The 267,109-nt window shown below is 48.7% G+C and overlaps 8 protein-coding genes and 7 long non-coding RNA genes across 28 annotated transcripts; 10 read left to right on the top strand and 5 right to left on the bottom strand.

The window, feature by feature from the left end:
- The first annotated feature begins 7,834 nt into the window (after positions 1 to 7,834).
- LOC111774439 (uncharacterized) lies at positions 7,835 to 10,509 on the top strand. Of its 2 annotated transcripts, XR_011440354.1 has the most exons (3): positions 7,835 to 9,234; positions 9,973 to 10,178; positions 10,259 to 10,509. It is a non-coding gene; the product is annotated as an uncharacterized lncRNA (long non-coding RNA). The 2 variants fall into 2 exon arrangements; XR_002809435.2 differs by lacking the exon at positions 9,973 to 10,178 and having other exon boundaries at positions 7,906 to 9,234.
- An 18,981-nt stretch (positions 10,510 to 29,490) lies between these two features.
- Positions 29,491 to 40,444, top strand: LOC138915031 (zinc finger protein 77-like). Its single transcript, XM_014741298.3, has 4 exons — positions 29,491 to 29,657; positions 35,637 to 35,763; positions 36,799 to 36,979; positions 37,371 to 40,444. The coding sequence occupies exons 1-4, from the start codon at positions 29,655 to 29,657 to the stop codon at positions 38,488 to 38,490; spliced, it is 1,431 nt and encodes a 476-aa protein (XP_014596784.3). The 5' UTR covers positions 29,491 to 29,654; the 3' UTR covers positions 38,491 to 40,444.
- Positions 40,445 to 61,108: 20,664 nt separating this feature from the next.
- LOC100059925 (zinc finger protein 77) lies at positions 61,109 to 80,883 on the top strand. 4 transcript variants are annotated; one of them, XM_023646395.2, is made up of 5 exons: positions 61,152 to 61,258; positions 70,342 to 70,404; positions 76,461 to 76,587; positions 77,629 to 77,809; positions 78,197 to 80,883. In XM_023646395.2, exons 2-5 carry the CDS (start codon positions 70,402 to 70,404, stop codon positions 79,395 to 79,397), a joined length of 1,512 nt encoding a protein of 503 aa, XP_023502163.1. In that variant the 5' UTR covers positions 61,152 to 61,258; positions 70,342 to 70,401; the 3' UTR covers positions 79,398 to 80,883. The 4 variants fall into 4 exon arrangements, with proteins under 4 accessions (XP_014596795.1, XP_023502163.1, XP_070128549.1 ...); XM_014741309.3 differs by lacking the exon at positions 70,342 to 70,404 and having other exon boundaries at positions 61,109 to 61,258; XM_070272448.1 differs by lacking the exons at positions 61,152 to 61,258; positions 70,342 to 70,404 and adding an exon at positions 61,431 to 61,567.
- LOC106783362 (uncharacterized) lies at positions 79,387 to 86,093 on the bottom strand. 2 transcript variants are annotated; one of them, XR_011440349.1, is made up of 3 exons: positions 85,955 to 86,093; positions 84,362 to 84,495; positions 79,387 to 82,382 (listed from the first exon to the last, which is right to left on the bottom strand). It is a non-coding gene; the product is annotated as an uncharacterized lncRNA (long non-coding RNA). The 2 variants fall into 2 exon arrangements; XR_011440348.1 differs by having other exon boundaries at positions 85,903 to 86,040.
- On the top strand, positions 85,904 to 97,974 carry LOC102148548 (zinc finger protein 709). Of its 2 annotated transcripts, none has more exons than XM_023646360.2 (4): positions 85,904 to 86,589; positions 91,853 to 91,979; positions 93,016 to 93,196; positions 93,614 to 97,974. In XM_023646360.2, exons 1-4 carry the CDS (start codon positions 86,587 to 86,589, stop codon positions 96,069 to 96,071), a joined length of 2,769 nt encoding a protein of 922 aa, XP_023502128.2. In that variant the 5' UTR covers positions 85,904 to 86,586; the 3' UTR covers positions 96,072 to 97,974. The 2 variants fall into 2 exon arrangements, with proteins under 2 accessions (XP_023502128.2, XP_070128545.1); XM_070272444.1 differs by lacking the exon at positions 85,904 to 86,589 and adding an exon at positions 89,491 to 89,764.
- A 13,210-nt stretch (positions 97,975 to 111,184) lies between these two features.
- LOC111774434 (zinc finger protein 77) lies at positions 111,185 to 122,891 on the top strand. Its single transcript, XM_023646383.2, is given in 6 exon segments — positions 111,185 to 111,368; positions 119,471 to 119,597; positions 120,791 to 120,971; positions 121,379 to 122,684; positions 122,686 to 122,737; positions 122,740 to 122,891. Coding segments are annotated over 6 exon segments (1,737 nt in total). The 5' UTR covers positions 111,185 to 111,365; the 3' UTR covers positions 122,808 to 122,891.
- A 4,936-nt stretch (positions 122,892 to 127,827) lies between these two features.
- LOC111774438 (uncharacterized) lies at positions 127,828 to 128,714 on the bottom strand. The gene is made up of 2 exons (XR_011440353.1): positions 128,566 to 128,714; positions 127,828 to 128,084 (listed from the first exon to the last, which is right to left on the bottom strand). It is a non-coding gene; the product is annotated as an uncharacterized lncRNA (long non-coding RNA).
- Positions 128,715 to 130,478: 1,764 nt separating this feature from the next.
- On the bottom strand, positions 130,479 to 132,744 carry LOC138924939 (uncharacterized). The gene is made up of 2 exons (XR_011440350.1): positions 132,091 to 132,744; positions 130,479 to 130,995 (listed from the first exon to the last, which is right to left on the bottom strand). It is a non-coding gene; the product is annotated as an uncharacterized lncRNA (long non-coding RNA).
- On the top strand, positions 132,609 to 137,686 carry LOC138924941 (uncharacterized). Its single transcript, XR_011440352.1, has 2 exons — positions 132,609 to 132,749; positions 137,535 to 137,686. It is a non-coding gene; the product is annotated as an uncharacterized lncRNA (long non-coding RNA).
- Positions 137,687 to 139,040: 1,354 nt separating this feature from the next.
- Positions 139,041 to 177,037, bottom strand: LOC111767407 (zinc finger protein 57). 3 transcript variants are annotated; one of them, XM_070272447.1, is made up of 4 exons: positions 176,892 to 177,026; positions 167,206 to 167,332; positions 142,588 to 142,765; positions 139,041 to 142,179 (listed from the first exon to the last, which is right to left on the bottom strand). In XM_070272447.1, the coding sequence occupies exons 1-4, from the start codon at positions 176,892 to 176,894 to the stop codon at positions 140,823 to 140,825; spliced, it is 1,665 nt and encodes a 554-aa protein (XP_070128548.1). In that variant the 5' UTR covers positions 176,895 to 177,026; the 3' UTR covers positions 139,041 to 140,822. The 3 variants fall into 3 exon arrangements, with proteins under 3 accessions (XP_070128548.1, XP_023502177.2, XP_005611518.3); XM_023646409.2 differs by lacking the exons at positions 167,206 to 167,332; positions 176,892 to 177,026 and adding exons at positions 143,994 to 144,120; positions 151,437 to 151,626; XM_005611461.4 differs by lacking the exons at positions 139,041 to 142,179; positions 142,588 to 142,765 and adding exons at positions 163,379 to 166,044; positions 166,640 to 166,775 and having other exon boundaries at positions 176,892 to 177,037.
- LOC138924940 (uncharacterized) lies at positions 151,905 to 169,116 on the top strand. Its single transcript, XR_011440351.1, has 3 exons — positions 151,905 to 152,061; positions 167,550 to 168,698; positions 168,842 to 169,116. It is a non-coding gene; the product is annotated as an uncharacterized lncRNA (long non-coding RNA).
- Positions 177,038 to 181,726: 4,689 nt separating the features above from the next.
- LOC100629730 (zinc finger protein 77) lies at positions 181,727 to 204,663 on the top strand. Of its 6 annotated transcripts, none has more exons than XM_070272446.1 (5): positions 181,727 to 182,218; positions 200,237 to 200,363; positions 201,408 to 201,585; positions 201,999 to 203,113; positions 203,801 to 204,663. In XM_070272446.1, the coding sequence occupies exons 1-5, from the start codon at positions 181,790 to 181,792 to the stop codon at positions 203,827 to 203,829; spliced, it is 1,878 nt and encodes a 625-aa protein (XP_070128547.1). In that variant the 5' UTR covers positions 181,727 to 181,789; the 3' UTR covers positions 203,830 to 204,663. The 6 variants fall into 6 exon arrangements, 4 of the variants coding, with proteins under 4 accessions (XP_070128547.1, XP_070128546.1, XP_023502149.1 ...); XM_070272445.1 differs by having other exon boundaries at positions 181,750 to 182,218; positions 201,978 to 203,113; XR_011440346.1 differs by having other exon boundaries at positions 181,754 to 182,218; positions 201,978 to 203,535; positions 203,801 to 203,886.
- An 11,388-nt stretch (positions 204,664 to 216,051) lies between these two features.
- LOC111774440 (uncharacterized) lies at positions 216,052 to 217,188 on the top strand. Its single transcript, XR_002809436.2, has 2 exons — positions 216,052 to 216,259; positions 216,842 to 217,188. It is a non-coding gene; the product is annotated as an uncharacterized lncRNA (long non-coding RNA).
- Positions 217,189 to 220,882: 3,694 nt separating this feature from the next.
- LOC100060110 (zinc finger protein 77) lies at positions 220,883 to 237,870 on the bottom strand. Its single transcript, XM_005611463.4, has 4 exons — positions 237,674 to 237,870; positions 225,586 to 225,712; positions 224,358 to 224,538; positions 220,883 to 223,948 (listed from the first exon to the last, which is right to left on the bottom strand). The coding sequence occupies exons 1-4, from the start codon at positions 237,674 to 237,676 to the stop codon at positions 222,673 to 222,675; spliced, it is 1,587 nt and encodes a 528-aa protein (XP_005611520.2). The 5' UTR covers positions 237,677 to 237,870; the 3' UTR covers positions 220,883 to 222,672.
- Positions 237,871 to 247,554: 9,684 nt separating this feature from the next.
- Positions 247,555 to 258,283, top strand: LOC100060139 (zinc finger protein 709). The gene is made up of 4 exons (XM_014741369.3): positions 247,555 to 247,688; positions 252,995 to 253,121; positions 253,987 to 254,047; positions 254,458 to 258,283. Exons 1-4 carry the CDS (start codon positions 247,686 to 247,688, stop codon positions 255,539 to 255,541), a joined length of 1,275 nt encoding a protein of 424 aa, XP_014596855.2. The 5' UTR covers positions 247,555 to 247,685; the 3' UTR covers positions 255,542 to 258,283.
- The last annotated feature ends 8,826 nt before the right edge of the window (positions 258,284 to 267,109 follow it).

The raw sequence follows: 267,109 nt of genomic DNA, 5'->3' as shown, positions 1-267,109 counted from the left end.
CAGATGGCGCACTGGCCACGTGTCAGTTGCTCAGCAGCCACACGCGTGGCTGGGGACGACCGCCTGCCCTGGGCAGGGCAGATCCAGAACATTCCTGTCACGGGAGAAAGTTGCACCGGACAGCACAGATCAGAGATTCTTAAAAAAGGAAAATTTTGGGTCCATGTAGAAATTGGAAGCGTTTTATAGCAGCGGTGCCGTGCTCACTGGTCGGGAGCCCCCGCCTGTGGGGTTGGAATCTTGGGTGCCCTCCAGGACGGGTGCTGACCCTGGCGTGCCCTGGCCTGGCCAGCAGGGGCACAGCCTCCTGGAGCCTGGGGAAGAGACGGGGGACACGGTAGATGGCAGAGGAGGAAGTGAAGATCTCCTGGCTTTGGAGTTGTTCGGGTTGGCCGGGAAATCCACAGTCTGGAGGAAACTTTGAGACAAGAGAGGTTTGCATGGCCAAAGCTTGAGACTCCCAGGGCTGGCCCTGGAGACCTCGGCCCCGGCCCCCCGGAGGCCCCAGGGTCACCTGGGTTGGGTGTGGACCGGGCAGAGGGCTCAAGAGAAAATCCTGGGGGCAGAGCGGGCTGTGGAGTGACAACAAGGAGGTGGTGACAGGCTTCAACCCTCCCCCCCTTTTCTCCTCCATCCCCAGAACCTCCCAGAGACCCACGTGGGCGAGAAACAATAGCCACGTGACCCAAGTGAGGGAGAAGCTGCAGAAAGCCGCCAGGAGAGGAGCCTGGTGTGGAGACCGTGGAAGAATGACCGAGGGGAGGAGGACGGGGACGCTGGCCGGGCTGGGGGATGCTCGAGGCCGGGATGGCCCAGCTGCCCTGGCTCCCAGACGCCACATGAACCACCTTGAGCTTAGACCTGGCCCTGGGGGGCAGGGAATTTATTGAATTATCCAGAACTGGTTGGGGTTTGCCTTCTGCCACCTGGTGGAAACAGGCTTCTGTGGGTTCCCGGGGCGGCTGTGACAGATGACCACACACCGGGGAGCTTAGAAGAGCAGAAATCTGTTCTCTCCCGTTCTGAAGGCCAGACGTCCGGACTCAAGGGTCAGTGGGGCCATGCTCCCTCCGGAGGCCCCAGGGGAGGGTTCTTCTGCCTCTCCCAGCACCTGGTGTGGCTGCCATCCTGGGCGCTCCTGGGCTGGGGGTGCTGCATCATGTCAGCGGCTGTGTCCATCTCCCCGTGGCCCTCTCCCCTGTGTGTGTCTGTGTCCAAACTTCCCTCTTCTTATAAGGACATCAGTCATTGGATTTAGGGCCACCCCACTCCAGTGTGACCGCATCTTTTCTTTTTTTCTTTTGAGGAAGATTAGCCCTGAGCTAACTGCTGCCAATCCTCTTTTTTTTTTTTTTTTTTTGCTGAGGGAGACTGGCTCTGAGCTCACATCCTTGCCCATCTTCCTCTACTTTATATGTGGGACGCCTGCCACAGCATGGCTTGCCAAGCGGTGCCATGTGTGCACCTGGGATCCGAACCGGCGAACCCGGGGCCACCAAGAATCGGAACGTGTGCACTTAACTGCTGCACCACCGGGCCGGCCCCAGTGTGACCTCATCTTAACTAATTACCTCCACAATGACCCTATTTCCAAATAAGATGACTTTCCAAGGTAGCGGGGGTCAGGACATCAATGTGTCTTTGGGGGGGACACAATTCTACCCTCTACAGGGCTCAAAAGATAAATTAAGTGACTAGAGCACTCGCTTAATCCTCCATGAATCCTGATAGTCCCCTTTTACAGAGGAGAAAACCGAGGCACAGAGAGGGTTACTGACCTACCCGGGGTCACACGGTTACTAGGCAGCTAAGCTAGGATTGGAAGCCAGGTCATCTCGCTCCGGGAGGTACCCTTATAACCCACACACCCTAAGGCGCGGATCTGAATTCGGTTCCCGCCACGGAACTGCCCACGTCGTGGCGTTAGGCCGGACCACCCCGTGGACCCAGGCTTGGAGGAAGATGCAAGACGTGGAAGATGCAGAAGTGGGTTTTGCATCTCCTGGGCCCAGCTTTCACTTCTAAAGGCGTCCAGATGTATTAGTCAGCTCCTGCTGAGGAACAGGCTGTCCCCCAAAGCTCAGCGGCTCGAAATGATACACGGTTGTCATCTCCTGCGGGTTCTGGTGCTGAGGAATTTGGGGGCGTCTTCGCCGGTCCCACGTTGGGTGGCTGCTGAGCAATGATCTACGTTTCAGCCATTCTTTTCCACCTGCCTTCCAGAACTCAACCTAAAACTCTCTTCTCCGCGAGGCTGCGCCCCTGTCTGCTGCTCTCCTGAGTGATGTTGTCGTTTCATCTGGTTCTTTCTCGTCTGCTCTCCACGCGTGGCCAGGGGACAGCTGAGGGATGAGACGCGTCCATCCTCGTGCATTTTTTCCTCATGTGCTTATTTTCCTCCGATGTCTCTTTCTCAGCCTGGGGTCCAAGGTGGCTTGGCCTCCATCCCCCCATCAGGGGCTGAGGTTGTCATTTGAGGCCCATCCAAGGCTGCCCAGGGCTTCCCAGCAAATTCCAAGGTGGCCAATGGTTAATTCCAACGGCGTCAGCCCAATGAAAGCGGTGGCTTTGTCTCGGGGAGCCCCCCTAGGTGTGGGGAGACTGCAGAAGGCCTTCCAGAGGGTCCCGGCTGTTTCCTGTACCGGGGGGTGGGTCGGGGACAACACATGACACAGGGGACCCCACAAATCTCTGAGCTGAATCTGTGGTCTCCGGCGCCCTCTCCTGGCGGAAAGTTCAATGCCAGGTTCATGGAGGTAAAGGTCACCCACTTTAGCACATGGTTCCACGATTTTTAGGAAATTTGCCCAAAGCCATCCCCACAATGAATTTTAGAAAACGTCCATCACCTCGGAAATGTCCCTCCTGTCCGTTTGGAATGGAATGGAATGTCCCTCCCATCCCTGGCTTTCCGTCTCCGACGGCATCTCCCTTTTCTAAAAATGTGATAGAAATGGACTCCTAACCGATGTGGTCTTTTGCGTCCGCCGTTCTTCACTGACATAATGTTTTTGAGGCTCGTCTGTGTTTTTTCGTGTATCAGCACTGCGTTCCTTTTTGTCGCCGATTAGTATTCCGTTGCAAGGATGGACCCCATTTCGCTGATCCGTTCCCCCACCGATGGGCATCTAGGTTGTTTCCATTTGGGGCGGGTCTTGAGTAAAGCTGTCGTGAGCATCCGCGTACAGATCTGTGGGCTGGAATTTGCCTTCACGTCTCTGTGTGCATCCCTGAGCGTCGCCTTGGTGGGTGTGCTGTGATCAGGGGTCTGGCTTTTTCAGAAGCTGCCGGGCTGTTTCCCAGAGTGGCTGCACCATCTTCCACTCTCACCAGCCGGGTAGGAGGCTCCCAGGGGCACCACATCCTCATGGTGGGAAAGCTTTTAAATTAGGGATTCGCGTGGCTGTAACTTCTTCCTTCTGAGATGGGGTCTCCCGGTGGCCGGGAGCCAGCTGGCCTTTATCAGGGGCCAGGCTGTCCCGCTCCTGGTCCGTTTGTGCCCATCCTCTGAGACTGGACGCTGGGATCACAGAGACAAATGGGTCTGGGTCCTGGTGGTGGCTGGGGACCCTGTCTCTTTAGTTGATCTCTCTGTTTCTCCATCTTTCTATCATCTGCCACCTATTGACACTTACAATGTCCCACCAAAGAAATACACTGGTGCATTGCTTCTAAACACAAAATAACACAATACAAATAAAATCCAAAGGGGCCGGCCCGGTGGCACAGCGGTTAAGTGCGCACGTTCTGCTTCTCGGCGGCCCGGGGTTTACCGGTTTGGATCCCGGGTGCAGACATGGCACTGCTTGGCAAGCCATGCTGTGGTAGGCGTCCCACATATAAAGTAGAGGAAGATGGGCATGATGTGAGCTCAGGGCCAGTCTTCCTCAGCAAAAAGAGGAGGATTGGCGGCAGTTAGCTCAGGGCCAATCTTCCTCAAAAAGAAGAAGAAGAAGAAGAAAACCCGAAGATTTCAAATGAAAAATGACTGGGTTCTCAGTGGGGCTCCTCGGAGTCACTCACGTGTTCCTTTTTCTTAGAATATTTACCATCATGTCGTAAAGTCAGTGGTTCTTAATCTTGTGTGTGTGTCAGAATCACCTGGGGGCCTCTTAAGAACACAGATCACTGGGCCCTCAACCCCAAGCGTTTCTGAGGCAGGAGGTCTGGGGTGGGGCCCAAGAATGTGCGTTTCCAGCGAGCTCCCAGGTGGTTCTGATGCACTGTGGCCATCACAGTCGAGAACCGTCCTGTCCATTGACTTGCAGTGGTGGCCACCGTCGATCCCACATGATGATGGAAGGTCTAGCTCATGACACCAACCGCTGTCTCCTCATCCGCCCTCCTATTTTTTTTTGTTTTTTGAGGAAGATTGGCCGTGAGCTAACATCTGCTGCCAATCCTCCTCTTTTTGCTGAGGAAGACTGGCCCTGAGCTCACATCCATGCCCATCTTCCTCTACTTTATATGTGGGACACCCACCTCAGCATGGCTTGACAAGTGGTGCCATGTCCACACCCAGGACCCGAACCCTTGAACCCCAGGCTGCTGAAGCGGAACGTGCCCATTTAACCGCTGCGCTACCGGGCCGGCCCCTTCAGATGGCTTTTGAAGGCCCAGAGGGTCTTTGCCGCCCCTCTGATTAGAGTCCCTTTGCTCCACCCACACAGGCCGCCCCACTGTTCTTCAAATGCTACCACAGAGCCTTTGCACAGGCCGTTCCCTCCATCTGGAACACTTTTCCTTGATATCATCGTGACTCACTCCCTCAAGGACCTCAGGTCTCAGCTCGAATGTCCCCTCCTCAGAGAGGCCTCCTGTGGCCCCCTCCCTGCGTAAAATGGCACCCCGACACCTGCCCCAGGCTCGCTCTCGTCCCCTTATCTGGTTTTGTCTTCGCAGCACTTGTCACCATTGAACAGCAATGTATTAACTTGGAAAGAGGAAGCGAGAAGCATCGGAAACCATTGCAGAAGCCGTTACAACGGCTGCTTCTCACCTGAGGCAGTCTCTGCCAGGGCGGCTGCGAAATGAGGGTGCGTCTCTGTCAACCGCGCCCCGACATTTGCCGGTGGGTCCTTGTCGTTCTGCTATGAGCGAGAGCCTTTCCTTCTCCCCTGTGAGTTTATTCATCTGTTTATCATCAGTGTGGACTCACAGATGCCCGAGCTGGCTTCTGAGCTTTTGGGACACGGCTCATTACGTTTCCACTGCCCCCTGGCTTCCTGGCACAACTAGATGGTCCAGGTTCTGCCCGTCCGCCTCCTGTCCCAGCCCTGGAACCAGCGAGCATCTTTGTGAACAGGGCAGATTTCCGAGCCCAAGCCGGGAGTTTCGGTTCAGTAGGCGTCCCAGCCAGGGGATTCCTAGGAAAATGTGTCCTTTTCAAAAGCTGCCGGTGGGATAGAGTGACGGCAGAACCAGGAGGGCGGTGGGTGTGATTATAAAAGGGTAAAGGATTTTTATAAAAATCCTTGTGGTGATGGAATCATTCTGTATCTTGCCTGGATACACAAACTGACCCAGGAGATCAAAATGGTATGGAACTTGGTACACACACATGCACGCGCGTGCACACACACACACGCACAAATGAGTCTAAGTGAAAGGAACATCTGAATTAAGGTGGATGGATTGTCTCAACGTCGAGACCCTGGTTATGACATCGTACTACAGTTTTGCAAAATGTGACCAGTGGGGGAAACTGGGCAAAACGTAGAAGGGATCTTTCTGTATTATTTCCTGCATGTGAATTTACAAGCGTCTCAATAAAAATGTCATTGCTTTGACTAAGTTAATTAAAGAGATGCACTAATAGAAACGTAAGAAACCAGTGTCACGATGGGAAGGCCAATAACATGAGAGGCTGTGAAGAGAAAATGCGACAATACGCTGGCGCAGCTTCCGAACGACGATCGTGTGGTGCTAAATGGATGAATTTCCTCGTCGCTGTCCAATCTGCTTTACAGAAATAAACGTGAGGATAAAATTTGGGATGAAAAACGAAAAGAAAACGTTTCTGGGTGATTCAGGGAAGCAGCTTTGTTTGGGATCTGTTTTCAATCACAAATAAGTCATTCTCAAATTCCTTCAAGGAGTCATCTTGCCGGTTATATTCTTGGAAAACACAGCAATAAAATCAGAGAAACAGGGAAAAAAAAGATGGAAGCACGTGTTTGCAAACAATTCAAATTGATCACTCATATTCGATCACCGGTTGGCTATCTATAAGCTTTGTAATACAAACTAGGAAACAATTTGTGGGTAACTTTTTATTTTGATGTAATTTCCAGTTTACAGAAAAGTTGCAAGAATAGGGCCAAGAACTCCCGAATAGACCCTTCTCCAGTTTCCCCATCGTTAATATTTTGTCCCGTTCACTTTATCATTCTCTCTGCGTATATGTGAATATGTATATGTAAATTATGCCTATTTCCCCCCTTAACGCTGAGAGTCAATTACATTCCAGGCCCCTTCGTCTCAAAATACTTCAGTGGGTATTTCCAAAGGACAGCAACCCAGGTGGTTTTGAGGGTGAGGGGGGCCCGCTGTGGTCATGCTTTTTCACCACTGAAAGAATGCTTTATATATTTCTGGAAACTACTTTGCCAGTATATGTCTCGCCAATATGTTCTCCTTGCTGTCGCTTGCTGTCTTGTTTTGTGACATTAAAAGAGCAAATCTGTAACATTTTAATGACCTCTGTGATCTTTTCTTTGTCCCTTTTTGTGTCCTCACTAAGAGATCTTCACCGAACCCAAGGTCACAAAGATTTTTCTCATCCGTTTTCTTCTAGATGTTTTAACTGTTATATTCCGGGCTATGATTCATTCTGAATTGATTTGCGTACGCTGCATTATGATGGAATTATTGATTCTGAATAGACAGACGGGAAGACCTGTGAGACTTTGCGATTCTCCCTCAATGAAACCTGTTCATTTCATGCAATTCCAACCCGCTCTCCCAGCACGTCCTGGCCTCCACCCACCACACACCTGAACTTCTCCAGGTGTCTGAGACAGCAGCTCACAGCCAGGTACCTGCCCACAGAGGCCCCAGCCCCTCCTCCGTCACCCTGTGCCACCCCTCCGGCACCAGGAGCATCCTGCCTGGAACCTGGAAAAGCCTGGGCCTGGGCCCCTAGAAGGGCAGGGTGGAGCCTTCCCTGTGTGCGATGGGAACTGAACAGCGGTGCTGGGCCTGGGGGAGGCAGCAGGAGCCCACAGCCACTCCGCTGTCCACATTATAGCTATGTATTATATTTATTATAAATGCTTTTTATTATTTTGTTTGTCTTTCCCCACAGGCCTCGAAGAAGGATGAGGGCAAGGATTTTTGTGTCCCTGCTGTCTTCCCCAGTGCAGAGAACAGAGTCTGGGATCCAGAAGATGCTTAATGAGCATTTACTGGAGGAATTCCGGGAAAGCGTGTAGTCAAGGCAAAAAACAAAAATAGTCACAGACGTGAAAATATGAGCTAGGTCGCCATCCAGTGGCCACGACAGGATGCTACAACGCATTTATTACTAAGAAAAGCCACATGTAGAGAAACGCATAACGTATGATCTCATTTCTGGAAGAAATAGATTCCAGCATTGGGAATATATTTTTATAGAAGTGTGTTGGCAGGAGGAAAGTGTTGGGGGGAAATAAGCATTTATTGCTCACGTGACCTTTGACGCTTACGGGGTAACCTGAGCGCTCAGGGCCTGCGCGCGAGGCCACGCCCCCTGGGCGGATCCAGTCTCAGCCACGCCCACAGCGCTGTTCCAGCGCCAGGCGCGCCGCTGGGTCCAATCGCGTTCAAGTGGGCGGGGACTAGCGCTTCTACGCTCAGCGATTGGAGGACGCAGCTCGCCCCTCCCATCCTTGAGGCTCTACCAATCCCAAACCCCGGACCTGCCGCGTCTTCCGTTCCCTGGCAGCCCCGGAAGCGGAAGCGCGGATCCGGGAGCTCGCAGCGGTGGCGGCGGCGGGTGGCAGCCGCCCGCAGCTCTCGAGGGCGGTTGTCTCTGTGTCCACCGCAGGGCAAGGCCCCGCCTCTGCTCAGCGGACAGGGCTGGGCAAGGGGAGGGTGGTTCCGGGGATAGGTCAAAGGGCAGGGCATAGTTCAAAGGGCAGGGGGCGCGGTTATTTAAAAGGCGAATGCCTTGCTCCAGCTCGGGCGGAGGCCGGTGGGACGGGGCTGGTCCTCGGTGGTCTTGGTTGGGGGTGCAGGGCGTTCTGGCCCGCTGGACCTTAGGGCCAGGGCCAGACCCAGACCCACTGAAGGATTTGGGGGAAGGCTGGGTGTAGGTGAAATGGAAATGCAGCCTGGTTTCCGTGGGCTCAGAGCAAAGCACGGCCACGTGCAAAGGGGTCACCGTCGGGTCTGGACGGCGGGCTGCACCCAGGTCCCGTTTCCTTGGGAAGCGCAGAGATAAGACAGATGGAGATTGTTGTGTCTGGAAACCCCTTATCTGAGCCCTGCACCTGGGTTGGAGAGGGAGCGAGTCTTCAGCTGTCCCAGGCAGGAGGGGGACGTGGACACCTGCCTGATCGACTTCCATCAGAGGGTGTGCTCTTAAGGGACAGAGTTTCCAGCGAGTTGGAAAGCAGGATCGGCTCCGAGAAAGGGGTTGTTTTGACATCTTAGAGCTGCCGAGCGCCCTTGGAGGAAACACTGTTTCCACTTCATTTTGCAGCCGGCTCTGTCCGGGTCTGTCCTCCCAGCCTGATGAAGGTCACGGCTCTGACTTATCTTCCCAGCTGACTTTGACTGTCTCGCTGGTATCCCGTGCTTTTCTGCTCAGCTGGGCGCCAGCCTTGGGTTCCCCGCCCCGGCCCCCAGCCGTCATCAGCCCTCGGGTGAGATTAGGCACATTACTAAGCCTCTAAGAACCTCAGTTTTGTAGGGGAGGAAGACATTTCCTCTTCCCAAATGTGGGTTCGTCTGGCTGGAGAACGAATTAAATTCACATGAGACAGAATAGCAAGAGAAAATTAAACAAAGATTTATGAGGAACCATGGCTCGGGGCCTTCCCGAAGGAAGAAAGGGCACCGAAGAAGTGGGGTGCACAGAGTGGTTATAAACCCCCAAACAGGGTGTTTCACATGTGATTGAAATGTCCCTCCCACAATAGTCACAAGATTGCCCTGTCGGCACAGCACTTGATGGACACAGCAGGTAGTGGTCTGCTGTCTCGGTGGGCGTAGCAGGAGGCAAGTCGATTGTCTGGAGCTGGGTGGTCACAGGTGAGCGCAGCAATCAGTTCCTTCCCTAAGGAAAGATGCTTAATCCTTAAAGAAATGCCAATGTTGGGAGGGGGAGGGAAGTCAGTTACAGGAGGTTACCAGAGAAGCACAATAAAATGGAGATTTAAGTCCTTGCCTTTGGTATTGATTAAGAGTTTCTAGAGAGAAGATCATCTCCATTCTTCTTCCTGGTACAGAGAGGGAGGCACCTGTACAGATAGAGATTTACCTTACAAATGTAAATGTGTCCTAACAAAGGGCAAGTTCCATTCCTCAGAGCCTCCTTCCCTGTCCCAGTTTATCAAAAGCAATCAGCCTCAAATAATCCTGATGCCAAAGAGACATATCTTGGGGTGGCCAATTCCAGTCCCCCACAGTTTCCACATGGGTAAAGGTGCATCTCACTACCTGCCTTTGGCAAGTGACAAGTGCGATCTAAAGTGCTGATTCATTGTGAATGTCGGCTGATCATCATATTAAAGTCTTGGGCAATTGAAGTGCAGGCGGCAGAATGACAGAGGTGATGGCTGTGGACTTTGGAGAAAAAGACTCCAGGATGGAATAAAGGAGCCGCGGTTGTTTTTGCTGCCATGCCTGATTTCGCAGAGTGAATTCTTGCAATTTTCAGTGTTACCTGCAAGCTGTGATTTTTGTGGTTTTTTTTCTTTTCTTTTCTTTTTTTGAGGAAGATTAGCCCTGAGCTAACTGCTGCCAATCCTTCTCTTTTTGTTGAGGAAGACTGGCCCTGAGCTCACATCCATGCCCATCTTCCTCTACTTTATATGTGGGACGCCTGCCACAGCATGGCTTGCCAAGTGGTGCCATGTCCGCACCCGGGATCCGAACCGGGGAACGCCGGGCAGCCGAGAAGCAGGACATGCAAACTTAACCTCTGTGCCACTGGGCCGGCCCCTGAGGCGTAAATGCTTTTCTGTTGACCGGAGGTCAGTTTCTCAGGAGAACAGGAACCGTGAGCAATGCCTTGTAACCACTGATCCCTAACTCCTGCCGTGTCGTTTTACAGCTGACCCTTTACCAGCGTTCCTGTCATGCTGATTAAGGATGAAGACAAAGATAGACTGACCCCAGGGGTCGGACCACCAGACCAGGTCTGCAGACCCTGTTTTTGGCCACCGGTCACTATGGGATTTGGAGTGACGCCAGCATCCTGGGGCTTCGGCCCTCCCCCTTGGGAACACCCCCCAGGACTCCTTCCTCGTGCTTCTCTGGCCTGCAGACCATAAGTGGGCGAAATAAACTCCACCTTCCCTCAAACCTGTGATGGTCACTGTTTTCTTCCAGTTCCGCAGCTCGGTGTCTCTTTACAGAGAGCTGGTTCATAAACGTACACCACCTGTCAGCCTTCAGCCGAACGGCAAGGTTAGCCCAGGAGAAGCGGAGAATTGCAATTTTGGGTACACAGATTTAGCTAGAAACACAAACAGTGGCCCGATGACAGAGGCAGACTCAGGGTTTTATGGGGGTGAAAAGGGAAGATGAGGTAAGTGATTTTAAAGGCGAGCATTGGTGCCGAGAAGCCACGCTGGGTTTCTGCTTCGCTGACTGCTCAGGCGAGGGGTCCGCAGGCAAAAGTGCATTTTACCAGTTCTTTCAAACAGGATATTCTCGGTCTTGCTGACTTCTTGGGATGCTGGCCGTTTGGCCCAGTTCAGAGGTTCAGACAACAGGACGTGCAAGGCAGTCCCTGAAATGGCTGCCCTGGTGTCGTTTTCACACATCTTACACCCCATTATGAAGGTTCAGGAAGCCGCCCATTGAGATGAAACAGCTGTAGGATTTATCTCTAGTTGAACCCCAAAGCAAGGTGTACTGCAATGTATATACCATGTTACCTTTTTGTGACAAAGTGTCAACCTTTAAAAATCGGAAACCAGGGGACCTTGCCAGGTGGCGCAGCGGTTAAGTGCACACGTTCTGCTTTGGCATCCTGGGTTTCACTGGGTTGGAGCCCGGGTGAGGACATGGCACCACTCGTCAAGCCATGCTGTGGTAGGCGTCCCACATATAAAGTAGAGGAAGATGGGCACGGATGTTAGCTCAGGGCCAGTCTTCCTCAGCAAAAAAAGAGGAGGATTGGCAGCAGACGTTAGCTCAGGGCCAATCTTCCTAAAAAAAAAAAGAAAATCAGAAACCAGTTCAAGAGAAACAACATTTATTTGGGATCAAAGAATCGCAATTTGGGGAGTATAGATTGAGGCAGACCCCCAAATAGTGTCTCTGTCACAGGAGACGGGCTCAGGGCTTTTATGGGAAAAAGGGAGGAAGACGAGGTGAGTTTTAGTGAAGACGAGTTCATTGGCGCTGGATGAGCACGGCTGGGTTTCTGCTTCATAGATTGGCCTGAGACTCGGTCACCAGCAAAGCCCATTCATCAGCCCCTACAGACACGGTATTCTCGTCCCTCCTGACTTCTCGGAACCGTGGTGGTTTGGGCCAGTTTGGAAGATGAAGAAAACAAGAGGAGGCCAGGCAGTTCCCCGGGAATGGCTCCTCAGGTGTCATCTTGCACAAAAGGGGAACAAGGCACATCATGTAGGTGAACTTGCTACTTTTTACGTGAGTGCCGACCAGCTGTGCAGGAAACTAAGGAGGTTGGTAAGTGGGGGTTCCGAGCCGAGAGAACACGGGGCTAGAGGACGCGCTCCGGGCAAGTGTCAGCTTTCTAAATTCCAGGCTGACTTTCTGAGTTGCAGCATTCATTAGTCATTCATGGAACGAAAAAAATACGAACCACATTTTTAAACAGTGTACGAATCAAAAATAATTTATTTTTAATTGGAAGTTAGTTTTCTACATAGGAAAGCATCCCAAAATGTGTTCCCCCTAATTTTTATTAACGTGAATAAAACCTGTCTGCCAACCATAGAAAATGTGTTTATAATTATGTTTATAATTAAAGCGGTCAGTGATGTTGGAGTTTCTCCTTTTACTCGATCTCGGATTGGAGGCTGTTTTCTGAAATGAACTGTCAGATGAAAGGCTCTGGGTGTTTTGGGTTAATTCACTCAGCGTATTGAGTTTTCAGGCCCAACCCACATTTATTTAAGCTTTTATTGCCTTCTCTTAAATCAGTTAAAATGGGGGTTCTCTTGCCTTGGGGATATCACAGACTTTGGTATTTCAGAATTTTCTAGAGCCTGTGAAGCCAGTCGTCAGCAGTGACTCCATTTTGTTCAAAATATGAAACCGTGCTGACCTGACTGACTTGCCAAAAGGGAATTACTTGCTGAAAAAGAACTTGCTGAAGGACTGTGCAAAAATATACTTTTTCTGGTAGGAGCCAGGCGTCCTCGAGTAAGCCAGTGAAGGGTAACGTAAATTGATGTCACCGGTGACAACCAATAACCACCGTATGGACGGGAGAGGGGATGTTTGACCTGAGCTCATGGGGCCACGCTGAGGCGGTGTCCCACACGCCACAACCAGAAGGACCCACAACTAAAATTGTGCAACTATGTACTGGGGGGCTTTGGGGAGAAAAAGGAAAAAAAAATAAAAGAAAAAAAGATTATGATAGTTAACAACCTTGTGAAATTACAGTTGTACATCATTATTAGTCATGTAGGTACACCACTTCACCCCTAGTGCCCTCCCCCCACCCCCCTTTCCCCTGGTAACCACCGATCAGTTCTCTTTGTCCGGATGTTAACTACCACCTATGAGTGGAGTCATACAGAGTTCATCTTTCTCTGTCTGGCTTATTTTACTCAACATAATACCCTCAAGGTCCATCCATGTTGTTGTGAATGGGATGACTTTGTCCTTTTTTATGGCTGAGTAGTATTCCATTGTATATACATACCACATCTTCTTTATCCAATCATCAGTTGCTGGGCACTTAGGTTGGTTCCATGACTTGTCTATTGTGAATAATGCTGCGATGAACATAGGGGTGCATGGGACTCTTGGGATTTCTGATTTCAGGTTCTTAGGATAGATACCCAGTAGTGGGATGGCTGGGTCATAAGGTATTTCTATTTTTAATTTTTTGAGGAATCTCCATACTGTTTTCCATAGTGGCTGCACCAGTTTGCATTCCCACCAACAGTGTATGAGGGTTCCTTTTTCTCCACAACCTCTCCAACATTTGTCGCTCTTGGTTTTGGATATGTTTGCCATTCTAACAGGTGTAAGGTGATATCTTGATAAGGAAATGCTTTGCATTTCCCTGATGATTAGCGATGATGAGCACCTTTTCATGTGTCTATTGGCCATCCATATATCTTCTTTGGAGAAATGTCTGTTCATGTCCCCTGCCCATTTTGTGATTGGGTTGTTTGATATTTTGTTGTTGAGCTGTGTGAGTTCTTTATATAGTGTGGAGATTAACCCTTTGCCGGATAAATAACTTGTAAATATTTTTTCCCAATTAGTGAGCTGTTTTTTTGTTTGAATCCTGTTTTCCGTTGCCTTGAAGAAGCTCTTTAGTCTGATGAAGTCCCATTTGTTTATTCTTTCTATTGTTTCCCTCATCTGAGGAGTTATGGTGTCCGAAAAGATTCTTTTGAAGCTGATGTCAAAGAGTGTACTGCCGATATTCTCTTCTAGAAGCCTTATTGTTTCAGGCCTGATCTTTAGGTCTTTGATCCATTTTGAGTTTGTTTTTGTGAATGGTGAAAAAGAATGGTTGATTTTCATTCTTTTACATGTGGCTGTCCAGTTTTCCCAGCACCATTTGTTGAAGAGACTTTCTTTTCTCCATTGTAGGCCCTCAGCTCCTTTGTCAAAGATTAGCTGTCCATAGATGTGTGGTTTTATCTCTGGGCTTTCAATTCTGTTCCATTGATCTGTGCACCTGTTTTTGTACCAGTACCATGCTGTTTTGATTACTGTAGCTTTGTAGTATGTTTTGAAGTCAGGGATTGTGATGCCTCCCGTTTTGTTCTTTTTTCTCAGGATTGCTTTAGCAATTCGGGGTCTTTTGTTGCCCCATATGAATTTTAGGATTCTTTGTTCTAATTCTGTAAAGAATGTCATTGGGATTCCGATTGGGACGGCGTTGAATCTGTAGATTGCTTTAGGTAGAACGGACATTTTAACTGTGTTTATTCTTCCAATCCATGTGCCTGGAATGTCTTTCCATCTCTTTATGTAAAGACGACTGGCTTTTAATGCGCAAGAGGACACTTTTCTGGCTGCTGCTGGAACCTGTGTTCCCCTAATTGCAATTCGAAGACCCCGGAGAAATGCGAGGTCATTAAGGAAATGGGTTTGTCCACACACACCACACACTGTCTCTACCCAGGTGGGTGATGTCACTTTTGAACTGGGCTTTGATGTTGTCGTGTTGATCTCCTTTCAAGAAATATGCTTCCTCCTATAGGTAAGAACTCTCTGGGGTCAGCCCCATGGTGTGGTGGTTAAGTTTGGCACGCTCCACTTCAGCAGCCTGGGTTCACAGGTTTGGATCTCGGGCACGGGTCTACACCGCTCATCAGCCATGCTGTGGCGATGACCCACATAAGAAATACAGGAAGAGTGGCACAGATGTTAGCTTAGGGCTCATCTCCCTCAACTAAAAAGAGAGGGAGATCGGCAACAGATGTTAGCTCAGACTGAATCTTCCTCAGCAAAAAAAAAAAAAAAAAAAGAAGAAGAACTTTTGCCTTAGAAATGGCCTGGGCAACCAATCACGTAGAACCAAGAAGTAGCAGTTGTTGTCAGCACCAATTGCAAACCTTGCCAAGCAACCTGTGTAATGTGGAGTCAGACAAAAGAGAGAGGACCCCTGAAAGAGAAAGGCAAAATGGACTCTGTGTGGCCAACTGGGACCTAAAGTCAAACAGAGTCAAGTGGCCATGCCAGGGCCGTGTGCAGTCACATAGTCTGTGCTCAGAAAACCACGGCTTGGACCTGGACCTGAGCGTTCCCTCCTGACGGACGGCCAGAAGCCGGAGGGAGGTGATTCTAGGACACCCGGATCTGTCGGGGAAACCAAGGAATCGGGCGGCTTTCAGATCACCCTGTGCGGTCAGTGGTTTCTGCCTTCATGAGCCCCGCCCTCCCGGAGCGGACTTTCCATTTGTTCTGAAGGCCGCGTCTCCCCAGTCTGGTTTGCAAAGGGTGTGAGCTGATAAGCCAACGGCAGACAATAGGCTGTCCTGGGGTGTGAGGGAGCCATGTGGTGTAAACCTGATTCGGCCTGACCCGGTTTTTCCAAAAGGGCCTGATGTCGCCGGTGAGCATGCATTGTGGATCTGCTTTAAGCGTTTGCTGTGTCCCAAAGACGAGAACAATGCCCTTAAGATAAAGAAAGATGCAGCCGCCCCTCGTTGGCATTTCCTTAAGGATAAGCATCTCTCCCAGGCTGGGAATGGCCTGCTGCGCCCACCCTGCTGTGTCCATCCAGACAGCAGACCTGCCGCCTGCTGTGTGAACAGCTGTGCTGTGCCGGCTCGGCGACCTCGTGACTTTTGTAAAAGGGACATTCCAATCACATGCGATGGGTGCTCTTTGTTCCAACACTGCGTATGACTGCTCTGCACATCCACTTTTTTGGTGCCCTTCCTTTTGTGGGGAAGGAGGGCCCCGGGCTAGGCTGGCCTTCAGATCTGGCTCATAATAAACTCACCCCAATTTTGATTTATAAGTTGGTTATGGATTATTTTCATCGACAGAGCAATAAAGTTTTCCTAACTAAATTCCTCTGTTCCAGAAGTTTCTATTGATGCGGGGTCGGTGAGCCGAGGAGTCGAAAGAAAGATTTCTTGGACTCTCAAGGTCTGGCAGTAGTGCTCTTTTATTTAGAGAATAGTGTGGAACAGCATGGGGACAGGACCCATGGGCAGTCAGAGCTGCTGCGTGGGGACAGGAGTCACGGGCAGGAGGAGCTGCGGATGCTGCTGCAAACGTGGGTTGAGGGTAGGGCTAAATTTAAGGCATGGGTATGTGAGTTGTCTCTTTACAAGACAAAGGAAAGAATATGTCAAAAAAAGTTGTTAAAATCAGTGCAGGTGGGGGTCTGGTTATTGGATGGTCTTATAACTTTTAGATAAGAATCAAACCAGATTAAGTAAATGGCAGAAGCCACCACCTTAAATATTATCTTCAGCTAGAGACAAAGGAGGATGTTGGTGGTGGGGGGAGTCAGCTACATGAGGTCACCAGACAAGCACAATAAACAAGACTTAAGTCCTTGCCGTCCCCATTAAGAGTTTCCAGAGATAAGGTCGTCCCCCCTTCCTCCTGGTGCAGAGAGGGAGACACCCCCACAGATGGAGACTTCCTTCACAAATGCAAATGTCTCTCATCAAAGGGCAAGCAAACTCCACTCCTCAGAGCCTCCTTCCCGTCTGCAGTTTTTAGCAGTAACCAGCCTAAAATAATCCTCATCATGTGGACAGTGATTCATCTCTTTGTGCCTTTACAAACCTGGCCCCCAGGGGGTACCGATACGTACCCTAGGCCAGAGGAGCCTAGGGGGGACCTTGGAGCGAATGGGGAAGGCTGACCTTTTTAATTTGGCTTTAAATTGGAAAGAATTGTGTATAAAGTCTGAACAACCTGCTTGATAGAGAAATGAGAGACTGGACGTGTTCAGCTCCGAAGAAAAGGGACACTAGCTCCTCCCGGCCTTTACCAAAAGGCGCCCTTAGGTGACTAAGGACCTCAGCGGGAGCGTCAGAGGATCAATCCTCATGACGTGCAGCAGTCCCATAGGGAACTCCACTCTCATTCACGGTAATTAATTACAGGCTCGTCCGGGGACGCACACACAAGGGCTGGTCATGCGCGCTCCGAGCTCCCACGGCGGGGTTAAACTGCCAGTGGGAGAAACTGAGGCACGTAAGAGAGTGTTTACGACCTTTCTATAGGGAGTAACACTCACAAGCAGCACACTTCTGACCCATTACAGTGTCCTTAGAAGTTGTTCGGACTTTATAACAAAATAAAAGAGAAGTGGGAAATTGAGCTTCTAAAACAGCCTGGTCAGTTCCTGAATGGGCAGCCTTTCCTCCGGACTCCGGTTGGCTTTATGCTGTGATTGCAATTGCTTAACAAAGGGGGATCCCAAGCCAGATTGCTAAGACCAAATGAAAGAGAGAAAGAGGAAAAAACTGGGAAAACAAGTTTTTCCACCGTGGTCTGCTATGAGCACACCTAACTCAGAAATCTAAGGAAAGTCTTTGTCGTACGTGTCTGTGTGTGTCTATATGCACGTTACAAATGTGCGGCATTTTACCTCCGGGTGGTACAATTTCTAAAGAGCTCTATTCCCTTCACTGAAAGTAAGCACTTACAAAAAGTTTTTCTAACTAGAACTAATCCAAACGTCTTTTAAGTTAACATGATATAAATTAATCTTTGGTAACTGAAAGCTTATTTAAATTTGTTGGTTTGATTGAAAAGACATGTCCTCCAGAGTTAGCCCTGGGTATGATGCAAGCATGCGGCCTGGGTTTACTAGTTAGGGGGAAAAAAGCAAAAAAAAAGCTCATGTTATCCCTGTTACAAATTTGTCAGCATAATAACTTAGAATGGTAGCTAATTTTGCCTAATGTCTCGTGAAGTTTTGAGGGCAATCTAAACATCACTGCTGGGAACAAATGATTTAGATATAAATAAAATAAGAGTTTATAGACAAACTTTTCACAATAATTATAGTTTATGGCATGTGTATTGAAAATAACTGTCAAAATCTCTTTGATAACTTGAAATTTTGAAGTTTTGCTAGGTTAATTTAAATGATGAAGATTCCTTAAGTACCCAGATGATCTCTAAAGAAGATAGAGTATTGGACATTAATTATTAAATGTAAGTTTATCCACTTTTGGTTTCTTATTGCAGAAAAGCTAAAAGAGTTTGGTTTTTTTACTGTAAAGTGGCATGTTTCTAGAAATTATGAAGAGTGTTTAGAATGCTGAGATAAAAGACAGCTTACAATTGCCTACCTTTTTAGTGTTTACTAGGGTCTGTTAAAGGGCAAAGAGTTCTAATACGTGTGATTAAAGCTACCAGAAATTAATAAGGAAAACATATTTGTATTTGAGGAAAGTAAGGTGTAAGTTTTCAGTAAAGGAGGTATAAAGAACGGACATGTTTTGTTTGGTTGGTTAAGAAAAATAAAATTTGTCCTAAAGTATTTGCAGGGAAAAAGAAAGGCAGGGGACATATTCTGAATGTAAAAGAAAGTTCTGGAAGGTTTGTGAAAGAGAAATTCTGAAAAGAGTTTTACACATGGTCAAGCTGGCTAAGATTGAAATGAATCTAATTAACTAAATGGGTTTTAGGATGAAAAAGTAAACTGGTACCAAAGTTAGAATTTTACTTTCTCTCTTAAAAGGATCATTTTCTTAAATTCTTAGTCTGCTCGTGATAAGGAGGTTATAAAAGGTTTTTCCATGATGTAATGTATCCAGAATTTGAAATATGATGTACATCCAAAAAAAAAAAAATTAAAAAAAAAAAAAGGTTTTTCCTTCTAAGTTTACCCAAAGGACAGAAGATCGATGTTTTGGTAAGATAATTTCCTATGTACAAAAAGACAGAGGTTTCTCTATTAAGGTTTTTGCCATTTCTGTTGTCACTTTGGTTAAATATTATTCAAAGCATTGTTTCAGTGACCCTGGTTTCACCATGACAAGATCAGCAACCCCTTGATCTTGTTTCAATAAGTGTTTTAAGACCTTTTGATATTTTTGACAAGCTTCTCCCTCAAAAAAAAAAAATTCAAGTCCTGAATAAAGGCTTTCCTTTGACCCGGAGGAAGGAAGAGAATTTCTCTGAGGATTTTCAGAGGGCCCCTGGGACTTCTCAGAGAAATTTGCTCTCTCTTCCTGTGAAGGACAGATACTCATTAGGCTTGTTTGGTGCTAAATTGCATGAGAAGCATTGTCAAGCAAGTGATGACAAACCTTAGGTTCCATTGTGCAGGTAAATATTACTCACTATTTTAACCCTGCTACGTTGCTTCCAACATCACAAGGGGAGAAGACCATGCCTGCATTCTATTGTTTAATTTGGTTTACAGATGGGTCTTACTTAAACCATAAGCAAGGATGTTATCAAGCTGGAGATGCTGTCCAGCCTTGAATGCCTGCTACTTTCTGTTAACTCTGCTAACCCAGTAAAAAGATTTCCTCGCATAAGCTCAGGAAATTGCTACGGAAGAAAAATGAAATAAAATAAATATATATTGGTTGCGTCAACGAAAATAACCCATAACCCATCTATAAATGAAAATTTGGGAGAGTTTATTCTGAGCTAAAATGTGAGAACCATGGCCCAGGGTCTTTCCACCCAAAGGAAGAAAGGGCACTGAAGAAGTGGGGTGCACAGAGTGGCTATACACCCCCAAACAGGATGTTTCACATATGATTGAAACGTCCCTTTTACAATAGTCACGAGGCTGCTCTGTGGGTACAGCGCTTGATGGAAACAGCAGATAGGCCTGCTGTCTCAGTGCACACAGCAGGGTGGCAGGTCTGTTGCCTCGAGCTGGGCGGTCACAGGTGAGCGGCTGCAATCAGTTTCCAGCCTAAGGAAAGATGCTTAATCTTTAAGGAGATGCCCGAGTTGGGAGGGGGAGTTGCACCTTTATCTTAAGGCCATTTCTTCTGGCCATAGTAAACGTTTTAAAGCAGATATGCAATGCGTGCTCAATGGCCACACTCAGGCCCTTTTGGAAAAAACAAAGTCAGGCCGAATTAGGTTTATACCAAATGGCTTCCTCATATACTCCAATATATCCTTCTTTTTTTTTTTTCTGTGACAGCCAGCTAATGGGAGGCCACCACCTTAGGCTTAGGCTTCCCTCCCATGGGTGTGGTGACCGCAGGTCTGGGTTGGCCTCTGCCCTAGCCTTCCCTGCACCCAGCCTGGCCAGACCCGCCCTCTGAAGCCCAGGGGGAAGCCTGCACCTGTGGGGGACAGGCAGGCCCCCCTGTGCACAGGCTCCAGATCCACTCCACGTGCCTTTCTGGGTACTGGTTCCTGCGGGTGGGGACAGTCAAGCCTGTCTGGCTTGAAGCCAAGCCCTGAGCCCCAAGGCTGGGCCACCCAACTGCAGCGCCAGGACCCGGGTCCCCATGAGCTCCCTGTCCCGCTCCCTGCGGCTGCTCCCCAGAGGCGGGTGCCTGGCCTAGGAGGGGTCAGGCAGGAATGCCACTGAGGCCACTTTAAGCACTAAGAGCCCGTGATTCTGAGGCGTGCCTCTCTCTGATGTTATCACGTCTACACACTTTCCGGTACTCTGGTTTCCATCAGCCTCAGCCAGGGTCCCTGGTAAGACCCTTGTAGGACATAATTTCAGCGGGCTGTTAATCCCCTCCCCACACCCTGCTCGCCACCATGCATTTTCAAGTATTTATGGCTGGGACCCAAGATTCTCCCAGCTGCCTGGAGGGGAGCAACGGGCCCAAAGTCACAGACCACGGGGCCTGGCCCCCATCGCCCCCCACCCACAGGCGGCTGCCCATGGAGCACCTGCATCCTTCCTGGTTTCCTGCCACACAATCTCTGGAGCAATGAGTCCTGGCAGCTCATCACACCTCTGCACCCTGCAGCGACCAGCAGACCCCTGGCTGACACCACAAAGGGGGATAAATGTGCCCCCTCCTAACCCAGTCTCCAGGGCCCAGCCCTCGCCAGGAAGCCCGGACAAAGCAGGACCCTTCTGCCACATCCAGCGACGCCTCAGTCCCCTCCAACAGCAGTCACGGCCAAGGACTGTCCATGGATCATGGCCTGGGCAAGGTGCTGGGCACAAGAGCTGGAAGATGCCTCGTGAGCAAGGCCACCTAAGGCCAGGCCATCTGGCAAACAGGCCAGCTGGTTTGCCAGCAACCGTGCTTCAGGAGATGGCCGCGGGGCTGGCCAGATCTCAGACGGGCCACTTAGCGCTGCGTGGCCGTGGGCAAGATGCTTCAACCCGCGAGGACTCTTAGCTCCTGCCTCCAAGGCAGAGGTGGTTAGAGTAGCCACCCAGCCACCTGGGCTGTCCGCACACAGTAGGCCCTCTCCCAGCTGCAAAACAGGTGCCACACTCAGATGCCACTTCAGCCCACGACCTCTAGACCCCTCTGGGCTTCCCTCAGGGGGTCGTGGTCTCCTGTCCCCAAGATGGAGGGCAGAGGCAAAACCCAAGGGGCACACAAACAACCAGTGGCCTGGTTTCAGGAGACACCGCAATACGGGTTCCCCTAGGCTGTCTCCTTGTGTGTGGCAAGGGACAACACCACTATCTGGCTTTGGAAATTATAAACCTCCACCCAATGACAGCAGCAGAATCACCCACATACTTCCAGGAAAACAAACTCCAAACGTGTGGGAACTCCTGACAGCTCTGAGAGGACCCATCCTGTCGAGAGCAGCAGAGAAGATGCCCAGTTCGAAGGGCAGGAAAAGCCCCACTGGTCTTAGGGATTCCCGAGGTGGGCAGCCCTGTTAGCGGTTCTGTGTTGCACGAGGTTATCAGCATCTGAAAATGTCATGCTGGGTGTCTGTTTCAGGACAGAGCCCGAGCACAGCAGACAGTTCACAGTGTGAGCGGCAGGCTGCAGGTTCATGCCTGCCCAGCATAGGCAGCTGTCCCCTCTCCTGGGTCCCATTGCTGTGGACTGAGTTGGGTCCCCCCAAATTCATAGACTGAAGCCCTAACTCCCATGGTATTTGGAGGGGGGCGTTTGGGAGGTGATTAGGTTTAGATGAGGCCACGAGGGCAGTGCCTCGTCTTGGGATCAGCGCCCTTAGGAGAAGAGACACCAGAGAGCACTCTTTCCACCAAGTGAGGACACAGTGAGGAGGCAGCCGCCTGCAAGCCAGGAGGAAAGAGCCCTCACCAGCAACAAATCAGCTGGCACCTTGATCTTGGACTTCCAGCCTCCAGAACTGGGAGAAAACAGTCTGTTGTTTACACTGCCTAGTCTGTCATACTACGCTATGGCGGCAGAGTAGACTGAGACACCCATCCTCTCCCACTCACCCCTCTCAAAGTTGCCTCTCAGACCCCAGCCTGGCTTCCTAGTGCTGACCAAGAACTGACCGGCACTGAAAAGAGTTCCCAGAAAAATCCTTACCTCCCAACCAACCCACAGGGCCTGCTCGGAAAGCCAAGGGTCCCAAACTGGACACATCAGCCAGCTGCAGAAGGAAATGACCGCCTGTGGGGCAGCAGGGTGGGGCCAAATCCCTGACATCCCCTGCATGCCCACTTCTGAAGCCTGGGTACCCTTGACCACGGAAACCCCCCCGGGTCTGGCAGGACCTGCTTCATGGAGCTGCGGCTAAGTCTGGGATCAGATGCCAACTTGCATCTGAGCTGGAGCCCCTAAAGGCTCCTTGTCCATCACACCTGGTTGACCCTCCTGGAACCTGGATGCTGCCTGGTGCTGGGTCCCCACACTGACCACCACTGCAGGGTGCAGGCCTGCACACCCACCCTGCCGGGCCCTCTCCTGGCAGTTTGGCCTGGCAGCCTCAGACCACAGCGTCATGGCTGTTGTGCAAGGCTGGCCGCGGCCTCAGGGTCAAGGCTCTCTCCTAGTCACACCACCAGGGGGGCAGCAGCAGCAAAAGGGACAGACACGGAGAGAGCCAAGCCTACAAAGAGGCGCACTGGGCGGGCGGCCTGCACATCCGCCTCTCCGGGACGCCGAAAGCCGGGAGGACTCCACCTGGAAACCGCGGCCCTCCGAATGAGGCTGTGGGACCCCACACGGCCGCGGAGACTGCCACGCGGAGTGCCCAGCTGTTTCTGGGATGCTGACGCCAAGGCAGCCGCGACTCCCTTCCCGGGACGGTCTTGACAGACGGTGTGCGCACTTTGCAGCAGTCAGTGACATCTCAGCAAAGCTGCTCCGCGGGAACAGGGAAGGAGGGACAGGCCTCCCCAGTGTGGCCGGCACACGGCGGGGGGACCTCGGCGCCTCTGTCCATATGGCAACCCTCCTCCGCCAGCCCGAGGGGCCCGGGCTCTCCCCCGACCCTGCCACTGCCACCTGGGGAGGTGGGGACCCGCGCCTCACCCCGGGCCCCGGGCCCGAACCCCACGCCGACCTCGAGCCCCGGCCCCGGCCCGCTCCACTCGAGCCCTCCAGCCTTCGCGACCCTCGCCGTCCGCCCCAGCCCGGCGCGCCCTCCTCGGAGGCCAGGGCTGACCCTTCTGGCCGAGGCCCAACGCTGGGACCTGGCGGGGCCGACCTGCAGCCGGGGTGGGGGTTGGGGGGCCCGGCCCCGCCCACGACCTGACCCGGCCCGCCCCCCGGGGCCCCGCGCGCGCCGCCCCCCGCCCCAGGCCCGCACCGCATGGCACACCCAGGGTGGGGGCGCTCCTCAGCCGGCCTCCAGGCGGCTCGTCGCCCCATCAGACAGGGCGGGCCCGGCTCCAATATATCCTATGGCTTGTCATTTCTATTTGTCATTTCTCCCTTTTGATCTCTAATCTTTCGATAGAAAGCATGGATGATCAAAATATTGTCCCTCGGCGCCAGGGTGGTTGCTGCCTGCCCTGGGTCCATCGTGTCCCTCGGTGCTAGGCTTTCATCTCATTTATTTGCCCAATCGTCCAGGTCCGGAGGGAAATAGAGGATAAGCATAGAGGTATATGTATTAACAGAGGAAGCATCTCATAGGTCATGTAATTTCCAATTAATTTTAGATTGTTGCACAGACATTGTGTATGTGCTTCTCTATGACTCTTCACGTTTACGTTGCATATGATCATAGAACAAGTACAGTAAGAATGATAAGACTTCAACATATTTGAAAACAGTTTAAAATGAGTTCTGGGGCTGGCCCCGTGGCCGCGTGGTTAAGTTCGCGCGCTCCGCTGCAGGCGGCCCAGGGTTTTGTTGGTTCGAATCCTGGGTGCGGACATGGCACTGCTCATCAAACCACGCTGAGGCGGCGTCCCACATGCCACAACTAGAAGGGCCCACAATGAAGGATATACAACTATGTACTGGGGGGCTTTGGGGAGAAAAAGGAAAAAAATAAAATCTTTAAAAAAATAAAAATAAAATGAGTTCTTACGCATAGTTTTTATCAGAAAACGCAATTTGTCCAGGGTTATAAGATAGGCCAACCATCTGGAGGCACCAAGCAACCATTACTGTAGTTTGTATGCTATTTTTACAGCACTGATTAAAGAAAACAACAATTAGTTTGAATAGTATGACTAGCACAAGAATTCCAAGAAGTAATAGAAATAGGAATTGCAATCCAGATCGAAAAAGGGAACCGATACTGAAAGGGAGCCAACCAAACAAATCAAACTGGGTGTCGGATCGCATAAGGCATCCACCTGCTTCTTCGTGTGCTTTAGCAGAGATGACACGTTGGAAGACTCATCAGGTATAAAAGCACAGCATCCAGTCTGAATGGCTGTATATGTACCACCTTGGGATGCAGTAACAATATTTAAAGCCATTCTGTTTGGAAGGACAGCCCTTCGCATTAAAGACATTTCAGTATTTGAATAAGACTATTCCTGCTTGACTATCATTAAGGGCTTCTTGAGTAAATTTAGTCAGATCTTCCATATGTAATAATGACATCTTTTAGCCCCAAAGAAGCAGCAAATATAGCTGCAAATACAGCCATAGCAGTGGAACACTGAACAAGCCCATCCGGCCTTAAAGAGAGGGAGGTTGGCAACAGGTTTTAACGCAGCCTGACTCCTTCCCTGTGTTTAAAGGAAACTCAGGGTGCAGTGTCTTAGCCATCCAGGCAGTAGCCAAGGCGAGAGATTTGTTCCACATGACCACTGAGTTCCGTTAGGACTCACTCCATAAATGCCTGGCCTTCAAGTTCAGTCTGTTCCAAATTAGTCACTGTAAGTATGATAGCATTCCAAACAAATTGTAAATAGGTACGCAACTTAGGCACAACAAATGTTTAAATGAGGAGATAGAAGGTTGGAATACAGGCCTGGTCCAGAGCGTTGGGACAGCTGTCTACAGCAGATGCCGTCTTCTTCTCCTCCTGGTGTGGTCCTTTCCAACTGGCCTGCAAAGAGTCTTTTATTTGCTGTCTCTTTCAATAAACAAATTCTCCAGGTTATGGTCCAAGATCCTTAAGTTCTGGGAGCTCTGTGAAAGAATCAGCTACCAGTCTTTCAATTCTGTTCAGCACAATAAGACCACGACAACAATGTAATATACCCCTTAAGCAAAGCTGGTTCATATATTTCTTCATCTAATTGCACAGGCTGTTTTATTATTTCAAAAGGAGACAGCCGATGTTTACAAAAAGTGTAGATCTAAGATTAAGGAGCACGAGCACAAGAGCTTTTGGCCATCAGAGAGTAAAGGCTTAGGAAAGCTTTGCCAGCTAAGTTTTGGTTGTGCCGTTAGTTGTTTGACCAATCCTGAGGATCGAGGATGGTAAGCACAGTGGAAATGCTGCAATATATGCCAAACGTTACAAATAGATTCAATTATTTATCCGGTGAAATGAGTTTCCCAGTCACTGTGTAACTTGGGAGGAATTCCTCAAACAGCAATTATCCTTTTCAATAATAATTTATTGAAAGCCATCGCTCTTCTTCCAGGAAAAGCCTCAAAACAATGATCATTATAAGATATATTTATCCTTGAGATGGTGGCATTTGGACAAAGTCCAATTGTCATACCTCAAAAGGTCCCTAAGGAAGGGAAAGTGGCCTTGTGACTCATGAAGTGGCTTCTCTGGATTTGGGCACATAGCACAAGTAGAGGCCATATGAGCCACTGGGAGAAAGTTTCCAAAAGTATTGTTTTTCCCTTTTGTTGCAACTATATATATTTTAATTTGTTTTATTTTTCTTCCATAGCAATTTTCTGAGCCTATAGAAGGAAATCTTTTACTGGGTTAGTGTAGTTAATAGAAAGTGATGCGGGGTCGGTGAGCCCAGGAGTCGAAAGAAAGTTTCTTGGACTCTCAAGATCTGGCAGTAGTGCTCTTTTATTTAGAGAATAGTGTGGAATAGCATGGGGACAGGACCCATGGGCAGTCAGAGCTCCTGCTGCTGCCCTGAGTTGAGGGTTAAGGCTAATTTTATAAGGCATGGGTATGTGACTTATTTTTACTGGAAAGAGAAAAGATGATGTAAAAAGTCATTAAATGATTTCAGTGCAGATGGGGTCTGGTTATTGTGCAGTCATATAACTTTAGACACGAATCTGGTCACATAGATTGGCTTGTAGGTGAGGATGCCCTGGGCTTCTCTCCCTGGGGCGGTCCTAATTCATACCATAAAAAAAGTCCATTGGGTCATATAGTTTGGCATGTAGGCCAGGTCACCTTGGGCTTCTCTAGCTGGGGCAGCCTTAATCCACATCATCAACCCCCCCTGAACCCATTTGGCCCCGAAATCTTTTGGGGATATGGACCATGGTCACTCTTCTGTAACTACTTCTGGCTGTACGAGGTCGCAGAGCTGTCCCTAAATGGGGCCATAGGTATAGGTAGGAGGTTCAGCGGACCGGAAGGCTGTGCCCGTGGAGTCCAAGGCTGACAAGGCATCCAGAGCCTCTGGAGACGAGAGAATCATTTGACGAGAGGTGGTCCAGGAGGTGAGACTTTGTTGACATGCGGAAGACAAACAATGAAATAGACAACAAATTATAATAAGAAATACGAGCAAGATGATTAACCCAATGACTAAGGTTTTGATAGTAGTCCAGAAACTTGGTCCTGACCAGGAGTTCAACCAATCGTTTAGAGACAGGGTAGGGTCAGACATGGATTTAATTTGGTGGCTCATATCAGATAGGAAGCCTGAGATATTTTGATGGTAGTCAGGAATATAAACACAACATTCAGTTTTTATAATGGCACAAGTGCCCCCCTGTGCTGCTGTCAAGACCTCCAGTGCCATTCTGTTTTGGAGGACTGCCTTACGCATTTGGGACACTTCTAAATCGAGCAGCAAAAGGCTATGTTGCGTATCATTTAATGTCTTCATAGGGCAGCAGCAGGAGCTCTGACTGCCCATGGGTCCTGTCCCCATGCTATTCCACACTATTCTCTAAATAAAAGAGCACTACTGCCAGATCTTAAGAGTCTAAGAAATCTTTCTTTCGACTCCTCGGCTCACCGACCCCACATCAGAAAGTAGCAGGCATTCAAGGCTGGACAGCATCTCCAGCTTGATAACATCCTTGCTTATGGTTTAAGTAAGACCCATCTGTAAACCAAATTAAACAATAGAATGCAGGCGTGGTCTTCTCCCCTTGTGATGTTGGAAGCAACGTAGCAGGGTTAAAATAGTGAGTAATATTTACCTGCACAATAGAACCTAAGGTTTGTCATCACTTACTTGACAATGCTTCTCATGCAATTTAGCACCAAACGAGCCTAATGAGTATCCCTCCTTCATAGGAAGAGAGAGCAAATTTCTCTGAGAAGTCCCAGGGGCCCTCTGAGAATCCTCAGAGAAATTCTCTTCCTTCCTCCAAAGTCAAAGGAAAGCCTTTATTCAGGACTTGAATTTTTTTTTTGAGGGAGAAGCTTGTCAAAAATATCAAAAGGTTTTAAAACACTTATTGAAACAAGATCAAGGGGTTGCTGATCTTGTCACGGTGAAACAAGGGTCACTGAAACAATGTTTTGAATAATATTTAACCAAAGTGACAACAGAAACGGCAAAAACCTTAATAGAGACCTCTGTCTTTTTGCACATAGGAAATTATCTTACCAAAACATCGATCTTCTGTCCTTTAGGTAAACTTAGAAGGAAAAACCTTTTATAACCTCCTTATCAAGAGCAGACTAAGAATTTAAGAAAATTATCCTTTTAAGAGAGAAAGTGAAATTCTAACTTTGGTACCAGTTTACTTTTTCATCCTAAAACCCATTTACTTAATTAGATTCATTTCAATCTTAGCCAGCTTGACCATGCGTAAAACTCTTTTCAGAATTTCTCTTTCACAAAGCTTCTAGAACTTTCTTTTACATTCAGAATTTGTCCCCTGCCTTTCTTTTTCCCTGATAGAACTTTAGGACAAATTTTATTTTTCTTAACCAACCAAACAAAATATGTCCATTCTTTGTAGCTTCTTTACTGAAAACTTACACCTTACTTTCCTGGAATACAAATATGTTTTCCTTATTAATTTCTGGTAGCTTTAATCACACATATTAGAACTCTTTAACCTGACAAATAGAAACGGCGAGCAATAGCATATATTGGAGTCTATGAGGAAGCCATTCGGTGGAAAACTAATTCTGCCTGACTTGTTTTTCCAAAAGGGCTTGACATGGCCGTTGAGCACGCATGGTATTTCTGCTTAAATATTTGCTGTGTCCCAAAGCCAAGAACAAAGGCCCTTAAGACAAAGGTGCAACGTCCCCCCACATTGGCATTTCCTTAAGGATAAGCATCTTTCCTCGGGCTAGGAACACAGGTGTGCTCACCTGTGACCACCCAGCTGGAGACAGCAGACCTGCCACCTGCTGTGCCCACAGAGCAGTCTCGTGACTGTTGCAAAAGGGACATTTCAATCCTATGTGAAACATGCTCTCTGGGGGTACATAACCACTCTGTGCACCCCACTTCTTTGGTGCCCTTTCTTCCTTTGGGAAGAAAGGCCCTGGGTCACGGTCCTCACATTGTGGCTCAGAATAAACTCACCCAAATTTTCATCTATAGATTGGTTACGGATTATTTTCGTGGACAGGTTTCTACCTGAATCCGTGTCTCCCGAGTTATAATTCTAATTGCCCAAGTACCTGCTGTTTGAATTATAGTGAATTTTTCCTTTCTATGTTCCCGAGACCAGACACACACAAACGGATCTAAAGAACGTTTCCTGGCAGTAAACGCACACGTGAGGATTCTAACGTCCCCGACGGTGGCGGGGCCGGGACAGTCCTGCGCGCAGGCTGGGCCCGCGGGTCCCCCTTCCCACGGGGCAGAGGACCCGGAGCCCCCGGTGTGACCTCAGGCCCCCACGTGGAGGCGGGGAGGATGGGCGGGGCCTACGGTGTTAAAGGTCGTCTGTCAAAACCGACCCGGACACTGTCCTGCTCAGGTCATTGTCTGTGTTCTTAAAGGGCACAGACGAACGGTGACTTCCCCAGGAGCCGACTCCTGACCCCGGACGTCACCAGACCGACCCACCCCCGTTTGTCCAGTTTTAGCTCCAGACGCCGCGCGCCGGCTGCGGAAACTGAGTCAGGACTTCCGAGTCCAGGAGGAGGAGGGGCCTCCCTGCCCGAGGTGGAGGGTCTCGGGAAACCGGCCAATAAGGAGCCGAGGCTGTGGGACGGCCCAAAGCACCGTCCAATCAGGGCGCGGGCTGCCGGAGCTCCGTCCAATCAGGCCCGGGGGCGGGCGCGCTCGTATCCGCGTGGACGTCGCTCTCGTCCGGCCGCGTCCCCGCCCACACCTGCCCCGCGCGGCCCCAGGTGTCCCGTCCCGTCGCTGTCCCCTGCCGGGGCCGCGGGGAGGACGCGCGGAGGGTCCGGAGCAGGCGGAGATGGTGAGTGCGCGGGCCGGGCCGGGACCCGGAGCGGCTGGTTCAAACCGGCGGGAACCGGCTGGAAGCGGCCGCGGGCCCGGGTCTCCCTGCGCCCCCCGGGGTCCCCCGAGTCCCCGCCCTCGGCCGCGGGGTGGGTCCCGGCGTCCCGTCCCGGCTCCGCATGGGCGTCCCGGTCCCACCCGAGTCCTTGGACGGGCGGGGTCCGAGGGGACGGGACGACCCCGGCCGGCGGTCAGGGCTGGGGCGGTGGGGCGGTGGGGCGGTGGGGCGGCCGCGGGGTGGGCCCGCCCTGACCTGACGCTGAGCCCCGTCCGGAGTGGGGGCCGCAGACTCTGATCCGAAGACGGTGGGACGGGGCCGAGGGCGCCTCTCAGGTCCTCCAGCCCCGAACCCCCCAGCAAAGGGCTTTCCTCTGCCGGGCAGGAGGGGAGCAGGCAGGCGGGCGGCATCGCGCGTGGGGTCGGTGGAGCCGAGTGTGCTGCGCGCTGAGTGAGTCGGTGAAGGTCACACGTGGGGCGGGCTCCCGGGGGTCCCTGCTGGTGAGAGGGTCCGTGAAAGGAGCGTCTATACGGGGCGGAGCGGGAGCTCGGAGCGGCTCCTCTTTGCTGAGGAGGAGGCCCGGGAGGAGGGGCGCGTCCGCCCTGAGGAGGGAGCCGGGCTGAGCGCAGCCTCGGGTTCTGTCCCTCCCGCCCTGGGAGGGGCCGCCTGCCCACCTCCCCGCAGGGGGACCCCGCCCAGCTCAGGACCAGGTTCCACCTCCTGCCTTCCGTGTCCTTGTCGCTGTGGAGCAGGTGCTGGTCTGCGCTGCTCCCACCGCGCTGCTCCTCCCGGTGTGTCCTTGACGGGGTCTGCGCCCTGTGACCCCAGGGCGCCCCAGCGCCTGGACTTTTGTTGTGTTACATGAAGGTGTAAGGCTTTTATTTTCTTGGTTGGGTGGTGGCATCTCCCAGCGTGCTGCCCCCGGGTGTCGGTGTCGCGATCCAATGTGCACACCAGAATAGATGCGGAGAGGACTGATGGCCACTCTGAGTTTATTATAACCAGCGTTTCCACATATACTCAGCTTACATCTGTTAAATATACACATGTGTTCTGGACAAAGTAATTAGCGGATGCCAAGAATTCTTAGTGATTTCTCAAGGAGCCCTCCCTCGGCCTCTGTTTTGATATTATCACGTTTTTGCTGTGCTCATGGGTTCTTATCTCTGAGCATGCAAGGTCTCCTAGGCAACGGCCCCTCCTGCTCCCGGTGTCCTGTCTCCATCTGTGCTCTGGGCAGCTGTGCCTGTCTTAGCTTGCCTCCCCCTGGAGGTCTTACCCTTCTTTGGCTAACCAGCCTTCTCACCTCCAGGTCACAGTTTGTTGGCAAGCCTTTTCCAGTGATTATTAACCCTTCCTGCATCAGGGGCGGTTACATTTCCCCCTTTTTTGTTTTTTAAAGCAAGGAAGGCATCATGTTGTGCTGAGGCCAGAAGGCCCATCATAACCAATGCTTGCTCTTGTTGACTTTGTTGTTTTTTCAGGGAGCACGGCAGACGTAAAACATAAACTATTAACATGGATAATATCAAAATCACACCAGCATTAACAAATATGCATAAATTGAGGCCCGAGAACCAATTGGAGGGCTCTAGCCAGTGTAACCCATTTTCAGTGCCTTGAAATATTTGTTGAGGGAACAGCTTATGTACTTCTTGTAACTGCCTCTCTAACCGAGCTTGTAGCCCAGTGATGTCATTGGCCAGGGAGGTATTAAATGCCCCCTGTAAATGTTTTCTTATTTCTTGCCAAGATGTCAGCGAGCTATTAGATGGTAGGGGGGTAACGCATGGCATGGAAAATTGCCAGTCACATTTTAGTTTCATACGCATATTTAATGCATTTTGCTGCTCTCCCAGCCACTCGACTGCTGTCTCTAATGCCTGCAATCGTGACATTAGCCCTTTATCAATATCCGCCTGTGTCTATAATTCTTGAGTGACATTTACCAAGACGGACTCCACCTTATGGACTGTTTGAACACTGTTAACCAAGGCAGTAGTAGCCATAGCGGCCGATGTAATGATAATCTCCGCGGACACAGTGAACGCAATTAGTGTAGCCAGAAACCGCTTATGGCGTAATTTCTTCATGGATTCAAGGAGAATATGTAAAGCATGTTCTTCAGACCATGTTCTATTCAAAGAAACAGGTAACCAAATGTGTGCTCTTCTTTTTAACACCATTACGTAAGTCACATTTAACGAGGTTACTTTATAATGTGCTAAACAATCAGGATAGCAATATGGGGGAGAAATATTAACTACATACATACTAGAAGATTCTTCGATAGTGGGGACATTTTTTCCCCATAATAACACATAAGGATGGGTGGTACAGATCATAACGGTATCAGAAACATTTCGAATCAGAGTCAGTGAATAATCGCCAGTTGCATTCTCATATTTACCATGGGACAATTGTCGTGATATAAAGGCAACCCGACCCTCCATATTCCTTTGTGAGGGGGCTGCACACTGTCTCACTGTGAGATAGTTGTAGAAGGGGTCCACATAGGCTGTGTTCGCTGCCTGTCATAGGTTTCTGACTTGATCTGTTGAAGGCCCAAGTATGATTGTCACTCAAAAGACGTCCATGAGGTCCCGATCCAGCGTGTTGGCCCCAAAGATGTTGCCCCGCCTTGGATATGCTGTACGGCAAGGGGACCACGGTACTGAGTAATGTTTGTAACACCAATCAGTTTTTGGACGGCAAATTGGGACGAAAGGAACTTGTGTGACGTTACGTTTGTCTTTGTAAGATGTTGATATAGCAGTAATGTACGTTAGATTGGCTGCCTCTTGTCCTTTCTTAGGTTGGTAATACAAATACATTTGTTCCTGAAAGGTGACACATGTTGTACTTTTGTTTTGATAAACCATACAAAAAGGTGAATCATTAGCATACATCACCAGAGGTTCTTCTTCCTTTTGGTGCAGGCCTGTATGCTGTTGTCGGGGTACCCCAGTTCCTCCTGTCCACTCAGACTCGTTAAAGGACAAAGGGGGCATGCCACCAAGTAACCGGAGTAAAGAGAGGAGGATTAGGAATAAAGGCCCAATATGTGAGATTCTCATGCTCTGAAATCACCTCAACATGCATTAGAGAAGAAAAGAGGAAAAAGAAAAAAACTGATTTACTTATCCGTTTGTCCATTTTCCGGTTATTCCAGAGCAGGCCGTGCACGTTTTGATGGAATCCACTCAATGCCTTTATCCATCAAAACACAAAGAGCTCCTCTCTTCCCACATTTAACCATAAAAGGGCCCTCCTAGATATCCGTATAAGGACGTTTAATCCACACTTTGCCAAGATTTTGTGTCGAAACAGATGTGTGTAATGCTGGCCTCTGTTGGGCCATGTGGTTCTGAGTTTGACCCACATATCTTTCTGCAGCTGATGTACCATCCTCTGCTAGATTCAAAAAATTTAAAATAAATAAGGCATGATTGAGAATACCTTGCGGATCATTCTTATAATACTCATTTCGCCCTTTCATTTTTTGTAGAGCAGCGTTTAGCATTCTATGACATCGCTCAATAATAGCTTGTCCCGTAGAATTATAGGGGATGCCAGTTTTATGGATGAAAGTTTAAAACGGAGGGCAAAAGCGGGACAGCATTAGCTACATAAGCGGAATCTGTAAGAATATTCAAAGGAACAGAAGGAAAGGTGCACAGGGCTAGATACACAGCTGCCAATTCTGCAGTTTGAGACTTTGGTCTGCCAGTCGTTATTAGCAAACCAAGCTACACCAGCTTTTCCGGTTTTTCCGGAGCCGTCAGCGAACACGGTTAAGGCATCAGGAATAGGTTGGGAAGAGATAACCGAGGAGAAGGTAAGCGGAGTTTGTGTACAAAAACGAAAGAGCGGATGGGACAGGGATTTAAAAGAAATCTCACCCATATAAGATTGCAAAGCCATCTGTATTTGTGAACTGGTCATCATAACATGATCAAATTGAGAAGACGTGCAAGGTAAAAAGATAACCTGAGGATCAGCGCCTCGTAATTGTAAACATCGTAAACGTCCCTTTTGGATAAGTTCCGCCTCTCCATCAAAATATGTGTAGAGTCCCTTAGGAGGTGTGTGGGCAAGCATATCCATTCCAAGCATTTTATAACCTTGCCCGCTTTTTGAAAGATGATACCAGTAGGACTTTTAGGTGTGTTTATCACATAAAGGCATAAGGGAATTTCTGGATCAAAGCGATTTAAAAATTGGGAGGTTAGAGCCTTGTTTACCAGGCTTAGTTCTTGTTTTGACTCAGGGTTAAGAGTGCATGTAAAAGAGGGGGAAGAGTCACCACGTAGCAAGGAAAACAAGTGACTCAGAGAATGTGTCGGGATGCCAGAAAAGGACGTATCCAATTGATATTTCCTAAAAGCTGTTGCAATGTAACTAACGTCCAAGTATTGGGTATGGAAATAGAGGGAATGCATGGCTTTACCAGACGTTCATCCCTGAGGACCCGCCAGACTGTCTTCCAAAGTGGCTGCACCGTTTACATGCCCGTGAGCGATGGCTGAGCTTCCCCCTTGCTCACGTCCCGCCAGCACTTGCTCCATTTCTGCAGTGAATGAACAGGGGTCTGCTTGTAGCTTTGATTTGCATTTCCCTGCTGGCTGAGGGCCAGCCTCTGCTCATGTCATCTTGGCCATTCTTGTTTCTTCTTTGGAGACGGGTCGGCTCACATTTCTTGCCCATTATTTAATTATAGCGTTTCTCTTTATATTGTTGTCTCTTTTTTATGGTTGTGATCTGAGTTCTTTAAGCACGGTGAGAACACGAGCCTCCTGTCAGGTGTGTGGTTGGCAAACCCCAGGTGCTGCGCTAGATGAGGTGGCCTGACCTTCTCTGCAGCTGATGCAGCTGGGAGTTTTATCTTTAGATTTCATAGTGCTCTTTATGCCATGTGTGTGGTGTCATCACAGAGCATTCTAAAGTCATTTAGGTATTTTTTCTCTTGGCTAAAGTCCCATTTGCCTCTATTGCTTTCACATCCTTCAATGACTGTTGTTTGTGTGACCATTTTCCTGGAATTCTGGGGACTTGATTAGTTATTTGAGAGGTTTTCCATCTTCCCAGAGTCTTCAGGAAACAGGCTCTCCTCTTATCCAGCAGGTGTCCCAGGGCCTGGCTCACACCTCTGCCCACAGTGTCCACCTCGTCCTGGGAGGGGTCATGTCTCTGCCTCCGTTGCCATGTAGGGAGGAGTCCAGGCCCCTCAACACTGTTGCCTCCAAGGAGAGATTGTTCGGCTCAAGCCGCACTGCAGGTCCCAGGGTTCAGAACATCGACATTCTCATTCCAGTTCTGGAGCTGACAAGGATGTAACTTCGATCAAGCCACGAAACCAATTCCATTTTACCTGAAAGATGATTTCATTTTTCAGTCTTTACCTTACCTCAGAGTCTATTCCATCTCAGAAAACATAATTCTTGGGGCTGGCCCCGTGGCTGAGTGGTTAAGTTCACGCGCTCCTCTGCACACTGCCCAGTGTTACGTTGGTTCGAATCCTGGGCGCGGACATGGCACTGCTCATCAAACCACGCTGAGGCAGCGTCCCACATGCCACAACTAGAAGGACCCACAATGATGAATATACAACTATGTACTGGGGGACTTTGGGGAGAAAAAGGAAAAAAATAAAATCTTTAAAAAAAATAAAAAAATAAAAAAAAGAACACGTAATTCTTAATTCTTAGATTTGTGCATGTATGAGTCTCTGTCAGTTGTTGTGGTTGCACTTTGCTGCAGCTTTCCAAGCACTTACCATCGCTGAGTGTACTGCGTGCCACTTGCATTTTTATTGTCATTTCCAACGAGAGTGAGAGCTCAGGAGTCCTAGGAGTTGAGTCCAGGTCCCCGGCTGTCACCCTCCCACACCCCTTGGTGCAGATGGGGCCTGGCTGAAGTAGAACGTGTGGGCTGTTTCAGGATTCGCTGGTCTTTGAGGATGTGGCTGTGAACTTCACCCCGGAGGAGTGGGCTCTGCTGGATGGTGCTCAGAGGAAGCTCTACAGAGACGTGATGCTGGAGACCTGCAGGAACCTGGCCTCCGTGGGTGAGGACGGCTTCACGCCTTCACTGAGTCTGGGAGGGAACAGGTGTTTCTTGCACTTGTCCTTTTTTATTGGGGCCAGGAAATGGGAACATGTTGGAAAAAAGAGACATAGTGCAAGCCTCCATGGAACCACCTAGAGTCAAACAGCTTTTCCACAAATACAAGGTTTCATGGATTAAATGGATTTTTTATTACTCCTGAACAAAAGTTGGAGGTGTCCTAATATTATAAGCATGAATATAGTCTCCAGTGTCCCTTTGGTGCAGCTCTGTGGTTTCCACCCCTGTGCCAGTTACACTGTGTTAATACACAGTTGACATGGTCATTTTGCTGCAATTAACCTGGCACTTATCCATCCTCACTGGCTTTGAGGACCAACATATGGCCCCGTCTCATGGACTATTTGTTCCCCTCCGTCCTCCCTCTCGGTCAGCTCTTCCCCGTGAGCCATCAGCAGCCGCACACACCATCCATCTCCCATGGCAGCTGAGGCAGTGGACACAGGCTCCGTCTGGGTCCGTGTGCCTGCGCACACCAGGGGAGCAGCCACCCTCGGGAGGAACAGGCTCTGGAGGAGGGAATGATGCTTGGACACGTCCATTAGAAATGGGACTCAGCCACTGTTTGAGAAGGGTGACGTTTGTCACTTACCTGGCTTCCCTGCTGACTTGTCATCCCTTCTTGCCCCCCGTCTGTATCTCCTCTTATACAGGGAGCATTGGGGGGGTCTGCCTTTGCCCAGTTCCTTCGTACTTTGCTCTTCTGATAATATTTATCTCCATATCCCTCTCCATTTGTTTTGAAGTATTTCTTAGTGAACAGTCCGCCATTTTGACTCATTTCTCTACTCTGCCTAGGTCACTGATATCCGAGGTCCTCAGAGTTTTTCTTTTTTCACCTCTCCATTCTTCCTTATAACATTTGGTCACGTTTTTGGATCACTTTATGGCAGGAACTCCACATATGGTCTCTTGTCTTTTCTTCATCCCAACATTCCTTTCCCAAGAGATTAAATTATGCTACGAATTGTTGCAGATTGTTTCACTCAAGTTAAAGCCAGCGGATCAAGTCCTCAGCAGGATATTTTGAAGCATAAATTATTCAGTAAGGAGAAAATAGTAAGATTCAGAGGAAGTGATTCCTGGTCTGGTTTTGGAGAAAACTGGCCATTGCATAGCATTGAAGATCAGCACCAAACCCAGGAGAGTTGTTTGAGGTGAGTGGTGTTCCTGCAGGAGGAAGGGGTCTCAGCAGAATGTCAGACTGACTTGATGTTAAGGAAAAACTAGAAACCTAGCTAGACAGTTGTGTCCTCAAAACTTTCACAAGACAAGATTTTCCTCAACGGGATGTAGATATTGAGCGTCTCATGAAAGAATAATCTGGAAGCCCCAGGTGTAATAGCCACTGAAAGTTCTGGCTTTATTTGAGTCCTCAGTCTGGGCATTGAGCCTGTGTTACTTTGTGAAACTATAGACAATGCTGAGAACATACGTATTTACTGAAAATGACAAATAGTCAAAGTAATCAAGAACTGTAAATAAGTCATCATTAAGAAATCAGTTATAACCATCAATCCCTCACAGTGTGCTTCCTATTTTGAACAGGAGTCCTTTGCTGGAGAGTCTCCACGGAAGCAGTGAAGGTGGTCACTGTGGAGAAACCCTGAACCAGATCACAAACCTTCCTGTGCCCGAGAGGTGTCCGACTGGAGTTACACCGGAAGAGTGCACAGAGTGTGGAGATGCCCTCATGGATTTATCCTTCCTTAAGAATCAGCAACGATCTGACACTGGACACAAACCTCATCCCTGTGAGGAATGTGGGCAGGCCCGCAGTTGTGTCTCGTGCCTAAGCACTCATGTGCCAACAGCCGTTGTGGAGAAACCCTATGAATGTAAGGAGTGTGGGAAAACATTCACTAGTTCCTCTTCCCGCCGAGCACATGCAAGGTTGCACAGTGGGGAGAGACCCTTCCAGTGCCAGCAGTGTGGGAAATCCTTCACCTTTCGGTCCTCGCTTCGAGGACATAAGAGAACACACACTGGGGAGAGACCCTATGAATGTCAGCACTGCGGGAAAGCTTTCAAGGAGCCTCACCATTTTCAAAGGCATCTGAGAATTCACAGTGGTGAGAAACCCTATGAATGTAAGGAATGTGGGAAAGCCTTCAGTTATACCTTATCCCTCCAAGAACATGTGAAGACACACACTGGGGAGAGGCCCTATGAGTGTCAGCAGTGTGGGAAAGCCTTCTCCTCTCACTCCTCCTGCCGACGACATATGAGAACACACACCGAGGAGAGACCCTATGAGTGTGAGCCATGTGGCAAAGCTTTCAAGCTGCTTGAAACTTTTCAAACGCATGTGAGAATTCACAGTGGTGAGAAACCCTATGAATGTAAGGTGTGTGGGAAAGCCTTCAGGTGTTCCTCCTCACGTCGAAGACATGTGAGAACTCACAGTGAAGAGAAACCCTATGAGTGTAAGCAGTGTGGCAAAGCCTTCAAGGATTCTGCATCCCTGCACGTACACGTGAGAAGGCACAGTGGGGAGAGGCCCTACGCGTGTAAGGAATGTGAGACAGCCTTCACTCGTCACGCTGACCTTCAACGACACGCCAGAACCCACAGTGGGGAGCGGCCCTATGAGTGTCAGCAATGTGGGAAAGCCTTCAGTCGTCACTACTACCTTCAAGAGCATGCCAGAAGCCACAGTGGGGAGTGACCTTATGAATGTCAGCCCTGTGGGAAGGCTTTCATGCAGCCTCAACATTTTCACTGTCATCTGAGAACCCACGATGGGCAGAGGGGTATTAATGTCAGTAATGTGGGAAAGCTCACACATATCCTGGATTCCTGTGAGAACACACTGGAGAGTAAAATCTGAATCCACGGACTGAGGGAGAGCCTTCACTCTGCTTGAAACTTTGTGGCAAATGTGAGCAAACACACTGGAGAGATTGCTTAGGCCTGGAAAGACTGTGGGGCAACGTTCAAGTGTAGTAGTTCACTTATTTTCTTCATGAAAACTCAGGGCAGGAAAGAGACCTTTTGATTGTTTTGTGTGGCTTCATCTTTATAAGTGTGTCATCCTTACTAGGGACCCCCAGTGTACCGATTTCCAGGTCATGTTGCTGATATGAACACTGAAGATAATAAATATCTGTCTATTTATGCATCATCTTACTACATATTTCATCACCTTGGACCTTAAGTAATTGTACAGGTGTGTACACTCGTCTTATTTATATTACAACATGTTTTGGACCCAGGGATAAGTGGTTTTTGTTTTTTGTATAGTCATGTGCAATTTGATATAATTTTAGAGGAAAATTTTTCAATTCTCACTTTTCTTTGTGTTCCTAGTGTATATTCATGATGCTACACTTGTATTCTTGAAATTTCACATCTGGCCAACTGTTGCAGCTTTTCTGACTGAATATCTGTTTGCCTCTGCAATCTTTCTTATGGAAAGATGTATAGTGCACATTTCATTCTCGTTAGTGAATACCACATCTGTTTCTAACATGAAGTAGTATTGTGGAAAGCTCTTGGAAGGGGACAGTCCCATGTGATTATGTTCATAATATGACTTTGCCCATTGTTCATGAACTTGTTTGGAAATGGACATGATAAATTGAGTTCAGAAGAGAAACTTGTGGCATGAAGATGGAGCTGGTGTCCAGAGGCTTCTACTGAACTGTGCTGTCACCTTGCGGAAGGTGGGAAACTATCTGAAAGTCCTTCTGTGTGTGGCTCTGAGTTAAAGTTCACGAGCAGAGGAAGACACATGAGGTTTGGATAGCAGAAGTGGAGAATCCGTGAGTCTCAGTTCTCCTGTCCTGTCAGGAGACAGAGGTGCCTGGGACCCTAGGAGGCCTGCCTCACAGCACACTTTTCTGACTTCTGGCTCTGCCCGTCTGGAACAGCCCCAACCAAACACCATGTTTGACATCAGCTCCCTCTTAGGCAGCAGGTTCCACAGACTTTCCTACAAGCTCCCCCATCATGGAGCCTCTTTGGTTTGCAGGTTCACACATTTACTTGCATTTTCCTGCAGCTCGTTGGTGTGCATCAGGCCACTTCAGGCTGTCACACTTTGTGGCAGTCTCTCATTCTTGACCCCCTCCATCTCCAATGCTTCTCCTGATGACATGAATTCTGTGGGAAGCATCTTGTTCTCTAATAGTGGATCTGTTTCCTGCCTCCACCCTCACAGATTCAATGCTGTAGCCACATATAGCATAAAGTTACTTCCCTGGTTGCATTGTTGCAAGGCTTCAGTAATCCGGCATTTCTTCTTTCTGGATACTTCCATGATTGAAAGCAGCATTTGCAAATGTATTTGAATTTGTGAGTTTCTCTTACGGCTGACTGCTATCTAAATGTTAAACCCTGTATGTTTAATTTCTTTCCATTTTTCTATGTAATTTCCGAGTGCTTACTTCTTTCGTTTTTTATATGTGACTTACAACAGGAAAATAGCTCTCTACGTTGTTTCTTCGAAAGCTCATTCCCTAGGTTTTCAAGTCTGTTGTATGCTTACAAGTGTTATGTTTTATTAAATTTGAGGTTATGTTAAACTATCCCATTCTGGAGGATAATTTATTCTTGTAATTGTGCCTGTTCTTCTGTATATATCCTGGGATAATAGTGCTAAATACATATGCCTTTTGATATTTTTCTTTTTGGTTTGTTTTTCTTAACTTCGTATGCTGCTACCAACGTCTTTTCATTAAAATCATTTCTTCATTCCTAATGGTGAAAACCCAAATGTTCCTCATGTCAGTGGTCTCCAGCCAGAGGTCCCCAGGAGTCAGGCTCCTGCAGATGAGCAGTGTGGGAGGCAGAACTGAACACACATCTTCCCTAGTTGTCTGTGGACAAGTAGAACCACCAGCGTTCTTGGTGAGGTGAGCACTTAGTTTGGGTGGGAATGAGTTAGGAGAGGGACCTCCAGTTTACAGGCATAACCAACTTGAGTAAACTACTAATTCCTGGAAATGCTGCTTCTAAATGTTTGTTCTCCAAATAACTCAGTGGTTTAATGGTAGTTGATACTGGAGTGGAAACATCTTCTCCCTGTCTTATTGTTTTTAGAAATTGTGCTGAATATCTGCTGGCCATTTGTCTGTCTGACAGGTGGGTAATTGATTGATGATGCTCCTGCCCAGGAATGTTCTCTTGTGTTGTTCCCACTAGATGAGAAATGGACCATGCGTTTTCTCTTCATTCTGACCACTTACAATTTTGTTGCTGTGCCTCCAGGGACAAAGGTCAGTTTCTCCTGAGTCAGATGGTCTCCAGGGATCCTTCTCTGGCCCTGGGCATGGTGGATGTCCTGTATTTTGTGCGGGCCTGGCTGGGGCTCTATGTCTCAGAGGATGTTTAAGGTGACTACTCCTCCAGGGACCTGAGAGAGGAAATGGTCAGTAAAGGTATCTTTACAGCCTTTCCAGAGAGGAAGCCTGTACCTAAGGGCTTCCAACCCTTGTCAGGATGGACTCTCCTCTCTGGTGTCATCAACTCACCAGTCGACATGACCAGTGCTTATGGGGACCCCAACACACTGATGAGGCTCAGGACAGCTGCACTAAACTGTACCAGCATGAAAAGTGTGGGTCACAAGCACACTGTGCCATTTCCCCACCAGTGGACAGAGCTCATACTTGACATTTTCCATGGGACTCTTGCCTTTTCCTATCAGAACCATGAGATTCTTGAATCAAACATTTCCTACAGATAGCTACCCTTCTGAATACCCAGAGAGTGTTTCCCTCATCAAGTTGTGGTCCTGTTGTTTCTTGTGCTCTCAGGATCTGACTCTGAAGTTTGGCAGGATGCCCACTGAATGCTGTTTGTGGGCTGTCACTCTGCACCTGTTCTCTGTCCCTTGAGAGGATGGCCTGTCATGTATGGCCAGAGAGGGGGCAGAGGAAGGCTCAGGAAAGTAGTTTATTATACACAGGTCCTAGACTGGCAGAGTCACTCCAGCCCAGGGCGGGGTGACACTGGGGGAGTGTCAAGGGAGCAGGTGCTTCTGAGAAGGTCGCAGAGAGCAGGAAGACAGATGGGCAAGTGCCTGCAGTGCCCAGATTAGTGTAGAGACTAACTGTTTTGAGCCTCGCGTGTGTGGCTATGAGGGATGCTCAACATTTAGCACCAGAGGAAGAGGATGGACTGTGAGAAAGGAAGGCGGGGTTTGCGTCATGATCCTGGGCGGCTTCCTTCCTATCTGATCCTGGGTGGCCTCTGATAAATCACCTATGTTCATAGTCTCAGTTAACTCATCCCGGGAGATAATAAACGTGTCTACCTTATAGAGTTTGCTGAGGAGGAACTAGGTTTATATGTTACCTTAGTCACTTTACAGAAGACATTTGAAACAGTCCCCGTGCACAGAAAGAAATATATCAGTGTTCACGTAGCCAATGAGAATGGCAAAGGCAGCCTCGGACACCTGGAAGCTGGCCTGACACTGCTGGGCTGTGGCTTCCTCACATTGAGCAGAAAGTTTCACCGGCTCTGTCATCAGATGGGGGAAATCTGTGACTGTGATGGGTTGAGACAAAAGGAAGAACAAGTTATAATCAGGTCCACAAAAAGGCGACAAATGGAATGGAAGCCAAACCACGCTACTGACCAAACTTTCTCCATTTCCTTCTAATGTGACGGCTGCCTGTTCACCAACTACTTTTAGCTGCGCTCCACTCCTTCTGCTTTCTAGACAAGAACTGTTGAGATCTCCAGTGACCACATTACCTTCACCTCCTGACAGCATCAAATCAGAGCGAAGGAACTCTTGCTGGAACACTTACTCCACTCATCTCACACAAGGCTGAACGTGTGATAGATTCCTGTCCAAATATGTCCTCAGGTCCCATGTGTCATATTCCCTCCTACTGACACTCCCACAGTCCTGCACGGTGTGTGCACCCCCAGTGCTCTAAGTCAGTGCACCCCACTTTCTGTGACTGCAGGTGTGATCCTGCTGTTCTTTGGCTAGTGAGCTTTGGCACAATCATTATCTTACTTTTATTAATGAATTATAGGTTAGTTTAATGACAAAAGTTTTAGGTATATAAGAGCAAAAAATTTGCCTGAAAATATATTTAAATGCATATGCACATGGTATACGTATGGACTAAGAATGCATGAGAATGCTAGGAATTAAGTTGAGAAAATTGCAATTCTGACTGGACAACTTGTAAATGCAGACATTTTAACATAATCTCTCAGCCCAGGAAAAGCAGAGAGTGACACTTGTTAATATACAACTGATTTGAAAACAGCGTTAATAGGACTTTCCTGGGAAACATGTGAAATCTTCTGAGTGCACAAGTGTTTTATTTATGCATAAATATGATAACTGAACACATCCTGAGGGCCTGTTCTCAGCCCCGAGTTCAGGACACTCCCACCATGTCCCTGACACATGAGGAAGGTGCTCACTTCTCATGTGGAAGGACAGGCAGTGCAGCCACTCAACGGTGCAGCAGGGAAACAAGGCCCCGTTTTCTTTGGCTGCACTGCTGTGTCCGTCGTGGAATTAGGCCCCAGATCTTGTCAACATAAAGGGAATGGGTGTTCACTGTACAAGTAACATCTGGTACAAATAAGGCAAGATCCAGAAGAGAGGGGAGTCAGCGTCAGTCAAGCTCAACCACCGTGACAGCCTCCATCAGGGGCCTGGAGGGCACACCGGGGCTTTGCACAGCCCACACCTGTGGGTCTCTGACCCTAGAATCTGATCCACAATTACAGAGAACAGGAGCACATGTTTGGAGGCCAGGGCCTCTAAGAAAATGGAAAGGGGAATTTGGTGTTTGGTTTGGGTACATGCTTGAGTGTCTGGGCTGGTGATCAGAAAAATAAGCTGGAAGCTATTGCCTGTCAAGCTGCTGTGCATTGCTCCATGTGTATGGTCCAGACCCTGAGAGTAACGGCTGCTTCATGTGCACCTTTCAAATGTGATGTGAAGGAGGCTATTGGTGAATTCTAACCCAGAATCATGAAGACAGGGATTCTGGGACATGTACCTTAGTGCCTTAACAACAATGAAATGACACCATTCAGCAGAACCTCATCGACCTGTAGATTTCATTGACCTTTCATCGAACATGGGAAAAGTAGCACAGTGAGGGGATGAGAGGGAGATGGAGTTGGAGATTTTTTAATGGGTATGCAGATATATATCTGATTCCAGGAAACAGTAGAACAGTGAGATAATTATTTTATGTAATGCTGGAAGTTAATATCTAAATTGATTATAAAATATATACCTGTATACACATATACAGAGTTCAGCAGCATCTCTTCGAATTTCATGTCCACCTGGAACCTCAGAATATGACCTTATTAGGAAATAAAATCTTTGCAGATGTCATCAAGATGCGTTCATAGTAGATTAGAGCAGGTCTTAAGCCAATGGTGAGTATCCCTATAAAAAGAGGGAAATCTGGATACAGAGGGCTGCACAGCAGACATGTCTTCACCGTGTGAAGACAGAGGCAGAGGTTGGCGTGACCTGCCTACAATCAAGGAAGGTAAAGGATTCTTGGCAACCACCAGAAGCTGCGAGTGGCTGGAACAGATGCTCCCTCTGAACCTCCAGAGGGAACCAGCCTGCTGACAACCTGATTTCAGAATGCCGCCTCCGGAACCCTGAGGGAATCACTTCCTGTTGTTTCAGCCCCCTGGTCTGTGGCACGTTGTTCCGAGCAGACCAGTGCCATTCCTAAGGAGGGCGTGGGCCTTGGATATTAGGAGGAGAGCCAGAGGCCCGTGTGCCTGGAGCAGAGAGAGGAGGAGAACAGCAGAGGAGCGTGATGGGGTGGTGGTCACGTCCTGCCATGATTCGCTGGCCACAGGAGACTGACACTGGCCTAATAGTGGCCTGATGAGGCAGGTTCACTGGATCCTCTGTACCTTGAGAACAGACACGGGGATGATGCTGTCATTCAAGGTGCAGGAACTTGCGGCAGGAACGGAGCTTTGCTTGGTGAGGGCCTGAGCGTCTTCAGCCCTCATTCGTTTTCTGCCGCCAACACCAATCAAGATTCTTTGTAAACAAATTATGCAAATGTCCCCTTTTTGTCTTAAAAACCCCTGACTTTTGCTCCCTGGTGTGGCACTATTTGGACTGCCACCCAATTCTGTGTACCCCAAATTGAAAATCTTTGATCCCAAATGAATCTTTTCCTCTTGAACTGGTTTCTTGCTTTGAGGTTGAGATTCCTGGTGCCAGAAATGGGATCTTAAATGACCTCGTGATCCCATACTGCTGTCCCCTGGAATCGCTGAGATGCCCACGCGAGCCCTTTTGTGCTCCCTGCTGTCTCCCTGACTGTGAGCCCTGTCAGGCTTTGACTTCCTTCCTGTGGGTCGAGGTCCTCGCCTTCCTTGGGAGCTGGGGTGCACCTGCCCTGGTGCTGGGTGCAGCTCTTGATGCTCGAGGGGTTTCCTTAGTGGGTGAGGATTCTGTTTCTGCCTACACACTTTTCGTCGTTATGGGAATTTCTTTTTCTAAGTCTTCTGAGGCTGCTCCCTCGAGGCTCCAACCGGTTTTATGTTTGAGGAGTCCAGTCCTTTCTTGTAAATTTTTGTCCCGGTGGACTGACAATACCAAAGACAGTTCAGAATTAGAGTGCCCATTTAGGGACACTTTCGGACTCTCAAAATATGTGTATTTTTTGTGCACTAGATCTGAGAACCACAGTTTTAAGACCAGACATAGGACTTTAATTTCTAAAGAGTCAGGCATGGCACTCTGACACCCCCCCTTAAAAACTATGGTCCCGGAAGCTGTAAACATTGACCAAAAACCCCAGCAAAATCTTACTAAGCTTGTTTCATGTCCTGAGAGCTTGGCTCGATAACCGTCAGGTTGGGGCCCCAAAATATGGCCGGACAGAAATGCGGGCTGAACTCCACTTGTAGCTACAGTGTGTGTAATGAGGTAAAATCAGAAACCTCCAGAAACAACAATCCAGAGAAGTGAAATGGATTCTGTGTGGCTAACTGGGACCTAAAAACAAAACAGAGTCAAGTGGCCATTCCAGGAGGTGCAGTCAAATGTTCTGTTCTCAGGAAAACATCAAGTTGTGCTGAAACCCAGTGTTTCCTTCTGTATCCGGGTCACTCAGCCCAGTACAGCCTCCCCTTAACCCAGCAGCCAGTGAGCACAGGACATGGTTTCCGGGTGAGGCTGAGCCAGCATAGGAACTGCGGAATGGGCCTGTGGCTTCACCCGTTTCAGCTTTGAAAACCCTCACGGTGCCTCCCCCTCTTCAGGGCGTGCTTTCCATTTGCCCCAAACACTGCATCTCCCAGTTTGCAAACTCTCCATGCAAATGCAATAAAGCCTTCCTTTGACAAAGTTGCTCTTTGCAGATATTTCTGTCTACATTCCATGGTGTCAGAACTGGGATCTGAAGTGACTCAGGGACCATTTCCTGCACCGTCCAGGACCAACACCTCACCACCTGCAGGAGCCCTTGAGCTCAGTTGCTCCTCGACGGTGTTTAGAGACATGTGTATCAGTCTTCCCAGATCCAGGACTTCCCGTGCTTTCAGGCAGAGTCTGGGAAAGCCTTTTGCCTGAGGGGTCCCTCACTAAAGGGTTGAGGAGTCCAATATGGTTGTCTGGACGCCCACCACCTATTCCTATTCTTGTCGCAGCAAGTAAGGTTTTTCAGTGGCAGGTTCCCATTGTGAAAGATCAACTTCACACAAGCTCAACGTGTGAAGCTTCTGCTGATCACCCAGCTTCCGTTACCCCAGCTGGGTTTATATTTAAAAATTATGGCCCTAGGTCCTGTAAAATCTTGTTACAGGACTAAGATGGACAGGGATAATTTAAAGTTACATTGAACACTAGGAGAAATGTAATAATAACAGCACAACCTGATAAATAATGAGAAAACCATCAGAGAAAATCACCAAACTGAAATGGCAATCAGAAATACTTGGGATGAGAAATAAGGGAAATACAGAGCAACTGGAAAACAAGACATAAAATGGCAGTATTAGGCCCTCATATATCAATAATCACTCTAAATGTAACTGGATTGAATTCTCCAATCAAAAGACACAGAGTGGCTGGCTGGATTAAAAAACAAGACCCCCCAAAATACGCTGCCTCCAGGAAACACATCTCAGCGCTAAAGAGAAACACAGGCTCAGAGGGAAGGGGTGGAAGGTGATACTCCCAAGTAAATGGCAATCAAATAAAGCAGGTGTTGCCATACTTATATCAGACAATGCACGCTTCAAGATAAAAAGGCAGTGAGAGACAAAGATGGGCAGTGGGTAATGATAAAAGGGACATTCCACCAAGAGGACATAACACTTGTGAATATATATGCACTTAACACAGGAGCACCAAGGTACATAAAGAAATATTAACAGACATCAACCAGGAAATTAACAGCAACACAATAATAGTAGGAGACCTCAACACCCCACTTACATCAATGGATAGATCATCCAAAGAGAAACTAAGTTCTGGTTCTTTGAGAAGGTAAACAAAACTGACAAAGCCTTAGCCAGGCTTATTAAGGAAAAAAGAGAGAAGGCTCAATTCAATAAAATTAGAAATGAAAGAGGAGAAATTACAGTGGATACCACAGAAATAGAAAGGATTATAAGAGAAGAGTATGAAAAACTATATACCAACAAATTGGACAATCTACAGGAAATGGAGACATTCTTAGACTCATACAACTTCCCAAAGTGGAATCAAGGAGAAGTAGAGAATCTGAATAGACCAATCACAAGTAAAGAGATTGAAACAGTAATCAAAAACTTTCCAAAAAACAGAAGTCTGGGACCAGATGGCTTCTCTGGAGAATTCTACCAAACATTCGAAGGAGATTTAATAGCTATCCTCAAAGTATTCCAGAAAATTCAAGAAGAGGGTACGCTTGCTAACTCATTTTATGATGCCAACATCACCCTGATCCCAAATCCAGACAAGAAAAACACAAAGAAGGAAAATTACATGCCAATATTGCTGATGAACATAGATGCGAAAATCCTCTACAACATATTGGCGAACCAAATACAGCAACACATTAGAAGGATCATACACCAGGATGAAGTGGGGTTTTTACCAGGGACACAAAGATGGATCAACATCCACAAATCAATCAATGTGATATACCACATCAAGAAAAGGAGGAATAAAACCATATGATCATGTCAATAGATGCAGAGAAAGCATTTGACAAGATCCAACATCCATTTATGATAAAAACTCTCAATAAAATCATTATAGAAGGAAAGTGCCTTAACATAATGAAGCAAATATATGGCAAGCCCAGAGCTAACATCATGCTCAACGGGGAAAAACTGAAAGCCATCCTTCTGAGAACAGGGAAAAGACAAGGGTGCCCACTCTTGCTACTCTTATTCAACATAGTCCTGAAGGTTTTGGCCAGAGCAATTAAGCAAGAAAAAGAAACAAAAGGTATTGAAGTTGGAAAGAAAGAAATGAAACACTCACTGTTTGCAGATGACATGAGTCAGTAGATAGAAAACCCTAAAGAATCCATCAGAAAACTATTAGAAATAGTAACAACTACAGGAAAGTGGCTGGGTACAAAATCAACTTACAAAAATCAGTTGCATTTCTATACACTAATAACGAACTAGCAGAAATAGAACTCAAGAATACAATTATATTTACCATCAAAACAAAGAGAACAAAATATCTAGGCACAAATCTAACCAAGGAGATGAAAGACCTATACCCTGAAAACTATAAGACATTATTGAAAAAAATTGAAGAAGATGTAAAGAAATGGAAAGATGTTCCACGCTCATGGATTGGAAGAATAAATATAGTTAAAATGTCCATAGTACCTAAAGCAATCTACAGATTCAATGCAATCCCAATCAGAATCCCAATGACATTCTTCACAGAAATAGAGCAAAGAATCCTAAAATTTATATGGAACCACAGACGACCCCAAATAGCAAAATCAGTCCTGAGAAAAAAGAATAAAACTGGAAGTATAAAAATTGCTGAATTCATAATATACTACAAAGCTATGGTAATCAAAACAGCATGGTCTTGGCACAAAAACAGACACACGGATCAATGGAACATAAGTGAAAGCCCGAAGTAAAACCACACATGTATGGACAGCTAACCTTTGACAAAGGAGCCAAGAACTTTCAATTGAGAAAGGAAAGTCTCTTCACTAAATGGTGTTGGGGAAACTGGACAGCCACATGCAAAAGAATGAAAGTAGAACATTTTCTTACACCATACACAAAAATTAACTCAAAATGGATTAAAGACTTGAAGATAAGACCTGAAGACATAAAATTCCTAGAAGAAAATATAGGCAGGGCACTCTTCGACATCAGTCTTAGCAGCATCTTTTGAAGACCATGTCTACTCAGGCAAGGGAAAGAAAAGTAAAAATAAACAAATGGGACTACATGAGACTAAAGAGCTTTTGCAAGGCAAAGGAAACCAGAGCAAAACCAAAAGAAAACCCACCAACCAGAAGAAGATATTTGCAAATCATATATCCGACAAGGGGTTAATCTCCAAAGTATATAAATAACTCATATAACTCAAAAGCAGAAAGACAACTCGATCAAAAAATGGGCAAAGGATATGAACAGACATTTTTCCAAAGAACATACACAGATGGGCAATGGGCACATGGAAAAATGCTCAACATCAGTAATTAGGGAAATGCAAATCAAAACACTATCACCTTACGCCTGTTAGAATGGCTATAATGACCAAGACAAGAAGTGACAAGTGTTGGAGAGGGTGTGGAGAAAAGGGAACCCTCATACACTGCTGGTGGGAATGCAAACTGGTGCAGCCACTATGGAAAACAGTATGGAGATTTCCAAAAAAATGAAAAATAGAAATACCATATGACCCACCTACCCAGCTACTAGGTATTTATACAAAGAACTCCAGATCAACAATTCAAAGAGATTTAGGCACCCCTATGTTCACTATGTGGCACTATTCACAATAGCCAAGACATGGAAGCAACCCAAGTGCCCATCAACTGATGATTGGATAAAGAAGATGTGGTGTACACACAATGGAATACTACTCAGCCAGAGAAAAAGGTGAACCTGTCCCATTTGCAACAACATGGATGGACCTTGAGCGTATTATGTTAAGCAAAATAAGCCAGACAGAGAGAGACAAACACCACGTGATTTCATTCATATGTTGGTGATAAACAAACACAAGGCCAAAGAGAACAGACTAGTGGTTACCAGAGGGCAAGGGGGTTGGTTGGAGGGTGGGCGAAAATAGTAAAGGGACACATATGTACAGTGATAGGTAAAAATTAGGCTACTGGTAGTGAGCACGACAGTGTCTATACAGAGTGATAAATAATAATGTACACCTGAAATTTCATAATGTTATAAACCATTATGACCTCAATAAAGTAACTTTCTAACAAAAGCCTTCTTCACCTCAGTGAGTTTCAACTCGCATGTCTGACAACCAACTTTGACCAATGCAAATATCTGCAAACCAGGATGAGAAGGTGGCATCTGTTCTAGACAGTGGTCCCAAGACCCCAGACTAGGCCTGTATTCCCACCCTTGTATCTCCTCCACCCAATGTCATGTTCTTCTGCCCAGTCTTGCACATCGTGACCTTTGAAATGTGACCCCGATCACTGTGTATTCAACCAGTGCACCTGTACATGTGCTCAGCTTCTCTGAGTGCATAATGGTGGCAGCCGTGTTTACACGGTGACAGGAAAGCCTGGGTTAGGCCAGACCAGTGTCCGCACAGACCAGGGCCTATTTAGAGCCGCCCTCCGGGGAGGGGCCAATAGAAAGGATGTGCGAATCCACTGGTGGGACCTCTGGTGAATGGCCCTGGGATTCCTTTGGCAGCTGCCCTGGGTGTGGTTTAGAACACACAGGACACGCTGTGGCTGCATTAACCAAGTCACTGTACTTCAAGGGCAATCCGGCATCCTTGGCAATGTGTCATCCCGCCCGGCACAGCGGTGGCCGCTCTTCCTGGGCACCCGATCTGCTGTGTCTCCTGAAGGGGCAGTTGGTGGGGCTGCACCCGGGCTGGGGCATCGGCTTCCTGATTGCGGGGTCGGGGGTCAGTGTCTTAGGAGCCCGGATGTGGAAGACAGTGAGGACCGCCTCAGGCTCTCCCAGGTGATCCCAACGTCCCCCACGTCCCGTCCTGAGCCCACAGGGCCCACTCGTCATCATCCACCCTCGGCTTCCCGCTGTCCGAGCCACAGGTTCATCCCTTTAGAACAGCCCACCTTGCCCATCGGTGCAGAGGGTTGTTCCTTTCTCCCTCTCCTGTGGTTTGACGAATTTCTTTAGTGGGATCCTGAGATTCCTTTCTCATTATTTTCTTTCTTTCTTTTTATTCTTTTCTTTTTTTTTTTTAAGATTGGCACCTAGGCTAACAACTGTTGCCAATCTTCTTTTTTTTTTTTTTAAGGATTGGCACCTGGGCTAACAACTGTTGCCAATCTTTTTTTTTTTTTTTTCTGCTTTATTTCCCAAACCCCCCTGATACATAGTTGTATATCTTAGTTGCAGGTCCTTCTAGTTGTGGGATGTGGGATGCCGCCTCAACGTGGCCTGATGAGTGGTGCCATGTCTGTGCCCAGGATCTGAACCCTGGGCTGCCGCAGTGGAGCGCACGAACTTAACCATTCGGCCATGGAGCTGGCCCCCTCTCATTATTTTCTGTGTATCTACGATAGGTGGTTGCTCTGTGGTTACCACGAGGCTCATGTATAGCAGCCAATATAGGGATCAGTTTATATTAAGTTGGTAGCAAGTTAAGTTTAAATACCTTATAAATCTCTACTTTTTTTTTTGAATATTTCTTCCTTATTTTATGTTTGTATATATATTAACCAAATATTTTTGCTTTTCTTCTCTCTTATTCCCTTATCATCTAACATAACATGGTAATCATAGTTAATTTTTAAATCTCTACATTTTTACCCCCCCACGTCTTATGTTTTTGATGTCACATTTTACATCATTTCATTTTTGTATCCCATAACTATTGTATTTTTCTTTACTATTTTTGTCTTTTACACTTCATAGTAGCTTTGTAAATGGTTAACCCACTATTTTTACTGTATACTTGTCTTTACCAGTGAGCTTCTTACTCTCGTATGTCTTTCAGTTACCAATTAGTGTCCTTTTTTTTCAGCTTAAAGAAGTCCCTTTAACGTTTCTTGTAACCCGGTTATCTAGTGATGACATCCTTTAGCTTCTGCTCATCTGGAAAGCTCTCCTTCAATTCCAAGTAACTTTGCTAGATAGAGTATTCTTGCTTGGAAGTTCTTTCCTTTCAGCACTTTGAATATGTCACGCCATTCCCTTCTGGCCTGCAAGGTTTCTGCTGAGAAATCTGCTGATAATCTTATGGGGGTTGCCTTGTACATAACAAGTTATTTTCTCTAGCTGTGTTTAAGATTCTCTCTTTAACTTTTGACACTTTAATTGTAATGTGTCTTGGTATGGATCTCTTTGGGTTCATCTTGTTTGGAACTCTCTGGGCTTCCTGGATCTGGATTTCTTTCCTTCCACAGGTTAGAAAAGTTTTCAACCATTATTTCCTCAGATAAGTTTTCTTCCCCCTTCTGTGTCTCTTCCCTGTCTGGGACCCAAACAATGTGAGTATTATTGCACTTGATTTTCCAGAAGTCCCTTAAGCTATCATCACTTCAAAAGATTTATTGTTGTTTTTTTGCAGCTCCGTGTGGGTGAGCTCCTCTGCCCTGTCTTCCAGATCACTGTTTCCTCTGCTCCATCTGCTCTGCCCGTTGAACCCTGCTCGTGTTCTTTTAGTCCTTGTATTGTATTCTTCAGCTCTGTCACTTCTATTTGGTACTTTCTTATAGTTCCCATCTCCTTGTTGATGTTCTGTCCGTGCATCCAATCTTCTTCTGAGCTCATTGAGCATCGTTATGACCATTAGCTTGATCTCTTTATTGGGTAAATTACTTGTCTCCATTTTATTGTGGCCTCTTTCTAGGGTTTTATCCTGTTATTTTGTGTTATATGTATTCCTTTGCTTCCTCATTTTGCTTGACTCTGTTTCTATGTATTAGGTGAAAAGCTTTGTCTCCCAGTCTGGAAGGAGTGGCCTTCTGTGGGAGATGAGCCTTATCACTTGACCTGTCCTAGCTCTTGGTTGTCTCTGGGACCTTGGTGGTTGTCAGAGCAGCCCGATGTGTCCTCAGTGGGTCCCAGCTGGTGGGGTCTGCTGAGACCTGTGAGTGTTCTGGGGAGGGATCTCAGCCAGCTCCTGGGTTCAGGCTGATGGGAGCCAGCCCTCAGGCAGCAGCTTGTAAGGAATGCAAATATAGACAGTACTCTGGGCCTGCCGTTGTAGAGCCTGCTGGCCTCCAGACCAGGTGATCTGGAGCCGTCCCCACTGGCAGTAGTTGCAAACAATTCAGGGCCCCAGATGAGTGCATGGGCTCCTCCTGGGAGGCACTGGTGAGCTGTGCTGAGGCCAAGGGAGACTGCAAAGGTGTGTCCCATGGCCTGTTCCCTGAGATCACGTACGCAGCCTCTAGACGTGAGATGAACCTGAAGCTGCCCCTCAGGCTGAAGCTCTGTGACAAGCAGTGAGGCCTTTTTCACAAGAAGACTGGGAGTGTGTTTCAGCTCTGTTGTTTCCCAGATCCCCTCTAATATTGCACCCCATATATGGGAAGCAGCTGATCCCCAGGTTTGGGACTGCTCCCTTCCAGGAAGGGCTCTAACAGCACAGCCGGTCTCTATCACTCTGCGGGACTCTTCTCTTCTCCCCAGAAGAGACAACAACCTTTAAAACCAGAGGCAATCGAAGGATCACAACCCCTCTTATTAAAATTCCTCAGTCACGGCCTCCTTCAGTGACATCAATCTCCCTGTAACACTCCTGTCTTGCCTGTGAAGAAGCCAACTGGAGATTATCGTTTGGTCCAGGACCTCCGCATAATGAATGAGGCCACTGTTCCTGTCCCCCCATCGAGCCTACCCCAGACACTACACTTTCCCAGCTCCCAGAAATCTCTGATTGCTTTAAGTCCTGGACTTAAAGGATGCTTTCCTCTGGATTCCTCTGGATGCAACTTCCCAACCTTTATTCGCCTTTGAATGGAAGTTTCCTAATGAAGCTCTTCCCACCCAGTTGACAGGACAGCCCTCCGGCAAGGTTTTCGGGGTGGCCCCCATTTGTTTGGAAGTGCCCCAGGCAAGGAGCTGCGGGATGCTGAACTCCCTGCTGGTGCCTTCATACAATATGTTGATGGTGTTCTTGTTTGTAGTCCCGCAAAGGCGGATTCTGATCACAACACTGTCCTTGTCCTTAATTTCTTAGCCCAACGGGGATATCGAGTGTCCCCACGAAACACAAATTTCACAACAGCAGGTGTCCTATTTGGGCTACGATTTAACCCCAGCACATGGGGCACTTTCTGTAAATAGGAAAACGACTATCCTCGAACTCGGACCACCAAAGACAACAAGACAACTTGGCACTTTCCTGGGTGTGGCAGGACTCTCTCGTTCATGGCTTCCTCAGTTCAAGGTAACAGCAAAGTCCTTACATGAATCAACCAGGGGACATGATAGGGAACCTCTGGAATGGACACGAAAGGAGGACAAGGTCTTTTAGTCCGTTCAACAACTGTCTTCTGCCCCAGCCCCAGCTCTGCCTAGTGAAAAGCAGGGCCAGGCCCTCGGTACCCTCACTCAAGGACCAGGCCTAGAGACCCGAATTGTTGGCTATTTCTCAAGAACTCGAGACTCAGTGGCTTTGGGCTGGCCCAAAGCTGCTTCAGGGCCGTGGCAGCTACAGCTCCGTTAGTTGAGGAGGCCTCTCAATTAACTATGGGACAAGCTCGAACAGTCACAACTCCCCATCAGGTACAAGCCGTCTTACAAACTAAGGGACATCAATGGATGACTGGAGGACGTCTAACTAAATATCGGGCCATCCTCCTAGACTCCCCTGACGCCATCCTTAGGGTCTGTCAAGATTAATCTGGCAGACATTGTGCCCGGTCCTGATTACCCTGCCCAGGATTCGAGCACATGCTCTGAAGTCATAGGACAAGGGTACTCTAGCAGGCCTGACTGCTGGACTCCCCCATGGATAACGTGGATGACACCTGCTGTGTAGACAGCAGTAGCTTCGCAGAACAGGGTACCCGTGAGGCAGGCTGCGCCATAGTAAATGCCTTCCCGTCCTCGAGGCACAAGCCCTTCCGGCCAATTCGTCCGCCCAAGAGGCTGAACTCACCGCTCTCACCCGAGCTCTTTGCCTGGCGAAGGACATGGTTCTTAATATTTACACTGACTCACAACATGCCTTCTTGGGGCTGCATGCACACGGGGCCACATGGAAGGAAAGGGGTTTACTCAACACAAAGACCTCCCCTATCGAACATGGAGCAGAGGTTTCGGCTCTTTTATTTATTTTTTTTATTTTTTCTAAAGATTTTATTTTTTTCCTTTTTCTCCCCAAAGCCCCCTGGTACATAGTTCTATATTCTTCGTTGTGGGTCCTTCTAGTTGTGGCATGTGGGACGCTGCCTCAGCGTGGTTTGATGAGCAGTGCCATGTCCACGCCCAGGATTCGAACCAGCGAAACACTGGGCTGCCTGCAGCGGAGCGCGCTAACTTAACCACTCCGCCACGGGGCCAGCCCTTTGGCTCCTTTAAACTCTGTGCTTCTTCCAGAGCAAGTGGCTCTGTCCATTGCTGGGGACACCGGAAGGACTTAGCCCTTGAGAGCAAGGGGAATAACTTCACTGACTGGGAAACTAAACAGGCAGCTAAACAAAGTAGTCTTTTAAGCTGACTCCCCATTCCCCCTGCTTTGGGCCTCATTAGTCCTATTTGTACAAATGGAGAAATAACCCTGGCTCAAGAAAAGGGAAATACCCAGGAAACAAAGCAGTCTTGGCTAATTAACGATCAGGGAAAATTTTCTCACCTAAAAGCCTCCAATGGACATCAGTTAATGGAATTCATCAGGCTGCCCATTTCCGCAAACGATCTTTGACTCAACCACTTTCCAAATTCTTCGATGGCAATACTCTCCAGGCCACCATTAGGCAGCTCTGCCGCTCTTGTGCCACTTCTGCTCAAGTCAATCCAGAGCGGGCAGCTAGAGCACCTCCTCTGTTACGGCCTGTACGACGCCGGGGCCCCTATCCGGGCAAGACTGGCAAGTGGACTTTACTCAAGTGCCTCCACGTCATGGCCATAAACATCTTTCGGTGTGTGTCGATACCTTTACAGGCTGGACTTCAGCCTTTCCTTGTCGAAGTGAACGGGCAATCGCAGTAACAAAGGCCCTTCTGAGGGAGATCGTCCCACGCTTTGCCATCCCCCGGACCTTACAGAGTGACAGCGTCCCTCTTTGTAGCTCAAATAACACAACGCGTCTCTTCAGCTTTACAAATTAAATACTCTTTGCATTCAGCCTGGCAGCCACAATCCTCTGGGAAAGTGGAGAAGGCAAACCACACTCTAAACAACATCTCTCCAAATTAAGTCTCGAAACCCGGGAAACTTGGATTACACTCTGACCTACTGGCCTCCCACGGACGAAAACGGCCCCTCAGAACAGGTTGGGGTTAGGTCCTTAGGAAATCCTTCCCATCCACCGACATAGTATTGGACTCTGATTACCACCAGCTGGCCCGATATTCCACTGAGGCCGGCCTCATACGAAAGGAACTGGATGAATGTGTTGATAATCGTGTACCCAAGGCGGAACCAGTCTGCCGATAGACCGTGCCAGGTAAATCCTAGAGATGTTACCAGCCAAGTGGGCTCGTCTGCTCACCACAAGACATGACAATAGTCAGGAGGCAAGGTGGCAGGACAGAGAGGACTTCATTACGGCTTGCTAGTGTAGGGACCTGAAATTGGCCACCCCAAGATATGTCTCTTTGGCATCAGGATTGTTTGAGGCTGATTGCTTTTGATAAACTGGAACAGGAAAGGAGGCTTTGAGGAATGGAACTTGCCCTTTGTTAGGACACATTTACATTTGTAAGGTAAATCTCTATCTGTAAAGGTGCCTCCCTCTCTGTACCAGGAAGAAGAAAGGAGATGATCTTCTCTCTAGAAACTCTTGATCAATACCAAAGGCAAGGACTTAAATCTGCATTTTATTGTGCTTCTCTGGTAACCTCCTGTAACTGACTTCCCTCCCCCTCCCAACCTTGGCATTTCTTTAAGGATTAAGCATCTTTTCTTAGGCTAGGAACTGATTGCTGTGCTCACCTGTGACCACCCAGCTCCAGACAATAGACTTGCCTCCTGCTACGCCCACCGAGATAGCAGACCACTACCTGCTGTGTCCATCAAGTGCTGTGCCGACAGGGCAGTCTTGTGACTATTGTGGGAGGGACATTTCAATCACATGTGAAACACCCTGTTTGGGGGTATATAACCACTATGTGCACCCCACTTCTTTGGTGCCCTTTCTTCCTTCAGGAAGAAAGGCCCCGGGCCATGGTTCCTCATAAATCTTTGTTTAATTTTCTCATGTGAATCTAATTCGTTCTCTGGCCAGACGAACCCCCATTTGGGAAGAGGGAATGTCTTCCTCCCCTACACTAGCAAGAAGGAAGATGGCTGACTCATGTCCAAAATAACCATCTCCCAGAACAGAGACTACAGGTGAGTTATATACGGGGCTGGTCTCCAGGTGGGGGAGGTGGCTGGGCCCTGGGTGGGGCAGACATCTGGTCCCAGTTCCTGAGAGTCCTTTGTTTCTCCGGATATGCAGCAGAGAGTGGAGCAATGCCCTATACTCTGCTCTTTCAGTTGTCATTGATGATGGCTATCAGCATGGCTCTCTGCCCAGAGGTCATGACATTCCCAGAGAGCTCAAAAGAACAAAGTTATCTTAAAGCCACTGGGAGGGGCCACCAAATCTACCGAGCACATCTGGGCTAGTGAGTCAGCGGTCCGTTAAAGTTACAATATGGTTTCTTTTCTACAATATGCCTTCCCTCATGTCAACCTTGTGTTGAGCCGGTATTAGAGACATGGTGTATTTAAAGGATTGGAAAACACATGCTGATGGGCTGAACCCAAAATGGAAAGGACCTTATCAAGTCCTTCTTTTTTTTTAACTTTTTATTTCTTTTACGATTTTACTTTTCCTTTCTCTCTCCCAAGTCCCCTGGCACATAGTTGTAAATGTTTAGTTGTGGGTCCTTCTAGTTGTGGCATGTGGGACGCCACCTCAGCATGGCCTGATGAGCGGTGCCATGTGCACACCCAGGATCCGAACTGGGGAAACCCTGGGCCGCCAAAGCAGAGCGCGTGAACTCAACCGCTCAGGCTGCCGGCAGGCACCTCAAGTCATTCTAAGGACCCTCACAGCTGTAGAGTTAACAGAGCATACTTCTTGGACTCATATTTCCCAATATGACTTCTTTATAGGACAAAGCTGATCCAGATCCTGCTGTTCAACCGGACTACTCTTGTGAAAAAACCGGTGATTTAGAACTACTTTTTAGAACAAAACGAGCCCTATCTCGATTATTTTCCTCTTATCTCCTTTTGTAATGACAGACAATTCTCTTTAAAAACGGGCTCAACATTATGCTGAGCTCCGTAGCCAAACCACGTGTTGGGTTTGCAGACCCTTGCCTCTGTCTAGGGCTTCTGGCCTCCCCTGGTGGGTCTCTCCCCTCCAGGGCACTGACTGGCGTGCAATGCTTCTCTTCACTACACAAGGTATTTCTAGCTCTTCTCTTCTACAAGATTCATCTGTTACTAATCATAATGTCTCCTTGGGGCCATCCGTCTCTGTCACCTGGGAGCTCCCTGGCCACAATCAAACCTTTTCCTTCAACTCTACTGCCCACATACTAACTAGACTTGCCTGGTCGCAGGGGGATCATAGACGAGTTCTGAAGGTAAATCCCCCACCCATCGATACACACAGGATGGACTATAGCAAATTTGGGACGAATATACTTGGCTCACTCTTACTAGTGGTCACCTCAGTCAAAAGGCCACTCTGTGTTGGGAACAAACCAATCAGACTTGTGATACTTCGTGTAATAGCACCCGACCTATGGGACAAATTCCCCGTTATGTGTATTCTCATATCATAGCCTTAAAAAATGCTGATTGGTTTGGGACCGACTGGGACAGAACGGCCCAGCACACGTTGGCTACCCCCTAACGGCACTCGGTGGTTATGTGGCTCCAACTTATGGCCTTGGCTGCCTCCTGGATGGACTGGACGATGCACCCTAGGCTTCATCTGGATGCAAGGAAGAACTCCATTTACTATATCTCCCCTGCTGACCTACCCACCCTGCAACAGCGCTGGACCCGCTCTGGCTTCCACTGGGATGACCACGTTGCGTCAATTTTCCTTCCCCAATTAGGAATCAAAAGTGTCATCTGGCACCTGGAAGCCCTAAACAAATTTACCACAAAGGCATTGAATGATACACAACATAGCCCTTCGCTGCTGGATTTAGAAGTATCCCAAATGTGTAAGGGGGTCCTGCAAAACCCAATGGCACTGGAGGTCTTGACAGCAGCACAGGGGGGCTCTTGTGCCATTATAAAAATCGAATGTTGTCTATATCCCTGACTACCATCAAAATATCTCTGGCTTCCTATCTGAGATGAGCCACCAAATTAAATCCATGCCCGACCCACCCCATCCCCAAACGATTGGTTGGACTCCTGGTCAGGTCCAGGCCCCTGGACTACTATCAAAGCCTTATTCACTGGGTTGATCATACTGCTTGTATTTCTTATCATAATTTGTTTTCTATTTCATTGTTTGTCTTGCGCATGTCAACAAAATTTCGCCTCCTGAAGCACTTCTCATCAAATGATTCTCCCGTCTCCAGAGCATCTGCATACCTTGTCTGCCTTAGACTCCGTGGGCACAACCTTCCGGTCCACTGAACTTCCTGCCTGTACCCCTGTGGCCCCATTTAGGGACAGCTCTGCGACCTCGTACAGCTGGAAGTAGTCACAGAAGATTGACCACCCTCTCTGTCCCCAAAAGATTTCAGGGGCAAATGGGCTCAAGGGGAATTTTATGATGTGGATCAAGGCTCCCCAGGGAGAGAAGCCCAAGGCATCCTGGCCCACATGCCAATTGAAACGAGCCTCTGGGAAGTATAGGGCGTCCTGACCTCATTCATATCTAACGTTATACGACCACACGATAACCAGACCCCACCTGCACTGACACCATTTTAACAGCTTTTTAAACATGATCTTACCTTTGTCTCTTAAAAAAGAACGCACTTGCCTGTGCCTTATAAATTTACCCCTATCCTCAACCCATTGCAGCTCTTCCCTGCCCAGGGGCCTGTCCCCATGGTACTCTCTGGGTAAAAGAACATGACACCAGACCTTGAGAGTCCCAGAAATCTCCCTGACTCCTGGGCTCACTGAGCTCGCATCAAATGTGATGCCTGGAGCCCGTCCTGCCTGGAGCCCACATCCCTGAGCCCCTCCTCATCGCCCCCTTTCCCTACACAGCTGCCTCGAGATTCCGTAATCCTTGAAGAGGAGTCTTTGAGAGTTAGTGACCCGTCTTCCGAATAGCCCCCTAATCTAATCTAACTAAACTTCCTTTCTCCATCTAACTCATTGGGATTAATTGGCTCAGATCGCGGAGAGCAGAGCGAGCCCGTTGCTCAGTATCAGGTAGGGGGCGGGTGTCCCAGCGTCAGCGGTCACACAGGCAATCCGAGCACGACCCAGGCTCGTATGTGGTGACATCACTGTTCCGCGTCTGTTTTTAAATGGCACCGATCCACGGTGACTCCAGCCCCAGATGGACGTCTGACCCCGGAGCTCACCAGGCCCCCTGTCCCAGCTCCAGATGGGGGCACTCCAGGGAAACTGAGTCAGGACTTCCCGGTCCAACATAAGGATGAGCTGCAGGATGAGGCCAGGTCCGCCAGCCGGCAGCGGCTTCTGCTTGGAGCCCACGACCCGAGCGGGCGGTCCCAGTCCGGGGAGGAAGCCGGGCAGGAAGCCGCCGAGGCCGAGAGCCCAGGCTTCCGCCCGGCCCTACCACGTGACCAGCGCCAGCGCCTGTCAGGCACGCCCTGGATTGTAACGCTGTCCAATCAGGGAGGACGGGGGCGGGACCATCGGGAGAGCTGCCGCGACCCGGGAGCCGCTCCATCAAGGGACAGGGTCTTGGACATCTGTCCATTCAGGACCCGGTGCGTGCCAGAACCCTGTCCAATCAGAGTGCGTGGCAGGATGAGTGACGAAAATTCCATCCAATCACCACAAAGGAGCCTGGAGCTGCGTCCACGTGACATGTGGGCGGGGGAGCTCGTGTCTTCCCGGTTGTCGCTGTCCTCCAGTGCCGTCCGCGCGCGCACCGGCCCCGCGTGGCGCCAGGAGTCCCGTCTCCGCTCTCACCTGCTGGGGCCGCGGGGCCGCGAGGAGGACACCCGGAGGGTCCGGAGCTGGCGGAGATGGTGAGTTCGCGGGCCGGGCGGAGACCGGGAGGGGCAGGTCCTAACCGGCCGGAACTGGCTGGAAGCTGCGGCCGGCCCAGGTCTCCGTGCGCGGCCCGGGGTCCCCCCGAGTCCCCAAGCTCGGGCCGCACGGTGGGTCCCGGCGGCCTGATGCGGCCCCACGTGGGGGTCCTGGTCCCACCTGAGTCCCCACTTTCGGCGCAAACAATTCGTAAGGGATCCATAGATCAAAGCTGGGGTGAGTTTGTCACCCAGATCTGAGGACCGGCCTGGGGCCCTGCGTCCCCACGAAGGACGGACACCAAAGAAGTGAGTGTGCACAGTGGTCATATACGTCAGAGAGCAGGTGTCACAGATGATCGGAATGTCCCTTTTACAGCGGTCACCAGGTCGCCCAGCTGGCAGAGCGATCGCACAGCAGGGAGCAGGTCTGTGGTCTCCAGCTGGGGGGTCGCAGGGTGGGCGCAGCAAGCAGTTCCTGGCCTGGGGAGAGACGCTTATCCGAGGGGGAGGTTACATCTTCCTTCATCTTCAAGGGCATTGTTCTCGTCTCTGGACGGAGAAGATGGTGAGGGCAGAAATACAGGGCGTGCTCCGTGGGCACGGCAGGCGCTTTGGGAAACAAGGTGAGGCCGAATTAGTTTTACAAGTGGCTTCCTCGTGTCCGCCAGTATAGCCTACCGCTCCCCACTTATTTATCACCGCCCAGGTCGTGGGGTGGGTCCTGACATCTTATCCCAGCCCCTTGTCGGGGGCGCTGGGTCCCACCCCAGTCCTTGGCTGGGCAGGCGTCAGAGGGGGATGGGTGGACCCCAGCTGGGCAGTCAGGGCCGAGGATCGTGGGGTTCCGTCCGGACTGGGGGCCGGAGACGCTGATCCGGAGACGGTGGGACGGGGCCGAGGGCGGGTCTCAGATGCCGCAGCCCGGAACTCACCGGAAAAGGGCTTTCCTCTGCCGGGCAGGAGGGGAGCAGGAAGACGGGTCTCAGGACCCCCGCCCCGTGGTCGCGCAGCGCGGGCTCGGGTCCAGGCCCGTCCGCATCTCAGCGCTCGTTCCGACGGGCGGGGGTCGGGCCTGCGGGGCGCGCGGAGGCCGAGAGCGTCTGGGAAGGAGGGGGCGATGGTGCGCAGGGGTCAGGCGGTGGAGACGAAGCATCCGAGCTCAGTGAGCACACTTTCCTGCCGGAGAGGGACCGCAGGGGCGGGAGGAGGGACGCGCCCGGGGCAGGGGCTCCGCGGGAGGGGGCGCTGTGGCCGGAGGACCCGCAGGAGCTGGGCGGCGTTTGTCTGGAGTGGACGGAGCAGGAGGCCGGGTGTGGGGCTGATGGCAGGTCCCCGAGAGCAGCCCGTCCTCGGAGGGGCCGTCTGCGGAGGAGAGGCTGAAGCTGCGTGGCCGACACGAGTTGGTTCTGCTCGTCGGTGGGGCCCAGCGGTTGGGCTCATCATTGCTGAGGCCCAGAGTGGGGATCTCGGGCGAGTCCTTGTTTGGTCTTGTCCGGGATAAACGGGGGCTTCCTGTGCATCTCATGGAAGTCCCATGGGGAAGAAGGGTTTCCTGCAGGCAGCATGTAAGTTTTCAGAACACAAAAGGGTGGGGGGTGGGGTTCCATTCACCTTTGATGGATGTTTTCCGATGGCTCCGGGAGGATTCAGCGTTGCCACCTGACCCCGTGGGCTCCCCCTCTGTGACCCTCCAGCACCCACAGTTTCTCCCGTTCCTTCCTCAGCTCCAGCAGCGGTGAAGGGACTGGACCCGTTTTCCCTCCTTTCTTCCCTGTCATGTGGGCGTCAGGGATCAGGTCTCTGCCCTGTTTTGCTGACTTGTGTTGTTCTGAGACTGAACCAGAGACACCGCTGGGGACAGTGTGTCCCTGCAGAGCGCGTCCTCTCTTCCAGGAGAACTGCGGGGACAGTGCACGCGGTTCCTCTCCTTCCTGTGGGCGGTGGAGTCACGGGGTAAAGAGGTTCATGAAAATCGTACAGAAACTGCCATGCAGGGGGCAGTTTGTGACACTGTGATCCTGTCTCACTTCCTGTTAATAGCTGGTCGTCAGAGGTTAATGCAGATTCTGTGACATGTGACCTGTGACCAAGACGTGTTGAGTGCTGATTCCTTGACTTAGAGTTTGTCGTCATGAGGACGATAGTGACCTCGTGTCTGTTCTCTGAGAGGGATGAGCAGTGACCAGTTACTTAAACCATAAAGTGCCCCGGAGCTTCCCTCCCCTGCTTTGTCCTTGACGCAGGGGAGCAGTGACTCTGCGGTTCCCGTTCACACACTGGGACGGGGTCTCGGTCCCATTTTAAAGTCCCACGGTGCTGGGAGCAGGTGCGTGTCCTGGGCTGGGGACACGCTGGCCTAAAGCTGGGCCTGCGTGGGAGGGGACGGAGGGAGCAGCGGGATGTCCCCCTGCGGTGACTCCAGCCCCAGACCCAGGGCGGGAGGAGCTGCAGATGCTGAGAGGAGCCACAGAGCAGGGTGGGGAGATGCCCCTGCGGGTGTGCTGGGGGCGTGGGGCGGCCCTGGGGCTGCTTCCTGGGGGTCGGCGCCGCATCGTGCATGGAGTGGGTGGAGCTGAGTGTGCTGCGCGCTGAGTGAGTCTGTGAGGGTCAGACGTGGGGCGGGCTCCCGGGGGTCCCTGCTGGTGAGAGGGTCTGTGAAAGGAGCGTCTATACGGGGCGGAGCGGGAGCTGGGAGCGGCTCCTCTTTGCTGAGGAGGAGGCCCGGGAGGAGGGGCGCGTCCGCCCTGAGGAGGAAGCAGGGGCTGAGCACAGCCCCGGGTTCTGTCCCTCCTGCCCTGGGAGGGGCCGTCTGCCCACCTCCCCGCAGGGGGACCCCGCCCAGCTCAGGAGCAGGTTCCACCTCCTGCCTTCCGTGTCCTTGTCGCTGTGGGAGCAGGTGCTGCTCTGAGCTGGCTCCCACAGTTGCCCGGGTCTAGCTCAGGGGTCAAGGGGCGGTCCCATCGTCTGGATGACCTCCTGCTACACTCCAGCCTCCTGAGTGGCTCTTACAGTCCCACACGCCCCCTCTTCCCGAATGTGCATGAGACGTCACAGAGGGGTTCCCTGGCCTGGAGGTGGCCGTCTGGCTGCATCGGAGGCCACTGTCACAGCAACAGCACAGCTCCATGCAGGAGGAAACACAGCTTAAGACAGCGACTCGCAAAGTCAGCGACAGCTTTCTCCCAAAGAGCCCGGGATCCAAACCCCCGATGGCTCAGGTCCCCTGGGCCGGTGTTGGAGTGCGGGGGTGCTCCCGTGTGTCCTTGGGTAAGTTAGTGAAAGTGCCACATTAGCAGGCTCCTCAGGGGTGAGCACACAGCCTGCTGTTGGGGTCCTGGTGCTGGCGCCTCCTGGGAGGCAGTGATGCTGTCCAGCGTCGCCCTGGGACAGCCTTTCTCAGTGACCTGTCTGCTGTCAGTGAGGACAGGCTTTCCTGGCTGTCACTTAAGCTTGTTGGCTGAGTTTAGTGAGCACTGTCTGTGTGCTATAACCTCCTCTAGGCCAACGGAGGGGACAAAGACGGTGGCCAGATGATGGTCCCAGTGGGAGAAGGACGTGCCCGCCTGGCCTTGAGGATAGGGAGGTGGGCGGCTTCAGGGACTCGACCGAGCTGTCACACCGCACACGCTGGCCGGGGAGGCAGCACTGCCCGGGTGAGGAGCGGGACTGGGGGCGGATGTGCCAGTGCAGGACCCGCCTCCTCCCCTCTCTGTGTGCGTGTCCCAGGCCAGGGGGAGCGAGTGTCCACAGGTCCAGCCGGCAGCAGGAGAGTGCCGTCTCAGTGGAGGCTGAGGAGTACCCCTCACCCAGGGGCGCAATGTCACAGCCTTCCCAGGGGGTGTCCCACTGCACGTTCCAGGAGATGAGGCCTCCCCCAGGCCGGAGGGGCTTGGGGTTCTGGCAGCGCAGCGCGTGGATCCACAGTGAGAGTCAGGGCCGTGGCTGCGTCCCTCGACTTCTGTACCTTTACAGAGGGGTGTTTCAGCGGGGGTCCGCAGTCTGGCACCGGGGCAGCAGGCCCTACTGGTCGATGATTCGAGTCTGTTAAAGCCCAGGACAGGCCCTCAGTGCACCCGGCCCAGGTGGTTCCACCTGTTAATAATTTAATCTGCTGCTTGAACTTCCACTTTTCCTTTGTCCCCACGCTGCAGCCCGTGGGACCTCCACCCAGTGTCATGTTCTTCTGCCCAGTCTTGCACATCGTGACCTTTGAAATGTGACCCCAATCACTGTGTATTCAACCAGGGCACCTGTACATGTGCTCAGCTTCTCTGAGTGCATAATGGTGGCAGCCTGGTTTGCATGGTGACAGGAAAGCCTGGGTTAGGCCAGACGCAGTGTCCGCACAGACCAGGGCCTATTTAGAGCCGCCCTCCTGGGAGGGGCCAATAGAAAGGATGTGCGAATCTGCCACTGGTGGGACCTCCGGTGAATGGCCCCGGGATTCCTTTGGCAGCTGCCCTGGGCGTGGTTTAGAACACACAGGACACGCTGTGGCTGCTGCATTAACCAAGTCACTGTACTTCAAGGGCAATCCGGCATCCTTGGCAGTGTGCCATGCCACCCGGCACAGCGGTGGCTGCTCTTCCTGGGCACCCGATCTGCTGTGTCTCCTGAAGGGGCAGTTGGTGGGGCTGCACCCGGGCTGGGGCATTGGCTTCCTGATTGCCGGGTTTTGGGGGGGGGTCAGTGTCTTAGAAGCCCGGATGTAGAAGACAGTGAGGACCGCCTCAGGCTCTCACAGGTGAACCCAACATCCCCAACGTCCCGTCCTGAGCCCACAGGGCCCACTCATCGTCATCATCCACCCTCGGCTTCCGGTTGTCCGAGCCACAGGTTCATCCCTTTAGAACAGCCCACCTGGCCCGTCGGTGCAGAGGGTTGACGTCCGGGCTCATGAGTGACCTCCAGCCCGATCGCTCGGAGTTCAGCCCGCTGGCTGCGGTATGAGAGGCCCTCCTCAGGGGAGCACTGTGTACACTGCCTGGAGAAGTTCCTCTCTCCTCCTGTGCTGCCCCCAGGCCTGCCCCCCATCCTCTGGGGTCAGAGACACATCACCGCCAGCTTGGGGCCGCGCTGAGCTCTCCTCTGTTACGTTAGTGTCTTTGCTTCTCTGTGGCACCCTGCACTCTGAGCCCCGCCCCACACCTGCGTTTGTTTACCAAGTGGTTTGAGAGCGTAGGCCGTGCCAGGAGGGCAGTAGAAGTCCCCCCACCCCAAGCCCTCCAGGACCCGCCCCTCTCACATTCTCAGTTGGGTGGGCAGTCACAGCTTCTGGGACAAGGCACATCTTTCCCGACTCCACAAACCTTACTGCGGGGCTGGGACCGTGAGCTTCCAGCGGGTGCACCTCCTGTCGTCTCCCTCGAGATGACCCAGTAGAGCCTGCACAGTGTCCTGCAGCGAGGCCGTCTCCACGTGCCAGCACGGTCTCCTCAATGAGACGGGCCCATTTTACTGACTCGGGGAACAGAGGAGGGACAGGTATTGGGCTTCCATCCCGTGACCCGTGGGGGGCTGGGCAGGGAGCCTTGGGGAAGCACTCGAAAAGTCTGTTGTTGCCCCTGGCACGTGAAGGCAAATGGACGTGGGGGCTCAGTGGCTGGGGGTCCTGAAGAAAGCCTGGTACCCTCCTAGGCCCGTGGCCAAGGTCTCCAAGAGGGTGGCGCTGTTGGGCACAGCCACAGGGATGGGAACACCCTGAGTCTCCGCAGTCCGCCGTCATCCGCCATGAGTTATCTGGCTTCTAGGTGCCATCCCGGGCTGTTGAAGGCACTGGGCGGGGCACACAGGACCCACTCGGTGCAGTTCTGGATGGTTTCTCCTGCCTCCTGGGCCCCCAGGCCATTTATCTTGTTGGACAGTGACCCCCTTCATGGGAGTGGCAAGCTTACCGCTTCCAGTGTCCCCTAGGGCTGTCACCTTCTGTTGCTTTCTGGAGGACCAATGAACAGTGAGCTCCACCTGGGGCCTCACCTGGGGCGATCTGGCCCCAGATCCTTTCCGGACTGGACTGTGGAGGAGGCACAGGTTTCCTTGGGGAGCTGGGAATGGGACAGGCCATCTGCGTCCTGCTGCTGGAGGCCCTGATGGATTATTGGCTGTAGACACCATGCTGCACATTCTATCTCTATGACTTTCTTCTTTTATAACTGGGACTTGGTACCTCTTGGTCCCCGTTCCCCATTTTGCCCACCCCCTATCGCCCTCTCCTCTGGCAGCCACTAATCTGTTCTCTGTATCTATGAGTTTGGTTTTATTTTTTGTTTGTTCTGTTTTTTAGATTCCACATATAAGTGAGATCATACGGTATTTGTCTTTGTCTGACTGACTTCACGTAACATAATGCCCTCAAGGTCCATCCTTGTTGTCGGAAATGGAAAGATTTCCTCCATTTTTATGGCTGAGTAGATGCCACTGCGTGTGTATGTGTGTGTGTATGTACTACATTTTCGCTACCCATTCATCCATCGATGGACATGTTTCCATATCTTGTCCATTGTAAATAATGCTATACTGTTTCATTTTTGTTGGATAAATACCCAGAAGTGGGATAGCTGGATCATATGGGAGTTCTAGTTTTACTTTTTTGAAGAAACTCTATACTGTTTTCCACAGTGGCTGCACCAGTTTACATTCCCACCAACAGTGCAGGAGGGTTTCCCTGTCTTCACATCCTTGCCAACACTTACTTCTTGTCTTTTTGATGATGGCCATTCTAACAGGTGTGAGGTGGTGTCTCACTGTGGTTTTGACTTGCATTTCCCTGATGATGAGTGATGCTGAGCATCCTTTCATGTGCCTGTTGGCCATCTGTATGACTTCTTTGCAAATAAATGTCTCTTCAGATCCTCTGCCCACCTTTTAATTGGATTTTGTTATTGAGTTGTATGAGATCTTTATATATTGTGGATGTTAACCCTTTACTGTATATATGATTAGGAAATATCTTCTCCTGTTCAGTAGATTCTCTCTTCATGTTGTTCATGGTTTCCTTCACTGTGCAGGGGCTTTTTAGTCTGGCGTAGGCCCATTTGTTTATTTTTGCTTTTGTGGCCCTTGCCTTTGGAGTCAGATCCAAGAAATCATCGCCAAGACCCATGTCAAGGAACTTACTGCTTACATTTTCATCTTGGAGGTTTATGGTTTCAGGTCTTACATTCAAGTCTTCAATCCATTTTGAGTTAATTTTTGTGTATGGTGTAACAGTGGGCCAGTTTCATTCTCTTGCATGTGGCTGTCTAGTTTTCCCAACACCATTTATTGAAGAGACTGTCCTTTCCCCATTGTATGTTTTTGCCTCCTTGTCATGGGGGTTTATTTCTGGGCTCTCTATTCTGTTCCATTGATCTATGTGTTTTTATGCCAATACTATATTGTTTTGATTACTTTAGCTTTCTAATATAGTTTGAAATCAGGGAGCACGATGCCTCCCGCTTTGTTCTCCTTTCTCAAGATTGCTTTGGCTATATGGGATCTTCTGTGGTTCCATACAAATTTTAGGATTGTTCGTTCTGTTTCTGTGAGCATTGTCATTGGTGTTTTGATAGGGATTGCACTGAATGAATCTGTAGATTGCTTTAGGTACTATGTTCATTTTAACAGTATTAATTCTTGCACTCCACGAGCATGGACTAGCTTTCCATTTATTTGTGTCTTCTTCAGTTTCTTTCATCAATGTCTTAGAGTTTTCAGCATACGGGTGTTTCACCTCCTTGGTTAAATTTGTTCCTAGGTATTTTATCCTTTCTCACACCATTACAAATGGGATTGTTTTCTTAATTTCTCTGATAGTTTGTCGTTAGCGTATAAAAACGCAACCAGTTTTTGTATATTGATTTTGTATCCTGCGACCTTACTGAATTTATCACTTCAGTTTTTTAGTGGATTGTTTAGGGTTTCTAGATATAAAATGAAGTCATCCACTAACCGTCATCCAAAATCCTCTCCAGTTTGGAGGCCTTTTATTTTTTTTTCCTGGTTAATTGCTCTGTCTACGATTTCCAATACTAGGTTGAATGTGGTGAGAGTGGGCATCCTTGTCTTGTTCCTGATCCTAGAGGAGAAGCTTCCAGCTTTTCACTGTTGAGGATGATGTGGGCTTCTCATATGTGGCCTTTATTATGTTGGGGTATGTTCCCTCTGTACCCACTTTGTTGAGAGATTTTATCATAAATGTGGGATGTTGAATTTTATCAAATGCTTTCTCTGCATCTGTTGAGATGATCATATCATTTCTGTCTTTCATGTTGTCAATGTGGTCTATCACATGGATTGATTTGCAGGTGTTGAACCATCTTTGCGTCCCTAGGATAAGTCCCCCTTGACCGTGATGTGTGATCCTGTAAAGTGTTGTTGAATTTGGTTTGCTAATATTTTTTAAGGATTTTTATATCTATATTCATCAGGGATATTAGCCTGTAGTTTTCTTTTTTTGTGGTGTCCTTGTCTGGTTTTGGTATCAGGGTAACGCTGGCCTCATAAAATGAGTGTAGAAGGGTTCCCACCTTTTGAATTTTTTGGAAGAGTTTGAGAAGGATAAGTATTACATTTTCTTTGAGTGTAGAATTCACCAGTGAAGGCATCTGATCTTGGACTTTTGTTTGTTGAGGGTTTTTTGATTACTGATTCAATCTCCTTTCTAGTAACCTGTCTAATCAGATTTTCTGTTTCTTCATGATTCAGTTTTGGTAGGTTGTATATTTCTAGGAATTTAGCCATTTCTTCTCAGTTACCCAATTTGTTGACATACAGTTGTTCAGAGTAGTCTGTTGTCATCCTTTGTATTTCATTGGTTTCAGTTGTAACTTCTCTTTCATTCCTGATTTTATTTATTTGAGCCCTCCTCCCTTTTTTTCTAGTCTAGCTAAAGGTTAATCAATTTTGTTCATCTTTTCAAAGAGCCAACTCTTAGTTTCATTGCTGATTTCTATTGTCATTTTAGTCTCTCTATGATTTGTTTCCACTCTGACCTTTATTATTTCCTTCTGTCTACTAACTCTGGGCCTCATTTGTTCTTCTTTTTTCTAGTTCCTTTAGGTGTAAAATTGGATTGTTTGTGATTTTTCTTGTTCCTTCAGGTTTACCTGTATGGCCATCATCTTCCCTTTTAGAACTGCTTCTGCTGCACCTCATAGATTATGGTATGTCATATTTCCATTTTCATTTGTCTCCATGTATTTTGTATTTATTTTTCTGATTTGTTCTTTGACCCATTGGTTTTTTGGTAGCATGCTGTTTAATCTCCACATATTTGTGATTTTTCCATTTTTCTTCCTGTAATTCGTTTCTGGTTTCATACAGTTATGGGTAGAGAAGATGCTTGATATGATTTTAAGTTTCTTAAATTTATTGAGACTTGTTTTGTGGCCTAACATATGGTCTGTCCTGGAGAATGTTCCATGTGCACATGAGAAGACTGTGTGTTCTGCTGCTTTTGGATGGAACGTGCTATATATATCTACTAAGTCCATCTATTCTAATATGTCATTTAAGGCCAGTGTGTCCTTATTGCTTTTCTGTGTGGATGCTTTATCTATCGATGTAAGTGGGGGTATTAAAGTCCCCAGCTAGTATTGTATTGCTGTCACTTTCCCTCTTAATAGATGTTTGATGTATTTATGAGCTCCTCTGTTGGGTACATACTTAGAGATGTTATATCTTCTTAGATTGACCCTTTTATCATATGTAATGATGAATCTCTTTGTCTCTTTCTACAGTCTTTGTTTTAAAGTCTATTTTGTGTGATATGAAAATAGCTACCCCAGGTTTCTTTTGGTTTCCATTTGCATGAAACATCTTTTTTCATTCCTTCACCTTCATTGTGTGTGTCCTCACATCTGAAGTCAGTATCCTATAGGCAGCATATAGATGTTTTGTTATTCACTCAGCCACTCTGTCTTTTGATCAGATAATTTAGTCCATTTACATTTAAAGCAATTATTGATAGGCTGTACTTATTGTCATTTTGTTAATTGTTTTCTGGCTGTTTTGCAGTTCTCTGTTTCTCTCTTCTTCTCTCGCTTTCTTCCCTTGTGTTTGATGACTTTCTGTAGGGGTATACTTAGCTTTCTTTCTCATTATCTTTTGTGTATCTACTTTAGGTGTTTGCTTTGTGGTTACCATGAGGCTCACGTATAATAGCTTATATGTGTATGTTTATCAGTCTATTTTAAGTTGATATCAAGTTAAGTTTAAACAGATTCTAAATCTCTACAGTTTTACCCTCCACGTTTTATGGTTTAAAAATTTTTTTTTAATTTTTCCTTTTTTTCCCCAAAACCCCCCAATACATAGTTGTTTTTTTTTTTTTAGTTGTGGGTCCTTCTAGTTGTGGCATGTGGCATGCCGCCTGAATGTGGGTTGATGAGTGGTGCCGTGTCCACGCCCAGGATCTGAACTGGTGAAACCCTGGGCCACTGCAGCAGAGTGTGCGAACTTAACCACTTGGCCATGGGGCCGGCCCCATGTTTTATGGTTTTGATGTCACGTTTTACATCGTTTTATTTGGTATATCTCTTAACTAATTATTTTAGTTTTCTTTTTCCTACATTTGTCTTTAATCTTCTTACTAGCTTTGTAAGTGATTAATTTATTTTTATTATATATTTATCTTTTCTAATGAGATTCTTACTTTCATATGTTTTCCTGTTATTAATTAGCATTCTTTCTTTTCAGCTTAAAGAAGTTCCTTTAATATTTCTTATAAGGTCAGTTTAGTGGTGAAGTCTTTTAGCTTTTGCTTGTCTGGAAAACTCTTTACTTTTCCTTGTATTCTGAATGACTTCTAGGTAGGGCATTCTTGGTTGGAAGTCTTTTCCTGTTAGCACTTTGACTATATCATGCCATTCCCTTCTGGCCTGCAAAGTTTCTGCTGAAAAATCTGCTGATAGTCTTATGGGGGTTCCCTCGTATGGACCAGGTTGGTTTTCTCTTGCTGCATTTAAGATTCTCTCTTTAACTTTTGACACTTTAATTGTAATGTGTCTTCATCTGGATCTCTTTGGGTTCATCTTCTTTGGAACTCTGTAGGCTTCCTGCATCTTGATACTATTTTTTCCTTCCACAGGATAGAAAAGTTTTCAGCCATTAGTTCTTCAGATAAGTTTTCTGGCCCCTTTTCTCTCTCTTCTCCTTCTGGGACCCCTACAATGTGAATATTATTCCGCTTGATGTTGTTCCTTAAGTCCTTGAGCTGTCTTCACTTAAAATTTATTTTCCTTTTTGCAGCTCTGTTTGGGTGAGTTCCTCTGCCCTTTCTTCCAGATCACTGTTTTTTCTGCTCCATCTGGTCTGCTGTTGAATCTGTCTGGTGTCTTTTTTCACTTCAGTTATTGTATTCTTCAGCTCTCTTTTATTTGGTATTTTCTTATATTTTGCATCTCTTTGTTGAAGTTATCTCTATGTGCATCCAATCTCCTCCTGAGTTCATTGAGCATCTTTATGACCATTAGCTCGACCTCTTTATCGGGTAAATGACTTGTCTCCATTTTATTATGGCCTCTTTCTAGGGTTTTATCATTTTTTTTGGGATACATATTCCATTATTTCCTCATTTTGCTTGACTCTGTGTCTGTTTCTATGTATTAGGTGAAAAGCTTTGTCTCCCAGTCTGGAAGGAGTGGCCTTCTGTGGGAGATGAGCCTTATCACTTGACCTGTCCTAGCTCTTGGTTGTCTCTGGGACCTTGGTGATTGTCAGAGCAGCCCGATGTGTCCTCAATGGGTCCCAGCTAGTGGGGTCTGCTGAGACCTGTGAGTGTTCCAGGGGAGCGATCTCAGCCAGCTCCTGGGTTCAGGCTGATGGGAGCCAGACCCTCAGGCAGCAGCTTGTAAGGAATGCAAATATAGACAGTCCTCCGGGCCTGCCGTTGTAGAGCCTGCTGGCCTCCAGACCAGAGGATCTGGAGCCGTCCCCACTGGCAGTAGTTGCAAACAATTTAGGGCCCCAGATGAGTGCATGGGCTCCTTCTGGGAGGCACTGGTGAGCTGTGCTGAGTCCAAGGGAGAGTGCAAAGGTCTGTCCCTTGGCCTGTTCCCTGAGATCACATACACAGCCTCTAGACGTGAGATGAACCTGAAGCTGCTCCTCAGGCTGAAGCTCTGTGACAAGCAGTGAGGCCTTTTTCACAAGAAGACTGGGAGTGTGTTTCAGTCCACTGTGTAGTGCCCAGGGGACAGTAGCCCACCAAGAACTGGCTGATTGTTCCAGATCCATAGTACCCAGAGACGCAATCGCCCCTCCCCACTGGATACAGGTGCTCAAGGGGTGTTCCCTGTGTGGGCTGCGCTGGTCAGCTAGCTTTGGAGGGCTGGGGGAGTCATGAAGGGACATGCCCACCTGTGCTAGTGGGATAGAGGGAGAATGTGAAAATGGTGCCCTCCAGCACCTCCTTCTCCAGAGAGTCCGAGCCGACTCCTGCTCTTCTGGCAGATGCTTTAAGATGAGTAAATGATCATCCTTCACATGTGGTCTGGGCACTTTTCACACTGCTGCTTTTGTGCTGGTCCTGGGGCCAGTGAGTCTGCACATGAGCCCTTTAAGACTGGAATCTTCATTCCCTACAGCGTTGCGGTTCTCCTGGACGTCAGCCCCATAGGTTTTCAAATCCAAACATTTTGAGGGCTCATCTCTCCATTGCAGGTCTCAAGGATTGGGGTGCCTGATGTGGGGTACCACCCTTGCTCCTTGGGGAGAAACTCTGTATTTGCCAGATCCCTCCTGAAAATTCTACTGTTTGCCTCCTGATGGTGGGCCACCACGCAGGGGTTGGGCTTCTGGAAAGATCCCGTCTCTTCCTCTTTAACATCTGCATAGGCCCTTTTCTCCTTTCTTGTGGAGGAGCTGTGCAGTGGGTTTTGAGGTGTTTTCCAAGTGAACCATTCCACGTGGAGCTGTAGATTTGTTGTTTCTGTGGGAGCAGGTGAGTTCAGGATCTTCCTAAGCCGCCATCAGCTATTCTGATTCTAGAGATTCTGGAACATTTTTATCACCCCAAAAGAAAACTGCACCTATTGCCAGTCACTCCGCATTCCAGTCCACCCCCTCCCTGGATTATAGACAATTTATTACTCTACTTTCTATCTGTATACGTTGGTTTATTCTGTACGTTTCATGTACATGACAACATGCTCTGTGTGGTCTTTTCTGAAGCCTGTTCATGTTCTCAACGTTCACTGATTTGGTGCCATGGGCCAGTACTTCATTCCTCTTATTGCCACATCATGCTCCGTTGTATCAATATTCCACAGTTTGCTTATACAATCACTCGATGGACTTTTGAGTTTTTCTCACGTTTTGGCTATTATGACTGATGCTGCTGCAAATATCTGTGTATTAGTTTATATGTTGATGTTTGTTGTTGCTTCTCTTGGGGAGATGGATACCTAGCATGGAATTGCTGTGTTATGTGGTAGCTCTGTGTTCATCCTTGAGGACCCGCCAGACTGTCTTCCAAAGTGGCTGCACCGTTTACGTTCCCGTCAGCAATGGATGAGCTTCCACCTTCCTCACATCCCACCAGTGCTTGTTTGTCCATCTTATAGCCATCCTGGAGGGCGTGAGGAGGGTCTGCTTGTGGTTTTGATTGGCATTTCCCTGGTGAGTGATGTCTGGCATCTTTTCATGTGCTCATGGCCACTTGTATTTCTTCTTTGGTGGTCTGTCTGTTGTAATGTTAGGTGTGGGGTTTTCCTGGATGCCCTTTATCTGGTTGGGGAAGTTCCCAGTTTGCTGAGTAGTTTTATCGTGAATGGGCATTGGGTTTTTTCAGGAGATTTTTTCTTGTGTTTTGAGGTGATCTGTGGTTTTTGTTCTTATTCTAATAATAAGGTACATGACATGGATATTTCGTCTGCTGAACCAACCTTTTTTTATTCCTGGGATGAATCCCCCTTGGTCATGGTGTAGAATCCTTTTACATATATTTCACTGGGTTTGGTTTCCTAGGATTTTGTTGGGGAATTTCTTGTCTATGTTTATGAAGGATATTGGTCTCTAGATCTCTTTAGTTGTGATGTCTTTGTCTGGTTCTGATAAGAGGCCAGGGTAATACCAGCCTCGTAGAATGGGTTGGCAAGTGTCTCCTCAATACTGAATTTTGTATGTGGATCTCTAATGATAAGTGATGTTGAGTATCTTTTCATGGGGTTGTTGGCCACCTGTATTTCTTTCTTGGAGTCATGTCTACTCACATTCTTTGCTCATTATTTAATTCTATTATTTGTCTTTATATGGCTGGCTGGCACTTTTTATCGTTGTCACCTGACTTTTGAAATACGTGAGAATACGAGTCCCCTATCAGGTGTGTGGTTGGCAAACCCCAGTTGCTGTCCCAGGTGACGTGGCCTGACCTTCTCTGTAGCTGATGTAGTTGGGATTTTTTTGTTTTAGGTTTTGAGAACATATTTTTTGTTTAAGCAATCTCTGATTTGTTTTCATAATTGTTTGCTCTTTATTGCATTGGTGTGGTGTCATACATATTGCTCTAAAGATATTAAATAGGTATGCTTTTTTTTCTTCTGTAAAAGGCACTTTTGGCTCTATCACCGTCATATCCTTCAGCATCTCTTCTTTGTGGGGCCCATGTTCCTCTAATTTCTGGCACTTGGTTCTTTATTTGAGAGGCTCTGCCGGCTTCACAAATTCCTCAGACGCCAGGCTCTCCTCTTAGCTGTCATATGTCCCAGGATCTGGGAGGAGGTCGTGTCTCTGCCTTTGTGGGAATGTATGGACAAATCCAGGCTCCTTGAAATCATTGCCTCTAAGGAGAGATGGCTCAGCTCAGGCAGCACTGGAAATCACAGTGTTGACAACATGCTGATGTTCTGGTTCCAGTTCTTGGAGCTGACAGGGACATGACTTTTGATCAAGCCACGTATCCATTTCCACGTTCTCTGAAAGGTGATTTCACTTTTCAGTCTTCACCTTACCTCAGAGTCTGCTCTGTGTCAGGAAATACTCTCATAACCATGGGTGTGGATAGGTTGACATCAGTTGTTGTGGGCACACTTTGCTGCAGCTTCACGGGCACTTAGCACCACTGAGCAGACTGCATTTGAGTTGCTCGTTCATTGTCATTTCCAACGAGAGTGTGAGCTCAGGAGTCCTAGGAGTTGAGTCCAGGTTCCCGACTGTCACCCTCCCACACCCCTTGGTGCAGATGGGGCCTGCCTGAAGTAGAACGTGTGGGCTGTTTCAGGACTCGCTGGTCTTTGAGGACGTGGCTGTGAACTTCACCCCGGAGGAGTGGGCTCTGCTGGATGGTGCTCAGAGGAAGCTCTACAGAGACGTGATGCTGGAGACCTGCAGGAACCTGGCCTCCGTGGGTGAGGACGGCTTCACGCCTTCACTGAGTCTGGGAGGGAACAGGTGTTTCTTGCACTTGTCCTTATTGGGGCCAAGAAAGGGGAATTTGTTTGAAAAAAGAGAGACACAGTCCAAGCCTCCATGGAATCACCCACAGTCAAATAGCTTTTCCAGAAAAACAAAGTTTCATGGATTAAATGGACTTTTTATTTCTTTTGAACAAAAGTCCCCCTAATTTTCTAGGTGTGAGCATCAGCTCCAGTGTCCCTTTGGGGCACTGAGGGCAGCTTTATGGTTTCCACCCCTGTGCCAGTTACACTGGTTAATACACAGGTGACATGGTGGTTTTGCTGTAACTAACCCCACACTCATCCATCCTCACTGGCTTTTAAGACCAAAGTATGGCCCCGTCTCATGGGCTGTTTGTTCCCCTCCGTCCTCCCTCACGGTTAGCTCTTTCCCATGAGCTGTCAGCAGCCGCACACGCCATCCATCTCCCATGGCAGCTGAGGCAGTAGACACAGGCTCCCTCTGGGTCCGTGTGCCTGCACACACCAGGAAAGCAGCCACCCTCGGGAGGAACAGGCTCTGGAGGAGGGAATGATGTTTGGACACGTCCATTAGAAATGTGACTCTGTCACTGTTTGAGACGGGTGACGTTTATCACTTACCGGGCTTCCCTGCTGACTTTTCATCGCTCCTCGCCCGCTGGGAAGACCTTCTGTATCTCCTCTTACTAAGGGAGCATTTGGGGGTCTGCCGTTGCCCAATTCCTTTGTACTTTGCTTTTCTGATATTTAATCTCCACATCCCTCTCCAATTGTTTTGAGGTATTTCTTAGTGTACAGTCCACCATTTTGACTTATTTCCCTACTCTGCCAAGGTCCCAGGTAGCTGAGGTCCTTACTGTTGCTCTTTTTTCTCATCTCCATTTTTCCTTGTAACATTTGTTCATATTTTTGGATGAGCGTATGAAAAGAAATCCACGTATGCTCTTATTTTTTGCCTTTATCCCACCATTTCTTTCCCAAGAAATTAAATTATTTTACCAATTCTTGCAGATTGTTGCACTCAAGTTAAAACCAACGGATCAAGTCCTCAGCAGGATGTTTTCAAGAATAAAATATTCAGTAAAGAGAAAATAGTAATGTTCACAAGAAGTGATCCCTGGTCTGTTTTTGGAGAAAACTGGGCATTTCATAGCATTGAAGATCAGTGCCAAACCCAGGAGAGTTGTTTGAGGTGAGTGGCATTCCCGCAGGAGGAAGGGATTGGAGGAGACAGTTAGACTGACTTGAAGTTACGGAAAAATTAGAAACCTAGCTAAAAAGTTGTGTCCCCAGAGAATTTTCACAAGATAAGATTTTCATCAATGTGATGTAGATATGGAGCGTCTCGTGAAACAATAATCAGGAAACCCCATGCGTAAGATACTGAAAGCTATGGCTATACTTGAGTTGTCAGCCTGAGCATTGAGCCTGTTTTACTTTGTTAAAATACAGACAATACTGAGAACATACCCATTCACTGAAAATGAGAAATACTCAAAATAATCAACTGTAAGTAAAGTCATTAATAAAGAAATCACTTATAATCAATCCCTCACAGTGTGCCTCCCATTTTGAACAGGAGCCATTTGCTGGAGAGTCTCCATGGATGTAATGGAGGTGATGGCTGTGGAGAAACCCTAAAGCAGATTACAGACCTTCCTGTGCATGAGAGGTGTCCAGCTGGAGTTAAACCCGGTGAATGCACGAAGTGTGGAAAAGCCCTCAGGGATTGTTCTCTCCTTAAGAATCGGCAAAGACCTCACACTGGACACAAACCTCATCCATGTGAGGAATGTGGGCGGGCCTGCAGTTGTGTCTCGTGCCTAAGCACTCATGTGGAAACAGACATTGTAGAGAAGCCCTGTAAAGGACGGCAGGATACTAGGAGAGCATCTAAGAGACATGTGAAGAGTCTCCGTGGTAAAAAATCTTTCGAGTGTAACGAATGTGGGAAAGTTTACACTTGTGCCTCATCTTTCTGGGGACATCTGAGAGTTCACACTGGAGAAAAAAGCCACACATGTAAAGTGTGTGGGAAAGCCTTTATATATTACTCCTACCTGACACGACACATGAGAACGCACACTGGAGAGAAACCCTATCAATGTCAGGAGTGTGGGAAGGCCTTCAGTCGCCCCTCATACTTTAGAGAGCATGTGCGACTGCACACTGGAGAGAAGCCCTATGAGTGTGAGCACTGCGGGAAAGCTTTCCGTTGGTACTCATACCTTCGAGAACACACGAGAACTCACAGCGGAGACAAACCCTATGAATGCAGGCAGTGTGGGAAGGCCTTCAGGTATCTCAAGTGCCTGCGAGGACACATGAGAAAGCACACTGGAGAGAAACCTTTCGTCTGTAATTTATGCGGGAAAGCCTTCAGTTGTCCTAAATACTGTAAAAAACACGTGAAAACGCACAGTGGAGTGAAACCCTATGAATGTACGGAATGTGGGAAAGCCTTCATTTGTTCCTCATCCCTTCGAGAGCATGTGAGAATGCACAGTGAGGAGAAGCCTTATGAGTGTCAGCATTGTGGGAAAGCCTTTAAGTACCTCTCGTCCCTGCGAGGACATGAGCGAACGCACAGTGGGGAGAAGCCCTATGAATGTCAGGACTGCGGGAAAGCTTTCAGGCATCTCGTCTCTCTGCGAGGACACATGAGAACGCACAGTGAGGAGACACCCTATGTGTGTCAGCACTGTGGGAAAGGTTTCCGTCACCTTGGGTCCCTGCGCGCACATGTAAGAACACACACTGGAGAGAAACTCTCAATATAAAGACATATATTTTATCTCAGACTATAAATAATTGTACACTTACTCTAACACTTGTCTCCTTTCTAGTACAACATCTTTTGGACCCAGGGGTAATGTGTTTTTGCTTTTTTTTTTTCCGTGTGCAACTTGATATAATTTTAGATAAAAAGTTTTGATTCTTTCCATTATGATCCTACTATGTGGTGATGATGTGAGACCTGTATTGTTGAAATTTCTTTTCTGGTCCACTGTGGCAGATACTGGAATCTTCCAACTCCATATCCACCTTCCCTTGTAGTCTTTATTATTGAAAGATGTGTCTCTACACTTGTTTGTTGCTAGTGGGTACCACATCTCTGTTTCTCACAGACATTAGTAACTGGGGAAAGATCTGGAAAGTGCCATCTGGTTATGTTCATAATTGGACTCTTCTCATTGTCCTTGATCTTGGTTGGAAATTGTCACGATGCTTTGAGTTCAGAAGAGAGAGTTGTGGCATGAAGATGGAGCTGGTGTCCAGATGCTTCTACTGAACTGTGCTGTCACTTTGGGGAAGGTGGGAAACCATGTATCCCAGAGTCCTTCTGTTTGTGGTTCTGAGTTGAAGTGCCCGAGCAGAGGAAGACACATGAGGTTTGGAAAGTGGAAGTGCAGAAGCCATGATTGTCAGTTCTCCTGTCCCATCAGGAGACAGAGGTGTGTGGGAACCTAGGGGCCTGTGTCACAGCACACTTTTCTGACTCCTGGCTCTGCCCATCTGGAACAGCCCCCAGTCAAGCACCATGTTTGACGTCAGTTCCCTCCTAAGCAGTAGGTTCCACAGACTTTCCCACAAGCTCCCCAATCATTGATCCTCTTTTGTTTGTAGGTTCACACAATTCCTTGCATTTTCCTGAAGCTCTTTGGTGACTATCAGGCCACTTGTTCATGCTGTCACACAGTGACCTTCTCTCATCCTTGACCCCCTTCATCTCCAATGCTTCTCCTAATGACATGAATTCTGTAGGGAGTATCTTGTTCTCTACTAGTGGATCTGTTTCCTGCCTCCACCCTCACAGATTTAATGCTGCAGCCACAAATGCAGGAAACTTCCTTCCCTGGTTGCATTGTTGCGAGGCTGCAGTAATCTTCCATTTCTTCTTTCTGGATATTTCCATGATTGAAAGCAGCATTTGTGAATGTATCTGGCAATTTGTGAGCGTTTTCTCTTACATCTGACTGCTCTCTAAATGATAAATGCAGTATGTTTAGTTACTTTCCATTTTTATATGTGATTACCCAGTGTTTAGGTCTTTGACATTTTTGTGGGATAAAGATTGTACCTGAGCTAACATCTCTGCCAGTCTTCTGTACTTTATGTGGGATGCCACCCACAAACTCAGAAAGTGCTGTTCTATGTTTCATTAATGGAGGATTGGTTATAAAATTAAGTTATTTTTGTAATTGTGTCAAATTTTCTATATATATTCTGGGATAATAGTATTAAATATATAACTTTTGAACTTTTTTTGTTCTGGTATGTTTTTCTTAACTTCCTATGCAGCTACAAACTTTTTTTCATTACACTGTCTTATTCATTCCTAATAGCGAAAACCTAAATGTTCCTCATGTCAGTAGTCTCCAGGCAGAGATCCCCAGGAGTCAGGCTCCTGCAGATGAGCAGCGTGGGAGGCAGAATTGGACACACATCTTCCCTAGTTCCCTGTGGACAAGTAGAACCACCAGCGTTCTTGGTGAGGTGAGCACTTAGTTGCGGTGGGAATGAGTTAGGAGAGGGAGCTCCAGTTTACAGACATAACCAACTTGAGTGAACTACTGATTCCTGGAAATGCTGCTTCTAAATGTTTGTTCTCCACAGAGCTCTCAGTGGCTTAATGTGAAAGCAATACAAGAATAGAGACATCTTCTCAGTCTTCTTGTTGCTAGTAATTGTGCTGAATATCCACGGGCCATTTGCCTACAGATGGATAACTGATTGCTGATGCTCCTGCCCAGCGATGTTCCCTTGTGTTGTTTCCACTGTATGACAGTGGACCCTGCTTTTTCTCTTCATTCTGACCACTTACAGTTCTGTTGCTCTGCCTCCATTGACAAAGGTCACTTCCTCCCTCTGGTGTCAGATGGCCTCTAGGGATCCTTCTCTGGCCCTGGCCATGGTGGACGTCTTGTATTTTGAGTGGACCTTGTAGGGGTTCATGTCTCAGAGGATGTATAAGGTGACTAGGCCCCCAGGCACTTAGAGAAGAAACGATCAGTAAAGGTGTCTGTACAGCCTTTCCAGAGATGATGCCTGTACCTAAGGGATTCCAACCAGTGTCAGGATGGACTTGCCTCTCAAGTGTCATTGACTCAGCAGGGGATCGCTAGTCATGTGCAGCCACAGAGGAGGCACAGGAAGACTTAGGAAAACAGTTATTATACCTAAATCCTAGAGAGACCATCACTGCACCCTAAGAAGGGATGACACCGGTGGAGTGCCGAGGGAGTGGGTGTGTCTGAGCAGGTTGGGAGCAGAGAGCTTGAGGATCTGTGGGCAAGTGCCTGCACAGCTTACATTAGTGTGGAAAATAACTCTGTTTTGAGCCTAGAGTGCATGACATATGAGGGATACTCAATATTTGGCACCAGACAATGAGTATGGACTCAGAGAGGGTAGGGTTTTGTCACGATCCTGGGTTGGTTCTTTCCTAGCTTGGTGACCTCTGGCAAATCACCTGTATTCACAGTTGGAGTTAACTCACCCAAGGAAATGATAAAGTGGCTACCTCATAAAGTTTGCTGAGGAAGAAGTTGATTTATATATGGTAACTTAGTCACTGTATGGAAAACACTTCAAACAGTGCCCCATACATAGAAATACGTCAGTGTTTACATAGCCAATGAGAATCGCAAAGGCAGCCCCAGACACCTGGAAGCTGGCCTGACACTCACTGCTGGGCTGGGGCTTCCTCACGTTGAGCAGAAACACTTTCACCAGCTCTGTCATCAGATGAGGCAAATCTATGACTGCGATGGGTCAAGAGAAAAGAAACAGCACATTATAATCATGTCCACCAAAAGGGTAAAATTTATGGCCAAGTATTTTATATACTTTTTCAAAAGTTTTTTTTGATAGACTTCCCCAAACCATAAGCTAAATGACGTCTTTTTTGAGTTGGAACATTCCAAAAGATTTGCTAAACTAATTAGGCTTATTTGACATGTTATAGGAAACATTGTGAAATAAGAAGTAACATTAAGCCGCCTTCTTGTTGTGTTTGCACAGGTATATAAATATTCTATAAATTATCTGAAATTCCTAAAAATCTGATATGTCTTGATATAACATTATCAGTCACCACTCTAGTTAATATTTTAAAATGTTGCATGTCACAGAAATAACCAAATTTGTCAGTTGCATTATAACGCACCATTTTGAAGTCCTTTGCCATTGATACTTACTCTGATGCTTTTGCAAAAATGCTTCTTAGAAAGGAAACTCATAAAAGGAAACTGAGTTTCAGCAAAGTTGAGGCTCACACTAAAAGGACTGAGCCTGAGCAGCAGGAGAAAGCCTGGCTCACTTTCATGCAAAGGCAGCAACAGCACAATCTATAAAGATAGTGGCACATGTGGACAAAGTCCATTCTGCCCCTGCAAAGAAGAGCCCCTCGTGGCCAGACTTTTGCCATTGTGATGTCCTTGTACCATGGCAGCAGTCTGCTCCTGGATCAGAGAAATGAAGGTGGGCAGACACTGGCTGTAAGTTCAATGAACAGTTAGGTCCATTGGAAGTTCAAGACGGCCTCTTGTTTCTTCCTGCTGACCTGGGAAACCGCCATTTTTCAGTTTTTGCATTCCTTCACCCATTATAGTGCATTAAAAACAGCTCTTCCTGCCCTGGAGGCCTCAGACCTCCTCCCGCTGAGCCCTTGGAGCATCTGCAGCTGGATTTCATTCAACTGAGACTTAATATGGGTTGTCAACGTGCTCTTGTTCCTGGATTATGTTCTCCAGATGGGGTAGAGCCTTCCCCTGCCACCAGGCCGATGCCCTCACAGCGGCAAAGAAACTGTCTGAAAATGTCTTTCCCACGTGGGTCATATCTGCCAGTTTCCAGTGATGGAGCACCCACTTCACTGGGCAAATCATACGAGCCTTAATGAAAACCTTGACACCACCTTGGAACCCTGTCCCTGTCCCCCTCAATCGTCGGGCAGAGTTGAGGACACTAACGGAAAAGCTGGATTCAAGCAGGACAAGTATTAATTCCATGGGACGGCATAAACTGAGGGGTGGGGGGGTGTATAATGTTTTGTTTTCCACAGATTTAAAGAAATCTTTTCTCTTTAGTAAGATACATTTGTGAACAAAGATAAACTATTTCATTTTTCTCTCTACCTGATCTCTCCAAAATTCAGAAACTCTCCCTTATATAAATAATCAGGCCAAATTTTAATACAAAGAAGTTACCTTACCTGTGACTATCTTTGGTAAAAGAAAAATGGGAGTCATTGTAGGGAGAATCATGTTTGCACCTTTGTAGACATTAGAGTCTGGCCCTGTTGCTGGTATTTGAGGTTTTGCTCTATTCCTGCAGACTGGACTCTGGCCTAAGGTATCGCTCTGGGTCTTGCCGACTGTTCGCAGTGCCCCGTTTGGAAAACAAACTCACCCACAGGAGCTGGCCTGCAGAACAATGCCTATTGGTACATGACCTTCTGCTGATGCCCCATTGTCTCATATGACAGCTACTGTAGGTCTCCAATGTCTTATACTCCAGCCTGTCACCAACAGGTTAAAGCAGCTCTCCCAGATTCCAGTTTAAAGGATCCTGTTAGTCACAGTCTAGAGCCTGGGGACTGGTCATCTGGAAGGTTCCTCAAAGGAAGACGGCCCTCGAGCCCCATTGGAAAGGCCCTCCTGAAGGTCTCCTGACCACTGACTCTGCCTAGAGCTAGAAGGCACTGAGCATTGGAGAAATCTCACAGTGAAGAAGTCCCCACCTGGCATCTGGTCCTGTCCTGGTCCTTGGATCTGTTTTGGGGGAGCGACTTTGGTTCTGAGCGTTATTCTAGGTCCAAATCCTCCTGTCTGCACATGCGTCAGCTCCAGGACTGGCAGTGTCGCCTCCCTGCCCCTGCAAGATAATTCGCAGTCTGTTAGTGATATGATAGGGCCGGTTAGAACCAGCCCCCTGGTTACAAAGTGACTCCTCAGAATTACCATCAGGAAAAGGGAAAAAGCAGTTTCTCCCTCCTGTGGGTCATGACTCTCTGTGACAGGTGCATCCCAGCCACACGGGACTAAACTCTATGCTGGACCAGCAATGCTCTCAGAAAGAATTCTCCATCGAATGGGTCAAATGTGACACGTGAAAGAAAACAGTGTCACTTCTGTCGAAGGGCTTTAAAATGGAGCCGGGAACCATTAAGGAAGGAGAGTCGTGCACGTCCTCCTCAGGCAGGACATAGACCTCTGAGCTGAGTGAAGACAAGTATTCTGAGAACTCCGTCAGAAAGCTGCGGCTCCTCCCACTGAGGGCCTGCTGCCTCCCTGGAGCTGCCTGAGCCACCGATTCGGACCAGCCAAGACCCGCTTTCTGGGGCCAAGTCCAGAGAACATTCTGTGATGCAGAGGCCCCTCTCTGGTCTTTACGAGCCCCCGCCTCCTCCCCGCAGGACACGGTTTGTGTGGCTCCCTCAATCTGCGCCCCGAACGGCAGTTCTCTGACCCCAGAGTCACGGCCTCTCCGCGTCTCACTTGGACCCCGTGTAACAGGACCGAGAACCTGACCCGCCATCGACTCCCCACAGTGAACGCGGCCCTGAGCGTCCTAACGCCTCGCGCTGGACCCGCGGGGGAGGAGCGAGCCTTCCCCAGATGAGGGTGGGCCGGGCGGCGCCCACGGCGGGAGACGCGAGCACCGCGAGCATCGTGTCCGGGCTCGTTGGCAGAGCCGCAGGGACGCGGACGCGAGCAGCCCGCTGACGGCGCCCCCGCCGCCCCGCTGAGCACCAACCGGACCGACGGCCGCCTTTAGGGTCACGGACTGAACCCCACCGCCCGCGCCACACGACAGCCCCCCAGTTCACACGCGCGGCCACGAGGAAACACGCGGGCAGGCGCGCCTGCGCAGACGGCGCTGACCCCTCAGCCCCACGGCCGCAGGCCCCTCCCCCTCCTGCAGCCCCGGGTGGCCCCGCGCTCGTCGCGCCTGTCGCCGTCGGGAGCTGGGACCACGGCGCCCGCGCCGCTCCCTCGCCCGCTGCGCAGCGACAGCCCCGCCTTCTCCCGCGGCGCCGGGCGGAGCGGCGACCACGAGCCCGGACAGCGACCCCCGCAGCTCGGTCCCACCCGGGCGGCCGCGACAGTCCTGCGCGCGGGCCCCCTCCCCACGGGGCGGCGGACCCGGACCGCGGGCTGCGGACCCGCAGCCCCAAAGGGGGCCGCGTCAGAGGTCACCGCCACACCCAGCCCACCCAGCCTCGCCCGCGGGGACGTCACTGTCAGGGGTCTTTGTTCTTAAACCAGGTCACAAACCCACCGGGAGTCCCGCCCTGGGCCGAGCACCCAAGTGACCGCGCCCCCTGTCCCACCGGTCCGAGTCCTGAGGAGGGGCGCTCCAGGGAAACTGAGGACTGCCCGTTCCGGGAGGAGGAGGAGGAGGGGCTGCGGAGTCGCAGGCAGAGGCAGGAGGTCCCCGCCAGGAGCCTGTGCTCCGACAGCGCCACTCGGGCGGGCGGTCCGCGTGCCTGAGGAGGCGAGGCAGGGAGCGCTGAGGCGCGTCACCGCCGTGCCCGCCTCCCTCAGCCACGTGACCTCCGCCCCGCCCATCACTCACGCTAGCGACGGGAACGCTGTCCAATCAGGGACGACGACGCGCGGAGTGAGGCAGCGGTGCTGGGGCGGGACCGGGATCGCTCAATCAAGGCACAGAGGAGGGTCTTGGAGAACTGTCCAATGAGGGCCCTGTGACATGCCAGAACATTGTCCAATCAGACTTCCCAGCAGGGTGAGCGCCTGAAATACGGCCCAATCAAAACGCAGCAGGCTGGAGCACCGCCCAATCAGAGCGCGGGGCGGGCACTCTCGCAACCGCGTGGGAGTCGCTCTCTGCAGTTGGCCTCCCGGGGCGCACCTGCCCCGCGCGGCCCCAGGTGTCCCGTCCCGTCGCTGTCACCTGCCGGGGCCGCGGGGAGGACGTGCGGAGAGTCCGGAGCGGGCGGAGATGGTGAGTGCGCGGGCCGGGCCGAGACCGGGAAAGGCTGGTTCGAACCGGCGGGAACCGGCTGGAAGCGGCCGCGGGCCGGGGTCTCCCTGCGCCCCCCGGGGTCCCCCCGACTCCCCGCCCTCGGCCGCGGGGTGGGTCCCGGCGTCCCGTCCCGGCTCCGCGTGGGCGTCCCGGTCCCACCCAAGTCCTTGTCCGGGCGGGGTCCGAGGGGGCGGGACGACCCCGGCTGGCGGTCAGGGCTGGGGCGGCGGGGCGGCGGGGCGGCCGCGGGGTGGGCCTGCCTGACCTGACGCTGAGCCCCGTCCGGACTGGGGGCCGGAGACTCGGTTCCGAAGACGGTGGGACGGGGCCGAGGGCGGGTCTCAGGTCCTCCAGCCCCGAACCCCCCAGCAAAGGGCTTTCCTCTGCCGGGCAGGAGGGGAGCAGGCAGGCGGGCGGCATCGCGCGTGGGGTCGGTGGAGCCGAGTGTGCCGCGCGCTGAGTGAGTCTGTGAAGGTCACACGTGGGGCGGGCTCCCGGGGGTCCCTGCTGGTGAGAGGGTCTGTGAAAGGAGCGTCTATACGGGGCGGAGCGGGAGCTCGGAGCGGCTCCTCTTTGCTGAGAAGGAGGCCCGGGAGGAGGGGCGCGTCCGCCCTGAGGAGGGAGCCGGGCTGAGCGCAGCCCTGGGTTCTGTCCTTCCCGCACTGGGAGGGGCCGCCTGCCCACCTCCCCGCGGGGCGACCCGGCCCAGCTCAGGACCAGGTTCCACCTCCTGCCTTCCGTGTCCTTGTCGCTGTGGAGCAGGTGCTGCCCTGCGCTGGCTCCCACCGCGCTGCTCCTCCTGGTGTGTCCTTGACGGGATCTGCGCCCTGTGACCCCAGGGCGCCCCAGCGCCTGGACTTTTGTTGTGTCACATGAAGGTGTAAGGCTTTTATTTTCTTGGTTGGGTGGTGGCATCTTCCAGCGTGCTGCTCCCCCGGGTGACCACCGTCCTGCTTCTTTGTGTTTCTCTTTGTGGCTTTCCGTCTGTGTTCCCTCACCAAGCAGGGCTCTGTGTGGTTCCGCCTCTGCTGAATTTGCAGGGAGTGAATATCACCAGGAACACAGCATCCATGTCACATGGAGGGCCTCTCTGTGCTTCCTCAGCCCCAGTCTGTGTCACACGTGCTGGCGTCGTCTGAGGCTCGAGGCACTGCGTTCCCTTATCCACTCTAGTCCTTGTGAGGCCTGGGTCATTTCTAGTTTATTTTTTCCTTTTGTTGGCAGTGCTGCCACAGTGCTGCCTTGTTTTTATCTCCAAGTGCAAATGCGTTGTAAATGTCTACATGTTGCAGAAAAATTTCAGGGTTGTAGATTATGGACGACTTCACATTTACTCGGAAACGCTGGTGGAGGAGGGTGCGCATCGACTGTCTTACTGTTGGACACGCGTGTTTATTCCACATCATCCCCAGCACTTGCAGTTAACTAACTTTTGTCCATCTCGAGTTTGTGAAATCGATCTCCTTTTGATTCCATATTGGTTTGTACTGATTCCCCTTGGGGCTGAGCATTTCTCATGTAACATTTTGAAACCAGTGGACAGTTAGCCGTTACTGATGGCATGGCCAGTGACTTGGGTTTTTTTAGCAGCTACTAATTGTAGCTTTTAGTGTTTGCCTGCCTATCCTTAGTTGTTCTGTCTGTTATCCTTTAGGCAATCTATTATCAGACGCCCACTAGGTTCCCACAGATAACATCTCCCTGACACCTGGGTCACCATGGTAACAGAAGCCAGAGTTACTTTTCAGGAACTGACTCAACCCCTGTCCAGCCAAGGCCGGTGGAGACCAGCAAACCACCAGTTGGGGCTGCATAGGTGTCTGATACGTGAACTCCTGAAATATGAAATCTGTTTGTATCCTGCATTATATGTATTTTAGGACTTAAATAAAATTAGTTGTAATAATAATTAGTTTCAAAAGTCTATATTTACAAAGTTCATTTTAAAAAGTTGCTGTTGAACTGCTTGTTTGTAGGATTCAAAATACACTTTTTCTGAATTTGAATTCTGGAAGCTTTCTCAACATCTGATTCTGTGATTATCTTCATATTCTTTCGTGTGTGGCATGCACATTCATTGTGCTATGAATAAAGGGGAAGTTTTTCCTTTGTTACAACATTTTTTCCTGGGAAAACGACAGCATTAGTTTCCTGTATTCATGATTTTTTAGAGATCTAGCCTGTACGGCAGGTCAGCATTGGAGAGGTTTCTCTGTCTGTCATTGCCGAGAGCTCATGGTGAGGAACACATTTGCATACTGAGGGTCCCACCCTCAGGAGCTTCCCAGATAGAAACTGAAATTGGTCCCCATGTGTGTAGGACGGGGAGAGACCTAAGAAAGGGGCAGACCACTCCAGATTTTACGTGGCAGTTTTAACGAGCATGGAAGCTTAAGAGGCTTGTCTTATGCAGCCAAAAGATGAGTAATTTTCTGCTCCCACCCACCAAATCTTAACGTTTATTTGAGGCCTTAACTGTGCTCTGTCACATATACTGTCCAGATGGTCTCAAGAGCACATCAGTATCCCAAGGCTGTGTCCTTGGGGCATCTTCCCAGAGCTGGGAAGAGAAGTGGAGCACACATTCCGAGCACAGAGGACGGGGCGGGGAGCCCCCAGGTGCCTGGGTTTAGGTCCAGGGTCAGCCCCAATTATGTCTCCTTGATGACCTCCGCCAACAGAAACTTGAAAACACTCTGAAAAGAAACCAGACTTTGAATGTGTTTTTATGTTAAACCATCCAGAAGACCTTAGTTATTAAACTCAAACAACTAAGAACACAGAATAGGAGACTAATAGGAATTTCTTTTCTTTCTTTCTTTTTTTGGTGTGTAAACTATTTTAATAGGAATTTATTAAACTCATTGTCTCCAACAACAGAAAACTGACACCTGAAGGCATGCTCTCCTCCCAGCCTGGTGTGTGCAGCAGAGACACATCTTTCCAACAGGAGCCAGCACTTGTCCTCAGTCACTGGGCACATTCATCTCGATATCCTCCTCTTCCACATGCCACTGAGAGAGCTTATGACCAAGCACCTCTTGTCCCCACCAAGAGACAAGTGTAAACAGATATATGTGTACTAAGGAGGAATTTTCACCTTTGAAAAATAAGAAGGAACGCCAGGAGGATTTCGTATAAATATCCAGTACAGGTATTTAAATGTCTAGGAAGCAATTTCTGTTTCAGTATCAGAGAGAAAGATGAGATGAAGATGAGTTAAGAAGAGAAGTCTGTTAATATGAGGCATGCAGTGGAATAATTATTCACTCAGTATTTTCCTCCATTGGCATGATAATTTGAGGAGTCATACACCTTGAAACATTATCACATGCACTAGAGTAAGGTCTTATAAATTAGTGCTGATTATCAATTACTCCTCATGTTTGTCCATTTTGAGAGCTCAGCAGCCTTCATAAAGTACACTCACACACAACATGTTCACCTTTTGTGAATGTAGGTTTGTGAAAATAATTCAATACACCACATCTCTCCATGAACTGTCAGCTTACAGCATTTCTTACCTGAGAGACATCCCAAGAATAGTGTTTCATAGAAAGCCCCCTCCCCACTAGGAAACAGTCATGAAGGATTTTGAATCACTTTACTCTTTAAAGGACGTTCTTTCCTTGTCTCCAAGTCCGGGCGCCATTCATCCTCTTTAGAGCCAGTTGTGTTGAAAGGCTTGTGAGATAATAGAAAACATGCATTGTTGTCGGCCCCCAGCTCCTGACACCCTTGGAATTTCCTGGGCAATAGGAGCGTCCTTTGTTCTGATGAGGCTCCTGGAGGAGGATTTGTCACTGGAAAGATGAAGCCATGAGTAGAAGCTTGGGATTTTTAGTCCTGCCCCCACTGTCTTGAGAGGGGAGAACACCTGAAACTGAGTTTAATGATTGATGATGTGTACGTGATGAAGCCTCCGTAAAAGTCCCAATAGGGTGGGGTTTGGAGAGCTCCCGGGTTGGTGAACAGATGGAGGTGTAGGGAGAGTCGCAGCTGTTATATTCGAATTCTGGGTTCATCATTTTTGAGACCCACCAGACTGTCTTCCAAAGTGCCTGCACCATTTACATGCCCGTGAACGATGGATGAGCTTCCCCCTTGCTCACATCCCGCCAGCACTTGCTCCATTTCTGTAGTCAGTGAACAGGGGTCTGCTTGGAGCTTTGTTTTACATTTTCTTGCTGGCTGAGGGCCAGCATCTGTTCATGTCTTATTGGCCATTTTTATTTCTTCTTTGGAGATGGGTCTCCTCACATTTCTTGCCCATTTATTATTTTATTTATATTGTTTTTATTTTTCGTTGTTATATGATTTTTTTTAAATACCGTGAGAATACGAGTGTCCTATCAGGTGTGTGGGGCAAACCCCAGTGGCTACCCCAGGTGAGGTGACCTGGCCTTCTCTGCAGCTGATGTAGTTGGGACTTTTTTCTTTAGATTTTTTAGTGCTCCTTATTTCATGTGTGTGGTGTTAGCATGTAGTGTTCTGAAGTTGTTATATAGGTATTTTTTTCCTCTCAGTTAAAGGCACATTTAGCTCTATTGCTTTTCGATCCTTGAGTGACTCTTGTGTGACCATTTTCCTTGAATTCTAGAGACTCGAGGAATTATTTGAGAGCCCCTGCTGACTTCACAGATTCCTCAGGAACAGGCTCTCCTCTTACCCAACAAGTGTGCCAACCCCTGAGCCCTGGCCCACGCCTCTGCCCACAGTGTCCACCTCATCCTGGGAGGGGGTCGTGCCTCTGGCTCTGTTGCCATGTAGGGAGCAGTCCAAGCCCCTCAATGCCGTTCCCTTCAAGGAGAGAGTGTTCAGCTCAAGCTGCACTGCAGGTCTCAGGGTTCAGAACATCCTGACGTTCTGGTTCCAGTTCTGCAGCTGACAAGGACGTAACTTGTGATCAATCCATTATCCATTTCCATGGTATCTGAAAGATGACTTCATTTTTCAGTCTTTACCTTACCTCAGAATCCGCTGTGTCTCAGGAAGAATACTTCTTAGAACCAGGAGTTTGTAAAGTCTGTATCACTTGTCATGGTTGCACTTTGCTGCAGCTTCCCATCAGCACTTGCCATCGCTGAGCATGCTGCATTTGAGTTGCTCATTCATTGTCATTTCCCATGAGAGTGTGAGCTCAGGAGTCCTAGGAGTTGAGTCCGGGTCCCTGGCTGTCACCCTCCCACACCCCTTGGTGAAGATGGGGCCTGGCTGAAGTAGAACGTGTGGGCTGTTTCAGGACTCGCTGGTCTTTGAGGACGTGGCTGTGAACTTCACCCCGGAGGAGTGGGCTCTGCTGGATGGTGCTCAGAGGAAGCTCTACAGAGACGTGATGCTGGAGACCTGCAGGAACCTGGCCTCCGTGGGTGAGGACGGCTTCACGCCTTCACTGAGTCTGGGAGGGAACAGGTGTTTCTTTCACTTGTCCTTTTTTATTGGGCCAGGAAATGAGAACATGTTGGAAAAAAGAGAGACACAGTCCAAGCCTCCATGGAACCACCTAGAGTCAAATAGCTTTTCCACAAAGACAAGGTTTCATGGATTAAATGGATTTTTTATTACTCCTGAACCAAAGTTGGAGGTGTCCTAATATTATAAGCATAAATATAGTCTCCGGTGTCCCTTTGGTGCAGCTCTATGGTTTCCACCCCTGTGTCAGTTACACTGTGTTAATACACAGTTGACATGGTCATTTTGCTGTAGTTAACCTGGTACTTATCCATCCTCACTGGCCTTGAAGACCAACGTATGGCCCCGTCTCATGGACTATTTGTTCCCCTCCGTCCTCCCTCTCGGTCAGCTCTTCCCCCTGAGCTGTCAGCAGCCGCACACACCATCCATCTCCCATGGCAGCTGGGGCAGTGGAAACAGGCTCCATCTGGGTCCATGTGCCTGCGCACACCAGGGGAGCAGCCACCCTCGGGAGGAACAGGCTCTGGAGGTGGGAATGATGTTTGGATACGTCCATTGGAAATGAGACTCAGGCACTGTTTGAGACGGGTGACGTTTGTCACTTACCTGGCTTCCCTGCTGACTTGTCATCCCTTCTCGCCCCCCGTCTGTATCTCCTCTTATACAGGGAGCATTGGGGGGGTCTGCCTTTGCCCAGTTCCTTCGTACTTTGCTCTTCTGATAATATTTATCTCCATATCCCTCTCCATCTGTTTTGAAGTATTTCTTAGTGAACAGTCCGCCATTTTGACTCATTTCTCTACTCTGCCAAGGTCCCTGATATCCGAGGTCCTCAGAGTTTTTCTTTTTTCACATCTCCATTCTGTCTTCTAACATTTGGTCAGGTTTTTGGATCACTTTATGGCAGGAACTCCACATATGGTCTCTTGTCTTTTCTTGATCCCAACATTCCTTTCCCAAGAGATTAAATTATGCTACGAATTGTTGCAGATTGTTTCACTCAAGTTAAAGCCAGCGGATCAAGTCCTCAGCAGGATATTTTGAAGCATAAATTATTCAGTAAGGAGAAAATAGTAAGATTCAGAGGAAGTGATTCCTGGTCTGGTTTTGGAGAAAACTGGCCATTTCATAGCGTTGAAGATCAGCACCAAACCCAGGAGAGTTGTTTGAGGTGAGTGGCATTCCTGCAGGAGGAAGGGGTCTCAGCAGAATGTCAGACTGACTTGAAGTTAAGGAAAAATTAGAAACCTAGCTAGACAGATGTGTCCTCAAAACTTTCACAGGACAAAATTTCCATCAATGGGATGTAGATATTGAGTGTCTCATAAAAGAATAATATATTGACCGTCTCATGAAAGAATAATCAGGAAGCCCCAGTGTAATAGACACTGAAAGTTCTGGCTTTATTTGAGTCCTCAGCCTGGGCATTGAGCCTGTGTTACTTTGTGAAACTATAGACAATGCTGAGAACATACGTATTTACTGAAAATGACAAATAGTCAAAATAATCAAGAACTGTAAATAAGTCATCATTAAGAAATCAGTTATAACCATCAATCCCTCACAGTGTGCTTCCTATTTTGAACAGGAGTCCTTTGCTGGAGAGTCTCCACGGAAGCAGTGAAGGTGGTCACTGTGGAGAAACCCTGAACCAGATTACAAACCTTCCTGTGCCTGAGAGGTGTCCGACTGGAGTTACACCGGAAGAGTGCACAGAGTGTGGAGACGCCCTCACGGATTTTTCCTTCCTTAAGAATCAGCAACGATCTGACACTGGACACAAACCTCATCCATGTGAGGAATGTGGGCTGGCCTGTAGTTGTGTCTCGTGCCTAAGCACTCATGTGCCAACGGACCTTGTGGAGAAACCCTATGAATGTAAGGAATGTCAGAAAGGCTTCAGTTGTTACTCCTGCCTTCAGCGACACATGAGAACGCACAGTACAGAGAAACTTTCTGTCTGTGAGCAATGTGGGCAAGCCTTCTGTTGTCCCAGTAACTTTATAAAACACATGAAATTGCACAGTGGAGTGGAATGCTACGAATGTACGGAGTGTGGGAAAGCTTTCCGTTTTTCCTCATCCCTTCGAGTACATAAGAGGACACACAGTGAAGAGAAACCCTATGAATGTAAGGAGTGTGGGAAAGCATTCACTAGTTCCTCATCTCTCAGAGCACACGTGAGGATGCACAGTGGGGAGAGACCCTTCCAGTGCCAGCAGTGTGGGAAAGCCTTCACCTTTCAGTCCTCCCTTCGAGGACATATGAGAACACACACCGGGGAGAGACCCTATGAATGTCAGCACTGCGGGAAAGCTTTCAGGGAGTCTCAGCATTTTCAAAGGCATGTGAGAATTCACAGTGGTGAGAAACCCTATGAATGTAAGGAATGCGGGAAAGCCTTCAGTTATTCCTCATCCCTCCGAGAACATGTGAGGACACACACTGGGGAGAGGCCCTATGAGTGTCAGCACTGTGGGAAAGCCTTCACTTGTCACTCCTCCCGCCGACGACATATGAGAACACACACCGAGGAGAGACCTTATGAATGTGAGCAATGTGGGAAAGCTTTCAAGATGCCTCAGAGTTTTCAAAGGCATATGAGAATTCACAGTGGTGAGAAACCCTATGAATGCAAGGTGTGTGGGAAAACCTTCAGGTGTTCCTCCTCACGTCGAAGACATGTGAGAACTCACAGTGAAGAGAAACCCCATGAGTGTAAGCAGTGTGGCAAAGCCTTCAAGTATTCTGCGTCCTTGGAAGTACACGTGAGAAGGCACAGTGGGGAGAGGCCCTACGCGTGTCAGCACTGTGGGAAAACTTTCATTCATCACTCCTACCTTCAAGTCCATGTGAGGGTACACAGTGGGGACAGACCCTATGAATGTAAGCCATGTGGGAAAGCCTTCAGTTATCCGGCTAGCCTTCGAGTACATGTGAGAACACACACAGAGGAGAGACCCTATGAGTGCCAGCACTGTGGGAAAGCCTTCAGGAGGCCTCAACATTTTCAGGCCCACGTGAGAATGCACAGTGGTGTGAAACCCTATGTATGTAGGGAATGTGGGAAAGCCTTCAGTTGTTCCTCATCACTTTGGATACATGTGAGAAGTCACAGCAAAGAGAGACCCTATGAATGCAAGGAGTGTGGCAGAGCCTTCAGATATCCAGCAAACCTTCAAGTACATGTCAGAATCCACAGTGGGGAGAGACCGTATGAATGTCAGCAATGTGGGAAAGCCTTCAAGAGGCGTCAACATTTTCAAAGTCATGTGAGAATGCACAGTGGTGTAAAGCCCTATGAATGTATGGAATGTGGGAAAGCCTACAGTCGTCGCTCCTCCCTTCAAGCACATGAGAGAAGCCACAGTGAGGAGAGACCCTATGAATGTCAGCAATGTGGGAAAGCCTTCAAGAAGCCTCAGCACTTTGAAAGGCATATGAGAATTCACAGTGGTATGAAACCTTATGAATGTAAGGAATGCGGGAAAGCCTTTAGTTGTTCCTCAACACTTCGAATCCATGGGAGGACTCACACCGGAGAGAAACGCTATGAATGTAAGGAATGTGGCAAAGCCTTCAGACATTCCTCATCCCTGCAGGTGCATGTGAGGATGCACAGTGGGGAGAGGCCCTATGCATGCAAGGAATGTGGGAAAGCCTTCACTCGTCACACTGGCCTTCAACTACACGCCAGAACCCACAGTGGAGAGAGGCCCTATGAGTGTCAGCAATGTGGGAAAGCCTTCAGTCGTCACTCCAACCTTCAAGTACATGCCAGAAGCCACAGTGTGGAGAGACCTTATGAATGTCAACAATGTGGGAAAGCTTTTAGTCGTCACACTGGCCTCCAACTACATGCCAGAACCCACAGTGGGGAGACACCCTATGAATGTCAGCAATGTAGGAAAGCTTTCATGCAGCCTCAACAGTTTCAACGTCATCTCAGAACCCATGATGGGCAGAGGGGTATTAATGTCAGTAATGTGGGAAAGCTCACAAATATCTTGGATTCCTGTGAGAACCCACTGGAGAGTAAAATCTGAATCCACGGAGTGAGGGAAAGCCTTCATTCTGCTTGAAACCTCGTGGTAAATGTGAGCAAACACACTGGAGAGATTGCTTAGGACTGGAAAGACTGTGGGGCAACGTTCAAGTGTAGCAGTTCACTTATTTTCTTCATGAAAACTCAGGGCAGGAAAGAGACCTTTTAATTGTTATGTGTGGCTTCATCTTTATAAGTGTCTCATCTTTACTAGGGACCCCCAGTGTACCAATTCGCAGGTCATGTTGCTGATATGAACACTGAAAATAATAAATATCCATCTATTTATGCATCATCTGTACTACATATTTCATCACCTTGGACCTTAAATAATTGTACAGTTGTGTACACTCGTCTTATTTATATTACAACATGTTTTGGACCCAGGGATAAGTGGTTTTTGTTTTTTGTATAGTCGTGCAAATTGGTATAATTTTAGATGAAAGTTTTTCGATTCTCACTTTTCTTTATGTTCCTAGTATACATTCATGATGTGACACTTGTATTCTTGAAATTTCACTTCTGGTCAACTGTTGCAGCTTTTCTGACTGAATATCTACTCGCCTCTGTAATCTTTCTTATGGAAAGATGTATAGTCCACATTTTGTCCTTCTTAGTGAATACCACATCTGTGTTCCTTGCACGAAGTAGTATTATGGAAAGGTTTTGGAAGAGGACAGTCCCATTTGATTATGCTCATACTTTGACCTGTGGTCATTGTCCTTGATCTTGGTTGGAAATTATCACGATGCTTTGAGTTCACATGAGAGACTTCATGGCAGGAAGATGGAGCTGGTGTCCAGAGGCTTCTACTGAATTGTGCTGTCACCTTGCGGAAGGTGGGGCACTATCTGAAAGTCCTTCTGTTTGTCGCTCTCAGTTAAAGTTCACGAGCAGAGGAAGACGCATGAGGTTTGGAAAGCAGAAGTGAAGAAGACATGATTGTCAGTTCTCCTGTCCCGTCAGGAGACAGAGGTGCCTGGGACCCTAGGAGGCCTGCGTCACAGCACACTTTTTTGACTTCTGGCGCTGCCTGTCTGGAACAGCCCCAACCAAACACCATGTTTGACATCAGCTCCTTCTTAGACAGCAGGTTCCACAGATTTGCCCACAAGCTCCCCCATCATGGACCCTCTTTGGTTTGCAGGTTCACACATTTACTTGCATTTTCCTGCAGCTCGTTGGTGTCCATCAGGCCACTTCAGGCTGTCACACTTTGTGGCAGTCTCTCATTCTTGACCCCCTCCATCTCCATTGCTTCTCCTGATGACATGAATTCTGTGGGGAGCATCTTGTTCTCTAATAGTGGATCTGTTTCCTGCCTCCATCGTGACAGACTCAATGCTGTACCCACATATAGCATAAAATTCCCTGGTTGCATTGTTGCAAGGCTGCAATAATCCGGCATTTCTTCTTTCTGGATACTTCCATGATTGAAAACAGCATTTACAAATGTATTTGACAGTTTGTGAGTTTTTTCTTATAGCTGAGTGCTAACTAAATGTTAAACTCTGCATGTTTAATTTCTTTCCATTTTTCTATGTAATTTCCGAGTGCTTACTTTTTTCATTTTTTATGTGTGCTTTACAACAGGTAAATGCACAACAATGTGAATTTTTTTTTTTAATGGCTCGCTACGTTGTTTCTTCGAAAGCTCATTCCTTCAGTTTTCAAGTCTGTTGTATGCTTACAAGTGTTATGTTTTATTAAATTTGAGGTTATGTTAAACTTTCCCATTCTGGAGGATAATTTATTCTTGTAATTGTCCCTGTTCTTCTGTATATATCCTGGGATCATAGTACTAAGTACGTGTGCCTTTTGACATTTTTCTCTTTCGTGTGTTTTTCTTTACTTCGTATGCAGCTACCAACGTGTTTTCATTAAAATCACTTCTTCATTCCTAATAGTGAAAACCTAAATATTGCTTATGTCAGTGGTCTCCAGCTAGAGGTCCCCAGGAGTCAGGCTCCTGCAGATGAGCAGTGTGGGAGGCAGAACTGGACACATCTCTTCTGTAGTTCTCTGTGGACAAGTAGAACCACCAGCGTTCTTGGTGAGGTGAGCACTTAGTTGTGATGGGAATGAGTTAGGAGAGGGAGCTCCAGTTTACAGATATAACTAACTTGAGTAAACCACTGATTCCTGGAAATGCTGCTGCTAAATGTTTGTTCTCCAAATAACTCAGTGGTTTAACATAAAGTTGATACAGGAGTTGAAACATCTTCTCCCTGTCTTATTGTTTTTAGAAATTGTGCTGAATATCCACTGGCCATTTGTCTGTCTGACAGGTAGGTAATTGATTGATGATGCTCCTGTCCAGGAATGTTCTCTTGTGTTGTTTCCACTAGATGAGAAATGGACCATACGTTGTCTCTTCATTCTGACCACTTACAATTTTTTTGCTCTGCCTCCAGGAACAAAGGTCAGTTTCTCGCCCTGTGTCAGATGGTCTCCAGGGATCCTTCTCTGGCCCTGGGCATGGTGGACGTCTTGTAGTTTGAATGGACCTTGTAGGGGTTCATGTCTCAGAGGATGTATAAGGTGACTAGGCCCCCAGGGACTTAGAGAGGAAACAATCAGTAAAGGTATCTTTACAGCCTTTCCCGAGAGGAAGCCTGTACCTAAGGGCTTCCAACCCTTGTCAGGATGGACTCTCCTCTCTGGTGTCAACTCGCCAGTTGACATGACCAGTGCTTATGGGGACCCCAACACACTGATGAGGCTGTTGTAGGTGCACTAAACTGTACCAGCATGAAAAGTGTGGGTCACAAGCACACTGTGCCATTTCCCCACCAGTGGACAGAGCTCATAATGGACATTTTCCATGGGACTATTCTTGCCTTTTCCTATCAGAACCATGAGGTTCTTGAATCACACATTTCCTACAGATAGCTACCCTTCTAAACCCCCAGAGAGTGTTTCCCTCATCAAGTTGTGGTCCTGTTGTTTCTTGTGCTCTCAGGATCTGACTCTGAAGTTTGGCAAGATGCCCACTGAATGTTGTTTGGGGGCTGTCACTCTGCACCTGTTCTCTGTCCCTTGAGAGGATGGCCTGTCATATATGGCCAGAGAGGGGGCAGAGGAAGGCTCAGGAAAGTAGTTTATTATACACAGGTCGTAGAGAGGCAGAGCCACTCCAGCCCAAGATGGGGAGATACTGGGGGAGTGTCAAGGGAGCAGGTGCTTCTGAGAAGGTGGCAGGGAGCAGGAGGACAGATGGGCAAGTGTCTGCAGGGCCTAGAGTACTGTAGAGACTAACTGTTTGAGCCTCGAGTGCGGCTATGAGGGATGCTCAACGTTTAGCACCAGAGTAAGAGGATGGACTGTGAGAAAGGAAGGCGGGGTTTGTGTCATGATCCTGGGCGGCTTCCTTCCTATCTGATCCTGGGTGGCCTCTGGTAAATCACCTGTGTTCATAGTCTCAGTGAACTCATCCAAGGAGACAACAAACGTGTCTACCTTACAGAGTTTGCCGAGGAGGAGCTAGGTTTATATGCTACCTTAGTCACTTTACAGAAAACATTTGAAACAGTCCCTGTGCACAGAAAGAAATATATCAGTGTTCACGTAGCCAATGAGAATGGCAAAGGCAGCCTCAGACACCTGGAAGCTGGCCTGACACTGCTGGGTTGTGGCTTCCTCACATTGAGCAGAAAGTTTCACCGGCTCTGTCATCAGATGGGGGAAATCTGTGACTGTGATGGGTTGAGACGAAAGGAAGAACGAGTGGGTCCAGCTCCGTGGCCGAATGTTTAAGTTCACGCACTCCACTGCAGCGGCCCAGGGTTCGAATCCTGGGTGTGGACATGGCACCGCTCGTCAGGCCACGTTGAGGCAGCATCCCACATCCCACAACTAGAGGGACCTGCAGCTACGATATACAACTGTGTATGGTGGGGGAGGCGGTTTGGGGAGATAAAGCAGGAAAAAAAAAAAAGATTGGCAACAGTTGTTAGCCCAGGTGCCAATCTTTAGGAAAAAGAAAAAAAAAGGAAGAACAAGTTATAATCAGGTCCACAAAAAGGCGACATGTGGAACGGAAGCCAAAGCACACTAGTGACCAAACTTTCTCCACTTCCTTCTAATGTGATGGCTGCCTGTTTATCAACTAGTTTTAGCAGCGCTGCACTCTTTCTGCTTTCTACACAAGAACTGTTGAGATCTCCAGTGACCACATTACCTTCACCTCCTGACAGCATCAAATCAGAGCGAAGGAACACTTGCTGGAACACTTACTCCAATCATCTCACACAAGGCTGAACGTGTGACAGATTCTTGTCCAAATATGTCCTCACGTCACATGTGTCATATTCCCTCCTACTGACATTCCCACAGTCCTGCACGGTGTGTGCACCCCCAGTGCTCTAAGTCAGTGCACCCCACTATCTGTGACTGCAAGTGTGATCCTGCTGTTCTTTGGCTAGTGAGCATTGGCACAATCATTATCTTACTCTTATTAACGAATTATAGGTTCGTTTAATGACAAAAGTTTTGTGTATATAAGAGTAAAAAATTTGCCTGAAAATATGTTTAAATGCATATGCACGTGGTATACGTATGGACTAAGAATGCATGAGAATGCTAAGAATTAAATTGAGAAAATTGCAATTCTGACTGGACAACCCGTAAATGCAGACATTTTAACATAATCTCTCAGCCCAGGAAAATTAGAGAGTGACACTTGTTAATATACAAATGATTTGAAAACAGCATTAGTAGTACTTTCCTGGGAAACGTGTGGAATCTTCTGAGTACACAAGTGTTTTATTCACACATAAGTATGATAACTGAACACATCCTGAGGGCCTGTTCTCAGCCCCGAGTTCAGGACACTCCCACCATGTCCCTGACACGAGGAAGGTGCTCACTTCTCACGCGGAAGGACAGGCAGTGCAGCCACTCAACAGTGCAGCAGGGAAACAAGGCCCCCGTTTGGCTGCACTGCTGTGTCCGTTGGGGAATTAGACCCCACATCTTCTCAAAGAGAATGGGTGTTCACTGTACAAGTAACATCTGGTACACATAATGCAAGATCCAGAAGAGGGGAGTCAGCGTCAGTCAAGCTCAACCACCGTGACAGCCTCCATCAGGGGCCTGGAGGGCACACCGGGGCTTTGCACAGCCCACACCTGTGGGTCTCTGACCCTAGAATCTGATCCACAATTGCAGAGAACAGGAGCACATGTGTGGAGGCCAGGGCCTCTAAGAAAATGGAAAGGAAAATTTGGTGTCTGGTTTGGGTACATACTTGACTGACTGGCCCGGTGATCAGAAAAATAAGCTGGAAGCTATTGCCCATCAAGCCGCTGTGCATTGCTCCATGTGTATGGTCCAGACCCTGAGAGTAACGGCTGCTTCATGTGCACCTTTCAAATGTGATGTGAATGAGGCTGTTGGTGAATTCTAACCCAGAATCATGAAGACAGGGATTCTGGGACATATATCTCCGTGCCTTACCAATAATGAAATGACACCATTCAGCAGAACCTCATCGACCTGTAGATTTCATTGACCTTTCATCAAACATGGGAAAATGTAGCACAGTGAGGAGGTGAGAGGGAGATGGAGATGGAGATTTTTTATATGGACGTGCAAGTATATATCTGATTCCAGGGAATAATGGAACAGTAGGATAACTATTTTATGTAACCCTGGAAGTTAATATCTAAATTGATTATAAAATATATACCTGTATACACATATACTGAGTTGAGCAGCATCCCTTCGAGTTTCATGTCCACCTGGAACCTCAGATTATGACCTTATTAGGAAATAAGATCTTTGCAGATGTCAAGATGAGTTCATGCTAGATTAGAGCAGGTCTTAACCCAATGGTCCGTATCCCTATAAAAAGAGGGAAATCTGGACACAGAGGGCTGCACAGCAGACATGTCTTCACCGTGTGAAGACAGAGGCAGAGGTTGGCGTGACCTGCCTACAGTCAAGGAAGGTAAAGGATTCTTGGCAACAACCAGAAGCTGCGAGTGGCTGGAACAGATGCTCCCTCTGAACCTCCAGAGGGAACCAGCCTGCTGACAACCTGATTTCAGAATGCCGCCTCCAGAACTGTGAGGGAATCACTTCCTGTTGTTTCAGCCCCCCCGCTCTGTGGACTTTGTTATTGGTGGCCCTAGGAAACTAGTAACATACGTATTTATATAAACACACACATATGCATATACACACACACATCTGGAATAAATCTCACATTCTCTTTGACTTCAGCAAGTCCCAGCTTGGAGGCATTGGAATAAAAAGCAAGAACAAATGAAAAGCCCGGCATAGGAAACTTGACTCAATGGGGAAGTTGGAGGGCCCCTCCAGCTTATCAATGGGCTACACAGCCAGGCAGAATATACTCCTTCCTTTACACCCTTACCAAGGTTCCTGTTGTTTCAGCCCCCCAGTCTGTGGACTTTGTTCCGAGCCGACTAGTACAGTTCCTAAGGAGGGCGTGGGCCTTGGATATTAGGGGGACAGCCAGAGGCCAGTGCGCCTGGAGCAGGGAGAGGAGGAGAACAGCAGAGGAGCGTGATGGGGGGGGGGGTGCGCACATGGTGTCATGATTCGCTGGCCATGGGAGTCTGACGCTGGCTGTGAGTGACTTCGAGCCTACAAGTGGCCTGATGAGGCAGCTTCACCAGATCCCTGTGTACCTTGAGAACAGACACTGGGATGATACTGTCATTCAAGGCTGGGGTCAGAGTGGGCTGGTACCTGTGACACTGATGTGCCAGGTTGGAGCCCTGATATAATCTGAAGTTAGAGCCATCAGAATTTCTTGACGTATAAGGATGTTACTAGATTTTACTACAATTTAAAAAACTCAAAAAGGATGTGTGGAAGGTTAAATAACACAGAGTCACTTTTGTGAAGGATTCTGAAATGGAGCTGGGAGGCCATGAAGGAAGTGTGCTTGATGCAAGTCCTCACTGAGTGGAAGCAGGAACTTCTGGGCTGGGCCACACTGCAAATGCCCCGAGGACTCTGCAGGAGCTCCTGCGACTTGCTGCAGGAATGGAGCTTTGCTTGGTGAGGGCCTGAGCGTCTTCAGCCCTCATTTGTTTTCTGCCACCAACACCAATCAAGATTCTTTGTAAACAAATTATGCAAACATTCCCTTTTTATCTTAAATCCCCTGATTTTTGCTCCCTGGTGTGGCACTATTTGGACTGCCACCCAATTCTATGTACCCCAAATTGAAAATCTTTGATCCCAAATGAATCTTTTCCTCTTGAACTCGTTTCCTGCTTTGAGGTTGAGATTCCTGGTGGCAGAAGCAGGATCTGAAATGACCTCGTGATCCCGCACTGCCATCCCCTAGAATCGCTGAGATGCCCACGCAAGCCCTTTTGTGCTCCCTGCTGTCTCCCTGACTGTGAGCCCTCTCAGGCTTCAACTTCCCTCCTGTGGGTCGAGGTCCTCGCCTTCCTTGGGAGCTGGGGTGCACCTGCCCTCGTGCTGGGTGCGGCTCTTGATGCTCGAGGGGTTTCCTTGGTGAGTGAGGACTCTGTTTCTGCCTACACACTTTTCGTCATTATGGGAATTTCTTTTTCTAAGTCTTCTGAGGCTGCACCCTCGAAGCTCCAACTGGTTTCATGTTTGAGAAGTCCAGTCCTTTCTTGTAAATTTTTGTCCCAGTGGACTGACAATACCAAAGACAGTTCTCAATTAGAGTGCCAATTTAGGGACACTTTCGGACTCTCAAAATATGTGTATTTTTTGTGCACTAGATCTGAGAACCACAGTTTTAAGACCAGAAATAGGACCTTTAATTTCTAGAGTCAAGCATGGCACTCTTTGACACCCCCGCTTAAAAACTATGGTCCCGGAAGCTGTAAACATTGACCAAATCCCCTAGCAAAATCTTACTAAGCTTGTTTCATGTCCTCAGAACTTGGCTTGATAACTATCAGCATTTCCACTATGCTTACTATCCCCAAGCCTCATGATTGCTGGAAAGAAATGGCACACTCAAAACTAAATCGGGGAAAGTTTCAGAAGCGTTTAATCTCTCATGGCCAAAAGCTCTTCCACTAGTGCTCCTCCATCTTAGATCTGTACCCTTTGGCAAACTTCTGTCTCCTTTTGAAGTAATAACAGAACAACCTACGCGTGCAATTACGTGAGGGAATATATGAACTGACTTTGCCTAAAGGAGACATCTTACATTACTGTCAGGGTCTCATTGAGACACTTAAAAGGGATGAAAGGTTGGTAGCTGATTCTTTTCACGGTGAGCTCCAGGAGGTTAAGACCTTAAGAATCATTGACTTCAACCTGGAGATTTCTTTTATTGGAAAAGGCACCAGATAAAAGACTCTTTGCAGCTCCATTAAAAGGACCATACCAGGTACTTTTCACCAACCCATGTGCTGCAAAATTAAAAGGCACAGACTCGTGGATTCACATTTCTCATATGAAAAAGACTTCTCCTTAGTGCTGTCAGCATCTTGGCCAAGTGGGCTGTTCCTTTAGTCTCTCCCCAGCATACAACCAAAAGGACATTAAGCAACAGAAGATACCCACACAGCACAATAGGATGTCTGAGAGATGCACACAGCCATACGTCTGAAGGTGGGAGTACTGGACCCCCAGGAAGCAGTGGGAGGAGGTGAGTGGATGTCCTCCTCATCATTGGCTTGGATCTAGGTTGCAAGTCCACACATAATGGCCGGCACATGACTCCGTGAGGAGGCAGGGGAGCAGGTGGGCCTCCTTGTGAATGCTGTCACTTTCATGGTCACATCCCAGCCAATAGGGGTGCTCTACATTGAGGTGGCTCAGCCACTGCATGGGACCCCCCTCAAGCCCAGCAGCCCAAGTGGACCACCAGTGAGGGCACAGCAGCCTCGTGTGTGATAGAGGGTGCCCTTCCTATCCCTTCCTGCCTTGCACCCAAGTCTGGCTTGTCAGCCAGGGCAGTGTATCCACACCAGAGTGGATCAGGTGGGCAGACGTAGATGGGCCCTATCAGCACAGCTTCTTGCAGAGAGGCACAACTTCTAGCAGATTCAGCGTGTTCAGAAAACACAGCTCCTGCCCCTCTCAGTGGTGGCAGGTGGAATCTGTGACCAGATAACACCACTATGTGCCGGCAAAGGTCCACTTCATCAAACACCCTGAAGAAATACATTAACACTCCGGACCAGATGGAAAACGGAAAGTCTCCAGAGACCAATCTTGAAGTCAGAGAAGTTTTCAATGTAAATGATGAATTCCAAATAGTTATAGAGAAACTCAGTGAGTTACAAGAAAATTCAGCCAGTTCAATGAACTCAGGAAGGAAATTAAGGAGCCAAAGGAATTCTTCACAAAAGAGGTAGAAACACTAAAAAACACACCAAACAGAACTGCTGAAATGAAGAACACAATGAATGAGATAAAAACATTCTAGAGGGCAGGCCCAGTGGCGCAGCAGTTACGGTCACACGTTCTGCTTCAGCGGCCCTGGGTTCACCGGTTCGGATCCCAGGTGTGGACATGGCACCGCTTGGCAAGCCATGCTGTGGTAGGCATCCCACATATAAAGTAGAGGAAGATGGGCACGGATGTGAGCTCAGGGCCAGTCTTCCTCAGCAAAAAGAGGAGGATTGGCAGTAGTTAGCTCAGGGCAAATCTTCCTCAAAAAAAAAAAAAAAAAAGATTGACTAAGGATTATTTGCATCAACACCAGCAACGTGGGACTAAACAAATCTACACTTGATCAGCAATGCTTTCTGCAAAAATTCTCCATCAAGAGGGTTAAATTTTAAAGAAAACAAGGTCACTTCTGTCGAAGGGCTTTAAAATGGAGGCGGGAGCCATTAAGGAAGGAGAGTCGTGCACGTCCTCCTCAGGCAGGACATAAGCTTTCAAACTGAGTGAAGACAGAATTATTCTGAGAACTCCGCCAGAAAGCTGCGGCTCCTCCCACTGAGGGCCTGCTGCCTCCCTGGAGCTGCCTGAGCCACCAATTAGGACCAGCCAAGACCCGCTTTCTGGGGCCAACTCCAGAGAACATTCTGTGATGCAGAGAGGTTCCTCTCTGGTCTTTACGAGGCCGCGCCGCCTTCTCCCCGCAGGACACAGTTTGTGTCGCTCCCTCAATCTGTGCGCCCCGAAGAGCAATTCTTTGATCCCAAATTCAATGCCTCTCTGCGTCTCCTCTGGACTATTTTTAAGCTAACAGGACTGACTAAAGCCATGATCTGATATAAATTTCCTTGCAGTAAAATGTGCATGTGAGGATTCTAACATCTCACACCGTGGCGGTGCTGAGACGAGTCCTGTGCGCAGGCTGCGGCCGTGGGGTCTCACTTCCCATGGGGCAAAGGACCCAAAGCCGCTAGTGCTGACCTCAAAGCCCAGAGGTGGGGGTGGGTGTGGAAGTGAGCAGAAGTGCGGCCATCTTGTTACACTAAATGGCCCAGCCCCTCCCCTGTGTGACTGCTCGCTGCTCTGCACGGACTCTGAAAAGATCCACATGCTCTCCTGATTTATGGCCCCTTATGTGCGTTCTCCCCAATAGCGTGATAAATTAAAACTTTGGAACGGGCTGACCACAAGCGGGAAACACACCTACAAGGATCCATTCCAGCTGACAGAAGAATGGAGCAATGTTGACGTGGATCAAGGCTGCCCCGGAGAGAAGGCCAAGGCAATCTACATCACCCACCAGGAAGTGTAGGACACGCTGACCTGACTCGTGTCTAACGTCACACGATCATGCGATAACCAGGCCGCACCTGCACTGACACCATTTTAACGACCTTTCTACATGATCTTTCCTTGGTCTAGTAAAAAATAACTCACATACCTGTGCCTTATAAATTTAACCCTACCCTGAACACATTGCAGCTCTTCACCGCCCATGGGTCCTGTCCCCATGCCCCATGCTATTCTCTGAATAAAAGAGCACTATTGCCAGACCTTGAGAGTCCAAGAAATCCTTCTTTTGACTCCTCGGCCTGCCAAGCCCACATCACTTCCTCTGGGGGTCTGTATGGCGATCTTGCTTCACCAGCTTGTGACCTCAAGTTCTGGTAAGTGCGCATTTCTTCCTTGTGCCTTCCTCTTTCAAGGATGCATCTAAATTCACTTCTCCATTGGGAACCTTCTTGGACAGCTGTATGAATCCATGGTTGCTGCCCATGGCTACTCCATGGGGCAAACCATGGCATTCAGCTCAAAGAGAATCAGCACCTTAAGCCTGAGGGTGCTGAAGAATGAATTAACCCATTCCCTCTGAATCCTATCTCTAATATATAAATTTTACATGGGCGCGGGTCGACCACTCAAGTCATTAGGACAGTTGCCAATCTCCAAGACTCCCGTGGCAGGTTTCTTTTCCTAAGGCTGGATTGGTATCCCTCCCTGTGGGTCCTGCCCACACTCCGAACCACGGGAAAGTCCCAACTGGGACTCCGGTTCAAGGAAAGTACCCAACTCTAACCTTTGGTTGAGTATGGGAACCCCTTCTTGGGAGAAGGGCTCAGGATGCAATTGGGTAGAATGTCCCCCAGACTGGCGGAAAATGCTTCAGTGTTTTCTCTATTCTTCTCTCATTTCTGGGACCATTCACCAGGCCCCTGTTATCGCCAGGCATAATAGGGAAGACATACAAGGGGTGCAATGCCGGGGGACGTCCCCATCGCCCCTTGCTATAGGAACCCCACAGGCAGAACAACGGGTAGGACGTGGTCTAGGTTCAGGGGGGAATTCCAAGGCAACAGACCCTTTTCTCTCCTCTCTCTTCTTTTGTCTTTTTGCTTCCTAGGACCATGGGAGCTTCTAATTCTGTTAAGGAATCCACTGGGGTTGCCTTTGAAATATCTGGGCAAAATTTGATCTAAAAGAGCTAAAGAAAAAGACACATCTTTTACTGTAATATTGTCTCGCCTCAATATACTCTGAATGAGGAAAAATGGCCCATGAATGGCACCCTAAATTTTAATACTATTTTTCAACTAGACTTATTTCGGTGCCACCTGGGAAAATGGTCTGAAATCCCTTATATTCAAACATCCACAGCCCTAAATGAAGATCCTGGACTCAGAGCGGCTTGTCGCATGTGTCTGGCTCCCCGACTACAGTAGAAAAACCCACCCCTGGCAGATTAGATGATGGCTGCCTTGTCAGACCTCTTCCTAAGGCCCTTACAGCCCCTACTGAAATCTCGTGATTATTGTTTAATAGAGGGGGCGAAGAAGGGATTTACAAAGCCAGTGAATTTTCGCATACTCCAGGAAATAACTCAGGGAACAGAGGAAAACCCTGCCACTTTTCAAGGGAGATTAGCTGAAGCCGTTTGAACAGACACTAATGTAGACCCTTCTTCTCTGGAAAGGAGAGCTGGTGTAAACATCACTTCATTAGTCAGTCAGCCCCAGGCACATGCAGAAAACAGACTAAATGGGCCTTGGGTCCTCAAACACCTGCACAGAGACATTTTAAAATGGGCTCAACATTATGCTGAGCTCCGTAACCAAACCACGTGTTGGGTTTGTGGACCCTTGCCTCTGTCTAGGACCTCCGGCCTCCCCCGGTGGGTCACTCCCCTCTTGGGCACTGACTGGCGTGCAATGCTTCTCTTCACTACACAAGGTATTTCTAGCTCTTCTCTTCTACAAGATTCATCTGTTACTAATCATATTGTCTCCTTGTTGCCATCCGTCTCTGTCACCTGGGAACTCCCTGGTCACAATCAAACCTTTTCCTCTACTGCCCACATACTAACTAGACTCGCCTGGTCGCAGAGGGATCATAGACGAATTCCTAAGGTAAAGCCCCCACCCATCGATACACACAGGATGGACTATAGCAAATTTGGGACGAATATATTTGGCTCACTCCTACTAGTGGTCACCTCAGTCAAAAGGCCACTCTATGTTGGGAACAAACCAATCAAACTTGTGATACTCCGTGTAATAGCACCCGACCTATGGGACAATTCCCCCTTTATGTGTGTTCTCATATCATAGCCTTAAAAAATACTGATTGGTTTGGGACCGACTGGGACAGACGGCCCAGCACACGTTGGTTAGCCCCTAACGGCACTCAGGGGATATGTGGCTCCAACTTATGGCCTTGGGTGCCGCCTGGATGGACTGGACGATGCACCCTAGGCTTCGTCTGGATGCAAGGTAGAACTCCATTTACTATATCCCCCTGCTGACCTACCCACCGTGCAACAGCGCTGGACCCGCTCTGGCTTCCACTGGGATGATCCCCTTGCCTCAATTTTCCTTCCCCAATTAGGAATCAAAAGTGTCATCTGGCACATGGAAGCCCTAAACAAGTTTACCACGAAGGCATTGAATGATACACAACATAGCCTTCTGTTGCTGGATTTAGAAGAATCCCAAATGCGTAAGGGGGTTCTACAAAACCAGATGGCACTGGGGGGCACTTATGCCATTATAAAAACTAAATGTTGTCTCTGTATTCCTGAATACCATCAAAATATCTCTGGCCTCCTATCTGATATGAGGCCAAATTAAATCCAAATCCGACCCCACCCTCATTGGTTGGACTCCTGGTCAGGTCCAGGCCCCTGGACTACTATCAAAGCCTTATTCACTGGGTTGATCATACTGCTGGTATTTCTTATCATAATTTGTTTTCTATTTCATTGTTTGTCTTGCGCATGTCAACAAAATTTCGCCTCCTGAAGCACTTCTCATCAAATGATTCTCCCGTCTCCAGAGCATCTGCATACCTTGTCTGCCTTAGACTCCGTGGGCACAACCTTCCAGTCCAGTGAAATTCCTGCCTGAACCCCTGTGGCCCCATTTAGGGACAGCTCTGCGACCTCGTACAGCTGGAAGTAGTCACAGAAGACTGACCACCCTCCATGTCCCCAAAGGATTTCAGGGCCTAATGGATTCAAGGGGATTTTGTGATGTGGATCAAGGCTCCCCAGGGAGAGAAGCCCAAGGCATCCTGGCCCACATGCCAATTGAAACGAGCCTCTGGGAAGTATAGGGCGTCCTGACCTCATTCATATCTAACGTTATACGACCACACGATAACCAGACCCCACCTGCACTGACACCATTTTAACAGCTTTTTAAACATGATCTTTCCTTTGTCTAGTAAAAAACAACGCACTTGCCTGTGCCTTATAAATTTACCCCTATCCTCAACCCATTGCAGCTCTTCCCTGCCCAGGGGCCTGTCCCCATGGTACTCTCTGGGTAAAAGAACATGACACCAGACCTTGAGAGTCCCAGAAATCTCCCTGACTCTTGGGCTCACTGAGCTCGCATCAAATGTGATGCCTGGAGCCTGTCTCGCCTGGAGCCCACATCCCTGAGCCCCTCCTCACCGCCCCCTTTCCCTACACAGCTGCCTCGAGATTCCGTAATCCTTGAAGAGGAGTCTTTGAGAGTTAGTGACCCGTCTTCCGAATAGCCCCCTAATCTAATCTAATCTAACTAAACTTCCTTTCTCCATCTAACTCATTGGGATTAATTGGCTCAGATCGCGGAGAGCAGAGCGAGCCCGTTGCTCAGTAGCAGGTAGGGGGCGGGTGTCCCAGCGTCAGCGGTCACACAGGCAATCCGAGCACGACCCAGGCTCGTATGTGGTGACATCACTGTTGCGTGTCTGTTTTTAAAGGGCACCGATCCACGGTGACTCCTCCCCCTGACAGGCGTCTGACCCCGGAGCTCACCAGGTCCCCTGTCCCAGCTCCAGATGGGGGCACTCCAGGTAAACTGAGTCAGGACTTCCCGGTCCAACATAAGGACGAGCTGCAGGATGACGCCAGGTCCGCCAGCCGGCAGCGGCTTCTGCTGGAAGCCCAGGACCCGAGCGGGCGGTTCCAGTCCGGGGAGGAAGCCGGGCAGGAAGCCGCCGAGGCAGAGAGCCCGCGCTTCCGCCCGGCCCTGCCACGTGACCCCCGCCAGCGCCTGTCAGGCACGCCCTGGATTGTAAAGCTGTCCAATCAGGGAGGACGGGGGCGGGACCATCGGGAGCGCTGCCGCGACCCCGGAGCCGCTCCATTAAGGGACAGGGGCGGGTCTTGGACATCTGTCCATTCAGGAACCGGTGCGTGCCACAACCCTGTCCAATCAGAGTGCGTGCCAGGATGAGTGACGAAAATACCATCCAATCACCACACAGGGTCCCGGAGCTGCGTCACAAGACACGGGGGCGGCGGAGCTCGTGTCTTCCTGGTTGTCGCTCTCCTCCAGTCGCATCAGCGCGCGCACCGGCCCCGCGTGGCCTCAGGTGTCCAGTCCCGTCGCTGTCACCTGCCGGGGCCGCGGGGCCGCGCGGAGGACGCCCGGAGGGTCCGGAGCGGGCGGAGATGGTGAGTTCGCGGGTCGGGCGGTGACCGGGAGGGGCTGGTGCAAACCGGCCGGAACTGGCTGGAAGTGGCCGACGGCCCAGGTCTCCGTGCGCGGCCCGGGGTCCCCCCGAGTCCCCAAGCTCGGCAGGACGGTGGGTCCTGGCGTCCTGTTGCAGCACCGCGTGGGGGTCCTGGTCCCACCTGAGTCCCCACTGTGGGCGCAAACAATCCGTAAGGGATCCATAGATCAAAGCTGGGGTGAGTTTGTCACCCAGATCTGAGGACCGGCCTGGGGCCCTGCGTCCCCACAAAGGACGGACACCAAAGAAGTGAGTGTGCACAGTGGTCATATACGTCAGAGAGCAGGTGTCACAGATGATCGGAATGTCCCTTTTACAACGGTCACCAGGTCGCCCAGCCGGCAGAGCGATCGCACAGCAGGGAGCAGGTCTGTGGTCTCCAGCTCGGGGGTCGCAGGGCGGGCGCAGCAAGCAGTTCCTGGCCTGGGGAGAGACGCTTATCCGAGGGGGAGGTTACATCTTCCTTCATCTTCAAGGGCATTGTTCTCGTCTCTGGACGGAGAAGATGGTGAGGGCAGAAATACAGGGCGTGCCCCGTGGGCACGGCAGGCGCTTTGGGAAACAAGGTGAGGCCAAATTAGTTTTACAAGTGGCTTCCTCGTGTCCGCCAGTATAGCCTACCGCTCCCCACTTATTTATCACCGCCGTCGTGATGCCGGGTCAGTGAGCCGAGAAGACGAAAGAAAGATTTCTTAGACTCTTAAGATCTGGCAGTAGTGCTCTTTTATTTAGAGAATAGAATAGCATGGGGACAGGACCCATGGGCACTCAGGCTGCTGCGTGGGGACAGGGCCCACGGGCAGGAGCAGCCACTGCTGCTGCCCCGAGTTGAGGGTTAGGGCTAATTCTATAAGGCCTGGGTATGTGAGTTATCTCTTTACAAGACAAAGGAAAGAACATGAAAAAAAGTTAAAATGGTATCAGTGCAGTTGGGGTCTGGTCATTGGGTGATCCCATGACTTTTAGACAAGAATCAAATCGGATTAAGTAAAGGTTAGAAAGGTTAGAAGCCACCACCCTGAATCAGTTACATGAGATTGCCACACAGCAACCAACTTAAGTTCTTGCCTTCCCCGTTAAGAGTTTCTAGGAACAAGGTCATCTCTCTTCTTCTTCCTGGCACAGAGAGGGAGGCACCTTTTACAGATAGAGATTTACCTTACAAATGTAAAGGTGTCCTAACAAAGGGCAAGTTCCATTCCTCAGAGACTCCCTCCCTGTCCCAGTTTATCGAAAGCAATCAGCCCAAAACAATCCTGATGCCAAAGAGACATATCCTGGGGTGACCAATTTCAGGGCCCTACAAGGTCATCCCCCCCTTCCTTCACAAATACAAATGTCTCTCAAAAGGGCAAGCAAATTCCAGTCCTCAGAGCCTGCTTCTCATCTGCAGTTTTTAAAATTAACCAGCCTAAAATCCTCATCAGTCGGTCGTGGGGTGGGTCCTGACATCTTATCCCAGCCCCTTGTCGGGGGCGCTGGGTCCCACCCCAGTCCTTGGCTGGGCAGGCGTCAGAGGGGGATGGGTGGACCCCAGCTGGGCAGTCAGAGCTGAGGACCGTGGGGTCTCGTCCGGACTGGGGGCAGGAGACGCTGATCCGGAGATGGTGGGACGGGGCCGAGGGAGGGTCTCAGGTCCTCCAGCCCAGAACGCACCAGAAAAGGCACCAGAAAAGGCGGGGCAGGAGGGGAGCAGGAAGACGGGTCTCAGGACCCCCGCCCCGTGGTCGCGCAGCGCGGGCTCGGGTCCAGGCCCGTCCGCATCTCAGTGCTCCTTCCGACGGGCGGGGGTCGGGCCTGCGGGGCGCGCGGAGGCCGAGAGCGTCTGGGAAGGAGGGGGCGATGGTGCGCAGGGGTCAGGCGGTGGAGACGAAGCATCCGAGCTCAGTGAGCACACTTTCCTGCCGGAGAGGGACCGCAGGGGCGGGAGGAGGGACGCGCCCGGGGCAGGGGCTCCGCGGGAGGGGGCGCTGTGGCCGGAGGACCCGCAGGAGCTGGGCGGCGTTTGTCTGGAGCGGAGAGGAGTGGACGGAGCGGGAGGCCGGGTGTGGGGCTGATGGCAGGTCCCCGAGCGCAGCCCGTCCTCGGAGGGGCCGTCTGCGGGCCCGGGCTGCGGGCGGCCCAGGGCGGGGGTCTGCGGAGGAGAGGCTGAAGCCGCGTGGCCGACACGCGTTGGTTCTGCTCGTCGGTGGGGCCCAGCGGTTCACGAATGGTGCAGGAGCACTTAGACTTTTGTTCGGTTATTTGAAGGTGTAAGGTTTTTATTTTCTTGGTTGGGTGGTGGAATCTTCCAGAGTGCTGCCTCAAGGGTGACCAGAGTCTTGCTTCTTTTTGTTATTCTTTGCAGATTTATGTCTGTTTTCCATCACCAAACAGTGTTCTGTGTGATTCCGCCTCTGCTAAATTTGTAGTGGGTGACTATTACCAGGAATACAGCATCCATGTCACACAGAAGGCTTCTGTGTGCTTCCTCAGCCGCAGTCTGTGTCACAAGTCCTGGTGTGTGAGGCTTGGGTGACGTGGTTAACCCATCCACTCCACTCCTTGCAGGGCCTGGCTTGTTTCACGTTTATGTTTCCCCTTTGTTGTCAGTGCTGCTAGAGTCCTTGTTTTTATCTTCAAGTGCAAATGGGTGATCAATGTTTTTCGTGTTGGAGAAAAATTTCAGGGTTCTAGATTATGGATAAGTTCAAATTGACTCGGAAATGCTGATGCAGGAGGGTCTGGATCCAACGTCTTTTGTCACAGATGAGTGTTTATTTCATATCGTTTCCTGCACTTGGAATTAACTAACTTTGGTTCATCTTGAGTGTGAGAAATGGGATCTCCTTTTGATGCCATATTTTTTTGCACTGATTCCCATTGGGGTTGAGCATTTGTCGTGTGGCATTTTGAATTCAGTGGACAGTTAGCCATTAATGATGACGTAGCTAGTGACCAGTTTGTTTGCTTTTTGGTTTTTAGCAGTAATTAGTTGTAGCTTTTAGTTGTTCCCCTGCCCATTGTTAGCTCTGCTGCTTAGGCAGTTTATCATTGGACTCCTGTAGGTACCTCACAGATGACATCGCCCTGAAACTTGGGTCACCATGGTAACAGAAGCTAGAGTTATTTTGCAGGAACTGAGGGTTGACCCCTGTCTAGCTAAGGCCGGTGGAGACCAGCACCAACCAGTTGGGGCTGCACAGGTGTCTAATACATGAACTCCTGAAATCAGGGAGCCAACAACTACACCCTCAGGCCATGTTAAGGCCACCATTTGGTGACCGTGCGTCCTATGCAGAGCCATGAGGCTTCACTAGGTTTGCGCAGATCGTCAATTACCTGCTTTCTCCTTACCTCCCATCGCCTGTCTCCACACTTCAGACCACCCTCCCCCCCCCCAAATATCCTTAGTCCCCATTTTCGGGGAGGCAGACTTGAGATTTGTTCTCCCTTCTTGCTTGTCCGCCTTGTGAGTAAACCTTTTCCCTGCCGCAGACACGTCTTGGTGATTTGCCTTTCATGCAACAGGCAAGACGAACCTGGTTCATTAACACTTTCATCGTCTCTCTGATAGTTTTCGGTTATTTTCTCACCTTTAATTCGTTTGTGTGTTTACTGCTTTCTCACGTTTTCTTTACATGGTCTGGACCGTCATCCTTTTTCATGTCTAGTATTGCAGATATTTTCTCCCAGATCATGGTTTATTGTTTCTGTCTCGTCTACACTTTGATGGGCACGTCCTAGTTTAATAGACTTGAATTTCCCGCTCTCTTCCTTTGTAGCTGACTCTTTTCTCTTGAATAGGAAAACTCTCCCAGCTGTCAAGTCATAAACACGTTTGCCTGTGGCTTCTCCAAGTGTTCTGCTGTCGTGTCTCACAGTTAGATCTGCAGTGAGCTGGTCATTGTCCGTGAGGCTGATAAGGACATCAGTCCCTTATTCTTCTGTAGATGCCAGTTGTCCCCACCTCACGTGTCACAGAGCCTCCATCCCACTCTTGCCTGGCAGCGCCTGCTCTGGGGCAGGTCCACGTGCCCACCTTGGGGGCCTGTTTCAGGGGGTCCGTTTTCTCCATTGGTATCCCTGTCCGACCCTCTGGTGATGCCATCCTGTCCTAATCACTACAGTTTAACAAGTTTTAATGTCTGTCAGGGAAAATCCCGCCACCTTGTTCTACAGAAAATATCAGATTTTCTTAGGAATTTGTTTTACATTCCCGTTTTTAGAAGTAGCTTTTCTTTTCTTTTTTTTTAGATTGTATTTTTTTCCTTTTTCTCCCCAAAGCCCCCCAGTACATAATTGTATATTCTTCGTTGTGGGTCCTTCTAGTTGTGGCATGTGGGACGCTGCCTCAACGTGGTTTGATGAGCAGTGCCATGTCCGCGCCCAGGATTCGAACTAATGAAACACTGGGCTGCCTGCAGCAGAGCGCACGAACTTAACCACCCGGCCACGGGGCCAGCCCCTAGAAGTCGCTTTTCTTAAGTTCAAACAAAACAGAAACAAACCCAAGACAAACGTGGTTGACCATTTAATAGAGTTTTCTTAAAACTCCTGAGCAGTTGAGAGAGCTGCCATCATGGCCTCCTTTCTGAGGAAGTGTGAGATCTCTGCATTTGTTGCGCTCCACTCTCGTGTCATCCAGTAACACTTTGACATATTCCCAGTAAGTCGTTTTTTATCCCACATTATATATATTTTAAATAAAATTAGTTGTAACAGCAATTAGTTTTAAAAATCTTTGTTAACAGAGTGTATCTTAAAAATTTACTGTTTACCTGCTTGTTTCTAGTGATGCAAAATACATGTGATTTATTTTTATGACTTTGAATTCTGGAAACAAACATCTGATTCTCTGATTATCTTCATATTCCTTTCGGGTGTGACGTGCACAGTCATTGTGCTATGAATAAAGGGAAAATTTTTCTTTTGTTACAAGATTCTTTCCTCGGAAAAGGACACCATTAGTTTCCTCGATTAATGATTTTTAAAAAGTAGCCTGTACTGCATTTCAGCACTCTAGAGGTTTCTCTGTCTGTCATTACAGAGAGCTCATGGTGAGGAACAGATTTGCTTACTGCTGGGTCCCTCCCTCAGGAGCTTCCCAGATAGAAACTGAAATTGGTCCCCTTACGTGCAGGGCAGGCAAAGACCTAAGAAAGGGTCAAGACACTCCAGATGTTAGGTGGCAGTTTTAATGAGCCAGGAAACGTAAGAGGCCTGTCTTATGCAGCCCAAAGATGAGTAGTTTCTGCTCCCACCCACCAAATCTGAAAAGTTTCTCTAGGGGCCTTAACCAGGTTCGATCATGTCCACAGTCCAAATGGTCTCAACACTGACTCACTCTCTCAAGGCTGTGACCTTGGGGCAGCTGCTGGGAGTTGGGAAGGCAAGTGGAACATCGTTCCAAGCACAGCGACAGGGTGGGCAGCCTCCAGAGGCCCGGATTTATGTCCGGGCTCAACCCCCCATGATGTCTTCGTGATGACCTCTGCAACAGATGCTTGGAAACACTCTGAAAAGAAAGAAGACTTTCCATGTGGTTTTATGTTAAACCATTTACAAGACCTTAGTTATCAGACTCAAAAGCACAGAATAGAAGATTAAGAGGAATTTCTTTTCTTTTTTTGTATAAGCTATTTTAATATGAGTTTTTTAAGCTCATGGTCTCCCACAATATTAAAATGACAAATGCAGGCATCTTTTACTCTCATCGTGGTGCATGCAGCAGAGAGACGTGTTTCCAGTAGGAACTAGCACTTCTCCTCAAATTCATTGGGCAGGTTTGTTTTCATATTCTCCTTTTCCACGTGCCACTGAGCGAGCTTATGGCCACACATCTTGTCCCCATCAAGAGACATGTGTAAACAGGTAGACATTTACTAAAGAGGAGCAGTTCACCTTTGAAAGATAAAAGCTAACTACAAAGCAGAGCTTGTATAAAGTTCCAGTACTGGGATTTAAATTTCGCGGAGGCATTTTCTGCTTCAGGAATAAAGGCAAAGACGAGATGAAGCCTTGATTTAGGATGAGAGTTCATTATTATGGGTCGTGTGTTGGAATAATCATTCACTCAGTATTTTGCTCCATTGGGCTGAGAGTTTGAAAAGGGCTTCATACACCTTTAAAATTTATCACATACACTAGAATAAGGTGTTAAAGTTAACACTGATTATTACTCATATTAGTCCATTTTGAAAGCTCACCAGCCTTCATGAAGTATACTCACACACAACATGTTCACCTGTTATGAGGCAGGTTTGTGAAAATAAGTTCATACACCACATCTCTCCATGAACTGTCAGCTTACAGCATTTCTTACCTGAGAGACACACCAAGAATTGTGTTTCATGGAAAGCCCCCTCCCTACTAGGAAACAGTCATGAAGGATTTTGAATCACTTTACTCTTTAAAGGACGTTCTTTCCTCGTCTCCAGTCCAGGAGCCATTCATCCCCTTTAGAGCCAGTTGTGTTGAAAGGCTTGTGAGATAATAGAAAATGAAAACGTGTATTGTTGTCAGCCCCCAGCTCCTGACACCCTTGGAATTTCCTGGGTGATAGAAGCGTCCTTTGTTCTCATGAGGTGACTCTGGCTGGGCTCCTGGAGGAGGATTTGTCACTGGAAAGATGAAGCCATGACTAGAAGCTTGGGATTTTTAGCCCTGCCCCCACTGTCTCGAGAGGGGAGAACGTCTGAAACTGAGTTTAATGATCGATCATGTCTACGTGACGAAGCCTCCATAAAAATCCCAATAGTGTGGGGTTTGCAGAGCTCCCGGGTTGGTGAAGAGATGGAGGTGCAGGGAGAGTGGCGGCTGTTATATTCGAATTCTGTGTTCATCATTTTTGGGACCCGCCAGACTGTCTTCCAAAGTGGCTGCACCATTTACATGCCCGTGAGCGATGGATGAGCTTCCCCCTTGCTCACGTCCCGCCAGCACCTGCTCCATTTCTGCAGTGAATGAACAGGGCTCTGCTTGTACCCTTGATTTGCATTTCCCTGCTGGCTGAGGGCCAGCCTCTGCTCATGTCTTCTTGGCCATTTGTATTTCTTCTTTGGAGACGGGTCTGCTCACATTTCTTGCCCATGACTTAATTATAATGTTCTTTATATTGTTGTCTCTTTTTTATTGTTGTGATCTCAGTTTTTTAAACGTAGTGAGAACACGAGCCTCCTACAGGCGTGTGGTTGGCAAACCCCAGGTGCTGCACTAGGTGAGGTGGCCTGACCTTCTCTGTAGCTGATGCAGCTGGGAGTTTTTTCTTTAGGTTTTGTAGTGCTCTTTATGCCATGTGTCTGGTGTCATCACAGAGCATTCTAAACTCATTTAGGTATTTTTTCTCTTGGTTAAAGTCCCATTTGCCTCTATTGCTTTCACGTCCTTCAATGACTGTTGTTTGTGTGACCATTTTCCTTGAATTCTGGGGACTTGATTAGTTATTTCAGAGGTTTTCCAGCTTCCCAGAGTCCTCAGGAAACAGGCTCTCCTCTTATCCAGCTGGTGTCCCAGGGCATGGCTTACACCTCTGCCCACAGTGTCCACCTCATCCTGGGAGGGGTCGTGTCTCTGCCTCTGTTGCCATTTAGGGAGGAGTCCAGGGCCCTTGACACTGTTGCCTCCAAGGAGAGAGTGTTCAGCTCAAGCCGCATTGCCGGTCCCAGGGTTCAGAACATCCTGACGTTCTGGTTCCAGTTCTTGGAGCTGACAAGGACATAACTTTTGATCAAGTCAAGTACCCATTTCCATGTGATCCAAAAGATGATTTCATCTTTCAGTTTTTACCTTATATCAGAGTCTGCTCTGTCTCAGAAAAAAATAATTCTTAGATTCATGCATGTATGAGTCTGTATCAGTTGTTGTGGTTGCACTTTGCTGCAGCTTTACAAGCACTTACCATCGCTGAGTGTACTGTGTGCCACTTGCTTGTTTATTGTCATTTCCCATGAACATGTGAGTTTAGGAGTCCTAGGAACTGAGTCCAGGTGCCCAGCTGTCACCCTCCCACACCCCTTGGTGCAGATGGGGCCTGCCTGAAGTAGAACGTGTGGGCTGTTTCAGGACTCGCTGGTCTTTGAGGACGTGGCTGTGAACTTCACCCCGGAGGAGTGGGCTCTGCTGGATGGTGCTCAGAGGAAGCTCTACAGAGACGTGATGCTGGAGACCTGCAGGAACCTGGCCTCCGTGGGTGAGGACGGCTTCACGCCTTCACTGAGTCTGTGAGGGAACAAGTGTTTCTCACACTTGTCCTTTCTTATTGGGGCCAAGAAAGGGGAATATGTTCGAAAAAAGAGAGACATTGTCCAAGCCTTCATGGAACCACCTAGAGTCAAATAGCTTTTCCACAAAACAACATTTTATGTATTAAATAGACTTTTTGTTACTGTTGATCAAAACTGTGAGATGTCCTAATTTTATAATCATGAATATTGTCTCTAGTGTCACTTTTGGCAGCTTTATGGTTTCCACCCCTGTGCCAGTTACACTGTGTTATACACAGGTGACATGGTGATTTTGCTGCCATTAAGCTGGCACTTATCTATCCTTACTGGCCTTGAAGACCAAAGTATGGGCTCAGCTCATGGACTGTTTGTTCCCCCTCTGTCCTCCTTCATGGTGAGCTCTTCCCTGTGAACTGTCACCAGCTGCCCTCACCATCCGTCTGCCATGGCAGCTGGGGCAGTGGACACAGGCTCCATCTGGGGCCTCGGTGTCTGCACCCACTAGGAAGAAACCTTATGTCTGTAAGTGATGTGGGAAAACCTTGGGTTGCCCCAGTAACTTTAGAAGACACACAAAAGCACACTGTGAATGTCCCGAGTGTGGGAAGCTTCCGTTTTCCCTCATTCCTCCAAGAACAGGAGAGAATGCACACTGCGGAGAGACTGCTCTCATGGAGAGCAAGCACCCTCGGGAGGAGGGACTGACATTTGGACACGTCCCTTAGAAATGGGACTCAGCCACTGTGTGAGAAGGGTCACGTGTCACTTCCCTGGCTTCCCTGCTGACTTTTTGTCCCTCCTGGCCGCCTGGGGAAGACCTGCATCTCTTATAAAAGGAGCATCTGGGGATGTGCGTTTGCGCAGTTCCTTCCTACTTTGCTTTTATGATGATTGTTATCTCAATGTTACTCTGCATCCATTTGGAAGTATTTCTTAGTGAACAGACTGCCATTTTGAGTCATTTCCCTTACTCTTGCCAAAGTGCCAGATAGCTGAGGGTCTGAGAGTTTTTCTTTACTCGCATGTCCATTCTTCCTCATAATATTTGTTTACATTTTTGGGTCAGTGTATGAAAAGAAATCCACATATCGTTTATTTTCTTTCCTTTATTCTACCATTTCTTTCCCAAGAAATTAATTTGTGGTACCAATTGTTGTAGATTGTTGCACTCAAGTTAGAACCAGTGGATTGAGACTTCAGCCACATATATTGGAAAATAAAACAGCCAACGAAGAGAAAATAGTAAGGTTCATAAGATGTGAGTGCCGGTCTGCTTCTGGACAAAACTGGACATTCCACAACGTTGGAGATCAGCACCCAGCCCAGGAGAGGCCTGTGAGGTGAGTGGCATTCCCACAGGAGGAAGGGGTCTCAGCAGAGGGTTAGACTCACTTAAATTAAAGAAAACGTAGAACCCTTGCTAAACAATTGTGTCCTGGGAGAACTTTCAGAAGATATTTTCATAAATGAGATGTATATACCGAGTGTCTAAAATATAATTCAATTGTAAACAATTATCCTGAAACACTGTATGTAATAAAGACTGAAAGTTATGACTATATTTGAGGCCTCAGGTAGAGCATTAAGCTTTTCCACTTTGTAACAATGTTGACAGTGCCAAAAACATTCATTTTCATTGAAAATGAGAAATTCATAGTCAAAAGAATCATTAACTGTCAATAAGTCATTAATAAAAGACTCACTTATAATCATTATGCCCTAACGGTGTGCTTCGTATTTTGAACAGGAGCCATTTGCTGGAGAGTCTCCATGGAAGTAATGAAGGTGATGGCTGTGGAGAAACCCTGAACCAAATTACAGACCTTCCTGTGCGTGAGAGGTATCCAGCTGGAGTTAAACCCAGTGAATGCACGAAGTGTGGAAAAGCCCTCACGGATTGTTCTCTCCTTAAGAATCGGCAACGATCTCACACTGGGCATAAACCTCATCCATGTGAGGAATGTGGGCGGGCCTGCAGTTGTGTCTTGTGCCTCAGCACTCCTGTGGAAACAGACATTGTAGAGAAGCCCTGTAAAGGACGTCAGGATACTGGGAGAGCATCTGAGAGACACGTGAAGAGTCTCCATGGTAAAAAGCCTTTCGAGTGTAAGAAATGTGGACAAGTTTGCACTTGCGCCTCATCCTTACGGGAACATGAGCAAGGTCACCGTGGAGAGAAGCTCCGTGCATGTACAGTCTGTGGGAAATCCTTTAAGTATGACTCCTACCTATTACGACATGTGAGAACACATGCTGGAGAGAAACCCTGTGAATTTCCAAATACTCAGAGAGCATCTATGAGAAACATGAAGAGTCTCCGTAGTAAAAAGTCTTTTGAGTGTAAGAAATGTGGAAATGCTTTCACTTGTCCGTCATCCTTGCAGGAACATGCGAGAGGTCACTGTGGACAGAAACCCCATGTGTGTGACATATGCGGGAAGTCACTTCTGTATGACTCCTACCTTTCACGGCATATGAGAACACATACTAGAGATAGACAACACGAATGTAAGGAATGTGGGAAGGCTTTCAGCCGTTCCTCCTCCCTGCGAGTACATATGAGGACACACACTGGGGAGAGACCCTATGAGTGTCAGCACTGTGGGAAAGCTTTTGGCCGTTCCTTCTCCCTGCAAGCACATGTGAGAACGCACACCGGTGAGAGACCCTATGAGTGTCAGTGCTGTGGGAAAGCCTTCAGCTTCCCCTCCTCCCTTCAAGTACATGTGAGAACCCACACTGGGGAGAGACCCTATGAATGTCAGCAGTGTGGGAAAGCCTACAGTCTTCTCTGCTCCTTGCGAGTACATGTGAGAACGCACACTGGGGAGAGACCATATGAGTGTCAGCACTGTGGGAAGGCCTTCAGCTGCCTCTCCTACGTTCGAGCACATGTGAGGATACACAGTGGGGAGAGAGCCTTTGAATGTCAGCGGTGTGGGAAAGCCTTCAGACATCCTGCAAACCTTCGAGTGCATAGGAGGACACACAATTGAGAGAGACCCTATGAAAATGAAGAATGTGGGAAAGTTTACACGTATCCCAGTAAACTGGGGAGCACACATGAGGGCACACACTGGCAAGACACCGTATGAATGTCAGCACTGTCAAAAGCCTTCAAATATGTCATGTCTCTGCAAGTACATGTGAGAACACACACTGGACAGAAACTCTGAACACAAAGACTGAAGGAAAGCCTTCATTCTCCCTTGAAACCTGTTGTAAATGCAAGCAAACACACTGGAGAGAAACCCTAAAAATTGGAAGAATGCGGAAAAACATTTAGATGTAGCACTTCACTTATTTTCTTCATCAAATCTCAGGAGAAGGACGTCAGCATCATGGTGGAGTGAACTTTCCTGGGAATCTCTCCCCTCCAACATAGAAGAAAAAGGGGCATCGATACTGCAACAGAGGACATCCTAACCACATAGAAAATGTCAGAGAGACACGGACACGTACGATGGAGGGTGGAGAAGCTTGAGCCCCCTTTGGAGGAGCTGTAATGGCGTAAGAGAAATCTTCACTCCCTCCCCTAAAGACTGTGACCTGCAACCATGGGAGGTTCTCTGAGGGAAGGAACGGGAGGGGATGTGAATTCACAGGGTCACCAAGGGCTGCCTAGGCTCCTTGCAGCCTAGAGGGAAGCCCTCTAATGGGGTGAAAGCTTACAGAGGAGGTGACCTCATTAAGCCAACACCCCAGGAGACCAGATAGTGAGAGCGAGAAATCCGGAGAGCATGGAGGAGAAAGCGTGCCTCGCCCCACCTGCACCGCCATTCCCCTGCATGGGATCTAGGCTAAAGGCGGAGGGCTCGGAATATGCTGCTCTCGACCCCCACCCAGTGGCAATATGTAGTAACTGCAACCAAATAATCAGGGAATGTGTCAGACCTGACCTACCTCCTCTAACAACATCAGACACTACATCAAATCTAAAGACATGGGGCCAGCCCCATGGCCAAGTGGTTAAGTTTGTGTGCTCTGCTTTGGCAGCCCAGAGTTCCACTGGTTCAGATCCTGGGCATGGACATGGCATCTCCTTTCAGGCCATGCTGAGGCAGCGTTATACATGCCACAACTGGAAGGACCCACAACTAAAGTATATAAGGATGTACTGGGAGGACTTGGGGAGAAAAAAAAGATTGGCAACAGTTGTTGGCTCAGCTGCCAATCTTAAGAAAAAGAAAACAAAACTACAGCCCAGAGAGAAAATGACAAGTGTCCAGAATTCAGTCCTGAGGCCACAGAAATATGTAATCTAAATGACAAACAATTCAAAATAGCTATCATGAAAAAACTCAACGAGATAAAAAGGAATGTAGGGAAACAATTCAACGAGTCCAGGAGCTACTTCACAAAAGCGATTGAAACTATGAAGAAGAATCAGTCAGGAATATTAGAGATGAAAGACACAATGTAAGAGATAAAATACAAAGTCCCTGAACGCTCGAGTGGACATCATAGAGGAGTGAGTCAGCATAATCGAGGACAGACATGTTGAAATGCTCCAAACACAGGTGGAGAAAGAACTAAGACTAAAAGGAATGAAGAAAGTCTCTGAGAAATATCCAAGTCAGTGAGGAAACACAAGATAAGAATTATAGGCATTCCGGAAGGGGAAGAGAAGGATAATGGAGGAGAAAGCATGTTCAAGTAAATCATGGCAGAGAACTTCCCAAATCTAGGGAAAGAAGGAAATCTGTGGAAGAGTCTTCCAGACCCCTGAGATTTGTCAATACAAAAAGACCTACTGCAAGGCATATAGTAGTAAAGCTGGCAAGAATGAACGACAGTACCCAAGGGCAGCAAGGCAGAAGAAAACCTACAAAGGGACCCCTATCAGGCTTTCAGTGGATTTCTTTGCAGAAACCTTATAGGCTAGGAGACAATGGAATGACATATTCAAATCTTTAAAGGACAAAAATCTTCCATCAGGAATACTGTATCCAACAAAAATATCCTTCAGATATCAGGGAGACATAAAAACTTTCCCAGAAAAACAAAAGGTAAGGCACTTCATAGCCACGAGACCCACCCAACAAGAAAGCCTCAGGAAAGCCCTCATACGTGAAAAAAGAAAACAACGGAGAAAGGGCTCAGAAAACACAGAGTAAGGAGATAGATAGGTAGACAAAATCAGAATAGGATAGCAAATACTCAAGTATTGCATTGAGGTAAAAGGAAGGAAAACACCAAAAACAAAGATAGGTCTGTGACTTTAACCACAAACTCACAACACAAGATGGAATGAGAGATGAGAAGAACTTAAGAGGGAAGGAGGAAAGGGACTGAATTTTTTAGACTAAGGAAATTAGAGCCCATCAGAAAATGGACTATCTTATACATGACATTCGGACTACAAACCTCATGGTAACCACTAAACAAAAAAGCAGAGCAGAGAGAGACAAAGAATAAAGAAGGAGAAAGCAAAGAAACACATAGTAAAAAACTACATAATTCAACGGGTTGACCAAAACACAGAGGATGAGAAACAGGAAGTGCAGGAAAACTGGAAAACAAGTGATAAAATGAAAGCATTAATCCCTCATACATCAATAATCACCCTAAATGTAAATAGATTGAATTCTCCAATAAAAAGAGTGGAAAGATGGATTAAAGAACAAGACCCAACAGTATGCTGCCTCCAGGAAACACATCTCGGCTCCAGTGACTCCAGACCAGGCCTGTGTTCCCACCCTTGTATCTCCTTATTTAAACCCTTGTAATCCTTAAACCTTATATCCATTTTATAATTACTACAATAGTCAATTTCTAGATTGACTTACCTCTTACCTACCCCAATAGTTTATTTTCTTCTCCTCCAACTCTATAAGATAGATCACAACCTAATTACAAAAACTTTAAATTAACACAAGAATTACCATTTCAAGTTTTCTTGATACTATATATGTTTTCCCAGTTCACATCTGAATGGGTCTCGGATGGCAATGTCTTTTTCCAATGGGGTCATTCCTTTGTTTCACACAAAAGTCAGTCCAATTGTTGGACATGTGGCCAACTTCCCCTTTCTAGTACATCTGGGTTACCTTGGTGGGTTTCTCTCTTTCACGGTAAAGCTTTTCAATTGAAAATAATTTGCTATAATGGAAAGTTCTAGTTGGTGTTCACAGTTCAGCTGATCATACTAATTATGATCCTGAAACATGGCCAATAGCCCATACTATTAATGATACAGGCAACAGCTGCTCTTTTTCTGTTTTTGTGTTTCTCAGACCATCCAGTTATCCCAGCAATTTGCAATTAAACAAAAGAAGCCAGATATTCCAGTGAGAACTAAGGGAGGTTTTATACAAATTTGGGATGGATATGTCTGGCTTGCTCCTAGCTGTGGATCTTTAAGCATAACACCATCTTTATGTTGAGAACAAAGAAATCATTGCAAACAAAATCTACTGAATTGCAGTCTATATATAGGCTGGATATCCCCTGGCTTGTGTCAGAATACTCTCATCTTTAAAGAAAGTGATTGGTTTGGGAAAGACTGGTCTCAAAGGCCAGGCATTTATTGGGTGGCTCCTCAGGGAACTGAGTGGTTGTGTGGAACAAATCTCTGGCCGTGGCTACTGCCTGGATGGCTCAGACGCTGCACCCTGGGCTTCCTGTGGATGCAGGGAAGAATTTGACCTGAACTAACAACCATCGCCAGTCTTCCTCTCCTTAAGGCCAGAGGGACTCCTTCAGTCTTCTACTGGTAGGACCAACCACCTAGCGGCTTTATCTGTTCCTTCTTTGGGGCTACATGTCATACCACATATAGAAGCCCTGACTAAATTTACTCATCAAGTCAAGCAGGAATAGACTTATTAAATACTCAAGTGTCTTTAAATGAGAAAGTCTGTCCTTCAAAATAGAATGGCCTTAGATTGTCCAACAGCATCCCAAAGTGGTACGTGTGCAATCATTCAAACTGAATGCTATGTTTTTATACCTGGGGAGTCTTCCAACGTGTCCTCTCTGCTAAAGCACATGAAAAAGCAAGTCGGTACCCTAGGCAACTACACCTTGCCTCAATTCGTTGACTTGGCTCCCTTCAGGTATTGGTTCTGTTTTGTGATCCAGACTGCAATTCCTATTTCTATTTACTCCTTGGAATTCTTATATTAATCATAAGGTTCAAACTAATCACTGTTTTCTTAACTCAGTGTTGTATGACTGGCATGCAGGCTAGGGTAATGATTGCTCAATGAATCCAGATGGTCGACTGATATTACAACCCTCGATGAATTTCTTTCCTGATAAACACTATGCCTAAAAACGTATTTCTCTTATCACTTGAACTATTAAACTATCATGATTGTTTCTCTACTGTATAGTTATCAACAGTGTAATCATAAGTCATGTAAATGCGCATGTGCAGTGTGTGTGCGACAATCTAAAACTTACTGAAAAATTACATAACTATGACGTGCTTCCCCTGTTAACAGGTATCTCCATACTTTCCACTATATCCAACTATTTTCCCCCAACATGGATAACTGGGCATCAATGAAATAACAGCCTAGCACCAAGGGTCATGGTGGACCCAGGGAAGGCAGCCATCACCCTTTGGCCAAGGGACAATGTTTTCGTCGTCATTGCTTTCTGTCACAAAATTATCATCAAAGGGGGAAAACGAGGAAAAGTGAAAAACAAAAAAACAGTAATATCTTGAAGTCTATCTATGAGGAAGCCATTTGGTTTAAAACTAATCTGGCCTGACCTGGCCTGTCCAGCATGTGCTGGACATCTGCTTTAAACACTGACAATAACCCAAAGCAAAGAATGCTGCCTTTAAAGATAGGGATATATGCCTCCCCCCAGATCAGCATCTCTTTGAAGATAAGCATTTCTTCTCTGAACCTAAGGGTCAAACTGACCTGCTGTGTACATCGAGTCACCACTGACCTGCTGTGCCAGCAAAACAGCTTGTGCACAGGAGTCACGAGATATTCCTGTCACATTTCATTCATGTTCCCCGTTCCAAAATAGTGCATAACCACACTGGACACCTTGCTGCTTCCAAGTGCTCCATTCCCAGATGAAGGCCGTCCTCCCAGGCTGCAGTCCTCAATACTGGCTCATAGCAGAAAAATCATCCCCACTTTGATTTATGGAATGGTCACTGATTATTTGCATCACCAGAGCTGACCTTAGAAATTACTATTCCCACTAAGCAGAAAAAAAGAGAAAAAATTCATTATTTTGTGTTTACTGAAAGTTGAGGCCCCAGTGAAAGCAGACCAATTAGTGCTGGGCTGGGATACAGCTGTCAGGGGCAGGGCGGGTCCCCCCAAACACTGCCGACCTGCTCTGGATCCAGTGGTCATCTCTTCCCTCCTCTGACGCACACTGGCCAACGACTCAGGTTAAAACCCCTGGCAACTCTTTGCAGGCCAGGCCAGGAGTCCAGGGTCCACTCCACAGCCAAGGGTGGGGACTAGGGTGTGACCCTGGGGGGTGCAGGGAGACCAGGGCCCATGGCCGCTTCCAGCCAGTTCTGACCGGCTTGCAACCAGCCCCTCTCAGTCTCGGCCCAGCCCATGCATTCACCATCTCTGCCCACTCTGGACTCTCCCAGCATCCTCCCTGTGGTTCCATGGCCCTGGCAGGTGAGAGCAACAGGGATGGGACACCTGGGGCCGCATGGGGCAGGTGCACATGGGGTCACGGCTGGACGACAGCAACATCCAATCGGAGGGAGTGCGCCTGCCCCTGGCTCTGACTGGCTAGTGCTTCAAGGCCTCCCACTCTGGATGGTGCTCCTGGCACTCCCCCTTCTGGTGATGTTGACTGGTCTTGCCACAGCTGTTCCGTGCATGCCTTATTGGTCCTTGGGCGATGCTGCTGATGCCTCAGACCAAACTTCTCCAAGAACTCAACCCCCTTCATCTTGAGTGGCAGGCTGTCCAGACACCCAGCAGACCCACTCACCTGGGACATGGGCTCTTAGCAGAACCGGTCCAGGTGGGTAGATACGGGGTCAGCCTGCACCTCGATGGCCCCTGCTGCATCCTCTTTCTGGACTGGGAAGGTCAGACTCATTTCCACAGTGGGCCATAGTGATCTGTGCCCTATGTTTACTAACAAAGACATCAAGTGAAGTCACCACGCGCAAGGCATGACCTGGCTCTGTTTTCACATGTGACCTTTGACATAGGGGGGCCCTGCCATCCCTCCCCACCTCTGGGACTTGGGGTCAGCAACCTCTGGCCCCAGAACGTTTGTACCTGAGGGAGTGGGACTCCAGCCCCAGCCTGTGTGTAGGGCTTGTCTCAGCATAGCTATGTGCTATGCTGGGAGATGTTAGAATTTGCAGATGTGCATTTTCTTGAAAGAAATTTCTGTCACATCAGATTTTGAGTCACTCAGAATTTTGAAATGTAAATGGCTATATTACCATATTCATATTATATAGTGATGGTGACACAGCTTTGTGAGTGTACAAGAGCCAGTGTGTTTTACACTCCAGGGGTGAATGTTATGGCATATGAATTATATCTCCATTTCTAAAAACAAATTTAAAGGCCATAATAGCCATGATAACCCTTCCTCCTGGCCACCACTAAAATACTCTCTGCCTCTATGGATTTGCCTGTTCTGGGTGTTTTACATAAATGGAATCATACCCTCGCTGGCCCCTTGTGCCTGGCCCCTTTCACTCAGCATGTTGTCAAGGTTCATCCATGTGGCAGCATGTGGCAGCGCTTGAATTCTCTGGGGTGAAGTTCACAGCCACGTCCTCAAAGACCAGCGAGTCCTGAAACAGCCCATAGGTTCTACTTCAGCCAGGCCCCGTCTTCACCAAGGCGTGTGGGAGGAGGACAGTCGGGGACCTGGACTCAACTCCTAGGACTACTGACCCCATACTTTTGTGGGAAATGACAACTCCCAAACAGGTCAAGAATTTTAACAAAATTCCATTAAATCTACAACCATGTTTGTTTTGACTTTGTTTCTGTTTTGTTTGAACTTCAGAAAACTACTTCTAAAAACTGAAATGAAAGGGAAATTTCTAAGAATATCTGACATTTCCTATAGAAGGAGGTGGGAATTTTCCTAACAGACATCAAAGCTTTTTAAACTCCAGGGGTTAGGGCAGAGGGACGGACAAGGACACCAATGGAGACAACGGATGCCCTTAAACAGGCCCCCCAATGTCGGCCAGTGGACCTGCCCCAGAGCAGGCACCGCCGGGCAGTGGAGAGATGGGGACACGGTGACACATGGGGCAGTGACGACTGGTGATCTACAGGGGAATAAGGTATTGTTTTCCCTTATCAACCTCAAGGACAATAACCTGCTCACTGTAGATTTATCTGTGGGAGACGAGAGGAGGACAATGAGAAGTTACAGGAGACGCCTGTATGACGTAAAGAAGACAGTGAGAAATGCAAGTCTATTAAACTAAGAAGAGACCATCAAAGTGTAGAATACAGAGAGAGAAATAATAAAGTATGACTTAGGAGAAAATATTTGCACCACCTAGAAATGAAAAAGGATGACTGTCCAGACCATGTAAAGAAAACATGAGGGGCCGGCCTGGTGGCGCAGCGGTTAAGTTCACACGCTCTGCTTCTCAGCGGCCTGGGGTTCACTGGTTCGGACCCTGGGTGCCGATGTGGCACTGCTTGGCACGCCATGCTGTGGCAGACGTCCCACATATAAAGTAGAGGAAGATGGGCATGGATGTGAGCTCAGGGCCAATCTTCCTCAGCAAAAAGAGAAGGACTGGCAGTAGTTAGTTCAGGGCTAATCTTCCTCAAAGAAAAAAAAAAAAAGAAAACATGAGAAGTCAGTAAACACACAAATGAACGAGCCATAAGAAAACAACTGAAAACTATCTGACAGAAGATAAAACTGTTAATGAACCAGGTTCATTTTGCCCATTGCATGAAAAGCCAATCTCCGAGAGTAGTTTGCAGCAGAGAAAGGGTTTAGTCACAAGGCGGCCAAGCAAAGAGAAGGGAGCAGGAATCTCAAACCTGCCTCGCTGAAAATGGGGACCAGGGATCTTTACGGAGGGGGCAGGTGGTCTGAAGTGTGAAGATAGGCGAGTGGAGGTGAGGAGAAATGAGGTAAGTGATGATCTGTACAAGAGTACTCAAGTTTCATGGCTCTGCACGGACACACTGTCCCCAGCGGCGTCTCTGCTTCAGTCTCAGAACAACACGAGTCAGCAGAACACCACAGAGACCTGACCCCTGACCCCTCACTCAGGGGAAGAAAGGAGGGAAAACGGATCCTGTCCCTTCACCGCTGCTGGACCTGAGGCAGGAACAGGAGACACTGTGGGTGCTGGAGGTCACAGAGGGGGAGCCCACGGGGTCAGGTGGCAACGCTGAATCCTCCCGGAGTCCTGGGCTGCCAGAAAACAGGAATCAAAGGTGAAAGGAGTCCTTAGTACAACCTTTTGGGTTCTAAAAACGCGCACGCCTCAAGAAATAGTCCCTTCTTCAAAGGAGTTAGATAAGGATCCCACGCATACACCCCTTTGTACCTGTAAGACACAGACCCCCAAATCCCCATTCTGTGTCTCAGCAATGATTAGCTGGACTGCTGGTCCCCGCTGAGAAGGAAAACAAACGCGTGTCGGCCACGCGGCTTCAGCCTCTCCTCCGCAGACCCCGCCCTGGGCCGCCCGCAGCCCGGGCCCGCAGACGGCCCCTCCGAGGACGGGCTGCGCTCGGGGACCTGCCATCAGCCCCACACCCGGCCTCCCGCTCCGTCCACTCCAGACAAACGCCGCCCAGCTCCTGCGGGTCCTCCGGCCACAGCGCCCCCTCCCGCGGAGCCCCTGCCCCGGGCGCGTCCCTCCTCCCGCCCCTGCGGTCCCTCTCCGGCAGGAAAGTGTGCTCACTGAGCTCGGATGCTTCGTCTCCACCGCCTGACCCCTGCGCACCATCGCCCCCTCCTTCCCAGACGCTCTCGGCCTCCGCGCGCCCCGCAGGCCCGACCCCCGCCCGTCGGAACGAGCGCTGAGATGCGGACGGGCCTGGACCCGAGCCCGCGCTGCGCGACCACGGGGCGGGGGTCCTGAGACCCGCCCGCCTGCTCCCCTCCTGCCCGGCAGAGAAAAGCCCTTTGCTGGGGGGTTCGGGGCTGGAGGACCTGAGACCCGCCCTCGGCCCCATCCCACCGTCCTCGGATCAGAGTCTCCGGCCCCCAGTCCGGACGGGGCTCAGTGTCAGGTCAGGGCGGGCCCACCCCGCGGCCGCCCCGCCCCACCGCCCCAGCCCTGACTGCCGGCCGGGGTCGTCCCGCCCCTCAGACCCCGCCCGTACAAGGACTGGGGTGGGAGAGGGACCCCCACGCGGAGCTGGGACGCCAGGACACAGCCCGCGGGCGAGGATGGGGACTCGGGGGGACCCCGGGAGACGCGAGCCCACGACCGCTTCCAGCTGGTTCCCGCCGGGTCGAACCAGCCGCTCCGGGTCCCGGCCCGGCCCGCGCACTCACCATCTCCGCTCGCTCCGGACTCTCCGCGCGTCCTCCCCGCGGCCCCGGCAGGTGACAGCGACGGGACGGGACACCTGGGGCCGCGCGAGGCAGGTGCGCGCGGGGACACCAAGGGCTGAGACGGACTCCCACGCGGTTGCGAGCGCGCCCCTCCCCGGCTTTGATTGGACGGTGCTCCAGCGTCCTTCCACATGATTGGACCGTATTTCACGCGCTCATCCTGGCCTGCAGTCTGATTGGACACTGCCCTATGATGTCACAGTGCCCTCATTGGACAGTTCCCCAAGACCCTCCTCTGTGCCTTCATTGAGCGATCCCGGTCCCGCCCCAGCACCGCTGCCTCGCTCCCTGCGTCGTCGTCCCTGATTGGACAGCGTTCCCGTCGCTGGCGTGTGATGGGCGGGGCGGAGGTCACGTGGCTGAAGGAGGCGGTGATCTGCCTCCTCAGGGACGCGGACCGCCCGCCCGAGTGGCGCTGTCGGAGCACAGGCTCCTGGCGGGGACCTCCTGCCTCTGCCCGAGGCTCCCCAGCCCCTCCTCGCCTTCCTCCGGAACGGGCAGTCCTGACTCAGTTTCCCTGGAGCGCCCCTCCTCAGGACTCGGACCGGTGGGACAGGGGGCGCGGTCACCTGGGTGCTCGGCCCAGGGCGGGACTCCCGGTGGGTGTGTGACCTGGTTTAAGAACAAAGACCCCTGACAGTGACGTCCCCGCGGGCGAGGCTGGGTGGGCTGGGTGTGGCGGTGACCTCTGACGCGGCCCCCTCTGGGGCTGTGGGTCCGCAGCCCGCGGTCCGGGTCCTCCGCCCCGTGGGGAGGGGGCCCGCGCGCAGGACTGTCGCGGCTGCCCCGGTGGGACCGAGCTGCGGGGCTCGCTGTCCGGGCTCGTGGTCGCCGCTCCGCCCGGCGCCGCGGGAGAAGGCGGGGCTGTCGCTGCGCAGCGGGCGAGGGAGCGGCGCGGGCGCCGTGGTCCCAGCTCCCGACGGCGACAGGCGCGACGAGCGCGGGGCCACCCGGGGCTGCAGGAGGGGGAGGGGCCTGCGGCCGTGGGGCTGAGGGGTCAGCGCCGTCTGCGCAGGCGCGCCTGCCCGCGTGTTTCCTCGTGGCTGCGCGTGTGAACTGGGGGGCTGTCGTGTGTCGCGGGCGGTGGGGTTCAGTCCGTGACCCTAAAGGCGGCCGTCGGTCCGGTTGGTGCTCAGCGGGGCGGCGGGGGCGCCGTCAGCGGGCTGCTCGCGTCCGCGTCCCTGCGGCTCTGCCAAGGAGCCCGGACACGATGCTCGCGGTGCCCGCGCCTCCCGCCGTGGGCGCCGCCCGGCCCACCCTCATCCGGGGAAGGCTCGCTCCTCCCCCGCGGGTCCAGCGCGAGGCGTTAGGACGCTCAGGGCCGCGTTCACTGTGGGGAGTCGATGGCGGGTCAGGTTCTCGGTCCTGTTACACGGGGTCCAAGTGAGACGCGGAGAGGCCGTGACTCTGGGGTCAGAGAACTGCCTTTCGGGCGCACAGATTGAGGGAGCCACACAAACCGTGTCCTGCGGGGAGGAGGAGGCGGGGGCTCGTAAAGACCAGAGAGGAGGGGCCAGCCCTGATTAGGTGGCCCAGTGATTAAGCTCACGTGCTCCCATTCTGGGGTCCAGGGTTCCCAGGTTCAGATCCTGGGTGCCAACCTCGCACCTCTCATCAAACCATCTTGTGGCGGCATCCCACATGAAACAGAGGAAGATTGTCCCAGATGTTAGCTCAGGGCCAATCTTCCTCATCAAAATAATAAAGGCAGAAGATGGAAGTTTGCATTACAAAGAAGGTTAATTGGAGTCGCTGGCAGAAAGCTGATCTTGGCTAATCTGAATTGATGGCTCAGGCAGCTCAAAGGAGGCAGTAGGCCCTCCCTGGGAGGAGCTGCCGCTTTCTTGACGAGTTCTCAAAACATTTACCTCGACTCAGTTCAAAAGTTTATGTTCTGCCTGAAGAGGACGTGCATGAGACTCGTTCCTTAACAGCTTCACGCTCCATTTTAAAGCCCTTCCACAGAAGTGACCCTGTTTTCCTTCCTATTTCACATTTGACCCATTCGATGGAGACTTCCTTTTGAAAGCACTGCTGGTCCAGCATAGGTTTTAGTCCAGTGTTGCTGGGCTAGACCTATCCCAGCAAGTCATGACCCGCATGAGGGAGAAACTTTTTCCCCTTTTTTCTGATGGTTATCCCAAGGAATCACTTTGTAACCAGGGGACTCGTTCAAAGCGGCCCTATCATATGGACAACAGAATGTCAAAGTTATCATGCAAGGGCAGCGAGCCAACACTGCAAGTCCTGGAGCGGAGGCACGAGCAGACGGGGAAGATTTTGACCTAGAAACACTCAAGTCCCTCCCCTTCCAAAAGAACCAAGGACCAGGACATGACCGGAACTTCCAAGTTGGAACCTTTTCAAAGTTGATGGGTCCACTGTCCACGAAGATCACTGTGAAGGCCCCTTTCCAGAACTTACCATGAATGCTCTTGCTTAAAGGCCTTCCAATCAGAATTTGTCCTCCGGCCAGCCTGCCCTCCCTAATCCCTTACGTTTTACCCCAAGCCCCAGATTTGAGCCCTGCCTCCTTTCTCCTTGCCAGTTGATGACACAATCAAGCTGTTGCTTTTCTCAAAAGCTGGTGCCGCAGTATTGGCTTCTGTGCACAGTAGGCAGGGAGCCCTTGCTCAGTCACAATTTGAGCAACAAGGAGACGCTCAGGAAATGACTCTTCGTTTCCTCACCTGGGAATTTCACCCAGTTACTAGAAAGTTAAGTAAATAACCCTGATCTATCATTTCAATATGTTGAGTGACTCTCATCTTGGTGTTTGTAGAAAGTCTGCAGCAGATCTGAGTGAGTGGTAGCATGGGAAGTTTACATACAAGTACATAGAGCGAAGTTCCAATAATCATCATAAAGGAAGTTAAGTGATATTCCAGACCACCAGCTAACTGAATGACACTTTCTTAGGAAAAATGCTGAATAATCATGCAACTCAATAGATTTCCCAATGTGATAGAATAGGTCTGTTAGGAAGAGGATCAGCTATAAGGTCAGAGCAGGGTGTACACATATACTGCCGAGTCCTGAATCTTGGGAAGGCTGTCAGCATCAGAGGTCGGCTGCTTCTCCTCCGCGTCCATGTGACTTGGAGGCCTCAGCATGTGCACAGGACCAGATGCCAGGTGGGGACTTCTTCACTGTGAGATCGTCTCCAAGGCTCAGCGCCTTCTAGCTCTAGGCAGAGTCAGTGGTCAGGAGAGCTTCATGAGGGCCTTTCCAATGGAGCTCGAGGGCCGTCTTCCTTTGAGGAACCTTCCAGATGACCAGTCCCCAGGCTCTAGACTGTGACCAACAGGATCCTTTCAACTGGAATCTGGGAGAGCTTCTTTAACCTGTTGGTGACAGGCTGGAGTATAAGACATTGGAGACCTACAGTAGCTGTCATATGAGACAATGGGGCATCAGCAGAAGGTCATGTACCAACAGGCATTGTTCTGCGGGTGACCAGCTCCTGTGGGTGACTTTGTGTTTTCCAAACGGAGCACTGCGAACAGCTGGGAACACCAAGGGCAATACCTTAGGCCAGAGTCCAGTCTACAGGAATAGAGCAAAACCTCAATGACCAGTAACAGGACTAGACTCAAATGTCTAAAAAGGTGCAAACATAATTCTTCTCTTTATAATTACTCCCACTTTTTGTTTTACCAAAAATACTCACAATAAAACTAACTTCTTTGTATTAAAGGTTTGGCCTGATTAAAGTATTTACATAAGGGAGAGTTTCCGAATTTTGGAGAGATCATGTAGAGAGAAAACATAAACGGTTTATCTTTGTTCACAAATGTAACTTCCCAAAGAGCAAAGATTTCTTTTCTTTTCTTTTTGAGGAAGATTAGCCCTGAGCTAACTACTGCCAGTAATCCTCTTTTGCTGAGGAAGCCTGGCCCTGAGCTAACATCCGTGCCCATCTTCCTCTACTTTCTATGTGGGACGCCTACGACAGCATGGCGTGCCAAGCAGTACCATGTCCGCACCCGGGATTTGAACGGGCAAACCCTGCGCTGCCAAGACGCACAACGTGTGAACTTAACCACTACACCACCGGGCAGGCCCCGAGAAAAGATTTCTTTAATTCTGTGGGGAAAAAAAATCATTACACATCCCCTCAGTTTACGCCATCCCATGGAATTAATACTTGTCCTGCTTGAATCAGTTTTCCCGTTAGTTTTCTCAACTTTCCCTGATGATTGAGGAGGATAAGGATGGTGATAATTGCAAGATGGGTTAAAGGTTTTCATTAAGGCTCGTATGGTTTGCCCAGGGAAGTGGGTGCTCCATCACCAGAAACTGGAAGATATACCCTACGTGGGAAAGACATTTTCAGACAGTTTTTTTGCCACTGTGAGGGCATTGGCCTGGTGGCAGGGGAAGGCTCTACCCCATCTGGAGAACATACATCCAGGAACAAGAACATGTTGGCAACCCATATTAAGTGTTGGTTGTACGAAATCCAGCTGCAGATGCTCCAAGCGTTCAGTGAGTGGAGGTCTGAGGCCTCCAGGGGCCGAAAGAGTTTCTTTAAATGTACTATCGTGGGGGATGGAATGCAAACATTGAAAAATGGTGGTTTCCCAGGTCGCTGGGAAGAACCAAGTGGCCATCTTCAGCTTCGCAGAGCCCCACCTGTTCATTTAATTTACAGCCATTTACTTCCCATCTTCATTTCTCTGATTCAGGAGCAGACTGCTGCCATGTTACAAGCACATCACGATGGCAAGTCTGGCCACGAGGGGCTGTTCTTTGCAGAGGCAGAAAGGACTTCATCCACATGTGCCACTATCTTTATGGATTGTGCTGTTGCTGCCTTTGCGTGAAAGTCAGCCAGGGCTTTCTCCTGCTGCTCAGGCTCAGTCCTTTTAGTGTGAGCCTCAACTTTGAGGAGTTTCATTTTATGAGTTTCCTTTCTATGAAGCATTTTTGCAAAAGCATCAGAGTAACTACCAATGACAAAGGACTTAAAAATGGCTCATTATAATGCAGTTAACAGAAATCTTGTTATTTCTCTGACAGCATTTTAAGATAACAACCAGAGTTATGGCAGACAGTGTTACATCAGGACTTATCAGATTTTTAGCAATTTCACATAATTTATGGAATATTTATATATCTATGCAAATGCAACAAAAGGCTTACTATTACTTGACAATGTATCCTATGAAATGTAACATGTCAAATAAGCCTGAGTCTAGTAAATCTTTTGTAATGTTTCAAGTCAAAAATGTGTCATTTTGCATCTCATTTTGGGAAGATTATCAAAAAATAGTTTTGGAAGTGTTTAAGCCACTTGTTAAAATAGAGTCATAAGTGTTACACTTTTTGTTGACATGATTCTAACGTTCTCTTCCTTTTGTCTTGGCCCATCTCTGTCACAGACTTGCCTCATCTGATGACAACTGGTGAAATTCTTTCTGCTTAATGTAAGGAAGCCACAGTCCTGCAGGGAGTGTCAGGCCAGCTTCCAGGTGTCTGAGGCTGCCTTTGCCATTCTCATTGACTACATAATAAACACTGACATCCATATTTCTATGTATGGGGCACTGTTTTAAGTGTTTTTCATAAAGTGACTGAGTTAGCATATATAAATCTACTTCTTCCTCAGAAACTCCAGACGGTAGATACTTTATTATCTATACATCTATATGAGTTAACTCAGGAGATAACTATGAATGTAGGTGATTTGCCAGAAGTCACCAAGCTGGGAAGGAAATGCAGGATCGTGAAGAGACCCTAGCCTCTCTTTCTGAGTGTGTACTCATTGTCTGGTGCTAAATATTGAGTATCCCTCATATGTCATGCACTCTAGGCTCAAAACAGAGTTACTTTCCACACTAATGTAAGCTGTGCAGGCACTTGCCCACAGATCCTCAAGCTCTCTGCTCCCAACCTGCTCAGACACACCCCTACCCTGGCAGTCCAGGACTGTCACCCTCCTTAGGCTGCAGTGATGGTCTCTCTAGGGTTTGTGTGTAGTGTTTTCCTAAGTCTTCCTGTGCCTCCTCTGTGGCTGCACATGACTAGGCATCGCCTGGTGAGTTGATAACACTAGAGAGGAAAGTCCATTCTAACACTGGTTGGAATCCCTTAGGTACACGTATCCTCTCTCGAAAGGCTGTACCTTTCTGTACATTTATTGACCATTTCCTCTCTCAAGTCCCTGGAGGACTACTCACCTTACACATCCTCTGACCCATAAAGCCCTACCAGGTCCATCAAAATACAAGACATCCACCATGCCCAGGGCCAGAGAAGGGTCCCTGGAGGCCATCTGACACAGAGGGAGAAACTGACCTCTGTCAACAGGAGCAGACCAGAACTCTAAGTGGTCAGAATGAAGAGAGAAAGCATGGTCCATTTGTCATCCAGTGGAAATTACACAAGGGAACATCGCTGGGCAGGAGCATCAGCAATCAATTACCCATCTGTCATGTAGGCAAATGGCCCGTGGATATTCAGCACAATTACCAGCAACAAGATGACCGAGAAGATGTCTCTATTCTGGTATTGCTTTCACGTTAAGCCACTGAGAGCTCTGTGGAGAACATTTAGAAGCAGCATTTCCCGGAATTAGTAGACTTTACTCAAGTTGGTTATGTCTGTAAACAAGCTCCCTCTCTTAACTCATTCCCACCACAACTAAGTGCTCACCTCACCAAGAATGCTGGTGGTTCTACTTGTCCACAGGGAACTAGGAAAGATGTGTGTCCATTTCTGCCTCCCACACTGCTCATCTGCAGGAGCCTGACTCCTGGGGATCTCTGGCTGGAGACCACTGAAGTGAGCAATATTTGCGTTTTCACTACTAGGAATGAAGAACTCATTTTAATGAAAAAAGTTGATAGCTACGTAGGAAGGTCAGAAAAACACACCACAATGAAAAATGTCAGGAAGCATACATATTTAGTACTACTATCCCAGAATACATACAGAAAAGTCGACATAATTACAAAAATAAAAATGTATAGTTGGATATTTTAACCTATTCTCTCAGTTAATGAAACATAAAACAGAATAGCACTTGTAAGTATACAACAGTTTTCAAAATAAAGGTAATGTGCTCTCATGAGGAAACAATGTAGATTATCATCTTCTACAGAAAATGCAATTTTCATTGAACAGAAAAAACATGAAAGACTTAAACACGGGGTAATCACACATAAACTGTAAAGTAAACAGTGCATTTATCATTTACAGAGCAGACAGATGTAAGAGAAAACTCTCACAAACAGCCAAATATGTTCACAAATTCTGCTTTCAATCATGAAACTATTCAGAAAGAAGAAATGCAGCATGAGTGCAGGCTCTCAACTATGCAACCAAGGAAGTAAGTTTCCTCCACTTGTGGCTGCAAAATTAAATTTGTCAGTGTGGAGGCAGGAAACAGGGCCACTATTAGACAACAAGATGCTCCCCACAGAATTCACGTAATTAGAAGCCTTGAAGATGAAGTGTGTCAAAAATGAGAAGATAACTAAGTGTGACAACCTAAAGAAGTGACCTGATGGACACCAAAGAGCTACATGAAAATGCAAGTAACTGTGTGAATCTGCAAACCAAAGAGGGTCCACAATGGGGGAGCTTCTGGGAAAGTCTGTAGGATCTGGTGCCTGAGAGGGGACTGATGTCAAACATGGTGTTTGGTTGGGGCTGTTCCAGATGGGCAGAGCCACAAGTCAGAAAAGAGGGCTGTGATGCAGGCCCCTAGGTTCCCAGGCACCTTTGTCTCCTGACGGGACAGGAGAACTGAGAATCATGGCTTCTTCACTTCTTCTTTCCAAACCTCATGTGTCCTCTGCTCGTGAACTTTAACTCAGAGCCACAAACAGAAGGACTCTGGGACACACGGTTTCCCACCCTCCCCAAGGTGACAGCACAATTCAATAGAAGCATCTGGACACCAGGCTTCATGAAAATTTCCAACCAAGATCAAGGAGAATGAGCAGACTCCAATTTTGAACATAATCCCATGAGACTGTCCTCTCAAGATCTTTCCATAATTACTAATTTCTGTGAGGAACCGATGACGTATCTACTAGCAACAATCAAAAGTGGAAGATACATCTTTCAATAATAAAGAATTCAGGGGAGAGTAGATATCAAGTCAGAAAACTCCCTGCAACAGTGGACCAGAAAAGAAATTTCAACAATACAGGTCTCATACCATCATCATCACAGACCAGGAGCATAATGGAAAGAAAGAAAACAAAGTTCATCCAAAATAATACCAAGTTGCACATGGAAAAACACCCCTAAAAACAAAAACCACTGTCATCCCTGGACCCAAAAGACACTGTGACACAAAATAGACAAGTGTCATATAACAGTACAATTATTTAAAGTCCAAGATAACAAAATATGTATAACACAGATGGTGGGGTCATAGACAGATATTCTAATATTGACTTCATATCAGCAATGTGAACTAGAAACCAATACACTGGGGGTCCCAAGTAAGGATGAGACACAAAGACAAAATCACATTTCTAACGTTTAAAGGATTTTTGTCTCCCCTGAGTTCCCATGTACAAAATAGATGAAGTGCGACACTTGAAGGTTTTCCCACATTCTTCCAATTTTTAACCTGTCTCTCCAGTGTGTTTGCTTGCATTTAAAACAGGTTCTAAGCGAGAATGAAGGCTTCCCCTCAGTCCTTGTATGCAGAGCTACCGTCCAGTGTGTGTTCTCACATGTACTTGTAGAGACGTGACATACTTGAAGGCTTTCCCACAGTGCTGACATTCATTCCCTGTCTTGCCAGTGTGTGTCCTCATGTGTGCTCCCCAGTTATTGGAATACTTGTAAACTTTCCCACATTCTTGACATTCATAGGGTCTCTCTCCACTGTGCGTCCTCCCATGCACTCGAAGGTTTGCACGATGTCTGAAGGCCTTCCCACACTGCTGACATTCATAGGGTCTCTCCCCAGTGTGCATCCTCAGATGTCCTCGAAGGCAGGAGAGGGAGCTCAAGGTTTTCCCACAGTGCTGACACTCATAGGGTCTCTCCCCAGTATGCGTTCTCACATGTGCTTGCAAAGAGCAGGGAAGACCAAAAGCTTTCTCACAGTGCTGACACTTGTGGGGTCTCTCCCCAGTGTGTGTTCTCCTATGTACTTGCAAGGAGGAGGAACAAATGAAAGCTTTCCCACAGTGCTGACACACATAGGGTCTCTCTCCAGTGTGCATCCTCACATGTCTTCGAAGGGAGGACAGGAAGCAGAAGGCTTTCCCACAGTGCTGACATTCATGGGGTCTCTCACCAGTGTGTGTTCTCACATGTACTCGCAGGGAGGACGAACGACTGAAAGCTTTCCCACACAGCTGACACTCATAGGGTCTCTCCCCAGTGTGCGTTCTAATATGTACTTGAAGGGAGGCCACGTGACTGAAGGCTTTCCCACAAGTCCAGCATTCAGTGGGTTTCCCTCCAAAGTGCCTTCGCATATGTGCAAGAAAGTATGAGAAGCGACTAAAGGCCTCCCCACATTCTTTACATTCGTAGTGTTTGTCTCTAGCATGAGTTCTCACATGTCGTAATAGGTAGGAGTCATACATAAAGGATTTCCCACAAACTGTACATGCATGGGTTTTCTCTCCACAGTGACCTCTGTCATGTTCCTGTAAGGATGAGGCGCAAGTGTAAACTTGTCCACATTTCTTACACGCAAAAGATTTTTTTCTATGGAGCCTCTTCACGGGTCTCTTAGATGCTCTCCCAGTATCCTGACACCTTTTACAGGGTTTATCTACACTGTCTGTTTCCACATGAGTGCTTAGGCACGAGACACAACTGCAGGCCCGCCCACATTCCTCACATGGATGAGGTTTGTGTCCAGTGTGAGGTCTTTGCCGATTCTTAAGGAGAGAACAATCCCTGAGGGCTTTTCCACACTTCGTGCATTCACCGGGTTTAACTCCAGTCGGATATGTCTCAGGCACAGGAAGGTCTGTAATCTGGTTCAGGGTTTCTCCACAGCCATCACCTTCATTACTTCCACGGAGACTCTGCACCAAATGGCTCCTGTTCAAAATATGAAGCATACTGTGAGGGACTGATGATTGTAAGTGATTTCTTTACTCATCACTTACTGACAGTTATTAATGATAATTTTGACTATGTATTTGTCATTTTCAATGAAAAGGAATGTTTTTGGCCCTGTCTGGTTCGGTACAAAGGGGAAAAGCTGAATGCTCTGCCTGAGGCCTCAAATATAGCCATAACTTTCAGTCTTTATTATGTACAGTGTCATCTGATAAATGCAACTGAATTATGTTTTAGACACTCAATTTCCACATCACATTTATATGAAAATATCTTCTGAAAATTGTCTCAGGACACAAATGTTTAGCCACGATTTTACTTTTTCTTTAATTTAAGTGAGTCTAACCCTCTGCTGAGACCCCTTCCTCCTGTGGGAATGCCACTCACCTCACAGGCCTCTCCTGGGCTGGGTGATCTCCAATGTTCTGAAATGTCCAGTTTTTGCCAAAAACAGACCGGCACTCACATCTTATGAACCTTACTATTTTCTCTTCGCTGGCTGTTTTATTCTCCAATATACCCTGCTGAAGTCTCAATCCACTGGTTTTAACTTGAGGGCAACAATCTACAACAATTGGTGCCATAGTTTAATTTCTTGGGAAAGAAATGGTTGGATAAAGGAAAGAAAACAGACGATTATGTGGATTTATTTTCATACACTGATCCAAAGTTTTAAACCAATTTTATGAGGAAGAACGGACATGCGAGTAAAGAAAAATTCTCAGGACCTCAGCTACCTGGCAATTTGGCAAAGAGCAAGGGAAATGAGCCAAAATGGCAGTCTGTTCACTAAGAAATACTGCAAAACACATGGAGAGTGACATTGAGATAAGAATGATCAGAAAAGCAAAATAGGAAGGAACTGCTCAAATGCACATCCCCAGATGCTCCTTGTATAACAAGAGATGCAGAAGGTCTTCCCCAGGTGCCCAGGAGGGACAAAAAGTCAGCAGGGAAGCCAGGGAAGTGATACGTGACCCTTCTCACACAGTGGCTGAGTCCCATTTCTAAGGGACGTGTCCAAACGTCAGTCCTTCCTCCAGAGCCTGCTCCTCCCGAGGGTGCTTGCTCTCCATGAGAGCAGTCTCTCCCCAGTGTGCATTCTCTCCTGTTCCTGGAGGGATGAGGGAAAACAGAAAGCTTCCCACACTCAGGACATTCACCGGGTTTCACTCCACTTTGCGCTTTTGTGTGTCTTCTAAAGTTACTGGGGCAACCCAAGGTTTTCCATCACTTACAGAAATAAGGTTTCTTTCTAGTGGGTGCTGACATAGAGGCCCCAGATGGATCCTCTCTCCACTGCCCCAGCTGCCATGGCAGACGGATGGTGAGGGCAGCTGGTGACAGCTCACAGGGAAGAGCTCACCATGAAGGATGATGCAGGGGAACAAATAGTCCATGAGCCAGGCCCATACTCTGGTCTTCAAGGCCAGTGAGGATGCATAAGCATGGGGTGAACTGTAGCAAGATTACCATGTCACCTGGGTATTAACCAGAGCGTAACACACAGGGGTGGAAACCATAAAGCTGCCCCAAAGTGACACTGGAGATGATATTCATGCTTATAAAATTCGGACATCTTAGACTTTTGTTCAAGAGGAATAAAAAGTCCACTTAATACATGAAATGTTGTTTTTGTGGAAAAGCTATGTGACTCTAGGTGGTTCTATGAAGGCTTGGACTGTGTCTCTCTTTTTTCAAACGTGTTCCCCTTTCATGGCCCCAATAAGAAAGAACAAGTGTAAGAAACACCTGTTCCCTCACAGACTAAGAAGGCGTGAAGCCGTCCTCACCCACTGAGACCAGGTTCCTGCAGGTCTCCAGCATCACGTCTCTGTAGAGCTTCCTCTGAGCACCATCCAGCAGAGCCCACTCCTCCGGGGTGAAGTTCACAGCCACGTCCTCAAAGACCAGCGAGTCCTGAAACAGCCCACACATTCTACTTCAGCCAGGCCCCGTCTGCACCAAGGGGTGTGGGAGGGTGACAGCCGGGGACCTGGACTCAACTCCTAGGACCCCTGAGCTCTCACTCTCGTTGGAAATGACAATAAAAATGCAAGTGGCACGCAGTACACTCAGTGATGGTAAGTGCTTGTAAAGCTGCAGCAAAGTGCAACCACAACAACTGACAGAGACTCATACATGCACGAATTTAAGAATGATTTGTTCTGAGATGGAGTAGCCTCTGATATAAAGTAAAGAGTGAAAAACGAAATCATCTTTCAGATACTATGGAAATGGATATGCGGCTTGATCAAAAGTTATGTCCTTGTCGGCTCCAAGAACTGGAATGAGAACGTCAGGATGTTCTGAACTCTGAGACCTGCAGTGCAACTTGATCTGAACAATCTCTCCTTGGAGGCAACAGTGTCGAGGGGCCTGGACTCCTCCCTAAATGGCAACGGAGGCAGAGACATGACCCCTCCCAGGATGAGGTGGACACTGTGGGCAGAGGTGTGAGCCAGGCCCTGGGACACCTGCTGGATAAGAGGAGAGCCTGTTTCCTGAAGACTCTGGGAAGCTGGAAAACCTCTCAAACAACTAATCAAGTCCCCAGAATTCAAGGAAAATGGTCACACAAACAACAGTCATTGAAGGATGTGAAAGCAATACAGGCAAATGGGACTTTAACCAAGAGAAAAAAATACCTAAATGACTTTAGAATGCTTCGTGATGACATCACACACACGGCATAAAGAGCACTATGAAATCTAAAGATAAAACTCCCAGCTGCATCAGCTGCAGAGAAGGTCAGGCCACCTCACTTAGCACAGCAGCTGGGGTTTGCCAACCACACGCCTGTAGGAGGCTCGTGTTCTCACCGTGCTTAAAGAACTCAGATCACAACAATAAAAAAGAGACAATATAAAGAGAAACGCTATAATTAAATAATGGGCAAGAAATGTGAGCAGACCCGTCTCCAAAGAAGAAATAAGAATGGCCAAGAAGACATGAGCAGAGGCTGGCCCTCGGCCAGCAGGGAAATGCAAATCAAGGCTACAAGCAGAGCCCTGTTCATTCACTGCAGAAATGGAGCAAGTGCTGGCGGGACATGAGCAAGGGGGAAGCTCATCCATCGTTCACGGGCATGTAAACAGTGCAGCCACTTTGGAAGACAGTCTGGCGGGTCCCAAAAATGATGAACACAGAATTCGAATATAACAGCCGCCACTCTCCCTGCACCTCCATCTCTTCACCAACCCGGAAGCTCTGCAAACCCCACACTATTGGGACTTTTACAGAGGCTTCATCACGTATACATGATCGATCATTAAACTCAGTTTCAGGCGTTCTGCCCTCTCAAGACAGTGGGGACAGGGCTAAAAATCCCAAGCTTCTAGTCATGGCTTCATCTTTCCAGTGACAAATCCTCCTCCAGGAGCCCAGCCAGAGTCACCTCATGAGAACAAAGGATGCTCCTATCACCCAGGAAATTCCAAGGGTGTCAGGCGCTGAGGGCTGACAACAATGCATGTTTTCTATTATCTCACAAGCCTTTCAACACAACTGGCTCTAAAGGGAATGAATGGCACCCGGACTTGGAGACGAGGAAAGAACGTCCTTTAAAGAGTAAAGTGATTCAAAATCCTTCATGACTGTTTCCTAGTAGGGAGGGGGCTTTCTATGAAACACTATTCTTGGGATGTCTCTCAGGTAAGAAATGCTGTAAGCTGACAGTTCATGGAGAGATGTGGTGTATGAAATTATTTTCACAAACCTGCCTCATAACAGGTGAACATGTGTGTGTGTGTGTACTTTATGAAGGCTGCTGAGCTCTCAAAATGGACAAGTATGAGTAATAATCAGCGTTAACTTATAAAACCTTATTCTAGTGTATGTGATGAATTCTAAAGGTGTATGAAGCCCTTTTCAAACTCTCGTCCCAATGGAGCGAAATATTGAGCGAATGATTATTCCAACACACGACCCATAATAATGTACTCTCATCCTAAATCAAGGCTTCATCTTGTCTTTCTCTTTATTCCTATAGCAGAAAATGCCTCAGCGAAATTTAAATACCAGTACTGGAACTTTACAGAAAACCTGCTTTTTAGTTTTCAAAGGTGACCACCTCCACCTTAGTAAACATTTATGTGTTTACACGTGTCTCTTGGTGGGGACAAGATGTGTGGTCATAAGCTCCCTCACTCGCATGTGGAGGAGGAGAATATAAAAACAAACCCGCCCAATGCACTTGAGGAAAGTGCTGGTTCCTACTGGAAACATGGCTCTCTGCTGCACACACCACAATGGCAGGAAAACATGCTTTAATTTGTCACCTTAATATTGGGGGAGAGAATGAGTTTAAGAAACTCGTTTTAAAATACTTTATACAAATAAAGAAAAAACAAAATAAATTCCTCTTAATCTTCTATTCTATCTTTTTAGTTGCTCAGGTTTGATAACTAAGGTCCTGTAAATGGTTTAACATAAAACCACATTGAAAGTCTTGCATCTTTTCAGTGTTTTCAAGTATCTCTTGCAGAGGTCAACACAAGACATGATGGGGGATTGACCCTGGAGATAAATCCGGGCCTCTGGAGGCTGCCTGCCCTATCACTACGCTTGGAATGTGGGTTCCGCTTGCCTTCCCAACTCCCAGAAGCTGCCCCAAGGCCACAGCCTTGAGAGAGTGAGTCAGTGTTGAGACCATCTGGACTGTGGACGGGATCGAACCTGGTTAAGGCCCCTAGAGAAACTTTTCAGATTTGGCGGGTGGGAGCAGAAACTACTCATCTTTGGGCTGCATAAGACAAGCCTCGTAAGTTTCCATGCTCATTAAAACTGCCACCTAAAATCTGGAGTGGCCTGGCCCTTTCTTAGGTCTTTGCCTGCCCTGTACGTATGGGGCCAATTTCAGTTTCCATCTTGGAAGCTCCTGAGGGAGGGACCCAGCAATAAGCAAATGTGTTCCTCACCATGAGCTCTCTGTAATGACAGACAGAGAAACCTCTCCAGTGCTGAAATGCAGTACAGGCTAGTTTTTAAATCATTAATTGAGAAAACTAATGGTGTCCTTTTCCTGAGAAGAAAACGCTGTAACGAAAGAAAAACTTTCCCTTTATTCATAGCATAATGGTTGTGCACGTCACACTCGAAAATAATATGAAGATAATCATAGAATCAGATGTTTGTTTCCAGAATTCAAAGTCATAAAAAAAAAATCAAATGTATTTTGAATCAATAGAAACAAGCAGTTGAAGAGTACATTTTTAAGATAGACTTTGTTAACATAGAATTTTTAAGCTAATTGCTATTACAACTAATTTTATTTCATTCCTAAAATACATATAATGTGGGATGAAAAATGACTTACTGGAAATCTGTCAAAGTGTTACTAGGTGACACCAGAGTGGAGCGCAGCAAATGCAGAGACCTCACACGTCCACAGAAAGGAGAGCGTGATGGCAGCTCTCTCAACTGCTCACGAGTTTTAAGGAAACTCCATTAAATGGTCAACCAGGTTTGTCTTGGGTTTGTTTCTGTTTTGTTTGAACTTAAGAAAAGCTACTTCTAAAAACGGGAATGTAAAACAAATTCCTAAGAAAATCTGACATTTTCTGTAAACAAGGTGTGGGATTTTCCCTGACAGACATTAAAACTTGTTAAACTGTAGTGATTAGGACAGGATGGCATCACCAGGGGGAGGGACAGGGACACCAATGGAGAAAACGGACCCCCTGAAACAGGCCCCCAAGGTGGGCACGTGGACCTGCCCCAGAGCAGCGCTGCCGGGCAAGAGTGGGATGGAGGCTCTGTGATACGTGGGGCAGGGACAACTGGCATCTACAGAGGAATAAGGGACCGGTGTCCTCATCAGCCTCACGGACAATGACCAGCTCACTGCAGATCTAACTGTGAGACACGACAGCAGAACACTTGGAGAAGCCACAGGCAAACGTGTTTATGACTTGACAGCTGGGAGAGTTTTCCTATTCAAGAGAAAAGAGTCAGCTACAGAGGAAGAGAGCGGGAAATTCAAGTCTATTAAACTAGGACGTGCCCATCAAAATGCAGATGAGAGAAACAATAAACCATGATCTGGGAGAAAATATCTGCAATACCCAGACATGAAAAAGGATGACTGTCCAGACCATGTAAAGAAAACATGAGAAAGCAGTAAACACACAAATGAATTAAAGATGAGAAAATAACTGAAAACTATCTGACAGACGATGAAGTTAACAAACCACGTTCGTTTCGCCCATTGCACGAAAAGCCAATCACAAGAGGAGTTTGCGGCAGACAAAGGGTTTATTCACAAGGAGGCCAAGAAAGAAGGGAGAACAAATCTCAAGTCTGCCCCCCAAAAATGGGGACTAAGGATATTTATGGAGGGGTGGGGTGGTCTGAAGCATGGAGACAGGCGATGGGAGGTAAGGAGAAGGCAGGTAATTGACGATCTGCGCAAACGTAGGGAAGCCTCACGGCCCCTCATAGGACGCACGGTCACCAAATGGTGGCCTTAACATGACCTGAGGGTGTAGTGTTTGGCTCCCTGATTTCAGGAGTTCATGTATCGGACACCTGTGCAGCCTCAACCGGTCGTTTGCTGGTCTCCACCGGCCTTAGCCAGACAGGGGTCGAGCCTTAGTTCCTGCAAAATAACTCTGGCTTCTGCTACCATGGTGACCCAGGTGTCAGGGAGATGTTATCTGGGAAGAAGCTAGTGGGAGTCCAATAATAAATTTCCTCAGCAGCACCATGAACCATAGACATGCAAACAACTAAACGCTATAATCACTGATAGAAAAAAAAAAGACTAGTCACTAGCTACATAATCATTAAGGGCTAACTGTCCGATGCGTTTAGAACGCCACATGAGAAATGCTCAACCCCAATGGGAACCAGTACAATATGGCATCAAAAGGAGATCCCATTCCACACACTCAAGATGGACCAACGTGGGTTAACTGCAAGTGCAGGAAATGAGGTGAAATAAACACACGTGTGACAGTAAGACACTAGATCCAAACACTCCTCCATCAGCATTTCCTAGTGAATTTGAACTTACCCATAATCCACACCCCTGACATTCTTCTCCAACACGAAAAACATTTATGATCCATTTGCACTTGGAGATAAAAACAAGAATGCCTGCAGCGGCTCTGCCAACAAAAGGGAAACATAAAAGAGAGGCAACCCAGGCCCTCTAGAACTGGAATGGATGAGAGAACAGAGTGCCTCGAGCCTCAGCCACCAGCACGTATGACACAGACTGCGGCTGAGGAAGCACAGAGAGGCCCTCCGTGTGACATGGATGCTGTGTTCCTGGTGACATTCACTCCCTGCACATTCAGCAGAGGCGGAACCACACAGAACCCTGCTTGGTGACTGAGAACACATGTAAAGCGACAAAGAGAAACACAAAGAAGCAGGACGGTGGTCACCCGGGGTTGGGGGGGGTGGGGGGGGCAGCACGCTGGGAGCAGATTCCGTCAAGGAAACCACAGGAAGAGCAGCACCTGCTCCCACAGGGAAGGTCCAACCTGGTCCTGAGCTGGGGCCGGGCTCCCCCGCGGGGAGGTACCCAGAGTGGCCCCTCCCAGGGAAGGAGTGAGGGGGCACCGAGGAACCAGGGCAGTTAAATCTAGAGCCGCACTCAGCCCGGCTCCCTCCTCAGGGCGGACGCGCCCCTCCTCCCGGGCCTCCTTCTCAGCAAAGAGGAGCCGCTCCGAGCTCCCGCTCCGCCCCGTATAGACGCTCCTTTCACAGACCCTCTCACCAGCAGGGACCCCCGGGAGCCCGCCCCACGTGTGACCTTCACAGACTCACTCAGCGCGCGGCACACTCAGCTCCACCGACCCCCAGGAAGCAGCCCCACGGCTCGTCCCCACCGACGAACAGAACCAACGCGTGTCGGCCACGCGGCTTCAGCCTCTCCTCCGCAGACGCCGCCCTGGGCCGCCCGCAGCCCGGGCCCGCAGACGGCCCCTCCGAGGACGGGCTGCGCTCGGGACCTGCCATCAGCACCACACCCGGGCCTCCTGCTCCGTCCACTCCAGACAAACGCCGCCCAGCTCCTGCGGGTCCTCCGGCCACAGCGCCCCCTCCCGCGGAGCCCCTGCCCCGGGCGCGTCCCTCCTCCCGCCCCTGCGGTCCCTCTCCGGCAGGAAAGTGTGCTCACTGAGCTCGGATGCTTCGTCTCCACCGCCTAACCCCTGCGCACCATCGCCCCCTCCTTCCCAGACGCTCTCGGCCTCCGCGCGCCCCGCAGGCCCGACCCCCGCCCGTCGGAAGGAGCACTGAGATGCGGACGGGCCTGGACCCGAGCCCGCGCTGCGCGACCACGGGGCGGGGGTCCTGAGACCCGCCTGCCTGCTCCCCTCCTGCCCGGCAGAAAAAAGCCCTTTTCCGGTGAGTTCCGGGCTGCGGCATCTGAGACCCGCCCTCGGCCCCGTCCCACCGTCTCCGGCCCCCAGTCCGGACGGAACCCCACGATCCTCGGCCCTGACTGCCCAGCTGGGGTCCACCCATCCCCCTCTGACAAGGGGCTGGGATAAGATGTCAGGACCCACCCCACGACCAGGGCGGTGATAAATAAGTGGGGAGCAGTAGGCTATACTGGCGGACACGAGCAAGCCACTTGTAAAACTAATTCGGCCTCACCTTGTTTCCCAAAGCGCCTGCCGTGCCCACGGGGCACGCCCTGTATTTCTGCCCTCACCATCTTCTCCGTCCAGAGACGAGAACAATGCCCTTGAAGATGAAGGAAGATGTAACCTCCCCCTCGGATAAGCGTCTCTCCCCAGGCCAGGAACTGCTTGCTGCGCCCACCCTGCGATCCCCCAGCTGGAGACCACAGACCTGCTCCCTGCTGTGCGATCGCTCTGCCGGCTGGGCGACCTGGTGACCGTTGTAAAAGGGACATTCCGATCATCTGTGACACCTGCTCTCTGACGTATATGACCACTGTGCACACTCACTTCTTTGGTGTCCGTCCTTCGTGGGGACGCAGGGCCCCAGACCGGTCCTCAGATCTGGGTGACAAACTCACCCCAGCTTTGATCTATGGATCCCTTACGGATTGTTTGCGCCCACAGTGGAGACTCAGGTGGGACCAGGACCCCCACGCGGGGCTGGGACAAGACGCCAGGACGCAACCCGCACCCAAGTTTGGGTACTTGAGCGCGACCCCGGGGGACGCAGGGAGACCCGGGCCCGTGGCCGCTTCCAGCCAGTTCCCGCCGGTTCCAACCAGCCCCTCCCGGTCTCCGCCCGGCCCGCGCACTCACCATCACCGCCCGCTCCGGACCCTCCAGGCGTCCTCCTCGCGGCCCCGCGGCGCCGGCAAGTGAGAGCGACGGAGACGGGACTTCTCGGGCCGCGCGGGGCCGGTGCGCACGGGGATGCGCGGGGACCACAGCGACTTCCAAGAGGATGCAAGCGCCCCCGCCCGCGTCTCTTATGGACGCAGCTGCAGGCTCCTGTGTGGTGATTGGATGGTATCTTCGTCACTCATCCTGGCACGCACTCTGAATGGACAGAGTTCTAGCACGCACCGGGTCCTGAATGGACAGATGTCCAAGACCCGCCCCTGTTCCTTGATGCGGCGCTCCCCTATGGTCCCGCCCCCGTCCTCCCTGATTGGACAGCGTTACAATCCAGAGCGTGCCTGACAGGCGCTGGCGCTGGTCACGTGGCAGGGCTGGGCGGAAGCGTGGGCCTTCGGCCTCAGCAGCTTCCTGCCCGGCTTCCTCCCCGGACTGGGACCGCCCGCTGGGGTCGTGGGCTCCCAGCAGAAGCAGCTGCCGGCTGGCGGACCTGGCGTCATCCTGCAGCGCGTCCTTATGTTGGACCGGGAAGTCCTGACTCAGTTTCCCTGGAGTGCCCCCATCTGGAGCTGGGACAGGGGGCCTGGTGAGCTCCGGGGTCAGACGCCTGTCAGGGGGAGGAGTCACCGTGGATCGGTGCCCTTTAAAAACAGACACGCAACAGTGATGTCACCACATACGAGCCTGGGTCGTGCTCGGATTGCCTGTGTGACCGCTGACGCTGGGACACCCGCCCCCTACCTGCTACTGAGCAACGGGCTCGCTCTGCTCTCCGCGATCTGAGCCAATTAATCCCAATGAGTTAGATGGAGAAAGGAAGTTTAGTTAGATTAGATTAGATTAGGGGGCTATTCGGAAGACGGGTCACTAACTCTCAAAGACTCCTCTTCAAGGATTACGGAATCTCGAGGCAGCTGTGTAGGGAAAGGGGGCGATGAGGAGGGGCTCAGGGATGTGGGCTCCAGGCGAGACAGGCTCCACGCATCACGTTTGATGCGAGCTCAGTGAGCCCAGGAGTCAGGGAGATTTCTGGGACTCTCAAGGTCTGGTGTCATGCTCTTTTACCCAGAGAGTACCATGGGGACAGGCCCCTGGGCAGGGAAGAGCTGCAATGGGTTGAGGATAGGGGTAAATTTATAAGGCACAGGCAAGTGCGTTGTTTTTTACTAGACAAAGGAAAAATCATGTTTAAAAAGCTGTTAAAATTGTGTCAGTGCAGGTGGGGTCTGGTTATCGTGTAGTCGTATAACGTTAGATATGAATGAGGTCAGGACGCCCTATACTTCCCAGAGGCTCGTTTCAATTGGCATGTGGGCCAGGATGCCTTGGGCTTCTCTCCCTGGGGAGCCTTGATCCACATCACAAAATCCCCTTGAATCCATTAGGCCCTGAAATCCTTTGGGGACATGGAGAGTGGTCAGTCTTCTGTGACTACTTCCAGCTGTACGAGGTCGCAGAGCTGTCCCTAAATGGGGCCACAGGGGTTCAGGCAGGAAGTTCAGTGGACTGGAAGGTTGTGCCCATGGAGTCTAAGGCAGACAAGGTATGCAGATGCTCTGGAGACGGGAGAATCATTTGATGAGAAGTGCTTCAGGAGGCGAAATTTTGTTGACATGTGCAAGACAAACAATGAAATAGAAAACAAATTATGATAAGAAATACAAGCAGTATGATCAACCCAGTGAATAAGGCTTTGATAGTAGTCCAGGGGCCTGGACCTGACCAGGAGTCCAACCAATCGTTTGGGGATGGGGTGGGGTCGGGCATGGATTTAATTTGGTGGCTCATCTCAGATAGGAAGCCAGAGATATTTTGATGGTAGTCGGGGATATAGACAACATTAGATTTTTATAATGGCACAAGTGCCCCCCTGTGGTGCTGTCAAGACCTCCAGTGCCATTCGGTTTTGCAGGACCCCCTTATGCATTTGGGATACTTCTAAATCAAGCAGCAAAGGGCTATGTTGTGTATCATTCAATGCCTTCATGGTAAATTTGTTTAGGGCTTCTATGTGCCAGATGACACTTTCGATTCCTAATTGGGGAGGGAAAATTGAGGCAAGGTGGTCATCCCAGTGGAAGCCGGAGCGGGTCCAGCGCTGTTGCAGGGTGGGTAGGCCAGCAGGGGGATATAGTAAATGGAGTTCTACCTTGCATCCAGATGAAGCCTAGGGTGCATCGTCCAGTCCATCCAGGTGGCAGCCAAGGCCATAAGTTGGAGCTACATAACCACTGACTGCCATTAGGGGCTAGCCAATGTGTGCTGGGCCATCTGTCCCAGTCAGTCCCAGATCAATCAGTATTTTTTAAGGCTATGAAATGAGAACACACATAACGGGGCATTTGTCCCATAGGTCGGGTGCTATTACACAGAGTATCACAAGTGTGATTGGTTTGTTCCCAACATAGAGTGGCCTTTTGACTGAGGTGACCACTAGTAGGTGTGAGCCAAGTATATTCATCCCAAGTTTGCTATAGTCCATCCTGTGTATCAATGGGTGGGGGCTTTACCTTAGGAATTCATCTATGATCCCCCTGGGACCAGGCGAGTCTAGTTAGTATGTGGGCAATAGAGTTGAAGGAAAAGGTTTGATTGTGGCCAGGGAACTCCCAGGTGACAGAGACGGATGGCCACAAGGAGACAATATGATTAGTAACAGATGAATCTTGTAGAAAAGAAGAGCTAGAAATACCTGGTGTAGTAAAGGGAAGCATTGCACGCCAGTCAGTGCCCTGGAGGGGAGTGACCCACCAGGGGAGCCCGGAAGCCCTAGTCAGAGGCAAGGGTCTGCAAACCCAACACGTGGTTTTGTTATGGAGCTCAGCATAATGTTGAGCCCATTTTTAAAAAGAATTGTCTGTCATTACAAAAGGAGATAAGAGGTGACAAATAAAAATGGCAAGCAATAGGATATATTGGAGAATATGAGGAAGCCATTTGGTGTAAACCTAATTCAGCCTGACCTTGTCTTTCCAAAAGGCCCTGACCGATGCCGTTGAGCATGCATTGTATATCTGCTTTAGATATTCCCTATGGCAAGAGCAAAGGCCCTTGAGATAAAGTGCAACTTCCCTCCCCCTCCCAACGTTGGCGTCTCATTAAGGATTAAGCATCTTTCCTTAGGCTAGGAACTGATTGCTGTGCTCACCTGTGACCACCCAGCTCCAAACAACAGACTTGCCTCCTGCTACGCCCACTGAGACAGCAGACGCACTACCTGCTGTGTCCATCAAGTGCTGTGCTGACAGGGCAATCTTGTGACTATTGTGGGAGGGACATTTCAATCATATGTGAAACACCCTGTTTGGGGGGATATAACCACTCTGTGCATCCCACTTCTTCAGTGCCCTTTCTTCCTTTGGGAAGAAAGGCCCCGGGCCATGGTCCTCAGAGTTCAGCTCAGAATAAACTCACCCAAATTTTCATTTACAGATTGGTTATGGATTATTTTCATCAACAGAGGAAAATAATCAAGATAGGGCTCATTTTGTTCTAAAAAGTAGTTCTAAATCACCGGTTTGTTCACAAGAGTAGTCCGGTTCAACAGCAGGATCTGGATCAGCTTTGTCCTATAAAGAAGTCATATTGGGAAACATGAGTCCAAGAAGTATGGTCTTTTAACTTGACAGCTGTGAGGGTCCTTAGAATGACTTGAGGGGCCCGCCGGCAGACGAGGGGTTGAGTTCGTGCTCTCTGCTTTGACGGCTCAGGGTTTCGCCAGTTCGGATCCTGGGTGTGCACATGGCACTGCTCGTCATGCCATGCTGAGGTGGCGTCCCACATGCCACAACTAGAAGGACCCACAAGTAAATATATACAACTATGTGCCAGGGGACTTGGGGGAGAGAAAGGAAAAGTAAAATTGTAAAAAACATAATGTTAAAAAAAATGAACGACTTGATAAGGTCCTTTCCGTTTTGGGTTCAGCCCATCAGCATGTGTTTTCCAATCCTTTAAATACACCATGTCTCTAATACCGGCTCAACACAAGGTTGACATGAAGGAAGCCATATTGTAGAAAAGAAACCATATTGTAACTTTAACGGACCTCTGACTCACTAGCCCAGATGTGCTCTGTAGATTTGGTGGGCCCTCCCAGTGGCTTTAAGATAACTTTGTTCTTTTGAGCTCTCTGGGAATGTCATGACCTCTGGGCAGAGAGCCATGCTGATAGCCATCATCAATGACAACTGAAAGAGCAGGGTATAGGGCATTGCTCCACTCTCTGCTGCATATCCGGAGAAACAAAGGACTCTCAGGAACTGGGACCAGATGTCTGCCCCACCCAGGGCCCAGCCACCTCCCCCACCTGCAGACCAGCCCCGTATATAACTCACCTGGAGTCTCTGTTCTGGGAGATGGTTCTTTTGGACATGAGTTGGCCATCTTCCCTCTTGCTAGCAAGCCGTAATGAAGTCCTCTCTGTCCTGCCACCTTGCCTCCTGACTATTGTCGTGTCTTGCGGTGAGCAGATGAGCCCACTTTGCTGGTAACATCTCCAGGATTTACCTGGCACGGTCTATCGGCAGACTGGTTCCGCCTTGGGTACATGATTAGCAACACACTCATTCAGTTCCTTTCGTATGAGGCCGGCCTCAGTGGAATATCGGGCCAGCTGGTGGTAATCAGAGTCCAATACTATGTCGGTGGATGGGAAGGATTTCCTAAGGACCTAACCCCAACCTGTTCTGAGGGGCCATTCTCGTCCGTGGGAGGCCAGTAGGTCAGAGTGTAATCCAAGTTTCCCAGGTTTCGAGACTTAATTTGGAGAGAGGTCGTTTAGAGTGTGGTTTGCCTTCTCCACTTTCCCAGAGGATTGTGGCTGCCAGGCCGAATGCAAAGAGTATTTAATTTGTAAAGCTGAAGAGACGTGGCGTGTTATTTGAGCTACAAAGAGGGACGTTGTCACTCTGTAAGGTCTGGGGGAAGGCAAAGTGTGGGATGATCTCCCTCAGAAGGGCCTTTGTTACTGCGATTGCCCGTTCACTTCGACAAGGAAAGGCCTCAGTCCAGCCTGTTTAGTTTCCCGGTCAGCGAAGTTATTCCCCTTGCTCTCAAGGGCTAAATCCTCCCGGTGTCCCCAGTAATGGACAGAGCCACTTCCTTTGGAAGAAGCACAGAGTTGGAAAGAGCCGAGACCTCTGCTCCGTGTTCGATAGGGGAGGTCTTTGCGTTGAGTAAACCCCTTTCCTTCCATGTGGCCCCGTGTGCATGCAGCCCCAAGAAGGCATGTTGGGAGCGTAAATATTAAGAACCATGTCCTTCGCCAGGCGAAGAGCTCGGGTGAGAGCGGTGAGTTCAGCCTCTTGGGCGGACGTATTGGCCGGAAGGGCTTGTGCCTCGAGGATGGGAAGGCGTTTACTATGGCGCAGCCCGCCTCGTGTATGCCCTGTTCTGCGAAGCTACTGCCGTCTATACAGCAGGTGTCATCCACGTTATCCATGGGAGAGTCCAGCAGGTCAAGTCAGGCCTGCGAGAGCACCCTTGTCCTATGACTTCAGAGCACGTGTGCTCGAATCCTGGGCTGGGTAATCAGGACCGGGCACAATGTCTGCCAGGTTAATCTTGACAGACCCTGAGGATGGCGTCAGGGGAGTCTAGGAGGATGGCCCGATATTTAGTTAGACGTCCTTCGGTCATCCATTGATGTCCCTTAGGTTGTAAGACGGCTTGTACCTGATGGGGAGTTGTGACTGTTCGAGCTTGTCCCATAGTTAATTGAGAGGCCTCCTCAACTAACGGAGCTGTAGCTGCCACGGCCCTGAAGCAGGCTGGCCATCCCAAAGCCACCGAGTCTCGAGTTCTTGAGAAATAGCCAACAATTCGGGTCTCTAGGCCTGGTCCTTGAGTGAGGGTACTGAGGGCCTGGCCCTGCTTTTCACTAGGCAGAGCTGGGGCTGGGGCAGAAGACAGTTGTTGAACGGACCAAAAGGCCTTGTCCTTGATTTCTGTCCATTCCAGAGGTTCCCTATCAGGTCCCCTGGTTGCTTCATGTGAGGGCTTTGCTGTTACCTTGAACTGAGGAAGCCATGAACGACAGAGTCCTGCCACACCCAGGAAAGTGCCAAGTGTCATTTTGTCTTTGGTGGTCTGAGTTCGAGGATAGTCGTTTTCCTATTTACAGAAACTGCCCCATGTCCTGGGGTTAAATCGTAGCCCAAATAGGACACCTGCTGTTGTGAAATTTGTGCCTTTTGTGGGGACACTCGATATCCCCGTTGGGCTAAGAAATTAAGGACAACGACAGTGTTGTGATCAGAATCCTCCTTTGCGGGACTACAAACAAGAACACCATCAACATATTGTATGAAGGCACCAGCAGGGAGTTCAGCATCCCGCAGCTCCTTGCCTGGGGCACTTCCGAACAAATGGGGGCCACCCCGAAAACCTTGCCGGAGGGCTGTCCTGTCAACTGGGTGGGAAGAGCTTCATTAGGAAACTTCCATTCAAAGGAGAATCAAGGTTGGGAAGTTGCATCCAGAAGAATCCAGAGGAAAGCATCCTTTAAGTCCAGGACTTAAACCAATCAGAGATTTCTGGGAGCTGGGAAAGTGTAGTATCTGGGGTAGGCTCGATGGGGGGACAGGAACAGTGGCCTCATTAGTTATGCAGAGGTCCTGGAGCAAACGATAATCTCCACTTGGCTTCTTCACAGGCGAGACAGGAGTGTTATAGGGAGATTGATGTCATTGAAGGAGGCCGTGACTGAGGAATTTTAATAAGAGGGGTTGTGATCCTTCGATTGCCTCTGGTTTTGAAGGGTGTTGCTTCTCCTGGGGAGAAGAGAAGCGTCGTGCAGGGTCATAGGGACCGGCTGTGCTGTTAGAGCCCTTCCTGGAAGGGAGCAGTCCCAAACCTGGGGATCAGCTCTTCCCATATATGGGGTGCAATATTAGAGGGGATCTGGGAAACAACAGAGCTTGGAGAGAGTGCAGCAAACAAGCCATCCTCCTCTTGTGTTAGAATAAATCAGCTTCCTATCTTTTTCATTGAGCCCTGCCCTAATAGTGGAATTGGACAAACAGGTAGGTCTAGGAAAGTATGGGAAAACACCTGAGTCCCATATTGGCAAGCTAAAGGAAGAGTCTGATAACAAAACTTAGAGTCGCCCTCTATTCCGACAATTTTTTGATGGGACTCCCGAGTTGGGCCAGAGTGAGAAACAAGTGCAGAGTAAGTGGCTCCCGTGTCAATAAGAAAGTTGATCTGCTTCCCCTCCACATCCAGAGTCACCTGGGGCTCAGTCTGTTCGATGGTGACGGGAGCCGGACTGGCCTCTGGGCCCCTTCAGGTGGAGTCCTCAGGGTCGCACCCCCGGGCAGGGAAGTGTGTTCTTGGCCCCTCCTCACTCTGGAGGCAAGGACAATGGTGCTTCCAATGTCCCTCTCGCTTGCAGAGAGGACAAGGCCCAGGAGGAAGCTCCTTTCTGGGGCACTGTTTGCTCCAGGGTCCAAGGTGATGGCAACGGTAGCAAGGGGACTCACCTGGGCCTCTGGCATCGGTAGTTTGAGACTTGGGCCCCTGGTTAGCCTGTGTCTGTGGCATTTCTGCAATGGCAGCTGCTGAAATGTGAGCCTGTGCCTTACCCTGTAACTTTGCCCTTCTGTCCTTACGCTGTTGTTTTTCTTTTTTCTTTTTGAGGAAGATTAGCCCTGAGCTAACGTCTGCTGCCAGTCCTCCTCTTTTTTTTTTTTTTTTTTTTTTTTTTGCTGAGGAAGACTGGCCCTGAGCTCACATCCATGCCCATCTTCCTCTACTTTTTATGTGGGTCGCCTACCACAGCATGGCTTTCCAAGTGGTGCCATGTCCACACCGGGATCCAAACCGGCGAACCCTGGGCCGCCGAAGTGGAACATGTGAACTTAACCGCTGCACCACCGGGCTGGCCCCTGTCCTTACCCTGTTTAAGAGTCAAGTCCCGATCATTAAACACCTGAGTAGCAACCCCCAAAGGTCTCTGTGCAGGTGTTTGAGGACCCAAGGCCCATTTAGTCTCTTTTCTGCATGTGTCTGGGGCTGACTGACTAATGAAGTGATGTTTAGCACAGCCGTCCCTTCCAGAGAAGGAGGGTCTACATTAGTGTCTGTTCGAATGGCTTCAGCTAATCTCCCTTGAAAAGGGGCAGGGTGTTCCTCTGTTCCCTGAGTTATTTCCTGGAGTTTGTCAAAATTCACTGGCTTTGTAAATCCCTTCTTCACCCCCTCTATTAATCACGAGACACAGGCAACAAGCCGCTCTGAGTCCAGGATCTTGATTTAGGGACATGGATGCTTGAATTTAAGGGATTTCAGACCATTTCCCCAGGCAACGGCAAAATAAGTCTAGTTGAAAAGTAGTATTAAAATTTAGGGTGCCGTTCATGGGCCATTTTTCCTCACTCAGAGTATATTGAGGCCAAACAGTATTACAGTAAAAGATGTCTCCTTTTCTTTAGATCTTGTAGATCAAATTTGCCCAGTTATTTAAAAGGCAACCCCAAGGTGAGTCCTTAAGAACAGAATGAGAAGCTTCTATGGTCCTAGGAAGCAAAAAGATGAAGAGAGATGAAAGAAAAGGGTCCATTACCTTGAAAATCCCCCCTGAACCTAGGGCAGCGTCCTACCCATTGTTCTGCCTCTGAGGTTCCTATAGCAAGGGGCGATGGGGATGTCCCCCGGCATTGCACCCCTTGTGTATCTTCCCTATTATGCCTGGGATAGTCCTGTTAGGCATCTATTTCCATAATAGGGAGGATTCATTCCTATTGGATATTTGCTCGGGCAAATCATTTTCCTCCACAGTCAGCTTATCTAGAGTTTCCAAAAATTCTTCAGCTGCCTTCACACCAGCACTCACAGACTCGCTGCTCGCTTCCACCTGATGTAAGGAATAATGATTCTTGAATTGTTTCAGCCACTCAGAGCTAGCAGTAAATTCAGCATCATGGGCAGGTCCAGCCTTTTCTTTCAACACAGCAAACATTTTGCTTTGGCTGTTATCATCGCAGTGCTGAGAGGGCCATCCTTCCGTGTCTGGTCTTCAATCTAGGTCATTAGAAGTTTCTCCGTGTCACACGTAGGTCCTTGAATTTTCGTTAGCCTCTTGGCCTTCGAAGCAGCAGATCCTTTAACAGCTTCTCTCAGTTTGCTCTTCAGGATCGTAGCTTTGACGGAATGGGACATACCTGACTGCCGAGCAATAACTAGCACTGATTTTCCACCTTCATTGTCCTTAATCACTTTGAATTGCATTTCCAGGTCAGACACTTGATGTGACCTCTTACTGGCAATATTTGTGGTGGATTTTGTACGCTTAGGGGCCAAGGTGAACAAAACAACATGAGATTAAGTCAGGCACAAGAGAAAACAATGCAATCAAGAGATGTGGCAAAATCGAGATGTACGAGTCTGCTGCCAGCATAACACAGCATACTGTTTTCCCTTTAACTTTTTTTTAAGTAGAAAGGGCATACTTTTAAGATAATAAGTATAGTATAGTAAATATATAAACCGGCAACATAGCCATTTATTACCATTATCAAGTATGATGTACTGTACATAGTTGTATGTGCCATACTTTCATCAGAGTGGCAGTGCAGTGGATTTGTTGACGCCAGCATCACCACAAACACGAGTGAGGTGTTCTGCTGCGACATCACTAAGTGATAGGAATTTTTCAGCTCCATTACGCTCTTATGGAACCCCTGTCCTATATGTGGTCCATCATTGACGGACATGTCATTACGTGGTGCTGACTGTAGCACTAAATTCGATTTGCTAGTATTTTGCTGAGGATTTACGCAGCACATTTCGGAATGTTTGTAGCTTTTTCTTGTGGTCGAGTCTTTGCCTGGCTCAGAATGAATTAAGAAGTGTTCCTTGCTCTTCAATTTTTTGGGGGAAAGTTCGAGAAGCCTTCGTACTAGTTCTTCTTTGAATGTTTGGTAGAATTCACCAGTGAAGCCATCAGGTCTTGGGCTTTTCTTTGTAGTGAGGTTTTTTTTTATTACTGACCCCATCTCCTTACTTGTTATAGGACTATTCGGATTGTCTATTTTTTTTGGTTTGCTTATAGGAATTTGTCTGTTTCACCTCAGTTATCTGATTTGTTAACACACGATTGTTCATAGTAATCTCCTTGTCCTTTTTATTTCTGTAGAATCAGTAGCAGTGTTCCCACTTTCATTTCTGATTTTAGCAATTTGGGTCTTTTTTCTTAGTCCATCTAGCTAAAGGTTTGTCAATTTTGATCTTTTCAAAGAACCAACTCTTGGTTTTATTGACTTCCTCTATTGTCTTTCTATTCTCTCTTTTGCACATCTCTGCTCTCATCTTTATTATAATTTCCTTGTGCTACTTTTGGGTTTAACTTGTTCTTTTTCTAATTCCAGTGTGATCCAGGTTCAGTATGTCAGCTTGCACTCATAATAGTTTGGAAAGGCAGGAGGCAGAGATTTCCTTCAGGAAGAGGGAAAAGTTTGCAGAAAGGATTCTGAACTATAAAATTAACGATAGCCTCTGCCTTCTGCCCTGGTCATCTCCCAAATGTCAGACTTGTAGTGTGCCATTTAGCAATCATAACATTACATTTTCAAAAGTCATCCCCTAGGGGGCTGGCAGTGGCACACCGGTTAAGTGTACACAGTTTGCTTCTCGGTGGCCCCGGGTTCGCCAGTTAGGATCCTGGGTGTGGACATGGCGCTGCTTGTCAAGCCATGCTGTGGTAGGCGTCCCACATATAAAGCAGAGGAAGATGGGCATGGATGTCAGCTGAGCCAAGCTTCCCCAGCAAAAAGAGGAGGATTGGCAGTAGTTAGCTCAGGGCTGATCTTCCTCAAGAAAAAAAAAAAAAGAAAAAGAAAACTCATCCCCTATTGTCATCCAGACCTTTCTTTTGGAAGATGTACAGATGAGGAATGAAAGTATTTCCACAGAAGAACATTTCAATATGAGTTACTCAGAACAATTCATCTTTAGGAATTGTTCAAGATGAAATCCTAAGTTTTCAAAAATTTCCAAAATGCTTTTCATAACCTCCCACCCCATTGGTCCTGATCATTTACACACAGGCATACCTCAGAGATATTGCAGATCTGGTTTCAGACCACTGCAACAAAGCAAATATTGTGATAAAGTGAGTTACATGAGTTTTTTTGTTTCCCGGTGCATACAAAAGTTATGTTTGCACTACAGTGTAGTCTAATAAGCGTGCAATAGCATTATCTCTAAAGAAAACAATGTACATATTTTAGTTTTTAAAAACTTGACTGTTGGGGCTGGCCTGGTGGCGTAGAGGTTAAGTTCATGCACTAAGGTTCAGCAGCCCGGGGTTCACAGGTTCAGATCCCAGGTACAGACCTAGCACTGCTCAAGCCACACTGTGGCAGCGTCCCACATGAAACAGAGGAAGATTGGCACAGATGTTAGCTCAGGGCCCATCTTCCTCACACATACAAAAAAACTTTTCTTGCTAAAAATACGCTAACCATCATCTAAGCCTTTAGCGAGTTGTAACCTTTTTGCTGGTGGAGGGTCTTGTGTAAAACACATTATCTGCAAAGCACAGTGAAGTACAATAAAGCGAGGTAGGCCGATAGTGAGGGGCCCAGAAAAGACCAATGTGTTTCTGGGGAGAACCGCCTTCGTCAGCTGTGTGTCAGGGGAAAGGCGAGGGAAACAGCGTCGTTGTCCTGATACTTTACTCACAAACTTTAACTGATTGTTCTGTCGGCCCCAGCCTGTTGCAGGGATCCTGTCAGCTGCAAACGTCCCAGCCAGTCGCCTGCAGCTGTACTCCTTGCAGTAAGCCCCCCCGGCTACTTCTCCGGCTGGACCCAACATTGTGGCTCAGCTGGCTCCTATGGTTCTTACCATGATTGTAAGACACACCTCAGAAAAAAAAAAAAAAAAACCCAGCAAGGAACTTAGAAGAAAAAAATTTATTGCTCACAAATCCTGGAGAGCACACAGCATGCCTGAGGGCGGCATGGCGAGGTCAGGGGGAGAGAGAGAACAGAATTGGGCTCTGCCTTTATTCGGGAGGAGGGTGGGGGGGCCGAGGCTTTCAGAGGTTCACTCTTTATTGGTGAATTTAAAATGTAAAGGTGGGGATTCGGGCGAGGAAAGGAAAAAGCGCGGTCCCTCAAGCAGTCAGTTCTCCAGGGCACCCAGGGCTTTGGGAAGGGGAACTTCGTGGGTGGGAGGCAGCCTGGTTCCTTATCTAGTTGCTCTGGCAGCAGCTGTGTGAGAGCGCTGGCAATGTTGATTCAAGATGTGTCTTTGAGATGGAGGCCTCGGCATTCAGAAGCTTACTGTAAGGCACTTACACTCCAGTGAACAAAGCTTATCATCTGACCCTTAAATTGCAATGTTATATAAAAGTTAAACTTGAGGCCAGCCCGGTGATGCAGTGGCTAAGTTCGCATGCTCCACTTCTGTGGCCCGGGGTTCACAGGTTCAGATCCGGGACAGGGACCTACACACCACACATCAGCCATGCTGTGGCGGTGTCCCACACATAAAATAGAGGAAGATCAGCACAGATGTTAGCTCAGGGCCAATCTTCCTCAAAAGAAAAGAAAAATTTAAATACATTGTCATATTAAAAGCACACCTGTAATCACCATGGCCCAATAAACTTCAAAAGGAAAAGGGAAAACATGTATTAACTGAAAAATCAGAAAAAAGTGCTATTCAAACTTATGCACTAGAGCCCAAAGGACTTACAGAAGTATTTCTGACATAAATATGTATTGTGAAAGAACTAGAAATTCACTTAGTAACCCAGTTTTGAAGTGAGGTAGTGACAAGGACAGACCTCATTTGTAACTTCTGTAATACTTCTCTCCTGGTGTGAATTTCCTGGGGCATTACACGGTAACTTGCGTGAGGTGTTTCAACATTCCTTACAGCTATAGGATTCCTCCAGAGAAAGCAGGGCTTTCTAAAAGCTTTTGAATCTCTCACGCATCCATGGAGTTGCTATCCAGTGTGCATTCTCACGTGGTTTCGAAAGGAGGAGGGCCACTTGAATGCTTTCCCACACTGCTCACATTTATGGGGCTTCTCTCCAGTGTGCATTCTCACGTGCTTCTGTAAGGATGACGGCCAACTGAAGGCCTTCCCACAGTGAGGACATTCATACGGTTTTTCTCCAGTGTGAGTCCTCATGTGGCCTTGAAAGGACCTGGAAGAAGTGAAAGCTTTGCCACACTTTTCACATTTATACAGTTTCTCTTCGGTGTGAATTCTCACGTGTTCTCGAAAGGTTGAGGGCCAACTGAAGGCCTTTCCACACTGTTTACATTTGTAAGGCTTCTCTCCGGTGTGAGTTCTCACGTGACCTTGAAAGGACTTGGGGGAACTGAAAGTCTTCCCACAGGTTTCACAGGTGTAGAGTTTCTCTCCAGTGTGCATTCTCATGTGCACTCGGAAGGTCTCAGGCCAACTGAAGGCTTTCCCACATTCCTTGCATTCATAGGGTTTCTCTCCAGTGTGAGTCTTTTCATGTCTTTGAAAAGACTGGGGATAACTGAAGGTTTTCCCACACTGTTTACATTCGTAGGGCTTCTCCCCAGTGTGTGTGATCATGTGCCTTTGAAAGGTGGAGGGATAAATGAAAGCTTTCCCACAGTCCTGACATTGATAAGGCTTCTTTCCAGAGTGGGTTTTCACATGTCGAGTAAGACTGGAAGACGCATTAAAGGCTAGGCTGCATTGCTTGCACTCATAGCTTTTCTCGGCCGTGTGCATCTTCAGATGTTGAGTGAGGGAGTAAGGGTGACGAAAAGACTTCCCACATACTTTACATTCGTAGGGCTTCTCCCCAGTGTGTGTGATCATGTGCCTTTGAAAGACTGAGGGATAAACAAAGACTTTCCCACATTCCTTACATTTATACGGCTTTTCTCCAGTGTGGTTTCGCACATGTCTAGTAAAACTGGAGAACTGACTGAAGGTTTGCCTACATTGCTTGCATTCATAGGTTTTCTCTGAGGTGTGAATCTTCATATGTTGCCGGAGGGAGTAGGAATGGTGAAAGGCTTTCTGACATAATTTACATTCATAGGGCTTCTCCCCAGTGTGTGTTATCACGTGTCTTTGGAAGATGGATGGATAAATGAAGGCTTTCCCACATTCCTTACATTTATATGGCTTCTCCCCAGCATGAGTCCTCATGTGCCTAGTCAGGCTGCAGAACTCACTGAAGGCTTTCCCACATTGCTCACATCCGTAGTTTTTCTCTGTAGCGTGAGCCCTGATGTGTTGAGTGAGGGAGTAGAAATAAGGAAAGGTTTTCCCGCATAATTTACATCCATAAGGCTTCTCCCCGGGGTGAGTTCTTGGGTGTGAGGGACAAAAGCAGCTCTGCCTGCATTGCTGACACCGGTACGGTTTATGTCCACGGCGAGACCGGACGTGCCTCTTCAGGGAAGAGAGATGCAGGAAGCCCTGTCCACACTTGGTGCATTCGTACGGTTTGACTCCAGGAGAAACAGTCTGGTACAGATTAAGGCTGGGCATGTGACTGCAGGCTTCTCTGCGTGGATTTCCTTCATTACGTTCACAGAATCTGTCCACCACACGGTTTCTATTAAGAGTAAGAAGCACTTTATTAACAGTATATTCATTAACAGGTTTTTTTTCCTGATTAATGAGTCTTAAAACGCCATGTGTGACTGCATTTCAGTCGACAGGAAGTTTTTCTACTCCTTTGAATTGTTTGAAAGAACTAACTAAATGCTCTAGCAGAGGGCTCAGGCGTGTTCACTATTCATACACTGTTTATTATATAGAGGTTGCTCCCTAATTGTTTCTAACTGAATTATATTCTAAACACTCAACATCTAATTAAATTAAAAATTTTTCTTTGTTAAAATTCTTGTGAATAAACAAATTTGGAGCTAGGATTATAATTCTCTTTCTTTCTCTCCTTTTTTTGGTGAGGAAGATTTGCCCTGAACTAACATCTGTGCCAGTCTTCCTCTATTTTGTACATGAGTCACTGCCACAGCATGGCTGCCAACAAGTGGTGTGGGTCCACAGCTGGGATCTGAACCAGGGCCGCAAAAGCAGAGTGCGCTGAACTTAACCACTAGGCCACAGGGCCAGCCCCATAATTTTCTTTTTTCAAATTTCATGGCACACTAAGATTCTCTCCTGAGACATCTGCGAGAGCAACTCACCTCAGATCTCTCCCATGGTTTTTGTGCTGAACTTCAATACTATGGTCCTCCCAGTTTTTCTGTTTATTAGGTATTTCTTCCTCATACATATCCTGTTCAGAAACTGGCCCACTGGCTTTAAATGGTGTCTCACAATCTGAAACAAAAAAACGTTAAGTAAATAGATGAAGGGAGAAGGCATTTGTGAGCAAAGAAAGACTTGAGCACTTTGGGGACTTCACCAAGGACAGGCATGAGGGGTCAAAATCTTAGGCAATTCCCTAAAGACCAACCAAGTTTTCAAACAAGAAATCTCTCTGTGAACCCAACGGACCCACAAAGCAAAACCCACACTGACGACACTGAAGGAGCTTCAAGTATTTTAAACGAAAACAAAGATACAAGACGCAGTTTCATACATAGATTTCCATTGTCATAGAAATATTATTATCGTCTAGGTCCACAATGGCTGTGACCATCTCTGTCTTATTTGCCCATGTATTCCTTGTCCACTTTTCAAATCTTGCCACAGCACTGATGAGACACGCTTGTTCACTAAGTAAGTGAGATGATGCTGTCGTCCTCACCCACAGAGGCCAGGTTCCTGCAGGTCTCCAGCATCACGTCTCTGTAGAGCTTCCTCTGAGCACCATCCAGCAGAGCCCACTCCTCCGGGGTGAAGTCCACAGCCACGTCCTCAAAGACCACCGTGTCCTAGAACATCAGAATGTGTGCAGGAGGAGGGGTGAGCCTGAGAGCCCTGGGGAGCTGAAGTCAACCCACAGGAGGTTCACGTGGGAGTCTGTGGTCCCCCACATCTGCTCTGACTCTCTCAACCTCACTTCCTAATGGATTTAGCAGCAGCACTAACGCTCGGAACTTAACTCCACACTTGGCTGGGATTATTCACCTTATTCCTTTCTACCAGCAGGGTCGGGAGGGAGATGCTACACGAATGAAATAAATGCTTCAACTGGAGAATGTGCAGCAGGCCTCAGCTGCCCAGATGCCACACCTTCTTCAGGACCAGCCCGTGGCCGGCTCCTGGGGGAAAGTCTGTAAGCCCTTGGAATACACCACCTGACAGGAGTGCTGTAGAGCTGGGGCCTTGGGCCATGCCCAAGTTTACGCCAACCATGCGATTTAGAATGCCTATTTGCTCCACTGGGGGCCCTGGGCCCACTGCATCAGTTCAACTTCTGGAGGAGCTGGACGCGGAGTAGCCAAGGGCACTCAGAGGGGCACCCCATGCCTATGTGGCTAACACTCGATAAAACCCTGGAGTCCCAGGTGTGGGTGAGCTCGATTTCTCACATGTTGCCACACATGGTGCTCTGTCTGTGCAGCTCCACTGAGAGGGGATAATTTGAGTTTGGGCCTGTTTGTCCTGAATTCTGCCCTATGTGTCTTTTTTCTTCATTAATTTTAATATGCATCCTTTCCCTTAATAAACCCCAACACTGTGTACAACCACTTTCCCAAAAAAGTCCTTCTGTGAAATAAATGCTTCTGTGAGCCTTTGGAGTGAATCCCCAACACCCGAGGGTGGTCCTGGAGACACTGACACAGAAGACCATCAACTCCTTGTGGTAAAAAGTAATTCACTAGAGTGGCTGTCAGTGGACTGGAAGTGGCAGAATAAGGAATTAGCAAATTTGAGGACAGTCTGATAGATTACGCAATCTGAAGGACAGGGAGAAGCAAGATTTAAGAACAGAACCTCGGGGAAAGGTGGGCACCATTTGGGGCACGGACACCCGTGTGATGGCAGCACAAGGACAGGAGAGAAAGGAGCAGGACAAACACTTGGAAGAAATAATGGCTGAAATCACCTTAAATTTATTGAAAGACACCAAACCACATGGAGAGAAAGAGAAATTGTCAACAAGGGACCTACATCCAGAAAGCTATTTTTTAAAAATAAAGGTGAAATGAAAACATTCCCAGATAAAGGAAAACTAATTTTTTTGACCAGGAGAAGCACATTATATAAAATACTAAGGACATTCTTTAAACTAACTGCAATTGTCCCCAGACAGTGACTCAAATTCACATGAAAAAACAAAGCACACTAGTAAAGGTAATTATATGAATGCATGTTTTTCTCCTTTATTTTCTTAAATGATTTAAAAAGCAGTTGTGTAAAATATTGTGTTTATAATGTATTTTTGGGTGTATCTCATGTAAGATGTCACATATTTGTAATCTATTTTCCAATAACAGCCCAAAGGAGGGGATGGCAGCAGAGCTGGATGTGGAAGGAAAGGGAACGATGAGAGACGGTAAAGTATTGATTGACACACGCAGTGTGGGCCGGGTGACATGGACAAATACGATTTATGTAACACCACCACAGAAAGGGGGCAGAGAGTGACACGGGAGCACCACTTCTGCATGTCACTGGAAGGAAGCGACTGTAAATCTGGAGCTGGTCTGATTAGATGTAGGTGGTGACTCTCATACAATCAACTTCTTAAAAGCAAAAAATACCAAAAAAATCATTAAGCCAACTGAAATACTTTACTAGAAAATATTCACTTAATGCAACACAAAGTAGCAGAGGAGGAGGGCAGGAACACAGACAGACTGGAGACACACAGACAACAGAAGGGAAACGGCGAGCGAGTATCAGACCCGTCAATACCAACGCGAAATGTGATGGATCACAACTCCCCCAAAGGCAGAGGGTCAGAAGGGAACACAAGCTGTGTTCCCTCCGCAGGAGACATTCTGTCCATGCACCTGCCCTGCCCTCCCGTGTGGCCCCTGGAGTGGGCCCTGTCCCTCCAGGACCTGTGAGCCATTAACTCCGCTCATTCAGTTCCCTCCTGCTCTCTTGTTGACCTGGAGCTCCACTTCAATGTTGATTTAACAAAACCACAACAACTGGCATCACAAACAGCATGGACTGAGTTGCACCTGGAGCTGTCCAGGAGCAATGCCAAATGGGAAGCTGACCAACTGCTTCCTCCAGTACAAGCAGGAAATATGCCACGGTGTCGGCTGGAGCGAGGTATGTGATTAGACACAGGCTTCACGTTGGGGTCCCTGGCCCACCATCTTGCCCCATCTATCTGCCACTCTACAACCAGCCACCAGTGAGTGGAGATTAACAAATGCACAGGGTCCACCATTAAGGTTCCCATTCCCAAAATTAGGGAGATGACAGATGACACCCAAGAGTCTCGGGGCCCCTACTCTGCCATCCTAGATCTAGACAACATGTTGCACTCAGTCCCGATAACTGAAGGTTCAACCTCAACTTGCTCTCACTTTTCAGGAAGCCCAGGGTACCTCTCCTCAGCTGCCCATGGTTATCTAAACAGCCTCCTGAAGGCATCATTTCATGATTCAGGGAAAGCCTCACTCGGGTGTCTCCAGCTGGAAAGAGAAGGCCAAGTCACACATGCCGACGGTGGGCACTCATGACTGCACACACACGCCCCCACACACCAGAAGCAGGTAACGAGAACATTACCGACTCCTTACGCAAACCGTGCATCTGCTCCAAGGCCCCAGGTGAGCCACCTCCCAGAGGACCAGACAAGCCCCAGACTCAACTAGCCCTCCAGAGACACCACACCCACCAGCTGAGTGGCCCACTGACATCAGGCCATGGGGGGGGAACAGGACTCACTGAGTGGGGACACAGGTGGACAGTCCCCGTTACCTTGGCTTAGCCAAAGTAGTGGCAGATAATGGCCTCCTTTGCTCCCAAATGAAATTTTGGAAGTCCCGCAAGTGAGGATATGTGCCTTGGGGCGACAGACCTTATTCTAGAAGGGAAATGGATTGAACTGGACCGCTGCCACCCTCTGCTGGAGCGAGGAGGTACGCAAGCACCATCATGGACACCTTCAGTGGACTCCTGTGGGCCGCTCCTCCAGAAACGCTGCTTCCCATCGTGTCCTCTTCTTGACCAGGTGTGTGCTCATCCCCTTTGACCTACCAGACATTTCAATCTTCGCCAGATTCAGATCAAGGTACTCGTTTCACTTCTCAAGTTCAGTCATAAGCGAGGCCTCCAGCATACATACTGATAATTTAACACCTGCCAGCCACTCCTGCTCTTCGTGGGTGCCCATCTGGGAAGGCCACCTCCAAGCTCACCAATGCCTTAGCTAACACTGTCCCAGCCCAGGAGCTCAATGTTGGAGATGACGAGCCCTCAGACACAGATGCCACAGCCCAAGAGAAGTAGGAGGGAGACAACGCTCCCCAACCTCACTGGACACTGGGACTTTCCCCTCCCAGATCGCCTCCACTTCTGAAAGGAAATGACTGGGGTGCCTGACAGCCTCAAGGCCATGTTGCAAACATGTCTCCAGCCGATTGGCCCTGAGAAGTCTACAGAGACTGTGCTGCTGAAACAGCTAACGGCCTGCCTCATGAACCTTGCCTCAATCAAAACGCTTAGGAGGTCCCCTGCCAACCATATGGCACCACTAGATGTCATTTCACCTTGATGGCAAGCCAAATGATGTGGCCGAAACCACACTAGTCACAACAGGGCACTTCTTCACGTCACCCCGCCTTGACCTGCCTAGACCCCACGGTCAGGGACGTCTGTCTTCTGTGTTCCCTGCCCTGTGTACTGGATTACAGCTTTTGCTTTCTCCCCAGTGTATCCACGAGAGACCCTACTCTCTTACTGTTCTCACCACCACTGCTGGCACCTCCTCCACTCCTCTCCACGTCTTACCCATAAGCTCCTCCCCATTGTACACACGATCCTCTCCCACGCCACAACCAAGTGGGCCAGACCCGACACAACAAATACATGCAGACAAAACTCTGAGAGCAGCCCAAACCTTGCAAGTAAAATGATGTTGGATCTGTGTCCACACAGCGCCAGACCGCCAGTCCCACGTCACTACCTATCCTGCCATTCTTCCCGGTGGTCAGCCCCTTGCACTAGTTCCCTCCAAACTACCCTAAGTCTCATTGAGGCTAAACCGAATCCCTAACCAGGACCCCAAACAGGGCACCTGTGGATAAGCATCCAAATAATGAACCTCAAATGGTGGTACCTTCTCAAGGCTGCCAAGTATACTCCAACACAAAGGCCAGCCCTCACCCTCTGTACGCACTGCCCCCAAATGAATAACACTTCACTGAGATTCTACGGTGGACCTAACTAAGGGCAGGAGCAGGTCCACTTGATCCTGCCAGTCCACGAGGTACCCATGGGGATGTCCCCGTGACTACAGTGTTGCTACCTTAATATCCCACCCCGCTTCTCCCTCCCAGCACTTTTCCACAAGAGACATCCTACTTGAGGACCAAAAGGGCCATTCTTATCCCTGTCCTGTTGGGACTGGCCATCACCAGTGGGCTGGCAGGCACAGGGACGGGTGTGTTAGCCCTAGCCCCAAAAGAGCGAATATTAAAAGAAATCAAGCAATTATCGCCACCCTAAACAACCACAGATAAACACCACCACACACGCTGGGTCTGATGCTGCAACAGCGACTAACACAGATGACGGACAGTCAGTCGGAGTCAGAGTCCTACTGGCTAAACAGGGTGGAGACTGTCCTGTACAGGGCACCTCTTGCTGCATGTACATCAGCAGCTCAAGACAGTACAGGTCAACCCCTACTGTCCCCCACTCCCTGAGGTCGCTGATTTGTTCTCATGGCTTTAGCCATCCACCTGGGGGCAACGGCTGAGACAGGGAGTCTGCTCATCACAGGTTCCATCCTTACTGCCTTGGTTCAATGCGCTTTACGATAGAAAACCATCTGTGTCCATTAACATCTGCCACTCAAGCAACTGCCATTCCTGAAGTCAAGGCATCACAGGACGGACTGCTGAGCGTTTAGCTAAGCTGCTCCATGGTACTGCTGCCTCAGCATCCATTCTGTTTGGCCAAGCTGCCTGCGGGGGGTCCTTGAACTGCCACTCGTCCCTTCCAGGAGTGTGTGCCCCCGACAGCAGCCCCCAGATTCACAAGCAAATGCAAGTCCCTGATATGAACCCCTCAAAGGCCCCCGTGATCAACAGTCGCCCACACTTCTCCCTGTGTGCCCCTCGGAGAAGTTGTTCTTGTGACAAAGACTGTCCGAGTAGATCAGGAAAACAAGGCCCAATTAGATGCTGTCTATAAGAAACCCTCTTTAAATACAAAGATGCAAATAAATTAGAAGTAAAGAGAGAGACAAAGATACGCCACGCTAACACTAATCAAAAGGAAGCTGCAGTAGTCACATTGATTTCACTGAGCAGACTTCAGAAGGATAATCCTCAGGGGTAGAGAGGGGCATTACATAATGACAAAGGGATCATTTCTCCAAGAAGACAGGACAATTCTTAATGTGTATGCACCTAACGAGAGTCAAAATACAAGAGACGGGGCAGGCCCCGTGGCCGAGTGGCTAATGTTCCATGCACTCTGCTTTGGCGGCCCAGGGTTCACTGGTTTGGATCCCACGTGCAGACCTGCTCCACTCACCAGCCATGCTGTGGAGGCACCCCACATGCAAAGTGGAGGAAGACCGGCACAGATGTTAGCTCAGGGCTAATGTTCCTCAAGCAAAAGAAGAGGATTGGCAACAAATGTTAGCTGAGGGCGGATCTTCCTCACACGCAAAAAAAATACAAGACAAGAACTGACAGAAACACAAGGAGAAATAGAGGAACCCACTATTAAAATTGGAGACTTCAACACATCCATATCAGAAACGGACAGGCCCGGGAGGCAAAAAGTGAGTACGAACATAGCGGAACTCCACAGCACCACACAGCAGCTGGATACAATCAACATCTACGGACTGCTTCATCCAACGACAGCAGAACACACATCCTTCTCAAGCGCGCACGGGACATCCACCAACATGGACCTCATTCTGGGCCATAAAACACACCTTAACAACATAAAATGGAACAGAAGTCATACAACGTACACTCTTAGGCCACCATGGAATTAAATTGGAAATGAGTAACACAAAGATGACTGGAGGAGTGACACCAGCATCATGGCGGAGTGAGTCGTTCCCTTTGTCTCTCCCCTCTAAGTTTAAACCAGCTCCCTGCACAGCACACCAGCACGGCTGAGATCCATGCATCTACACATCTGAATGTGGCTGGACTGCACCTCCAGGGGGCAGCGGAACTAGGGAGCAGGCCTTTCCCCCTCCCCTGGTGACGGCAATCCGAAATGCAGACCCTGACACTGGCACAGTCGCCATCCACCACAGGCTGCAAGGGCAAACAGCACCCGTGGCTTGGCCCCTGACCACCCCACCTTGCAGTGGTGGCAGGTGGTGCACATGTCCTGAGGCTTCAGGACACAGAGCGAGGCCAGCAACCCGGCCCCTTCCTTCTCCCCTGACAGTGGCACCAGGCTTTCCAGCAGTAGGGACAGGAGCAAGACATAGATTTCACCGGCAGGAGCAGGCTGCCCTGACCTGAGGTCCCAAAGAGCACACTGGCATGTGCCCGTGACCAGACTGCAGGGCCACCAACACCTGTGGCTTAGCCACTGCCCCTCCTCCAGCAGTGGCAGGTGGCACCTGTGACCTGAGGCTTCAGGAACCACAGCAGAACCTAAGACCCAGCCCCCAGCGGTGGCACACCTGACACCAGCTCTATCAGCAGTGAGGACTGCATATAAGAACCCAGGCCCCTTGGGGCCGGCCCTGTGGCCGAGTGGTTAAGTTCGTGTGCTCTGCTGCAGGTGGCCCAGTGTTTCACTGGTTCGAATCCTGGGCGCAGACATGGCACTGCTCATCAAGCCACGCTGAGGCAGCGTCCCACATGCCACAACTAGAAGGACCCACAACGAAGAATATACAACTATGTACCGTGGGGCTTTGGGGAGAAAAAGGAAAAAATAAAATCTTAAAAAAAAAAAAAAAAAGAACCCAGGCCCCTGACAGCAACGGTGACACCCAGGAACCCAGCACCCCAGACAACCCAGGAGCAGCACAGGTGGTGCACGGGGCAGGAGCACACGAGCCCGGGGAGAGCCAGAGGGGGACCATGAGACTCAGGCAACTCAAGACCCACGACACAGACGGCGCTGAGGAAGTGTGCAAAACACTCTAGCCGCACATGGCTCCTGCTTAGAGCTCTCCACGAAGACAACTCTCGTGCCAGCCACGGAGCTGAGGACGCTGGCTGTGGACTCTTTATTTGCCAGCCATCGAGAGGGCATTATGCACTGGGGTACACCACCCTGGCAGGGCCACACTAAAAACTCAACAACGAGACAACCCTGAAAACAGTCAACAAAGGTGCGGACTATTTGAACAGAGCCCCATTCCCCCACCACGTTTCCTGCCTCTCTCCACTGTCCTGGGGAAAACAGATTCCAACACCCCCCCCCCCCATCAACTAACTCATGTCGCTAGGGCACTTGACTTTTAAAATTCACACTCAGACAAATCCACACTAAATTAAAAGAGATGAGGCATATGTGAGCCACTGATCAATTATATACGAGAGGCTGGCTTCACTTGTGATTTGATCTGTGGTCTGACAGGTAACAGCTTTGACACCCCCACCCCTCTTCCCTGCCTGGTCAACTTCCGGCAAACCAATAAAGAGGCCTAGGAGTGCCACACGTCCTGTGATCCTCGGGGGTGGGAGGGTGAAACCTCACGAACGCCCAGTCCCAGCCCTGGCCACTGCAGAGGCCCCATCCACTGTCTCTGGTCATTTGCAAGAGCTGACACCTGCCACGACCTCCCCAGATTGCCAACTATTTTCTGATCCTCTTGGTGTGTGTGGCATGAGTCTTGACACTGAAGGGGTTCAGAACTGGCCTCTCTAAGATATGCCACATTGGTATGTGAATTACTTTGAGCTGAAGGCACCGGAGACCCTGTGGGAGCAAGAGAAATTTTAACCTCTCCCTTAAAGAATTTAAGTTGGGGGCCTTGCCCATAGGAAGAGTCACCACCACAAATAACTTTTTATGACCTATATGTACGGCAGAGCAAACCTCTAATTACTGAGTGTCTGTTCTTCTCCTCGTCCTATGAGTCACCCTTCTCTGGTCAGAAGCCCCAGGCCCCTATCCCATTCCTTAGCTCAGAAGGGCATATATACCTCCTTTGTGTCTCTGAACCTCTCATGTGCATGGGGTCTTTGAATCTCTTATGCATGTCAGGTTCCTGTACGTACGAAATCAAATCAGGTTTTTCTCCTGTTAATCTGTTTCATGTTGACCTGTTTCTTAGACCGGCCAGAAAAACCTCCAACAGCAGAGCAAAGTTTCTTGGCCCCCCCAAAACATCCAAACCTATTTTGGGTCAGAGGGGTGCGGGGGGAAGGTTTGATTTCATCCCCAAAGGGCAACCACAAAACAGAAGGACACACGTGGAACATGTTTTTGGTGTGAGGAACAGGGCCCAGGATGGGAAATCTGGAGAAGATGAGTGGAAGAGAGATCCAATAACGGTTTTAGAAGCACTTAGAAAACTCTGAAGCCATCACATGGCCACTAGCAGGAGAATCAAGAAAGGAAAATGGTCCAGTCCTATCAGGGTACAGACACGACAGAGCAACAACAGTGAATGCAACTACCACTCCATGGGAAACTAACATATCTGCATGGAGGAAAACTGACATCCAATTGCACACAGTGCGATGCCCTTTGCACTCAAAACAAAACATGCAAAATTAAATGCACTTCTAATTCGCCCGCAGAGAGGAGGCCTGTCTTTGGAGTCATTTCAAGCGGGGCGTCTGTCGCGAAGGCTCCTCCCAGGCCTTGGCCTGGCCGTCCTTACACGGAGGGTCACTTGGGACGTCTGGCAGGGCTGCGTGCATCTTCCTGCCTTTCACCCCATCACTAATGTGGAACAGAGGGCATTCCCACATTGAGCCCCGGAACAACACGAGTCAGCATCTGGGGGCAACGAGCAAACCTGAAAAACTATTCTAACTAGAAGAAAAACGGAATAAGGGTCCGTTACTTTCCGTTTCCTGAAACCTGAGGCCCCAGGGAAGCAGGACCATCAGCGCTGCGCTGGGACCCGCTCTCAGGTCAGGGCGGGCCCACCCCGCGGCCGCCCCGCCGCCCCAGCCCTGACCGCCGGCCGGGGTCGTCCCGTGCCCCTCGGACCCCGCCCAGCCAAGGACTCGGGTGGGACCGGGACCCCCAGGCGCGGTCGGGACACGACGCCGGGACCCACCCCGCGGCCGAGGGCGGGGACTCGCGGGGACCGCGGGGGGCGCGGGGAGACCCAGGCCCGCGGCCGCTTCCAGCCGGTTCCCGCCGGTTCGAACCAGTCGCTCCGGGTCTCGGCCCGGCCCGCGCACTCACCATCTCCGCCCGCTTCGACTCTCCGCGGCCCCGGCAGGTGACAGCGACGGGACGGGACACCTGGGGCCGCGCGGGGCAGGTGAGCAAGGGGACGAGGCCGGACGAGAGCGACGTCCAAGCGGGTGCAAGCGCGCCCGCCCCCGGGCCTGATTGGCCGGTGCTGCAGCCCTCAACATCTTGATTGGATGGAATTCCAGCCACTCCCCCTGCCAGAGACTCCGATTGGACAGTGCTCTGACTCACCCCCGGGGCCTGATTAATAAATTGTCCGTTGATTGAACAGATCCCGGGCGGCCCCAGCGCGGCCTATTTTTCTCCGGGTCCCGCCCCCGTCGCCTCTGATTGGACAGTTACCCAAGGCCCGCCCCTGTCCCTTGATTGAGCGGTTGCTGGGTCGCCCCTGCTCGCCCCGTTGCTGTCCGGTCCCGCCCCCTGTTCTCCCTGATTGGACACTGTTACAACTCGGGGGCGTGCCTGACAGGCGCTGGCGGTGGTCACGTGGCAGGGCCGGGCGGAAGCGCGGGTTCTCGGCCTCAGCGATTCCCTGCGCGGTTGTCTGCCCGGCTCTTCACAGCGCTCGGACTCGCCCGCTCGCGTCGTGGGCTCTGAGCAGAAGCCGCTGCCGGCTGGGTGGACCCAGTCTCGGCCCGCAGCTCGGCAGCCCCATCTGCTTCCTCCTCCTGGACTGGGAAGTCCTGACTCAGTTTCCCTGGAGCGCCCCTTGTCCGGAGCCTGGACAGGATGGGATGGGGGACTGGTAACCGTCAGGGTCGGGGGTCGACCTGGGGGCAGAGTCACCGTAGATCGGTGCCCTTTAAGAACAGACCCTTAACAGTGACGTTGCCGCATGCGAGGCAGGGTCTGGCTGGGTTTTGACATGTGACCTTTGACTCCGAGGGGCCCGGCTTCTGTCCCCTCCCCCAGTTTAGAGTTCAGAACACCGCGGTCCCGGGTCCTCTGCCCCCGTGGGAAGGGGGTCCCCGCGGCCCCAGCCTGCGCAGGACTCATCTCAGCACAGCCACAGTAGGAGATGTTAGAATTGTCATATGTGCGTTTATTTCAAGGAAATTTACGTCGCCATCAGCTGAGATGTAGGTGGTGTTAACCTGAGAATAAAGAGCCAAAAGGAGGGGCAGAAAGGCATTTATTTGGGCATCACAGAATTGCAATTCCAGGAGCACAGATTCAGGTCGAAACCCAAAGACTGTCCCAGTTACATGAGAAGGGCACAGGATTTACAGAAAAAAGGGAGGAAGATGAGGCGAGTTGTAGAGTTCATTGGCGCTAGACGAGTTAGGCCAGGTTTGTCCTTCATTGATTGGTTATCCATTTGGTCAACAGCAAAGTCCAGTTTCATCAGTCCTTACAAACAGGACATTCTTGTCCTTCCTGACTTCTTAGAATGTCGGTGGTTTGGTCCAGTTTGGAAGATAAAGAAAACAAGATGGGGCCAGCCCCGTGGCCAGGTGGTTAGGTTCGTGGACTCTGATTCAGCCGCCCAGGGTTTCTGTTGGTTCGGATCCTGGGCCAGGACCTAGCACGGCTCATCAGGCTGTGCTGAGGCGTCCCACATAGCAGAGCCAGAAGGACCTACAACTGGAATATACAACTGTGTCCTGGGGGGCTTTGGGAAAAAGAAGGGGAAAAAAAAGAGAATTGGCAACAGATGTTAGCTCAGATGCCAATCTTTAAAAAAAAGCAAAGAAAACAAGCTGGGCAAGGCAGTTCCCCTGAAATGGCTGCTCTGGCTCTATTTTAATGTGGCGCCACTCATGTTGTCTTTGACACTTGTGACACACAGAGAAGGGTTTTGGGGGGGCAAGGTTCAACTTGGAGCATGTTGAGATAGAGATGAGAGTAGGAAAAACTAAAGCAGAAAAAAAACCATGTAAGAATGTTATTAGATTTAAAAAGTTTTTAAATAGAATGTTATTAGAATCATCGGTCCCAACAGCCAAAATGTGGAACCGCCACATTGGGGCTAGCTGTTGAATCAGTACAACACAAAAATGGTGTGGTCACAGGGGTAACGATAGGTGAATAAAGTGAATGAAGTGCAAAGCTATGGAAGATTCGAAACATTTCTGAACAAAAGATATTTGATATAAAATGGTACATATAGTTTGATTCTGTTTACATGCCATATAAAACAGGCGACATTATCGCATACATAGGTGATGAAACTATAAAGAAAGAAAAGGAAATTATCTTTTAAAAGATTGGGATATTGTTGGCAGCGAGAGGACGGGGTGGGGCCTCTGATGGGCCCTCAACCCAAGTGGGCTGTGTCTGTGACGGCAGCCTTGTCCAGGTTGGGAGGTCCTGGATGTTTACTCTGTAATGTTTCTGTCAAATGTACGTTTTATGCATCTTTCTGCAGATATATTTTACAGTAAAATGTTAGGATATCGACTAATATAACTCACCAAATGCCATGTTGAAAAAAATCATCTCAAAGTATCACAATAGATGGAGGAAAAGCATTTTATACACGTCAACATTCACCCATGCAAATATTTGGTAATTTAGGAATAGATGAGAACTTTCACCCCCTTTTGAAGGGCATCTTCAAAAACATGTTTATGAAAGAACGCATGTGCAAGTGGTCAAAATTCACTCGTTCAATAATATTATGTACAAAACAAGAATGCCCCGGCCCCAGCCCCCTTCAGCATAGACTATTCATCCAGCCAATGCCACGAGGAACAGGGGTACACATTAGAAAGGAGGAAAAAGTCACTTGTGCCATAGCTGGAACCACTGTGTGTTTACAACCTCCAAAGCATCTAAGGGGAAGCAGAGAAAAAAGATGATCGACAGCTTGTCAGGATGTGAACCCAAGAGAAACATAAACATCATTCCATTTCTAATCACTGTTGAAAAGAAGTTGACCGATTTGAAAGACAACGTGTACGAAAGCACAAAGAAATTATTAAGTACCAAATAAGCCTAATGAAGGCTATAGGGAGAAGCGAGCGTAAAAATTGTAAAATTAGACTGAATGACATCAAAGGAGGCTCAAAGAAAGGCAAACGTGGGGCAGGAGAAAGGAGAGAGCGGTGTCAACACGGTGTCCATATTTAATAGATGTATCGTTTTCACAAAATTCCATTAATACTACCACCAGTCCTTCTTGGAAACCTCACAACCTTGCTTCTAAGTTTTATAAATAAGAACAAATGTTCAGTGACAGCCGTGCTGTTCTGAAGAACGAGGTGGAGGAGCCCTAAAAGGACCAAGCATTAAAACCTGTTATGCCGGGGGCATCATCATGAAAGCACAGAAGTATAGTGGGAGCACGTTCACGGAGGCAAGGACCATTATCACTGAAAACGGAAACTCTGCTACTTTCAACTTCATGGCCTTTCATGTTAACACATTGTCCAGGGACACGTGATTTATCAGAAGCTTCTTCCCAGGTCCAGGACTTGAAAGTGGCTCTGCTGAGAAGCCCCCCGCCCCCCAGCAGACTGTCCTGGGGACCCAGTGAGGGAAGGAAACACACGGATAAACCTTCACGAACTTGGATTTCTTAATGATTTCTTAAACATCACACCAAAAGCAAAAGCAACACAAGGAAAAAATAGATCAATGGACTTCTTCAAAATTAAAATCTTTTGTGCATCGAAGGACACTACACAGAGAGTAAAAGGACACCCCACAGAAAGGAAGAACATATCTGTAAGTCACATATGTGACAAGGTTTTCTTATCCAGAATACACAAAGAACCCTCCCATCTCCACAACAAAAAGGCAAATGACCCAATGAATATATGAGCAAAGGACTTAGACATTTCGCCAAAGATGATCGACAAATGGCCAATAAACACATGAAATAAACACATCACCAGTCATCAGGCAAATGCAAGTCAAAAGCACCAGGAGAGACCAACCACTTCACACCCACGAGGAAGGCTAGAATGAAGAAATCAGAAAACAAGTGTCAAGGCGTTTGTGGGGAACTGGAACCCTTGTACGCTGCCGGCGGGAATGTAAAAGGGTGCGGCCACTGTGGAAAACAGCCTGGCAGGACCTCAAAAAGTGACACACAGAATCACCACGTGACCCAACTATTCCATGGCCACCCACATTGAATCAGATCGTCACGTATGTGTACACACAGTTGAGACACTGTTCAAAATAGCCAAAAGGTGGAAAAGTCGCCAAAGGCCATCAAGGGCTGAATGGAAGAACGAAGTGTAGCACATACAAAGGATGGAATATTATTCAGCCATAAAAAGGAGTGAAGCACTGCCACATGGATGAACCTTGAAAACATTATGCTGTGTGAAAGAAGCCAGACACAACAGGCCACGGAGAGTATGATTCCATTGATGTGAAATAGCCAGAACAGGCAAATCCATAGAGACAGAACGCATTCTGGTGGTGGCGAGAAGGTAGGGTTATCATGGCTATTATGGCCGTTAAATTTGTTTTTAAAATGGAGATATAATTCACGTGCCGTTGATGTTCCCCCTTTAAGTGTAACACGCAGGGGTTTTTTGTACACTCACAAAGCTGTCACCATCAGCATATAATCTGAATCCGGAAATATAGCCTTTCACATTTTCAAAGTTCTCTGAGACTAAAAATCTGATGTGACACAAATTTCCTTGAGTAAAACGCACATCTGCGAATCCTAACATCTCACACTGTGGCTCTGCTGAGATCAGTCCTATCTGCAGGCTGGGGCCGCGGACTCCCATTCCCACACGTGCAAAGGTCCTGGAGCCAGGGTTGCTGACCCTAAGGCCCTGAGGTGGGGAGGGCGCGCGGGGCTTCCTGCCCCAAAGGTCACGTGTGAAAACAGAGCGGGACCCCGCCTTGCACGCGGTGACGTGACTCGATGTCTTTGTTAGTAAACAGAGGCCACAGATCCACCGCGGGCCCGCAGGGAAATGAGTCTGATCTTCCCGGTCCGGGAAGAGGATGCAGCAGGGGCCGCCGCGGCGCAGGCTGACCCCGGATCTACCCTCCCGGGCTGGTTCTGCGGGGAGCTCGTCCCAGGCCGGCGGGTCAGCCACGCGGCGGGGTCTCGGAGAAGTTCAATGTCGGGCATTAGCAGCGGCCAGGCCGGGGCACTGTCCAATCAGGGTCACCAGGAGTGGGAGTGCCGGGAGCACCGTCCAATCAGAGCGCGGGTTCCCGGAGTCTCGTCCAATCAGATCCGGGGGCGGGCGCGCTCGCTTCCGCGTGTGGACGTCGCTCTGGTCCCGTTGAGTCCCCGCGCGCACCTGCCTCGCGTGGCCCCAGGTGTCCCGTCCCGTCGCTGTCACCTGCCGGGGCCGCGGGGAGGACGCGCGGAGAGTCCGGAGCGGGCGGAGATGGTGAGTGCGCGGGCCGGGCCGGGACCGGGAGAGGCTGGTTCGAACCGGCGGGAACCGGCTGGAAGCTGCCGCGGCCCCGGGTCTCCCCGCGCCCCCCGGGGTCCCCCCGACTCCCCGCCCTCGGCCGCGGGCTGGTCCCGGCGTCGTGTCCCGAGCGCGCCTGGGGGTCCCTCTCCCACCCGAGTCCTTGGACGGGCGGGGTCCGAGGGGGCGGGACGACCCCGGCCGGCGGTCAGGGCTGGGGCGGCGGGGCGGCGGGGCGGCCGCGGGGTGGGCCCGCCCTGACCTGACGCTGAGCCCCGTCCGGACTGGGGGCCGGAGACTCTGATCCGAAGACGGTGGGACGGGGCCGAGGGCGGGTCTCAGGCCCTCCAGCCCCGAACCCCCCAGAAAAGGGCTTTTCTCTGCCGGGAAAGTGTAACCGAACTCACTGGGTTGGTCTCTTGGGTGAGTGGGAGCTGAAAAGCACAACCAGGGCTGAAGTGGGGGAAGAGGAGATTTACTGCTTGCACGAGCAGTGGAGCGCCCTGGGGATAGCTCCCAGAGCTGTGTCTCCCGCAGCTCTGTGCAGGTGTGGACTTTATGCACAAGAGTGCGGGGATAACAGGTTTGTTACAACTGTGTGACAACTGTCCTTCATCAGGGCGCCTGTGTAGCAGGTGAGCAGGCCGTTATATAACCCATTCGGAACATGCCGTTACCTGACGCCGTTGCGTAAGGCGTCCGGGGGAACTTCCGGTTGCTGGGAGCTGGAGCCGTTTGCAGGGGTCTTGCCGCGAGCATGCAAGTTTCTTCTGCAAGATGGCAACATCTGCAAAACAGAAACATCAGCTTCTGAAAAACAGAACGTTTAGTTTTTCCTTGTCTGGAAAACACTTGACAGCCCTGTCAGTCAGTGATCATTCTCAGTAACTCTTTCCTTGCCTGGTTCCCAGACACAAACTCCCCCTGAGATATTTTACTCCTCGTTCTGGAGAGAGAAGGGTTGGCGTTCTGTCTTCTGTAAGTGCTTCCTGCTGATCCGGGTCGTTGTAGGCGAGTTAGAGTAAAACTGTCATTCTGCCAGGCTAAGATCGGTTTCAGGGCTACCTGAGGAGTTGTTTTTTTTTTTCCCTTGAGGAAGATTAGCCCTGAGCTAACTACTGCCAATCCTCCTCTTTTTTGCTAAGGAAGCCTGGCCCTGAGCTAACATCCGTGCCCATCTTCCTCTACTTTATATGTGGGACGCCTACCACAGCATGGCTTGCCAAGTGGTGCCATGTCCGCACCTGGGATCCGAACTGGTGAACCCCGGGCCGCCCAGAAGCAGAACAAAAGGAAATGTGCGAACTTAACCGCTGCTCCACCAGGCTGGCCCCTACCTGAGGAGTTTTGCAACAGTTGGTACCGTCGTGGCAGAGCCGTCATTTGTAACTTGAATTGTTCCAACGGAGAGCTAACAAACCTCACTAGCATATTAAAGATGCCTGGGCAAAAATTAATAATAACAGAAATACAAGGGGGCCTGTCAAAGGCAAGAGCCGGGTTACAGACGGAATGGCCCCATTTCCAGTGTCCCATACCTCGGTAGCTGTATTATTGGCTTTCTGGTTAAAGGTGTGTAGCTTGGTCAAATATTTTCTTAATATTCACCTCTAGTCATTGCACATACGCTTCCTTGCACGGCCAGGAGGAGCTCGAAGGCCCTTCCGTTATCTGGCACCACGCTGGCTAGTGAGTGTGTGACTGGGAACCAGGCAAGGAAGGGTTACTGAGAACCTGATCGATAACTAACATGGGCTGTCAGATGTTTTCCAGATGAGGAGAAAAGGAAATGTGCGGTTTCTCAGAGGTGGGTGTCCCGTTTTCGCAGATGGTGCATCGCTGACCCCGTTATGTAAGGGCTCCTTGCCCCCATTATGTAACGGGCATGTTGCATTGAACTCCTTCTGTAACCATACCGTGAACTGGGCCTGTGATGGCCTGCACACGCGCCCTGATGGGGCCCAGTTGTCACACAGCTGTAACACATCTTCTGCACCCTTGGGTATAAAGTCTCCACCAGCACGAGGCTGGGGCAGGGGGCGCCGCTTTGGGAGCTGTCCTGGGTGTTCTCCATTGTTTGTGCAAACAAGCAACCTCTTTCTTCAGCTTTGGTTGTGCTTTTCAGCTCCGCCATCAAGAGAGACGAGCCCAGTGAGTGTGGGTACAGTTAGAAGGATACCCGGATGTTGTAGAGTGCTTGTCCTGTATCTGATATTTCAAGAGATTTAGTTAGGTTCCTTAGGGTCACCTCCCCAGGGTGCGGCCAGACCTGCTGTGAGCCCGGTTCCTGCCGGGATCAATCCCACAGCCTCTGCTCCCGGGGATGGAGTTGGGCGTGGCTGTATGTTGTCAGACCTGTGGCTCCCATCCTTCTCATTGGACATCGTCCCACATATTCCACGTTATCCACGCACAGATGGGCTGTTGCAGGGGGTGGGGAAAGGAAGACACAGAGTGGGAATGATGGTCAGGGAGCCTGTGGGGTGGGGAGCCGCAGAGAGGGACGCGCCCTGGGGGTGCACAGGCCTGTGGGTGTAGTGCTGTCACACCAGTTGAGTAACGCAATGCCCCAGCAGGGGGCGCTGTCTCTGCAGCGGGGAGATGACGGTCCCCGTGAGTGAAGCTGTCTTTTCTGGGGCCTGTGGGTCCCCTGCCAGCTCCTGGGGAGACAGATGAGAAGCCCCCAGCATCCAGGCGGCTTTTGCTTTTGTCTTCTTGTCCCGAACTTGCATTGGGGTAGAAGGTTGTCCTTTGGTCTTAGGGCACCAGCGAGTTTCATTGGGGCGGCAGGAATGGGTGACACTGAGAGTGATGGGGCCGATGGCAAATGGGTTTCCGTTGCCCGTGGCTGGGGAACATTGGAGACGGTTTCACGGATGGAAGTGCCGTTCACACGCATTATCCCCTCACGGCTGGTGCGATTTGTTACTGGGGTGAGAGTTAAACATTTTAGGTTTATACTTGAGAAGCCCAACTCTACTGCAGTTGACAGGGGTCTGCTAAAAGCCTTGGGGATCCTTTCAAGAGGCTCATGTTGGGTTCTGATTGTATGGGGTATGTGACAGGCCACCCACTTTTGTTTGGGGATGCCTATGGCATGTCCACATTGGGATAATTCATTACCTTTCGCTGTGATTCTAGAAAGGTTTACAATTGTTAGTTTCCCAAGGAATTAAGGGGGTCTGTGTTGATGCCCGTTGTGGGGGAAGGTAGACAAGGATATAAGCTGCAATACACCCCCAGACTCAGGCATGTCTTATCTCTGGATCCTTGGCACCCTTCCCGAGCAGGAACTTCCAGTCTGATCCTGGCTCATAGGAATAGGAGTCGGTGGGAATGGTGACCGTTTCTGGCTCTTGAGCTCTTTTAACCCAAGTGTGGTGGATCCAAAGGGTCACATCTTGAGAGAAGACTGAGTGGTTAGTAAGGCCACATAAGGTCCTGTCCCAGTGGGCTCAAGCTGGTCCTGGTGGGCCCGGGCGTCCAGGTTTTGAAGTCCACACATTCTGCCTGCTCGTGGGGATGCGGCTTAACCCAGATGAGGAGGAGAAGGCGGATTCAGATGGAAGTGTTTGTGAAGGTGAGACATCGCTCTCCCCAGGTTAATTATGTGCTTTACAGCTCATTCGACCTCCTTATCGGGGGGCATTATTAACCCTGTATCGCCCAGAGGGGCCCTTCATACAACATCGCAAAAGGGCTCCGCTTAAGCTTTCCTTTGGGAGAAGCCTTGATGCAGGGTGGCGCGATGGGCGAGAGCTTCAGCCGGTTGTCCTGTGCCTCCTGGCCGAGTTTGGCCAAAGTGACCTTCAGGGTGCGGTTGGTTCTTTCCGTTTCCCCCGAAGACTGAGGTCTCCAGGCCACACACAGTTTGCATTGTACTCCCAGTATTGGAGAAAGTCTGGCGACTATTCTTGACACGAAGGCCAGGCCGTTGTCACTTTGGACTGACCTAGGCGGTCCAGACCTTGGGATTCGTGTTTTTATCAGTCGATAAAGGGAAAGGCCTTTGTCACTTCCCCTGCCTTTTCTGTCTACAAGGAAAGGCTTCACCCCATCCTGTAAGGGTGTCCACAAAAACCACAAGATGCCTAAACCCTCCTGGTGCGGTTGGCAGAACCGCGAAGCCTGCCTGCCAGTCCTCCCCCGGCAGGCTCCCCTAGACGGCACGGTTCTCCCCAGAGGCAGTATCAGTGGCCCGGTGTGCACATTATTTTGTTGGCTGTGGACACACTGCTCTGTTAGCTTGTCTGTTGTCGCCTTTAAACCCAGGGTCCTCACCATGCCCAGGAGCCAGTTGCGCAGGGTCTCCTTTCCCTCGTGCAGACTTCATTCTCGCCCAGGCTGTGTTTCTAGGCCACCAGACCTTTCCTTTGCTGTCTATCGTCCCTCCCCCAAGGCAGGAGAGTCTGGAAGCCCGCCCTCTTAGCTGTCTCTGTTTCTTCTGGGGTGTATTTGGGGGTAAATTTATAGAGGGGTAAAGAGGGAACAACCCCAACTGGAAATCTTCCTCTGTTAAGGCTGCTCATTTGGCAGCTGCGTCAGCCAAGTCATTTCTTTTCGTTTTTTCTGAGTCTCCCTCCTGACATCCTTTGCAGTATACAAGGGCCTGGGAGCGGCCCTTCCATATTTAATTTCTTTACTGTCTACTGAGCTTAGGCCCATGAGCATGAATAACAGAGAAGGCATATTTGGAGGCAGCATAGATGGTCACAGTTTTCCCTTTTGCTAATTCTGATGCCCTCGTCAGGGCAGTGAGTTCTGCCTTTTGTGCTGGTGTTCCCGGGGAGAGCGCCTTTGCATCCACGGTGGCATGGTGGCATGGTCGCGTGGAGGGGAGACCACGGCACAGCCCTCCCGGCGCTGACCATTCCGTCCACGAGCCGCACCTCCCCGTGCTGGCCGGCTCTCCTGCTCGGTGCTCCTGACCCAGCAGCTCAGAACAGTCTCGCACCAGAGGCTCCTGTGATGCAGGAGGCAGGTGGCGGATTCCGGACCTGGCGAGGCTTTAAGAGTAGCTGAGGGGTGTCCGGGAGTGTCGCCTGATACCGCAACCTTCTGCCACTCCTGAGCCAGTGGTGTCGTCTCCTCTCTGAAACACTTGAAACCTGATGTGGGGTCCACACACTTAGGGGCTGTCCCATAGTGAGTTTTTCTGCTTCTTTAATTAACAGGCAAGGCGGCCAGCCTCTGGACATGGTATCCAATTGTTTTGAAAAATAGTCCACCGCTCTCTTAAGAGGTCCCAGCATTTGGGTTTATACTCCAAGGCCACTCCCGGTTTTTCATGCACGTATAGATGAGTGAAATCAGGGGACCCCGAGGCGGGAGCTCTCATCAGGAGCTCTTTGAGTCTGGAAAGCCTGCTCCCATCGCTCGTCCTACTCACAGGGTTAGGATCGGTTCTTGCCCCTACAACTCACCATATAAGGGTTTTGCTATTAATCCAAAATTAAGAACTCAAACGTGGTGGAAACCTGCCATCATCATCTTGTAATGGTTTCCCGGTGGTTGGAGGGGCCACTTGGTAAATGGCTAACTTCTTTTCTTGGGGGAGGCTGTGCGGCCCCGTGACATCCTGAACCCCAAATACCTAACAGTTGCCCCTTTTCTCTAGAGACTCTATACCCCCTTTCAGCTAGAAAGTTCAGGGCCACAACCGTGTTCCCGTCCGAGTCCTCTTCTGTGGGGCTGGCAATAAGGATGCCATCTACATGTTGCAAAAAAGCCCCACAGCTTAACTTTGAGTCTCTACCCAGGATTTCTCCAGAAGTGCATGGGGAATTTTTGAAGCCTTGCGGCAGTACCGTCCAACAGTATTGCTGTTTTTGATGAGTCTCAGGGTCTTGCCATTCAAAGCGAGTAATTCCTGGGACTCGGGACCCAAAGGGTGCAGAAGGAAGCAGCCTTTAGGTCCCAACGGCGTGTTATTAACTATCTCTAGGAAAGTCTGCTAGGAGGGTGTATGGGTTGGGGACCGCCGGGTGAACGTCCCTGACAGCCTCATGGACAGCTCTGAGGGCTCGTACAAACCGGCCTCCTCCCCTCCCGGATTTCCCAGGGGGCGGGATGGGCGTGTTGCAGGGGCATCTGCACGGCCTGATTCCGACAGGCTGGGTCCCAGCTAAAGCCTCAGGTCTTAAAGCGTCTGGTTTTACCCCAGCCGGTTGTCACTCTGCCTCGAGTCCACCCTGACAGGCTGGGCGTTAACAGCCCATCCCACCTGCCCTTGTGCGCAAACATTGGGGTCAGCTTGAGTTAGAACGTTTTCTGGGGTGACCTCAGCTGCTCGTTCGGCTCCTGAAGGAGCGCCACAAAGTCTGCTCCTCTGTTCCGAGGACCCCAAATTTCCCTTTCATCCTGCTGTAGACCGATGGTGGCCCCAACTGTGCCAACAGATGTCTCCCCAGCAAGGGAACTGCATGCTCTGGAACCTATTCAAAGAGTGTTTTAACACTTTAGAATGTGTTTCAGGGGTCAGAGGCCCCAGGAAGCGCTTCCTTTGTCCTTTTCCGTATAGCCCTTGGATGTTACCTCGCCTCTGGGGTACAGCGCCCTTTGTAGTGGTCAACAGAGAGTATGTGGCTCCCGTCTCCAGCAGGAACTCGATTTCCTCTCTTGCAATGTCTAACCCGGGGCGCCTGGGAGGAGATTTTGAGAGCCGAGTGGGGAGCCCCTTGGCCTCACCAGTTGTCAGGGGTACCTGGAAGGCAGTGGACTCGTCCTTGGGACGATGTGGGTGTTCCCTCTTCCAGTGTCCGCCCAGCCTGCAGTAGGCACAGTGACTAGGCCCAACCCCTACAGCCACCCTTTTGGTCCCATCCTGGGAACGGGGGGCACTCACCCGTGGCGATTTATTCCTTCCTCCTGAGTTACCTGGGACCGACTGCAATACCACTGCTAACAAGGTGGTTTGCTTTTTCATCTCTTCTTTTTCCTCTCCCGCCACATCTTGGCTGCTGGAGACCTTAAAGGCAGTCTCCACCAACCGGGAGGGGTTGGTCTCAGGACCACTGGCCAATTTTTGGAGTTTCCTGCGGACATCAGGGGCCCCCTGAGACAGGAGATAGCGTCCCAGCGCTGCTGGCCTACCTTCCCCGTCAGGTGCCAGGAGTATATTTTGGAAGGCATTCCCTCAGTCTTTGCAGAAAGGCTGACAGATTCTCATCCGGCCTTTGCTGAATTCCTCTTAATTTTTAACGGGGTTTTCCCAGTGTGTGCATCCCCTTCAGGAGCCTGTTTCTGTGGTGCCCTAAGGCTGCCTCGTCCCCCACTCTATTGGGATCCCAGTCCGGATCTGCGACAGGCACTGACTGTTCAGCCGGTCCCCACACTGGTGATCAGGCCGACTGCCATGCTGTTTATCTGCCTCTTTTCGGGCTTCAGCTAAACCCGCTGCTTTTTCTTAGGAGGGTTGACAGGAGAGTCTGTGTGTTAGCCCAAGTGGGGTTATGGGTAGAGAACATCTGCCCATCAAGTTAAAGAACTCCCCAGGGTCCGCCCGCAGGCCCTGAGAATGTGCCCTGCAGTTGTAAAGGTCAGAGGTGGTGAAGGGCAGGTGCATGTTTACAGTGTTCCCACCCCCGCGCGGGACCTGGCGTCAGGAAGAAATTCGCCTCTTCCCTGGATTGTAGCACGTCCTGTGTCTGGTAGTGCTGTCCGGCAAGGGAGGGGCCAAGGTTGGGAGTGGCAGTGGATGGGTGTGGCCCCTGGGGGGGACTTCCATTAGGAGGGTCAGGAGGGGGCTGCCATATGCGTCCACGGGAGCGGATGGCCTGGCTTCCTGCCCCGTCCCCTAGCAGGATAGAACAGGTCCTCCTCATCTGGAGGGCATCCTAGCACTGGGAAGGTATTCTCTCCTGGGACAGAAGATTTCTTCTTCAATTTGCCCAATTCGTATTTTTGCAGTAGCCCTTTATTTTGATATAAAGCCATAAAGCGTTCTACGCAGGGAATTTCTTCCCATTTCCCTCCCCTCTTGCATAAAAAATCCGAGTGTGAGATAGTGGTATATTTCAGCGACCCATTTTCTGGCCACCTTTCCTGATTTCCCAAGTTATATTGGGGCCAAGGTGTATTACAGAAGGATGTCATTGTCTTCTTGGTCCTGGGAGTACAGCCAAACAATTGCCAGTGACGGAGGACGCACCCCAGTGGGCTCTCCTTCGCTGTGGACGCTGTATTGACCATACTGGCCTTACAGGTAAGGGGCGGTTAGTAAACACGCAAATCCTACAGTTCTAACCTAGACGTCGTTACATTACTTTACTTTCCTACCACCGTTGGAGCTGTCTAGCAATATCACGCCCCCTCGGGGGCTCCGGGATGTGCAGGTGACCCTCCCTCCCGGGAACTCGGAGCTGCCTGTGGAGGGCTCTCCCCAGGTCAGCGGGTTTTTCTCCCTCAGGCATCCCCGACCAGCCTCCCCTTCAGGCAGGATGCCGGTGTCTCCAGTCCGCTAGACCTTAGCTGGTTCAGCCAGAACGGGAACCAAACCCAGGAACCAGAAATCTGTGCAGTTCATACCCGAAACCATTCTTCACCCAATTCAGAGAGACTCTTACAGCCAAGTCGTGGGTCCGGCGCTGCTCACCGCTCCAGGGGAACTCCCGGACAAAACGGCCCGGTGTAGCCGCGAGTCTGTCCAGGGCGGCAGCGGTGCAGGGCAGGCAAGCCAGGCGCCGAGAGGAGCCTCTCCCTGCACCCTTCAGCAGGTCCCCAGCATTGTGGCGGACTTAGCCCGAGGGAGCTGCCGCTGCCCATGGCTTCCCCTGTTGGAAGCTGAGGGACAGGGATCCGTGTCGCCAGATTTGTAACCGAACTCAGTGGGTTCGTCTCTTGGTGAGTGCGGAGCCGAAAAGCATGACCAAGGCCCAAGAAGGGGAAGAAAAGGTTTATTGCCTGCACAAGCAAAGAAGGAGTCCTGGGGCATTTCCCAAAAGCAGTGTCTCCACCGGCCCCAGTGCCGGTGGAGAGTTTACACCTAAGACTGCGGGGGCCAACAGGTTTATTTGTTACAACTGTGTAACAGTTGTGCTCAGTCGGGGCGTGGGTGCAGCAGGTAAACGGGCCATTCCATAGCGAGTGCAAGGAACAGGCCATTCCATAGCGAGCGCGAGGTAACTTCTGGAAACTTGGGGCTGGAGCGATTTGCAGGCGTCTTACTGCAACCTTGTAAGTTTCACTGGCAGATGGCAACATCTGCAAAAAACCGGGACATCAACTTCTGAAAAACAGAACATTTAGTTTCTCATTCTCTGGAAAACATTTGACAGACCGTGTTGGTTATCGATCAGATTCTCAGTAACCCTTTCCTTGCCTGGTTCCCAGTCACACATTGGCCACCCCGGGGAAGTTAGTCTGACTTTCCTGGACCAGGAAGAGGACGCAGGAAGGGGAGGGGCCGCCGAGCTGCAGGCAGATCCCAGATCTACCCGCTTGGGTTCTGCTCAGAGCCAGTGTCCCCGGCAGGCGGGTCAGCTACAGGTGTCTGGACGGCCTGTCACTCAAGATGCAGGGGGCGGGCTCTTGGAGAATTTTAATCAGGGGCCTTAGCGGCGGGCACTGTCCAATCAGGGTCACCAGAAGGGGGAGTGCCGGGAGCACCGTCCAATCAGAGTGCGCGGGCTCTGAAACACCGTCCAATCAGGCCCGGGGGCGGGCGCGCTCCTATCCGCGTGGACGTCGCTCTCGTCCGGCCGCGTCCCCTTGCTCACCTGCCCCGTGCGGATCCACGGTCCCGTCCCGTCGCTGTCACCTGCCGGGGACGCGGGGAGGACGCGCGGAGGGTCGGAGCGGGCGGAGATGGTGAGTGCGCGGGCCGGGCCGAGACCAGGAGGGGCTGGTTCGAACCGGCGGGAACCGGCTGGAAGCGGCCTCGGGCCCGGGTCTCCCCGCGCCCCCCGGGGTCCCCCCGAGTCCCCGTTCTCGGCCGCGGGGTGGGTCCCGGGGTCTTGTCCCGGGTCCGTGTCGGGGGTCCCGGGTTCCACCTGCGTCCTGGGACGGGACGACCCCGGCCGGCGGTCAGGGCTGGGGCGGCGGGGCGGTGGGGCGGCCGCGGGGTGGGCCCGCCCTGACCTGACGCTGAGCCCCGTCCGGAGTGGGGGCCGCAGACTCTGATCCGAAGACGGTGGGACGGGGCCGAGGGCGGCTCTCAGGTCCTCCAGCCCCGAACCCCCCAGCAAAGGGCTTTCCTCTGCCGGGAAGGAGGGGAGCAGGCGGGCGGGCGGCATCGCGCGTGGGGTCGGTGGAGCCGAGTGTGCCGCGCGCTGAGTGAGTCTGTGAAGGTCACACGTGGGGCGGGCTCCCGGGGGTCCCTGCTGGTGAGAGGGTCCGTGAAAGGAGCGTCTATACGGGGCGGAGCGGCAGCTCGGAGCGGCTCCTCTTTGCTGAGAAGGAGGCCCGGGAGGAGGGGCGCGTCCGCCCTGAGGAGGGAGCCGGGCTGAGCGCAGCCCCGGGTTCTGTCCCTCCCGCCCTGGGAGGGGCCGCCTGCCCACCTCCCCGCAGGGCGACCCCGCCCAGCTCAGGACCAGGTTCCACCTCCTGCCTTCCGTGTCCTTGTCGCTGTGGAGCAGGTGCTGCTCTGCGCTGCTCCCACCGCGCTGCTCCTCCCCGTGTGTCCTTGACGGGGTCTGCGCCCTGTGACCCCAGGGCGCCCGAGCGCTTGGACTGACTGTCACACACGTGTGTTTATTCCCTGTCATTTCCAGCACTTGGAGTTAAAACTTTTGTCCATCTCGAGTGTGTGAAACGGGATCTCCTTTTGATTCCAAATTGCTCTGTACTGATTCCCATCGGGGTGCGCATTGCTCGTGTGACATTCATCTTCCCTCAGATGGATTTCTGTCATTTTCTCACCTCTCATTCATTTGTGTGTTTACTGATTTCTCACGTTTTCTTTCCATGGTCTGGACAGTCATCCTTTTTCATTTCTAGGTGGTGCAAATATTTCCTCCCAGGTCGTGGTTTATCATCTCTCTCACTCTGTTTTACACTGTGGTGGACACTTCTTACTTATTAATAGACTCGGCTTTCTCAGTCTCTTCCTTGTAGCTGACTGTTTTTTTCTTCTATAAGAATAGTCTCCTAACTCTGAAGTCATAAATTCATTTACCTGTAAGTTCTTGTCAGCGTCCTCCTCTCGTCTCCCACAGTTAAATCTGCAGCGAGCTGGTTATTGTCCGTGAGGTTGATCAGGAAAACGGACCCTTATTCGCCTGTAGATCACCAGTTGTCACTGCCCCACGTGTCACCGTGTCCCCATCTCTCCACCGCCCGGCAGCGCCTGCTCTGGGGCAGGTCCACGTGCTGACATCGGGGGCCTGTTTCAGGGCGTCCGTTGTCTCCATTGGTGTCCTTGTCCGTCCCTCTGGTCACCATCCTGTCCTGACCCCTGGAGTTTAAAAAGCTTTGATGTCTGTTAGGAAAATTCTCACCTCCTTCTATGGGAAATGTCAGATATTCTTAGCAATTTATCTTCCATTTCAGCTTTTAGAAGTAGTTTTCTTAACTTTAAAGAAAACGGAAACAAACCCCAAAACAAACCTGGTCGTAGATTTAATGGAATTTTCTTAAAGCTCTTCCCCTGTTTGAGAGCTGACGTCAAGGGCTCCTTCCCCAGGACACGTGCCGTCCCTCCATTGATTTCACTCCACTCTGGTGTCATCCAGGAACGTTTTGGAGTTTTACCATTAAATTATTTTATCTCCTTCATTAGACACATTTTAGGACTTAAAGGAAATTAGTTGTAATAGCAATTAGCTTTAAAAGTGTATGTTTAAAAATCTAATTAAGATTTTACTTTTAAACTGTTTTGAGTGATTCAGAATGCTCTGAGATTAACTTTTGTGAGTTTGTATTCTAGAAACTTAGTAAAAATCTGATTCTATAATGATCTTCATAGTCTTCTGGAGTGTGCCATACACGATCATTTGCCCTATGAATAAAAGCAAACGTTTTATTTTCTTACGAAATTTTTTTCCTGATCAAAATAACCATTATTTTCTTCCATTAATGACTTTTTTTTTTAAAGATTTTATTGTTTTTTCTTTTTCTCCCCAAAGCCCCCCAGTACATAGTTGTATATTCTTCGTTGTGGGTCATTCTAGTTGTGGCATGTGGGACGCTGTCTCAGCGTGGTTTGATGAGCAGTGCCATGTCCGTGCCCAGGATTCGAACCAATGAAACACTGGGCCGCCAAAGCAGAGCGCGTGAACTTAACCACTCGGCCACGGGGCCAGCCCCTCTTCCATTAATGATTTTTAAAAAATCACGTGTGTACTCCAGTTCAGCATTAGGGAGATTTCTGGCTGTTATGACAAAGAGCTCAGAGTGAGAGAGGTGTCGAATACTTGACATGGAACAAGACTTGAAAATGTAGTTTTATGTTGATCCGTTTAGAAGACCTCAGTGATCAAACAGGTGAAAATACACACTAGAAGATTCATGGAAATTTATTAAAGGCATCGCCTCCAACAGTATACACATCACATGGTAAGGCATCTTTGACGACCATCCTGGTGTGTGTCACAGAAAGATGTATTTTATTTTAATTTTTTGTTTATTTATTTTATTTTTTTCCTTTTTCTCCCCAAAGCCCCCCGGTACATAGTTGTATATTCTTCGTTGTGGGTCCTTATAGTTGTGGCATGTGGGACGCTGCCTCAGCGTGGTTTGATGAGCAGTGCCATGTCTGTGCCCAGGATTCGAACCAACGAAACACTGGGCCGCCTGCAGCGCGGCACGCGAACTTAACCACTCGGCCATGAGGCCAGCCCCGAAAGATGTGTTTTAAATTGGAGCCAGCACTTCTCTGCTCATCAGGCAGATTCGCGTTTATAGTCTCCTCTTCCGCATGCCATTGAAAGCTCTTATCACCAAGCACCTCTTGACCCAAACCAAGAGAAAATAGAAGCAGATATTCACTATAGAGGAGCGATTTACTTCTGAGAAATGAAAAGGAGGGACAAAGAGACTAATGTATAAAGTTCCAGTACCAATATTTAAATTTCTCGGGGCAATTTCTGCTTCCGTGATAAAGAGAAAGATGAGATGGAGACTTGACTTAAGATGAGAGTCCATCACCAGGGACCATGCGGTGGGATAACTGTAAACTCAGTATTTTGCTGCATTGGGATGAATGTTTGCAAAAGGCTCCCTATGCCTTTAAAGAAATAGATCCAGTAGAATAAGATCTTATATATTAACACAGATTATTAATTATTCCTCATATATGTCCATTTTCAGAGCTCAGCAGCCTTTATAAAGTACACTCACACACGACAGGGTCACCTTTGATGACGCAGGTTTGTGAAAATAATTTAATAAAATCACGTCTCTCTATGAACTGTCAGCTTACAACAGTTTTTACCTGAGAAACATACCAAGAATCGTATTTTCTAGAAAGCCCCCTCCCTACTAGGAAACAGTCACGAAGGATTATGAACTAGTTACTTTTTAAAGGATGTTCTTTCCTTGTCCCCAGGTCTGAACACAATTCACCACCTTTAGAGCCAGTTGGTGTTGAAAGGCTTGTGAGAAAATAGAAAATACATATTGGTCTCTGCCCCCAGCTCCTCCCACGCGGCTCTTGACACCTTTGTAATTTCCCGGGTGATAGGCGTGTCCTTCGTTCTAATAAGGTGACTCTGGGTGGGCTCCCGGCTGGTTCCTGCATGAGGTGCGATCACCGGAAAAGACCAAGTGATGGATACAAGGTTGGGATTTTCAGCCCTGCCCTCATTCTCCTAAGAGGGGAGAAGGGCTGAGAGTGGAGTTAATGGTCGATCTTGCCTCCATGATGAACCTCTATAAAAATCCCAATAGTGTGGGTTCAGGCAGCTTCCAGGTTGGTGAGGGGTGGAGGTGGAGGGAGGGTGCTGAGCCTGGACGGGGCATGGAAGCTCCACGCCTTCCATCTGGATGTGCGTCTGCATCCTTCATCACTTCCTTTAATAAACTGCTGCACGTAAGTAATGTTTCCCGGAGTTCTGCGAGCCGCTTTAGCAAATTAATGAAAGCCAAGGAGGGGTCCTTGGAACCTCTGATCTTTAGCCCGTTGGTCACAAGCACAGGTGACAACCTAGGCTCGTGACTGGCCTCTGAAGTGTGTGTTGGGGAGATTGGGGGCCTCCTGGTCCTGAGCCCTTACCTGTGGGATCTGACGCTATCTCCGGGTACATGGTGTCAGAACTGAGTTAACGTGTAGGACACTCCGCTGGTGTCGCAGAGAACTGCTTCGTGTGGGGCAAACCTCCACACGTGGGTGAGCAGAAGTCAGCAGTGAAGTGTTCCCTGAGGAGGCAGAGGAGACACACACAGGGGACAACTCGCAGGAGGGAAGGACTGGGTTGTTCCCAACACAGAAGAGGAAAAACTGTGCTTACGAGGCTTCCTCAGCCCGGCCGTCCTTCCAGTTCCCCCGGTTCTATCTGCCGTCTTACGATTCTGCACTTCGAGAAGCTCTTCTTTTTGCCTTTGTTCTCACGTGATGGGGCCGCGTTAGGAGTCGCATCTGAGATGCTGCTGCGTGTATGCATCGCAGGATTAGTGGGGTGGCCCTTCAGGAACTGTCCTTGGCGGCTCAGACAGTCCCTGGGTTGTGTCGGTTCCGAGAGGAGCTGCCACGCTCTGCTCCGCCGCCGGCACGCTGTGGGCGCGTCTGGACTGTTTCTGCCCAGGAAATGTCTGTTCCCCAGGCCTTGGGAGCACCATTTTCACCCCATATTGAAAGGAAACTGGACTGAATTCCCAGAAACTTCCCTCTCCTTGAGAAATAGCACGTAAGGCTTCCAGTTCCATCTGCGGGTCCTTCTTAGCACATGTCACATCCTGACAGTTGGTGGCCACGGCAGGTTGCGTGCCCGGGAGAGTGGGAGAAACAGACTAAATCATCTCCTTTAAAAGGTCATTTTCTCCCTGTCACTGCACGCGGAGCTGAAATTGACCTGTGCATGTTAGACTTCTCCCCGGCACCCTCGCTAAGCCAGTTACAAGTGTTAATAATGTGTCCTTAGCACTTGGGCATTTCTCCCTACCCATCTTGCCCTCTAACCACGCAGTGTCGATTCTCCCCTTTGCAGAGCTTTTACCCGTTTCCTGTCCCTGCTGCAGTGCTGGCCCGGCCTCGCGGGGCGGAACTGCACACAGGCGCCGCCTGCCCTCCTTCCTGGTCTCGGAGGGAACAGCTGTCACGTTTCGCTTTAAGTAGGACGTTGGCTCTGGGTCTCTCTAGATGCCATTTTTTCCTGATAATGCGTGTTCCCTTCTAGTCTCTCACGTCTTGTCACAGATGAACACTGACGGGGACAGGCGAGTCTTTCCATTGCTGGGACACAGTATACCCACTGAAGAGTCAACATTTCGTCCATCTTGCCTTTCTGGATAAAATGACCTTGATATTTTTTCTGTTTTTGGATGTGGGCCACCACAGCATGGCCCCTCCCAGAGGAGTGCTGTATGTCTGCACCTGGGAACTGAGCCCGGGCCACCAAAGCGGAGCGCGCCGAACTCCACCACAAGGCCGCCGAGGCTGGTCCTGAACCTGATTTTGACGCGTTGTGCTGTTTATGCGCTTATGTGTTAGATTTCTTTTAAAAAGCCTTTCACCTGTATAAGTGTGGATGTCATCGTCTGTGAATATTGTTAGGATTGTCACTTTCTGGTCTTGGTAACGCTCTGCAGTTTCTACAGTGTGGAGTCACCGATTGTTGAATGTTTGCTCCCTGGGCTGGGAATGGCGGGAACCTGGCATTTAGATGGTGGGGACACCTGGCTCTATGGGTTAGGTTTCTTTAATGCCCACAGACATCCTCAGATGCTCTGTTCACTGCGTCATCTCAGGGACGTTTACTGATTCCTTACACTTGTCCCATTGTGTCTAATCCGAAGGATGTTCTCCCACACGTGGTTTGTAACATCTCCGCAATCTGCTGAATCTCAGAAACATCTGTCATTTTCTTCCTTTTCCACACTTTCTGTTATTTGCCCAAGTTCTATTTTTTTTTTTTAATAAAATTGCCATTGGTTGAAGAAGGGTGTGTGTTTAGCATGTTGAATGTATTTTTAAGCAACTGTAATTGAGATAGTTTACATACCACAAAGTTTATTTAAAGGGCATCCCAGTAGTCTAATTTTAGTACGTTTTTATCACCCCAAAAGAAAACTTGTATGTGCCAGCAGTCACTCTGTGTTCCAGTCCAGCCCGCCCTGGGTTCTGGACAATTTATTACTCTCCTTTCCACCTCTATAGATTGGGCTATTCTGTACATTTCACGTACATGCCATCGTGCTCTATGTGGTCTTTTCTGAAGCCCATTCACGTTATTCAGGTTCATAGATTGGTGCCATGGGCCAGTACTTCGTTCCTCCTATTGCGACATCGTGCTCCATTGTAAGAATATTCCACATGTTGCTTCTCTAGATCACTTGATGGACTGTTGAGCTGTTGCCACATTTTGTCTGTTATGACTCATGCTGCTGGGAACACCTTTGTATTAGTTTTTGTGTTGATGTTTGTTGTTGCTTCTCTTGGGGAGATGGATACCTAGCATGGAATTGCTGTGTGATGTGGTAGCTCTGTGTTCATCCCTGAGGACCCGCCAGACTGTCTTCCCAAGTGGCTGCACCGTTTACGTTCCCATCAGCAATGGACGAGCTTCCACCGTCCTCACGTCCTGCCAGCGCTTGTTTGTCCGTCTTACAGCCATACTGGAGGGCGTGGGGAGGGCCTGCTTGTGGTTTTTATTTGCATTTCCCTGGTGAGTGATGTCTGGCATCTGTTCGGGGTTAGTGGCCACTTGTATTTCTTAGCAGAAACGTTGGCTCACATTCTTTGCCCGTAATTTAATTGTATTATTTGTCTTTATATTGTTCTCTTTTATTTTTTATTGTTGTCATCCGAGTTTCTTAAATACACTGAGAACACGAGTCTTCTATCAGGTGTGTGGTTGGCAAACCCCAGTTGCTGTCCCAGGTGACATGGCCTCATTGTCTCTGTAGCTGATGTAGTTAGGATTGTTTTCTTTAGATTTTGAGAACATATATATATATATATATACACACACACATATATATTTTTTTTTTTCTTTTTTGCTTTTTCTTCCCAAATCCTCCCAGTACATAGTTGTGTATTTTAGTTGTGGGTCCTTCTACTTGTGGCATAAGAACATTTATTTTGTTTTAAAAAAAATCTCTGAATTTCACTTCATCATGGTTTGCTTGTTATTCCACGAATGTGGTGTCACCACATATTGTTGTAAAGATATTAATTAGGTTTATTTTTCCTCTTTAAAGACACCTTTGGCTCTGTTGGCTTCAGATCTTTCAGAGACTCCTTTGTTGGGTCATTTTCTTCGCATTCCGAGCACTCGGTTCTTTCTTGGAGAGGCCCTGCAGCTTGGGAGATTCTTCAGGAACCAGGCTCTCCTCTTACCCGTCAAGCGTCCCAGGCCCTGGCCCACGTCTACGCCCACAGCGTCCACCTCACCCGGTGAGGGGTCATGTCTCTGCCTTTGTCAGACGTGAGGGGATCAGACCAGGGTCCTCAATGCTGTTGCCTCCAAGGAGAGAGTGTTCAGCTCAAGCCGCACTGCACGTCTCAGGGTTCAGAACATCCTGACGTTCTGGTTCCAGTTCTGGAGCTGACAAGGACGTAACTTGTGATCAATCCACGTACCCATTCCCACGTTCTCTGAAAGGTGATTGCACTTTTCAGTCTTCACCTTACCTCAGAGTCTGCTCTGTCTCAGGAAATACTCTCATAACCATGGGTGTGGATGGGTCAACATCAGTTGTTGTGGACGCACTTTGCTGCAGCTTCCTAAGCACTTAGCACCACTGAGTATGCTGCATTTGAGTTGCTCGTTCATTGTCATTTCCAACGAGAGTGAGAGCTCAGGAGTCCTAGGAGTTGAGTCCAGGTCTTCGGCTGTCCTCCTCCCACACCCCTTGGTGAAGACGGGGCCTGGCTGAAGTAGAACGTGTGGGCTGTTTCAGGACTCGCTGGTCTTTGAGGACGTGGCTGTGAACTTCACCCCGGAGGAGTGGGCTCTGCTGGATGGTGCTCAGAGGAAGCTCTACAGAGACGTGATGCTGGAGACCTGCAGGAACCTGGCCTCCGTGGGTGAGGACGGCTTCATGCCTTCACTGAGTCTGGGAGGGAACAAGTGTTTCTCACACTTGTTCTTTTTTATTGGGGCCAAGAAAGGAGAATATGTTTGAAATAAGAGAGACACTGTCCAAGCCTTCGTGGAACCACCTAGAGTCAAACAGCTTTTCCAGGAAAACAAAGTTTCATGTATTAAGTGGACTTTTTATTCCTCTTGAACAAAAGTCAGAGGTGTCTGAATTTATGAGCATGAATATAGTCTGCAGTGTCCCTTTGGTGCAGCTCTATGGTTTGCACCCCTGTGCCAGTTACACTGTGTTAATACACAGTTGACACGGTCATTTTGCTGAATTAACCTGGCACTTAGCCATCCTCACTGGCCTTGAAGACCAAAGTATGGGCCCGTCTCATGGGCTGTTTGTTCCCCTCTGTCCTCCCTCACGGTCAGCTCTTCCCCGTGCATCAGCTGCTGCACACACCATCCATTTCCCATGGCAGCTGGGGCAGTGGACACAGGCTCCCTCTGGGTCCGTGTGCCTGCGCACACCAGGAAAGCAGCCACCCTTGGGAGGAACAGGCTCTGGAGGAGGGAATGACATTTGGACACGTACATTAGAAAGGTCACTCTGTCACTGTTTGAGAAGGGTGACGTTTGTTATTACCTGGCTTCCCTGCTGACTTGTCATCGCTCCTCGCCCCCTGGGAAGACCTTCTGTATCTCCTCTTACTAAGGGAGCATTGGGGGGTCTGCCTTTGCCCAGTTCCTTGCTATCTTGCTTTTCTGATAATATTTATTTCCACATCCCTCTCCATGTCTTTTGAAGTATTTCTTAGTGAACAGGCTGCCATTTTGACTCGTTCCATTTTGACCCTGCTCTCCCCAAAGTCCCAGATAGCCGAGGTCCACAGAGTTTTCCTTTCCTGGCATGTCCGTTCTTCTTCATAAAATTTGTTTACGTTTTTGGGTCAGCGTATGAAAAGAAATCCACATATGGTCTCTTTTCTTTCCTGTATCCACTTCTTTCCCAAGAAATTAAACTGTGCTACCCATTGTTGCAGATTGTTGCACTCAAGTTAAAATCAGTGGATCAGTTCCTCAGTGGAATATTTCGGAGAATAAAATATCCAGTGAAGAGAAAAAAGTAAAATTCATCAGAAATGATTCCTGCTCTGCTTTTGGAGAAAATTGGACATTTCAGAACCTTGGAGATCAGCAAACCCAGGAGAGGAGTGTGAGGTGAGTGGCATTCTCACAGGAGGAAGGGGTCTCAGCAGTGGGTTAGACTGACTGGAAATGAAAGAAAAAGTAGAACCCTAGCTAAACAATTGTGTCCTGAGAGAATTTTCACAAAGTAAGATTTTCATAAATGAGATGTAGATATTGAGCGTTTGAAATAGAATTCAGTTGGAAACAGTGATCAGGAAACACCGTGTGTAGTAAACACTGAAAGTTACTGCTATATTTGAGGCCTCAGCTAGAGTATTAACCTTTTCTACTTTGTAACAATGCAGACAGTGCCAAAAACCTTCCTTTTCACTGAAAATGACAGATGCATATCAAAAGAATCATTAACAACCGTCAATAAATCAATCATAAAGAAATCACTTATAACCATCAATCCCTCACAGGGTGCTTCCTATTTTGAACAGGAGCCATTTGCTGGAGAGTCTCCATGGAAGTAGTGGAGGTGATGGCTGTGGAGAAACCCTGAACCAGATTACAGACCTTCCTGTGCGTGAGAAGTCTCTGACTAGAGTTAAACACGACGAATGCACGAAGTGTGGAAAAGCCCTCACAGATTGTTGTCTCCTAAAGAATCGGCAAAGACCTCACACTGGACACAAACCTCATCCATGTGAGGAATGTGGGCGGGCCTGCGGTTGTGTCTCGTGCCTTAGCTCTCATGTGGAAACAGACATTGTGGAGAAGCCCTGTAGAAGACGTTGGGATACTGGGAGAGCATCTGAGAGACACGTGAAGAGTCTTTGTAGTAAAAAATCTTTCGAGTGTAAGAAATGTGGAAAAGTTTGTACTTGTATCTCATCCTTACAGGAACATGACAGAGGTCACCATGGACAGAAAACCAAGGTGTGTGACGTATGTGAGAAAGTCTTTATGACTTACTCCTGTCGTACAGAACATGTAAGAACTCGTAATAAAGAGAAACCTTACGCTTGTCAGCACTGTGGGAAAGCCTTCGGTTGTCACTCCTCCCTTCAGCGACATGTGAGATCGCACGGTCAGGAGAGACCCTATGAGTGTCAGCACTGTGGGAAAGCCTACAAGAGGCCTCACCATTTTCAAAGGCACGTGAGAGTGCACAGTGGAGTGAAACCCTATGAGTGTAGCGAGTGTGGCAAAGCCTTCAGCTCTTCTGCATCCCTGCAGGTGCACGTGAGACTGCACACTGGGGAGAGACCCTATGCGTGTCAGCACTGTGGGAAAGCCTTCAGCCATCACTTCTTCCTTCAAGTCCACGAGAGGACCCACAGTGGGGAGAGACCCTATGAGTGTCAGCAGTGTGGGAAATCCTTCAGTCGTCACACTGCCCTTCGAGATCATGTGAGAACCCACAGTGGAGAGAGACCATATGAATGTAAGGAATGTGGGAAAGCCTTCAGTTACTCCTTGTCCTTACGAGAACATGTGAGAACGCACACTGGGGAGAGACCCTTTGAATGTCAGCAGTGTGGGAAAACCTTCACCGGTCACTCGTCCCTTCGAGGACACGTGCGGATCCACAGTGGGGAGAAACCCTATGAATGTAAGCAGTGTGGGAAAGCCTTCAGGTTTTCCTCCAACCTTCAAGTACATTTGAGAACACACACAGGGCACACCCTATGAATGTCAGCAAGGTGCAGAGCTTACAGGTATCCCTGAAACCTATGAGGACACATGCTGGAGAGAAAATCCAAATACAAAGACTGGGGGAAAACCTTTATTCTGCCTTAAAAGCTTGCTGTAGATGTGAGCAGACGCACTAGAGAGAAATGTTATAAACAGGAAAACTGTGGGGAAACCGTCACGTGTACCATTTCAGTTCTTTTGTACCTGAAGACTCATGGCAGGACGGAAGTCTTTTAATTGATATACATATGGTTCTGCCTTTGTAAGTGTCTCGTCATCCATAGTAGGGATAACCAGTGTGTTGACTGCCAGTTCATGTTGCTAATCCGAACTCTGAAGGTAATACATATCTATGTCCCCTTCATCTGTCCTACATATGTGTTCTCATCTTGGATTTTAAATATTTGTACAATTATATAAAACTTGTCTCATTTCCATTACAATGTCTTTTGGATCCAGGGGAGATAAGTGGGTTTTGTTTTTTCTGTTTTTATTCATGTGCAACTTGATACGATGTTAGATGAACTATGTTTTGATTCTTACTTTATGCTCCTAGTATGTGATCGTGATGTGAGACCTGTATTGTTGAATTTTCTTTTAACAGCGTCTGCTGCTGATACTGGAATTTTCTGACTCAATATCTGCTCTTCCTTCCAGTCTTCATTATTGAAAGGTGATTCTTCCACATTTGTTTGTTGTTAGTGGATACCTCATCTGTGTTCCTCAAAGAAGTTTGTAATTGTGGGAAGATCGACAGTCCCATCTGGTTATGTTCATAATTTGACCTGTGGTCATTGTCCTTGATCTTGGTTGGAAATTGTCACGATGCCTTGAGTTCAGAAGAGAGACTTGTGGCATGAAGATGGAGCTGGAGTCCAGAGGCTTCTACTGAACTATTCTATCACCTTGGGGAAGGTGGGAAACCATGTGTCCCAGAGTCCTTCTGTTTGTGGCTCTGAGTTAAAGTTCACTAGCAGAGGAAGACACATGAGGTTTGGAAAGCAGAAGTAGAGAAGCCACAATTCTGAGTTCTCCTGTCCCATCAGGAGACAGAAGTGCGTGGGACCCTAGGGGCCTGCGTCACAGCCCACTTTTCTGACTTCCGGCTCTGCCCATCTGGAACAGCCCCAGCCAAACACCATGTTTGACGTTGGTTCCCTCTGAGGCAGCAGGTTCCACAGACTTTCCCACAAGCTCCCCCATCATGGACCCTCTTTGGTTGCACTGACCCTGCATTTCTTGTTTCTGGATATTTCCATGGTTGCAACCAACAGTGTAAATATATTTGGCAGCTTGTAATAGTTTTTTCTTACAGCTGACTTCTGTCTAAATGATGAATGTACGCTTTCTTGCTTTCCATTTTTATATGTGATTACTCAGTGTTTTTTCACTTTTTGTATATGTGATTCAGAACAATGTGCAGTTTTGGTCAAATATAGTTCCCTATGTTGTTACTTAGCAAGCTCATTACCTAGGTTTTCAAATGTTTTTTACTTACAAGTGTCATGTTTCATTTTTCATTAACTGAGAGGATAGCTTAGAGCCCTTGCCTGACATTTTCCATGGGACTCTTGCTTTTTCATATCAGAACCATGAAATCCTTAATTCAAACCTTTTCCCCAAATAGTTCCCTTCTAAATACCCAGAGGATGTTTTCCTTGTGAAGTTATAGTTCTTTGCTTCCAGTGCTCTTCAGAATGTATGAAGTTGGAAGGACGCTCGCTGAATATTTGCTTAGAGGCTGTGACTCTGCACCTCTTCTGTTTACTTTACCAGATGGCCAGGTCTGTGCAGCCACAGGGGGCGCAGGAAGGCTTGGAAAAGTGTGTTATACCCAAATCCCAGAGAGACAGTTGCTGCACACGAGAGGGTGTGACTGGGGGAGCACCAAGGGAGCAGGTACCACCGTCACTACCAACCTGAAGTGAGATGGATCCCAACCCACCCCAAAGGCAGAGGGTCAGAATGGAACACAAGCTGTGTTCCCTCTGCAGGAGACACTCTCTGCATGCACCTGTCCTGCCCTCCTGTAGGGCCCCTCTCCCTCCAGGTCCTAATGGGACTAAATAGCCTCCCTAATTCAGTTTCCTTGTGCTCTCTTATTGACCTGGGGCTCCACTTAAATGTTGATTGAACAAAATTACAACAACTGGCATCACAAACAGGATGGATTGAGTTGCACCTGCAGTTGCCCAGGAGCAATGCCAAATGGGAACCTGACCAACTGCCTTCTCCAGCGCAAACAGGAAATATGCCACAGCGTCAGGTGGAGCAAGGTGTGTGGTTAAAGATAGGCTTGACACTGGGGTCCCTGGCCCACCATCTCACCCTGCAGTAGCCCCATCTGTCTGCCACTGCTGGAACCAGTCACCCATGAGAGAAGATTAACAACTGGCTATGGAAACTTCAATGCACAGGGTCCACCATTACAACTCCCATTCTCAACATTAGGGAGATGACAGGTGACACCCAGAAGGCTCAGGGCCCCTATTCTGCTGTCCTAGATGTAGCCGACATGTACTTGGTCCCAATGACTGAAGACCACCTCAGTTTGCTCTCACTTTTCAGGAAGCCCAGGGTTTCCTCACTGCCCACGGTTATCTAAACAGCCTCCCATCACACGTAACCTATGTGGCCAAGATCTAAATTCACTCAGCTGGCCCATGGCCACCACTGACATTATATAGATGACATTCTACTACAGGGGCCCTGTGAGGATGCCATCCAGAAAGACTTACACCTGATAACACAACATTTACAGCAGAGACGAGGGGCCCTTGCCACACATAAGATCCAAGGATCGGCCACTTCTGTCAAATTTCTTGGCCTTGTGTGGTCAGCTGAAGGCCGTGAACTTCCTCTCACTATGAGACATCTACTGGGGGCCGGCTCCATGGCCGAGTGGTTAAGTTTGCAAAGTCTGCTTCAGCAGCCCGGGGTCCACTGGATCCTGGGCATGGACCTACACACCACTTACCAAGCCAAGCTCTGATGGTGCCCCACATAATAGAACTAGAATGACCTACAACCAGGATGTACAACTATGTACTGGGGCTTTGGGGAGAAACAAATAAAAAAAGAAAGATTGGCAACACATGTTAGCTCAGGGCCAATCTTCCTCAGCAAAACAAAAAAAAGACATAAACTCCTCCCAGTCGGGCTGCCCACAACACTGGCAGACAGCACCCAGTAGGTCTCTTTACCTTTTGGAGGCAACACATGCCACACTTATGCGTTCTACTCAGGCCCATCTATGCCATTACGCACAAATTGGCTTCTTCATTTCTATTGTTGGGGAGACCTCAAGAAGCTGCCTGACAGCAGGTGCAGCAAGCCACACAGCAGCCCGCTCCCAGTCCCTCTGGGCTCAGACGTCTGAGTTGAGTTATTGGCGATGCCTGATGATACCTCACAGAGTCTCTGGACTCAGCATGGCCCCACCTGGCTGTCCGTGGGCTGGACCAAACACCTGCCCCAACAGTGGCCTGGTACAGCCCACTCGAGCCCCACATCTTGCAGCCTGCTGGGCCCTTTCAGAGACAGAGGCATTAATAGGCTCATGGCTGTACTGCTACACAGACAAGTCTCCATCCTGCCCTAGGTCAGGGGTTCAGCCCAGCAGAGGCTTGGCGTGGCCACAAGGCCTCGCACTTAAAATGGAAGTCCTACCTCCAGAAAAGGGCTAAACCTGTCGTCAGGGCCTTTCCGGGTGACAGGAGGATGTGGCACCCCCCCACGCTCAGCCTCTGCCCTCTGACATGGAGCTGCAGCTCGTGGCACCCCCACTGCTGGCCTCTCACAGTTTGGGGAGGCCCTTGGGACCACTGCCTGACGTGGAAAGGGAGTTGGTGTGCTTTCCTGATGACAGCACCAGCACTGTGCACAGCGCAGTCTACTGGAAGCCCAGGGCATGTCACCATGCTGGCGGCACATCCCTCGTGGAGGAGGGCTCTCCTGGCTCGGCCCAACTGGCAGAGCTGGTGGCAGTATGCCTGGCTGTACGACAGGTCATCAAAAGGAGGCTCCCAAAGGCACACGTTTCTGTGGACCCCTGAGCAGTAGCCACTGGGCTTGCAGTGTGGACAGGACAATGGCCAAGGTATCATTTCACGATTCAGGGAAAGCCTGTCTGGGGTGTCTCCAGTTGGAAAGAGATGGCCAACTCACACGCCGATTGTGGTCACTCTTGACTGCACACACATGCCACCACACACCAGAACCAGACAATAATAATGTTATAGGCTCCTTATTCCAAACCGTGCATCTGCTCTGAGGCCCCATGTGAGCCACCTCCCAGAGGACCAAACACAGCCCTTGTCTCAACTATTCCAGAGACACCACACCCTTCAGCTGAGTGGTCCATGTGACATCAGACCATAGTGGGTGACAGCATTCAGTGGGGACACAGGTGGACAGTCCTCCTAACCTTGGCTTAGCCAAAGTGGTGGCAGATAATGGCCTCCTTTGCACCCAAATGAAATTCTGGAAGTCTCCCAGGTGGGGACACGTGCCCTGGGGCGACAGACCTTATTCTGGACGGGAAATGGATTGAACTGGACCGCTGCCACCCTCTGCTGGAGCAAGGAGGTACGCAAGCACCATCATGGACACCTTCAGTGGACTCCTGCAGGCCGCTCCTCCAGAAACGCTGCTTCCCATCGTGTCCTCTTCTTGACCAGGTGTGTGCTCATCCCCTTTCGCCCACCAGACATTTCAGATTCAGATGAAGGTACTCATTTCACCTCCCAAGTTCAGTCCTGGGCTCTAAAACATGCCGCCTTGTAATCCCCACCCAACTCACGGGCCCCAAGTGGCAGGATGTGTGGAGAAGCACACAGGCCCACTCAAGACCTGCTCCTCGGGCTTCAAACAGCTGTGGCCCCCGAGTGGACAGAGGGTTACCCCAGTCTCTAATAGTGCTCAATTTGCAGACCTCAGGTCTCCGAACCGCCCACATCAATCCCAGATCTCCCTGCAGGTCCCCCCCACCCAACACCAGGGAGGACATCATTCACATCCCATCCCTGGACGAACGCTCCCTTCTCATCTTGATTTTCCCCCTGTCTCGCCACCTTTCACACACTGGCCACCTGATGGACGGCGGACTGTGCAATAGAACCAGTTATAATAGCCCAAGGGGGACTCTCCTATGAAATTGCTTAGAGAACTTGATTACGTGGATTTCATTGTCCCAGACGGTGGCTCAGCAGCAGCCGCCAAGCTAAGGCCAGGAGCACTGCCTCATCATTCGGGTTATAACGGCTAGCTAATTTCAGCAGATTCATCAAAAATTTTGCAGAACTTGAAATGATAGCACCAGGACCCACTAGCAAAACCACGTGCATCTCAGAGAGAGGACGAGATGCCCTCCACCTCTGGATGCCAGTCCCATTAGGAAATGTCATCTAAACAGAAACCCTGGGGCCCAGCAGCCACAATCAGCGGACTCAGGCCAGGCCCCCCCACCTGCCGGAGACAGACTGAGGAACGTCAGCCTGCATGGTGGCCACGCTCGGCCCCACATCAGTGCACAGACTGCTGACCCCGAGGGACGCCCCACCAGCCAGACAAAGGCAAACACTCTCCCTGGATGTGGCTCTTCCTCTTATCCGGATAGTAGGGTTGCTACTGGACCCCTGGGCCCTAACCCTGCCCCAGGAGAAGCACTGGGACAAATCAGCCAGATGCACCAGCGCAGTACAGGACGCCGAGCACCAGGTCCCAGCATGCCACCAGGCACAGATTCTGGCCCCGAGCTCACCTCCCTCCACATTAAATGGTGTCAGCGGAGGTGACACTGACATGAATAGCTCCCTCCTTAAACCACACCTCAAATTCCATCCCAGGCTGAATGGCCATCCCGGTGTAACCAAGTCAGCGCATGTGCCTGGCAGGGTTGCGCTCTAAGCATCCTCTCGTAGTTTAGCAGGGTGATCTCTGCTTTGTGAAGCTGCCGTCCACAAAAAGAATCCATGGGCATTGTGGGTGGCATGGAATCTGTTCTCTGCAGGGAACCTCTTGCTGCGTGGACATTAAGAACTCAGGACAGCTACAGGCCAACCTCCAGATGTCTCAAGACATACAGGTTGGGCAGAATATCACTATAATATGTCAACCCATTCCCACACTCCCCGAGGTCCCTAAGATGTCCTCACAGCTCTAGCCCTCCACCAGGGGCAACGGCTGAGAGAGGGATTTGAAACATTGAGTCTGTTCACAGGCCTCGTCACTGCCGCCTTCATGAAAAGTGCTTTCCCATGGCTTCAGGAAACAGTCGCGACATCCTTTAACATCTCACTTCAAAAGTGGTTGCTATTCCTGGTGCCAAGGCATCAGGGGTGGACTGTCCACATTTTGGCTCAACTTCTCCATGGGATTGCTGCCTTGACACCCATTCTGTTTGGTCAAGCAGCCTCCGGGGGCCTCGAACGGACACCAGCCCCTCCTGGAATACCTGCCCTAGACAGCAACCCCCAGAGTCACACACAAATGTCAGTTCCTGATGCAACTTCCCAAAGGCCCCTGTGATCAACCTCGTCCCAGGGCCTCCCTGTGTGTGCCCCTTAGACAGGACCCCCACAGAGGGTATTCTGGTTTGAATTCACCAACCATTTGACACCCTGGGGGCTCTAATTGACAAACGTTAACGCAACAAAATTACATAAAGTCAGACACCAACCCCAGATGCAGGAAGCTCAGAGGACATCCACCTGAATAAATGACATGAAACTACCCCTGGGCAGATCACTGAGGGAATATGTAGACAGCAGACCTGCCTCACGAGAAATGTTAGAAGTTTTTCAAAGAGAGAAAATGATAGAAGTCAGAAACCCAGATCTGCATAAAGGAAGAGAATGAAGAAGCAAATTATGTATTTACTATTTTGGACTGATCTAACATAATAAATGGTCTGCCGTAGTAACAGCAATAATGTATTCAATCACTGTAGCTCATATAATTAAAAGATGACCAGGGAGGTTGGCCGAGTGGCGTAGCAGTGAAGTTATCACGCTCCGCTTTGGCAGCCTGGGGTTTGTGGGTTCAGATCCCAGGCACAGACCCACACACTGCTCATCAAGCCATGCTGTGGCTGCATCCTACATACAAAATAGAGGAACACCGTCACAGATGTTAGCTCAGGGACAAGCTTCCTCAAGCAAAAAGAGGAAGATTGGCAATGGATGTTAGCTTGGGGCCAATCGTCCTTACTAATTAAAAAAAAAGACCAGGGGCCAGCCCAGTGGCACAGCAGTTAAGTGCACACGTTCTGCTTCGGCAGCCCAGGGTTCGCTGGTTTGGATCCTGGGTATGGACATGGCACCACTTGGCATGCCATGCCATGGGAGGTGTCCCACATATAAAGTAGAGAAAGATGGGCACGGATGTTAGCTCAGGGCCAGTCTTCCTTAGCAAAAAGAGGAGGATTGGCAGCAGATGTTAGCTCATGGCTAATCTTCCTCAAAAAAAAAAAAAAGACACAAGTGTGTGTTGTCTACAAGGAACTCATTGTAAATATAAAAAGGAACATAAAAGAAAAGGGATGAAGATACATGACACTTCACACACAGCCGACTTCAGAGGAAGGAAAGCTCTCAGGGGTAAAGATGGGTGTTGCATAATGACAAAGGGGCCAATTCTCCAAAAGTACCGAACAATCCTTCATGTGTATGCGCCTTACAACAGAATGGAAAATACTAGAAACGAAAACTGAGGAAACTGCCAAGAGAAAGAGCTGGGGCTGGAACCCCGCGGCCGCAGCTGCATCCAGGACTCGTCTCAGCACAGCCACGGTGTGAGATGTTAGAATCCTCGCGTGTGCGTTTACTGCAAGGAAACTGATGTCACATCAGGTTTTCACTTGGTCCCCAGAGGATTTTGAAATGTAAAAGGCTATATTTCCTTATTCAGATTGTATAGTGTTAACCTAAAAATCAAGAGTCAAAATGAGAGGCAGAGAGGCGTTTATTTGGGGATCAAAGAATTGTAATTCAGGGAGCACAGATTCAGGTAGAAACCCAAATTGTGTCCCGAGCACAGGACACGGGCTCAGGGTTTTTATGGGAAAAAGGGAGGAAGACGAGGTGAGTTGTAGTGAAGACGAGTTCATTGGCGCTGGATGAGCAAGGCTGGGTTTCTGCTTCATAGATTGGCCTGAGATTCGGTCAACAGCAAAGCCCAGTTCATCAGCCCCTACAGACACGGTATTCTCGTCCTTCCTGACTTCTTGGAACGGTGATGGTTTGGGCCACTTTGAAGATACAGAAAACAAGCCATACAAGGCAATTCCTCTGACATGACTCTTCCTGCTGTTTCACTGTGACTCCACACAGGTCAGCTTTCACAATGTGATGTTGCACAGATTTGTGTAAGTACAAAAAATCACTGAGTTTTATACTTAAAATTGTGAACATTATCGTATGTGTATTTCTCCATTTCTAAAAACAAATCTAAAGGCCATAATATCCGTGATAACCCTACCTCCTGGCCACCACCAGAATGCGTTCTGTCTCTATGGATTTGCCTGTTCTGGCTATTTCATATCAATGGAATCATACCCTCTGTGGCCTGTTGTGTCTGGCTTCTTTCACACAGCATAATGTTTTCAAGGTTCATCCATGGGGCAGCATGTGGCAGCGCTTCACTCCTTTTCATGGCTGAATAATATTCCATCCTTTGTATGTGCTACACTTTGTTCTTCCATTGAGCCCTTGATGGACATTGGGACGTTTCCACCTTGTGGCTGTTTTGAACAGTGATGCACGCTACACTCATGTATAATGTGAGTGCCTGTTTCAACATAGGTGGGAGTGGATAGTTGGGTCATATGGAAATTCTATGTTTAACTTTTTGAGGACCCACTAAACTCTTTTCCACAGTGGCTGCACCATTTTACACTCCTACCTGCCGAGTAGAAGAGTTCCAATTTCCACACATCCTTGGCAACAGTGGTTACCTGATTTTTCTTTTATTTTTGAGGAAGATTAGCCCTGAGCTAAGTGCTGCCAATCCTCCTCTTTTTTGCTGAGGAAGCCTGGCCCTGAGCTAACATCCGTGCCCATCTTCCTCTATTTACATGTGGGATGCCTACCACAGCATGGCTTGCCAAGCGGTGCCATGTCCACACCCGGGATCCGAACCTGCGAACCCTGGGCCACTGAGAAGTGGAACATGCAAACTTGACCACTGTGCCCCAGGGGCCGGCCCCAGTTACCTGATTTTTTTATTCTAGCCTTCCTCATGGGTGTGAAGTGGTATCTCCTGGTGGTTTTGATTTGCATTTCTCTGAGCACTCGTATGCCAAGAATCTTCTCAAGAGTTTATTGGCCATTTGTCTATCTTCTTTGGAGAAGTGTCAATTCAAGTCCGCGGCCCATTTTTTAACTGATCTGTTGGCATTTTTGTTGTGAGGATGTCAGGGTTATTTATGTATTTTGGAAAACAAAACCTTACCACATATATGACTTTCCCATTCTGTGGGGTGTCCTTTTACTCTCTGTGTAGTGTCCTTCGATGCACAAAGGATTTTAATTTTGAAGAAGTCCAATTGATCTGTTTTTTCCTTGTGTTGCTTTTGCTTTTGGTGTGATGTTTAAGAAATCATTAACAAGTCCAAGTTCGTGAAGGTTTGTCCCTGTGTTTCCTTCCCTCACTGGGTCCCCAGGACAGTCTGCTGGGGGGCGGGGGGCTTCTCAGCAGAGCCACTTTCAAGTCCTGCACCTGGGAAGACGCTTCTGAGAAATCACGTGTCCCTGGACAATGTGTTAACATGAAAGGCCATGAAGTTGAAAGTAACAGTTTCCATTTCCAGTGATAATGGTCCTTGCCTCCGTGAACGTGCTCCCACTATACTTCTGTGCTTTCACAATGATGCTCCCGGCACAGCAGGTTTTAATGCTTGGTCCTTTTAGGGCCCCTCCCCTTCGTTCTTCAGAACAGCACGGCTGTCACTGAACATTTGTTCTTATTTATAAAACTTAGAAGGTTTCTGGCCTTTCTAAGAACTGTAGTAGTAACAGGATTTTGTGAAAACGATACATCTATTAAATACGAACACCGTGTTGACACTGCTCTCTCCTTTCGTGGAACCTGCTCCATGTTTGCATTTCTTTGAGCCTCCTTTGATGTCATTCAGTCTAATTTTACAATTTTTATGCTCCCTTCTCCGTATAGCCTTCATTAGGCTTGTTTGGTACTTGAATAACTTCTTTGTGCTTTCGTACACGTTGTCTTTCAAATTAGTCAACTTCTTCTCGACAGTGATTAGAAATGGAATGACGTTTATGTTTCTATTGGGTTCGCATCCTGACAAGCTGTCGATCATCTTTTTTCTCTGCTTCCCCTTAGATGCTTTGGAGGTTGTAAACACGCAGTGGTTCCAGCTATGGCACAAGTGACTTTTTCCTCCTTTCTAATGTGTACCCCTGTTCCTCGTGGCATTGGCTGGATGAATAGTCTATGCTGAAGGGGGCTGGGGCCGGGGCATTCTTGTTTTGTACATAATATTATTGAACGAGTGAATTTTGACCACTTGCACATGCGTTCTTTCATAAACATGTTCTTGAAGATGCCCTTGAAAAGGTGGTGAAAGTTCTCATCTATTCCTAAATTACTAAATATTTGCATGGGTGAATGTTGACATTTATAAAATGCTTTTCCTCCATCTGTTGAGATAATTTGAGATAATTTTTTTCAACGTGGTGTCGTACTGAGTTATATTAGCCGATATCCTAACATTTTACTGTAAAATACCCCTGCAGAAAGATGCATAAAACGTACATTTGACTGAAACATTACAGAGTAAATATTGATGACTTCACAACCTGGACAAGATGGAGAGGCTGCCGTCCCAGCCACATCCCACTCAGGTTGAGGGCCCATCAGAGACCCCACCCTGTCCTCTCACAGCGACCAACATCCCAAACGTTTAAAAGATGATTTCCTTTTGTTTCTTTATAGTTTCATCACCTATGTACACAATGTCACCTGCTTTATATGGCATGTAAATAGAATCAAACAGTATGTACCATTTTATACCAAATGTCTTTTGTTCAAGAGTGTTTAATCTTCCATACCTTCACACTTCGTTCACTTCATTCATCCATTGTTACCCTGTAGGACGACACCATTTAAGTGTCCTCCTTCCACTGCTGGCAGCCAGCTCTTTTGGCTGCTATTGCTATTAAAACCAATGTTTCTAATGACATTCTTTAAAATTTGTAGTAAGTTTGTAAGTTGTAGTAAAATCTAGTGACATCCTTATAAATTTCTCTTCTGCCTTGGTTTGTCCTCGTCTCATCTCCATCTTGACGGGCTCCAAGTTGAACTCCTCACACTCCACCAAATTCCTTCTCCATGGGTGATGACCCACATATAGCTGATGGCAACTCCATCATGCCAGTTTTTTCTGAACAAAACAATGGAGTCACCCCTCACCCTTCCTCTCACCCCACCTTCAAGCCATCAAGAAATTCTGATGGCTCTAACTTCAGATTATATCAGGGCTCCAACCTGGCACATCACTGTCACAGGTACCAGCCCAGTCTGACCCGCACCTTGAATGGCAGCATCATCCCCGTGTCTGTTCTCAAGGTACAGAGGGATCCGGTGAAGCTGCCTCATCAGGCCATTTGTAGGCTCCAAGTGCCGGGAGCCGTGGCTACATCATTTGATCGGCTGTTTGACAGGGTCCAGCCGATTAATGCCTAGGGGTGCAGGGTCGCCCCTTGGTGAAGAATAACCGGCCGGCCCCTCACACAGTTCTGAAACCTGTGCTGCTTCTAATTGCCCTTCATTCCTTTTCCTTTTTTAACCTCCAGTTTTCACTCCTTTGGGTGGCTGCTTGGGAGGCACTACCTCCCGGGAAAATTAGATATAGTAAGAGAATGTGACCACCTGCAGGTAACTTTCAAGATATTTTTCAGTTAATTAACGGAGGAGCACACAGTCCCTTTTGAGACAAGCAGAAAGGAATCTGCCCAGATAAGATGTCGAATTAGGTTTATGGCCTCTGTCTGGTTAATGCTTCCTTCTCCCTCCAGTTCTTTGTCTAAATATATATATGCATCGTCCTTCTAAGTTTGCTGGTTAATTGGATGATCAAGAAGTATCTACATATTATTCTTGACCTTCTGCTTTCTGTTAAAATGTTATAGAGGTTTTCTCCTAAAAGCAATAAATAATAAACAATTGATGAGGAGAAGGGCCGAGGGGTGCAGGGATGCCCCTCGGTGAAGAATGGCCGGCCGACACCCCTGATATTTTCTGAATTATATGCATGCTTTCTATCAAGGTTATGTCTATACTTATTTCTGTTTTTTATTCTTGAAGATATATAGTTTAGCTTAGCTTTTCAGCCCTTTACTTTACTAACAAAATGGTACTTTCTCCTGCAGTGTGTTTAAGGGACTGTTAGCTCCACAATCTAAAAGACAAAGGAATGCTTTCGCCCCCTAAAGGGCGCGAAAATGTAAAGATGTTTAACTGCCTGCTGAGAATGCGGATAGCCCTGGGGATAAGACACCCTGGAGTCGCCTTCTGTTCCCATTAACCATCTACACTAATGTCGTAAATGATTGAGGGAGGCAGGGATGGCTCACCCAGGATGTAAACAGATGGAATGCTGTCCTGTCCGGAGGCCTGGACCTTCTCTCTTTGATTTAACTTTACCATGAATTACAACAGGTGTCTAGGTACCTATCTCTTTTAGCTTAGAGACAACAAACACTAATTAGTTGCGGAGAAGACGATCATTAACCTTATGCTCTATAGAATAGAATGCTAATAAATATTCTTGTGCTCATTTTTTTTTACTTCCTTATCTGAGAATATTTGTAGAACCATTTCTGTACTAATCCTGAAAAATATATAAACGACACTTGTGCACAGTAAAGTTGGACTTGCTAACACCAACCCAAGTCTCACGTCCTCTTTATTTTCCCCTCCCCCGTTTTTCGCCAACGCCGTCTCTCCTGCGGGAACCTGGACTCTGCTGAGGCTGGACCCCGGCATCCAAGTCACTCACAACCAGCGTCAGTCTCCTGTGGCCAGTGAATCATGACACGATGTGAGCACCACCCCATCACACTCCTCTGCCGTTCTCCTCCTCTCTATGCTCCAGGCTCACTGGCCTCTGGCTCTCCTCCTAATATGCAAGGCCCACGCCCTCCTTAGGAACGGCACTGGTCTGCTCAGAACAAAGTCCACAGAGCGGGGGTGGGGCTGAAACAACAGGAAGTGATGCCCTCAGGGTTCTGGAGGTGGCATTCTGAAATCAGGTTGTCAGCAGCTTGGCTCCCTCTCCCTCTGGAGGTTCAGAGGGAGCATCTGTTCCAGCCACTCGCAGCTTCTGGTGGTTGCCAACAATCCTTTACCTTCCTTGACTGTAGGCAGGTCACGCCAATCTCTGCCTCTGTCTTCACACGGTGAAGACATATCCGTCTTCTGTGCAGCCCTGTGTCCAAATTTCCCCCTTTTTCTAAGGATACTAGGACCTAATACAATCCACTGTGACCTCATCTTGATTATGAAACCAAGAATGAATGATCTAAAAGAGGAAAAATCTGAGCTAAGCTCTGCTAACTGCAGCTGTGCAGACTCAGCATAATCAGCTGTTTAAAACTAACCCGGTCTTTGTGTCCCTCCTTAGCACGTGAGTGAGCTATTTTCCCCAAGAAGTCAAGGTCCAGACATCAAGAAGAAAGGAGATTCAGCCTCGCAAAGCCGAATGTTGGCAGAGGATGAAAACTAACCAGAAAAGTCCAGATGGTTGAGGAAAGAAAGATTCAACCTTCAAGACCAAACACAGGCTGAGGCCAGCCAGCAAGGCTACCTGCTCCCCATCCCCCACCTACAACGCCAGCCCACAGCCCCCTCCTCTTCCTAAAACCCCAAATAAAAACCCCTACCTTTTTCCCTTCCAGGAGGTAGATTGGAGCTTTAACTCCTATCTCCTCATCTGGCTCTTTTGATAATAAACCTCTTTCCTTGCTAGAAGCCTGATATTTCAGTTATTGGCTTTCCTGCTCATCGGGTAACAGACCTGTGTTTGCATTCTGTAACAATTACATCTGCAAAGACCTTATTCCAAATAAGGTTGTATTCTGAGGTTCCAGGTAGACATGAAATTCGGGGGCAGACTCCTGAACCCAGTGTATGTGTTTCTATGTGCTTGTATATATTTTATAATTTAGGTATTGATGTCCAGTGTTACATGAAATATTTATCTTACGGTTCTGCTTTATTATTCCCATATACACATGCAATCTCCCTATCCATCTTATCCATCTCCCTCTCATCCCCTCACTGTGCTACTTTTCCCATGTTTGATGAAAGGTCAATGAAATCTACAGGTTGATGAGGTTCTGCTGAATGGTGTCATTTCATTGTTGGTAAGGCATGGAGGTATATGTCCCAGAATCCCTGTCTTTATGATTCTGGGTTAGAATTCACCAATTCCTTAACTCATGTCACAACTGGAAGGTACACATGAAGCAGCCATTACTCTCAGGGTTTGGAGCCACCATACGGATGGAGCAATGCATAGTGGCTTGACGGGCAACAGCTTCCAGCTTATTTTTCTGATCACCGGCCCAGTCAAGTCAAACTAAACACCAAATTCCCCTTTCCATTTTCTTAGAGGCCCTGGCCTCCACACATGTGCTCCTGTTCTCTGCCATTGTGGATCAGACTCTAGGGTCAGAGACCCACAGGTCTGGGCTGTGCAAAGCCCCGGTGTGCCCTCCAGGCCCCTGATGGAGGCTGTCACGGTGGTTGAGCTTGACTGACGCTGACTCCCCTCTGCTCTGGATCTTGCCTTATTTGTACCAGATGTTACTTGTACAGTGAACACCCATTCCCTTTATGTTGAGAAGATCTGGGGTCTAATTCCACGACAGACACAGCAGTGCAGCCAAAGAAAACAGGGGCTTGTTTCCCTGCTGCACCGTTGAGTGGCTGCACTGCCTGTCCTTCCGCGTGAGAAGTGAGCACCTTCCTCATGTGTCAGGGACATGGTGGGAGTGTCCTGAACTCGGGGCTGAGAGCAGGCCCTCAGGATGTGTTCAGTTATCATATTTATGTGTGAGTAAAACACTTGTGTACTCAGAAGATTCCACACGTTTCCCAGGAAAGTCTTCAGTGGTGTTTTCAAATCAGTTGTATATTAACAAATGTCACTGTGTGCTTTTCCTTGGCTGAGAGATTATGTTAAAATGTCTGCATTTATGGGTTGTCCAATCAGCCTTGCAATTTTCTCAACTTGAGAATTCTTAGTCAGTATTCTTATGCATTCTTAGTCCACAGTACCACGTGCATACGAGTTTAGAGAATTTTTTCTTTCAGGTAAACATTTACTCCTATATACTTTAAACTTCTGTCATTAAATTAACTTGTAATACAATAAGGAGAGTAAAATAGTGATTGGGCCACTGCTCTCTAGCCAAAGACCTCCAGGATCACACCTGTAGTCACAGAAAGTGGGGTGCACTGACTTAGAGCACTGGGGGTGCACACACCGTGCAGGACTGTGGGAGTGTCAGTAGGAGGGGCATATGACACATGTGACATGAGGACATATTTGGACAAGAATATATCAAACATTCAGACTTGTGTGAGGTGACTTGAGTAAGTGTTCCAGCAAGAGTTCCTTTGCTCTGATTCGATGCTGTCAGGAGGTAAATGTAACTTTATGATTGGAGATCTTAACAGTTCTTGTCTAGAAATCAGAAAGGATGGCGTGTAGCTAACACTAGTTGGTAAAGAGGCAGGGGTCACAATAGCAAGAAGCGGGAAAATTTGGTCAATAGTGTGGTTTGGCTTCTGTTCCATTGGTTGCATTTTTGTGGACGTGATTATAACCTGCTCTTCCTTTTGTCTTGACACATTGCAGTCACGGATTTGCCTCATCTGACGACGGGGCTGGTGAAATTGTTTCTGCTCAACGTAAGTCCCAGCCCAGCAGTGTCAGGCCAGCTTCCAGATGTCTGGGGCTGCCTCTGCCTTTCTCACTGACTATGTGAACGCTGACGTATTTCTCACTATGTATGTGGCACTGTTTTAAGTGTTTTTTGTAAAGTGACTAAGTTATCATATAAATCTAGCTCCTCCTCAGCAAACTCTGTAAGGCAGACACGTTTATCTCCTTGGATGAGTTCACTGAGGCTTTGATGGAGGTGACTTACCAGAGGCCACAGATAAGAAGGGACCAACCGAGGATCATGACTCAAACGTGGCCTTCCTTTCTCACAGTCCATCTTCGTCGGGTGCTAAATGTTGAGCATCCATCACAGCTACACACTCGAGGCTCAAAACAGACTCATTCTCTACACTAATCTACGTCCTGCAGGCCCTTGCCCCTGGGTCCTCGTGCTCTCCGCCCCCCACCTGCTTGGTCACGACCATTTCCTTGATGCTCCCCTATCACCCGTTCTTGGGCTGCAGTGACTCTCTAGGACCTGAGTATGATAAAATATCTCCCTGACCCTCCCTATACCCCTTGTGACTGGTCATCCCCTAGAAGCCGACAGGACAGGTGCAGCATCACAACTCCAAATAGCATTCAGTGGGCGTCCCTCCAAACTTCAAATTCTATGGGCACTGGAAACGAGAGGACCACAACTTCACAAGGAAAACACTCTCTGGGTATTTAGAAGGGTAATTATTTGTAAAAATGTTTGGAATTAGAATTTCATGCTTCTGATATGAAAAAGCAAAGTCTCATGGAAAATGTCAAGGATGGGCTCTTTCCACTGGTGGAGAAAACACACAGAGTGGTTGTGACCCACACCTTCCATGCTGGTACAGGTCAGTGCAGCTATACCGAGCATTTTCAGTGTGTTGGGGTCCCCATAACACTGGTCATATTGACTGATGAGTCGATGACACCAGAGAGGAGAGTCCATCCTGACAAGGGTTGGAATCCCTTAGGTACAGGCTTCCTCTCTGGAAAGGCTGTACAGACACCTTTACTGATCGTTTCTTCTCTAAGTCCCTGGGGGCCTAGTCACCTTACACATCCTCTGAGACATGAACCCCTACAAGGTCCACCCAAAATATAAGACATCCACCATGGCCAGGGCCAGAGAAGGATCCCTGGAGGCCATCTGACACAGAGGGAGAAACTGACCTTTGTCAACAGGGGCAGAGCAACAGAACCATGAGCGTCAACCAGTGGAAATAACACAAGGGAACATCCCTGGGCAGGAGCACCAGCAATTACTCACTTGTTATAGGGAGAAACGTCCTAGGGACAATCAGCACAGTTACTTGTAACAAGACGACAGACAGGGAGAAGAGTTTCCATTGCAGTATTGATTTTCCATGAAACCACTGAGAGCTCTGTGGAGAACAAACATTTAGAAGCAGCATTTCCAGGAATGAGTAGTTCACTCAAGTTGGTTATGTCTGTAAACTGGAGCTCCCTCTCCTAACTCATTCCCACCACAACTCAGTGCTCACCTCACCAAGAACTCTGGTGGTTCTACTTGTCCACAGAGAACTAGGGAAGATGTGTGTCCAGTTCTGCCTCCCACACTGCTCATCTGCAGGAGCCTGAGTCCTGGGGATCTCTGGCTGGAGACCACTGACATGTGCAACACTTACATTTTCATTATTAGGAATGAATAAGACACTTGAATGAAAATGATGGTAGCAGCATAGGAATTAATGAAAAACACACCAGAAAGAGAAATGTGAAAACGTATATACATTGTTAATATTATCCCAAAATATACATAGAAAAATTGACACAATTACAAGAATAAGTTAATCCTCTAGAATGGGATATTTTAACATATACTCTCAGTTAATGGAACATAAAACATCGTAACACTTGTAAGTATACAAGAGATTTGAAAAACAAAGTAATGTGTGCTTCCCAAGAAAAAATCTAGAGAACTATATTTGACCAAAAAATGTACATTGTTTTGAATGACACAAAAAAATGAAAGAACACTGGGTAATCACATATAAAAGTAGAAAGTAACTAAACATACTGGTTTTATCATGTAGAGAGCACTCAGCTGTAAGAGAAAACTCTCATAAAGTGCCAGATACATTCACAACTGCTGCTTTTAATCAGGGAAATATCCATAAACAAGAAATGCAGGATTATTGCAGCCTCTCAACAATGCAACCTGGGAGGGAAGTTTCCTGCATTTGTGGCTGCAGCATTAAATCTGTGAGGGTGGAGGCAGGAAACAGATCCACTAGTAGAGAACAAGATTCTCCCTACAGAATTCAAGTCATTAGGAGAAGCATTGGAGATGCAGGGGGTCAAGGGTGAGAGAAGGTCACTAAGTGTGAGACCCTGAAGAAGTGGCCTGATAGTCACCAAAGGGCTGAAGGAAAATGCAAGGAACCGTGTGAACCAGCAAACCAGAGGGTCCACCATGGGGGAGCTTGTGGGAAAGTCTGTGGAACCTGCTGCCTAAGATGGAACCAACATCAAACATGGTGTTTGGTTGGGGCTGTTCCAGATGGGCAGAGCCAGAAGTCAGAAAAGTGTGCTGTGACGCAGGCCTCCTAGGGTCCCATGCACCTCTGTCTCCTGATGGGACAGGAGAACTGAGAATCATGGCTTCTCCACTTCCGCTTTCCAAACCTCATGTGTCTTCCTCTGCTCGTGAACTTTAACTCAGAGCCACACACAGAAGGACTCTGGGACACACGGTTTCCCACCTTCCCCAAGGTGACAGCGCAGTTCAGTAGAAGCCTCTGGACTCCAGCTCCATCTTCATGCCACAAGTCTCTCTTCTGAACTCAAAGCATCGTGACAATTTCCAACCAAGATCGAGGACACTGACCACAGGTCAAATTATGAACATCATCAGGTGGGACTGTCGTCTTCCCACATATTTCCACAATTGCTAGTTCCTCTGAGGAACACAGAGGTGGTATCCATCAGCAATAAACAAATGTGGAAGATACATCTTTCAATAATAAAGACTGAGGGAGGGTAGATATCGAGTCAGAAAATTCTGGTATGTGCAGCACTGGACCAGAAAAGAAATTTCAGCAATACAGGTCTCATACCATGATCACATAATTTTCTCTAACATTCTATCAAGTTACACATGAATAAAAAACAAAAAACCACAACCACTTAGCACCCTTGGGTCCAAAACACATGGTAATGGAAATGAGACAACTTTTATAGAACTATACAGATATTTAAAGTCTGAGATAACAAAATACATGTAGTACAGATGATGGGGTCCTAAAGGAATATTATTCAGTATTTTATATCAGTAACATGAACTAGAAATCAATACAGTGGGAATCCTATTAAAGATGAGACCTTACAAAGAAAAAAAATATTTTTAACAATTGAAAGACTTCTGTCCTGCCCCAAGTTTTCCAGTACAAAATGAGTGAGGTGCTGCAGTTAAGGTTTCCCAACGATCTTTCCATTCATCTCTCTCCAGTGTGTTTGTTACAAGGCTTTAAGGGAGAATGAAGGCTTTCCCATAGTCTTTATCTTCATGGTCTCGCCCCAGTGTGTGTTCTCACATGCACTCGCAGGTTTGCAGGGTGCCTGAAGGTTTTCCCACAGTGCTGACACTCATAGGGCTTCCCCCTGGTGTGCGTTCTCATGTGTGCTCGCAGGTTTGCTGGGTACCAAAAGGCTCTGCCACACTGCTGGCACGCATAGGGCTTCTCCTCATTGTGTGTTCTCACATGTTTCTGTAAGGACGAGGGCCAACGGAAGGCTTTCCCACAGTGTGAACATTCATAGGCTCTCTCCCCACCGTGCGTTCTCACGTGTCCTCGAAGGGAGGAGTGACGAGTGAAAGCTTTCCCACACTGCTGACACTCAAAGGGTCTCTCCCCAGTGTGGGTTCTTGAATGTTCTCGAAGGGACGAGGAGCAACTGTAAGCTTTCCCACATTCCTTACACTCGTGACGTTTCACTCCGCTGTGCATTCGCACATGTCTCTGAAAATATCGAGGATGCCTGAAGGCTTTCCCACACTCCTTACATTCATAGGGTTTCTCTTCACTGTGCATTCGCACGTGTTCTCGGAGGGAGGAGGAACAGCTGTAGGCTTTCCCACATTCCGTACATTCATAGGGTTTCACTCCACTGTGCGTTTTCATGTGCACAGTAAAGTATTTGGCACAACCGAAGGCTTTCCCACATTCCTTACACACATAAGGTCTCTCTCCACTGTGCATCCTCATGTGTCCTTGCAGGGATGCAGGGTAACTGAAGGCCTTCCCACACTCCTGACATGCATAGGGTTTCTCTCCAGTGTGGGTTCTCAAATGTCGTGTCAGGTACGAGTCATACATAAAGGATTTCCCACACACTTTACATGTGTGGATTTTCTTTCTAGAGTGAACTCTCAGATGTCCCTGAAAGGAGGAGGGGCAAGTGAAAGTTTTTCCACATTTCTTACACTCGAAAGACTTGTTACTACCCAGACTCTTCGTGAATCTCTTAGATGCTCTCCCGGTATCCTGACATTTATAGGGTTTCTCTACAAAGTATGTTTCCATATGAGTGCTTAGGCATGAGACACAACTGCAGGCCTGCCCACATTCCTCACATGGATAATGTTTGTGTCCAATGTGAGATCGTTGCCGATTCTTAAGGAGAGAACAATCTGTGAGGGCTTTTCCACACTTCGTGCATTCACCGGGTTTAACTCCAGTCGGACACCTCTCAGGCACAGGAAGGTCTGTAATCTGGTTCAGGGTTTCTCCACAGCCATCACCTTCATTACTTCCATGGAGACTCTCCACCCAATGGCTCCTGCTCAAAATAGGAAGCACACGGTGAAGGATTGATGGTTATAAGTGATTTCTTTATGAATGATTTATTGATGGTCGTTGATCATTTTGACTATGTATTTGTCATTTTCAATGAATGGGGATGTTTTTGGCACTGTCTGCATTGTTACAAAGTAAAACAGGCTTAATGCTCGGCTGAGGGATCAAATGTAGCTATAACTTTCAGAATTTATTACATAGGAGGTTTCCTGATCATTGTTTTCAACTAATTTGTTTGAGAGAGTCGATATCTGCATCATATTTATGAAAATCTTGTCATGTGAAAATTCCCTCAGGACACAATTGTTTAGCTAGAGTTCTACTTTTTCTTTAATTTCAAGTGAGTCTAGCCCTCTGCCGAGACCCCTTCCTCCTGTGGGAATGCCACTCACCTCACAGGCCTCTCCTGGGCTGGGTGCTGATCTCCAATGCTTTGAAATTTACAGTTTTCTCCAAAAACAGACCAGGAATCATTTCTTGTGAATCTTACTATTTTCTCTTCACTGAATACTTCATTCTCCAAAATGTCCCACTGAGAAATTGATCCACCTGTTCTTTCTTGAGTGCAATAATCTGCAACAATCAGTAGCATGAGTTAATTTCTTGGGAAAAAAGTGGGAGGATAAAGGGAGAAAAACAGATGATATGTGGATTTCATTTCATATATTGATCCAACAATGTAATCAAATCTTATGAGAAAGAATGGACGTGTGAACAGAGAGCAACTCTCATGACCTCAACTATCTGGGACCTGGCAAGAGTAGGAGAATTAGTCAAAATGGCAGCTTGTTCACTAAGCAAACTCCAAAAGAGATGGAGAGGGATGTGGAAATAAATATCATCAGAAGAGCAAAGTATGAAGGAATTGGGCAAAGGCAGACGCCCAAATGCTCCCTTTATAAGAGGAAATACAGAAGGTCTTCCCCAGGGAGAGAGAAGGGATGAAAAGTCAGCAGGGAAGCCAGGTAAGTGACCAACATCACCCGTCTCAAACAGTGACAGAGTGATGTGTCTACTGGACGTGTCCAGACATCATTCCCTCCTCCAGAGCCTGTTCCTCCCGAGGGTGGCTGCTCCCCTGGTGTGCACAGGCACACGGACCCAGATGGAGCCTGTGTCCACTGCCCCAGCTGCCATGGGAGATGGATGGTGTGTGCGGCTGCTGACGGCTCACGGGGAAGAGCTGACCGAGAAAGAGGACGGAGGGGAACAAACAGCCCATGAGACGGGGCCATACTTTGGTCCTCAAGGCCAGTGAGGATGGATGAGTGTGGGGTTAGTTACAGCAAAACCACCATGTCACCTGTGTATTAACCAGTGTAACTGGCACAGGGGTGGAAACCATAAAGCTGCCCTCACTGCCCCAAAGGGACACCGGAGCCGATGCTCACACCTAGAAAATTAGGGGGATTTTTGTTCAAAAGAAATAAAAAGTCCATTTAATCCATGAAACTTGGTTTTCCTGGACAAGCTATTGGACTCTAGGTGGTTCCATGGAGGCTTGGACTGTGTCTCTCTTTTTTCCAACATGTTCCCATTTCCTGCCTCCAATAAGAAAGAACAAGTGCAAAAAACACCTGTTCCCTCCCAGACTCAGTGAAGGCGTGAAGCCGTCCTCACCCACAGAGGCCAGGTTCCTGCAGGTCTCCAGCATCACGTCTCTGTAGAGCTTCCTCTGAGCACCATCCAGCAGAGCCCACTCCTCCGGGGTGAAGTTCACAGCCACGTCCTCAAAGACCAGCGAGGCCTGAAACAGCCCACACGTTCTACTTCAGCCAGGCCCCGTCTGCACCAAGGGGTGTGGGAGGGTGACAGCCGGGGACCTGGACTCAACTCCTAGGACTCCTGAGCTCTCACTCTCATGGGAAATGAGAATGAACGAGCAACTCAAATGCAGTCTGCTCAGTGGTGCTAAGTGCTTGGGAAGCTGCAGCAAAGTGTGCCCACAACAACTGATGTTGACCCATCCACACCCATGGTTATGAGAGTATTTCCTGAGACAGAGCAGACTCTGAGATAAGGTGAAGACTGAAAAGTGCAATCACCTTTCAGAGAACGTGGGAATGGGTACGTGGATTGATCACAAGTTACGTCCTTGTCAGCTCCAGAACTGGAACCAGAATGTCAGGATGTTCTGAAACCTGAGACATACAGTGAGGCTTGAGCTGAACACTCTCTCCTTGGAGGCAACAGTGTTGAGGACCCTGGTGTGATCTCCTCACGTCTGACAAAGGCAGAGACATGACCCCTCCCCGGGTGAGGTGGACGCTGTGGGCGTAGACGTGGGCCAGGGCCTGGGACGCCTGATGGGTAAGAGGAGAGCCTGGTTCCTGAAGAATCTCCCAAGCTGCAGGGCCTCTCCAAGAAAGAATCTTCGCTCGGAATGCGAAGAAAATGACCCAACAAAGGAGTCTCTGAAAGATCTGAAGCCAACAGAGCCAAAGGTGTCTTTAAAGAGGAAAAATAAACCTAATTAATATCTTTACAACAATATGTGGTGACACCACATTCATGGAATAACAAGCAAACCATGATGAAGTGAAATTTAGAGATCTTTTTAAAACAAAATATATGTTCTTATGCCACAACTAGAAGGACCCACAACTAAAATATACAAGTATGTACTGGGAGGATTTGGGGAGAAAAAGCAAAAAAAAATATATATATATATATATATGTTCTCAAAATCTAAAGAAAATCCTAACTACATCAGCTACAGAGACAATGAGGCCATGTCACCTGGGACAGCAACTGGGGTCTGCCAACCACACACCTGATAGGAGACTCGTGTTCTCACTGTATTTAAGAAACTCGGATGACAACAACAAAAAATAAAAGAGAACAATATAAAGACAAATAATACAATTAAATAACGGGCAAAGAATGTGAGCCGACGTTTCTGCTAAGAAATACAAGTGGCCACTAACCCCGAACAGATGCCAGACATCACTCACCAGGGAAATGCAAATGAAAACCACAAGCAGGCCCTCCCCACGCCCTCCAGGATGGCTGTAAGATGGACAAACAAGCGCTGGCGGGACGTGAGGACGGTGGAAGCTCGTCCATTGCTGATGGGAACGTAAACGGTGCAGCCACTTGGGAAGACAGTCTGGCGGGTCCTCAGGGATGAACACAGAGCTACCACATCACACAGCAATTCCATGCTAGGTATCCATCTCCCCAAGAGAAGCGACAACAAATATCAACACAAAAACTGATACACAGATATTCGCAGCAGCACGAGTCATAACAGACAAAATGTGGCAACAGCTCAACAGTCCGTCAAGTGATTTGGAGAAGCAACATGTGGAATATTCTTACAATGGAGCACGATGTCGCAATAGGAGGAACGAAGTACTGGCCCATGGCACCAATCTATGAACCTGAATAACGTGAAGGGGCTTTGGAAAAGTCCACACAGAGCACGACGTCATGTACGTGAAATGTACAGATAGCCCAATCTATAGAGGTGGAAAGGAAAGTAATAAATTGTCCAGAACCCAGGACGGGCTGGACTGGAACGCGGAGTGACTGCTGGCACATACAAGTTTTCTTTTGGGGTGACAAAAATGTTCTAAAATTAGACTACTGAGATACCCTTTAAATAAACTTTGTGGTATGTAAACTATCTCAATTACAGTTGCTTAAAAATACATTCAACACGCTAAACACACACCCTTCTTCAACCAATGGCAATTTTATTTTAAAAAAAAATAGAACTTGGGCAAATAAAAGAAATTGTGGAAAAGGAAGAAAGTTGCAGATGTTTCCGAGATTCAGCAGATTGCCAAGATGTTACAAACCACTCGTGGGAAAAGATCCTTCGGATTAGACGCAATGGGACAAGTGTAAGGAATCGGTAAACGTCCCTGAGATGACGCGGTGAACAGAGCATCTGAGGACGTCTGTGGGCATTAAGAAACCTAACCCATAGAGCCAGGTGTCCCCTCTAAATGCCAAGTTCCCACCATTCCCAGACCAGGGAGCAAACATTCAACAATCGGCGACTCCACATTGTAGAAACTGCAGAGAGTTACCAAGACCAGAAAGGGACAATCCTAACAATATTCACAGACGACGACATCTACACATATACAGGTGAAAGGCTTTTTAAAAGAAATCTAACACATAAGCGCATAAACAGCATGAGTCAAAATCAGGTTCAGGACCAGCCCTGGTGGCCTTGTGGTGGAGTTTGGCGCTCTCCGCTTTGGTGGCCCGGGCTCAGTTCCCAGGTGCAGACCTACAGCGCTCCTCTGGGAGGGGCCATGCTGTGGTGGCCCACATCCAAAAAAAGAAGAAACATCAAGTTCATTTTGTCCAGAAAGGCAAGATGGATGCAATGTTGACTCTTCAGTGGGTATACTGTGTCCCAGCAAGGGAAAGACACGTCTGTCCCCGTCAGTGTTCATCTGTGACAAGACAGTTGAGAGACCAGAAGGGAACACGCGTTATCAGGAAAAAACGGTGTCTAGAGAGACCCAGAGCCAACGTCCTACTTAATACGAAATGTGACAGCTGTTCCCTCCGAGACCAGGAAGGAGGGGAGGCGGCGCCTGTGTGCAGTTCCGCCCGGCGAGGCCGGGCCAGCGCTGCAGCGGGGACAGGAAACGGGTAAACGCTCTGCAAAGGGGAGAATCGACACTGCGTGGTTAGAGGGCAAGATCGGTAGGGAGAAATGCCCAAGTGCTAAGGACACATTATTAACACTTGTAACCGGCTTAGCGAGGGTGCCGGGGAGAAGTCTAACATTCACAGGTCACTTTCAGCTCCGCGTGCAGTGACAGGGAGAAAATGACCTTTTAAAGGAGATGATTTAGTCTGTTTCTCCCCACTCTCCCGGGCACCCAACCTGCCGTGGCCACCAACTGTCAAGGATGTGACATGTGCTAAGAAGGACCCGCAGATGGAACTGGAAGCCTTACGTGCTATTTCTCCAGGAGAGGGAAGTTTCCGGGAATTCACTCCAGTTTCCTTTCAATATGGGGTGAAAATGGTGCTCCCAAGGCCTGGAGAACAGACATTTCCTGGGCAGAAACAGTCCAGACGCGCCCACAGCGTGCCGGCGGCGGAGCAGAGCGTGGCAGCTCCTCTCGGAACCGACACAACCCAGGGACTGTCTGAGCCGCCAAGGACAGTTCCTGAAGGGCCACCCCACTAATCCTGCGATGCGTACACGCAGCAGCATCTCAGATGCGACTCCTAACGCGGCCCCACCCCGTGAGAACAAAGGCAAAAAGAAGAGCTTCTCGAAGTGCAGAATCGTAAGACGGCAGATAGAACCGGGGGAACCGGAAGGACGGCCGGGCTGACGAAGCCTCGTAAGCACAGTTTTTCCTCTTCTGTGTTGGGAACAACCCAGTCCTTCCCTCCTGCGAGTTGTCCCCTGTGGGTGTCTCCTCCGCCTCCTCAGAAACACTTCGCTGCTGACTTCTGCTCACCCACGTGCGGAGGTTTGCCCCACACGAAGCAGTTCTCTGCGACACCAGCGGAGTGTCCTACACGTTAACTCAGTTCTGACACCATGTACCCGGAGATAGCGTCAGATCCCACAGGTAAGGGCTCAGGACCAGGAGGCCCCCAACCTCCCCAACACACACTTCAGAGGCCAATCACGAGCCTAGGTTGTCACCTGTGCTTGTGACCAACAGGCTAAAGATCAGAGGTTCCAAGGACCCCTCCTTGGCTTTCATCAATTTGCTAGAGCGGCTCGCAGAACTCCGGGAAACATTACTTACGTGCAGGAAGTGATGAAGGATGCAGACGCACATCCAGATGGAGAGCGTGGAGCTTCCATGCCCAGTCCAGGCTCAGCACCCTCCCTCCACCTCCACCCCTTCACAAACCCGGAAGCTGCCTGAACCCACACTATTGGGATTTTTATAGAGGTTCATCATGGAGGCAAGATCGATCATTGACTCCATTTTGAGCCCTTCTCCCCTCTTAAGAGAATTGGGAGGGGCAGGGTCAGGGCTGTAAATTCCAAGCTTCGAATCATGGCTTGGTCTTTCTGGTGACCAGACCTCATTAGGGAGCCCACCCAGAGTCCCCACATTAGAACAAGACACTCGTGTCACCCGGGAAATTCCAACGGTGTCAAGAGGTGGGGAGACAACAACACGTATTTCCTACTATCTCATAAGCCTTTAAGCACAATTGGCTCTAAAGGTGACAAATTGTGCTCCAACTTGGAGACGAGGAAAGAGCATCCTTTAAAAAGTAAACTGGGCATGTCTACGGATGGCTAATTTTCAACAAGGGAGCCAAGCGCACACAATGGAGAAAGGAGAGTCTCTTCAACAAACGGTGTTAGGAAAACTGGACAGCCACATGCAAAAGGATGAAAGTAGACCATTCTCTTACACCATGCACAAAAATTAACTCAGAATGGATTAAAGACTTGAATGCAAGACCTGAAACCATTACTTCTAGAAGAAAACACAGACAGCACTCTATGACATCCGTCTCAGCAGCATATTTTCAAGTGCCGTGTCTGACTGAGCAAGGGAACCAATAGAAAAAATAAACAAATGGCACCACATCAAACTAAAAAGCTTCTGCACAGCAAAGGGAGCCATCAACAAAATGAAAAGTCAACCTAACAATTGGGAGAAGATATTCGCAAATCATATGTCTGATAAGGGGTTAATCTCCAAAATATATAAAGAACTAATACACCGCAACAACATAAAAACTAACAACCCAATTAAAAAATGGGCAAAAGATATGAATAGACATTCCACCAGAAAAGATATACAGATGGCCAACAGGCACATGCAAAGATGCTCAACATCACTATCAGGGAAATGCAATCAAAACTACGATGAGATATCATTCACTCCCGTCAGAATGGCTATAATTAACAAGACAGGAAAGAACAAGTGTTGGAGAGGATGTGGAGAGAAAGGAACCCTTGTACACTGCTGGTGGGAGTGCAAACTGGTGCAGCCGCTATGGAAAGCAGTATGGAGTATCCTCAGAAAATTAAGAACATACCTGCTATATGATCCAGCTATTCCACTGCTGGGTATTTATCCAAAGAACTTGAAAACGCAAAGGCATAAAGATACACGCAGCCCTATGTTCATGCAGCATTATTCACAATAGCCAAGACGTGGAAGCAACCTAGCCGCCCATCAAGGGACGAATGGATAAAGAAGAGGTGGTATTCATACACAAGGGATACTACTCAGCCATAAGAAACAATGAAATCCGGCCATTTGTGACAACATGGATGGACCTTGAGGGTATTATGCTGAGTGAAATAAGGCAGAGGGAGAAAGTCAAATACTGTAGGCTCTCACTCACAAATAGAAGATAAAAACAACAACAAACAAACACATGGAGACAGAGATTGGATTGGTGGTCACCAGAGGGGAAGGCTGTGGGGGGAGAGCGAAAGGGGTGATCAGGCATACGGGTGTGGTGATGGATTCTATTTAGTCTTTTGTGATGATCATGATGTAACCTACAAAGAAATCGACATAGAATGAAGCACACCTGAAATGTATATGATGTTACAAACCAGTTACCTCAATTAAAACAATTAAATAATTATTTTTTAAAAAGTAAACTGGGGGGCCAGCCCCACGGCACAGTGGTTAACAGAGTGTTCCACTTTGGCAGTCCAGGTTCACGGGTTCGGGTCCAAGGTGTGGACCTACCCACTGGTCAGCCATGCTGTGGCAGCATTCCATATATAACATAGAAGAAGACTGGCTCACAGTTAGCTAAGGGTTAATCTTCCTCAGCAAAAAAAGAGGAAGATTGGCAACAGATGTTAACTCAGGGCGAATCTTCCTCAGCAAAAAAAAAAAAAAAAAAAAGTAAACTTGGTCTAAAATCCTTCCTGACTCTCCTGGTAGGCAGGGGGCTTTTTATAAAACATAATTCTTGGTATACTTCTCAGGTAAAACTGTTGTCAGGTGACAGTTCACAGAGAGATGTGGTTGTATTAAATTATTTTCACAAACCTGCCTCCATCAAAGGTGAACGTGTCATGTGTGAGTGAACTTTATAAAGGCTGCTGAGCTTTGAAAGTGGACAAATAGGAGGAATAAATAATAATCAGTGTTAATTTATAAGATCTTATTCTAGCGGATGTGACATTTCTTTAAAGGCATAGGGAGCCCTTTCCAAACTCTCATCCCAATGGAGCAAATTCCGAGTGGACAGTTATCCCACCGCATGGTCCCTGGTGATGGACTCTCATCTTAAGTCAAGCCTCCATCTCGTCTTTCTCTTTATCACGGAAGCAGAAATTGCCCCGAGAAATTTCAATACTGGTGTTGGAACCTTATACATAATCCTCTAAGTTACTTTTTATGTTTCAAAGGTGAAAGTTCCTCCTTAGTAAAGAGATATCTGCTTACACTTGTCTCTTGGTGGGGACAAGACATTTGCGGTCATAAGCTCCCTCACTGGCGTGTGGAGGAGGATATCAAGACACATCTGCCCAGTGACTGAGGACAAGTGCTGGTTCCTGTTGGAAGCACGGCTCTGCTGCACGCACCACGACGGGAGGAAAAGAGGCCTGCATTTGTCACTTTTGTCTTGTTGGAGACAATGAATTTAAGAAATCTGTCGTTATCTTCTACTCTGTTTTTAGCTGTTTGATCACTGACGTCTTGTAAATGGATCAACAGAAAACCACATTTCGGTCCGGCCTCTTTTCAGAGTCTTTCCAAGTATCCAAATGCATTCCTCGCCCTGGGCTCTTGGTAACGACAGACACAGAAATCTCTCCAACGCTGAACAGAGGTAGACGCTTGCTTTTTAAAATCATTAATAGAGGAAACTAACGGTGAAACTAATCAAGAAAAAATATTGTAACAGAAGGAAACATTTGCCTTTATTCACAGCTTACGTGATTGTGTGTCACACCCAAAACACGAGGAAGATAATCACAGAACCAGATTTTTACTAAGTTTCTAGAATGCAAACTCATGAGAATAAACGTCAAAGTATTCTCAATCATTAGAATCAACACTGAAAACTAAATTCCTAAAATAGCCTTTTTAAATTGCTATTAAAATTAATTTTCTTTAAGGCCTAAAATAGGTCTAATGAAGGATATCAAAGGATTTAATGGAAATATTTCAAAAGGCCATGAAATGACACCAGAGTGCAGTGAGAAATGGACAGCCGGCGCGTGTCCTCGGGAAGGAGACCTCGACGTCAGTGCTCCCAAAGAGGTCAGGAGTTGTAGGAAAATTCCATTAAATCTACAACAAGGCTTGCTTTGGGATTCGTTTTGAGTTTGTTTTGTTTTGTTTGAATTTAAGAAAAACTACCTGTAAAAACTGAAACGACACACAAATTCTAAGACTAGCTGACATTTCCTATAGAAGAAGATGGGAATTTCCCTAACAGACCTCCAAGCCTTTTAAACTCCAAGGGTCAGGACAGGATGGCGACCAGAGGGACGGACAAGGACACCAATGGAGACAACGGACGCCCTGAAACAGGCCCCCGATGTCGGCACGTGGACCTGCCCCAGAGCAGGCGCTGCCGGGCGGTGGAGAGATGGGGACACGGTGACACGTGGGGCAGTGACGACTGGTGATCTACAGGCGAATAAGGAACCATTTTCCTGCTCAACCTCACGGACAATAACCAGCTCGCTGCAGATTTAACTGTGGGAGACGAGAGGAGGACGCTGAGAAGAAGTGACGGGTAAATGAATTTATGACTTCAGAGTTGGGAGACTATTCTTATAGAAGAAAAAAACAGTCAGCTACAAGGAAGAGACTGAGAAAGCCGAGTCTGTTCAATTAAGAAGCGTCCATCTAAGTGCAGAGTAGAGTAGACAGAGAGACGATAAACCACAACCTGGGAGGAGATACTTGCAACACCTAGAAATGAAAAAGGGTGACTGTCCAGACCATGGAGAGAAAACGTGAGAAATGAGTAAACACACAAATGAATGAGAGGTGAGAAAATGTCTGAAATCCTTCTGACAGAAGATGAGCTGCCACCTGAGACATGCTCATCCCCAACGGGAATCAGTTCAGACCAATTTGGAACCCCAGGAGACCCCGTTTCACACACTCGAGATGGACAACTTAGTGAACTCCAAGTGCTGGAAATGACGCGGAATAAACACACGTGTGACAGTCAGACACTTGATCCCGACACTCCTTCACCAGCATTTCCTAGGAAACTGGGACTTACCCATAATCTACAACTCTGCAATTTTTCCCCAACATGTGAAACATTGATGACCCATTTGCACTTGGAGATAACAACAGAGATGCCTGCAGCCGCACTGCCAACAGAAGAAAAAAACTTGAGACGAGCCAGGCCCTGCAAGGAGTGGAGTGGATGAGGAACCGGGTGAGCCCAGCCTCAGACGCCAGCACGTGTGACACACTGGGGCTGAGAAAGCACAGAGCGGCCTTCCGTGTGACATGGATGCTGTATCCTGGTGACATTCACTCCCTGCAAATTCAGCAGAGGCAGAACCACACAGAGCCCTGCTTGGTGATGGAGAACAGACGGAAAGCCACAAAGAGAAACACAAAGAAGCAGGACGGTGGTCACCCGGGGGGGGGGAGGGGGGCGGGGGGCAGCACGCTGGGAGATGCCACCACCCAACCAAGAAAAAAGCCTTACACCTTCACGTGACAGAACAAAAGTCCAAGTGCTCGGGCGCCCTGGGGTCACAGGGCGCAGACCCCGTCAAGGACACACCAGGAGGAGCAGCGCGGTGGGAGCCAGCGCAGGGCAGCACCTGCTCCACAGCGACAAGGACAAGGAAGGCAGGAGGTGGAACCTGGTCCTGAGCTGGGCGGGGTCCCCCTGCGGGGAGGTGGGCAGGCGGCCCCTCCCAGGGCGGGAAGGACAGAACCCGGGGCTGCGCTCAGCCCGGCTCCCTCCTCAGGGCGGACGCGCCCCTCCTCCCGGGCCTCCTTCTCAGCAAAGAGGAGCCGCTCCGAGCTCCCGCTCCGCCCCGTATAGACGCTCCTTTCACGGACCCTCTCACCAGCAGGGACCCCCGGGAGCCCGCCCCACGTGTGACCTTCACAGACTCACTCAGCGCACGGCACACTCAGCTCGAAGCACACTCAGCTTCACCCACTCCATGCGCGATGCCCAGGAAGCAGCCCCAGGGCCGCCCCACGCCCCCAGCACACCCGCAGGGGCATCTCCCCACCCTGCTCTGTGGCTCCTCTCAGCATCTGCAGCTCCTCCCACCCTGGGTCTGGGGCTGGAGTCACCGCAGGGGGACAGCCCGCTGCACCCTCCGTCCCCTCCCACGCAGGCCCAGCTTTAGGCCAGCGTGTCCCCAGCCTAGGACACGCACCTGCTCCCAGCACCATGGGTCATTCATATAGGACCGAGACCCCGTCCCAGTGTGTTGACAAATAAAAATGGCAAGCCATAGGATATATTGGAGTATACGAGGAAGCCATTGGGTATAAACCTAATTTGGCCTGACTTTGTTTTTTCCAAAAGGGCCTGACTGTGGCTGTTGAGCACACGTTGTATATCTGCTTAGACACTTGCTATGGCCAGAACAAAGGCCCTTGAGATAAAGGTGCAACTTCCCCCACGTTAGCATTTCCTTAGGGATCAGCATCTTTCCTTAGGCTAGGAACTGATTGCTGCACTCACCTTTGACCACCCAGCTCACCTGTCACCACTCAGCTGGAGACAACAGACTGCCACCCTGCTGCGTTCACTGAGACAGAAGGCCTACCTGCTGTTTCCAGCAATCGCTGTGCCCACAGAGCAGTCTCGCGACTATTGTAAAAGGGACATTTCAATCCTATGTGAAACATCCTCTCTGGGGGTACACAACCACTCTGTGCACCCCACTTCTTTGGTGCCCTTTCTTCCTTCTGGAAGAAAGGCCCCGGGTTATAATCCTCAGACTTAAGCTCAGAATAAACTCACCCAAATTTTCATTTATAGATGAAAATATTTTCGTCGACAGTGTGAACGGGAACCGCAGAGTCACTGCTCCCCTGCGTCAAGGACAAAGCAGGGGAGGGAAGCTCCGGGGCACTTTATGGTTTAAGTAACTGGTCACTGCTCATCCCTCTCAGAGAACAGACACGAGGTCACTATCGTCCTCATGACGACAAACTCTAAGTCAAGGAATCAGCACTCAACACGTCTTGGTCACAGGTCACATGTCACAGAATCTGCATTAACCTCTGACGACCAGCTATTGACAGGATCACAGTGTCACAAACTGCCCCCTGCATGGCAGTTTCTGTACGATTTTCATGAACCTCTTTACCCCGTGACTCCACCGCCCACAGGAAGGAGAGGAACCGCGTGCACTGTCCCCGCAGTTCTCCTGGAAGAGAGGACGCGCTCTGCACGGACACACTGTCCCCAGCGGTGTCTCTGGTTCAGTCTCAGAACAACACAAGTCAGCAGAACAGGGCAGAGACCTGACCCCTGACGCCCACACGACAAGGAAGAAAGGAGGGAAAACGGGTCCAGTCCCTTCACCGCTGCTGGAGCTGAGGCAGGAACGGGAGAAACTGTGGGTGCTGGAGGTCACAGAGGGGGAGCCCACGGGGTCAGGTGGCAACGCTGAATCCTCCCGGAGCCATCGGAAAACATCCATCAAAGGTGAATGGAACCCCCCACCTAAGACTCACAGACAGGTTGTAACTATGACACAGCCAGAGGGAGCCCTCTAAATCTGCATTCTGTGTCTGTTCAAAGATTAATCGATCCGCTCGTCCCCACCGACGAGCAGAACCAACGCGTGTCGGCCACGCGGCTTCAGCCTCTCCTCCGCAGACGGCCCCTCCGAGGACGGGCTGCGCTCGGGACCTGCCATCAGCCCCACACCCGGCCTCCTGCTCCGTCCACTCCAGACAAACGCCGCCCAGCTCCTGCGGGTCCTCCGGCCACAGCGCCCCCTCCCGCGGAGCCCCTGCCCCGGGCGCGTCCCTCCTCCCGCCCCTGCGGTCCCTCTCCGGCAGGAAAGTGTGCTCACTGAGCTCGGATGCTTCGTCTCCACCGCCTGACCCCTGCGCACCATCGCCCCCTCCTTCCCAGACGCTCTCGGCCTCCGCGCGCCCCGCAGGCCCGACCCCCGCCCGTCGGAACGAGAGCTCAGATGCAGAAATGGAGTCACTTATGCTAAGCCACACGCCACCAAACTGAGACGACTGCAGTTTCTGCCTCTCCCAGGAATGCAATCTGAAACCAGTCAATCAGGAATTACCTGGCCAGCAGTAGCGAGGTCATCCGCCTGATGGACCTGACCTTGCCACAAATAATGCACTTTCTGCTAACATAACTTCCTTGTTCCCGCTCCCTTCTGCCTGCGAGAGCCTTTCATTTCCTACCGCTCCTCCAGGCTCCTTCCAGCTGCCCGATTCATGAATAAACATTCGTGGGAAAACACTCGTTGGAAAAAACCAATGTGATCTTTAAAACCTACGAGTTGAATTTGGTTTTTTAACAGGATTACAGCCTCTCCTTAACCCAGGATTTGACTTTATCTGTCAGGTCCAAGTCCGGTCCCCCACCGGTCCGCCCCCAGCCCTGATCGCCCTCCCGGGGTCGTCCCGTCCCCCTCGGACCCCCGCCCGGCCAAAGACTCGGGTGGGACCCGGGACCCCCATGCGGCCAAGGGCGGGGACTCGGGTGGGACCCCCGTGGTCGCGGGGAGACCCGGGCCCTCGGCCGCTTCCAGCCGGTTCCGGTCGGTTCAAACCTGCCCGGCCCGCGCACTCACCATCTCCGCCCGCTCCGGACTCTCCGCGCGTCCTCCCCGCGGCCCCGGCAGGTGACAGCGACCGGACGGGACACCTGAGGCCGCGCGGGGCAGGCGCGCGCGGGGCCGCGGCCGGAAGAGAGGAACGTCCACGCGGTTGCGAGCGCGCCCGCCCCCGGCTCTGATTGGACTGTTCTCCCGGACCCCGCGTGCTGATTGGACGGTGCTCCGGCCCCTTCACTGTCTTGGCCCCTGATTGGACAGTGCTCTTAGACCCCCCCCCCGACGCCCGTGATTGGACAGCGCCTCAGAGCCCGCACCCCCTATCCTTTTATTGGCTCATTCCCTTCTGGGTCCCGCCCCAGAGCTCCTGATTGTTGCTCGTCACGGCCCCCCTTATTCCTGATTGGACAGCGTTCCAGTCCCTGTATCCTGAGTGATAGGCGGGGGCGGAGGTCACGTGACTGAGCCGGGCGGAAGTGCTGTTTCTAGCTCTCAACCCTTCCCTGCCCGGCCTCCTCTGTGGACCCGGACCGACCGGCTCGGGTCGTGGGCTCCGAGCGGAATGCGCTTCCAGCCGGACTGATCCGACGTCTGCCTGCAGCTCCGCGGCCCCGCCGGCGTCCTCCTGGACCGCGAAATCCCGACTCAGTTTACCCGCGGAGCGCCCCCTCTCCGGACCCTGGTCAGAGCAAGAGGGCTTGGTGACCTCCGGGGTCAGGGGTCGGCCCGGGGACCAGGTCACCATAGATCTGTGCCCTTTGCAAAAGAGCAAAAACACTCAACAGTGAACGTCGCCGCCTGCAGGGCAGGGCCCGGGTCAGTTTTGACGTGTGACCTTTGACACCGGCAGGCCCAGCCGCCCTTCCCCGCCCCCACCTCTGGGGCTGACCAAGGTTCACCAGGTCCCATTTCTTACCCAACCTGTCAGTCTTCCCTCCCGACGGGCCCTGCCCTTTGGGTCGCCCCCCAAGTCTGAGCAAGCCCGGAGATGCTGTCCAAGCCCCTGGTCCACTTCTGCCGAGAATGGGCTGACCCCAGGAGGCCCCGTGCTGTCCAACCGTGTGGTCCTGCAGCCAGCTCACCTGCCCGGTTTCCCCTGCTGCCCCCTTTACGTAGAAACGAGAAGCCCTTTTCCGTCTGAGTCGAGATCTTGCACGTCGCTCAGATATGAGCCTTGTCCCTATTGCAAGAATCTGCGAATGAAGTTTCTCCGTATCTAAGGGTAGATTTGTTTTTTATTAGGCATGCTTTCAATCAAGAAACCTGCAGCTTCCTGAGAGCTTGGTGCCGGTGGGAAGTTGGAACACTAGCCCAGGGGCGGGAACTCTTGTCAGAACCACCACAACACGTGAGATGTGTTCGTGAAAATTCTCAGGTGTACAATTTACACTGAAAAGAAATTTATTTTAGGTCAGTTTTTGAGGATGTCCCTGGAGAACTCTGAAATGTAAAAGGCTATGATATCTCTAAGGCAACTGAATTCCTATTCAACCAATTTAAGAAAAAAACAAGAAAAGCTCATATAAATTTGGGATGGACCAGACAACTCTTAACACACCTACGGAATGGGCTAAAATTCCTAATGCATTTAATTGGCTGCCCATTTCAGAAAAATATTTCCAGAGGCTGGCCCCGTGGCCGAATGGTTAAGTTCGCGCCCTCTGCTCCAGGCAGCCCAGTGTTTCATTGATTTGAATCCTGGGCGCAGACATGGCGCTGCTCATCAAACCACGCTGCGGCAGCGTCCCACATGCCACAAGTAGAAGGACCCACAATGAAGAATATACAACTATGTACTGGGGGGCTTTGGGGAGAAAAAGGAAAAATAAAATCTTTAAAAAGAAAAATATTTCCAGTTCGAGATGGGATTGGAAGTACTTTCTCCGATATTACGTGTCATTTTATGTATAAACAGTATTCTTAAAATTCATTTTTCTGGGTTGTATTTTATAAGTTTTAAAGATTGTTTTGCTGGTGGGACACAACACAACACTGGAGCAGTTGACAGGCAGATCTCTTTGTTACTTACAGCCCCAAACGAGGGAAAGATGCCAGGCTGGGCCACCGGGGGTCGCACCCAGGGCCAGGGTAACAGCAAGCTGCAGCTGTGTATGGTGTTGGTTTGTGTATGGCAAGCAGAGTGGGGTGAGCTGGCTTTGCGGGCTCCCAGGGGATCAGCTAATTTGAATCACTCTGGGCTTGGGGCATAAGAGCTGTCCCGAGCTGTGTGGTACCCGGCCCAGGGGCTGTTGGGTGGAGGGGAATTGACAGTTTTTAGGCAGGACTTCAAACAGGCTCAAGACAGCACTTGTGAAATCTCATATTACAATTGGCCCCTTGATGTCTTGACATGAGTTTTGAGCTCAATTATTTGAGTGGCCCAAATAGCAGAGGAGAGCTCCAGAGAGGAGGGCGTGACTGGCCCTAAACAGCCTTAAAAAATTTCATTATGACACAAAAAGGAAAAAAATGAATGGAAGCACGACAGGACCCCGGAAGCCGGCTGGTATCCAGGCTGCCACTAATTTGGTGTTAGCCAGGAGAATAAGTCAGTTTTGGCAGAGGCCTCTCGTAATATCGCAGTTAAATTATGGAGTGTGCTCAGGAGTGAGTTAAGTTTTTGATGACGAAGATTTCGTGATCCAGGCTTTTTGGGAGAGTGGCCACCTTATAGTGTTGTTATTTCACGTACAAGAAGTATCAATCACATGGCAACACGTCCTTGATTGGTTATTAGCAAATCAAGGACCATTCCATTGTCACGACCGTTTATGCCAGCGTTGCTTGATCAAGGAGGCCTAAGATTTATTGCACTTGAGAAATAGGAGGGATGAGAGTTTGGGGCATTTGCAGGTTGGCGTCAATGGTTTTCGCTTGTCGCATTAGGGTCAGGGTCTCCGCGGCTGTTCCAGGAAGCTCCAAGTGCTGTCGAGTCCTGTATTCTAGGCATGAACCGACCCTGAATATGCAGACGGACAATGGCCAGGCCATGTGTAAAAAGAGAACTCTGACCCACAGCAACCAGCCCAAGAAAACAACCCATTATCTAGAGGAACCAGCCCGGGAAGCCAGCCTGCTATGCTCAGACCTCTGTCTCAGGCACACAGTCCTGGAAGCCGAACGAGCTCTGGAACAATTGGCCCCAAATGGCCAGAACTTGATTAATAACTGATTCTTTTTTTTGTCTCTGCTTCCAACTTAGGACAAGCCACAGAAAGCCGAATGTCCCCCCAGCCAATGGCATAGGATGCCCCGCCTCCAGCTAGCTGCCTTCAGCCTCCAGTCAGGGCTTGAAAAGCCTTCCCTTTTTCCCACCATGTATCTTTCCCACTCCCCTGCCTGCCTTTGGGTCTCTGACAAATGTGAGTGACAGTGACCGACTCCGCTGCTCTAGCAAGCTCTGAGTGAGTAGCCCCTGCTTGTTCTCACTTGGGTGGTCTTTGCTCATTTCCACAGGGCCTGGCAAGTCGATGACGTGTGGCGGTGGGGGCAGAAGGACTAACTTTTCCATAAGCAGAAAGGCTGAGGCAGGCCTGAGCGCGTGTGGTGTGTGGCTTGGAGGTGGTGGAAGGCGCCCCTTGGAGAGGGGATAAGTGCCATTTTTTGTCGGGTCACAACAGTGTCCTGTGCATTATCTTTAGATTGCAAAATGAGCAACTGGGAATTATCAAAGATCCGGAGTGGAGGAGGGCAGTGGGTTTTGTTGGGCAGATGGCAGGGGTGTGGGTTGTCCATTAGGTGGCTCATATGTGCTGTGTGGTCAGTTGTTATGAGGGGGCGCCCCAGTTACAGGGGAGGTGGCCGTCTGGAAGAGATCTTAATTTCCCAGTAATTTCCGTCTCCGGGAGAGATATCAGCTTGATAAATGTTTGGGGAGGGGTATGTGGGAGCAGGCTGATGGCAAATCCAACAGCTCTGAACAATCAGTGCCCCACAGCCCGGAGCCCGGCTCAGTGAAGCGTTGTGTATGTTCGATCTCATAAATATCCGCGGGGCTGGCAATGGGTTCGGATTTCATTTGCTGTGAAGAGCGAGCAGGTCAGGCTCTGTTAGGATAAGAGAGAGTGAGGTGTGAATGTGGATAATGAGGAAGGGGGAGGAGTGGTTTGAGCACTGGGCAGCTGACAGAATTCTGCTTACCTAGGAGATCATATAGCACGGGTGCTTGGGTCAGATGACCCTTTTGGCGGGGTAAGTGGGTGGTACTGGCAGGCACCCGAATCTTGGAGGCATTGGGAAGGCATTGGACTTGGTCCCCATTGGGCTTAACATGGAATAAGGTAGAATCAGAGAAGGCAGCACTCATGATTTGACAAGTGTCACAAAGCAAGGTTGGGTGGCGGGGCTAGCCAACGGCAGTGTCTGGAAAATGACCCCAGTCTGATGGGTCCTACCTTGTAAAACAGAACTCAACGGTGAGATTAGTCGCTGGAGAGCTGAGGGTGTCTGGGCTCTCCCATGGGTGGCGAGACTTTCCCAGCTCTGGTGTAGTTCGGGCTCCCAGTGTATGGTTAGAAGGGGACGTCTTGAGCTGGGGCCAGGTCATCTGAGGCAATGTCATCTCCAGTGAGGTCTGGGGTTGGCGTGGTGTCATCTCCAGTGAGGTCTTGGACTTAGGCCACGTTGCCTGGGGTGATGTGGGACTGGAATATCCTTTCCAAGTGGCTCCCCACTTGGGTGGATGTGCAGTACACTTCTGTGGCTCTGCGATATTGTCATGAGGCTGAGCCGCTCGCAGAATCTGAAGGCAACATTGGGCCTAGGAGCTTGACTTGCAAATACCCTTGAAATCAAGGTGCACAGCTAGCTAGGGTGACAGTGGCATCATGAAACCACCATCCTTGGACCTGACTGGCCCCAGTCAAGCCCCAGGTAAGGGTGGCTGCGTCTAAAAGCTCCCAATGGTCCCGGGTTTTGCCCAGAAGGGTGATGAACTGGTTCTGGTACAAAGAGATTTTAAATCACATGGTCTGCCTTGGATGTATGTTATTCATAGAGTGTCAGCTGGTTTGCCAGTTAAATACCTATGGCTGAGGCTGGAGCTCCAGCATTAGTCTATAAGGATTTAGTTAATAAGAACACATCAGTATTGGTTCATTATTTGTAACAAATGTACCAGATTAAGATATTAATCACAGGGGGAAACCAGATGTGGGATATATGGGAAATCTGTACTATCTGTACATTTTTTCCTGCATATCTAAAATCATTCTAAAAAATAAAGTGAATGTTAAAAAAAAGTTATGACATTCTGATGCTATAACATGGATGAGCTTGGAAGACATTAGGCTGAGGGAGATAAGCCAGACAGAAAAGGACACACACTGTGTGGTCCACTCACAGGAGGTCCCCAGAGGAGCCACATCCACAGAGACAGAAAGTAGACGGGGGGCCAGGGGCTGGGGGAGGGGTGGGGAGTCAGTGTTTAATGTGGACATAGTTTCAGAAGATGAGAAAGTTCTGGAAATGGATGGAGGGGATGGTTGCATGACAGTGTGAGTGTACTTAACGCTACTGAGCTGTGCGCTTAAAATGATTCAGATGGTCAATTATATATCATGTTTTACCACAATAAAAACAAAAGTTATGACAAAATGAGACCAAATGTATCATGCATATTAACAAGTGTGAATTGGCCTAACTCACCATTAAGTAGAAAAAAGTTCTCAGTCTGGCTCAGAAAACAAGACGCACTTACAGATGGTAGGCAGAAGACACGTGTAAAATGAAGTGATTCGGGAGGCGAGAAGGAGCGAGAGGCACAAAGATGTATCAGGGAATTGGAAACAACATGAGAGGTGGGGTGGGTATAGGGATGTAAGAAAACATAAAATTCAAGACAAGACCATTGAATGAGATAATGAAGGACACTTGTTGATGCTAGAAGTCACAATTCAGGATAAAGAGAAAACATTTACGAACAGGATATAGTTCATGGATCTATGGAACGCAACACCATGACAAAAGACAATACGAATTTGTCTCAGGTGCCACATTCCAAAACACAGATTATAAATTAAGGCATAAAGAAAACATCCACAGTTTCCAGAAAGTAGAAATACTCTCAGATCACAATGCAAAAAATAAATATAAAAAATGAGAAATTGTGAACAAAAACAAAAACCAGAAAGGCCTTTCCACTTGGAAATGTAAAAACCTTCTGTTACACAAATCTTGGGTACAAAGGGAAGTAGAAACTGAAACACAAGAATTTATCCCAAGACACCCAGGAAACCACAGGTGTGGGCTTAAGAGAGACCCCTCTGGCGTGTTAACACGCGCGGGTGCAAAGGGAGTTTCAGCCATCAGCTCACTGAGCTCACTCGCGCTTCCAGATGAGCTCAGGCCTGGACACATACATCCTTTTCCCACTTTGCCATGTAAATCTGATGTTCCTCTCTGGTTTACGGTCCAGCGGATCAGACAACACCCAGCTGAGGAGGCTCATCACGGGTCCTTGTTATGCGGTGGCCTCATAGTCTGGGGGCCATTGGCAAACCAGGCTCTTTTTCAAACTGAGAAGATTTTTCAACAGAAGGGAATGTGACCTTACGCTCAAGTTCCAGGTTTCTGGGCTATGATTTCCCTATCTGGGGTTCCAGAAACCCCATAGATCATCCTCCAACACACCATTTGTTCCGTCGTGTCATAAAACCCAAATGGAAGGGCAGTTGCACTGAAACATGAAGCTGTTTCAGATTTGCCCTTGATGTGGTTCTCAGCCACACTCAAAATCGGCACTCGCATGTGTCACCTGCTATGAGTCCCAGATAGCAGGCCCAGATATGGTACGTGTGGCCTCCATAACCTGAAGCTCCCCACCAACTTTGGTGCTCCTTAATTTCGACGAGTGGCACAAAGTGCAGTAATTTATCTCCCACGTGTCATCCTGTTCTCGGACAGCCCGACGCCTAGGAAACTCAGTAATGTGACAGGCTCATGAACTTTCGCTGCATTTCTCTTCCACTGTCCGACGCGTGTTTCCGTCCTCTATTTGGACAAAGGTAGGACTGTTGATCGAGCAGGAAGACAACGCTGGAAAATACACCGAGGGGCCTGCCAAACAAGGGAAATGAATCCTGACTGCATCTCCTGGCAGAACGGGTGGAAGGCATTTGCTAAGCGAGAGATGCCCAGCGGATGCCGGAAGCCTGGGCTGTCTGCACCAGTAAAGACACACACGTGGAATACAGCTGTGACGAACATCTCAGCCTCATCAAGACTCTGATATTCCAAACTCGCCAACAACCGAAGGTTGTAATGAAAGAGCAAGGTACTTCGACGGCAGTACACGCTAATCTTTGAAATTCCTCCAGGAGCGAGCGAGGTGTTCCTTTGGCTTTGCTGTCTTAAGGAACAGTTCCAGAAGCATCCCCTTGACCTTTCCCCAACAATATGCTTCAACAACCAAGTTAGGAAACCAAAATGGCTACTTTGCTGGTTAATACATACATCTATTCCTACTATCCATCCTGGGCCTGAAGAGCTAACCTATTTTCATATCTTTATTAGGCATATGTTGTTTACAATTTTGTAGGTTTCTGAGCATAGCCTTTGCACATTTTAATGGATTTTTATATTTTGGTTTTGATGTATAACAGCTTTAAAAATATTAACGATACTGCCTTTTTCTCAATACTACTGACATTTCCCACTTGGTGTTTCTTTCACCTTGTATTATTGTGACATTTTAACTTTTTATTTTTTCAAATCTAGTCATGATTTTATATACATTTTTTTCTTTGTCCTGACTTTCACTCACTAAGTATACAGGAATACGGATGTTTTCTTCAGCATTTTTATGTTGTCTTTTTTTTATCTTCAAATCTTTAGTCCACTGGGAATTTATTCGGATGTAGCAGAAAGGACGGCTGCAGATTGCAAAGCGTCACATATTTTATTATATTCTTGTGTCTGTTTAAACTCTCACGGGCGTATGTGTTCATTCCAGGATTTCTCAACATTCACACTATTGATATTAGGGGTCACATAATTCCTTGTTCTGGGGCCACTTCAATGATTTGTACTCATTAATTATTTTAATTGGTGATCTGATCAGAAAGTTCTTCCCCACACTTCGTTTCCAAGATTTGCCTGGCTATTCCTTGCACTACCTTTCAGAGATTCTTCCAGAGTGATCTTACCAAGAGGCACAAAGCTCCTGATGCAAATTTGGTTGGGAATTTCTCTAAATTTCACGGCTGTGTTTAGAGAGCCCTGCGTCTTTGCACGGAGTTGTCTTCAATCCAATAAGTTGTTTATATGTCCATGAAGATGACACCTCGGGTCCCTTCATCAGGAAACACCTGTAACGGTTCTCACATGGATCCTGCACTTATGTTAATGCACATGATTTTATATGTTTTTATATAAAATGTATATTTTATATAAAATTTTATATATTTTTCCAGAAAGTGCCATTTTAGTTCAATAATACATTTTATGATGTCTATTGCATATACTTAATAACTAGTAAATCGACTCTGTCATCAGTTCTAACATTTTTACAGTTGTTTGGTTTTTAGTTTCTCAAGAAGGCAATGCTATCACCTCCAATCACAACATTTACTTCTTCTGTCCTGTTCTTTCTATCGATCATTGCGTTTTTTCACATGATCTTATAGATTAAGGCAATGATGAACAATTGTATGCTTGTTCCCTTCGGGGGAAGTCTTAGTGGTGCGGGTTCCTCTGCAGGTACGGCTCTCAAACACCTTCTGGGAGCAGGAGCCTGGCCTAGCAGTCACTGTCTGAAATTGATCAGAGAAATTTTAGCACTTGAATAATAGTAATAAAAATAGGGGCACTCCGAATGGTGCTTCATTGAGGTCAGGGAGACAGACAACAAGCACCTACACGAACTCATATAAAAACGATGAGTATAAATGCAGAGACTACTATGAGAGCGATTAACAAAAGGAAAGAATGCGCCACAAACGGCGGAGGGGCGGAGGGAGGCAGAGCCCTTGAAACCGAGACCAAGGGGCAGAAGAGGAGGCGCCGATCGCGGGGGACGGAGGAGGGACGAGTACCCTGCAGGGGAAAGGTCACTGATTTTGCCACTGATTAACTGGATCTGGGGTGGGGGTTTAGGGGGTTGGTGCCGGACCCACGCGGACCTGCGTCTGCAGAAGCTCGGGCAGGCGGGGGTGCCGCGTGTAGACACTGTAAACAAAATACCCGAGAGAAGGACAAAGTATAAACGGAAACATTGAGAGGAAAAATTCTGACCACACATTCAGATGACATAAATGAAATCTTAAAGAAGCAAATCTGAATCGGATCTAAGTGCTCTTAATTTTTAAAAAAAATCAACAGATTTTGAGACCAAACTAGAAAAAATAGCTTTCCCCTGAAAATTCAGGCATGACGATTGAAATTTTCATTGTCGGTGCGGAAACTCTAGAGGTCGCGGTCCGCAAAGCTCCAGGCCGACCCCTGACCTCGGTGGTCACCAGGCCCTCCTGACCCGCCATGTCTCATCTCGTCCCGGCTCCGGAGGAAGGGGCGTTCCGCGGGGAAACTGAGTCAGGACTTCCCAGTCCAGGGGGAGGAGGAGGAGAGGCCGCCGAGCGAGGGGCAGACGCCGGGCTGGCCGGGCAAAACCCGCTTCTGCTCGGACCCCCAGCCCGGGCGGGCGGGTCCGAATCCGGGGAGGCGGAGCAGGTAAGGGCTGAGGCCGAGAACCGGCACTTCCGCCCGGCTCGGCCGCGTGATGTCAGGCCCCGCCCATCACAAGGGCGTGCAGACGGGCAAATTGCCCAATCAGCGGCGTCGAGGCCAATAGCCCTGCCCAGTCAGAGTCTCTGGGAGGGGGAGTGGCTGGACTACCGCCCAATCAAGACGTTGAGGGCTGCAGCACCGTCCAATCAGGCCCGGGGGCGGGCGCGCTCGCAACCTCGTGGACGTCCCTCTCGTCCGGCCGCGTCCCCGCGCGCACCTGCCCCGCGCAGCTCCAAGTGTCCCGTCCACGCCGCTGTCACCTGCCGGGGCCGCGGGGAGGACGCGCGGAGAGTCGGAGCGGGCGGAGATGGTGAGTGCGCGGGCCGGGCCGGGACCCGGAGCGGCTGGTTCGAACCGGCGGGAACCGGCCGCGGGCCTGGGTCTCCCCTCGACCCCCGGGGTCCCCGCCCTCGACTGCCGGGTGGGTCCAGGCGTTGTGTCCCTGCTCCCGTGGGGGTCCCGGGTCCCCGCGGGTTTTTCCTTACTGCGTAACTCACCTCGCTTCCTAGAAATAAAGCTTTAAAATGGGCGATGAAAAAAAAAAAAAGGAGATCACAATTTCTCATTGGTTTCTCGCAGCCACAGGGGACAGGGTCTGGCACGCATCATGCACCCAAGATATCGTTCCTGAGCTGGGTGGATCTGGTGCCCCTGGGGCGGTTTCTCAAATGTGAAAAGCTGGGATTCGAATCAGCCCTTCAAGTACCAGGAATGAGTGGACATTTCCTGGAACCTGTCGGTGGGCTCGAGGGCGCACGTACATCCTTAGAGGACTGAGCTTTCCAGCACGTGGGCTTGGCCTGTCTCTCCACTAATTTCCATCTTCCCTCATTTCTTTCAATAATATCATATTGTTTTTGTCTTCAATGTTCTACAAAATCTTCCTTAGACTTATTTTAAAATTCTGCTACTGGTACGTAGAGTACACTCATGTGGGAGCATGATTCTTGTCACTACTGTCCTTGTTAAGTGGAAGTAAGATTTTAGTTATTCATATATAATATCTTGGAATTTTACATACAGAAGCTCACCTGCAAATAATGGTATTTCAGCTTTTTTCTTCTGCGATCATTTTGCCTTTCGTTTCTTTTTCTTCCCTTAATGACTCACCAGGACCTCCAGTTCGGTGTATAATGAGGTATGCCGTGTCCTCTCTTCCTGAGGAGGGAACTGTTTGACTATTTCAAAATTTTTCCTTTAACATTGCAGTAGGTATTTTTATGCACCGTCTTTCCCAGTCAGCCACGTTCCTTCTAGTTCTGGTGTATTAAATTTTGATTTCCATTAATGATGGTAATATATCCGTCACTGTTCTGGATCTAAGGACATGAATTATGATTTTCTATTAATGTGGTAAAATGTATTAATTTGTGGATCAATTTTTAAACATTCTTGGAGTAAAATGAGCTTGGGTGATTTATTATGCACATTATTCATTACTCTGTTAGGGTACTAATATTTTTTATAGAATTTTGCACTTGTATTTGTTAATGATCTCATATTTCATTTTTTTTTTTCAGTTGTATGGTTCTGGGATGTGGGATTTTTTTCTTTCCTTTGTGTGAATATTTTAAAACACCTTTTTTCTTTAAAATATTTTAAACAACTGAATACTCTGGAAGTACTGAGAATTTAAAAATTTTGGATCATTCCACTTGCCTCGTGTTTAACCCCTAGAACATCCCTAATTATGCCTGCGTCTTCATTCATAACTTTATTTGCGTGCGCATGCTTTGTTTTTCTTGAAGAAAACTGCGAAAGCTTTGTCAGTTTGATTAGTTTTCAAGAGATGTATTTTTCGCCTCATTTTTGTATTAATTTTGCCCTTCACATTTCTTCCTCCTTTCTTCATTTATGCTACTGCTCTCTTCCACACTCCTGAGTTCACCTTTAGCCCATCGATGGTGTTCTTTCCTTCCTTTCCCGGAGCAGACGGTGTTTCTGCCCTTGGCTGGGGACACTTTGATCCCAGTGTCTCCCAGCTGGGACATGGTGAAGCTGACTAGCAATGGAAACCTTTCCTGAGATTTGGTGAAATCATTCTGTTTCTTATTCTTAGAGCTGAAAAATGCAGTGGCATTTTTAAACCACCAGGCCAAGGTATCCAGTTCCAGTGTCACTCAGAGGGTTATTTTTCTGCTTGGGTTGACCCTGCGCCACTTCCATCTGCTCATTCTGTTTCTCATTCCAAATGCCTTCCCTGTCCTGTATTTTATTTACAGCACTGACATACCCCATCTACTGGATTATGTTTCCTTTACCTATTGTCCTCCCCAATGAGAATTTAAGACTCACGTGATTCAGAATTTCTCTCTTAAGTGCTGTATCTCTGTGGCCGCACACAGTAGGAACTATCATCTAAATAGATTTTTAGCACATGAAATGGGTCAGAGTTATGGGCAACGGAGAAGCAAGTTGGCTGAGACAAAGGGCTTTGCCAGAAGAAGGAGCCCAAGGATGTGGGAAGTGAGGAGGATGTTTCGTTTTCTGGTTTCCACAGTTCTTAGCAGGGTCTGGATCTGCACTGTCCAGAACAGTAGCTCCAGGCCATGTGTGGCTGTTGAGCTCTTGAAATAGCTGTCAAAACCGAGTCGGGCTGTAGGTGTGAAATCCATACCAGATTTGTAGCACTTAGTATGATGTAAAAATATCTCAGTAATTATTTTATGTTCGTTACTTATTGAAGTGCTATTTGTATTTAGTGGACAAAATAAAACATACTATTAAAATTAACTTCAGGGGCCGGCCCTGTGGCTGAGTGGTTGGCTTTGCACGCTCTGCTTTTGGCGGCCTGGGGTTTCACCGGTTCGGATCCTGGGCGCAGACATGGCACCACCACTCATCAGGCCATGCTGAGGTGGCATCCCACATGCCGCAACTAGAAGGACCCACAACTAAAAATACATACAACTATGTACTGTGGGGCTTTGGGGAGAAAAACAAAAAATAAAATCTTTAAAAAGAAATTAATTAATTTTAATACTTTGAGTTTTTTAAAGCGGCTACAAGAAAATTCAAAATTAGGTATGTTGTCTGTATTGTCGTCCTATTTGGTGGCACTGCTCTAGATCAGAGGTTGGAAAATTACAGCCCACAGGCCAAAGCTGCTATCTATTTATGTATAAAGTTTTATTGACACACAGCCACGTCCATTCCTTTCTGTGTTGTCTGTGGCTGCTTTTGTGCTACAAAGGCAGAGCTGAGCACCTGCAACGAAGACCACGTGGCCAGAAAAGCCTGGACAATGTCCTGTCTGACCTTTCTAGACAAAGCTTACTGACCTCTCTGGATCACGTCACTCATGTTGAGGACTCATTGCCATGACCAGACTGAAAGGTGTCTGTCTGTCCAGGAGCGAGGCTTTGAAGGAAAGCTGACTTAGAACATTCTAACTGGGTAATACTGAGTGTGTCATTAATTGACTCTGTTCTCTAAGTCTCCTCTGCTCTGTACTGACTGTAATGCTGTCAACTTAGGACATTTATTATGAGAAATAAATGAGCCAGAGTGTGCAAACTATTTCACACATCATGGGTGTTTGTCTTATTTTAAATAAATTTTTAATAAAAATAACATTTTATTATTATTATTGTTGTGAGACTGTTAGGGGTTTTGGTGGCTTTAAAATGTCACCTGACACAGCAGTGGAGGAGTTGGTTGAATGCCTCTGGGGCTAGAAGTTTGTTGTGAGATGACACCAGATAGTAGTGTACCCAGCGTAATCAGAGATGCTAGAGGCAGCTGGCTTTACTACTCACCTTATGAGAAGAGCGGTCCAGTTCTGGAGCTTTCCAGTGCTGCAGCTGTTTGTTGTACAGGTTGCAGCACCTGCCTTTGGGTGTGGCAGCCTGTATTCCCACCTCTGCGTGTGGAAGCCGATGGAATGATGTACTTCTCAAAGGCCAGGCTTTCTGGGGACTGCAGGCCATCAGAGCCATGCTCAGGAGCTGGGCAGTTATGCTGGTCTGCATACCGAGGTGGGGCAGAAACGATTATTGTGTGTAGAGCCCCCAGGAGGCTGGTGATTAAGTCAGGGCCTCTGGATTTTCAAAGAGTGGGAGCACACGTTCTTTTGGAGGACGGTGCTGCCCGATCCTTTCATGCATTTTATGGTCTTGGCAATTCACAGCCAAGCCCTTCTGGACTTGAGTCAGTTCCCTTCTCCGGCGGGACTCATAACCACCTCTTCACAGGCAGGAAGGACCAGGGCACTCTTTTCTGGGCAAGACAAGGCTGTTCTGGCATCTTGTGACCTCAGTCTGTGTGAGTGTTGAGGGGGAGCTTTCACCCATAATTGGTGGTTCTCAGCACCCAGGCCCCTGAACGCAGGCATTGTGCTGAGGTCTGCAGTCTTACACTTCCTTTCTCTTGCCTGAGCTCCAATTTGTCAATACACTGTTTCTTGGAGAGGATGGAGGGAGAGAAAGAGTTGCTGTTTTATAGGAAAATAGGAGATAAGTAAACATCAATGCTTCTCACAAAGAATATTCTTATTTCACCAGGTGGACCTGCCCGTTTATAATGCATTGGAGCTCTTCAGGGAGGTATATCCATCCTCGTGCCTGGGGGGAAGATTGGGCATAACCAGGCCTCTTGAGAATCAAGTTGTGGGTGACGGGAAAGACAGGAGACGCTCCCAGGCCCTCAGCATGTTGTTATCCATTAACACCTCATCCAGGGCTGACCTTTGCTTCATGTCATGCTGAGGCCTGTCATGAACAATGAAGGAGATGAAATAATTTTCCTCACATGGAATTGCTGTTTTTCAAGAGGCAATAATTGTTTTATTTGTACAGACGGTCCCCAACTCATGATGATTCGACTTAGGGTTTTTCAACTTTACGATGGTGTGAAAATGTTATGCATGCAGTAGAAACCATACTTTGGATTTTGAATTTTGATCTTTTTGCAGGCTGGCAATATGTGGTGCGATGCTCTCCTGCGATGCTGGATAGTGGCCGCTCTCAGTCAGCTCCGTGATCGCGAGAGTGAACAAGCGATACACTTACAACCATTCTGTTTCTCACCTTTAGTACAGTGTTCAATAAATTACATGAGATATTCAACACTTGATTATAAAATAGGCCCTGTGTGAGATGATTTTGCCCAACTGTTGGCTAATGTAAGTGTTCTGAGCACGTGTAAGGTGGGCTGGGCTAAGCTGTGATGTTCAGTAGGTTAGGTGTATTAAATGCATTTTCAAGTTACGATATTTTCAACTAAACGGGTTTATCAGGATGTAATCCCCTTATAAGTTAAGGAAGATCTGTATAGTATTTCTTTCATTTCTCCAATGTATTGCGGACTGTCCTGGATGCTTCAGATGGAGAGGAGGAGTGGATGTTGTCACAGTCAAACTGTAGAGAGACGAGTTCATTGGAGATGCTGTTAAGTCTCTGAGGCTGGCTGGGATCACTGAGGAAGTGAGTGCTGAATAGGATAGAAGGGATGAGATCTGATGACTGAGCCCTGGATTGGATGGGAGTCGGCAGAACTGTGTGTGAACTTCCTGTGAACCACATCCCAGTTCCTCAGCGCTGTCAGCCTCCGTCTTCCTCCTGCACACGCTGGGGGAGAATGGCACTTTGTTGAACCAAAATTTGTTGGATGTTCTAGGACTCGCTGGTCTTTGAGGATGTGGCTGTGAACTTCACCCCGGAGGAGTGGGCTCTGCTGGATGGTGCTCAGAGGAAGCTCTACAGAGACGTGATGCTGGAGACCTTCAGGAACCTGGCCTCAGTAGGTAAGGCTGGCTTCGTTCCTTCCCTTACTCTCTAGGGCACAAATATTCCTTAGCTACTGAGCTTGTTCTAAAAGTTGGGCTGAACAATGGGAATTGACTGCTGACTAAGACAGACATGGGACATCACTATGGAGCATATTGTCTAATAGCTTTCTCATGTATGTATGAAACCTACTACTGTCCCTCTTAAATGCTTTGTCTTGTTAAGGGTTATAATTCTGTGCTTAAGAGGAACAGCCCCTATCAAGGAGCATTACATTTGGAAATATTAATTTAAAAACTCAATTACTGCTCTTCCTGAGGAAGTTGAATTTTGCCGGATACTCTTGCTTCCTTTTTTTGACTTTCATCCATCCTCACAAATGTCCTTGTCCACATTGAAAGCCTTTCCATATTTCCTGTTTTAAAGTTAGTGTTCTGGCATGTGCGTTTTGTCCATTTCTTTCCCATGTTGCTTTCCTGATAACAGGGTGTTTATGTCACCATAAGGCTCAGTCTTCATGGAAGTATTTCCAGTAAATCACCCACCGTTTTGACCTTCTTGTCCTCATTATTGTCAAAGTCCTGAAACAGCCAAACTCCTCAAAGTCTTTCTGTGCCCAAGAGTGCATTCTTCCTTATGAAATCTGTAGACTTTTGGGATCACTATTTGAAAAAATATGTACATGTTCCCCGACTTCTTTCCTTGTCTTCATCCCACCAGTTCTTTCCAAGGAAAGTAATTTTGTTACTATTTTTCATATTATGACGCTCAACGTAAAATCAATGGGTCAAATCTTCTACAGTGTTACGTTTGGGGAAGAAATACGAAGTGAACAGAATAGAGTAAGATTCAGAAGAAATGATTCCTGGTTCTTCATTTTAGGAGAAAACTGGAAATGCCATGGCGTCGAAGATCAGCACAAGAACCAGGGAACACACTTGAGGTGAGTCACATACACGTGAGAGACAGCAGGTCTCAGGAGAGGACGAGAGTGCCACGACGTGGATATGTGAGTGTGTGCGTGTATGTGTACATATGAGACAGATATTAGGTATTCACAGAGAATTTTCACGAGACCATTTTATAAAAGTGATGCAGATGTTAACTGTTAGAGGCTTAGTTCAGTTGTAAACAGTTGTCAGGAAACAAAATCCCGTATATAAAAAACACTGAAATGATGCCTGGGATTGAGCCCTCTGCCAGCATTCAGCTTACACCACTTGGACACAATTCTAACAGGGCAGAAGACATACCCATTCACTGAAAATGGTAACAATGTAATCATATTAATCATTAAAAGATATCAATGAATCACTAATAAATCATTGATAACATGATCCCTATTTTTAACAGATGTCACGTGGTAGAGATACCCTTGGAAACTAAGGAAAGTAATCAATGTGGAGAAACCAACCAGATTCCAAATCTTATTGTGCATAAGAGACTTTCTACTGGAGTAAAATGCGATGAATACAATAAATTTGAAAAAGCCATCCTGGATACTTCATCCCTGCGGAGTCCCATAGCATCACCTCAACATGGACAAAAACCCTATCAATGTAAGGAGTGTGGGAGAGCTTTTCTCTGTTACTCATCCTTTAGGGCACACATAAGAGCTCACACTGAAGAGAAACCCTACGCATGTAAAGAGTGTGGAAAAGCCTTTATGTACTTCTCCAAACTCAGAGTCCATATAAGAACTCACACTGGAGAGAAGCCGTATGAATGTGGAAAATGTGGGAAGACCTTCAGATCTCCCTCAAACCTTTGGACACACAGAGAAACCCACACTGTGGAGAAACCTTACGCTTGTAAAGAATGTGAGAAATCCTTCCCTTCTTCGTCCTCTCTTAGGAAACATGCGAGGGTTCACAGCGCCGAGAAAGCCTACGAGTGTAAGGAATGTGGAAAAGCCTTCCTTCATTCTTTTTACCTGATCATACACGCAAGGATGCACACCGGAGAGAAAGCCTATAAATGTGCAGAATGTGGGAAGGCCTACAGTTGGCCCTCAGACCTTAGGATTCACGTGAGAACACACTCTGGAGAAAAGCCGTATGAGTGTAAACAATGTGGAAAATCCTTCAGTTCTCCCTCGTCCTTTAAGGGACACTTGCGAACTCACACTGGAGAGAAACCGTACGCGTGTAACCAATGTGGGAAAGCCTTCAGTAGTCCTTCCTACTTTAGAACACACGTACGGATTCATACTGGAGAGAAACCCTACGTATGTCAGCAGTGTGGGAAAGCTTTCAGTTGGTCCTCATCTTTTCGAGGACATTTGGGAACTCACAGTAGAGAGAAACCGCATGAATGTAAGGAGTGTGGGAAAGCCTTCAGTCGGCTCTCATCCTTACAGAGACATGTGAGAATACACACTGCGGAGAAACTGAATGTAAGCAGGGTGGGGAAGCCTTCGGTAGTCCCCTATACTTAAAAAAACACACGCGAACTCTCACGGGAGGAAACACTATGCCAGTAAGCAATGTTGGACAGCCTTCACGCAGATGCCCTCACTTACTGTGCACAGCAAATCGTGTACCATTAGAAAATCTTTATAAAGGTCTTAAATACAGTGTTGGCCTTATTAGTGCCTTATTCTTAAAGTAGAGCCCTATCGCATTCTTTCTAGTTCTTTCTGAGAAAAACATCTAGGACAGAATTTTCCTTTAAGTATTAGTTTGCCAAGGCTGCGCTAACAAAGTGCCGCAAAGCTGGTGGCTTAAAAAACAAATTCATTCTCTTCCACTTGTAGAGGCCAGAAGCTGGAAATCAAGGTGTCATTAGGGTTGGTTCCTTCTGAGGGTTCTGAGGGAGCATCTGATCCATGCCACTCTACTAGCTTCTCTTGGTACCAGCAATGCTTGGTGCTCCTTGGCTTGTAGATGCATCCTTCCAGTTTCTGCCTCCATCTTTTTTTTTTTTTTTTTTAAAGATTGGCACCTGAGCTAACATCTGTTGCCAATCTTCTTTTTTTTTCTCCTTCTCCCCAAAGCCCACCATACATAGTTGTATGTTATAGTTGTGGTGCCTCTGGTTGTACTGTGTGGGACGCTGCCTCAGTGTGGCCTGATCAGTGGTGCCATGTCCGCACCCAACATCTGAACCAGTGAAAGCCTGGACCACTGAAGCAGAGGGCACAAACTTAACCACTTGGCCATGGGGCTGGCCCCTCTGCCTCCATCTTAACATCCCCTTCTCCTCCAAGTGTTTTATCCAGTTCTCCTATAAACACACTTGTCAGTGGATTCAGGGCCCACCCTAATCCAGGATGATCTCATCTCGAGATCCTTCTTCCAAATACCTTCCAACCTGTCATAGTCACAGGTTCTGAGTGGATATATCTTTCGGAGGGCTACCATTCTATCCACTACTTACCCTGTCAGCCAAATTACATACCTTTTTTTCTCATCATTTTAAAGATTGGCAACTGCGCTAACATCTGTTGCCACTCTCCTCCTCCTCTCCCCTCCTCCTGAAGCCTCCCAGTACATAGTTGTATATTCTAGTTGTGGGTCCTTCCACTTGTGCTATGTGGGCCACTGCCTCAGCATGGCTCAATGAGCGGTGCCATGTCGGCGCCCAGAATCCGAAGCTGTGAACCCACAGGTGAACCCAACCACTCAGCCACAGGGCTGGCCCCCAAGTTACATACATTTTGAGATATAGTATTTTAATTATGAATTGCATACATAAAAACTATTTAGGGGCTTGCCTGGTGGCACAGCGGTTAAGTGTGCACGTCTGCTTTGGTGGCCCGGGGTTCGCCAGTTCAGATCCTGGGTGCAAATGTGGCACCACTTAGCCAGCCATGCTGTGGTAGACATCCCACGTATAAAGTAGAGGAAGATGGGCACAGATGTGAGCTCAGGGCCAGTCTTCCTCAGCAAAAAGAGAAGGATTGGCAGCAGTTAGCTCAGGGCTAATCTTCCTCAAAAAAAAAAAGTTTAAGTTTACAGTTTCAGATCTTTTGGCCCCACTGATCTTCTGAAGTGTGTTTTAAAATATGTAACTGTTGGGATTTTAGATAGTTTTATTTATTCTAATTTTCAGTATGTCATGAACATGTGGTTGTTATGATATTGGTACTTTAGTATCACTGGAATTTTATTTCTGGCCTAATGCTGCACATACTGGAATTTGTATACTTGACCTCTATCCTCTCTTTCCTCGTTTCTAAGAAAAACAGTATTTTTTAAATTCTCAGTCTTTGGTATCAAAAATGTCTGTTTGACATTTTTTTCTAGGTATTGGGCACAGTACTTCATTGTTCTGGCAGAAATTCCTCAGTGTAAAGCTGGTGAATGAGGACACTTCATCTGACTTTCCCCTTTTGCCCATTTCTGTCTATCCTAGCTCCTGGCTGGGAATCAGATACAAGGCTTTGAATTAGAAACAGAGACCTTGTTACTTGAATATATAAAAGCTAGAATAGCTGTGTTGTGCCAGATTGTGATGTGTTGATGGGGGTAAGCCTGGAAGTACATTTTATAGAATCTCTTCCCTAGATTGTTCCAGATTAGAGCTGGCCAGAAGCAAGCCTTGCATGAGATCAGGAAGGCAGAAATGAAGAATCCATCATACTTTGTTTTTGGAGCTCTCATACAGGCAGACAGGTGCATCAGGGCTTGACGGGCACCAATTCCCAGCAGATTTTCCTGCTTTCTGGGCCTATTGATCAAGAGTGTCCGCAAACCAAACACCCAGTATTTAACTCTATTCTCTCAAAGTTGGTGCCTTCCACAGGCACCAACTCCAGTAGCCCTCCTGTCACTGGATCCACTTCTATCCTCACATGTCCACAGTGGATTTTCTTGTCAGCTCCAACATGTCCACCCAGGCCACTGATGTATACTTTCTTGGCTGGTGGCCTCTGACACTCCGTGTTTTCTCCAGTTCTTACCATATTTGTATTAGGCCTAGTGTAGGGAGCCCCTCATAATATGTCTAGTGGCCCTGACTCAACCCTGAAAGTTACAATTGTGGTGTCAGAAAACACGGAGGACTTTGTTTCCTGATTGCATATTGAGTGGTTGCATTTACCCTCTACTTTTGTTTCTAGATAATTCCATATGAGAAACAGGCACCTTGTAGATATATGAAGCAGACTGTGGGAATTTGGGGGTTATTCACAGCTGAATGCAATCTGTAAACAATAAACTTAATATGTGTTCAATTATTACAATTCTTATGTTTGCAAAATAAGTTATATGTTTTTCAGTTAAACATGAAGTTCTGTATATATTTCATAGAAAAATCCTAGTAAAACTGGTTTTATACTTGCTGTATACTTAAAACATTAACTTTATCTTTCATGTACTGAGAGGATATGTTAAAATATTCAAAAACAATATGGATTGTCAAATTAATATTGTAATTTTGTCTTTTTAAACATATGTTCTGAGGTTGTAGTACATAAATATTTTAATTTTTTAATTTAAATTTTCTTCTTCTTCTTCTTCTTCTTCTTGTTTTTTTTTTGAGAAAGATTAGCCCTGAGCTAACATCTGCCGCCAATCCTCCTGTTTTTTGCTGAGGAAGATTGGCTCTGAGCTAACATCCATGCCCATCTTCCTCTACTTTATTTGTGGGACGCCTGCCACAGCATGGCTTGCTGAGTGGTACCATGTCTGCACCTGGGATCCAAACTGGTGAACCCCGGGCCACCGAAGTGGAACGTGCGCACTTAACTGCTGCACAACTGGGCTGAAACAATTCCCCCATTAAAACCATTTATCCATTCTTAAGAATAAAAGCTTGTATATTGGTTATGTCAGTGTCCACCAGCCAAAACCTAGAGAAACGCACCTGCACTTGAACGAACCTGGGTTTGTTGACTTATTGCAGTGGGGAGTGGTGACCTCACAGCACGAGGAGCATGGGATGCCTGAGGAGTCGTGCTAGAAAGGACTAAGGGCAGTTAGACTTAGGTGATTCGGGGGCGGCATCAGGGAAGCAGGCTTTGCACGGGGTTGGCTGTTGTCAGGAAGTGTGCCAAAGAGTGTTAATTCAGCAGCTTTGGGTGCTCAACCTCTGCCCTTTTCAAAGAAAGCAATGGTCCTTAACGCCTGGAAGATCAATTCTGAGTCCTTGGAATATTCTGCCTGGTAAGAGTGTTGTCTGCCTGAGGCCTTGGGCCACACTGTATGGTTTGACTAGTTAGTTGTTGACTAAGCACAACTTAGGATGCACACCTGTTATTGTATGGCTAAAGCCATGGGTGATGCTGGATCAGTCTGACCTCTCCTCTGAGAATGGGAGCTGGGGGCTGAGTAGCTGAGCTCAGTTATGGGACTGCTGCATGGCCACGTGACCCCCACCCCTGCCACAAGATCCACCAGACCAAGGCTCAGGTGAGCTGCTGTGACTGGCAATACTTCACAAGCATTGTCACACTTGTGCTGGGGGTGCTGTCCTTGTGACTACTGAGAGAGGACAACTGGAAGCTAGTGCCTGATTTCTCCTGGGCTTCACCATGTACGCCTTTTCCCTTCACTGACGTCAATATATATTCTTTCACCATACTCATGAGTATAATGGCCCTTGTGAATCCGGTCAGTCCTCCCAGTGTATCATCAACCCTGAACGTGCTCTTGGGGACTTCTGACACGGGGAGCGAGTGTAACTGTATGAGTGGGAATTTTAATAGTCCTCTTCTGGAAGGCAGAAGGGAGTGGGACGAAAATTGACTTGTAACGAAGCAGGAGTCCGTTTTAATAGCTAGACTAGGGGAATATTTAATCATTTTTGTGATTTGCATCATTTTCTTTTTACTCTATGTAATGACATGACTAGAGAGTGCTCTTATTTTTGCCTTGCTCCAAAATAATCACCCAGCGGCCTTGTCTGATGACAGTGTTGGGTAAACTTGTTTCTGTTCAACAGAACACCATGGCTCAGGAGTGAAGGCCGGGCCCGGTGGGTCCCAGTTCTCAAGGGCCGATTTTTCTTTCTCACTATGTAAACAATTGAGTATGCTTACTATATATCTGACACTGTCTTATTGTTTTACATAAATTAGCTCAGTTAACCCTCCAAAACTATAATGTAGACACTTGTACCTCCTTTGTGAGTTAACTGATGTCTACCGATTACAAAGCTAACAAGTGGTAAAGACAGGCTCACAATTCAAAATAAGCCCTTTGAGCTCAGAGACCATGTTCTCCACTTCGTGTTAAGTTTTGAACCTTTTCAATCTACCAGCCATTCTAAATTCAAAACAAAATCAGGCTCAAAACTACCCAAGGCATGCATGGTGGGCTCTCCACGTAGAGGCAGAAAACAAGTCCTTGCAGTTCTGGTGCATACATTTTTGTGGGAAAAGCAATGTAAAAAGAGGTGAAGGTTTTTTATGTAAAAAGTAGTGATTTGGTATAAAAATGGAAGTATGGTTCTTGGTGGAAAATAATCCATAACAAGGGAGACAACAGGGAAAGCAGGAGGGCGTAGTCTGTATTTTTTCTATGGAGGGTAGGGGCCTCAGTGAGTGAGGATGTTTCATTAATTTATATTTCCATCATCTACGATGTCTGAAGTGAACAACGTTACACGAACTGCTCAAGGGTGTTTGTGGACATAGTGTGGAGTGATACACAGTCCTGCATTCATGGAGTTAACCGAGTAAGGAGTCTCTATAAAAATAAAATCCTTCTCATGGTTCAGCTTTATTTTTGCAATAGTTAAAAGCTTTCAGTCACATGATGTGTATTTATGAATTGGAATGGGTTTCTGTCACCAGAGTCACACCATTTATTTGGGCCACAAAGAGCAACTGTTTATAAGCCTTTTGAAAGAGCTGTAAATCGTGGTATATATTTGGCATTACCATCTTGCTACTACAGTCCAAATGACAGAACTTGTATCCTAAATCATAGAGTTGCCCCTAGTCTAAAAAAGGGCTATACGGTCATCCGCACAGTTACACCCCAGCATGTGCCCTTTCCTGTAAGCAAAATGATAGCTATACAAGGTTTCAGTGATCTCCAGGTAGATGCAAGAAGAACTGTGGATGGTGAGTAAAAATTTCCTAGGAATAAGGAAAGTGAGCTGGGGTGTCATTTTGAGTATCATCCTAGTTTAGTATGAAAGAAGGTATATTTGGCATTCTCAAACATGGAACATTTTAATACTCTTATAGGAGAAGGTGGAAGATTTGTTTCGGTGATGTGTAAAGCTTTTCACAGGTGTTAATTCCATCGACCGAATCTTCCAGTACATTTTAGGGTAAAGAAGAAATATAACATCTCTGCTTAAATAGCAAATGACGTCAAGCTTCTGTCTATTTTTTCCAATATTAACGTTTTCATAACATTGCAGATGTTTTAATGTCATTCGATCATTGTTACCTCATTTGATCCCCACCTCCATCTCCACCAACCTCCAAAGAAGAAAATTAAGTACAGGGAGCACAGTTTGCATAAGCTCATGTAACTTATAATAGTAAAGGAATGTCAGTTTTGAAGACTTAATGTGTTTCATGAGCTACATTAGGCAGTGCAGAAATCTAAAACTTGGAACATCACTGAAAGGCAAGTATACTCAATTTTACAAATATGACATCAAACATCTATCTTCTATTATACGGCATTTTGGAAAAAGTTAAGGTCAAGGAGTCTAGAACGGATCAGGGTCTTGGGGGGGGAAGGGCTTGACTATGGAGGGGCGGTGCTACTGATTCTTTGGGGGTGACGGGCTAGTCTGTATTATGATGGTTGGTACCATGGTACGCATTTGCGAAAACTCAAAGAACTACACCGAAAAGATGGAATTTTACTCTTATAAACAGTATTGCATATTCTTACATCAACTACAGAAAACCCACTCTTCATGCAAATCGAGAGGCAAACACCTGAACCTGGATTTTTATTTATTTTTATTTTTTTCCGATGTACATCATATTTTGAATTCTGTATACATTACATCATGTTCACCACCCGAACACTAATTATAGTGCATCCCCTCACATGTGAGCCTAATAACCCCTTTTGCCCTCCCCCCTCCCCCCTTCCCCAGTGGTAACCACCAGTCCAATCTCCAATGCTATGTGTTTTTTTTTTTTGTCGTTTTTATCTTCTACTTATGAGTGAGATCATATGGTATTTGACTTTCTCCCTCTGACTTATTTCACTCAGCATAATACCCTCAAGCTCCATCCATGTTGTCACAAATGGCCGGATTTTGTCATTTTTTATGGCTGAGTAGTAGTCCATCATGTATAAATACCATATCTTCTTTATCCATTCGTCCCTTGATGGGCACCTAGGTTGCTTCCAAGTCTTGGCTATTGTAAATAAAGCTGCAATGAACATAGGGGTGCAAGTATCTTTATGCCTTTGTGTTTTCAAGTTCTTTGGACAAATACCCAGCAGTGGAATAGCTGGATTGAACCTGGATTTTTAGATAAGCAAAAACAATTCTTTCCACCTCCTTGAAAACCTTAGTGGCGATATAAGAGAGAGAGAATCTTGAGCCATCAGGCCTTTCTTGGAGCCCAGTAGGAAATAGGGACATGCCCTTACCTCAGAGACTTAGCCGGGGGAAGGGAGTGGGCATCTGTCCTCCAAGGTCCTGGGGATCCGAGCTCTGGACACACTGCAGGTCTGAAACATGAAGGTGGACCCTGGTTTTCTCCAAGAGGGCCCTCCTGGGCAGGATCCTAATCTTTGGCCATTGCATCATAACCCATTTCAGCTCTCAAATTCTCATCCCAAGCCCAGTTCTGTGTCTTCTTGTTGGGATGCTTCATTAAGAGACCCGCTCTGTTCTCATCTTGGGAACATTTCCCTGGAGCAGCAGGAAGTGGCATTGAGGCCACAGGGAATAGGAAATAAGGGCAACCAGGCCTCGGGACAGTTACCCACACCCCTTGGGCAGAGGAACCGGCTCTGGCACCATTGGCTCAGCAGCACGTGCCCGGTCGCCACGCCCACATCACAATCTCACACTCCACCCACTGACGCACATGCGCACTCACAGCCCCTGTGTCCCAGCCAATTACATACATTTAATTTCCACATACAGCTCCCGACTCAGGGGCAGAGGTAAACTCTTGGCTCAGCAGACCCATGTGTTTGTGGCTGAGATGCTCTCAAAAAGTGGGGGTGAAGCTGCCTGGCTGGCTCGGCTCAGATCCACATGCAGAGAGGAGTGCACAAGTGGGACAATTACGATCACAAAGCCAGGTGGCAAGAAATGGCAGCCTGTTGTCCAAAGATGCTTGGCAGAACCCAAGGGTCATAGGTCGAGGCTTTCACAGAGACACACAGCCCCAGGTGTGTGCAGCGAGGGAGGCCCCTGAGCTGCAGCCTTGGCCTGAGCAGCAGCCTGAAGCCTCCAAAAATGCGCTGCCTGGAAACGCTCGAGGGGGCTCCACTCGCTATTGCAATCTGACCGAGGCGCTCTGCTGCCGTCTAGTGTGCCTATTGGTAACACACACCCCCACACCCTAGAAAATGACAACCAAAGCAGCTGCTTTACAAGATTGGAAAAGACCATTCACAGCAGTTTTTAGAGTCCCAACCAAGAGAGTATCTTTGTCCTTTTACGGCCTGGTTTTGATTTTGTTTCAGACTAGATAAAGACCAGATTTACCGATGGTGAACTCCAAAGAACGCTTTTGCTAAAAGAGGGGGAAAAATTACTGTACTGTTTTATGTGTTAACACTGCCACTCACTGTAAACTTCCCATCCACAGGATAAAAAGATAGGGTAGGCCCTGGAAAAACTGGGCTAAAAGAACACTGCAACTGGCTCGAGTGGGAGGTGGAGTGGAGCAGAGATGTCTATACCCAGCCCCAGCCAAAGAGCAGATTTGTTAGCAAAATAAACGTTTTAATCTGTAATTTTTGAGGTGATATTGTTATGCAGCAATAGATAGCATATTCCAGCATTAGATGACAAGCCTTTCCCTCCACCGCAGGGATAGACTGGCTACTATTGGATGGATTGGGTTCGGAATTTGAGATAGCTGTATTCGTAAAAATTGTGGTAAAATACACATAACATAAAATTTACCATCTTAACCATTTTTAAGTGTACAGTTCAAGGGCACTAAGTACATTCATGTGGTTGTGTAACTCTCACCACCATCCATCTCCAGAGCTCTTTTCATCTTGCAAAACTGAAACTATATACCCATTAAACTACAGCTCCCATCCTACCCCCTCCCTGCCCCACCACTGGCAACCACCACTCTACTTTCTGTCACTATGTACTCGTCTTTTTCATGTCTGGTTTATTTCACTGAGCATAATATTTGCAAGCTTCATCCACATTGTAGCAGGTGTCAGAATTTCCTTCCTTTTTCATTCTGATTAACATTCCATTGTATGCATATATCACATTTTGCTTATTCATTCATCCATCAGTGGCTACTTGGGTTGTTTCCACTTGTTGGGTACTCTGAATAACGCTGCTACAAGCATGGGTGTACAAAGATCTGAGTCCCTGCTTTCAATTCTTTTGGGTATATACTCAGAAGTGCAACTGCTGGATCATATGGTAATTCTATCTTTAACATCTGAGGTACTGCCATACTGGTTTCCATAGCAATTGTGCAATATTATATCCCCATGAACAGTGCACAAGTGTTCCAATTTCTCCACATTCTCACCAACACTTGCTATTTTCTGGGGGTTTTTTAATAGTAGCCACCCTAATGGGTGTGAAGGGGCTGAAACAGTTGTATCTTTAACCACTTTAAGAATCCTTTCTCCATCAACAAAATGAACACGTGACAAACAGAATGGGAGAAAATATTTGAAAGTCATGTATCTGATGGGTTATTATCAAAAATATATAAAGAACTCACACAACTCAATATGGAAAGAAAACTGTTTAAAAAATGGGCAGAAGGGGCCAGGCCCAGTGGCATAGTGGTTAAGTTTGCAGGGTCAGCTTAGGGAGGCTGGGGTTGGTAGGTTTGGATCCTGGGCAGGACCTAGCACCGCTGGTCAAGGCATGCTGAGGCAGCATCCCACATAGCACAACCAGAGGGACCTACAACTAGAATATACAACCATGTACTGGGGGGGTTGGGGGAGGAGAGAAGGAGGAGGGGGGAAGGGGGAAGGAAAGAGAGGAAGGAGGGGGAGGAGGGGGAGAAGGCGGAGGGAGGGGGAGGAAGGGGAGGGAGGGGAGGAAAAGAAGAATAAAATATTAGCAACAGAGGGTCGGCCGGTGGCTGAGTGGTTAAGTTCGCCTGCTCTGCTATGGCAGCCCAGGGTTTTGTGGGTTCGGATCCCGGGCGCGGACATGGCACCACTCATCAGGCCTCGCTGAGGTGGCGTCCCACATGCCACAACTGGAAGGACCCACAACTAAAATATGCAACTATATACTTGGGGGCTTTGGGGAGAAAAAAGCAGAAAAAAGAAAAAGATTGACAACAATTGTTAGCTCAGATGCCAATCTTTAAAAAAACAAAAAAGGATTAGCAACAGACATTAGCTCAGAGCCAATCTTCCTCACCAAAGAGCATTAAGGGGGTGGGGGTGGGGGGGGAAGAATGAGTAGAAAAAAAAGGTGGTGATGCTGGTCATTTGGATATGCCAAAGAGAAGCTGTGAAGTGCTTGGTTTAAGTGAAAGTTCTCGGCTTAATAGGGAAAGAAAAAAATCATATGCTCAGGTTGCAGGATCTACAGTAAAAACAAATCTATCTGTGGAACAGTGAAAAAGGAAAAAGAAATCCGTGTTAGTTTTGCTGCCAGACCTCAAATATGTATGTATAACAAAAAGTAGTCTATCTAGGGTTGGGTACTAGCCCTGGCTTCAGGCATCCACTGGGGGGCTTGGACCCTATCCCCGGTGATAAGAGGGGACTCCTGTAAATTCTTATTAAAAGGCCAGGTTCACAGACACCCCCACCCCACCCTGGCTGCCTTTCCCATCTATCCGGACCCACAGGCTCACATCCACTTGGTCTGCCCAGACTGAACGATTATCCTCCCCATTCCAAACACTACAGGGTGCCCGTTTCCCCCAAAGGATCCTTCAGCGGACCTGCTTGGGGAGGGTCACCCTGCAGAACCCGCATCCTCACAAGGCCCGTGTGCACCCACCCTAGCCCCGCGTCTCCATGACAACCTGCGGGGGCGGCGGGGCATCACCCCCCTGTGACCCGAGCCTCAGGCCTGAGAGTCAGGGCCCCCCACGCTCCAGGCCGTCACCTGCTGGAAGGGGGGGGGGTCCTCACCCCCTGACATCTCTTGGGGGTTTTATTCGATCCTTTGCTTCCCACCGGGAGCTCGGCAGCGAGGGGCCTGCCGCCCGCTCCGCCGCCATGTTCTCCACTGCGGTCCCTCGGCCGCCATCGTCTCGGCTGCGCTCCTCTCGCTTCCTGTCATCCCCACCCCGTCAGCCCTCGGTGGGCTCCCACCATCGGCGCTGCGACCTTTACCGTCTGTCGTCGCAGGATCCCGCGCAATCGCTGCACCCCTCCAGGGGAAAGAGTAGGCCTCTTCCGCTCTCCTGGCTACTGGCAGGCGACTTCCGGGGTCGACGAGCCAACCAGAAGCTGGTAAATAGGAGTGGGGGCGGGACAGTAGAGCAGGCTCCACAGCACTTCCGGTTCCTTCCGGAGCTCTCCTGCGCGTTCTCTGACTCTCTAAAGACCTTCCGTCTCAGCTTCCGCCACAGGAAGAACTCTCCGCAATAGGAACCTGCGCCTGCGCACTCCAGCGAATTCAGAACTCCCAGGTGTCTTCGCGGCACCAATGGGGGTGCGTCCGCGTTGCGTGCTGGGAGCGACCTGAGGAGCTGGATGCTAGGGTCTGAGGAGGCTTTTAGTCTAAACCACATTTCCCCGAGGACTTGAGATCCACTGAGTGGTTCGCACCTAGGAGGTGAGCGTGGTGGCGGCGGGGAGGGCTCTGGAGACCATACGTGGAGCTGGTGGGGTTTGGAAATGAGGAAGCCCAGGGTGTTGACGGCGCATGCGCGGCCCGGCGAGAAGCAGAGGCGGGAGACAGCGGGAACGTGGGTGTGACTGCGCGTGCGCACGGCTGA

The sequence above is a fragment of the Equus caballus genome, chromosome 7 (assembly GCF_041296265.1).
Source record: "Equus caballus isolate H_3958 breed thoroughbred chromosome 7, TB-T2T, whole genome shotgun sequence".
Classification (NCBI taxonomy): Eukaryota; Metazoa; Chordata; class Mammalia; order Perissodactyla; family Equidae; genus Equus; species Equus caballus.
This window is presented reverse-complemented; position numbering and strand designations above follow the sequence as displayed.

What these genes read in the sequence shown, in the direction of transcription:
- LOC138915031 (XM_014741298.3), top strand. An exon ending in CAGGAACCTGGCCTCCGTGG is followed by an intron (nt 35,764 to 36,798) that starts GTGAGGACGGCT and finishes GAATTGTTGCAG; the next exon opens with ATTGTTTCACTCAAGTTAAA. An exon ending in ACCCAGGAGAGTTGTTTGAG is followed by an intron (nt 36,980 to 37,370) that starts GTGAGTGGTGTT and finishes TATTTTGAACAG; the next exon opens with GAGTCCTTTGCTGGAGAGTC.
- LOC100059925 (XM_014741309.3), top strand. An exon ending in CAGGAACCTGGCCTCCGTGG is followed by an intron (nt 76,588 to 77,628) that starts GTGAGGACGGCT and finishes CAATTCTTGCAG; the next exon opens with ATTGTTGCACTCAAGTTAAA. An exon ending in ACCCAGGAGAGTTGTTTGAG is followed by an intron (nt 77,810 to 78,196) that starts GTGAGTGGCATT and finishes CATTTTGAACAG; the next exon opens with GAGCCATTTGCTGGAGAGTC.
- LOC102148548 (XM_023646360.2), top strand. An exon ending in CAGGAACCTGGCCTCCGTGG is followed by an intron (nt 91,980 to 93,015) that starts GTGAGGACGGCT and finishes GAATTGTTGCAG; the next exon opens with ATTGTTTCACTCAAGTTAAA. An exon ending in ACCCAGGAGAGTTGTTTGAG is followed by an intron (nt 93,197 to 93,613) that starts GTGAGTGGCATT and finishes TATTTTGAACAG; the next exon opens with GAGTCCTTTGCTGGAGAGTC.
- LOC111767407 (XM_005611461.4), bottom strand. An exon ending in CAGGAACCTGGCCTCTGTGG is followed by an intron (nt 166,776 to 167,205) that starts GTGAGGACGACA and finishes TTTTTGTTTCAG; the next exon opens with ATTGTGAGACACCATTTAAA. An exon ending in AACCATGGGAGAGATCTGAG is followed by an intron (nt 166,045 to 166,639) that starts GTGAGTTGCTCT and finishes TACTCTTAATAG; the next exon opens with AAACCGTGTGGTGGACAGAT.
- LOC100629730 (XM_023646381.2), top strand. Translation starts at nt 181,790, where the DNA reads ATGAGTCTGATCTTCCCGGTCCGGGAAGAGGATGCAGCAGGGGCCGCC. An exon ending in CAGGAACCTGGCCTCCGTGG is followed by an intron (nt 200,364 to 201,407) that starts GTGAGGACGGCT and finishes CCATTGTTGCAG; the next exon opens with ATTGTTGCACTCAAGTTAAA. An exon ending in ACCCAGGAGAGGAGTGTGAG is followed by an intron (nt 201,586 to 201,977) that starts GTGAGTGGCATT and finishes AATCCCTCACAG; the next exon opens with GGTGCTTCCTATTTTGAACA.
- LOC100060110 (XM_005611463.4), bottom strand. An exon ending in CAGGAACCTGGCCTCTGTGG is followed by an intron (nt 224,539 to 225,585) that starts GTGAGGACGGCT and finishes TGATTGTTGCAG; the next exon opens with ATTATTGCACTCAAGAAAGA. An exon ending in GCCCAGGAGAGGCCTGTGAG is followed by an intron (nt 223,949 to 224,357) that starts GTGAGTGGCATT and finishes TATTTTGAGCAG; the next exon opens with GAGCCATTGGGTGGAGAGTC.
- LOC100060139 (XM_014741369.3), top strand. An exon ending in CAGGAACCTGGCCTCAGTAG is followed by an intron (nt 253,122 to 253,986) that starts GTAAGGCTGGCT and finishes TCTTCATTTTAG; the next exon opens with GAGAAAACTGGAAATGCCAT. An exon ending in AACCAGGGAACACACTTGAG is followed by an intron (nt 254,048 to 254,457) that starts GTGAGTCACATA and finishes TATTTTTAACAG; the next exon opens with ATGTCACGTGGTAGAGATAC.